Source organism: Pagrus major, chromosome 16 (assembly GCF_040436345.1).
Source record: "Pagrus major chromosome 16, Pma_NU_1.0".
Classification (NCBI taxonomy): Eukaryota; Metazoa; Chordata; class Actinopteri; order Spariformes; family Sparidae; genus Pagrus; species Pagrus major.
The window spans coordinates 10197500-10474476 of NC_133230.1; the positions used below are offsets into that span (position 1 = coordinate 10197500).

General features: G+C 40.1%; 20 protein-coding genes across 33 annotated transcripts in view; 7 read left to right on the top strand and 13 right to left on the bottom strand.

Annotated features, from left to right (window-relative positions):
* rxrba (retinoid x receptor, beta a) overlaps positions 1-4381 on the top strand; it is an 18775-nt gene extending 14394 nt beyond the window's left edge. For 2 of the 4 annotated variants that reach the window (XM_073484502.1, XM_073484503.1), the window contains 3 exons: positions 1131-1222; positions 1377-1482; positions 2216-2452. In XM_073484502.1, the coding sequence (XP_073340603.1) occupies positions 1131-1222; positions 1377-1482; positions 2216-2363 (346 nt within the window). In that variant the 3' untranslated portion in view covers positions 2364-2452. Of the gene's footprint in view, positions 1-236; positions 273-1130; positions 1223-1376; positions 1483-2215 lie in introns of all 4 variants that reach the window. The other 2 variants (XM_073484501.1, XM_073484500.1) reach the window with 2 other exon arrangements.
* Positions 4382-27970: 23589 nt separating this feature from the next.
* col11a2 (collagen, type XI, alpha 2) lies at positions 27971-70345 on the top strand. Its single transcript, XM_073483737.1, has 65 exons — positions 27971-28101; positions 40279-40440; positions 41893-42103; positions 42297-42459; positions 42588-42710; positions 44792-44902; positions 49581-49715; positions 51400-51615; positions 52828-52881; positions 53254-53295; positions 53591-53653; positions 53831-53905; positions 54193-54279; positions 54448-54504; positions 54742-54795; positions 54943-54996; positions 55425-55478; positions 55836-55889; positions 56014-56067; positions 56181-56225; positions 57201-57254; positions 58091-58135; positions 58346-58399; positions 58566-58610; positions 59542-59595; positions 59710-59754; positions 59938-59991; positions 60145-60189; positions 60277-60330; positions 60464-60571; positions 60982-61035; positions 61170-61223; positions 61467-61511; positions 62048-62101; positions 62345-62389; positions 62514-62567; positions 62762-62815; positions 63010-63063; positions 63181-63378; positions 63541-63594; positions 63931-64038; positions 64152-64259; positions 64471-64524; positions 64636-64689; positions 64962-65069; positions 65192-65245; positions 65356-65409; positions 65504-65557; positions 65681-65734; positions 65842-65949; positions 66113-66166; positions 66349-66402; positions 66500-66553; positions 66956-67009; positions 67333-67440; positions 67565-67618; positions 67875-68036; positions 68152-68205; positions 68360-68395; positions 68508-68561; positions 68655-68940; positions 69104-69216; positions 69443-69511; positions 69690-69926; positions 70105-70345. Exons 1-65 carry the CDS (start codon positions 27984-27986, stop codon positions 70249-70251), a joined length of 5448 nt encoding a protein of 1815 aa, XP_073339838.1. The 5' UTR covers positions 27971-27983; the 3' UTR covers positions 70252-70345.
* A 30-nt stretch (positions 70346-70375) lies between these two features.
* On the bottom strand, positions 70376-78845 carry hsd17b8 (hydroxysteroid (17-beta) dehydrogenase 8). Of its 2 annotated transcripts, XM_073483736.1 has the most exons (10): positions 78679-78845; positions 77526-77728; positions 77210-77326; positions 76674-76769; positions 76252-76337; positions 76079-76163; positions 75313-75355; positions 74985-75059; positions 74730-74786; positions 70376-74516 (listed from the first exon to the last, which is right to left on the bottom strand). In XM_073483736.1, exons 1-9 carry the CDS (start codon positions 78722-78724, stop codon positions 74767-74769), a joined length of 771 nt encoding a protein of 256 aa, XP_073339837.1. In that variant the 5' UTR covers positions 78725-78845; the 3' UTR covers positions 70376-74516; positions 74730-74766. The 2 variants fall into 2 exon arrangements, with proteins under 2 accessions (XP_073339837.1, XP_073339836.1); XM_073483735.1 differs by lacking the exon at positions 70376-74516 and having other exon boundaries at positions 74572-74786; positions 78679-78844.
* Positions 78846-88797: 9952 nt separating this feature from the next.
* On the bottom strand, positions 88798-99169 carry brd2a (bromodomain containing 2a). 2 transcript variants are annotated; one of them, XM_073484458.1, is made up of 12 exons: positions 99022-99169; positions 95584-95890; positions 95093-95230; positions 94623-94764; positions 94260-94459; positions 93632-94156; positions 93079-93207; positions 92748-92939; positions 92363-92625; positions 91685-92007; positions 91192-91320; positions 88798-90953 (listed from the first exon to the last, which is right to left on the bottom strand). In XM_073484458.1, the coding sequence occupies exons 1-12, from the start codon at positions 99051-99053 to the stop codon at positions 90826-90828; spliced, it is 2508 nt and encodes an 835-aa protein (XP_073340559.1). In that variant the 5' UTR covers positions 99054-99169; the 3' UTR covers positions 88798-90825. The 2 variants fall into 2 exon arrangements, with proteins under 2 accessions (XP_073340559.1, XP_073340558.1); XM_073484457.1 differs by having other exon boundaries at positions 90743-90950; positions 99022-99136.
* A 24437-nt stretch (positions 99170-123606) lies between these two features.
* On the bottom strand, positions 123607-129386 carry tap2a (transporter associated with antigen processing, subunit type a). Its single transcript, XM_073483052.1, has 11 exons — positions 128825-129386; positions 128476-128590; positions 128261-128391; positions 127824-128029; positions 127330-127527; positions 127084-127212; positions 126440-126628; positions 126086-126259; positions 125509-125668; positions 125069-125205; positions 123607-124101 (listed from the first exon to the last, which is right to left on the bottom strand). Exons 1-11 carry the CDS (start codon positions 129336-129338, stop codon positions 123874-123876), a joined length of 2181 nt encoding a protein of 726 aa, XP_073339153.1. The 5' UTR covers positions 129339-129386; the 3' UTR covers positions 123607-123873.
* Positions 129387-129590: 204 nt separating this feature from the next.
* On the bottom strand, positions 129591-134228 carry psmb9a (proteasome 20S subunit beta 9a). The gene is made up of 6 exons (XM_073483063.1): positions 133968-134228; positions 133783-133850; positions 133182-133313; positions 131326-131455; positions 130582-130723; positions 129591-130396 (listed from the first exon to the last, which is right to left on the bottom strand). The coding sequence occupies exons 1-6, from the start codon at positions 134016-134018 to the stop codon at positions 130269-130271; spliced, it is 651 nt and encodes a 216-aa protein (XP_073339164.1). The 5' UTR covers positions 134019-134228; the 3' UTR covers positions 129591-130268.
* Positions 134229-135238: 1010 nt separating this feature from the next.
* psmb12 (proteasome 20S subunit beta 12) lies at positions 135239-138903 on the bottom strand. Its single transcript, XM_073483062.1, has 6 exons — positions 138823-138903; positions 138331-138401; positions 136992-137123; positions 136479-136608; positions 136235-136379; positions 135239-135677 (listed from the first exon to the last, which is right to left on the bottom strand). The coding sequence occupies exons 1-6, from the start codon at positions 138868-138870 to the stop codon at positions 135550-135552; spliced, it is 654 nt and encodes a 217-aa protein (XP_073339163.1). The 5' UTR covers positions 138871-138903; the 3' UTR covers positions 135239-135549.
* A 46-nt stretch (positions 138904-138949) lies between these two features.
* On the top strand, positions 138950-142243 carry psmb13a (proteasome 20S subunit beta 13a). The gene is made up of 8 exons (XM_073483061.1): positions 138950-139030; positions 139277-139364; positions 139933-140030; positions 140171-140311; positions 140792-140907; positions 141144-141202; positions 141467-141618; positions 141823-142243. The coding sequence occupies exons 1-8, from the start codon at positions 138969-138971 to the stop codon at positions 141932-141934; spliced, it is 828 nt and encodes a 275-aa protein (XP_073339162.1). The 5' UTR covers positions 138950-138968; the 3' UTR covers positions 141935-142243.
* Positions 142244-142545: 302 nt separating this feature from the next.
* Positions 142546-147649, top strand: psmb8a (proteasome 20S subunit beta 8A). Its single transcript, XM_073483060.1, has 6 exons — positions 142546-143017; positions 143312-143453; positions 144553-144664; positions 145139-145268; positions 146042-146246; positions 147133-147649. Exons 1-6 carry the CDS (start codon positions 142868-142870, stop codon positions 147219-147221), a joined length of 828 nt encoding a protein of 275 aa, XP_073339161.1. The 5' UTR covers positions 142546-142867; the 3' UTR covers positions 147222-147649.
* A 1491-nt stretch (positions 147650-149140) lies between these two features.
* Positions 149141-158174, bottom strand: LOC141010186 (major histocompatibility complex class I-related gene protein-like). Its single transcript, XM_073483058.1, has 8 exons — positions 158015-158174; positions 155923-156189; positions 153103-153381; positions 152441-152743; positions 151495-151590; positions 151207-151224; positions 150980-151052; positions 149141-150570 (listed from the first exon to the last, which is right to left on the bottom strand). The coding sequence occupies exons 1-7, from the start codon at positions 158070-158072 to the stop codon at positions 151006-151008; spliced, it is 1068 nt and encodes a 355-aa protein (XP_073339159.1). The 5' UTR covers positions 158073-158174; the 3' UTR covers positions 149141-150570; positions 150980-151005.
* Positions 158175-160913: 2739 nt separating this feature from the next.
* Positions 160914-164908, bottom strand: LOC141010185 (major histocompatibility complex class I-related gene protein-like). 3 transcript variants are annotated; one of them, XM_073483057.1, is made up of 7 exons: positions 164785-164908; positions 163830-164096; positions 163329-163607; positions 162594-162914; positions 162180-162278; positions 161487-161574; positions 160914-161174 (listed from the first exon to the last, which is right to left on the bottom strand). In XM_073483057.1, the coding sequence occupies exons 1-6, from the start codon at positions 164840-164842 to the stop codon at positions 161492-161494; spliced, it is 1107 nt and encodes a 368-aa protein (XP_073339158.1). In that variant the 5' UTR covers positions 164843-164908; the 3' UTR covers positions 160914-161174; positions 161487-161491. The 3 variants fall into 3 exon arrangements, 2 of the variants coding, with proteins under 2 accessions (XP_073339158.1, XP_073339157.1); XM_073483056.1 differs by having other exon boundaries at positions 162585-162914; positions 164785-164907; XR_012180181.1 differs by having other exon boundaries at positions 161089-161174; positions 161423-161574; positions 162585-162914; positions 164785-164906.
* A 790-nt stretch (positions 164909-165698) lies between these two features.
* On the bottom strand, positions 165699-170511 carry LOC141010187 (major histocompatibility complex class I-related gene protein-like). The gene is made up of 6 exons (XM_073483059.1): positions 170325-170511; positions 168335-168601; positions 167803-168081; positions 167094-167396; positions 166055-166129; positions 165699-165865 (listed from the first exon to the last, which is right to left on the bottom strand). The coding sequence occupies exons 1-6, from the start codon at positions 170380-170382 to the stop codon at positions 165858-165860; spliced, it is 990 nt and encodes a 329-aa protein (XP_073339160.1). The 5' UTR covers positions 170383-170511; the 3' UTR covers positions 165699-165857.
* A 3253-nt stretch (positions 170512-173764) lies between these two features.
* LOC141010184 (major histocompatibility complex class I-related gene protein-like) lies at positions 173765-183749 on the bottom strand. The gene is made up of 9 exons (XM_073483055.1): positions 183554-183749; positions 181763-182029; positions 179175-179453; positions 177142-177444; positions 176283-176387; positions 175978-175995; positions 175544-175600; positions 174133-174207; positions 173765-173943 (listed from the first exon to the last, which is right to left on the bottom strand). The coding sequence occupies exons 1-9, from the start codon at positions 183609-183611 to the stop codon at positions 173900-173902; spliced, it is 1206 nt and encodes a 401-aa protein (XP_073339156.1). The 5' UTR covers positions 183612-183749; the 3' UTR covers positions 173765-173899.
* Positions 183750-187793: 4044 nt separating this feature from the next.
* tapbp.1 (TAP binding protein (tapasin), tandem duplicate 1) lies at positions 187794-193130 on the top strand. Its single transcript, XM_073483053.1, has 8 exons — positions 187794-188179; positions 189215-189406; positions 189938-190186; positions 190292-190651; positions 191001-191324; positions 191794-191895; positions 192156-192184; positions 192346-193130. Exons 1-8 carry the CDS (start codon positions 188119-188121, stop codon positions 192355-192357), a joined length of 1329 nt encoding a protein of 442 aa, XP_073339154.1. The 5' UTR covers positions 187794-188118; the 3' UTR covers positions 192358-193130.
* A 707-nt stretch (positions 193131-193837) lies between these two features.
* Positions 193838-202633, top strand: daxx (death-domain associated protein). The gene is made up of 11 exons (XM_073484030.1): positions 193838-194134; positions 195157-195413; positions 195646-196104; positions 196603-196734; positions 196839-196955; positions 197713-197944; positions 198277-198446; positions 199767-199929; positions 200312-200858; positions 201510-201645; positions 202240-202633. The coding sequence occupies exons 2-11, from the start codon at positions 195174-195176 to the stop codon at positions 202297-202299; spliced, it is 2256 nt and encodes a 751-aa protein (XP_073340131.1). The 5' UTR covers positions 193838-194134; positions 195157-195173; the 3' UTR covers positions 202300-202633.
* A 7919-nt stretch (positions 202634-210552) lies between these two features.
* On the bottom strand, positions 210553-217152 carry zbtb22b (zinc finger and BTB domain containing 22b). The gene is made up of 5 exons (XM_073483903.1): positions 217098-217152; positions 215062-215292; positions 214182-214919; positions 213503-213781; positions 210553-212783 (listed from the first exon to the last, which is right to left on the bottom strand). The coding sequence occupies exons 2-5, from the start codon at positions 215290-215292 to the stop codon at positions 211704-211706; spliced, it is 2328 nt and encodes a 775-aa protein (XP_073340004.1). The 5' UTR covers positions 217098-217152; the 3' UTR covers positions 210553-211703.
* An 858-nt stretch (positions 217153-218010) lies between these two features.
* Positions 218011-227120, bottom strand: kifc1 (kinesin family member C1). 2 transcript variants are annotated; one of them, XM_073483637.1, is made up of 17 exons: positions 227055-227120; positions 226032-226127; positions 225571-225670; positions 225303-225356; positions 224765-224848; positions 223925-224123; positions 223664-223829; positions 223209-223376; positions 222855-222968; positions 222636-222722; positions 222282-222479; positions 220910-221074; positions 220595-220733; positions 220191-220330; positions 219958-220031; positions 219544-219619; positions 218011-218617 (listed from the first exon to the last, which is right to left on the bottom strand). In XM_073483637.1, the coding sequence occupies exons 2-17, from the start codon at positions 226119-226121 to the stop codon at positions 218573-218575; spliced, it is 1899 nt and encodes a 632-aa protein (XP_073339738.1). In that variant the 5' UTR covers positions 226122-226127; positions 227055-227120; the 3' UTR covers positions 218011-218572. The 2 variants fall into 2 exon arrangements, with proteins under 2 accessions (XP_073339738.1, XP_073339739.1); XM_073483638.1 differs by having other exon boundaries at positions 218489-218617; positions 226032-226124; positions 227055-227089.
* A 669-nt stretch (positions 227121-227789) lies between these two features.
* Positions 227790-242251, bottom strand: znf384a (zinc finger protein 384 a). Of its 6 annotated transcripts, XM_073483275.1 has the most exons (12): positions 242098-242229; positions 240869-240922; positions 240025-240092; positions 239090-239417; positions 238137-238259; positions 237348-237511; positions 237134-237210; positions 236105-236329; positions 233450-233617; positions 232309-232387; positions 232006-232164; positions 227790-231288 (listed from the first exon to the last, which is right to left on the bottom strand). In XM_073483275.1, the coding sequence occupies exons 2-12, from the start codon at positions 240915-240917 to the stop codon at positions 230890-230892; spliced, it is 1839 nt and encodes a 612-aa protein (XP_073339376.1). In that variant the 5' UTR covers positions 240918-240922; positions 242098-242229; the 3' UTR covers positions 227790-230889. The 6 variants fall into 6 exon arrangements, with proteins under 6 accessions (XP_073339376.1, XP_073339378.1, XP_073339377.1 ...); XM_073483277.1 differs by lacking the exon at positions 240869-240922; XM_073483276.1 differs by lacking the exons at positions 240869-240922; positions 242098-242229 and adding an exon at positions 241739-242074.
* Positions 242252-247387: 5136 nt separating this feature from the next.
* flot1a (flotillin 1a) lies at positions 247388-252189 on the bottom strand. The gene is made up of 12 exons (XM_073484243.1): positions 252147-252189; positions 251755-251830; positions 251234-251324; positions 250680-250823; positions 250385-250504; positions 249880-249975; positions 249430-249582; positions 249121-249302; positions 248505-248550; positions 248179-248316; positions 247640-247804; positions 247388-247408 (listed from the first exon to the last, which is right to left on the bottom strand). Exons 1-12 carry the CDS (start codon positions 252187-252189, stop codon positions 247388-247390), a joined length of 1275 nt encoding a protein of 424 aa, XP_073340344.1.
* Positions 252190-253936: 1747 nt separating this feature from the next.
* On the top strand, positions 253937-262363 carry LOC141011041 (tubulin beta chain-like). The gene is made up of 5 exons (XM_073484242.1): positions 253937-254021; positions 259337-259445; positions 260740-260850; positions 261043-261287; positions 261396-262363. Exons 1-5 carry the CDS (start codon positions 253965-253967, stop codon positions 262206-262208), a joined length of 1335 nt encoding a protein of 444 aa, XP_073340343.1. The 5' UTR covers positions 253937-253964; the 3' UTR covers positions 262209-262363.
* Positions 262364-276977: the final 14614 nt, after the last annotated feature.

Consider the following 276977-nt stretch of genomic DNA (forward strand, 5'->3'; position numbering starts at 1 on the left):
AGACTACAGTGTTAGGGTGCAGGTGCAAGATAAATCAAACTGAGTCCAGACACAAAAAATGTCAACAAACCCCGAGCATAGTATTTAACAACAGTTTTAAACGTATCAGAAAATAGTTTATAAATCATGTGTAAACGCACTGTACAGCTGAAGGGATCAGATAACAGACAATATTCTGTAATAACAATGTAACTGTGTAATAACATTGTAATAACACATTGTGATTGAATACACAGGGCGCACAATGCTGAGGTTGGGGCCATATTTGACAGGTAATTACGCCACTACACACAACACTTTTCTTAAACCCCTCCTCTTGACTCAGCATTGAGAAAAACACAGGCCCAGAGCTAAAAGGTTGATGCTTCAGGCTTTTCCGCAGCTTTGCAGAAGCCAGCAGGTTTTCGCTTCAAGATATTATTCAGAACGACATCCACTCAGAATCATTTGACTCAATCAGGTTTAGATGATGATTCACTGTTGAGCCTTCGGGAGTTGGTGATGGTCCACTTCAGTGACACTCTGTCCGTGATGGAAAGTTCGAATTATACATCAATGACATACACTCTGGGTCTACACCAAGGGCACCCCAGCTTTCCTCTCAAACAAATATGAATAAAACTGTTATGCACTAAAATGTGAGTGTGCGTTTGGGGTTAGAGAGTTAAAATATGTTTAGCCTCTGAACCCTGACTGCCATATGTCTCAAGAGTCAACAGCTGATGGTCACTTACACACCGTTTTCACAACAACTTTCACACATTTGCTAGCACAACTAATATTGAGACAAGCAAACACTAAATTATTAAGTAGGAAAAAACAAAAACCAGCACCAGCCGCAGCCAGAACTTACCACCATTTGGTGGCAGCAGTCGCCACTCTGGCCAGGTGTAAGGAGTGTTTTTTCTTGCCCCTGCAGAACCAGCAGTTCAGCCATTCACTAAGTAGTTTGGATTTAAAGTCATTACATTGAGAAGAAACCATAATTAACAGTGTGATTATTGAGTCTGGTCCCTCTCTGTTGTTGTTACTCTCATTCCCTCCCTTTCCTCTTGTCTCTGGGATTACCCTCCCCTCCTCTCCTCTCCTCTTCTCCTCTCTCCTCTTCTCTCCTCCTCTTCTCTCCTCAGAGTTTTGACAGAGCTTGTAAGCAAGATGAGGGACATGCAAATGGACAAGACAGAGCTGGGCTGCCTTCGAGCCATCATCCTCTTTAACCCAGGTACACAGACACGCGGAAGGTTTAAAATCATGTGGAAAATCAGGGACACCAAATGAAAATGAATAAATTCAAGGCTAGCACTCAAAGTAGGTACATGTAAAAATGTTGGTAATTTCTCTATAGAAATAATCTAAATGTCTGTTTTCACCTGAAGATGCAAAGGGTTTGTCCAACCCCAGTGAGGTGGAGCTCCTGAGAGAGAGGGTGTACGCATCTCTCGAGTCTTACTGCAAACAGAAGTACCCCGATCAGCAGGGCAGGTACGCTGTAACACACAGACATACTCAAATGTCAGAGGTGAGGGTCTTTGCTTTGACTGGCGGCAGTTAGATAATATTCAACACAGCCGTTTAAAAATGTCATTGCTGCACAGAACAGCTGGTTGAAGTATGGATATTATGCAGGCCACAAACAAAAGACATCTACCAGAACGAGTTCTGTTGAGTCACAAATTTGCCTTCCCTTACTTAAACATGGCAAAAGGTGTTTTTAACCAGTTCTGAAACAATTTCAGTTTAATACTGATGCCACCGCTTTGATCATGTTAGTATGTTTATGCTCTTCAACTAAGCTGGCTGAAGAAGTAACACTGACTGACAGTAATACTGTCACTTTCTGGTGAGGTTTACACATACAGATTTAAAGTTGTACATTTCATTTTGACTGTATTTTTTAAAGCTAGGTGTAAATGCAGGGCAAGGTGGAACATGCCTTTTGTCAGTAGACAACATTTGAGACTTTGTCAACATACTGAGCATAAATTAGGCTTTACACTGTTAGATATTATTAGATATTGTGTTATGTATCCCAACCCACTTGACTCCACAACCAGCTGCAATTAGCTCCAGTCTAGTAAGTTACATTTCTGCATTTCCCAGAAATCCATTTGACAACAATCTGAAGAATTATATTTTCACGCTTGTTTTCAGTTGATATGATTGATAGATGATTTCTCACTCTGCCGTCCTTCTCATCCTTCCCTCTGTCATGCAGGTTTGCAAAGCTCCTTCTGCGGCTCCCAGCACTGCGCTCCATTGGTCTGAAGTGCCTGGAGCACCTGTTCTTCTTTAAACTGATTGGTGACACGCCCATCGACACCTTCCTGATGGAGATGCTAGAAGCGCCTCACCAGCTCACCTAGAGGAGCCAGGTTCGGTCCGGTCAGGATCCGATGTACACCAGGATTACCAACAATGTCACCCCATGTTTGGGTTGTTGGCTCTTCTTGTTGGGCCTCGCTTAACTGCAGCACCTGCTGGTTTTAATGTACCGGCTGTACATTTGTACACTCACACACACACAGAGAAAGAAAAAAACACACATATTCCCTGTCATAGGCTAATTCTCATCACACACATACGCGCAGATCTTAACTTGCATCAATGACTTGACATAAAACGTAACTATTACACAGATGATATGGCTCTGAATTGCTAATATGCTAACACACACACACACACACACTCACACATTTTCAACATCTTTTCCCATATTCAGTTTTCCACCATAGGGGTTATTACAACTCAAGGAATACATCCCCTTTTATCACACATATACAGTTAATGTCTTAATTTTAAGTTAGCCTTCAGTTTTCACATCTTCATCTCACAGTGGGTTTTTGCTTCTGCGTAACTGGTATTACTTCCCCTGTTTTTACTTGGGTGACTTAGTTACACTGCTAGCTGCACCTCTGTATATTATATCCATCACTAGCCAGTTAGTTATTCATGTATGGTTTTAGCTTAAAATCAGGTGCGTAGCATTTCAATCAACTGTCCTCCATCAAAAAAAAAATCACTTCTTATTGGCCAGGAGGTGTCCTTTTAACGGACAGGCAGAAACACCCTCCCAGTGAGTTTATCCGGTCTTGTAAACATTGAAATATTTTATGCTTTTTTTTTGAATATTCATGCTGAAACTTGTTTGAGTTTCTATTTTGAAGTACTGTACTCATGAAATGAGAGCTTTTTCCAAGGCATTGAAATCCAGGAAAAGGGGGTTGGGAGCACTTTGTTGAACAGAAAAACTTTGTCCCTCCCACTCTGATGCGCACAGCGGGCTTTGTAAGACAAGAAGAATGACTTGAATTTTTTTTTTTTTTCCTAGTTTTGATTTTATCCTTTTCTCTATTTTGGCAGTTGTTTGGTATTTTAAACCGCTCGAGGCTCACGGGAAGTACAGCTTCATGCGAGACAAAATCGTATTTGTTAGTCTTTTATCTCCCGTTCCCCCAAATCCTCCCTTTGCTGGTGGTCATTTATGCACTTTTGTGAGTTGTAACTGTGTAAATGTTCCTGTTTCCTAGAAATGACCATCTATTCTCAGACACCTAAGATGACCCTGAAGGTACTATGTGTAGGGTTTTCACATTATTGCATCATTTTTCAAGTCAGATGTGATGATTTGTTATATTACTTGTTTAATAATTGGCCACTCCCTGTACAGATGATGACCAGGTTTGGGAATTAGCACTAACCACCAGTCAAATGGTTGGAAATGTTGGCTGCATCAGGTATGTTAGTCTGTCCTAACACCCTGCTCAGCTGAATGTCAATTATACTTGATAGGTTGCTCTTTATTCCAAAAAGTCCTTGTATCACCTGTTTATTGGCCACGGCGGAGAAAAACAAAATGCTGTGTTCTTTGAACAATTCTGCTTATAACTGGTCAGCCTCTATTTCAGTTGTGTGTCCTACTGTTCAGCGAGACTATTGAGTGCAGAAGTAACTGTGACGTTTGACCCCTCTACACAGGAATTATTGAAGTGTCCTTGTACAAGATACTGAAGTGGTCAGAGATACATTGCTTTGCATTGGAGATGCTGCACTCTGTCCCCTCTATATAATGAGGGGCAAAAAAGCTGATATTTGTTTTGTGCTACACAATGAACAGCAGCAGAGATGAAAAATGTAAAGACAAGCTGAAATTAGCTGACGGAGGCAATCATGCAACATTTAATTTCACCTGGTAGTCAATTGGTATCACATATGGCTTGGTGGTGTTTGAATTACAAAAGACCTCTTGTGTGTCATGTTACTGTAATGCAATAATGAAATAGGTTAGTCCTACATAATGGAAATCCTACACTTACTACCTGCTGCTTTGGAAACTTTATTTAGTGTATATTGGCTCAATGCTTGCCACTTTTGTACAGTAGATGTAAATAATAAAAAAAAAAACAACTACACAGGAGTCATGCAGAAACAAAGGCCTGTTCACACTCACGTGAATGTGAAATATGTGGCTCCCAAAAAAAACAATTCAAAGCTCTATTTTTTGCTGTTGAATCAACATTCGACATGTAACGACGTCACTATTAAATTGTTATTGAGCCCAGGGCCAAACCACACCTCACCGCTGCTTTTGCACCAACTTCTGCCAATGTTTCCTGTTGTTCCTGGTGATTGATTGGCTAGATTTCATTGACAACAGCACTTGACATTTACTGTGATTGAAATTTGTGGGCAAGTGCATCTGAGCATTGCAGTGAAAAGTCAAATGCAGCTACTACTGGATCAGGAGAAATACAGCAAACTATGAATTGAACCGTCTTCACACGCTCAAAGACGAGCAGTACTGGGGTACACAAAGATTTATGACCATTTTTGTTAGTAAAGTATTTAAGAGTGTTGGCGGTCTGAGGTATATTTAGCCTTCTCATTAGTCGCCAAATTTAATAGTAATTAGAAACTTACATTTTACAGTATCATTCTACAGGGAAGAGGTACAGCTGTCCTCTACCAGGTGCTAAATAACTAACATGGTCTTTGAGTTTAAGACTTGCACATTTTCATCAATGCAAACACAGTATGCAAGTACACAGACAAATCAGAAAGCCATTCTCCACTCTTTCAACAGGTCTGCTCAAAATGTCATTTTCCCTCTTAGATTTCTTTTTTCTTTTTGTTATCTTATGACCCCTAACTTTTATCGCAGACTCCCAACTAGAGAATATGAACACCAGCTAAGTCCTTGTACTTTTTGGCTGTGGCTGATAAGTCTTTGTATACAGCCAGTGAGTTTTGTATTGTAGAAAGCAGTTAATCTGGTGGAAGCAATGAAAGTAGCTGCTGACTTTTGGGGTCCACCAGCTACTTTGACCAGAATAAGCAATGAGCTTCCTGCCCTGCAGATAGTCCAAATACTTCTTCTCAGAGAGGATCCTTGGCCTCCTCCATGCGATGTGGACTTGGAGGCTGGCAGTTAGATGGCCTGTATGACAGGTGGTCTTGTTTAACATGTCTGTAAGTTGGTCTAACCGTAGAGTTTGGTGTTGTTTCAGTTTCTCCATCCATGCATACATATGGCCAAAAGTAGTCTCTAGATGGCCATTCATTTCCTACATGCAGAGAAAGTTCAGCCCCTCGTCCACCACTTCTTTATCATTTTGTTGTAGGCAAAGAAAAACAAGGTGGTGGCAAACTTGTGATTTATTTGTCAAGCACCAATATCTGCTACCATTGTCTTGTACTGTATATGCTGCAGTATGGTCTCAGTGCTTTAGTGAATTGAGTTGGTTCAGGTGGGCTAATACTAGCAGTCTGAGTTTGGAGTGAAAATGACTTTGTGGCCACAGGGCTTTAAGATCTTTGATCTGGATTAGAGCTCAGCTAAAACAGTTGGGCGGTGGAATGAAGTTTGTGAGTGCAACTCAAAATGAGTTTCTTCCCTCTTGTCTCTCAGAGAGAAGGTCGACTTTAGGACGTGTGCTTTTGTGAATAATCTCATCTTCTATTAGGTTGATATCTCAGTAACTTTCTCTGCAGGATTTTATTTTTGTAGCTTCCTCTGTTGAATGTTTAAGCCTGCTGCTACTGCATCATTTTAATAGCTAGGGATGGGAATGATCACACAATCAGTCAAGTGCGGGATAATCCACTAGTTGACGTAAAAAAAAATACAAGTAACATCCGTGAATGACGGAGCAAACACCGATCTTTGTTGATGATGCATCAAAAAGTCAAAATATGCAACTTGTATATTCATATTGTGGTAACATTGTAAAACAATTGTCATGCAATATGTGCTTTGTGTTTCTGGTATTCGTCAATTTTTAGCTTAGTCTGTTTCATAAGTCAAACTTAATTGGCAGTGACATTATGTAGAGTTCCCATCCCTCCATATAACAGCAATGCATTTAAGTTCTGCTATATCATTTTTATATTTCTTCACATTTTACTATGAGCTTAGGTCATTTAGAGGATGATAAACAGTAAACAAATAAAAAAAGCTATACAGTCAGTGCAGGTTCTGTCTGCTAAGCCACTTTAAGCTTTGCTTGCCAGGCAGACCGTTTTAGCAAGAGCCGGTGGTTGGGTATGTCAGTTTTTTTTAGCATTTGTTATAGGGTATATGTGGCCACATGTGTGTGCTTTTATGCACATGTGTATGGAGTCTGTCTGCAGCTACGCCTTTTGACTGGCAGATCCTATAGCTTTGGCTGTGATGCGCTGAGTGCTGTTAAATTGATTTGTTGAGCAAAATAATGAAAGGATGCACAGAGGAAAAGAAACCAAGCTGGAGGGATGATTAACTGGCTTGTTGACTTGATGCTTCATCAACACAACCCAGCCTTCTCCCTTCCTTCACTTTGCCCTGTCTCCACTGCTTTACTTTAAACTTAACAAATGCTTTTTCACTCACCCATGTGGGCTGAAAATTACTGGGCTTAGCATTGGAATGGACTTGCAACAAAAACCTATGATTCTTGGACTGTTGTTGAAAAGGATGTGAAGCTTTTCGTGGGACAAGCATTGGAGAGCTGTAAGGAAGGGATCCAGTGCCGTGTCCCTCTTTGCTTACTTTACTTGACGGCAGAGCAGCGACGATCTGCTGGATCGCACCGCACTGCCCACAAATGTTTGTCGTTGCAACCGTGTGCACTCAAGGCAGACGCATGCTGTGACCTTTTGACTGTGTAGCAGTATTGTTGTCGCCATCTTTGTTACATTTTGAAATTACTCGCTTTTTTGAAAATAAAGAACATTGATTAATAAATATGCTTTTTTTGAAATGGATCGCAGGCTGTGACTGAAGAATTGATCATCGTATATATAGATAAGATATCAGGGTGGCATTTTTACCTATTGACACAGGCCCCCTGGAGCCAAGGCCCATCCCATTACGATCAATGAGGCAGTGTGTGCTATGCAGCCTTGAACCCTCACTGGTTTATTTATCACTGCCAAGCTGTTTGCGGATGTGGCCGTTTGAAATGCAGGGCCACTCAGTCCCCAGTGCTTGTTTTTCATGTATGTTGTGATTATTGTGCAGTGCACTAAAGAGTGTGCGCTATCCTTGGCCTGTGTTGTGCATACTAAAGAGGGGCCCTAATAGGAATGGAATGACAGCTCGTGTGGAGAGGGGAGGATTGGTCACTGGAGGGAGAAGTAGACCAGTGTGTGGTCCCCTCTGGGTGCTCAAGCTGTGCATTGGTGCTTTTTATAGGGTCCCCCGGCCTGAAAACGTCTGCTTTGGTTTCCAAGACACAGGGAAATGCATATATGAGTGAAATGCAAATAAGGAATGATTTAACAGGCCTGGCCTAGCCTGGCCCTGGACCTGCTCTTCTTCAGTTACATTTGGTTGGGTGTTGACTGCAACTGGCTCCACTGCAACCTGTTGTGTGTTTCGTGTGTTGGAGTTGGCTGTCGCTGGATGCAACCAGCAATAAAAACAAAACCTTCAGAATCTGTTTTAGATGATGAGGGAGAAACTGTGGCTCTGATCTTAGACAAAGGTCACTAGAATCCACAGTTGTGGTTTGCAGGAGACACCTCTAAGCAGGATGCGGTTGCATTGATTGGACTTGATGGAAGGAATCAACTGAATACGATTGCTTTCTTTCAGCAGAAGGTTGTTGTTGAGGTTTAAGATTGGAGGAATTGTGAAGGGTGTGTCGGAGAGAAAAGAAGGGCAGGGACTTAAAGAGCTCTGATCAGGTGTTCATTTGTTGACCGAGAAGAAAAACAGAAAACTATTTTCCAGTAGATCTAGAATCTTCCTTGATTGTTTACTCTTCACCATAAAAAAAAATTCACACACTGTTTCTTTGTCTGGTTTCCTGTCTCCTTCTCCGACTATGCTCCTCATCTTTTGTTTATTACAAAGTATTAAACAAATACAAGAACTGTAAAATCAGAATGGAATCTGTCACTCTTATTTTTAATTTTTCTCTCGTGTCTGTTCTTTGTCCTGTTTGTATCTTATTCCATCATACATGTGGAGCTGATTGACTATTGTGTGCTTCGGGGATTGAAAGAAGAAAAAAAAAAATATGAATAATTTTTTCAGTCATTAATTCTGAATCTTGTTTCTGTTTGTTGTATCATGTTCGAGTAAAGGTTTTAATACTGTACGTGAAGTGTTTTTCATTTATTATTTAAAAAGTGCACATTAGAAACTCTTGAAAGCATTTTATCATCAGAGTTGTTTTGTTTAGTCAAATATTACAAGATGTAAATGAAAGGGACTTTTAATTACACTAGGTGCACACTTTCAACACTTTCATGACCAAAGTGAACTCATTTCCTTTTGGCTCCACATGAAACACCCGCTCACCGTCCATGAAACAGAACGTCCCAGCTGGGCTCCCACTGTGTCCTGGAGAAATGATGGTATACTCCTCAGTCCAGCAGGACCCCAGGGCCCCGGCTGACCGCTGGCACCGCACTGCCACCTTTCGACCTCTAGAGGGAGCACTGACCTCTTGTGCCGCCAAGTTTCACCAGCCTTGGTCTCCCGCCTCTCCACTCACTCCCTCCTCTTCCCTCCACCAGGGCTGCTGGGTGGTGAAATTGTCCTGTATTGCCTTCCCGCCTACTTAAAGCACCTTGACCAATAAGGAAGCAGCAGAACTGAGATTATTACATTTTTATAGGTACACTTCACCCTGCACTGGTGACTCTGTCCGCCCGCCACATATTTAAATGTTAAGAAAGACAGGAATGTCTCTCTCTCCCTCTCCCTCTCTCTCATTTACTATATCTCTATATCTTCGTCCCTCCTCCCACCTCTTTCAGTCTGTCATCTCCCTCGTCTTTCACAGTCGATCCAGATCATAATCCAGGGTAGCTCTTCTTTTAGTCCTGGCCTATAGGAGCTACACTGTGAAGCCTTTCCATAGCTTAGCTCACTATTCCGGGACTGAAATGATAAACAATTTAAGCTCCTAAACAAACTTAAATCACTCTGTTATATACACTCTGAACACTCAAATGTATGTAATTATATCACATTTAAAGGTGGTCAAGCCAGTTTTACAACCCATTGTACAGTAGCATTTATTTAACTTTGGTTTAAGGCCACAGAATTGATGTTAACTAAACTCATGTTCAGAAAAGCCAAACCGCAATTCAATGGCAATTTAGCTTGTCTGACATTTCACCCTTTAAAATATCCCTGTATACAATTTTCCCAGATTCAGTTTACAAACCAAGACTGGAAGACAGAGAATCACGCAGATATTTTAACAGTTGCAGTTTTTCCTCTTTGGATGATGTGTGTCTTAGTTATAGATCTCCCAGAGTCCTTTGAATCGACTGTATCTATTTTTATTTATACGGCCCGACAGATTTTGTAAACCCAAGTTTGGATTCTTTAGTCTAAAGAAATCTGCTGGACCAGTCACACTTAAGGAAAAAATGTGGCCAAACTCTCCATTACACTAGTGCAGAGTAGCAGGCAATAAAACACAAGTTTAGTTAAATTGGACAAAGTGGACTAAGACAAATGAGACGGAGGTTAAGCATCACTTTTCATGTTGCAGATGTCTGAGCCAAGTGTGCCACTGCGGAGGCTGCTCCTGTAGTCCCAGCAGCTGCCAGCAGAGGGAGCAGGCACAATGAGTTTTCTGTTCAGGACCACGAAGCACATCGCAGCCATGTCAGCAGCATCACATTTAGAGAGGGACCCTGTAACCTCGCAGCTTGAAGTGATAGACAGTAAGTTACCCATTTTGATTCAGGAGCACAGATGCCTACGTGATGAGTTACATGGTTTATTGAGATCAGTGCAGAACAAGATTTTCACCAGCAAGATATTATTCTGACAAAAGCTTTGTCTTTTAATACTGAGCTGGTTGTTGCTGGCATGGTTGGTAGTTTAAAATCAAACCACTTAATTGTAGTTTTTCATTTTAGACCCCTCGTGGTGTGTTTGAGTCCCCTCTTTGAACAATAGGCCTCTTAACCTTTCTCAGGCCCTTTAGTATCTTGCCTACATGCTGTCCCCTCTCCTTTCCCCATCTTTACATCTCGACAGCTTTCTTTTCCTGCTTCATTTTCCCTCCTCATCACACTCTTGTTTCACCTTCTTATAGTCACCTCTTCTCCTTCTCTCTCATTGACTCCCTCCATCCTTTCAGTCTCTCGGTGTCTTTCCTGCCCTCCTCTGTCCTCAGTCTCCTTCTGGCTCTAACTCTTCCTCTCCCTCCCTCCTGTTTCTTGCCCCACTCCCTCCTCCCTGAGTGCTGCAGAAAGACACCTTTATGTCGAGGGTCAAATTCCTCTTAATTTCGGCTTCACGAATGTCAATTTTCACCAGGTGAATGTTATTGCTAGGCACTGAATCAACGAACCGTGTTTGAAGTCACTTGCTAGCAGCGCTTTGGTGGATCCTGTGTGGTAGAAATGCCCCACACATTGCGTTCATGCACACACACACACACCTGAGGAAGAAAGAGCTTTACTGAGCTTGTGTACTCTCAAATACCAAACAGCAGGGCAAGATGTCAGGTGTGTTTGCTGCTCACTGTTATTTTTTGTCCTCTAAGGTTGACCTACACAGTAAAATAAATACTATGATCTCCTCTTTGAACTTCAGAGTTGCATAATTTTCCTTAACCATGCAACAGAGAACTGCCATTGATTCGAACATTTAAACACTTTATCTGCTGTCTGCTTTAAAACAAATGCTTTTCCAGTTTACAGCCTTTTTATGCTAGATCTGAATTTAGCAACAAAAACACTAATTATGTTTCACAAAGTTCAAAAAAAGTAAAAAATCTAAATTAAAGCTGCAAGTACCTTTAAAATTCAGACATTTTAAGTTAAAAAAAAAAAACATTTAGCTTTATGATTAAAAGCATCCACTGTTGTCAGCCCCAAGTGTTTATTGCGATAAATTAAAGACAACATGTGCATGTTTACTTGCATGTCAAATTAAAGTGTCCTGTCTGTGACAGAAAATGGATGAAAACGGTATTAATGTCGAATTACTGCCATGTTTTTATCGACTTTATCCACAGTCATGTCTCCACGGTGCCATAAAGAGGCAAACTGCCCGCTACACTTTACAGCGGGTTGCCTCTGTAAGGTCCAGACTGTTGGGATGGGAAGAAACCTTGGAATGACAAGTGACAACATTTAGCAAAGCCAAATTACTGGTCAGCCATGGTCCCCATGTTCTTTCAGCTGTAATGATATGTTAGGTTTTGGGTATACACAGACCAAACCTGTGCCAGGGTACACTTAGAGGACTGAGAGCGCCTCCTGAGCAGAGCTAAATCTGTCTGAAACTGAGAAATACATATTATAAGTATATAATTCTACTTTTGAGGGCACTTGGTCTTGCTTTCTAATCAAAGAAGATGTCAGATAAAAATATATCAGACTGAGAGATGTGCTGAAAGAGAAGACATGTCATCATCATGGTGCCACTCACAGCTGGGGAAAATTGACTTGCATTTTGTGGTGAATTCTGCTTTTTGCAGTAAATATAAATGCCTGAATTGTGAGTCAGATTCAAATGTAGTCTTGAAAGAACATTATAAATTTGTCTCGTTTGTTCCACATGAAGTAGCAGGTTGTACTTGTTGCCTCTGTGGAGGATGATAGGATGCTTTGCTATATTTTGCATGCAAACTTTAATGCACCCAAACAGAAAAGAATCAATGAGCGACTAAACGCAATAGCGGCACCATGAACCTTGTGCACAAATTGTTGTTAATCAATAGAGCTGAAAAAATGTCACCAAACGATTAGACCTTTTCTATGTATTTTGTTGAGTTGTGTTCTTGTTTTATCCCAAATGTTTCTAACAATGTTTAAACTCAGAGAAATCCTTATTTTAGTAAAGATAACAGTGCATTTCATTTGGTACTCCATCACTATAACTTACAGGAGAGAGAGAGAATTACAGTAATCATAAGATAACACTTATTACCTATTAATCAATAGTGTGTTATTGGCCACATTGATGTACAATGAATGTTGTCGTTAGTTGTAGACCTATTACAAAAGTTAAGTAAGAGCCTGTTGAACAGACACGATTAAACAGGTCAGAAAAGTCAGCCTTCAAAAGTCCATAAGGTGATTTTTGTAATCATGATTTTTTACACTTTGCACTTTTAGACCCACTGTCATTCAACCACGATACTGACTGAGAATTGAGCTATAAAGTGGTTTGGCTTAGAGAAAAGCCGCTTCTCAAAATATTAAGATTCCAGTAAGAAAAAGTCTGTGGAGTAGTTTTAAAAGTTTTAAATTTAATCCTGTAAAACATGCAGGGGTTACATTAATTAAATCTTCTATCGCCATGTTCATTGAAGGGGTGAACTATTTTTACCAGAGAGATCTTAGCGCCACTTCTTAATTTCAGTGTCATGCTGAGAGAGACTGGGCAGTCTGTGTGTGGGAGGATTAACGAGCTCTTGTCTGCGTGCCAGGAGCGAACGTGAGAGGGCCGAAATGTGTCCGTGAGGGGAAACGGGAAAAATTTAGAGGAAGAGGGGTGTAGAAGAAGACAGAAAGAGGAAGAGGGAGGGTGGTATTTTCATTTTGCAGCATCACAGTTATTCATCCCGTCGCCTTGGTGTGTGCATGTTTTGTCCGTACAGTAATGGCCCGGATGGGACTGAACTGAGGGCTGAGATGAAAAGCTCTTTGATGGCTCATCAGAGGACAGACAGACGGGAATGAGCTCATGGCCATAACAGCTCAGATTGTTTTTATTGCTGGTTTTCCCTGACCTCATTAACTGACATCTGTGTATGTGTACAAATACTGTTGGCCTACATGTGCAGCTTGATGTTTTGGAAATCAACCATTTGTTTTTCTTTTTTTTATATTTGATCTTTTGTGTTTCTGTTCCTCGAACAGCCCAACTTCAAAACCACACAGGGTCCTGATTCTGTTTTCATCCTCTTCCATCCTCACTCCTTCCACTTTCATCTCTTTTGAATCCCCCCTTTCCTCCTAAATGTGTTCAGTATGGTGTCTAGAGCTGCAACTAATGATTATTCTTTGTAAGTTTATCTTATAATTATTTACTCAATTATTTTTTTCGTCCATAAAATGTAAGAAAATGGTGAAAAGTGTTTATCAGTATTTTCCAAAAACCCAAGATGATGATGTTTTTTCTTTTTTCCTACTTTTTCAAACATTTGTTCAAGTGTTCAGTCACGCCCTGTTTGTTCACACATGCAGTTTGACACATTCACACCTGGAAGCCGCCCGGTGTAACCACAGTCAGATTTGTTGGTCACTGAGCAGCTCCGGCTGTAGCAGCTGACAGTTGAGGCTAAAGAGCAGCTCAGTGGTGTTTGTAATCTCCACCCAGATTGATCCTGTCCCTGCGAGTGCAATGACTGAACTGGCGGCTTTCCAGTCAGATACCAACTTGTCTAATCTCTGGCCACTTAAATAAAACAGATTAAAGACTAAATCTCATTGTCAGCTCACTTGTTAAACAAAGATATCATGATGCTGCATGTGAAATTCCCTCATTTTCATCACTTTATGAACACCATAGTTGCTGAATTGATCCAAATTTAATTGAAATTCACAACTCGTCAATGTAAGACAACAGACGCAGACCGGGAAGTAGCGTGGCATCATGCGAGTTGTTGTCTTCATTGTTAAACAGCCACCATTGTCTATCTGATGTGACTTTGTTTATGGAAAATGTAATTATCTTTTTTTCTTGCTACGTTTATTCATGTCCGCCGACTTCCTTCCTCGCTCTCTGATGTATCATCTGATGTTTCCCTGGAAGTTAAAGCAACGGGCGACTAAATGAAACACACCAGTACCTCAAGTAAAATTAGGATTTCTCTGGGTTGAAATATTGTTGGTAACATTTTGGGTAACGTAAGCACAAAACTCAACAACATACAGTTTATAACAATGGTCTATTCATATTTAGACATTTTAATGTGGAAATGTTACATATTTCATCTTTTCGATGGAATTATTGGCTTTAAAATTTTGTCTCTAAAATCTGAAAGTACTGAGTTTATCCAACAACTTATACAAAGTTCAACAAGTAACTTCACCATCACCATTAAGACTGCAGGCATTTGTTTTATTTCTTTGAGTTGACTGTATTTGAAAAGTTGTTGTATGCACAGTTGGACGGTGGCTATATTAATAATTCCACTGGGATGTTTCGGAAAGGTTCAAACACTCAGTCATCTCACAGCCTATGGGAAAAATTAATAGCATGTGAACTTCTGGGCGTCGATACAATCTTTTCCACTCCGACACAGTATTTGTTCATATCCTCCATCTTGCCTCTTCTTTCCATCAGTCAGCCCTCTCTCTGCCACCTCCCAGGTGTCCTCTTCATGTCCCTCAATCCCTCCTCAGTTAACATCGTCTTTATCCACTCAGTCACATCTTTCTCATATCCCAGGGTTCTCTCTGCTCCACTACTGTACCCAGAGAGAGGGCCCTGGTCTCAGCAGCTTCCTGTCTCACAAAAGACCCCTCTGTTTCCCCCCTCTGTGTTTCCTCGGCTGCCACCCCACCCCCTTCCTCAACACCCCTGTGGTACATTCCCTCCCTCTCCCCTGGTGCATTCCTTATTGACCTCTGCCGGCTGAGGAGTCCCTCTGTCAGCGGGGTCTGTGAGAGTTGAACTGAGCCTTAACTGATCTGTGGAGGCAGAAATCAGCGTTTCTGTTCGGGGCACGTCAGTCTAGAGAGTCTGTCTTTAAATATAACTTGAATTCACTTTATTGCTGCAAAACACTACTCCTACGTAAGTGAAAGAAGAAAAGTATTAGCATCAAAATATTTATAGTACCTAAAGTAAAAGTACTCATTATGCAGAATGGCCCATTTCAGAATCTATTTTATTATTACATTTAAATTACTGATTTATTCAACACGTTCATGTTGCAGCTGGATCATATTTGTATTACCTTAAAGCAACATTATGTAGAAATTGGCATTTTGTGCGATTTGGTGCCCCCCACAGTTTCAGAGGGCAACAGCACTGTTGTAAATATAAATCCCAGGTCTGTAACAATTAGTCAGATGTAATGTAGGTGCTAACTACAACAAAAACTTCTACCCTTCCTTAATTTTAAGGTTATAGTGTAGTAGATTTTGAAAGAAGCATAACATGAAAGTACTTAAGTAAATGACAAGTGCATCACAATTCTCTGTCTCAGCCACTCTGCCCCCCTATGACTTGTTTCTGCACTATGTAACTTCAGTGAGATGGTAGGATCACAGCGTTACATACATGTTCACCTCAAGATACAAGTTTTCAACACATAGCAGTGGTATAAATTTTGTTTTGACAGGTTTTGAGATGCAAACTGCAAACGATGTAAAGGAATAAGAAAAGGACCATGTATTAAAAGAAGCCTAGATATATTGTCTATTTCCAGTGTTGTGCAAGTTCACAGCTCGCTCAGAGTTCAGTTCACACAGATTAAAATGAACTAGTACAGGTTCATAGTTCAAATATTTTGATCTAGTTTACTTTGAGTTCGACTTGGATGGAGGAACTTTGCGGCTGTTGGCTCACGGCCTTTGTTAATGATTTCTTGTGATCATCGTGTCAATCTCGTTGCCAATATGGCTGAAATCCAGACTTGTTTTTCAAACCGTATAGACATAATTTGCATAAGAATGTCAGTTTTTTTTCCATTGGAGTCGGGACTTTATATGAATCGGATTCAACAGTATCGGTAGCTGTGCCTAACTTTGGCGGGAATTTACGACGCTCAGGTTCATCAGATACGATTGTATACGTTCAGTTCACCGTTCACAAAAACAGTGTTGTGCGGTTCTGCACAACACTGTTTTTGTTTCCAACCTGTATTTTTGTTTACCTACCAGACACAGAAATAACACTGTTAGTTCATCTCAAATTATACCCATTTACTGTTAAGTGGTATAAAGCAGATTATAGTTTATTATATAGATTGTAGAGCTTTAAAATCACATTTGCATCACGTAATCTTCTACTAACGTTGAATCATAGAGGTTTTACTGGGAAACCGTTATAATCTGACAGTTGTTACTTTTTTACACTCTGACCCTGCTGCAGCTCCACCACCCCAACCTTCTCATCATCATCATCATTATGCCGTCACTATTGTTAACTTTGCAAAGATCTGATGTTCATAATAAGTTTTTTTTTAAGTTTTTAATTAAATAGTTTTTTCCTCATGCTGAATCTTATTCTTGAGATGTGTATATTGTTATACAAACGATTTCTCACAATCAGCAGACAAATGCAGTGCTAATACCTCAGGTCATTTCAGCCTTGAAGAGCCCAGTTGAGCAGCTGGTGTGAAAAAGGCTACTGAGTTCCCAGCCACTGCTCTTGCTCCTCCACAGCTCTTTGTAATGGTCAGCTGGTCCAGGTATAGCAGGGTGTCACTCTAACGGCAAAATAACCCACCTGACCTTCGCCTCGACCTCGCAGTGTCCAGCTGACTAGTCTGGGTTACAGCCGGGCTTCGCTGCCCTCTGTCCCTTCACCATTCAACCAACTGAATACTTTCAATGCTTCACATACTTGCTGCTTCTCCTCTTTCATCCCTTTCAAGAAGGAAACCCACAAGACAGGCTTGTTTTCAGTCTTCAGTCTAAAAAATGCTCGTCTTTCTTGGCAGAGTCAGTGAGGAGCTTTTTCTAAACCCAAACAATACAAGTTATTTTTACAAACAACCACAACTTGTAATGTGGGAAGACTTAAACTGGAGCTATTGTTTCTTCATGATTTTCACATAGGATCGTCTAAAGAGATTAAGCTCGAACACTGGAAGGATCCAGGATTTGGGCAGTAGGCTGAGTGTTCTTTCGTTTGTCTGTAGTTTTCATGTTCTTCGTGTATCCACAGTCCAGAAATGAGTAGGTCAGGTAGACTGAAGAGTGTAGGCGTCCTTCCCTTCAGCCTCATGCTGACACAAACCCAGTCACTCTGGGTGAAAATATGTTGTAACGAGTCAGCTGTTTTATTTAAGTTTTAGCATGTTGATATACAGCATCTCCTCCTTTTATGTCGGATCTCTAACTAGCCAGACAAGTTGCATTATTGCTCATCAGGATTGCTGAAAACATCTCCCATCTCAGAGGCACGGGCCAGAAAACACACCTGAAACTGGTGTGAATTGAGCACAGAGATGTAGAACCACACATTGATTAATGAGAAACCCTCTGTCTTAACTCCCTTTACATAGTGTACGCTCTTGTTCCTTAGTTGTCGTATTGCAGAGAAGCACTCACTGGCAATACAATTATTGTACTAAGACATTAAACTGAAAATGCTGAATAGGAATAAAAGATAATATATAGGTAAGAACAAGATCATCCCCATGTAATGTGCTGTCGGAGGTGTAGGAAGACCAAGATGAAGATGTTTTATTTTTTATCTCAGGCTTCAGGTTACATCTTTGAGCCATGTATACAAGTTTATACAAATTCAAGAAAGTTTGTAAAATGCTGAATCTTAACCGTTAGCAATTTGCTTGAAATTCAAATAATTGAAATTCATTGATCCCGTTGTCTTACTCGTTCTTTGTTTCCTGGCATCTCACACCAGACTGACCCTCTGTGTGTGTAAAATTGACTCATCTTAGACAAAGTTTGGTTTCCTTGTTAAGGAGAATACCACGCAACCAAATCAAACATCTGAATCATGTTTTCTCTCTCTCTCTCTCTGGAGGAGCTTTCTAAAGCCTGAGACAATAAATCTGATCATGTCATGGTGATGTCACCAGGGCTGCCGTGGTTTGGACTTTAAAATGAAAATTTATAATTGAGAGTCTGTGTTAGAAAACTGGGCCATGGAGTTTGAAAGACGTAGGCTTTTACCAGGCAGGGGAAGTCTCATGAAAGAGGCTGTTAAGTTGCATTATGGGAAATGCAGGCTCCAACAGATTTGGTGTCAGAAAAAGTCAGAAATATCTCAGCCTGTGTCACACTAAATCAGAGTGTTCCTTTAAATATTCATGATCAAAATTTACAATCAAAGTTATTATAAATGATAAATAAATGAATGATGATAAAGGCTTTTGGTTTAGGTACCTTGAAGGTGCTTGAAAGGTGCTTCAGTTTCACCCTTAAAAAGCTCTATGATCCTGTTCATGGTAGACTCCACTGATGCTGACACCTCTGACCTAAAGAGTTTTCTCTCTCTCTCCCCAACATTTATTATCACATCAGTTCCACATGTGTCAGAATTCATATCAGCTTTTTTTGATACATGAAAGAAAAAGAAAAAAAACAATTTTATGTACTGTAAACTAAAGGATAATAACCAGGAAAAGCAACACAGCAAAGGTGTTTCTCGTTTCATGGGAACTTCAGTGCCACCTTTAAACTGAGGTAACCTTTGCACAGTCACTTTAAGGGAAACTCTGCTCTAAACTTAACTGTAGCCTTCTGTGTCCTGCAGCGGCAGCTGTTTAGGTCACTTAATTTGTGGAAAAACCTGCGACTTTGACAAGTATGTTGCTGTGTCAAAGACGCCAAGGTCCCACCCTGTGTTCTAGTCAGTAGGTCAGTTAGCGACGCTTCTGTCCCTCCATCCATCCATCGCTCCATCCATCCATCCATCCACCTTCGTCCTCCCCACCTTGGTTTCTTTCTGGAATCTCCATGTGTAAATACTGTTTGATCCCTCCTCCCTCTCTCGCTTTCTCCCACCCCTCACCTCTGTCCTCTCTCTCCTTCTTTATCAATGGCCCTCATTCATTCCCTCTCACCCTCTGCATGCCTGTGTGCCCCCCACCACCAGCTCTCTGCCCACCCATCCTCCCCGCTCCTCTCCTCCCTCTCCTCCCTCCCTCCCTCCCTCTCTCTCTCTCTTTCTATTCATTCCTGTGATTTTTCCTGTCTGTACCTTTCCACGGCCCTAACGTCCCCTCCCAGGCTGCAGTTTCCTCAAACCTCCATTCGAGTCCTATCTCTCTCCTTCATCTCTGGCTATGTTTCATTTCAGGGATTTTGGTATTTAGATGCAGATCTAGATGTGGTTATTTCAAGCTTAGGCCATATTCATTAGCATTTATGACGAAAACAAAAGAATTGCCAGTACTTGAGAGCTCAATTCTTATAATTCCAGGTATTTCAGTGCCGGGTAGATATGGATCTTTGCTTCTACTGCTTCTGTGTAACACAATGAGGCTTTAGCATGCTGAATTTATGTTTTCGACAAATTCATACACTGTACATGAAACCTGCTCCTCATATTTATGCTGAAATCATTTATTTAGTGGCTCAGGGAACCATATTTTCCTCTTTCTGGTTCATGCTACATGACCAGTCCTTCTAATTGCCTTTTATTACTACAGCCATTATGCCCCATCTGGGCAAATTACCTTCTAACAGTGAGTAATTGTGCTAAATAGAGCAATAATTCACTTCACCTATTGCTATATTTAACATCAAGAGGTAAAGAAGCTGCCTTCAAACTCCCAAAAAAGAGTTGCTGAGCATTGAAAGCCACAATTAAACATGTACACTAGAGAAACGCTGAGAATGAGAGGGAAGGGAACACACACATGGCATTTTTCTAACTTGAGTTTATCAAATATCAAAAGACGAGTACACTTTGGCCAAATATACTCTGTGCACATATATAAACTCTGTCTCTCACAACCACACACTGTTAAGTTGGCACGCAAACGTCAGAGCTTGTGAACACTCACCCCACACAGAAAAACACACCCACTTAGGTGTACCCTTGCTGTACCTCCCCCCTCCCTCGCTCTGCCCCTTCGTCACCCCTTGTCCTCCCTCCTCCTCCTCCTCCTCCTCCTCCCCTGCTGCCTATTTCGAGGTATGTGGTTAGCTGGGTGTGTTCGCTGGCCAGATTCAAAATCACTGACCCATTCTCTGTATAAATTCCCTTTTTTCATACCTGGTTCTGCACACCTCCAGTGGCTTCACCAGGCTGAGCGGAGTGTGTATTCATCACACACACTCTTTGACCCCAGTGTTAGTGCCGAGCGTATCTGTCCACTCCCTTTCTACATTTCCTCCCAGGCGAGCCCCTGCTCTGATCTATTTCGGTGTTTTGTGGCGAGCAGGGTGTGTGTGCGTTTGCGGCCCTGCCCAGTAAAATACAGACTTTTCAAGGAAGTCAGCAATATAATATGGCCGCTTTATTGTAATTACAAGGTTCTCCTTTTGGAAATGGCGCACAGAGAGAGCTGCCCACAGGCACTTGCTGAGTCCGTCTCCAAGAGCTAATGCCATCTCTCGCTTTCCTTCTGCAGACGCCCTTGTCTCGGTCCTCCTCTCGGTCTTTCTTGAAGTCTCGTTTGCCCAGATTGACCCAGATATTGTCACACCATGCGGCTCTATCAGCTGGATGCTAGTCACCCTTTGACATTACACCAAGTTAAGATCCCAGAGGACGTCTGACTGGATGGGGTGTCAGAAATAATTTTGGTGGGTGGCCACGTCTGATGGAGTTTCCCTTTAGGGAAACCTTGTGGTCTCTGGGTTCTTATAACCCTTAAATTACTGCCCGGCAAATTATATGGCCTTATTAATTCAAATATGGCTGACATTGGAACTTAATTGTGTAATTAAAGGGTTCACAGGACCTGTTGCACAGATTTTCTTCTGGACTAGACAAGTGGAAGCACCTGTCTTTTGATGTCGGGATATTTTCACTGTTGTAACGTTGCAGCAGCCTCACCTCTTGGTAAAGTGGTCACTGTGATGTGCCCTGAGTCTGTTTCAGGATGATGAAGTCATGCTGCTGGTGGGAGCATACATGCAATTCCTGTCCTTTGGAATTTGTGGTTACTTCATAATGTGGATGCTCAGCAGATTGTGTGGATTATACTGGTGTAAAGGCAGGTTTGCTTTATGCTGCGTTTGGTTAAGGGTGTGGGCAGTCAGGATGAAACACATCAGACACTAACACGGTGCTGGACAAGGTTATAAAGCCAAAATTCTTGTTACAGCAAAATAATAAGGAGTTAGTACAGAGTCACCATAATAAACCAAATGGTGTAATATATCTGGCAGAGCAATATTACAATCACTGAAAGTGAAAAATCAAAAGTGACCTCATGAATTTATGTGTACTGTTATATTATAACGATGTCCCTCCATGTAAAGCTGCCCATTACAGATTCAATATACAGTTACTTTAATGTTACTTGGCAAGTAGAGGACAGATGCAGATGCATGTGATCTGAATGAACTATTCCTTGGCATGTCACAGTTAGACAGGGTTTGGCGCCATCCTGTCACTATCTGCAGGTGACTGAATGTCTGTGGAAACAGGCCTCACCGTCACCCTGTAGTTGACGCTACACTACAATTTCACACTACGCAGCTCTGTTCTGTGATAATCTGTGTTTTCTGTGAACAGAAACTCTCCCTATAAAGGTCCAGGTTCTGACTTTACTTTGTACGCACGCACTTTGTAAAAATGCAAAAACCTTCTGAATATGTGGAGCTGCAGTGCAGAAACAAACTTGTATTAAACACTTAAGTCTGTCTTAAGTCTGTAAGAGCATTACTGTACCTCTTTTTGATATAACTTTGTTCCTGCTGTCTGTGTTTTTATATTTCCTTCAGCTTGTGTTGCAAACGGCAAACGTCTAGTTACAGACTGAATCTTCATCAAGTAACATCACCTACGGGGATGCACAACATGTCAAAGAAAATGGAGGTGAGCCTCAGGATCAGTTTGAGAAAAAGTAGGCACCTGCTAAAAGTGTGAACCTGCTTCAAGATAGAGACACAAAAGGTGTTTGTTCGTACACTTGTGCTGGCTCTGACTGACTCAGTTTTACTCGGCACGTCAGCCCAGCGCTGCAGGGATTTGGACTTACATTACAACAGGGCTACTGATGACGCGTTTGTCTTGTTTAGTGATCAAAGGAGCACCTGTAAGTTCTCCTTCTACCTGCAGTGTTATCAAAGATTAACCAATAACAAAGCTCAGCTAATTCGGAGACAAACACATTAAATTTCACATAAATCCTTCAAAATAAAAGTCATATATTATTTAATTATTTAAAAGCTTTTATTATGAAGCAGCAAATCCAGGTTTCACCGGCAATAACTTAACACAACTTCAGAAACAGCGGAAAGCAAACATGATGAAACAGTGAAATACAGCAGATGTCTTCAGGTACGAACAGGGACAATGGAGGGAAATGTTTGACTTGTGACACAAAATGCTTAAAATAAGAAGCAGATGACAGATGTGATAAAAAAAAGACAGGAGGAAAGATATAAAATATAATCTGATGTTAAAACTCTGTAGGAGAAGGCGATGTTTAAAAGAACAACCTAAATGAATCATGAATAACTTACTTTCTTGCCTTTGCTGTACCAAACAAACAACAACAAACAAGACACATTTGGACTTGACCACAACTTTCTGTCATGTCCATGAAACCATAGACGCAACAAAAGTGGTGATTCCAATCCTTGAATATGAATCAAGTACTGTACATACACATGTGCAAGGTCGAGCACAAACACATACCACAGATGTCTCTTGGGGTGTCTCTTTTTACGACTTGTGGCATCTACTTTCAGAGCACAAGGAGGCCAGATCCAAACAGTCTGTTCTCCAAAAAACACTCGATTCACTGTGTCCAGGAAGCTAAAATAAAAACCCAGAGCTGCCGCAGAGCATTTCCTGGACTTTCTGATTTAGTATGAATAACCCTGCAGTAAAAAATAACAGCTAAGTGAAGCTACGGTGTGTACAAAAAGAGGAAAATAACTCCTAACTAGGCCTTCAGGTAAAAGTCTGGGTTTATATTGTTTCTACTACATTTTATTGCAAACAAAGCTCTGATACTTGGTTTATTACTCTTTGCTTTCTGACCTTTCTTGTTGTTCTGTTCACCCTGTCTTGACTCCTTTTTGGGGGTTTTTTAATTCTATATTTCCATTTTTTGCCGATTTTTTTTTTCCCTACATCCAAGACCAAAAAATCTCTGTTTTCCTACGGTTTCCATATCGTAATATGTAAGTATAAAAACTGCACTAGCCTTGTTTTCCTTATGATTCCTGATGGATAATTGCTGGATGCAGCAGCTTAGTTGATGGTTTCAGAGAATGATCACACGGCAGCCGCTCCTTCTCATTCTGCATACATCAAAGCTCGCCCCAGTAGTTTCTTATGAAAAGGCAGTACAATTTTCTTCTTTGGCAGCCTTGTATGTAAACCCATAGACAGCACACCACCGCCGAACTGAAGCTAAAACATGGCCATCATACTTTAATCGTGTCCCTTTTCTCTTTGGTTGGAATTTATTTTCATGTAGACATGTAATCTAAAGAAAGAGGCAGTTAAGTCAGGCATCTTATGGGGCCATATAGGTCCAAAAAAAATTCACATAACATATAAAAATAAAAGTGGCTGGCACTGGCAGAAACCTGGAGAGTATCCACACTGAGGTTTATGGTATAGAGCGTACTATGTAAATGATTTAAGTTGTCTGGGGGCAAGATTTTATGCTGTTGTCCTTACACTTGGCTATTTTCACATCAATAAATGTGTATATATATAGATAAATGTAGATGTTTAATGTTTCACTCAATTTCCTTCTTGTCAAGGTTGAAAAAAACCTAAAAACAACCAGCAAAAGTCCGACTAATGAAACTTATACGGTGAGCAGCTCTATAATATAGAAATCCAATGTTAGAGAAACATTAGAAACCTGTTGAAATGATGACTTAATTCATTAAAAATATGATTAAACAGTAAACAGCAGTTTTTTTTGTACTCCAAAAATGTTATTAAACTTGACAGCCTCCATCTACAGGTCTGACTCTGCTTGGTCAAATGATATAAGGTGCTGTATCACTTTGTTATTACACATTGATGCATATTTTATCAACCTGGATTCACTGTCTGTCCTTCCCCTGCCCACAGCATTGCTACGCTGACACAATGTTTAGTTTGTAATGTATACTTGTACCATGTTTATGTTTAGTCTGCTGTGATAGTTTATCTTGTATCTACACTGTAAGTGAGGTCCTGCTCTGATTTTTCTCCTAGTGGGTCTGACTTGCAGAGTACTCAGCATAAGTAACCCAAATACATTTTAATACTGATACATTTTTGCCATGAACCTGAAGATGCATTTACAAAATTTACTTTAATAGGGATGTGCTTAGGTTTCTACAGAAAAGAAGTTGTAAAAACAACATGAAACCTGAAATCATCAAAACTTTGAACACAAACTTATAATATATAACGTTATACTGCAAACACTGTGATATAGAAGCAATTATTTAAATCATTCAAATCTTATTTTTAGAAAGTCTAAATCCTAATTTTCAGTTTTACACAGTTTAGATTTTTAAACTTGATCACAACCTTTTAAATATTAGTTTAAATATTATGATTGCTGGCAGTAATCTAACCTCATAGTAGGTCGCCTTGTGTTAGGAGACCCCAACCCATAGTAGAAGGGTTTGATACACATAACAGCTCACTGTTGTCGATGAGAATCTATCTGACGTGACGCAGGCAGAAATGTTTAGGACGAGGTAATGAGGGGAAGTTTTTATTCACGTTACTTAAAAGACACGTTAGCCGATTTCCTTCCTCACTCTCTGATGTATCATCTCGTGTTTCCTAGCAACAGGCGACCAAATCAAGCACACTCCTACGCTGAATAAAATCACAGATTTCTCTGTTGGAAACATTTGGGATAATGTAAGTACAAAACTCAACAAAATATAAAAGAACGATCTAGTTGTTTTTTGACAATTTAATGTGGAAATGTTACATATTGTCTCTTTGACTAATCCATTTTTTATTGGAGGAAATTCATTTTTCTAAACCCTTATGTATATATTTTCCATTTTCAGTTTAATATTGGCAGAATTATTAAGGATAAATGTGCAGCATTGCTGTGCTGAAACACATTTCAGAGTTTGTTACTTTCCTCTAAAAAGTATCCCCGAAATAATTATGTCTGCCATCACAATATATATGTTTGTTTGTGTTTTCAATTTAATTTAAGGTAAAGAACAACCATTAAGTTTTACTGTTTTTCGCTGTTATATTTTATTCTATAGTACACATGATAGTGAGGGAAGTCATCATGGAAATACCACAGAATGTAAACACATACTCTTCCTTATCCCCTCAGAGAATCAGATAGAATTGGGTGAGGGGAATAAAAGGTAGTGAGAAAGAGTGAGTGGTAAACAGCATCAGGGGATAATTATGGTTAATTACTACTTTCTGTATGTGGAGTCTGCATTCAAAGAAAGTGAGTAACCATGGGCTGTGTGACTGCAGAAACATTTACAAGGCAGACGGCTGAGCACGGGGGGGAAACCCTTGAAATATAGAAGATGCTACTGGGTGTTTATGACAGGTGGGGATATGAAAGCCACTTTGAAATTATGAAAGGAATGTCTCTTGAAGATAAAGTTGTTTAAAGTTTATGTCCCAGTGGTTTTACAGCTTCTCAGTTCACTCTTACAAATTTGACATAAGCGAATAAAGTGCATATGGTTTGTGGGATGGCAGAATATCACAAACAACTGATAATACTGTGTAACACAATCCAATCCAATAACATTTTATCATAAATATTAATTATGTAAAGCTTCTAATGTTCTGTCATTGTTGACTGGCCATTTTTTAGATAGTTCGTGATGTTTTAATTGAGTTTATGTTTTTATTACTGTAGTTTATTTTTAGTCAATCCACCACGCACAGTCCTGCACCCACGAGCGAACCAAATGAGTATTAAACCACCTGTGTGAGTAAACTTACTGAGAGACAGACTAATATACTGTTGATTTTGGTCTTGATGGCAATAAGAAAAGTAGAGAATATCACCACCCGTATCCTTTATTAATGTCAGGGCACCTTGTATTGTTGTGTGGGGTTTCAGGAAATTAGTGAGACGGATACAGTATATTCATTTATCTGATGTGTTTTCAATTTATAAGTATGAAATAAGTTTGAAATATTTTAGTGTTTCCAGCATCCTCTTCTGGACCAGGAACAACAGGCCCTCCTCTTGCAGTCAGACCTGTGAGAGGAGCTTGCAGGAGACAGCATGGTGCATGGGCAGAAGAAGTAACAGAAGGCCATGTGGGTCCATCACCTGCAAGAATCCCTACACCTTGTCATGGTGCATTGCAGCAGGTGAAGGCGGGGTCTTGACCATTCTGATCTAAACCCGAGCAGTGCGTGTTGAATGGACTTTTAATGGAGTGGAAGATGTCTTAGTGAGGTGTCTTTCCACAGCAAGCCACCACGATGGCTTCAATGCAGCTTCACTCTGAAGTCTTTGAAACAATCTAAGGAACACCAGTCTACCAGTGTATATTATTTCACTTGATTTTGGTCCTGATAATTTTGGGACCTTAAAATGTTGGAAACAATAATCGATTTGTACCAAACATCCACCGATCCATGCCCAATTGTTTTTACCAACTGTTGTGTTCACTCTAAACTGTTTTACCATCACAAAACATAGTGTTTTGTGTGTTTTGATGATTTTAGCTCGTGTCGTTTTTTTCTCAGCCCCCCTTTCTCTCTCTGTGCACCTGAGCTGATGCTGCAAAACACGGCCACGTGGGACTGACCAATCAGAAGGAGAGGAGAGCACCAAGGGTTGCATGGAAGGGGCGTGGTCAGTAGCGCGGACAGAAGTCTGATTGGCTGGCCGGACGCTCACTCTTCTCTGCTGGCACAGGCGGCGCGTGGTCCCGCTGGCTTTTATCGTGTACCTGAACGGTTCTTCTCGGTTTATAAAGCCAGAATTTTTCATCCTATAGATGCAAAGACAAGAGTAGGAAGTAGAAAAGGTAAAGATACATCCTGCCTGCCCTTTTCACGGTAGTATAGAGTTTCAGAGAGAATCCGAGACGGACAGAAAAAGGCTTTCACTGAGTGCCTTGAGCAACATTAAACACTTACTCACAGCTAAAAAGAGAGATGCCATTGTTGTGTATGTGGGGTGAAGTATTTGTAACGGCCTATCATTAAAAACGTTCAGTTCACACTCTCTGACGCGTCTCCGTACACGTAGATCTGAGTGCGCCAAGGGCGCAATTACGCACGCCCTCTCTCTACCTCTCCCCTTTGCCATTCACTCACTCTCTCTCTCTCTCTTCACACACACATACACACACGCTCTCACTCTTCGTGGGAGTAAATGTGTAAGTAAAGAAGGGGAGAGGGAAAGAGAGAGAGAACGGAGAGAGAGCGTGATTCCAGGTCTCTCTCTGCTGCTCTCTCCACTTTGGGTACTCGTACCCAGTCTGACTCAATGGGGCTTTAGCACGAAGGGGTTAAAAGTTAAAATAAAAGATATTTATTCACCCCAAACCCCCTTTAGTGTTTAGGTTTTGTGCATTACCATTGACAGACATAGGTAACCCATTAAGGAAAGTCTCCGGGAGAGAGGTAGAGAGGTCTCCAGAGGCGTGCCTTTTTGTCTGTTGCCTCGCAGAAGGTTCAGTCGGGTCCCTGTCGTCGGCTGGCTCTCTGTGAGAGGATAACTTCCACCATATCCTACATTTACAGCTCAACCAGGCCGGCGAACTACTGCAACACTATGGATACTGGAGATTGTTCCGTCCGGAAGAAACGGAGACCATGGACCATGGACTTCTCCTCCTTCGCCTTGGTTACCGTGGCGCTCGCCTTGTGCCAAACGACCGTGGTTCGGGCAGGTAAGACGGATTCTCTTATTAGTAGCTGTGGTGTTTATTGTGCTTTTTAACGAGACATGGTCAGACTATTTGGCCCTCTTAATTGTTTTTTTCCGTTGTAAGCATCTTCATTTTTCGTTGTCTACCCGGATTTACCGTGCGTAATAACTGTACACCTCATCCATAATTGGACTCTTACGCACCTGTCATGCTTCTTTAACTTTTATCCGAGGAATGTGTTCAACAGTAATAACCGCACCGTATCCAGACATGGTCCACTGTTTGGGATTTTCGTGTCGTTACCTGTATATTTAGAAGTTTGTCTCTGCTTTCTACACTGATTCCACTTCCTAAAGCACCCCGGGGCGACTTGTGTTTACGCACGGTTTATAAAGGCCTTGAAATTGACAAAAGTTCTTTGGAAAACTCGTAAAAGGTCATAGAGAAGTAGAGCATTTAGGTGCTGCGTCTCTGAGGGTCCATCCCCTAAAAAACTAGTACTTGGAACTTTTTCTTATGGGGAAAGTTGAAATACCGCCAGTCTTCACATAACCTGTCCGATCATTGATGTTACACGGTTCCTATCAACCAATGCTCAAAGAGAGGAGAGCGTTTGGCTTCAGAAAAACATAGAAGCAAGTCTAAAAGTTTGTTTTTCCGCTTCTATGAACTCAACTCCCTCGGCTGTCTCCCTCCCTCTCGGTGTGCGTGCAGCCTGCTGACAGGTGTCATCTCACCAAGTGCTGCGTAATATTAGCCGCTGAGCTCAACTCAGGTGCTTTTCAGTAATTTTGAACTATTTTCCTGACGTTGGCTTTTCCTAAATAATTAACTTCCTTGAATTTCACCTGTAAGAATCCCGTTCAGTCTGGACAGGTTCATTTTACGCACTTTACGCTCCCCATCCACAGGGGGTCATGGGGTAGGACGGTGCAAAAAGCTGCTGCAGTCGCTTTTTTAAGGAAGTTTATCGGCTGAAAGTTTCGTTTGTGCTATTTGTACCAGTATTTCTGTATGTGTTGCACCTGAATGTTGGCCCCTGACTAAGCTGGACTGTAGATATCCTACAGGCTGCCAGCAGGCTGTGTGAGTGTTTACCATTTCAGCCTGTGCACCAGTCTCTCCATCACTGCCTCTGGTTGTCCAGGGAGGAGGGATTTCTGCATCACGTTTGTAGGATGGGGCTATACGCATGTGGAAAGTGTGCGTTTTTTCTGCGCAGATCAACAGGTTATGTTTGTATTAATCGTTTTGATAACGAAGATAAGTATATGAAGAAGATTTGCGTTAGGGTTTAGAAGATCTTGGACAGTTTTCTCAGTGCACACTTGTCAGTATTGTTTTACTTTAAGGTTTCACGTTCCTGTAAAGGTTGATGCCCCCTCCTCTCCTCGATCAGTTCGCCTATAAGGAATGATCTGTATGCGCTGCAGTTCCCTGACGGACCGATAGTCGTCTTGAGTTATTTTTAACACAGAGAATCCATTGATTCACCTGAGTCCAGTTCAGCTCAGATCTGACTGAAGACTTCTGATGGAAAGACATAAAATGGTTAAAGGCCTGTCAAAGATTAAAAGAAGAGTTAAAGTGCAGAAACACGACTTGTGATGTTTGAATATGATATTTTATGAGGCTTCAATTAACCTTTGAAATGATTAAACTGTTCTGAGGATCTGAAGCGGGTCGGAAAATGATTTTTATCAGTTGACTGATGTTGTATTTATTGTTGTTAAAGTAGAGGAGCAGTTTGACTTCTTTGGCTGACACAAACCATGCAGATATTCAACAGAAACACCAAAGCTGGTTTAGTTTACACGAACGTTTTTGGAGAAATAAATTAGCTTCAGAAGTTTCAGCTGACAGATGGATCAATGGCTCTTTATTCCTCGTTTTGGGTAACTTGCGGGGACAGCTTGCGCACCAAGGGGGCTTTTGTAACATAAATTGCCCTCCTCAGTGTATTCTTTGGCCCCGTGTCCAATTTCAGATTGCGAGAGGCGATTGCACCTTCCCGTCGTCTCCCGTGTGTATTTTGGAGGCGGAAGCCTGAGACATTTTTGCTCTTTATGAATAGGTTATTATGCGGCGGAGCACCTCGGTCGCAGGGGTTTGGGAGTGAAAGCGTTCAGTGTCTCCGTGTCTATGTGCGCTTTGTACAGTTGTGTTTGTGTATATGCGTCTGTAAGCTATGGATGTTTTTTTCCCAGGTCGGGGTGTGGAAATGTATGCCATCTGTGTGAATGTGCCTCTGTGTGCAACACCTCAGCCGGGTGCTGTTTCTCATCTTAAAAGACGCGCACAGAGGCGCTGTGTGCCCGGAGCTGTTCATTTGCTTGTAGAAAAGTTTCTTTAATCATCTGATCCTGTGATAATGTCAGAGTGGCGCGAATATAACACCCCGTTTACCTGTACGCACGTGCCTGGTCACGTACGCGCGTGTGCATGGAGCGTCCTTGCGCGCTCACTGTGGATTGTGCACTAGTTGGCCAGACGCGCTGGACCACTGCGTGCGTGGTGCGCCTGTGTGCGCGCTCCCGTGTGCGCACTGTGGTGCAGCAGCGCAGATGTTAGTGTAAACTATAACAGCGCCCCACCCAAACTGTGAAAGACCGATTTAGAGAAGAAAGTGGTCAGAATCTTTCATGTTTATTCTCTCTTCCCTGAGAGAATGAGGGCTAGAAAAAAAAGGAGGAGGGACGGATGAGGCACAGTCATTACCCAGAGAGCAGCGCGCCTACAGAGGCATGAAAGCCGAGTTTGTTCAAAGGGAGAGAAAATCAGAGGGCAATATTTTCTTGACATGGATGTTCCTCAACCTCATTTCAAAGCAGAGCCTCCTCAAAGGGCAGTCTGTCTCTGCCTTGACTAAACATAACCCCGCTCTCTCTCGCTCCCTCTCTCTTGGTGAATAGAGCTCCTATATGTGGTGGCAGAGGGTTTTGACAGTTCATTCCTGTGACTGTATGGAAGTGTGTGGTATTTCAAGCTCCTGCTGGTCACGTGTGACTCAGTCTGACAGCTTCAACTTTATCCATTTGAATTTCCTCTGCTTTGTCAGCATTTTCCCATGGGCCCTTGTGGCTCTGGTGATCCACATCCATACTCTATACTCTTGCTGTCTAGGGTAATGTGTCCAGTTTTGCACCGGCTAGTGTTGGCTAGTTAGATGCCCTATCCCAGAAGTCATCGTTGCACATATTTCCATACACACAGCCATCATAATGACACTAACATGAAGAGATTGGAGCTAAAACCAATAAGATTTCCCTTTTTAGCCACAGAGTTATCAAATCATTTGGTGGGTATGAATTAGCAGTTGACTTTTTAACTCATCAATAGACTGCCTTACCAGAGAGACCTTGTGTAATGTCAGATTGCTGCGTTGTACACAGACTGTGAGAGAAAGGCTGGTCACAGAGTCAGGCCAAAAATGTTCTCCTCAAAGTGGCCTGTCATTGATGTCCTCCAGTTTAGAGACTTATAATGATCATGACAACAGAATATATAAACACTGGCACAGGCAACACTGTGACGGCTTCGGGCTCAGTTTACTGATGATTTTAAAATAGATTTGTTTGATCGGTGACTTACCATTTCTTATATTCTTGTAGGATTCCCTTTTTGTATCCTGCATTTCTCTGTGTAGCTCTGTCTCCTACAGAGACGCTGGCTTACAGTCATTAACTCATCCTTCTCATACCTACTAATCAGGACTGTGGAGAGGCTAGGGCATCTTTATGGCCAGGACACTGTGACTCATTCTCAGTCTCTCAATGGCCTCAACCACAGACTCAAAATTGCATCATTTGCATGGAGAGATAAGACCCAGCCTGTGGTTGTAAAATGAAACCATGCAGAAGTCAAAGATGAGATGCTTCTGAGGCCTCGTTTCTAAACCATGACATCTCCTCAGACTGTGAACTTGTAAGAGCCGTTCTCAGACAAAACCACATTAGCACGGCAGACCTAAAGGAACGTAGTGAGTTGAAGATAGTTGTTCCTTCTTCTCTGGTTTCATAGGTGATGATTTTGTGGTTTGTGTGTGTGTGGATAGTTAGGCGTCTTTCCTCCAGGCATTCTGTTTTAGCAGAAGATGTACAAGTACGGCAGGAGAGTGTGCCAACTTTATAATGACAGACTGTCTGTATAGGATGCTATTCCTAGTCACTGTTATTTTGCTGCTTCTAGGAAGTCGGTGTAGGAGGGCGTGCAGACCAGCTGTGTGTTTTTACATGTAATGTTAATGTACATCTCTTTTCCAGACATCAGACCTGTCTTTCCATTTGAAAATAATTTTAAACGTTGGTGTCAGTGAGTTGTTTGCTCAGACTGGGATGAGTGGACTATAGAAAAAGGAATTGATCACAGGAAATAACTTCTTTCTGATTAGAGTCCATCCCAGCATGCATTGGGGGGAAGACTTTGAACACCCTGGAGAGATAACAGATGGACAAATTGGAAAAATGTCCTTTATATTCAGATATGGATGAATCATTTTAACTTCTGGATGCAATGAACATAAATGGATCAGTGTTGGCAGCATTAGTGCAGGAACAAGAATTGGATAAAAGTACTCTGTAATTAGAGTGGAGTGTTGTAGTAAGATCCAGACACTGCACATCATAACCAATCAAAGTCCTCCTGCACTCGCTCCACAGTGCCTCACACTTGTTTTTCCAGCTAAATCGCACCTTTAAATATCTGCAGTATCCTGGGGAGGTATCTGATATGGGGATTTCCACACTAAAAAGGTGTCAAGAGAGACAGTGATGATTATTAGGTAATGCTGGCTCGCTGCTGTTACACTTTTCTTTATTAAAAGTCTGACTTCTGGCTAAACTCTGAGATTAATGTAGGTATTCAGATACCACTAGTCACTGTGATTGAAGATGTTTGGTTTTATATAAATATATTGTTGCTATGTAACACTGCTCCAAATATGAGTTTGTTTAACCATTAGAATGAGACCATTAGATTGGTGAACTGGAGACCAGGTGTATTTTGGTCAACTTTCTGACTCTTCCTTAAAGTGTTCAGATATCATCTACATCTCCTTATGTATTATCTGCAGTGGCACAGACCGTTTTTTAGAGGGCACATGATCATTTTTACACTGTTTTGTAGTGAAAATGGCTCAGCTTGTGTGAATTGGCAGTTTTGAATCAATCATAGTAAAATGTAATATCAGCTGAATATAATTAAAGTTACAGTGACTGTGATATAGTTTAGTGTAACAAGTGCTTTTCCTTTAAAAGTCGAATATAAAGTCAGTGTTTTTGGACTTAAAAGAATTGTAGGTCAGCGTCTTACCACTGAGCACAGGCACATCAGTGGGCCTAAGATGGGTTTCTAATTTGTGCCCATACTGACTGTCTGTCCCATGTGATAGTAGGGAACCACTGACTGTCTCTTGGTCGGGGCCCTGTGGTCCCATGTAGGCCTTGTGGTGTCAGTATCCACCCTCTGATCCAAACTAAGACTGCGGCCACCAGCCCTGAAACCGCACGAGACTCCGGCACGATACACGTTGGCAGCCTCAGCGCAGCACACACAGACTGGCACAGACCACATAATGGTACACCGGGTACAGTAGAGGACTTGGGCAGCAGCTCCTCAACGGAGGGAACGAGAAAACCACATAAGGCTGCGTCACAGTAAATGTTGGCACTGCCCTATAATCCCTGTTGGATTCATTAGTGCTGCTACTCCTAAAAATAGGACTGATAGAGGCAGGTGTGAAAAGATAAAAGCACAGGATAACAAAGCTCAAGATGTGATCTAGTTAGAATAAATTAAAAAAAAGAATATGCAAGTTCTTTTATTACATGATAAAGGATTGTACCTGAAATGCATCGGTTATCCATTCAGATATAGTCTTGACTTGACCACCTGACTTCTTCATCACCTTTTGGTGTTTATATATCAGGTGCATGACAGAGACGTGTAACAAGTAACTCTACTGTTTGCATATTTTGCTCGACTTTGATTATTTTACTCACTTTTTTAGACTGGGCAGGGTAGATGTTTTATTTTGCGTCGTTAATCAAAACCCCTCATCAGCTCTTCTGTTCAGTAAGAAATCAGTTGCAGCACAGTGTGTGTTTGAATTGCATAAGTTGTCAGCATACTTTTGATTGTATTATATGTTCATATTACAGTATGCTATTTAAATGCCAAGATTTCAAGAATTCAGATTTGTTGTTGTACTTCTAATGATATTCCCCTTATTGTCCTTCTACTCCTTCTAGTCTTATAGAAAACGTATCTCCATCTGGTGGTGTTATAACTCCGAGGTCAGGTTTGACTGACTCGCTCTGTATTGGTCTTTTGAGAAGCTTGCCAGTCACTGTCATATGATGTGACATCTACATGATAATCAACACCCCACTGACAAACCAAACCCTCATGTTATACCATATAAACAATGTAAAGTGTAATGACCCCTTTTTACAGCATGGGTAGTCATAATGGCTTTTCTGTCTGTGTACACAAGGCATTATAAATAAATCGTAACTATAGAGCACCATGTTGAAAATTACAACCTGCAGCAGCCCATACGCCTTGCCGTCGTGGTCAGCTGGGTGGATGGGGACACAGCTGGTGATTTAGGAACAACTGGAGTTTAGTATAAATTCGGAAATTTGTTACATTTTTCTCATCTCAGGCTCCATAAACACAATCCCATCTTTGTGTATTTGTAGCCAGAAGACTCAAATATTGTGCAAGTGTGTGTGTGTGTGTGTGTGTGTTTGTGTGTGTGTGTGTGTGAGTGTGTTAATCTGTGGTCAATATTGCACGTCCGTCTTGCTTAGAGTGTCTGACAATGTGGTCGTTGTGTAAAGGTGAGAGGTGAGGGGTCAGCGTGTCAGCTGGAGTGTGTGTCCGGTATTTAGCACAACTGTACCAGAAAAGGAAAGCGCACACGTGCACACACACATGCACAGATACATATGCACACACAGAAGTTGTTACAAAGAGCATCTAAGCAGAAAGCCCTGGAGAGGAAATAAAGATTTTCCTCTGAAGTGAACTGAGACTCACACACTTGTCACCTCACACAAGTCTGCAGGGAAGTGTACGACTTGGGGCTCAGAGCGCTGACCAGATAACTGTGTGTGTGTGCATGCAATATATGTTTAACATAGAAACATATACATAATGTTTATCAACCAGGATTGTCTTTGACTTGGTGCATGTTGGAATAGGCCCCAGCCTACAGTTACAGATAATGGATGCAGGGATGGAATATGTGTGGATTATGATAATTATATGCTTCCCCTCAGAGGAGTCCCTTATTCCTGTTATTTGATTAATTTGGGGTTGTGTAATGTTTCATGTTGACTTTTTGAGAAATCCAGGAAGATGAATTCCTTTACTGTGCAAACTGTCTTGACTAATGATTCTGGTGTGCTGTGTGCATGCAGGGTCTAATCTGTGTGTGCAGCTGCTCTCTGTTCAGACAGAAGCAGAACTGGAAGAAGTACTCAGATTTTATATTTAAGTAAATGTCAATACCACATAAATATTCCATATGAAGTAAAAGTCATGCATTTAGAGAAGTATTAGCATAGAAAAAAACATAAAGTACCAAAAGTAAACGTATTCATTATTCAGAATAAAGTATATTGTATATTTGGATTATATTTATCTGCTTGGTAGCCTGTGAATTTCTTACTGTGGATCAATTAAGTTTTATGTTAATATATAATATTCTATTATAATTACATCATGATTATATTTTGCATATTTAACTTAATCTGCACAGTAACTTGTGGTAGGGGAGTAATATGTACAGTATTTGTTGTACTGGAGTAAAAGTGTAAAGTAGCAGAAAATAGAAATACTCAAGTACAAGTACCTGAAAATTGTATTTAAGTATTGTACTAGACTTGATGTACTTAGTTACTTTCCACCACTGGACAGCAGAGGTGTGTTCAGTTAGTCAAGTCGTTTAACCTGTCAGCTGGCAAAGCGTACATACTCTGCTTGATAGTTACTTGTTACGTGAGCATTAGCATTGTTTATTCTTCACTGCTGTGAGCCTGTTTGTTTGCATAGTGTGTGTACATTTAAACACATGCATGTGTGTGTGTGTGTGCATGTTCAACAGTCTTTGACTGTACTTGGTTAACAGTGGCATCTGTCACCTAGTTCATTAAATCTGTTTTAGCTCCATCTAGTGGTGTCTGAGGGGAACTGCAGTAATTCAAACTGATGAAAAACACTGCTGTTTTACCAGCGCACCACCTCATTTTACAGTGCAACTGCCTACCTGGGTTTTCCATATGTTTTCTATCAGGGATCAGTCGTGGATCTGTGGAGCTGAATGTGTTGGAGTCTAACAGTGATAGGATTGTTTTAGTCCTCAGGCAACTGTTGAAAAAATATATCCACCCCATCGTACAGTGCTCCATTATACACTGAACAGCATGTCACTATTTCAGATGACTTTTACACAACTCTCAGTGATTTACATATTCCCTGCATGAAAGGATTAAACATCTGGGCTGATAAGAATCAGAACAGATAACCTAAGAAATTATTTGGGGTTTAGTAGAATCAAATTTTAAAGATATGAGGTACCTGTTGAGCTTCCTCAGTATTAGAACAATTTTAGATTCAATATAATGTATAGCAACATCAGGTAGATGAGTTATGGTCATTAGGATACTGTGTAATGTTATTATCTGTGCCATATCGACTGAAAATGGCCTTTTTATTTCAACTGGTGCAGCTGTCAGGAGAGATGACTGTACAGGCTACTGTAATCTTTACCTACAGCGCCGGTAGTAACTGCCCTCACGTGCCAGGGAGCCCTGTTTCCTGTCTTAATGACAGCAGCGTAATCGGTCTGCGTTTACATCAAAGAGTTGCAGCCATCTGTGAGCGCTTATGGTAAGAAGGGCCGAAGGAGCAGGAAGACAGAGAAGAAAGAAAGTAAAGAGAGAGAGTTTGTGCCCCCTGGCTTTCTGTTTTCCTACCTTGTCTAGTTTCATATTTGCCTCTCCTCGTCTCGCTAGGTGTGTTGGTGCAGTTTTCCCTGCTGGTACTGTGTAAGTGTGTACCTCTGTGGCCCTGTGTGTTATTTTTGTGGGTGTGTTTTTGTCGTGATTGTGGTCCTCAAGGCAGGAAGGGCCCCAGCTGCAGATGTGAGCTGGGCAGGCAGCGGGAGAACAGAGCGGCACATTGTACTGGGTGTACTGGGGGAGCTCGGGCTGCAATCTGATCCAGTATCCTGCCATCACAGAACCACGCTGTCTACTGTCACTGCCTGACCCCCCAAAACACACACTCACTCACACACTCCACCTTTGCCTGAACTTCTCTCTCTCTCCTTCATCCTTTCATTGCCCTCCCTCATATCATCGTTCTGCCTCTTTCTCATTCCTGGCATTCCTGTGCAGATCTCAAAAAATCTTGACAAGTATATAAAATTCACTGCCCCCCAGGTCTTGGAAAGAGTTATTTGATATGATTGGAAAACAGATGGTTCACCTTCATTTCTGGTATTATAACATTTTATGGAATAACGTTTACCCTCCAACAAACAGTCCAGTCAAGACTTTGACGTCTGAAAGAAGTGAAATTAGGAACCATACATTTCTTTACTCCTGTGTGTGTCTTCATCTCTGTTTTGACGTCTCCTTTTTGAACTTTCACTAACTAATTTCCCTTCTATTCATTTCCTCCTTCAAGCAGCTGTTTAAGGGAAGTTTCTGCTTTAAAATGGTTAATGAAACATCACAATATCAATTCATCTAACTCTTGCTTTCTCTTCCTCCCCTCCATCCTCACTCCACCCCCCCTTCCTCTTCCTCTCCCTGGTGTAGAGTGACGTTTATGGGTTGTGGTCTAGACACCCTGAGACAATATTAACGCACCATTTGCTCTGTCAGAATAAATATTTCCATCTGTGGGCCTGTTTGAGTAACTGTTAACTCTGACACACTGGGTGTCACCTAAACACAAGCAACACTGATGAGATCAGTGTGATTGTAGGACAAACACAAGGAAACTTCACATTAGAGGCCAATATAAAGCATCATAAGTGGCTGCACTTTGAGACGGCTTTATAATGCAATGTTATAGTTTTGTCAGATTCATTAATCATTCAGGGATATGAGTCTTTAGCTGTATATATGTGCACCAACTTTGTAGTTAGTTGCTGTCACACTGGTGTCGAATAAGAGTGGTGCGTAACTGCATCCTTTGGTGACTTTGCTCTTAAATGCTCTTTATTGCACTGGTAGGTGACATATTTTGCAGCAGTGGCCCAAGAGGTGATGGGCTTCCGCATTATGTTAAAGTTAGCACTGTGCTGTTACATGCTCTGTTGTAGTTTTCAAGCATGCTGAGGTGTGCATGATTGTATCGTTTCCTCTTAAATCTGAATGAAAAATGAAAACAAATATGTAACTTCACAGGCTGCATCAAAGGCTCTGTTGTTATCTTTTCATCAGCGCTGTAGTTTTCACAGGGCCAATGCATCACTGCCACCAGAAGTTTATTATGAGAAATGCCCCGTCAGAGCTGGCTGTAAATGTATTTAATTGGCTGTTAACAGCAAAGTTAGCTCTCTGGTGCACCTCAAATACAGGAAGGCTAGCCAAGACTGAGGGAGGATAACTGCATTTAGGAAAATGATGTTGAAAACTTTAACTTTATAGCTGCCTCACTTCAGAACCATAGGGACCCATCAAGATGCTGCAACTGTCAAAGGTAGACATACGGTATAATTACGTTAGAGTTGGATTCTCAGACAGCAAAATATTATTTGAGTGTATGTGCAAGTCTTCTGTTGTGAAACCTTGGCAGAATTTATGTCGAGCATATTCTGCATTCCATCTTGAATTAGGCAGCACGGTACACGGCAGCTCGGCATCTTGGGAGGACTTACATCAACGAATGATATCTCATGAAGTGGACATGTATGAAACAACTTAGACTAAGACCTTTGACCTCCTAGTGTTCCTATAGAAAACCAACAGTGTGCTGCTATTTCAGCAGGAATCCAATACACAAACCACTTCATTTACCAGAGTACTGTTCTGCAACAAGACAGTACAAGTCAGCCATGTGAGTAATTAGACATCTGTCCTGTTTTAAGATTTAACGTCTACTGTGGTGAAATAAGTGCCGACATGAATGTCAAACTAACTGTAAATTATGTTTTAAATTATCAGTTAAACAGTAAGAGTCTAGAGGACAAGGAGAAAAAGATGCATAGAATGTATATAGAATAATTGTGAGTTAGAATTTTGCCTCTTCCTCTCTAATTTTGCTACTTTTGGCTTAAAGTACAGTATTTATTGTAGCATGGTTACCACCCATACTACAATGAATACTAATAAAGAACATAAAACCTTGAATTTCAGAAGTTAGAATCATGCTTGTCAGCTGAAATTCTCAGACTGACACAGTGCGTTCGAGCAATGCGAGAAAGCCCACAAGGTAAACCACAGTGCAGACTGAAGGTAGAGAAACAGACTGGTTGACCTCGGTGTGTGAAAGTGGAGACGGGATGCGAGACCGGTTGGTACAGTGTTTGTCTGTTGTTAGAATGAATACTGGATATCTGTAGCGTGTGCGTGTGCACCTGAACTCTCGTGTGTTTATCGACAGCTGCTTGTTTCAGTTGCTTGATAAATGTGAGCAGAATAGAGGGCACTGTCTCCGCTCTGATTTAAACTGAGCTTTACTGTACCTGCCCCGCGGTGCTTCATATATGTGGCTTGGACTGTGGCCCATTTATACTTACACAGTGCTTCCTTTCTTACATTATACCTAATGTACAGTGGTACTCATTGTGGACGTTCCCTGTACCTGCTCCCATATCGCATTAGTGCTGCAAGAACATTTAAGATTACTTTCAAGATTATTATTTTTTTGATCTTCTGGGCAACGTTAGGTCTCTGCAGCTGCAAAGAGACCTTTTGTTTGTATTTAGCAAAATAGCAGCGGTATAGGACTAAGCTTTAAAAGATCTTGATAGTGATTTCTGTGCATCCAGGTAGATGATGGGCCTGCTGATAAGCTGTTGGAGAAAACACCTGCTGCACTTAAATGAATAGTTTTCTTTTTCTCCTTTATGTTAATGCAAAAATACACCAGTATCTGTGTGTTACTGTTTCTGTATGTACACCTCTATCCTATCACAGACCATCTGGATTAACGACAGTTTGTTCTTCTCTTCCTCAGACCCAGTGGATGTGTTGCGGGCTCTGCAGGTTCCCTCTCTCCCCGAGGGCGTGAAGAAAGTCCCCGGCTTCTGCACATCCCGTCGCTCCAGCAGCCCCGATCATGCTTACCGCATCACCAAGAAGGCCCAGATCTCCGCCCCCACCAAGCAGCTCTTCTCAGGTAGGCCTCACCTGGAGTGGACATCCGTTGTTTGAGAGACTGCTCTGTAAATTGCCATAAGGTTGTGTGATCACTGTTTGTACAAACTTGAAGAGGTATCTGTGATTTAATATTGCACTGTCATAGTGTTGGAGGAATTGTAAGAGAAGCATTTAACCGAGATGACCCTGACATCATCAGGATTATTTTCTCCAAGTAGAGCCGCAGAAGACATTATACAGCTGTGTAGTACTTGTCATGATGAATAAACTGAACTATCCTTTTGCAAATTTCAGACAGCACAACACTGCCAATTAAAACCAGAAAACATAAAAGCATACAGTTGTTCCCATCGACAGTTTAGCATTAACCATCACTGTGCAAGAGAGAGGTGGCAAAGCAACTAGCATAGCACACTACCCACAAAGCAACTTAGCCACTGAGTGACATCACTGGAGGCAGTTTATCAGCTTCCTCTGGAGCCACCAAAGGCTTTATACTTCTTTTTTCACATATGCAGTAGTACACTGTAAACACACTTTAATGTGTAAAAGCGTTACCCTTTAACCAAAAAGCAGGGGTATTGCTCAGGAAAGAAATTAACCCGTGTTCCTGTCATACACCACAGTATCACAGTACACTTGAAAACATAGTATTTAACATATTTTCTATGAATTCCAGAGTGCGAAAGCCTATAATTAGAATTACAGGTTGCTATATATTTTCTGGTGTATTTAAAACAGAGCTCTCTGGCGTTAAGTGAAGCTATTGTGCCCTTTGCTAGATTGCTCATGGATATAAAGTATAATTATGTGTTACAGTGCAGAAGCTCAGTCAAACTGTGTGGGAGTGCCATAACAAATTAACTTTAGTATACTGTCTGACACCCCGGAGTAAGGAGAGAAAAGAGAAAGTAGCACTTATGTGGTTGTAAAAAAAATCCTCAAAAGTCAAAGCTGATTTCAACTCATTTTCTGAGGTTTAGACTTCCTTCTCCAGCTCTTCCCACCTGTTATTATGTGTCCTCATCACCTATTCCAGCTTAACATGGGACTTTATTTGGATTTTCTGTAATCAGTTGATCCTGACACAGATATCGTACTTTAAATCACTTAAAGCTCCTCACTAGTGTCATTTTCACATGAACTTCTCCTTCTCTCATCCTGTATTTCTTCCTCATTTTTGCCTCATCCTTCCCAAGCTACCACTTGTTCATCTGTCCTGCTTCAAACACATCCCTTTTATCATCCCTCCTTATTCACCCTGACCTTCCTCTCCTGCCTCCTTTCTTTTCATGATAAGCTACACCTTCCTGCTGTGAACTGGCTGTACAGTTTTTTTTCTTACCTCCATACTCCTTTACTGCCTCCTCCTTATTTTCTCTCCTCTTAAAATACCCACAGTATAGCAATGACCCGAGCACATCATGTATCCCTTCTCTCTACTCCCATCCCTCCTTTCCCTCATCAATAGGTCGATTCCCAGAGAACTTCTCCATCATGGCTCTGGTTAAGGCACAGTCTGGTCTCCAGGCCTTCCTCCTTTCCATCTACAGCGAGCAGGGTATCCAGCAGCTGGGCATTGAAATGGGACGCTCACCTGTTTTCCTGTACGAGGACCAGAACGGCAAGCCAGCCCCCGAGGACTACCCACTGTTCAGAGGCGTCAACCTGGCTGATGGCAAGTCAGTAACCAGCAACAACCAGTTTGTGACTGGTTGAGATGACATGATTGGGGTTGTGTGGGTGGGAATTGTATGTTTGTGAGTGTTGGTTGTAATGTATATGTGACGTGATGGTTGGTTTGATACTTTTTTAATCAGACCTGTAGTCACAGTACACATTTATTCGCCTTCGGTTCCTCCTCCTTGTCTCTAGGTGGCACCGCATCGCTATCTCTGTTTCAAAGAAAAACGTGACACTGCTGCTGGACTGCAAGAAGAAGATGACCCGTCCCCTGCCCCGCGGCAACAACGCTGAGGTCGACACCAATGGCATCACAGTGTTTGGAGCCCGTCTGCTTGATGAGGAGGTTTTCCAGGTGAGGACCTTGATAAGCATAATGCAAAATTGGCATATGCAGTTACTGGTTGTGTGGCTGATTACCGATGACTGGTGACTTTGTGCTACTTGACTACAAAGTTTGAATAATTTTTCTCTTCTTTACAGGGAGACATCCAGCAACTGCTGATTGCCTCCAACCCCCAAGCTGCCTATGACTTCTGCGAACACTACAGCCCCGACTGTGACTCCCCACTGCCCAATACCCAGGCTCAGGATCCCAACACATACGTGAGTAACAACACCACAACACGAGTTCATACACAGTCGTGTGAAATCAACAATTACAATAAACTTTCTCAGGGAATAGTTATCTTGAAAAGCTTCCCACAGGGTACAGTAACCCGCTTTTATATTTCACTCACACCTCCTAAAAAGGGTACTAAGGGATGAGGGATCACGCACACACATCCCTTAGCATTTACAAGACTACTGAGTAGCATCCATAACAGAGTGGATTACCTCAGCCCGTCAGCACTATGCTAACACAACTTATTCATTAAATTGTAGGCTCATCTGTTGCTCCGATTAAGTAGGCCCAAATAGAACCTGTGGACTGTTTTCTCCTTTTCTGTGGCACTTTTTAAAAGATGTTTTACTTGAAGAAAGAAAACTATTAAAATGTTTACTAGCTGGATCTAAATAGTCTAAGCAAAAGGTTTTTCTTTCCCAGCCATTGTGTTTTCAAGGAAAGATATGAAGAGGAAATATTCAGAATGAAGGAAAAGGCAACCACAGTGCTAAAAACAAAACTGGAAAATGCCAGAAACCTCGACCAAAATGTTGCAGCTTTCCTTTTCTAAATGATGGTCATGTGTAACCTGCATATGGAATTTAGAGAGTCCATCCAGCTCTCATGATGGCTTAGTGGTTAACACTGTTGCCTTTCAGGATAAAGATCCTTCTAATACATTTCTGCCTGGAGTTTGCATTTTCTTCAAGATACACCTGATTTAACTGGTTTCTTCCTACAAAGGGGTTATAAAATCGACGAAGACGAAAGAAATTAATCCTGTAAAAATATGAATTGTGTTAGAAAAAGCCACACTTCATGAAAATGTGGTTGCATAGTAAAACCAAAGGCCACACTAAATGCACAAGTGCTCTGAAAATGAAAGGGAAGTCCTCAGGTTCAGTTTGGGTCGTCCGATAACGTCATCAAAGTGCTGCTCTCCCTTTCTGTCTTTCTCACGCACCCCCGTCTTAAACAACAGTTTGTATCCATCCACTTTCCTCCTCACCTCCTCGGTCTGTGTGTCGCTGGGGTAACCAAAGAAAAAGCAGAGGCATTGTCATATCGCACCTTTCCAAAAGTACACCGCCAAGAATGGGCAATTTTCCATCATATCACACCCTTTGCGTTGGAGAGTTGTCACTTTATTTCTGCTCCACTACAATGGAGCCACAGGAAGGTAGGGGAAAGAGGATGATACAAGCCAACATCAATGTCTTGCTCATTTTTCGTCATGGATTGAAAGAAAGAGAACTTATTTAGAAGATAAAAACATGCCAATCAAGTTGAATTCTGATTGGTTTTCTTGTAAAATTGAGACCTATAAGGATTTGGCATGAAGATGGCTTAAGGTGGAGCCTCTTTGCTTACTGAGACTGGTTGTGCACATTATATACATTATAAACTTTGCAAGCTCCCCCTCATTTTTTTTTCTTCTCTCTAAAACTTACTGATATTTTGGAGCTGATAGTTCCCTGACACCAGCTGCCTCACACAGCTAAAGTAGCAAGTGATTTTCATCCGCATTCATCCATCTAAAGTACATGACCTTTGTTTTATAAGCCTGCATGCTGGATCAGTCAATACAAATTGTATCAGTCACTGTACAGAACTCCAACAGTTTGCGTCCCAGACCCTGTCATGTTGATGCTGTTGAAATGACTGCTTTCTAATGAATATAAATCAGTGTGGTTTTATTCATTTGCTTCACCCATTGCTTTATTTATTTTTTGCTGTTTTCTCATTCATCAGCGTCGTCTGTGTCTGAACATCACTGCTTTATAACCAGCGGCACAGACTCCTTCTGATGAATGGAAAAATAAACGCTATGCATTTTGTTATTATCTCCTTTGCTGTCTCTCGCTGTCTATCACCATGTTTTATTTTTTCCCCTCATAATGCTTCACCCCACATTCACTTTACCTTTATCTATCCCTCTGTGTCCTCTGCAACCTCTGTTCACCTCCCTTGGAAATCTACTCTCCCCATCTTCATGCATTCCTCTTGCTTTCATGAAACCTCCCCTCTGCCAACCCATCCTTCCCATCTTTCAATCTTTTCAAACCCCCCCATCTCTCAGTACTTTGATGAGGAGCAGGATGACCATGAATACCCCTATTATTATGAGGACACAACAGGCGTTCCCTCTGCCTCTGCGTACCCCTCTCCCCAACCTGGGGCCCCCAATCAACAGGTAAAGAGGGAGCAAGAGAGACAGAAAACACAAACAGGGTTTGTGGAAGGGAAGGAGAATGAGAGAGAGAGGTATTGAAGCAATAACCACTAAATTCATAACATACTGTAGCTTAGCTTGCGAAGTATTTGAGTATCGACTAAATTTACATTCACTAAAATATGCTTTTGAAAATCCACACTTTCACTTTTAGCATTCCAGATGCCTCTCTCGACCCTCATCTCTCCATACCTCCTTTATTTTATTCACATTTAACCTTTTCTTTAATCCACATTGAACCCTCACACATGTGTTTCCACCTTCTCCGTCACACAGGACTACTTTTTCTCATGATAATTTTGTCCTCATGTCTTTTACATGTTGTCATATATATATGTGTGTGTTCAGATGTGGCCAAGTGGGGGCACTAGGGTGGTGTAAGTTCAGCTGTGTTGTTATACACACATTCACAATATTATTTGTTTTCTCCAATTCACACTCTTCACACATCCTTTTCTACCCTAAATCGAGCATTTTGTGTTTAGAAACAGGTGTCAGAAAACATTCTCAGCACATAATAACGTTTTATCACAAAGAAAACAATCTCTGAAAAACCAAATAGCCTCATGTGGTATGTTCGTTAATCACAACTGTTATGAAAGGTTACTTAATTTGATCAGTTTGTGGATCTGCTAACAAAACCGTATCAACCCAACTGGAGTACCAGAGTAGCCTTTTCCTAAACTGATCCTGGTCAAACAGTCTTTGTAAATGAGTTTTGTTTTCATTTATGCAACATAAATGAAAACAAAACTCATTTACGACACTATAGATGAGGTGAGATTTGTGTTAAGTTGCTAATCAGAGAATAAAACAATGAAATTGACTTTTAAATGCTCTTCTGTGATTGCTTTGAATTTTCTGGAACTCATTGCACAGTCTTTTATAATAAACACCCCAAATTTGGTTTCACAGTTGATCACAAGAAAAAAGAACAGACAGATTTGCAACACTATTTGACCAGGGCATGTGTGTCTATTGTCTTGTTACTTGCATGATTGTATTAATTGTCATGGAGGATGTCACCGCATGCACCTACTGTACTACTGCATCAACAGTTTACATGCCCATTTTCCAGTTAACATTGGAATATCAATGCACATGTTTTTGTCTTGGTATACGCATTCATGTTTGTACATATGACCTTTGTATGGCATACATGACATACATGTATGCCACAGTCTGTCTCCTTTAAGTCTGTTTGTGTTCTGTATCGCGTACGTGAGGACTTCATATTCACTACGATGGCTTGATTTTCCTTCGCACATGTTATTTGGGTGAAGTTTTTGTCAGTTTTTCAATGTTAATTTGCATGTATGTTCATTATAATAGCATGAGAATTAAGAATTAATCATGTATTATTGTTTTCATTGTGGGGTTTTATGTGACTAACGTGCATTTGCATGCTAGCCTAGCATCCATGCTCCTTCTTTTGCATGACTAAACAGCAGTGACCCTCCCTGTCTTGCAGTTGGACTCAATGCATTATACACTCTGTGTGTGCGTGCATGTGTGTGTGTGTGTGTGTGTGTATGTTGTGTGTGTGTGTTTGTTCAGCACCAGCTTTACCTGACCAGTCACACCCTCAGTGCCTCTGCCAAACCACAGGCTCCAAATCATTAGCACAAAGATGCTGCTTTGTCAATTAATATTGGGAATGGCATTACTGGAGAGATCAGCAAAAAAAATGAATAATTAACTAAATAATATGACATGAAATTTCTCAAAATGTGGATTTTGAAATTGTTTAATTACTAGTACTTGTTCTGTTGAATTTTTACTACTGTTTTATTACTTGTATTAATCCTCTGCTGTATCCAGTAATGCCTGTACAGTCTCAGTAAATCATCCAAGCCTTGGCCATCTTTATGTCATTGTTTCTCAAAACATCCACTCTTGTCTTTCTCTCTCCTTCTGTCCATCCCTTGTTTGTGCTTTTCATCCCCCTCCCAACCCTTCCACATATTGTTGTCTTCCTCCACTCTCTCTCCCTGCCTTTGTCAATATGCACTTTTACATACTAAACAAAACATCTCAACCAAACAATAATCTCGGATATTAGAAGAAGGCGGTCAATGGAAAAGCAGCCCCCACTAAGTCCACCCCTGTCAAAGCAAAACCCACTCCAGCTAAGCCAGCCAAGTCTGGACAATACAAAGTTGTAGTCAAAGCACCTATGCCTACCAAAGCACCAAAGTCTTCCCCAGTCAAGCCATCAAAAGCCAAGCCCACTGCAGTAGAGATTCTCTTGTCTAAGATCAAACCAACAGCAGCAGCTAAATCTAAGCCCACACCTGCCCCAGCTAAGAACGGCAACGGAAAACCTGCTGCAGAGAAGAAAGCCAATGGTGCGGCTAAAGCCAACAACAATGGAAACGGAAAAGCAGCCGCAGCAAAAACGAATGGCAATGGCAAAGCTACAGCTGATGCCAAGCCTACAGCTCAGGCCAAAGTGAATGGAAATGGCAATGGTAAGGTTGTAGCTGAGAAGAAAGTCAATGGAAATGGAAAATCCTCAGCAGAAAAGAAAGCCAATGGAAATGGAAAAGCCACTGTTGCGTCTAAGACTAATGGAAACGGCAATGGCAAAGCTGCAGCAGAGAAGAAAGCCAATGGAAATGGCAAAACTACCATCGAGGTTAAAGAGGTTAAAGTCAAAGTTAATGGCAAAGCTGAGAATAAAGTCAATGGTGAGGCTAAGGCTAATGGCAATGGCAAAGTTATCACTGTGGTAGAAAAGAAAGTCGTTAATAATGGTGCTGCAAATCAGGCAAAAATTGAAACCACTACAAAAACAAAGACTGAGAAAGTTGTCAAAGTAGAAAAGACTGTGGTCAGTGCAGCTAAATCAGCTGTCAAAGTAGAAGCTACCAAGGCACCTAAACCCACAAAAGCATCAAAGCCTGAACCTACAAAACTGGCAAAGATTTTGGCCACCAAAGCTCCTGCAGAAAAAGCTCAAGCTAAGGCAGAGGTCAAAGAGGTAACCAAAGTTAAAACTGTGGTCACAAAAGTCCCTCTGGTCAAATCAACGGTGAGCAAAGTAGTGAAGAATGTGGTCGAAAAGGTTTACATCAACAAGAAAGTCGCTGCAACATCTGCCCCCGTCCGGCCCACTCCACCCAGACCCACGAAATCCAAGATGGTGGTGGACACCAATGTCAAATCCCAGCACAAACCTTTCCCACCCTTTGGCAAGACTGCGCTGAGTGGAACTGCAGTCCCAGCGAAGAAAATTATCAACGGTTATCAACAGGTACAACAGCAGGACCCATGTTTGGGTTGGAATGGCCAGAGTGGTATGTTCCATCTGTCCCACCTGGTTGCCAGATCTTTCCACCATCCAGGGTCTGCAACAAAATTTTTGTGATCCATGTATATTACTAATGTTTTGAATTCTTTACCACCTTTGTGGGTCTCATTTATGAATAGTTTGATCTTTCAATAAATGAGAGGTAGTACAAATTTTGAGGTAAATCCTTGATGGTGGACATTCTGGTCCTCAGAATGGAAGTTGGTTCATACCGAGCTATGCGCCTTCGCCTCTGTTTATATATCATATGATTTTCGTGATTACCCGACTTCTCCATATGATATGATACAGCGGTGCACACTGAAGCATGGCTAATTGTAAAGTTTCATTGTTCTTTACTTCACTTCATACTCCTACCTTCAAGCTGCTGAAACTGGATCTCAGAACCTGAATACAATCCAGCACTTCGTCTCTTTCTTTTCGGGGGAAACCATTAATGTGCTGGTCAAATGAATGAGCATGGACTGCTATGGCACAAAAACTAAACCTGAGAAAACACAAATACTATCACATTCTATACACAAGCAACACAACAAAACCCCCTGTCACTCTGTCATTCTCTTTCTGTGTTTTTTTGTTGTTTTTTTTCTAAGTACCTGTGTTTTCTCTCTGACATCTGTCTCACTGTCTCTGGATATATTTTGTATCAAATATGAATAAAGCAGCCTCACAGATACTCAAAAAGCTAGTTTCAAGTGTGCCTTCATTAGGCGTTCAAATTAATTCAAGGACTTCTTTGAAGCTGACGTACTTCAACGTAGAGACATTTTGAGGTCCATGTTCATTAAGGGGTTTTGGGAAATTCATGACTTGAAGTAACTGCATTATGTTCTGTGAGGCTGTTGATTGGGGTTGTCTCTCTGTTTTTCTGGTCTTGGGTGAAACTACACATCCCAAAGCATCAAGTTATGATGTTTTCATCTCACGGGATGGATAGAGGCTCTCAGTCCCACTTCAAATAAGAGCAGACTTCACCCTTTCATGAATCTTGGCTTTGTGAGCTTAAAAAAAGCAATAATTGTTCGGCAATACAATAAAAAGAAATCTCAGCAAAGTAGTCTCAATGACTCCCTAAATCTTGCATATTGCAACATTTATAGTCATTGAGATTCTGAAACGACCTGAAATTTCTTTTTTAAAATTGATCTTTACAACTTTAAAAATGTGGGCTGCCAATAAAAATGGCTTTGCCTTTTGCAACCACAATTTTATGATGTGATCTATTTTCTTCTTTAACTCATTATCACTTACAAGCAGACTTTGAACTAACCACGCTCTTCCAATCAAATCTGCTTACCTCCTCCCTGCTCCCCAATTCCTGTCACCTTGACCAATCAGGATGTAGACACTGAATATTCCGAGGCTGGCCACACCCCTACAGAGACTGATTATTTTTATGAGGAGACGGTTGCACTGCCAGACGGTGAGGTGACTGGACAAGAAGAGAGCGCTGGACAGGTAAAAAGAAAATTACACACCAATCAGTGACACCGATTAAGACGATGCAATAGTCAAGGAAGACCAACAGAACAGATAAACCTTAGAAAGAAAACACATGTAAACTCAGCTCCAGATTTGTTTCCTTTTCACAGTAAAATATAAAAACTCAGACGTTACTAATTAGCACAAGGTGACAAAAACAGGAATGAATCATCACCCTAATACGAGACACTTCCATCACCAAAGGAAGAAGACAGTGTAATACCTGTGTGGTGGTGAGCCCAGTCTTTGTAGTTTAACCAAGTAGTCCTAGCTCTGAGTCTCTCTTTACACTTTCCTAACCAACCATCAGTGTTTTGTTGGCACCGATGCCAAGTGACATGACAAAAGAATGCTTTTCAAAAGAGAATGCACCACATTCATTTACTTGTATCATCAAACATTTTTATGTGGCTCCCTCTTTCCCCTAACAACAAGATTCACGTTTTGTTCTCATCTCAAGATCCTCGGTTGATCAGGTTTTGATCTTGACATCAGAGCAAAAATCTTGTGAAAAAGGGATCCGCACAGGAATATTTGATATGCAGTTTTAACCAAAGGCAGATGAATATAATGCATTCTTATTTGAGAGAAAAATCTAACTGAACTAAAGAATACAGTAGTTGCTGTGGCTTACTTTACAGCCCTAAACTATCAGAAACTGAGAACGGGTTTCTCACAGTTCTGATCTGTTTCTCACAGTTCACTTATTTTGGCAATAATCCGTATTGTCATCATTACTTTTTAACCTATATTAGCTGCTTTTGATGACTTGTTGATTTGATTTGTTTTACAATTTTGAAGCTAAGGATGTTTTTGCTACTGTTTTTGAAGAGAAATTTGTCAGTTCTGTACATCATATTTTAGAAACGATACACATAATTCATAATTTCCTGTATTACTTCTTCAGATGTATTCACCTTTTCATTGCTTTTTGATATGACATAACAGTATAGCATAATTCCAATGGATTCATATTCGTATTTGACACCCATGGTAAGTAAAATAGAAAATAACATAGTTTTTGCTTTGCGTAGCATCACACATAGCAGCAGCTTGTTTTCACAAAGTGCTTCATATCAGTTCTGTGTGTTCAGGGAATATGTAGGCATGACCTTCAGATTAAAAGTGTCTTTTTCGCTCTAGCTTTCGTTTTAAAACAAACTTACAATGTCAGTTGATATATTCAGGCAAATTTGGAGAAATCATTTGGTTACAGGTCAACACACACAAGCTGATGAGGATATGCTTTGGTGGAAACACTATTATTAGCTCAAGAATAATCGTTTAACACAGGATTTTAGGTTGCAGGATAAACCTGCCAATCCTTTATTTCACCTGAAAAAATCAGACTGAAGGTACAGCATGAGGAACTGATAGCGTCCCCACAATCTGCCAGATGTCTCTTGTTTTCTGTCCGTATGTCACTGTTTATTTGCAAGAGGTAAGACTCACTTCTTTCTATATATGCCTCCCTCTTCTACTCCCCCTGTTGTTTCATTCTATATTTCTCTTTTCTTTACTAACATTTTCCCATCATACATACCTCTCCCTACTCTTTTCACTGTCCCTTCCTCCTCTTGAATCTTGATTTCCCTTTGCTTGATTCATCCTTTCGTGCCCCTCTATCTATCCTGTTGCGCCTCTGATAAACCAAACCCAGCCCCAGGTGGAGCCAGCATTGGGAGGAGAGGAGGTAGATGCCACCAAGGCAGGCGGTGTGGGCGAGGAGGCCTTCACTGAGGAGTATGTGACTGGGGACGTGGGCCTTAAGGAATACGACTATTCCTACAGGGACTACAATGAGCCATTACTGGAGACTGGAGAGGGCGATGCCAACATGGGCCCCGCTCTGTCTGCTGTGACAGACGAGGGAGGCGTAAGTAATTTTGCTTCACGGGCAAAAAAAATATTTAAAAATCAGTTTCAACCAACTCTGAAAACTAGTCTTTGGGAAATATTATTCAGTGTCCTCTCACATGACTTGTTTGAGTTTGCCATCTCCTAAAAACCATTATGGAGAGACCTCTTTTTAAATGTTTTATTTAGTTTTTAAACTCTACTTAAGAGACTGGGATACAGAATGTAGCCATAATTACCTTCACTTTATCAGACAAGTGTGGAGTTCAGATCAGGAATCAACCAGTACTGTGTTTTTTTCAAGGCCGATAACAATACTCTTTTTTTGGTACCGATACACATTTGCAGTAAAAATAAAAATCTCAGTGTCAAAATGTAGATAACAAGTGATAGAATATAACTTAGTACAACTTACTCAAGTACTCTACTTACCTAAGTGGCAACAGATAACTCCACTCCACTTCATATTAGATTCAAATGTGCTTTTTACTCCACTAGATTATAAAAAGTGTGATATAACTAAATTAAAAATGGCCACCATGCAAGTTAGGCTTATTCACGCAAACTCAATCAGTCACAGAGAAACCAGTATTTGAATGCATTTCAAATACTTTAAGGACCAAGAACTAGTCCCTGCATCAGTGGTTGAAATCGGTTTTACTCTATACGGCGTATAGTAAGCATCTCAGGACCCCAGGAAGATGAGCTGTTACCATGGTATAAGCTATCGGGGATCCTAATAAACATAAATGATAACTTGAACTATCACATACACTGCATAAAGAGGCATTAGGAAGTGCAGCAGTAACCAAATGCTGCATCTTTTTTCTTGAATGCCATTTATCTCAGTGTCTGGCTTCATTTAGAGCTGCTAAGCCCTGATAATTCTCTGTATCAATGCAAAAACCTCTACGAGTAATGGACTAACAGTTTGGAGGACCTATGAATCATCGGTATTTGGACGAAAGCTTACGCCATTATCACAAGCAAAACAGGTTTTCATTTTATCATTCTGTTTTCTACACTGGCATAGCAGTGTTGGATATAAACTAATGAGGGTGTCTTTATGTGAGTTTGCATCCAGCTGTTGTCTGAATGCATGCAGCCAAAACACTTTTGTCTGCCGTATGCATTCTGAGTGTGTTTGTCTTTTTTATTTTCGATGGGTGTGTGTGTGAGTACCTCTATACTGACTATGCTGTATTGTTGGCTACATGTGTGTTTTCCTCAGGCTGCCGTCAGAGGCCAGAAAGGAGAGAAAGGAGATCCTGCTGTTTTGGAGCCTGTGAGTTACTGATTGTCTTTAAGCAGCTTTGCCTGAGCAGGTGTATTTAAAATGGCTCCCTCTGTGACCAATAGGGAAAGTGACCTCCAGTCACATTTCCCAGAAGCTCCAAGGATTTGGACCAGCAACCCTTCAGTCACACAATCTTGTTTTTGTAACTCTAAGGCAATAGGATATCAGTCATGTACTGTATCCAAATTAATCCAACATAGCTTTGTCACATCAGTTTGAGGGTGTGACTTAAATGTAACACACATTAGCTTTTATAATGCTAGTTAGCAGAAGATATTTTTGCAATGTACACCCACGATTTAAACTTTGTTTGTCGGGTTTTTGTTTTACGTTTTTTAACTTAAATTTAAACTTTTGCAGGGTATGCTGATTGAAGGACCTCCTGGACCTGAGGGACCCGCTGTAAGTAAATTGTGGTTATTCTCTTGTTTTCTTTACGAAAGACATTTAACTTACCTCTAAATATAAGTCTCATGTATTTTACTCTTCTAGATTGGTTTATTTTCGATAGTGTAATTTGCTTGTTGTCAATATTAGGTAGAATCTCAGCCTGTGCACTTCTCTATTACAAGGTTGTGACAATTAAAGAGATGTCTTGAATGTTATGTTTCGGATGTTCCTATGCATCACTGTAATCAAACTGCACCTGAGTCTGTCATCATAATATTTAAGTCCTCCTCCCTTACCCTACTTTCAGGGTCCTACTGGCCCCCCTGGCTCTTCTGGACCTCCTGGCTCTGTTGGTGACCCTGGCGAGAGGGTGAGTGTTTCACTTTATCTGATGAAATGCAGGTTTGTAGCGACAATAGTCCGTCTTTGCACGGACAATTCAGACACATTATTTGTCATTGCTGATTGGCTTTGCAAAAGAAATGTATTTCACTTCCACTCTATCCTTGAACCTGTCATCTCATTTCTCCCTCGCTCCATCCTGCAGGGCCCTCCTGGTCGAGCTGGTCTGCCTGGAGCTGACGGAGTCCCAGGACCTCCTGGAACCTCAGTCATGCTGCCTGTGAGACACCCTGAACTTTTGATGCTTTATTACAATTTAATACTATCTTAAATATGAGCAATGCTTTTCTAAGTTCAGTACACATTCAAGTTATTAGCTTAATGTTGGCTTTTCTTTAAATATTTGTATATTGGCCCCTCCCGGACCTAATAGTTGAAGGTTTCAATGCTCATCACCTTCAGCAGTATTTTTTGCTGATTAAGTATTTATCTAACTGCTGCCCCCGACCCTTTATTTGTCACAGTCTCCACTCGCATGGTTTAAATTTCTTTGTTTTCTTTTTGCAGTTCCGTTTTGGTCAGAGTGGAGGAGATAAGGGTCCTGTCGTTTCTGCACAGGAAGCCCAGGTGGCAGCCATCTTGTCTCAGGCCCGGGTCAGTGATCACTTTTCCTTCACATTTCCACTCTGTGGTTAGTTTACCTCAAGGAATGTATCAAGTCTGGGACAGGGACATTTGAAATTAGTGTAAAAGAAGGTTTTCTTTTTTACAAGTAACGCTTTGCCTCCATCATCATTGACTTTGAGATGTTGTTGTCTCTAGATGGCTCTGAAAGGACCTCCTGGACCAATGGGATACACTGGACGCCCTGGACCCCTGGTATGTCATCTGTCATTTTGACCTTTACCTTAAGAGTCAGTTTCACAATCGAGCTGGTTCGACACAATACAAAAATGTTCAAATGTATCATAATAATAGGTCCCTTCGAATAGGTTCTTTTTTTTGTTAAGTGATTGCAAAAACAACATTTTTCTTTTCTCATCATGGGATGGGTGAAAAGGTAAATAGTTTTGGTGATGATGATGATGATGATGATGATTATGGTGTCGGTTTCAGGGAAATCCAGGAAGTTCTGGTCTGAAGGGAGAGAGTGGAGACCCCGGACCTCAGGTGAAAACACTGGGCCAAGCCTGAACTCTCAATCAAATCATTTTAATAACATTTATCTCACATGTTGAAATTTTAGTATTGGACGTATAGTATACTCAGCTCAGATGTATGAAAACATTCTCTCACAGACATCAAATTAATTTTCAGGGTGCCAGGGGACCCCAGGGTTTGTTGGGACCTCCAGGCAAAGCAGGAAGAAGAGTGAGTATAAAACATGTGCAGCTTACCTTGCAATTCCTTTTATCAGTAGGTTGTTTGTTGTTTGTTCAACCAAAAGTACACAGGCACGACATAACTGTAGTTTCTGAAAGAGGCTCAGGGGCTGCTCCCAGCAAGTAAATTCTGTCGAGGCTGTAGATCTTTAAATCAATAACACGTTTGTCATTAAAAAGTGTAAGTACAGTGCACCACTGGATATCTCCAGAAAGGGTTTTGTCACCTCCTCTGCAACACATAGACAAAGAATCATCTATATCGATACCTGTAGCTTTCCTATACTCCTGTCTAAATTCTCTCTATCTTAGTCGAGCATGCCCAGTCAAAAACAAAATACCTGTAAGTTATACACCTGTTGTCTCTTATACAGTAGCATTTTAAGAGATGTTCCTCCTCTGCTTGTCTCCTAACAGGGCCGTGCTGGAGCCGATGGTGCCAGAGGAATGCCAGGAGAAACTGGAACTAAGGTAACCTCTCTCTGGTGTCATCCCTTTATGAACATTATCAAAATAAAATCTCTCTGCTTGTCGCTGACTTTGTCACATGACAAGTTAATCTCCTGTCTGATTACAGCTAAAAAAAAAAGATTTTGATCATCTGGAAGTCGAAGGTGGTTCCCTTCTTCCCTAAGATTTGGCTGCCCCTCATTTATTACCTAAGAAACAAACCATAGTGGACACTCCTTGTGTTGTGACTAGCAATTACCACTTTATTATCTATGTTGGATACGATCTGTTTCATTTTTCTTCAGTGAAAAACACTTGACAAGCCAGCTTTGACTTGGTGCAGTAATAATACCTCACATGTCTGTGTGTCTCTCTCAGGGTGACCGTGGCTTTGATGGCCTTCCTGGTTTGCCCGGTGACAAAGGACACAGGGTGAGTCGAAAGTCTCAATCAAAATGCCTCATACACTTCACACAGTATTATCATTTTTGAAATAGTGGTAGTAGTGGCAAAGGTCAAGAATTTTTCTGAATCCTCCACTCTTTATCTCCCCCAGGGTGACACTGGATCAATGGGATCCTCAGGGCCTCAAGGAGAGGACGGAGAGAGGGTACGACGATACGAGAAAGCACTACTCAAAACATCTGTCATTGTGTCACTCTGTAACTGTTACTTATCAGCATCTTTCTGTCTTTGGCATTTTGTTTCTGTGTGTGTTTTTAGGGAGACGATGGAGAAGTTGGACCCAGGGGTCTCCCAGGTGAACCAGTGAGTGTTTCCATGACAAAACAGCTGTTTATAAATCCCTCCCACGTGTCTATTTGTATGTCACTTATGCAATGTCTGTTATAAACAGCATCCCAAAATACATCTCCCTGATTCCATCCGTTACACCTGTTGTTTCTAGCCATAGCAATAATACAGAGAGTTAGAAGATGCAGCCAAGTGCTGTCAGGATCACAGGTGTATAGTGCATGCACATTGAAAATGTTACAGAAGGAATAAAATGAGATGACTTACTAGTTTTCTTTCTTCTTTCATGTCTTTACAAGGACAATATAAAACACTCAGTGGCCACTTTATTAGGCACATTTGTAAAATCTAAAGCAATCCAATACAACAGCCCTGCCATAAATTCTTCCTTTGCACAGTCTATAATCTTCAGTCTGTAAATTCAGATTTCAATTAAATTAAATCATATACTTTTTTCCTTCTTATGTTGGATCCAATTATATAAAAAAAATTTAATAAGGTTTGCATAAAGGTTATTTTCCTCCTGATATTTTAACCCTTTATGTGTGTAGTGCACAGAAGTTAGAAATTATATTTAATTTTCTTTATTACTATTACTGTTTTTATTATTTTTATCTATTATTTAAATTCTGAAGAACGCATTTCAGGTATTTTTACGAACTTTTATAGGAATTTACAATTCCATAGATATCAATATAATAAATAATAAAATAACTTCCTTAAACAAAAATTGCACTCATTTACCAAAATATTGTCCATATATATACTTTTTTTTTATAAATGCTTTTTGATTACAATATAATCAATATACTACAATGTATTCATTTGTCAGTATGTCCTGATGCTGATGGTGCAGCCATAGCTGTTGTTGACCTTTGACCTACCATTTATTTTCCTCTACGTTCAAATCGTAGGACTGTTTGAATGTGTCACATGTGACTTGATAACTGACTGATTTTGGCTTGCGTGTGTGTGTGTGTGTGTGTCTAGGGACCTCGTGGTTTGCTCGGACCCAAAGGTCCTCCTGGAATCCCTGGACCTCCTGTGAGTAAAAACAATTTCAAACCGCATTGTGCTGCTGTTATTATAGCTGCATTGTTTTCTCTCTCTGTGACCACTTACAGCACCAACTGAAACAACACCCAGTTACCTGATATAGAGACAGGGATATCCAGTAATCTAAAAATGAACATGTAATGTTCCCACAGTCTCGAAACAATAATAACACACACGGTATCCAAGTCCCATGTTTCCATTTGATGCTCAAACTTTGATCAAAAAGTTGTTGAGCTCTGCCCTAAAAGAAAAGTACTCCACCGATGTAGCATTGCATTCCCATACCATTGTCTGACTCATAGCGGACAGTTGTTCTGAAAAGGATCCAAAGAGATGCAGCAGAACCTTCTTGTCAAAACCTGGCACCTACATTACCCATAATGCAACTTGATACGTCAGAGATTCAGGTGTGTAGTGGCTAATGTAGCCTCGACCGCCAGCTTCAAGCAGAAATGAGGAGCGGGCTACAGACGTCTGCTTAGCTCACTTTTTCCTTGCTTCACACTCACAGATAATTGTTTTCATTTTCAGACTTTTACTTTTCAGCCCCAACCAACTTTGCTTAAGTCAACCTAGAGAGATTTATGTGTAAAAGTGTTGGAGTGCCTGCTGATTCCTATGAATCTAAAGACGCACACTAACATGACATTTCATTGAAAAAAGGCACTAGCAATGATAGTTTCAGTTCCCTCTGAAGACAGAAAAAATGATTTGGATAGAAGCCGTCACTGTAGTGAGTTAGTTTTCAGTATCTGCAATCGTAATTGTTTTGAGGTTTTATCAATTCTTGATGATTTTCTCTGTTTAATCTCTCTTTTTCTCAGGGTGTGCGTGGAAATGACGGGTCCCATGGTCCCAAGGGAAACTTGGTCAGTGTCATTATAAGTTATCCACCATGTTTTCATGTAACCTCGTACTATCAGTAGATAATAAGTAGTAATACCTGCTATTGTAACACAAAACTTTTCTAATGAGTAATTGTCAGATATGACCCTTAATTCCTCATCTGTCCTTCACTTTATCCTGCTGTCTGCTTTGCATTTGTCATCACTTCATCATCTGCTATTTCTGTCACCCAGGGTCCCCAAGGTGAGCCAGGACCTCCAGGTCAGCAGGGAACCCCAGGAACTCAGGTGAGATAGAGGACAGCTGGCCAGTATCACATTGATTTTAACTTCTTTCACGAAATAATTGTGTGCAGAAAAGCACAGCCATGCATTCACATGCACACAAAAATTAAAGGAAAAAGTAATATAGAGAGTTTGTATTCATTCCATACATTTTTTTTTCTTCTTGCAGGGAATGCCAGGACCTCAGGGAGCCCTCGGACCCCCAGGAGAGAAAGTAAGAAACCAAAAATATATTTACTCACTCTGCATGAAAACCTAGTGAAAACCGGTGGCATCCTACTTGCGTTTTTTTGCAATTACAGAAGCAGGGAGACTAGATTTGTTAAAAGTTTGTGATAGTTTCATTGGTTGTGATAAAATTTGCACTTCCTGGTACATAAGAAAGTCACAAATTTCCTGGTCTGCAATCCAATGTCACATTTGCAGAAAGTATTTTGAAGCAATTTTGTAGAAAATTAACAAAAAATGTCTGTATATTGTAAACCGACACATAATAAGATTAGGTTAGAAACATTACATGCAACATATATCATTCTGGATTTTAATACATTAAGGAATTAATGTGGAGGGATGCTTGGTTATTACTTTTTAATGATGTCCTTCTCTACTGTAGATTTTTAGAGCAGTAGTCATTTTGTGAAATTTGCTTTCTTGCCAATATTTGCATGAGAAGATTGATACCAGCCTCAAACATGAAGCTATAATCACCAGTCAATTCCAAACAGGGGAAAGGAGCCAGCCATGCTCTATTCACAGGTTGAAAGATCTACACAACAGCACCTCTAATGCTCACTAATACCCCGTGCACACTGGTCAAAAAACCCAGTAGCACCCAATTACATCTGGCCTTTGTCTTCAATATGAATGCGTGCAATTGGCATTCACGCCCACGTCAATTGACCCTGCAGTAGTCACAGGTATTTATTCTCTCTGATCAGCTGTGATGGGAACACAACACACAGGTAAACATGCTAATATTAGCCACTCTTTAGGTGACGTGTGCTTAAGTGCAGGACGCTGGCTTGTTAGTCTCTCTCATAGTTCATCCATGTGTTTGTGTACGTGAATACTTACCAGCCAGGTAGTTACACATTTTTTGGCACAAGGATTACACTCACTCGTGACCACCTTGTCTTCTCCAACAGGGTCCCACAGGAAAACCAGGTCTGCCAGGAATGCCCGGAGCTGATGGCCCTCCTGTACGTTTGATTCTTTGTTTTTTCTTTGTTTATGTCATGAACACTGAAATAATATGAATCCATCAACACTGAATATCTTTACTGGGGCTTGAACTCTCTGTCCTCCCTTCTCAGGGTCACCCAGGAAAGGAGGGGCCTTCTGGCACCAAAGGAAACCAGGTGCGTGTCACACTGCACCCCTTCCATCTAACAAACTTAATTCACCAATTACATATGGCTCATAACAGGAGAAACATAATACATCTGAAAGATTTTGATTAAAAGGGCCATTTTTTTGTACATGTTTACTTTAAGGTATTTATTGTGTTGTAAGTTCGTCCCTCTTTCTTTGACTTTCTCCAGGGTCCCAACGGTCCCCAGGGAGCTATTGGCTATCCTGGCCCTCGTGGCATCAAGGTCAGTTCACAACTTGATTGTGACGTCATTTTGCAAAGTATACATTTCTTTTCCATTCGGGTGATTTTGCATTGCACTTGCAAATAAACTGAACCAACACAAGTCTTAAACATCCCTCGGCATATTAGTGATTATGTAATGCTTTGATTGCAGGGAGGTCAAGGAATCCGTGGACTGAAGGGCCACAAGGGAGAGAAGGTAGTGATTCATTACAGTTTAATACTTCAAAATAAACATCACTTTATTTACAATCATATTAACTGTCTGTGTTGTTTGTGTTTCTAGGGAGAAGATGGTTTCCCTGGAATTAAGGGAGATTTTGGTCTCAAGGGAGAGAGGGTAAGATCAGCTCAAGATCAGCAGTGGATTGATTGAATGATTGATCTTTGCTATATTTTCTGAGTTATTACTCTGTATACAGTATATTGTATTGATTTATACTGATGGTTAACTCTTTGTCTCGTGCTGACAGGGCGAGCTTGGAGTGCCAGGGCCCAGGGGAGAGGATGGCCCAGAGGGGCCAAAGGGTCGTGTCGGACCCCCTGGTGAACTCGGACCACTTGGTCTAGTTGGAGAGAAGGTACTTCATGATTGGCTCTTAGTAATACGACATGTGGCACTGATATTCTAGCATCATTTCCTGTCTTATGTATCATTCATCAAAGTGAAAGTCTTATGAAACTGGATTTTCAATTTTTTGATTTGCAAATGTAAATAGTTCCCACAAATGTACATGATATTTCCCATTTTCTGAGAAATAGCTGAAGGCCTTCTTTTTGGCAATACATTAGGCAGGACATATCATTGTGTTGCCCTCTTGTGGTTGTACATGTATGTGCACTTGAGTGGAACATGACATCAAAACATGGAATTTATACTAATTTGTAATTACAGTCCAAGTATGTTATCATTAATTTAACTTTCACACAGGTGTTATAATTCTTTCTTGTATTTTTGTGTTAGTTGCTGATGATGATCTTGTGATTTCAGGGTAAACTTGGTGTACCAGGACTTCCTGGATATCCTGGAAGACAAGGACCCAAGGTAAGAGAAACTCATGCATAGATAATCCTCACTGACTCATTTTTTCATCCAGGACTTTGTTCACACTTGTGGTCACCAGGTGTTTGTATTGTGTGAAACAGTACCAATGCTGAAATGTTGATTTGTTTATTTAGGGATCACTTGGCTTCCCAGGATTCCCTGGCTCAAACGGCGAGAAAGGAACAAGGGTAAGTCGATGGCTCTGTGGAGTATTTTCCTTCTAAAGTCCGACTATTCAGCTCCACGTGGCTTTAAATGGTCAGTGATCAGAGTCGTGATAAAGTGATTTGTTCTGTGTCAATAATGTAGCTGTATAATTATTTCTACACAGAGAGGCTACTGATGGATCCTTTAGATTGAGATATATAGTCAGGAATGTACAGTTCACTTTGTCCAGCTGACTTTGCAATTGTTTCATGTTTGTTTTCCAGGGTCTTGGTGGCAAATCAGGACCAAGAGGACAAAGAGGACCAACGGTACCATTTCACTTATATTCATTCATTCTTTAAGTCGGTTTATAAAAGCTATTCTGCTCAGAGGATGACAGTCTTTGCCCTTTCTTCCACTCAAGCTGTTGAGTACAGATGGACAAAAACTGTTTCTTTGTCTCTGTGCATGGTATTAAAGAGTAACTGAGCACCAGGCTGAAAAGCAGATTTTAAATTCCCTCTCTGGTTGAAAGATTCAAACCTATTTCACCTTTGACAAGCATCACTGCTGAGTATGATTGGTTGTGATCAGAAGTTTGCTTTATTGCTCCTGTAACCACAACCAACAGTGATGTCACAGGTCCTGTAGTACACCTGTGCATTACTGGAGCAAGGTGAGAGGTTCAACCAACTAAGAGTCACATGGTTTTCAGGGGGTGTAATGAGCCTCTTTAAGCACTGATTTGATCTGATTTGTTTGTTTTAAAACAAAATCGAGGGAATCACAGATAGAATCAGTGTTTTGTACAGTTTTGACCGATGAGGACTTGTTACTAATTATATTGACTGTTTGTGTCCATCAGGGCCCCAGAGGACAGAGAGGACCAAGGGGCGCAACTGGGAAACCAGGAGCAAAGGTTTGTCTACGAAGTGAATTTGTTCAGAGCGAAATGAAAAACTGTGTCCACATAAGAGCTTCACAAGTGCCATTATGATGATTTTGATTATTATCGTTGTTGATTATCTCGTTTTGTCTCTTAACATCATCATGATTACTAAATATTCATGTTGACTGAATAAGCCCATCTCAAGAAGTAAAACATATTTAGGAACAATAGTTTTGGATCCAAAACTTCACTTTTTTATTTACTTTTTTTTAGGGAACTTCTGGAAGTGATGGCCCTTCTGGTCCTCCTGGAGAGAGGGTGAGTGCTTGATTCATGTCCTGCAGGGTTGGAGCTTACATTCTGTAGGTTTTTATAAGACACTGGATGGTTTATTCAGCATTCTTATATGTTCTTATTATGTCATATGTTGTTGTCTTAACAGGGATTGCCCGGACCTCAGGGAGCCAATGGTTTCCCCGGACCAAAGGGACCTCCTGTAAGAAAAAGTTTTATGAAGTTTCTAACAGACTGATTGATGTATATATTCAAAATGGTGGCCTTTTATAAGAGAATTATACACATACATTGTTCCAGCATTGACTTGAGTTTGTACCCTCTTGCTTGTAGAGACAGCTCTCATAAGATGGAGATTTAAGTCATATATAAAGGTTGATTGATGTTTCCTTACAGGGACCACCAGGAAAGGATGGACTGCCTGGACACCCTGGCCAGAGAGGAGAAGTTGTAAGTTTTATTTTATTGCTACTCTTACAGAGTCTTTAAGGCTTTTACCTTCCAGTGATGGCTTTATTTTAAGGAAGAGGCCACTCTAGAAGCCAAATATACCTTATAAGTTTGAACTGACCAAATCATTATAAACTGATTGAGAAGTTGATGTGATTCTTTTTTTTTTTGCTAACTGAACTTTTTTCCTGCAGGGTTTCCAAGGTAAAATGGGTCCACCTGGGCCTCCTGGAGTTGTTGGACCTCAGGTGAGTTTTAAAAAATCGAGGTGGAGAGTTTTCTCATCACTGATGCAGTAAATCATATTAGATTTCATGACAACACAACTTGTCCTCTTTCTTTTCTCTCCATCCGCCTCCTCCTAGGGTCCATCAGGAGAGACCGGCCCCATGGGCGAGCGTGGCCACCCCGGACCCCCAGGTCCACCTGGAGAGCAGGGACTTTCTGGTCCCTCAGGCAAGGAGGGCACCAAGGGAGACCCTGGACCCCCCGGAGGCCCTGGTAAAGACGGACCACCAGGACTGAGAGGTTTCCCTGGAGAGAGAGGACTGCCTGGAACTCCTGTGAGTATGACCAGAAGAAATACCGTGTAGATCTCCAGGCAGATACTATTAGCCAAATACAGCTAATCACTCTGATAGCAGCAAGTTCACCTGTGGATAAAATCGTCTTGCAGAGGTGAGGTGAAATATTACTGATTAATCCGTTCTTGCCTTTTCTTACAGGGAGGTGGAGGACTGAAGGGAAGTGAAGGACCTGCTGGACCTCCTGGACCCGCTGTACGTTTCAAACCATGTGAAAAGTTCATTTTCAAAACATCCTCACTCCTTAAGGGATAAATAAAAAAAATACAGTGATATCTTGCTGGCCCACTCAGTTAAAGTACGAGAGTTTGTCCATGAAGGATTTTAGTTATTTTGAGCATCATTTATGGTTGTTTCATTTTCTGAGTTTTAATAATCCAAATATTTAAATATCTCATTATTTAATGTGATTATGACTGTGTTCAGTGCAGTGTTAACAGTATCTCAATCCATCCAACTTCAGAATGAAGAATTTATTCAATGAATACCTGCTGTAATCACTGTTTTCTTAATGACATTGTACCTTTTTAGGGGTCTCCTGGTGAGAGGGGACAATCTGGTACTGCTGGACCTGTTGGACCCCCTGGTAGACCAGGTCCTCAGGGGCCTCCTGGACCTGCTGGAGAGAAGGGAGTTCCTGTGAGTATTCTTGAGAATGTTGTCCAATGTGCAGTACTGTGCAAAGACATGGTACATAGACCCAAAGAAACTCAACTATTGATTCTCCTCTTTGTGTTTTTTCTTCTGTTCAGGGTGAGAAAGGCCCGATCGGCCCGGCAGGTAGAGATGGAGTGCAGGGTCCCGTGGGTCTGCCTGGCCCTGCTGGATCACCTGGAGTACCCGGAGAGGATGGAGACAAGGCCAGTAACTCTAAATCACCAACATGTCTTTTAATTACCGTCTTAGTTACCTTATTAATCATCCAGAATAAAGTGTCATAATGTCTACAATGGTGAAATGTGGTTATTAGGTTGAGCCTCCACTCTGCTCTTTCCACGGGTGATGATCATTTATTTAAGGGCTTCATCATATTTGTCTTTGCTGTAACATGATGTTTGTTTGTCACTGCAGGGTGAGGTTGGAGAGCACGGTCAGAAGGGTGCCAAGGGAGGAAAAGGAGAGCATGTGAGTGACGCTGACTTAAAATTGTCTCACGATGCTGTTTCGCTGTCTGTCTCATGAGTGCTGTTTTGTTGTTTTGCTCATTGTGTGTGCTTGTTTTTTGTTTGTTGATAGGGTCCTCCTGGTCCACCTGGGCCAATGGGTCCCGTCGGTCAGCCTGGTCCTGCTGTGAGTACAAGTTTTAACTCTTTGAGGACAAAATCAGCGAGTTTGCAGTGCTAGTTGGTTGTACTTAGACATGCTACAAACAAACTCAGTTCAGGCATTTTCCCAAGAAAGCTATTATTGTATTGAAAACAAGGGCTTAGCAAAATTGAAATGGAAATGTAATCATACGAACATTACCACGATCATTACTCTAATGATGAGAAGAAAGATATTGAACATTGAGTAGTTGAAGACAATGTTTTCATTAATATCTCTCATGTCTTCTGGTGCAGGGTGCTGATGGAGAGCTTGGACCAAGAGGCCAGCAGGGGCCTTTTGGAGCTAAAGGTGACGAAGGATCCAGAGGATTCCCAGGAGCCCCAGGACCCATCGGACTGCAGGTAAAATACGCTTCAGAGGCAAATTCACTGAAATCCTTAGTGTATCTTTATCTTAGACTTTGATACAAATATTTATATGATGTTGTGAGCTACACTCTGAAACTTTCACTCCTGTCCTGTAGGGATTGCCAGGACCACCCGGTGAGAAGGGAGAGACAGGAGATGTTGGACCTCTGGTGAGTTTCAAAAATACATGACATCAGTTGTAATGGCTGCATCAGTGACTTGTTTTATCATAATAAAATCATAAATGGTGATGAAAGCATGAGCCTCTTTATGTTTCCAGGGTCCTCCAGGCCCTCCAGGACCTCGTGGCCCTGCTGGACCAAGCGGTGCTGATGTGAGTTTTTAAAGCTCTTACTTTACAAAAATTCACAAGATTCTTTTTTACTGATAACCATTTTTACGTGAACTGTTTTGTTTTTGTTTTTCAGGGTCCTCAAGGTCCTCCTGGTGGTATCGGTAATCCTGGAGCTGTTGGAGAGAAGGTACAGTGATTGACACATTTTTGAGCATCATTGCTGCATGACTTTGATGGTGTCCGAAAAAATAAAAACTGAATTAATTTTAACTTGGCTTGAGAACTTAGAGAAATACTGTTTGCCTCATAGGGAGAGCCCGGTGAGGGCGGACCACCTGGAATCGGAGGGGAGCCTGGAAAGAAGGTGAGTGTGTGACTATAACGTCTTGTGGGTTGAGTTCTCAGGATACTGTTACTGACTGGTTAATAGCATCCACGAGTTAACAAAGAGTTGTGTACTCCTGTTGGCAGGGTCCTCGTGGAGAACGCGGAGAGAAGGGAGAGGCTGGTCAACCTGGAACTGCTGGTCCTGCTGGAGGACGAGGACGACCTGGAGATGATGGACCCAAAGGAAACCCTGTATGATTCACACAATGCAACACACACACAATGACATCGCCACACATATCAATGTCTAAATACTCCAATGCAGAAGTGATTTTTTATCTTTAACCTTCTTAATTTCCTAATTTTTTGGATAAATTAATTCATTAAAACATTTGGTTTTTCTCTCTAACTTCAGGGTCCTGTTGGTTTCCCTGGTGATCCTGGTCCCCCCGGTGAGCTTGGACCCAGAGTGAGTATCTTTATTTTTCCACACCATATTAATAATATATCCTCTACTTTTTTTAAAGTATGTTGCGTGTGGCTGCACAGCTGACACCAGTTCAGCTTGTTCCATACACATGTTGTCTTGAACTTTGTGCTTTACTGAACAACAAAAAGAAAAACTTCTAACCTTAATCTGCTTTACTTCAGGGTCAAGATGGCGCCAAGGGAGAGAGAGGAGAAGATGGCGAAGCAGGAGAATCTGTAAGTAAAATATATGTAAAAAAAAAAACAACAACAAAAACAGTGTTATAAAAATATCTCATTGACCTCAATCTGCTCTCTCTGCCACCTATTAAAGGGTTCCCCTGGACCTCCTGGTGAGAACGGACCTCCCGGCCCCCCAGGAAAGAGGGTAAGGTCACCGTCCTAATTTGAAAGGCACATGGTTGTATCAGCGTGTGTTTGCATGAATAGCAGTCATGGATGCTTTCGTCCATCATGCATCCATTCCGCTTCTTTCTCCCAATGTCACTAGCTAAAACAGTTTCTGTGTCCTGAAGTAGCAGTTGGTAAATATTGTAGTATCGCGTTATCCTTTGTTGGAGGCTTTAAGAGGATAAAGTGCTGCATTTGTTCTCCAATAAAAAGTCAGACAATGATGTTGTATCAAATATGGATTCTCTCCAGAGTTAGAAGAATGGCCGTCATTTTATATACAGTTCAGTTCTTTCTTGATTTAATGAAATTATGGAATTTGAAATCACATAACACATTATATATATTTTTTGTTTGTTAATGCACTGTTTGTTTCCAGGGCCCTGCTGGAACAAGAGGACCCGAGGGACGTCAAGGAGAGAAGGGAACTAAGGTGAGTCATGAGCTCTGTAGTGCATTTTTCAACTCTCTGTGGTCCTGAACAGATAATGATAAGTCTAAATTCATGGCATACCGTACAGAAATGGTATGACGAGACCGAAGTAGATAGCAGATCACTGTCCCACCTTCTGGTGATGATAATTAATTTCCATTAATGACACCAACAAAAAAAAACTGCCACTGCTTTTATTCTGAAAAACATTTGCAAGCTGGGATTGTATTTCTTTTCCTCTGTGATATGTTTCAGCAGGTGTCTCTTCTCTACATCACTTTTTCAAATATGTTTAATCATGATTATGTCATCGTTATTCACAGGGAGACTCAGGTGCAGTCGGCCCCCCAGGAAAAACTGGCCCTGTGGGCCCCCAGGGTGTACCAGGAAAACCAGGAACAGAGGGTCTCAGAGGACTCCCGGGATCAGTGGTCAGTAAAGATTTTGATTTATATTTGTATTTTTGTCAAGTAATAAGTGATGTGTATGCAATACTTGTTATATGGTGTGTTGGATGGTCACCACGTGGTAAATGTGTTACAAACTTTGTTTCAGGGTGAGCAAGGATCTCCAGGACCTTCTGGACAGAAAGGACCTCCTGGACCTATTGTAAGATAGCAATGTTTTTATATCTTCATGTATACATCTACTCTGCACTTTGATGTACAGTAAAACAAGTTGTTTAGTTAATTTTGATCAAATAGCAGTTTATTCCTCCAACTGCTTTCTCTTTCAATCTTCTAACTTTCCCCATCCCGTTCATCATCTCTCCCTTCATCTTCTGTTTTTCTTATCTCTTGTCTCCTCCACCATCTCCTCACTGTCTCCCTCCTCTCCTCTTCTTTTTCTTCTTCTCCTCCTGCAGGGACCTCCTGGTTTGCCTGGTCTGCGTGGAGACCCCGGTGCCAAGGGAGAGAAGGGACATCCAGGTCTTATCGGTCTCATTGGACCCCCAGGAGAGCAGGGAGAGAAGGGAGACAGAGGTCTGCCCGGGCCTCAGGGAACCTCAGGACCAAAAGGAGAGACTGTAAGTCTGACCATGTATTAGAGAGGGTCTGCTCAACCTTCACTATTCACATTCATTTTGATAATAATGTATGAAAACCTGTCTCATGTTAGACATGTGTTGTGTTTAAATACAGGGAATGTCTGGAGGCACCGGACCCCTCGGCCCTGCTGGTCCTGCTGGTCTGCCTGTGAGTGCTGTTTTATCCCATCAACATGACATCTCATTTTCTTTTTCCTCTTGATTCAGTTACTCAGATGTTTTCTGAATAAAGAAATTCATGACAGTGGTACAGCACTGAAGATGGTCACCGTCGTTAAACTAAAGCCTCATATCTTTTACAGGGTCCTCAAGGTATCAAAGGAGCTAAGGGTTCTTCTGTGAGTATACTTTAAGAGTGTTTGTACCAAGAAAAATGAATTAAATTGTTCACTTGACTTGAATCTGATGCAGTTATACATATTGAATGTTTCCTCTCATTGCTGTGTTTAGGGAGGAGCTGGTCCAAAGGGAGAAAAGGGTGTACAAGGACCTCCTGGACCTCCTGTAAGTGCTATACTGTTGGGGTTTTTTTGCTCACTCATTGCACCTCATAGTTGATTGGCAGTTGATTAATTAAAATGTAAACTTGCTTCCTAGGGCCCACCAGGCGAGGTCATTCAGCCCCTGCCCATCCAGAGGAGTCCCAAGTCCAAGCGCTCAATTGACGCCAGCCAGCTGCTCCCCGAGACCAACTCTGACATGCCTGCATCTGACGCCGCTGGCACTGAGTTCCTGATGGGCAGTGAAGGCATGGAGGAGATCTTCGGATCTCTCAACTCACTTCGACAGGAGATCGAGACCATGCGTTTCCCTCTCGGCACCCAAGACAGCCCTGCCCGCACCTGCCAAGACCTGCACCTCAGCCAGCCAGAGCTCAAAGACGGTAAGACCTGCCTAGTCACCCAGTCATAGTGATGATCCCTCCATCAGACTTTGGTCCTGATGTGGTGATCTACAGACTTCAGACGTACCCTTGTCAGTATAAAAATAAGGGACTGCGATTTACATCACATAAATTTGCTTTGTCTTTCTGTCTCCCTCTGCAGGAGAGTACTGGATTGACCCCAACCAGGGCTGCTCCAGAGACTCCTTCAAGGTCTTCTGTAACTTCACTAATGGAGCAGAGACATGTCTGTACCCCAGCAAGAACATCAACACGGTCAGTCAACCAAATCAGCACCACAGTCACTTTTTTCTTGCAATGCTGTGAAATAAAATCTCCCAACACCAACTTCTTAGTGTGAGTAAGAAATCCATTAAACTAAACATGTAATGGCTAGGAATGAACTAATCAGTCTTGGTGAAGGTTAACTTAAAAAAAAACTTAACTTATAAAACTAAACGTATCTGACTGTAACATTTGATGTGGACCATTCTGGCGGCAGGTGAAGATGAGCTCCTGGGACGCAGAGACTCCAGGATCCTGGTACAGTCAGTTCACCGCTGGTAGCAAGGTTAGTAACCATCTGTGACATGAAGACTGGTTGTTGTTCTTATTAATAGTTTAGTTCTTAACTTTATTCTCATCACTTGCCATTTATTTGCATTCCCTCTTTTTGCTCTTCCACCTCTCACTCCTCATTATCTTCTTGTCCTTCTCCCAAATCCCGTTCTATCACCTCCTCCTCCCAGTTCTCCTACGTGGACTCCAGCGGGGAGCCTGTCGGCGTGGTCCAGCTGGGCTTCCTGCGTCTCCTGAGCGTCCAGGCCCGCCAGAACCTCACTTACCACTGCCACCGCTCAGTGGCCTGGGCCGACCGGAGCGCCAAGAACAGCTACAACAGGGCGCTGCACCTCAGGGGGGCCAACGATGAGGACCTGAGCTACGAGACCAACCCTTACATCAAAGCCTTGGTCGATGGCTGCTCTGTGAGTTTGAGCTGTCTTATTGAGTCTTTCTGGAGAAGTTTTGCTTTCTGGAAAACAGTTTCAACGTCTTTGATATTGACCCCATACTGCACTATAATAATAATAATACTAAACTCTTTTTAGGTTTAGGTTTTCCACTTTCTGACACGTCTCTCTCTCTCTTTCTCTCTCTCTGCAGTATCGTAAGGGCTTTGACAGGACAGTCCTGGAGATCAACACACCACAGGTGGAGCATCTTCCTCTGTTGGACATCAAGGTGTCAGACTTTGGGGAGAGCAACCAGCAGTTTGGCTTTGAAGTGGGACCTGTCTGTTTCCAAGGCTAAAAAACACACACACGCATCATGCAAAGAACAACACATGCAAATACTCACGCGCACACACATGCACTTAGAGACACATTTATATACACTAAACATACATGCCCAGTAATTTGTAAATTAACTTGTAAATGATATGAAACACACACACACAAACCCACAGACACACACACTTACACACGCAGATGCTGTTGTGAGACAAACACGCACTCACACTCAAGTACGTGCCTGGGGAAAGCAACATCCTCCCAACAATTAATGGACGTCAAAAAAGTAAAGAGGAGAGAAATTTTAAAAAACACTCGCGGAGAGAAGACCATCGTTTGGGTGCACAACCGCGAGAAAGGAAGAAAAAACCAGGAGAGAGTTCTTCGGAATAAAACAGTGTTTTCTTTACCAGCAGCGAAAAGGGGCCGGCCTGAGAAACAGAGCAAGCCGGCGACTTGAGGCCAGAAGCCCCCCGTCTCCGATCCCCCTCTCACTTTTCTCTCCTCCCCGCTGTCTCTCTTTTTTTTTTCCACTCATCTCACCTGCTCTACCTCCCTCCTCTTCCTCTCAAAAAAGGGTCACACACGGACATTATTTCCATTTCTTTAATCCCACGTTTACACTGTTAGCAACGTGGTTGACGGTCACTCTTTTATGACTGACAAGAGGTGCATGTACGTATGTTTTAAAAGTGTTTTGAATTACAGCTTTGGCATTTGTTGGGCGTTTATTCATTTAGTTATTCAGATAAAAAAGTTGACGATTGAAAGCTTTGAATAAACTGTTTTTTATCCGTTTTGCACTTGCCAGCCAGAACTCCTACTCATGGACGAAATTCAAATCAAAGCAGCAGACACCAAACTCAGATCAGAAAATGTGTTCAGCTGTGGCGAACATGAACCTTTGGTGCGTCTCTGTGAGGGCTAACTCATCAGGTCATCTCGTTTTGTAAGAAATGAATGAACGTCCAAGTGACTTGTCAATCATGTTGCTCGCATTGAAAAAAAAAGCTCTTATCTTGTTTAATTGAAAGGAACCAAAGAATTGAAGCCACCAGTTTATATCCAGGATAAAAAAAAGTGGGAACTGTGCAAAAATGATACCAGCTGGGTCTTTGTCTGTTAGATTGATCTGTTTTTTGTTGTGTTTAAGCTGCCACCAAGTGAATTTTCTACTCTTTGTAAAAAAAATCTTTTCATGACAACCTGCAGTTTTATTAAAACAGTCTCAAAATGTGATTCACAGCTCAAAGTGATGATTGAAAAATCTTTCTGGTGCAGTGAGGTTACGATGGAGTCCAGTGCGACGCGAGATCCGTTCTGTTTTTTAAACTGGACGCTCTTTCCTCAGCCCCGAGAGCAGCAGGAACTCTCTTTGAATTGGTTTTTGTTAACGTTCAACAACAGCGACAGTGAATTCAAAAGCCATTACTTTTGTAAACTGTGCTAAACTTGATGCTATTGTACCTCCATGTTAAGGGCCGATTGTTCTTTAAATCATGGGTCGGGCTACCTGGGTTTCTGCCACACACCAGTCCAGTATTTGCTGAGTCACTTTCTGGGTACTTTGATTATTTTTTTCCATCCAGCACACAAGCACAGAACAACATCAGGGTTTACATATGTATATGAGATTGAAAATTCCCTCCAGCAGTGAATAAAATGCATGCTTTACTGAAAGAAACTGTGTGGCAAGGTGCTAATTATACCAAAGTTTTAGTATTCACTCTGAGTCCTCCATTTTCTTTAGTCTCTTTTACAATTTCATAAAGCTTTTTACTGGGGAAAATGTGCATTACATTCCATTTGTACAGAAATAGTGATATTCTATTGTATTTATTTAAAACAAACAGGGTGCTTTGAGATTAAAAAAAAAAAAACAAGGACCACCAAATATTCCAGTCAAATGTGGTATATTTCATTTGTATTTATTTCCTGAAGCTGACACTTGAAGGTCAAGTGGAGCGAGTGACTTACATGTTAAACTCAATGCCAGCCTGAGTAATGGTGCTTCTGTTCACACCCTGTCCAAACTTCTTTTGTAGGACCAAAGAATCTGTGGCCATATTTTATTGTAATATCCCTTTTTTTAGTGTTTTCATCAACTGTACTGTGCTGTTAAATTTTGCTTCCACTGTAATGATTAAATGGTGACTCTCCAGTTCTGTCACATTTCCTTGTCATTGCTACTGTTTAAGTTGGCGTATCTTGGTTTCAGGCTCAGGTTATTGCTTCACTGGGCTTTGAAATGCATCACAGAAAATCAGTTTACTAAGTAATTGATAAAAAAAAATAATGACACACAATCATCTGATCTTTTAAATTTCTATCTGAGACCACAGCGGGTGGGAGGAAGGTTGTGAGAGGGACTGTGGGGGGCTGTGGGGTGATATCATACTAGGGTTTCTGATTTTATTGTTTTTTTATTTGTTTGTCACTTTTTTAATATAGCAGGGAAACGGAGCGGGAAGGCCGAAGCCAAAACTTAAGACATCTGACCTTGAGATTCTCCAGAGAGAATGACCTCAAATACTTGTTTTTATTGTGTTGAAGACAAACATTTCAACATAAAAAATATGGTGCTGAAAAGAGAAAAAAGTATTATTTTATAATGTGTGTAAGTAATTTTTTTAAATTCTTGTTTCTGTAATATATAATCTTTTTAAAAAGAGCTGCTTGACTCTTGTTTTTCTTTCAAACCCCCCTCATCAATAGATCTTTTTCTGCAAATGGCCACAGGAAGCTGCTGTTTCTCATCTGTACAGGTATTTTATAATCAGGGTTTTCACAGACAAACAGTAATCACCTTGTGTTGAGTTCTTGTATTTCTGTTTGAAGTTAACAACTCACATGTAAAAAACATGGCTACCTGGTGGATTTTTGATCATTTGTTTGCATTATTAAATAATTCATTTCAGTCAGGTGAAGTTATTGTGACGGCAGGAACTGAACTTACAAGTTGTTGTGGCTACTCCGACCAGTTAGGCAGGTGCACCGTCAGTGTTAGCAGCTAGCATGCTACCTTCCACTTCTGAAGTGGGTTTTAATTCAGTTTTGTTTGGATTCTTTGGATTTAAACACAATGAGTAGCTCAGGTATTGGTGGCTAAACACAGCTAAACTTATTTTACAGAATAACGGAGTGTTTATGCTCTTGTCGGTCTGATTAGAGAGGAGCAATTATCAGTTAATTCATATTTTTGATAGCTTTCTTTTTTTTTAGATTAAATCTGTACAGTTTTGTACAAACATGTATTCATCTCTTAATTTTTTTTTATTTCTAGTGGCCACACAATTCATGTTATTGTCACTACGCGGCAAAACAGCGACATCTTGTGGTCATTTGGAGTTTCTTCCGCCGTGGATAATTCATCAAGTTAAAACAACTGACTTTGGATCAGTTCATTAAACCATTCAGACTGTGTAAGTTACTCTCAGGTAGTTTGTGACTTAATTTTAATTTCTTTGTGCAGTTCAAGTAATCAATCTTGATAAACTACTTCAAAACTCTAGTTTATATTTGGTTACTTTCAGTGCAAAGGAAAAAAATACACTTTCACAGACGTCTATTTAGGAGATACTGGCTGTGATCTTTACACTGGCAGCTGCAGCTCTAACAGCCATAATTTGCAGGAAATTGTTTAAACATGTATTTTGGCATCTGTTGGTGTTTAAAAATGTGGGTTTTTATGGCAGTGATGAATCCTTTTCCTTCACCACTCTAAAATCTAAAACTATTTAGAAATTCAACACATTACAAACTAAACTGATGTTTCCAATTTGTGGCTCAGAGGAATATTTTGATGCATAATCTTTGGGGTTGTGGGACCTGCCTCCAAAACTAGCTATGTTGTGAGCACCAGCCTCCACTAACAACAGCTCGTTTTGAAAAACAGAAACTCCTATGGTCATGACTTTAAAATCTGATTCGGGTTTTTGTTGTTGTTGTTTTGGTTTTATTTTTTAAAAGCATCGGTAGCACAGCAAGAAACGCCAGCTGAGTCTGCATGAAAACAGATTTGTTGAACCCTTTCCACATCTTAGTAAAAGCCAACAAATTAGATTACATTTTGAAAGGCTTAGTGAACATGGCACACAGCAGATGAGCTCAGTGGCTCAGTGAGTTAAGCACCTGTAGCCTCTAAAGATGAAGAGTGAACTTACAATAGTGTTTAAAAAGCCCTTACACACCTCAAACAGTGTCTGGTTCAAATTCCACCTGCCGTCCAGACAAGGATGAGTTGAGGAAAGAAAACTGCATTATAGCGCAGGGCTCTACAAACATCTGAAGGGTGAAGGAAAATAGTTTTAATGCAAAATAAAACACAACATTCTGTGTATAAATATGACAAACAGGTATTTATTGGCACAGAAAGTGGCTTTACACTGTATAGTACATTTTTACAACCAGATTTATAAAATATAATCGACAGTACTCATGACTGAAGAGTTGATAAAAGTAGAATAAGTTTAACAAACTAATTATGAAGGAACTGGCCTTTCAGTGGTCTTCATCAGTGTGACGGACAGCTCATCTATCCAATGAAAAGTCCACCTGGCAAAGACAGAGACATAACTTGAGTTGAACTTTTAAAGATTTTACAAAACATATTTGTATGCAGGTTAATAAAAGTTCAGCTGAGGGGGACATGTCACTTTTAGAGAAACAAATATCCACCTTATGATGAGAATACATCAGATTAAATGTGTGTTTTTACAGAAGCTGCTGTCAGAGTCGAATCAATCGCTGTACCTGTCACTTCAATTCTGGCTCCTGTGATGTATCGAGAGTCATCAGAAGCGAGAAAGGCACAGACATCAGCGACCTCTGGAGGACGACAGCAAGACGACAAAAAGAAGCACAAGTGTGAGGAAGTGTTGGAAACTGAGCATGTCAGACTCACATAGGTACAATCCAGCTCCGTCCCCTTAATTTTACTGTAGAGGACAAAAAACTGACGGGAGACAACAAGGATCAAAGGTGTGGAGAAGTGATGAAGTAACATTTCCAAGTGTTTTCGTGCACCAGGAAGATCTTTTTTAATTTGGCGTAAAGGTGTTAAACATGCGTCTTCACTGACCTGCTGGCTCACCCATTCTTCCAAGAGGCACCAGAGACGTCATCTGAAAAAACATGACAGATTTAAACTAGGGAGGACGACTCTGTTGTTTCACTGGAGAGTAGTAGATTCATCAGAGTGGTTTTGGGTGTATGAACGTTTTTATAATTTTTTTTTATTTAACTCCTTGATCTGACATTTCCAGATTAGAGTTAAAGGTATGCCTGCTGTCATGGCACTGCTGATCCAATAAAAATTGAATTATAAGAAATTAAAGAGAACTCCCTTTTGTTTACTTGTGATAAGTGATTCATTTAACTCGTTATTTCAGCTCGTTTTCTCGAGATCTTGATAAAAAAAAAATTAAAGAAATTCTTCCAACAATAATTACATAAATTACATGTGATCTCATGAAAACAATTAAAACTTAACTCATTATCACAGGAAAATGGAGAAAAATATGTTCGACCAAAAACCATTAAGGGCTTCTGTAGTTTACTGTAATGTAGCCTGTAAAAATGAAACATTTACATTTTATTTTGACTTTAATTCACATCATTTCCATGATGCCTTCCTGGCTGAAATAATAATTTGTTGGTATTTGAACCTTGTTTGAATGCACATCATTTTAAAAACAGTATTTAGTGGTGAGAAGATCACGACAGCCCTTCATCAGTTATATTAACAGCAGTTTAGAGCTGACACGTGGTTTCACTCCTGATAGATAAAGTGTTTCTAAATCTGTCTGTCTGTCTGCACTGTGTGTGTGTGTGTGTGTGTGTGGTACCTTGCTAATAACTTTCTCTGGAACTTTATCCGTCATCGGAGTCAATATGAAACCTGGAAGCACACAATTACAACGAATCCCAAACCTGGAGAGAAAGAGAAGGAAACCAATACATTAAACTGAATCCTCTGTGTGTGATATGATGTTTTACTGCTGTTTCAGGCTCTTCTCACCTGCTGAGCTCTTTGGCAGCCGTCCTGGTTAAACCCTCCACTCCAGCTTTGGAGGAGGCGTAATTTGCCTGTCCAATGTTTCCCACCTACAAACATCAACCACACAGACACAAACATGCAGTGGATTCGGTGCTGTAGGATTTTCATCAAACAGCCAAAGTCCAAATCCTCCAGATACGTTCACAGAGCACTGAACAAGTCATCTACCAGGCTTTTAAACTAACTTTAGCATCCATGTTATGATTTAGAATAAAAATATGTTCTTTATTCTTGTATCTTAAGGTCTGGAAAGTGTTGATCAGAAAGGTTAAAACTGCTGATTTTACTAAATTAAATCTGTTGTGCCATTCTGGATAAAAACTTTAACTCTTCAGATAATTATTAACACTGTAGAAAAACACAATATGTTACTGGTTTCTCACCTTTCCCACGATGCTGCCAACAGTCACGATGGATCCTTTGGGTGCTCCACAGGCAACTAGAGCCTGAGCGACAGCCTGAGTGACCAAGAATGAACCCTGGGAGAGAAAAGATAATTTAATAAATAACTTCACTTGGTTCTGTTCTCCGGTCTTCATTTACAGAAAGACAGATTCAGATTGAAGCAGGGCGGTTGTCTTGTTGTAATATACAGGGAATATTGTAATCCTTTTGTAAAGTACAGTAAGGAAGTATTTGTACTTTGTTGCTTCTCACTTCTGTAAAAACCAGAGTTGAAATAGAAAAACAGCTAATAAATAACATCTATTGCACTCAAGCATTTTCACTTAATTGTAAAGACAGTACTTTTGTCCCTGTCAGGCTCCTGTAGGAATGACTACAACATAGGTTACTGTGGTGATCTACCCCGGTTAAAAGTGAGTCAGCGTTGTGATACTGGAAAATCAGCATTGGGCCTAAAGATGGCTGAATAACTCACTGATCTCACTTTATGCAACAGGACGTCAAGGCTACGCACCTTCAGGTTGACCTGGAGGACTTTGTCAAACTGCTCCTCCTCCATGTTGAGCAAGAAGTTGTCCTGTGTGATGCCTGCTGCGTTCACACACACTGAGGGAGGCTGAAAGTAACGAGTCTGCAGAGGGAGAGGAGGAGATTCACTGTAAACAGAACAGAAAGAGAGGAAAACAGAAAACATGTAACAGTCCCTGCAGCATTGTATCGTGTATTCAACAGAGAGAAAAGTATGTATTTCTCTGAAAACGTTGCACTTTATGACAGTAATGGACTGAGTGTGTGTGTGTTGGGGTGTTTTCTGTCTGTGCCACACACACCTGTATACTCGTGACCAGCTTCTTTACGCTCTCTTTTGACGACACATCCACAACAGCCGCCATGTGACCCTGTCCCCTGAAGTCACTCGACAGACTCCCCAGGGTCTCATTGGCTGACTCCTCGCTGATGTCAGCGACCACCACGGAGGCGCCCTCAGAGGCGAAGCGCTGACACACCGACCGTCCAATCCCACTGCCTCCTCCTGGGTGGGGAGAAAAGCAGCATGAAGTCATACCTGAGCAGGACAGCAGGACACACTGTTGCTTGGCTCATGAATTTATGAGTGTTCACGGCTTCAGAGGGAAGAGAGACCTTCAGGAGGTGATTAGCCCAGAGGTTCAGGCATGTGTGTGTAATAAACTCCATTTTGCACTCAAACACACCTTTGCTTCAGTCTTTGTTCTCATGGAGTCTTGCATGTTCACTGTTTTATTATTTTAATGACGCCAATCTTTGTTGTGTCTTCTGTACTGTACTCTGTTATCATTCTGCCTCCCTGCAAACTCACTCAGTAACCAAAACACAAGTGAATGAATCTTTTGCATCCTAAAGAGCACAAGCTTCCACTGTTAGTGTAGAGACAAATGAGGCTTTATCGCCTATATTAGAGCTGAAATTACTATAATCAGTTGGTCAACTGCAGGAAAATTAATCAGCAACTGTTTTGGTAATCGATGAATCATTTTACTAATGACATGACATAAAAATAAAAAGTCAATGAAGAGCTTTCTCTTTTGATTAAATGTTGAATATCTTTGGGTTTTGGACTATTGGTTGGACAAAACAAGACATTTGAAGATTTGATCTCAGAAACACTTTACACTTTGTTTCACTTTGTTTACAGGAAATAGACAAAGTTAATCAGCCCTGAGCCAGGTGCTACGATCTTATGTCACAGATAAGGGCTCGCAAACTAGTTATTAAAGTAAGTAGAAAAACATATCGCAGTTAATGTACTTCACCAAACGTCCACAGAGTTACTGAAGATCAAAAGTCCGTCGTACTTTGCGAGCTAACATTAGCTGGTTCAACTGGGAAACCTGACAGACACGTTGAAGAAAACAACGAGGAGAGAGAAGCTGCAGTAGAGACGTGTCTCCGTATTTATCTGATTATACACACTGAATGATAAATGGTTATATATGAACTTACCAGTGACCAGTGTCAACCTTGATATGAGCCTTGTGGCAGCCGCCATGATGTTTTTATTATCCCGTGTTGTTGTGGTTTTCTATTCATCCACCAGAGGGCGCCAGAAAACCGTGGACATGATTTTCAATGGAAGTGAGCTAGAAAAAAACCAATAGAAGTTACAGCTATATTTATTAAATAAGTACTGTGTCAATAGCTCTTAATTCTGGGTTTGTATATCTGAAAATTAGCCCCAGTTTGTTGACTCTCGTTGTGTCATTACATTTTGACTCACGTGAGAACTTGGGTGAAGATTTAACTAGCAAAAACCAGAACTAAGAGTTAGCTTAGCGTCTGTAAAACGGTGGATAAACTATTGTGAGGGTCACAACCCCCGCGAAATGACTCGTTTCACTATCATAATTTAAGCCATTCCGTCCAATAACATTTGGAAAGTCTAAAAGAGCCGCACGACTAAATTATTTTATCCCCCTTCTAGTTAGCCGGGCGCTAAACCGGAAGTTAGCCGGCATAGTAGGCGGTAGACATACGTCATCACTTCGCGCCGCGGAATTTAGTGCGTTCACCCGGGTCTTTACGTTTAGGACAAAACCGAGCCGAGCCGAGGTGAAAAAACCCCGTGTCTCCTGCAGGGTGATCTTAGCGACATGATACAAACGTAACAATAACAGCTGTAACAGCATAACGGCTTAAACTCGTGTCTAACCGCCGTAAACGTTTTATTTTGAAAGGATTACCGGAAAACTTACTGTGTAATTGTGTCTGCCTTGACGCTAGCGAAGCGGCGTAGTTCTCCCGTGTGACCGCTAGAGGGCAGAAAATCCCCCCAATTATTACTTGATTAATTATTAATGTCAAACCTATTAACTTGCAGGTTAATTAACAAACATTATAGCGTTTTCAACTTCAAATGTCGGCTGTGTTCAGCTTACTTACCTCCTTACAGCAGCTACAAACTTTAAGTAATAGATAATGTGCCTTAAATTCTGGGTTTAAACCATAATTACCCCAGTTTGAGGCCTCTCGTGTTACCATTACATCACTGTGTGAAGGTAGCGGAGCAGTTTTACTGTTTGACCACTACAATCAGAACAGCTGTGATCATCCTAAATTACAGTCAGGAAGCCTCATCTCACATCTGTCATCTGTAACGGTTTTATTGTGGAAAGTGCTCACCGGAAGTTATGCCGTGTAATTCTGTCTGACTTGACGCTAGCGGGGCGGAGTAGTTCGGCTGTTTGACCACAAGAGGGCAGAAAAACCCCCGATTATAATTTCTTTAAATGACTTTGTCAATACTATTAAAACAGCAGGTTGTAATTTAAACAATTAATGACTGTCAAAATTATTAATAAGGCGAGTTAAATACTAAATATTATAGCATTTTCTCATCTAATTTCTAACTTCCCAGGATGGAAATTCTGGGTTTAACTAGCTCTATTAGCCCCACTTTGTTTCTTCTCATGATATCATTACATCGTGACTCACGTGAGAGGTAAAAACTTGGACTGGGATTTAGACAGCGAGCAAAAACCCGACCAATAGTTAGCTGTCTTGTTAAATAATGAATAACTTCCTGTCATCTTTTCTGTATTTATCTATTTGTCTATCTGTGTACTGTGACAGTACAAGTATAAGCCCTACACACATTTGTAAATTGGGTAAACCCCATTTTATGGAGTAGAAGCTAGTTATTGCAATCACTGCAGACAATCGTGTCACTGACATATAAATCTCTCCTTTTGAAGCTCTTCTACTCAGGTGCTGTATGCACGTGCCCAATCAAGTGCATCAATTGGAGAGGCCCAAGCTGAGGATACAGACACCTGTTCAGATGAAGAAGGATACACAAAAGGACAGTTTGTCTTAATTAAGTATGAGGGAAAACCATATGTGGGACAGATTGTTGACATAAGTATGGAGGGGCTGCAGATAAACTGCATGAAACAACTTGGAGACACAAATGGTTTTCTCTGGCCAAATAGGCGAGACTGCATTTACTATCAAGATCAGGAAGTTGTTTGTGGCATATCACAACCTCAGCAAGGCAGTCGGTTTGCTACTCTCTCCAAATTTGACTGGCTTATGTACAATAAAGTCTAGATGATTTGATGTATTTATTCATCCACTCAGCTACTCTGTACGAAGATGGGTACTGTTCTTTCTGAGGTCAATAATACAGATTGCTTACAATGGTTCACATCATTCATTATTCATTAGTCATGGTTCATATGTTATAAAAATGTTTGTTTTACTTGTGTACTTGTATCAAATCAATTAATAAAATTTGAATATTACCTTCCAGCAGGTATGTGTGGTTGAATATTTCCTGCCATATGAGTGATAGGTAGGTTAATACATGGTTTGCATTGACACATGGCGACATGGTGTGACACTATATCATTTGGTGTGACACTATATCATTTGGTGTGACATTCCAAATTGTGACAATAACATACCTTTATTGATGATAAAACGTGAAAATGTTCATGGAATACATAGAAAATAGTATGAGCAATAGGCAGAATATTTTTATAATTTTATAGCAAGGTTTGTCACAATGAGTAGAAAATACATTGAAAGACTGACGACATAGGTCTCACATTGAGCAATGATTTAGAAAATAATGCACAAATTTCATTAATTTTCACAAAACTATAATGGATCACAGTTTAGTTATGATAAAGGACTTTGATAAAGTGAGTAACTTATGAAAGGTATGATCCATTTTCATTTCATTTTTTTTCCACCAGAGGGCGCCAGAAAACCGTGGACATGATTTTCAATGGATGTGAGCTAGAAAAAAACCAATAGAAGTTACAGCTATATTTATTAAATAAGTACTGTGTCAATAGCTCTTAATTCTGGGTTTATATATCTGAAAATTAGCCCCAGTTTGTTGACTCTCGTTGTGTCATTACATTTTGACTCACATGAGAACTTGGGTGAAGATTTAACTAGCAAAAACCAGAACTAAGAGTTAGCTTAGCGTCTGTAAAACGGTGGATAAACTATTGTGAGGGTCACAACCCCCGCGAAATGACTCATTTCACTGTCATAATTTAAGCCATTCCGTCCAATAACATTTGGAAAGTCTAGAAGAGCTGCACGACTAAATTATTTATCCCCCTTCTAGTTAGCCGGGCGCTAAACCGGAAGTTAGCCGGTATGATCGGTGATCGACACACGTCATCACTTCGCGCCGCGGAATTTAGTGCGTTCACCCGGGTCTTTACGTTTAGGACAAAACCGAGCCGAGCCGAGGTGAAAAAACCCCGTGTCTCCTGCAGGGTGATCTTAGCGACACGATACAAACGTAACAATAACAGCTGTAACAGCATAACGGCTTAAATGAGTGTCTAACCGCCGCAGACGTTTTATTTTGAAAGGATTACCGGAAAAGTTACTGTGTAATTGTGTCTGCCTTGACGCTAGCGAAGCGGAGTAGTTCTCCCGTGTGACCGCTAGAGGGCAGAAAATCCCCCCAATTATTACTTGATTAATTATTAATGTCAAACCTATTAACTTGCAGGTTAATTAACAAACATTATAGCGTTTTCAACTTCAAATGCCGGCTGTGTTGAGCTAACTTACCTCCTTACAGTAGCTACAAACTTTAAGTAACAGATAATGTGCCTTAAATTCTGGGTTTAAACCATAATTACCCCAGTTTGAGGCCTCTCGTGTTATCATTACATCACTGTGTGAAGTACAGGGCTGTGAAGGTAGCGGAGCAGTTTTACTGTTTGACCACTACAATCAGAACAGCTGTGACCATCCTAAATTACAGTCAGGAAGCCTCATCTCACATCTGTCATCTGTAACGGTTTTATTGTGGAAAGTGCTCACCGGAAGTTATGCCGTGTAATTCTGTCTGACTTGACGCTAGCGGGGCGGAGTAGTTCGGCTGTTTGACCACAAGAGGGCAGAAAAACCCCCGATTATAATTTCTTTAAATGACTGTCAATACTATTAAAACAGCAGGTTGTAATTTCAATAATTAATGACTGTCAAAATTATTAATAAGGCGAGTTAAATACTAAATATTATAGCATTTTCTCATCTAATTTCTAACTTCCCAGGATGGAAATTCTGGGTTTAACTAGCTCTATTAGCCCCACTTTGTTTCTTCTCATGATATCATTACATCGTGATTCACGTGAGAGGTAAAAACTTGGACTGGGATTTAGACAGCGAGCAAAAGCCCGACCAATAGTTAGCTGTTTTGTTAAATAATAAATAACTTCCTGTCATCTTTTCTGTATTTATCTATTTGTCTGTGTACTGTGACATGTTGTATGATAAAATGTAATCATGAATCTCTGATGAACCCTGATTATAATTTAGATAATTAATGACTGTCAAAACTATCAACCCAGCAGGTTAATTTCTAAACATCACAGCCTGTCTACAGAAGCCCCGAGGGCCAAGTGAGAATTTTTTTGTAGTGATCCATTTTCTAAGATCTAAAAATGTTTTGATGATGATTGATTTTTTGATGACGGTGATTTTTCTTTCTTTTTTTTCACAAGGAAAAAAATGTCTTTGTTGAACCGAGTGAATTTTTTATTTTTTATTTTTTATTTTTCAAGACAGAAAAACATTTTCCACGTGGGACCAAGTAAAAAACATTTTCACTTTTTTGATGATGATTGATTTTTCGTTGATAGGGATTTTTTTCACAAGGAAAAAAAATTATTTGTAGAACCGAGTGAAAAAATTTTTTTAAAAAAAATTCAGAAAATTTAAAAAAATAAAAAGATTTCAGGACAGAAAAACATTTTGTGTGTGGAACCGAAGAAAAAAGAAATTCAGAGAGACAAATTTATTTTTTGTCCTGAAAAAAAATTCTTTTTTTGCTGTGAATAACAGTCATAAAAATCTTTTTCAAGGGAGACAAATTTTCACTTTCACTTTTCAAGGGAAACAAAAGATGATGACCTCACTGTGTAATTATATCTGTTTTGACCCTGATTATAATTTAAATAATGAATAACTGTCAAAACTATTAACCCAGCAGGTTAATTACTAAATATTACAGCATTGCTACGGGAGCCCTGAGGAGCAAGTGAGATTGTTTTTCTGGTGATCAATTTTCTAAGATCTAAAAAACATTTTTGTTGATTTTTTGATGACGGTGATTTTTATTTTTTTTTTCACAAGGAAAAAATGTCTTTGTAGAACCGAGTGAACATTTTTATTATTGTTTTCAGGAAAGAAAAAAAATTTCTATGTGGAACCGAGTGGAAAAAAAAAATTTCACAAGGACAACATTTTTTTATCTTAATCTTTTTTCAAGGGAAAAACATTTTCACTTTGTTTCAGACATGAAAACATTTCTACAGAAGCTTGAGGGGCAAGTGATTTTCTTTTTTTCCGGTGATCCATTTTCTAAGCTCTAAAAAAAAAAAAATCATGTTCGAAAAACACTTTTTTGTTCATATTTCACACATGAAAAAAAAAATTCATGTTGAAACATTTTTTTTTCACGAGGAAAAAGAAAATTTCTTTGTAGAACCGAGTGAAACTTTTTTTTTTTCTTAAGACAGAAAAACATTTTGTGTGGAACCAAGTGAAAAAAAAATTCAGAAGGCCATTTTTTTTTGCTGTGAATAACCGAGTGAAAAGATCTTCAAGGGAGACAAATTTACACTTTCATTTTTCACACACAAACAAAAAGATGTTGAACTCAGAAATTGGATCACCAGAAAAAAAGATTTCCAAATCTTGGACTAGGATCTAGTGAGCAAAAGCCAAACCAATAGTTAGCTGTCTTGTTAAATAATAAAAAAAAAAACTTCCTGTCATCTTGTCTTTATTGATCTATTTGTCTATCTGTGTACTGTGACAAGTTGTATGATAAAATGTAATCATGAATAAAATTTTATTGTGAAAGTGCTCACCGGAAGTATCACTTGTGTAATTATGTCTGCCTTGACGCTAGCAGAGCGGAGTAGTTCTACTGTTTCACCACAAGAGGGCAGAAAATCCCTGATTATAATTGAAATAATCAATGACTGTCAAAACTATTAACACAACAGGTCAATAACCAAACCAATAGCTGTCTGGTAAAATAATAAATAGCTCCCTGGCAACTTTTCTCTAATTATCTCTTTGTCTGTGCACTGTGACAGGTCATTAAACATAATCATAACGACTGTGACGGTCCTGAGCATCGTCTCACGTCTGCCCAACGTAACAGTTGTATTGTGATAGTGCTCACCGGAAGTAATGTCGTCTAATTGTGTCTATCTTGACGCTAGCGGAGCGGAGCAGTTCTACAGTTTGACCACAAGAGGGCAGAAAAACCCTGATTATAATTTATTTAAATAACTTTATCAATACCATAAACAACACGACAGTTTTAATTAATAAATATTAACAGCATTTTCATCTCATTTCTAACTTCCTAAGATGGCCGCTTCACCTCCTAACTGTACAAACTTACAGGAGTTGTAGTCTAGCAAGTAAGAAGGCTAAAGCTGAGTCCGAAATTCGGGGTTTAGCTAGCTATATTAGCCCCAGTGTGTTGCTTTTTATGTTATTATTACATCGTGACTCATGTGAGAGGTAAAATTAGAGGTACTTGTGGCACTGTGACAGGTCATTAAACATAATCATAACGACTGTGACGGTCCTGAGCATCGTCTCACGTCTGCCCAACGTAACAGTTTTATTGTGAAAGTGCTCACCGGAAGTAATGTCGCGTAATTGTGTCTATCTTGACGCTAGCGGAGCGGCGCAGTTCTACAGTTTCACCACAAGAGGGCGGAAAAACCCTGATTATAATTTATTTAACCCTTGTGCCCTCCTCAAATTTACTCCTCTGGACACCGTGGCAAAAATGTACACACAGAGAAAAACTGCTATAAAATCATCATACATCAATATTTTTTTCTACTTTTTTTTTCATAAATCACTTAAACAACTTCCCCCTTATTCAAAACTACCAAACATTCAATCATTTTCAGAATTTTAACCCCTTAAATGCCAGTTTAACTATTTGAATTATTTCATTTTTTGTTACAAAAAAACACAAAAAATGAATTATTTTCCATAAAATAAATAGTAGGGAGATGGGGCTTTGGTGGTGATTGGAGTCTTGGATATGTCAAAGATTAGCAGCAAAATTGATTTCATTGCATTAGTATTTTTTATGTAGTGTCAAATACTCCCTCTGGACACCTTCGTGGCCAAAAATGCCCCATTGACTGCCATTCAAACCACATGTTTTGATCTCACTGCCACACACACACACACACACACACACACACACACACACACACACACACACACACACACACACACACAAAATCACTCTTGGGGCCCCCTGGTAGTCACACGGCTCCATAATATAAGTGGCAAAAATAGAAGAATTTCATGCCTCGGCCTACAATGGGAAAATGGTTGAATCTGGCGGAATACAGTAAAAATGTCAAATATCACTACTTTTCTTCAAAATGAAATGCTGACATTAGATAATGCATGATTTTATACTGTAATGGCAGTGAGATCAAAACATGTGGTTTGAATGGCAGTCAATGAGGCATTTTTAGCCACGAAGGTGTCCAGAGGGAGTATTTGACACTACATTAAAAAATACTAATGCAATGAAATCAATTTTGCTTCTAATCTTTGACATATCCAAGACTCCAATCACCACCAAAGCCCCATCTCCCTTCTATTTATTTTATTTTATTATTTATTAAATAATTCATTTTTTGTGTTTTTTGTAACAAAAAATGAAATAATTCAAATAGTTAAACTGGCATTTAAGGGGTTAAAATCCTGAAAATGATTGAATGTTTGGTAGTTTTGAATAAGGGGGAAGTTGTTTAAGTGATTTATGAAAAAAAAAAAGTAGAAAAAAATATTGATGTATGATGATTTAATAGTAGTTTTTCTGTGCGTGTACATTTTTGCCACGAAGGTGTCAAAAGGGTGCATGTATAAAAGACATGTGAGAGTAAAAGACATTGGATTTCAAAAATTTTACTTAAAAGAAAAGTTCTTGCAAAAATTCATGCCATAATCTGTAACACAGCCAAAATGATCACCAAATAAAATTTAAAAAATGAGAAAAATGTACAAAAATGCCCAAGGAGGGCACAAGGGTTAAATAACTTTGTCAATACCAATAACACGACAGTTTTAATTAATAAATATTACAGCATTTTCATCTAATTTCTAGCTTCCTAAGATGGCTGCGTCACCTTCTTACTGTAAAACTTACAGGATTTGTAGTCTAGCAGGTAAAAAGGCTAAAGCTGAGTCCGAAATTCAGGGTTTAGCTCGCTAAAATGAGAGGTACTTGGGCTGCGATTTAGTTAGCGAGCAAAAGCCAACCCAGAAGTTAACTGTCTTGATGGAGTAAAGAAATAATCAATAGCTTCCTGGCAGCGTTTCTGTATTTATCTGTGTCTGTCTCACGTCTTTCCATGGTAACAGTTTTATTGTGAAAGTGCTCACCGGAAGTATCTCAGTGTAATTGTGTCTGTCTTGACCACGGAGCTGCTCGCTGAGGAGAGTAGTTACACTGTGTGACCACTAGAGGGCAGAACATCCTGTTTAACATGTAAACACAATGATTGACCGTCAAAACTTTTATCCTGGCAGATTAATCAACAAGCATTTTCTATTTCCTAGAGTTTTTATAGTATCCAACTCCCTGTGAAGGCTGTTTGGCGCTCATTTTAATAATAACACCCGTTTTTCATGTATTAATAACTCGGGTTGACCAGTAGGTGAAGATACTACATCCTGGGAAAGTCCCTGAAAGTCCAAACGTACCAAAATGACATCACCAATGTAGTGCATTGATCTATTTTTATATTATTTTTTATGTTCCTATTTCTTTTTTTTAATGATAATTAGGTATTATTTTATTTGCTAAGAAGTGTCTGTTCACTCTAATATGATTTAAACTGTGATTAATTGTTGCTTTACAGTTTGTAAATTTTAACTTTATATTAAAATAATTTTATTTGAGAGTGGTGAACATGGCTGCCTTCCCCCTCAACTAATTAATTTAATTTACTGATCTAAATGAGTCTATAGTCAAAGACATAATCAGCTAAAATAAACAGCCCACATGATCTATCTACATCAACATGCACATGCTATGTTTGCATATTTATCATTATCATTATTTATCATTAAGTTTAGAAGTGTTACAAGGGTTTTTTCCATATAATTATAGGTCATTTTCACAGTTTTCATAATGAAATATGTAATTGTGTAATATGTGCCTTTTGGTTTTGATTTGTAACTGTCTTCATTTTTCATTTTAAGGAGAACTCAGTCCATTTATTCACATGGAGCTACATGAAGCAGGAATTTGGCAGTAATGCATCTGTCACTAAAACCCCAGTGGCTGAACTCAACTTTCTGTATTTTTCTGCAGCTCAGGAGAGAACTCAATGTTTCTACTGAGCTCTATTGTGGTTGCCAAGAACGGATCCTGTTGCTTAGTAACTTCTGAATTTGCTTCATCTGATGTTCACAGTGCTGTCTTGCAAGAAGATTTTATGGAAAGTGAGCACTGGCACTAATGAAGTCCAAGTTAAACTCCTGCTGTAATGTAACAAACCAAAGTGAATCGATGTGCATGACAATTTCATATTTTTGTCGTTAGCAGATTTCCCAAAATCAACTCGTTTAAGGTTGATTTATCATAATTTTGCTGTGTTTAACAGTAAACCATCAGATATTTTTCACTGGAAATCATAATTACAAAGGCCACAAAACACAAATCATGACATGGGTCATATTTGGTTGAATAGACTGGAAATAAGTGTCAGCTTTTATTGTCATTTATTAATTCAAGGCAGTTTACAGAGATAGATGCCAGTCACTGCCAGTTCTGGATTTTTAAAAATGTGGTTTATAACATTATTTCAAAAAAAGAAAGAACCCACAAAGAGAGAAATACAAAAAAGAAATATTTGCCTGTTTGTACTGTACTAAATTTTAATGACTGTCCACTGGAATAATAATTATACATTTACATATTTTTTGAAGCGTAGATGTCACCATTTACTCATGAGACGTCCTCATTCCTGAGCTCAGTATTTTCCTACATTGACATAATCTGTAAATAAAATATCCCCAAAGTCGGTGAAAAGATGAACATGTCTCAGTTTATTTATGTACAGATGTTCAGATGAAACGATGGAGTCAAGTACAGAGGCATTTAGATTTCTGACAAACTTCAGAAAGGTAAGACTGACAACTCTGGAGTATTTTGTTGTTAGAACATAAAACCCCCCAAAAAAACCTTCGCTCGGCAGAGAAAAGCTCAACTAAGTTACTGAAGGAAAAACAAAAACATGCTCCAAGATTGAGACTGTAAAATATGTACACATCTACAATCCTGACAGTTAATCTGTGCATATTTCAGAGTAGACTTTGACTTAAAAATCATTTGATTACTTTCATTATTATGAAAAAAAAAGTATCTCCATTCAAGTTCCTGCTAAATAAATAATGTTTCAAACATACAATACTCCAATCTCAAGCCACAGGCGATTTTAAAAGAACAAAAATGATACAGGCCACACCTAAATCACAAACTTGTTTAGTAGTACCACCAAACAAACAGTGCATTGTTATTACTCACAACATTAAACCATATGTGTCTACAGGTTAGACTGGCTGCTGGATCCCAAAAAATTTAAAAAGCCACTCTCGTTTTCACCAAATCACATTGCTTTAAAAAAAAAAAAACAACTAACAAAGAGGCTAAAGGAGAAAAGTCTCACCATCCACAGCCTGAAGCTGCAGGTGAGAACCTGTCGTTACCGTCTCTAAATCACACAAATAAGTAAACTTACTCTTAAACAAAATACAGACAATAAAACTTTCAGCTGCCAAAGATGTCAAAGGCCAAATAGTTTTAAAAGACAAAGCCGTTTTGCTTTTGTGACACCATGTTAAGAAGTGAAGGCCCATGGGAAACCAAGTTAAAATGCTTCACCTACTTGAATAAAATATCAAATGTAAAACTTTTATCTTCCAACTTTAAAAAACTCTTATGTTTTGTGATTTAAGTCAAACACAACTGAACACCAAAAGAAAGCAAAAGAACCAAGATGTAATTTGGGCACAGGTGAGTAGACAAGACACGTCCTCACAATTTATTAGCAGATTGGTCACAAGAAGAAAAAAGAACGTTTACAGAGAAATAAAAAAGACAGCACACATGGGAACAGAAATATTTATGTATAAACTGATGTGTAACTAGGTCACATTTCTGTACAGTGGCCAACCCTTTCAGACAAGTACATGAGTACACAAGGATGCAGTAAAGTAGTACATGAGTATGCAGGTGTTTGTCAGCTCCTCTGTATTGCATGCATTCTGTATTCTACTGAACCAAGGTGCTTCTGCGTGCAGACTGATTTTCAACGCCTGCGTCAAAACTATGAGGAACATCACAAGGCAGCACTTGTGGTGCCGGATCTCACAATCACACATGTGCATGCAAACACATACGTGACACATTCATACGGACGCACTCGCACAGACACTCACTCACACAAACACACACACACACGTGTTTCCCCTCTACCTTCTGTCACTCAAGAAAAAAATCTAAACAAAAACTAAAACACAGCTCCGCCCACACCAGTTTATCTTTCCCAGAATGAGGGAATAAATTAGCCATAAAATGCTTCTTTATAAAAGAAAAATAGATATTTATATAACTGTACACCTCATCTATACAGCATAAGGACAGAGAGCACGGGAAGAAGGGAAATAATCTCCAGAAACGAGATAGATTCTGGCTCTAGCACCCTTAACCCTCCAACACATGCTTTGCTCTTCTCCTTTTTCTTGCAGGAGATGGAGCATCCCTCGCTCTGCCCAGCACAACCAGTTCTCCAGAGAACGGCAATGAGTCTCCTTCTTTCCATCCATCCTCAACGTTTCTGTGTCCAGGACAGGATTGGATGAATGAGCTGAGCACAGGGAAAGCCCCATCTCTCTCTTTCTTTGACACTTGTTGAGGCAGACCAGTTCTGCCTGGTGCTGGTCTCTTCTGATCCGTCCTGCGGCTCCATTGTCAGTAGCTCTACTGCAGTTCAGTCCACTTGGTGGGAAGCGAAACGTCCAGGGTCCCTCTCATATGGAAACCCCCTCTGCCTCTCAGCCAGAGTCTGAGTCGCTTGTGTCTGAGGACGAGGAGGACGAGGATGATGAAGAGGAGTCTGAGGAGGAACTACTGGCGCTGAGACGTGACGGCTGGGTGTGCTGCTCTGCGGCAGGTTTCTCTGCTGGAGGAAACAAATATGCACGATGAACACCATGTCGTGCAGAACTCACAATACAACAAGTTTTTGACAATGTAACCCCCTAATTTTTCCACTAGGCATGAATCATATATGCAAACATAACCATCTGTTCAATAATCCCAGTATGATTTTTCTCCCCATGTAATGCAGCCCTACTATTAATGTCATTATTTCCACCCCTAACACTGTGCTCTGTAAGATAACAGTATGGAGGACTTACGTTTGGTCTTTGGAGGCTTCTTTCCAGAGTTGAGCTGACCACTGACGTCCATCAGCCTTCTCTCCAGCTCCATTTGTTTCTCCAGTGCGAGCTCTTCCCGTGACTTGCCAGCTATGTTGTTTTTACTTGCTGCATAGAAACAGAAAAGTAACAATATCATCAATATGTGGATAGTGTATGACATTATCAAAGACCTACAGCCTATAGACTACACTGATTTATTTTCTGTTTTGTATAGTTAAAAAGGCCCCAACAACCCTCCCTGTGTTCCATTTCATCTTTGAAAAATGAAACGATACAAGTATTTTCATCTATTTCCTTTTAGATTTTAAATCAAACAGTGAGCAAAAACAAGCACATATATCCAAGACTAAAACACTAGATCAGAGAAGCCTGAACATTTGAATCAAGAGTTGACAAAAATCTTCTAGAAATCTAGAAAATAAATTATTCATATATAATTTCATGATCTCATCCTTTTCATTTTACTGACCATATGGCTTCCGAGGTTTCTTCCTCAGACACGTCATGACGTATCTCTCCAGCTCACGCAGTGTTGATGGCTTCAGCGTCTCGAAGTCGATCTCGATCTCTTCTGGGTTCGTGTCTCGGAGCGAAGGCTCACGGGACTGGATGATGTAAACGACACGGCCCAGCTTCTCGCCGGGCAGCTTGTTGATGTCCAGGCTCAACTGACGCTTCTCATCATATGACATGGGTGCCGTCTCCTCCTCTTCATCTGAGTCATAATGACTCACTATTGGTTCGTGGATCGGCTGAGGCATGCTGAACGTCATGCCCCCCCCCTTTTTGGATCTGGTGGAAGGCAGGAGAGAAGGAGATGGAGACTGTTAGAAAATGACAACAAGAGGCTCTATTCTAACCTACAAAATGATGTAAAACGTAAGAGCATGGTCATTAGATACCGCAAGCAAGCTGACATCATATTACATGACTTGCAATATGGATGACACACATTTTATTTCTTCTAATGATACAATTTTTATACAAAATCTTACGACATTCAGAAATTTATCTGACTTCCTTCTAAAGTGAGAAGCTTTTGAGACTTCTTGCTAAATTTTCTGGGGCATCTGTCACATGCTCCAGTAAACACAGCATGCACCACATACTCTAATTCCAACATTGTCCAGCAGGTGTCAGCACTCACTTGCTCTTGTTGTTTTTCTTGCTTGGTGCCTTCTTAATCGGCACAACAGGACACGGCGCTGCTCGGTTGTTCTTGGGTTTTGGGGTCTTGGTGATTTTTGGGGCCTTGGCAGGTTTAATAGGCGGCAGCTCTTCCTCTATCTTCCGATGCTTCTCTTTTTCTACCTTTTTCTTCTTTTTCTTGTCCTTCTTCTCTTTCTTCTTCTTGGGTTTGACGATGGGGCCCTGAGAGAGTGCAGTGAGCTGCTCGTGTACGGCTTTCAGCTGAAGGGAGAAAGAGACAGATGAGTAAAAGAAATACTGAGAAAAGGATATAGCAGAATTAGAAAATCACATTAATGCCACAGAAACTTATATTTGAACATCTTTATGAGTTTAATACAGACCTGTTCCTGCAGCTCTGCCAGCCGGTTTGCTCTCTCCTCCTCGGAGTCGGAGCTGGGGCTGCTCTCGCTCTCTTCACTTTCACTACTGAGTTCACTCTCTGATGACGATGAAGATGAGGAGGAGGAAGACGAGGAGCTAGGGGGCACTGGAGCCTCATCTGGCATTTTTGCAAAGCAGAATTCGAAGACATCCTACAAGAATTCAACAGAATGTGAGTGGACCAGTTTAAAAACAAGAACATTAATGATAAGCAGCAAGCTTAATTAATTTCTACGTGTTTCTACTGCTACTATTAAAACTACTACTATATCAGTGGAATAAGTAAATTACCTGCAGTTTTCTGGCCATGGCCACCACATCATGATCAGGGGGGTTGTACTTGTAGCAGTTAGAGAACATCAGTCTCACATCAGCAGAGAACTGCTGGGAGTCCAGATATTCTCTGCTGTCCATCTTCCGCTAAAGACAACAGAGAAGTAGAGAGGTTTACACCAAATAGTGTATTTAAGAAAAACAAAACAAGATAGCACCATTGTCTGGTGTGAACGAAGTACCAGTTTTAATTCACTAACTAATGCCTATGCTCCATCAGAGAAAGTATACCTGAATAGAAGGTGAAAGACAGCTACCACAAGATGTACATCATACGGCTAACATCTGATTCCTTCCATCTTTGAAATATTTAAAAACTATTTTATTTTAAGTGCCGCCTGTGGTTTATGTGGTTTTCAAAGCCCTACATAGGGGCAAATGTTACCAACATGTTACAGTGTTGCCCTGTTTTCATTCTATACTTGCTACTGTTTACAGCAGAACAGATAACAGCCTACTACTCTGATCCGACAAATGTTCACCACTGTTTGTGTATTCCTGAGACAACTACCTTGATGGTGCTGAGGTCCATGGGCTGCTTAATGATGTCATGGTAGTCATGAAGACCGAGTGATGAGGCATCGACTGGCTTGTAGAAGGGCCAGGCATATGCTGCGTGCTTCTTTGACAGCAGATCCTTTAGGACGGCGTTGCAGTAACGCAGCTGGGGGCTAAGCTTGCTGCGGCGCACCGGTGGTGGCACCATGGAGTCTGGTAAGTCCTTCTTTGGGGGCTTGATGGGTCGCCCACTCACTCCTCTCCTGGCCGCTGCTGTAGTTTTGCTACCCATCATCACCATCCCCATCCCCATGCCCAAGCCCATGCTCATGCCCATCCCCATCCCCATGCCCTGGCTGAGGCCTTGGTTCATGCCCAGACTGGAGCTGTGGTCCACCCCCAGAGAAGTGAGGGTGAGCGGGGAGTCGTGACCACCGCCCATCCCCAGGCTGATGCCGCTGACACCCATGGTGCTCATAATGGGCATGGCTACAGTGGTCGGGGTGGTGGTGTCTGCTTTCCTCTTCACACCTTTTTTCTGGGGTTGAGGAAAAGACCATCAAGAGAGGGTGAGGTCTCCTGAAATGTATTCAAAATGCTGGCAAATTCTGAACACATGAAGACAAGATGTCAAATGTTACCTTAGCTGTGGGCTGTGTTGGAGGTAGACCCGTAATGGTAGGGATGCTTTGTTCAGTTGGAAGGGAAGGGGGCATGCTCTTGGTCAAAAGTGTCTGTGGGGGGGTAGAGAGAATGGAGTCGGGTGTTTCCGGGGTGGGAGGTGAGTAGGCCGACTGGGAGACAGCTGGGACCTGATGAGCAGTCGTCACTCCTCCTGAGACTGGGAGAGAGGAGGAGGAGAACAGATTCAGTACACAATTTGTGCTCATACGCATGTGTATGCACCTTATGACAGATTCTATGCATGTACTGTATGAATGATGACTGCAGGCAACACGTCTGTCTGCAGTGGCCTGCTTGCAGCCAGTGCTCACATGCATTACCTCTGCCTTTTCTTCCAGGTTTGCCTGGTTTGCTCCTCGGAGGGGGAGGAGGCAGCTCTAGCTCCTCCTGGGGCATCTGTGCCACTTTCTGCAGGAATGCCTTCTCCAGAGACTGGGCCATCAGTACTATGTCATCTGTAGGCTATAGGGGGAGGAAAATTTGGGGGGAAATGGTTACGACAGTTGAAAGTAGACAATTTATGAAATCAATGAAAAGTAAAAGAAAAAAGTCAAACACACATTCTACACACAATAACAACTCAAGTAAAATGGTCTTTTTATCCCAAATCCCCCTAATTAAAACTACATTTTGCTTCCAAAACTTTCATGATAGAGGAGAGCTTCTGTCAATGGCCTAAGATGATTCCCAGGGGATTTGACTAATATCACCAACAAAAAGTCTGCATTTTTGCCAGGATGTCTCAGGTTTACACTCTGACAGGCACTCGCACACATGCCCGAAGTCTTACCTTATTATAAATGTAGCAATTGGTGAACATGGTGTTGAAGTCCTGCATGCACTCACTGGCACTGCGGTAGTAATTATTTTCTAGTCTCTTCTTAATAGTGCCCATGTCCATGGGTGTTTTGATGATCTTATGATAGTCCTGAGAAAGAAAAAGACACTGTCAGGACAGGAAACAGTAGCCACTGATTAACCAATGACTTGGCCATGTGGCTACAAATAGATTGAAAAGTTGTACCATTAGCCTGTTAGATGTTAGCTTATAATACAACTAAAACATTAACAGTGATGGTGACACTGTTTGAGAGTGAGAGGTTTTAGAAAACTTTTTGTATTTTTAAAACAGTCCCTGTTAAAAACATCTTATGTCCCCTGCTTTAACCCTGGACACACTGAACTGAGTAAAGCTTCACTTTGTTTTGTGGAGAGGAGCAAGTAAAAAAAAGGATTGTCCCTTCTTAGATAGATTTCCAATTTCTTGACATTCACACTCACAGGCAGACTGAGCTTGACTGCGTCTACAGGTTCATGGAAGGGCCAGGCAAAGTGATGCCTCCACAAAGACTTGAGCAGGACTTTCTGTAGGAACTGAAGTTGGTTGGTCATCCTCCCCTGCCGACTGGGGTCTCTAACCGGGGGCTGTGGGGGTCCCGGATAGGAGCTCTGATTGAGTGCAGGCAATCCAGGACTCTCGAAGCCCTCATAGAGCAGTGATGGTTTTCGGATGCGTTTCCCGGCTGTGCCAGAGCTCTGGTCCATCGTTGTGACTCCCATTATGCCAACCTCGACCCCGACAAGGGAGCTGTAGAGAATAGTTAAAAGACTAATTAGCTATTAAGTAAAGGCTGTTCGAATGATGCAAAGACCACTTGTGGCAAGATATATTTACTAGCTGCTCGTACTGAACAGCATTTACTCTTCACCTCAACAGAATCCAATTTTAACAGTTAGACTAATATAACCGCAGTTTTTTTTTATAAGTATTAAATTATCTTTTAATTCTGTACATTTATGATATATATGCCACCCTCTAAATCCTGGGATTAATGTTAACACTAATAATTGTCCTATTTGTCAGCCTGACATAATGTTCCCTTTGTTGATATCCTATCAGATTCAGTTAATCCTGCTATCCCTACTTCACACCCACAAGCATATAGTAAAGAGTAAATCCCCTTCACAAGGGATGTATTGTCAGTCACACGTTTCCCAGCAAGCCTCCGTTAGCCTGACTTGGAATAGACTCCTGCCAAATCAGCACTCACAGTCCCAGGCGAACAGTCATGACTACCACTTCCTCTTCTCTACATCTATCTCACCAAGTACACAGACAGAAGCTCCACCCCCATTTCCCTGTAGAAAAACACTCACCCCAAAGGATTGTGGGTGGAACCATCTTACAGGTTACAGTAATGACTGTTCTTGAGTTTTCCTACTATATCACCATAACATGACCTAAAAATTTAGACTATTGCCTGGACCAGTCTACTAAGAGTCACAGTGTAATGCTTATGATCTCTTGAATAAACATCCTGCAGTGCCGTGCACTTCCACATTTTTCACATTTTCAGAACTGGGACTCTGTTGGACACTGCAACGTGTAGTTAATAGGTAGTTTTCACTGGTCACACTGGGAAAGCAAGCAATGCAAAACAGTCTATGCAGAACAAGTCAAGGGCTTGCATTGGCCTTTAAAAATGCACACGACATGTTTTAGCACAATCAATAAAAACAAGAACACGTATAAAACACACTTCCATGGAGAAGTTTTTGCAAAACCCTGACTTGACCTGATGTGCCATTTTATGTAGCATATAATGGTATTCTGCAAACAAGTCCACATATAATCATTTTATAGGCCCAAACACTGCCGTAAAAAAACAATTCCACGGACAAAAGGGCACCAGTATTGTGTACCACTGTAGTGACACTGTGGCAATGACCACCGGGCTGGTTCGACTACAAATCAACGTGCGCCCCCTCCAACACAAGAGTATTCAGCCAGGTAGGACAGACACTAGACATCAAGTAAGTAAAATACAGACAGAGCCAGAAATCTGGTGTAAATTTAAACTTCCCAGAGTGCAGTTATACACTATTATGAGTGGTGCTGCCACTTGACACCAACATGTCCAAAGCCAAACTCCAGTTTACATGTTAATATTTATACCACCTTGAAGGGATTAAAATGAACATGTGTATTGCGATGCCCCATGTCACTTAATAAAACGGGCTGTTTTTAAGGTCCATTACTTGTTCCAGTAGTGGATTGTTGCAATGCTACATATGCTAATGGCTGCCTTATAAACCACTCTCAAAAATATTTGATCGATCTGATGAAAACCAGTTACTTGTTGACCATCTACTCATGCAATATACCCAATTAATCTTCATGAAATAATACCAGTACTGCAAATTTTGGTGTCTAGGACCATCCTCTTCCTCTGTCGTCAACAGCATTAACTCACCACAGGACATCTCCGCTGGCCTACCGGCACTGCAAAACAAAAACTCGCTCCAAGTGCAAATGGGGGCATTTAGGGTCATCTGTGGGAAAACCTATACGACTACTTAGCATCTGTTGTCCATTTGTTTGCATTGTCACTGTTGCATGTTCTTTGCAATCAAGGTTCAGATCTAGAAAATGTTTTTGTCTAACCACTAAGAGAAAAAAAGAAAGAAAAAAAATGATGCAAATAGTATTACTGTGTTTGCATCATGCTGTAAATAAGGGGTGCCATGAGACATTTGTGTGTCTACTCCCTTTACCCCAGGCTTTTTTGCACTAGTCCACCACATTTGACAAAATTGTTTGATACAATGAGCCAATTTATCACTGTAACAGTGGGATAATAGAGGAAATTGGTCTATTCCGAGTTGTTTGTGGTAAAGAAATCCGTTTTGAATGATACAACTTTTGGAAACACATTTGACAGTTAGTGTACTTTATTATTAAAAAGGAAAATAATCATGTACAACATTAACAACACTAAACAAAACATATTTTATGTTAGCTGTAAATCGGATTAACAAATAAATCTGAATAAAATGCGTGCCGAGGGGGAAAAAAAAGAGAAAAAAAAACACTTCATACTAAAATACAGTAGAGTTGAGTTAGGCTATAAATGGATCAATTCACAGAGTTGGTGTGAGTAATTCATACCACAATTAAAGTTGTTACTTTACTTGGGTTGAGTGACATTGAGAGATGTAACCAGGCAACCAAATGAAACACCCAACACACATGGGTAGCTGCATTAGCCCTAGCGCTACAATACAGTCGTACTGATCACAACAACCTCTGATCGTCACATGGCTACAATAACAACCTGCTGGAACAAGAAGCAATAATGTCGGTACGGTCGTCTCTTTGTATCTGGCCACTGCTAACACTTCTTTAGCTCAAACACTTGTTCGTCTCGCCAAATCCCCGGCTACATGATTAGCGTTACCAAAAGCTAACGGTGTTGTTAACGCACCTTTAGTCGGGCCGTTCAGGTCAGAGCGCTTGCAATAAAATTACAATTACACAAAAGAGATGCACCGCTCCCGAGCCACAAAGTCCGGCCGAGCCGCTGTTACAGACGAGAGCTCGCGCTTGTAAAGCTAATGCTAGCACAGCTAGCACCAACTGCCAGGCAGCGGGAGAGAGCGGCCAACGGCAGAGGCGCTCCGAAGATGGCGCCGGCGTAGTGCGAACAACAGTCGCAGCTTGTTACAGCCCACAAACAAAATTTTATTCCCTCAACACAAATTTCGCTTTAACGACGCGATATTTTTCTTCCCGTGGTACAATCAGTGTCCATGTCAGTCGTCCAACTCGTACAGCAAACACAGGGTGCCAGCAACGATATTTTGGGGGGGAAAATCATGTCAAATGTTTACAATATTCCCCCTGATGGAAAGCTGAGAGTCAATTTTACCGGTAGATACCTGTCAAGGAGCGGGTTAACAGCCATATCCATCAGGATGGATCCGGATTCTGTTTTTAGCTAGACTCAGACCTGGACCCGTCTCTGTTCGTCAGTTTTCTCCGCTCCCCGCCACGGTGAATTCCTGTATTCTGCTTCGTTGAAATGGCGACGATGCGACTACACCCGTTCATTTATAGACCAGCCATTCACCCTATTGGATGGACTCCCTCAGAATGTCAACGCCCTCGGAGTTTCTATTCGCTGCTTCCGGTGTCCGTCAAAGTTGCCACGCCCCTCGATACTGACGCGTCTCTGCCAGTCTTTTGGGCCAACCTATTCGCAAGTTCGTGCTGTCCGTCAAGGCAATTGCACAATGCTATTGGCCGAGCCTGTTCAGTATTACAGAAAAGCCGTCTGTAACTGGTTCCTCCACATAATCCTGTACAAAATGCAAGGGCAACCAGGCCACCCTCCTCCTTATCATATTACATTACGTCAACGTGTGCAAAGCAACGGCGGGGATTGGTCAATGAGGTTGTAACGCGGGCTTCCAGGGTAAATACCAAGAACCCTATTGGCTCTTGCACTGGGTCACGCGCACCCTTCAAGAGCCAAGAGCCTCTCCCCAGCTCACTACTTACTGGAACATCCGCATTTCTGTCTTTCAGAAGAGGCACCCGGCCGCCATTTTTAAGTACAGTGACATCGAGTATTATACAAGAGTTACTTGCAATACTTGAGGTAAAACACTGTCAACACATACAAAAACGCTGTGTATTTTCCTAACACACACAACTGAAACAATTTTCGTTCGTCTGCTGCAGTTTAAGGCCACTATTTCAGTACAAGTCAGACAAGGCCTCTGTGGCTCACAAACAGCAAAGTGGTAATAAGATCAAATCCAAGCTTAGACTATAAACCAAATGTAGAAAGACGAGGCTGCAACCGCCATTTACACCAAGGAACAATAAAAACGACCACACCTAGCAGGGTAATAAGAGCTTCCACCTATTCACTGAATGACACAGCACTTTTCTCTCACTGACCTTAAGCTCCATTTGAACGCAGTAAAGGCTGCTTCAGCCCAACAAATTAGACAATCACATGAATAATTACGTTAATTAACGTGAAAGCATTAAGGTCGAAAGGACGTCAGAAGAAAATCAATCTGATAAAGGGTTTGAAAGTGCAACGACCAGGCATGACCTCAAGGGTTTACTGGAGATCAAACGAAAAGTTTTTTTTGTTTTTGTTTGTTAAACCAAATCTAAATTATAAAATGAGTAAATTCTCATAAGATATCTGTAAAAGCGACCGACACTAAACGAGTTTGACGACACAAAATGGTTACCTAACCACAAGCGCCCATCCCCCACACCAAGGTTACAAATTCCCTACAATGTCACTCAAACAAACGATGAAAAGTAACAAAAGATCGTCACAATGTGAAATAGCCTATTGCTTAAGTTTTGGTAACTTCACGCTGTAAAAATACGACATATACAGTTAAAGTGGTAAGTTAGGTTATCAAAGAGACAAAGAAATAACATTAAATGTTTTAGAAAGTATGACATAAAAACCTTGACTTTAAAATAAATACAAATCTCGACAGGTAAATTCCAAATAATGCGAAACCTTTCTTCAAATAATCTTCTTGTCTTCCACCTCGATACTTTTTAACCAACACATTTCCCTCAAACATGTCCGCCTTCTTCCCCCATTCCCTCCGCGGGGTGGGGGAGGGGAGTCATGTGATGAAATAAGCCTGAGCGCACTGTTTATCAAAACTTGAACACGTGGCATTCCGCAAAAACCCGCAACAAAACGCATCCACGGCTCGTCCTTTCTCGTCAAAACGTCCCCTCCGTGTCCACATCTTGTGATTTATACAAAGTATTGGGCCCAGATTTGGAAATAAAGTTGGCAAAATATCCGAACAAAGAGCATACTTTCGACTGGATTTGGCTCGCTCCGATTGGTCATGCTTGACCACGTGACGAGGACGAATTTAGTAGCCTAATATTGATTGTGTTATTTCCCAAACCTCCTCGGTTGTAATCCTTTTATGGTTGCAATAATCCTTTACAGCTCGTGTGTAGCGCTCGAGTTTGTCTTAAAAGGGTAAGAAATGTCTTTTTTTTTCTCCAGATGACGATTGCTGTCGATCTCAGTGTATGTTGCAACACGAGGCATTGCGCATGCGTCCCTGCCATGAAGACGCATTGGCAGCGATGCACCGAGAATCCAAGAGGCTGATCTAAGAGCAGTTCCGAGTTGTTCACATGATGAAAGGGGAGATTCCACATTTCAGTGTTCCCAAGAAAAGAAAAGGAGGTGGGATTGAGCTGCAGGCGAACTGTCGGTTTTCAGATTAAAGCAGGAAGAAGTTTCGAGCTCCACGCTTTTTGTAAAGATGCTTAACAAAATACACTATTTTTGTATTTGTTTTGACCAATGATTCGGACCCCTGAACTACAAGTAGATCTAGTACCTCTCTATGCACGTACAACAGTGTGAACATTTCACCATTAATTTCTTATAAACCACAAACTGGAGTAATCTCATAAAACTAAAGAAACTTTATAAATCAAGATGGTGAAATCTAATTCTAATCAGGTTCTGTGTCTCCTTTACCAAAGAAATTTTAAACCAGTTTGTATGTTTTTTAATTAAAGATTTGACGTTGACTATTATTCTAATCAAATCTCAAGAAGTGATAGAAGACATACCATCAGGGTCAGAAATGTGCTTGTTAACTTGCGCATATGTTCATAATTTCTTGAATATTCCACATGTCTATACTAACATAAAACAGACCGATGGCCTCTGATAAATGGTGAGTTTGACCCACAGCTATTACTGTAATCTACAGATGATTGGGTCCATAACTACATAATTCAAATGATAAAAGTTTTAATGTAGTTTTAAATGTTTCAAAGGTTTTCCAGAGTTGGTGTCAGCCATACTGCAGTTCTACATAAGAAATACTGTATGAGTATACTGATATTTATGTGCTGTGGATTGGTCCACACATCAATAATGTAAATATCTAATCAAGAGATAGGCTGTTATGATTTGTTTTTTCTACTTCTATAATGTCTTATCATGTTTCTGTCTAAAAAACATAAACACACGTACATATTTCACTCTAGTTTTTGAGCGATTTCTTTCATCTGTCTTCTCACCTGCTAACTATATGAAAAAATAAATAAATAAATAAAAAAGCCTGAAGAAGAATTGTCATTGCTCCCAAAAAGGATGAAGGGACTTTTCATTTACTGATCTGTTATTAGATAAGATTCACAATATGTTGGGTTACTTTTCTATATTTGGTGAAGAAACAGGGTCCGACCTGAATATCCAGGAACACCAGTGTAGGCACAGGAATGGGAAGGAGGGAGGGGTTGGTGGATTACGTCAGAATCAGCCTCCTCTGACTCATCAGCAGTGCTCTTTTTCTCCTTCTCACTCTCTCTCTCTCTCTCTCTCTCCCTGTGTGTCCCTTTGTTTTTTTCAGCGCTTGGCTGCACCAGCTCGTCACATGATGAAAATCAGTCCAAAATGGTTGCCAAGGAAGCTCTCTTCCTCACAACGCCTCAGTCCTGAGTCATAGGTTGCCAGAGTTTTAGCAAATCTACAGTAACCAGTATTCACAGCCAAACTCCAGGATCATGGATTATTTTTATGGTGTTTGCATAAGACTGGTGTCATAAAAAGACTGCAACAAAATGAATGTATTCTGAGTCTTATGTATTTTGTGTGGTTGTTGTGATTGCACAACTCTGTAAATCTAGGACTCTGCCTCGGTCCATTTACTTTCTCTCACTATGGCTGGCATGCCTTCCCTAGCAACAACAGTCCCTTTGACAACTGATACAAGTAGCAGTTCTCAGATACAGAAGAACAGCAGGCATTTAAAGACCAACTCGCAGGTTGGAGACCCCGACAAAAAATACAAAAACAACAGTCTGTTTTCTTCTTGTTATTGCATTACATTATGATGGCTTATACCTGATGCTCTCACAATGTGATATTCAAATAGTTTTGATTAAACCCTAGGTGCTGTACAAGGCCTTTGGTTTGGCAGATTGGTATATACACATTTTTTAAGTATGGAGCTTTGTACATTCCTTCTGTGGTTATGTATATATTTGATGTGTCTTCTGGGGCCCTCAATATGCATTTATACTATGTTTAGTTAACATGCTTAGTATTTTTCTCTCCTTAATGATATGAAGGTTTTTACCTGATGATATGGTCATTGTATATTTCGATGGTTTGTATAATATTGTACTTATAGGATTCAATGTGCATATCAATTGTTTTTGTAAGGTCTGGTATTTAATGTATGTCTTGTTTTTTCTTGTACTTATATTTCTTCTAGTCACATGACCTGTCAGGTGATCCCTTTGTACAGGTACTAAGGTTTGTCTCTGCACTTGCTTTATGTCTGAACAAGGGTTTAAGTCCAAAACATCACACATGGAGGTAATAAATGTTCATGTGGACATTATCTGGTGTGCATACTTTATTTTGTATTCTTCACTTTTCTTTCTGACCAGCACCTAGTGTTTAGTAACATGCTTGGACGTTTGGCTATAAACTTTGTTGGAGACTTCAGTGAATGATGTAGACTATACTGTATAAACTAACAAACCAGATGTGGTGTAACATACGAGAGTGTGGTCAAGTTTGACAAGAAATATGGGTGTCAATGCTGGTTTTGACACTGATAAGTTGATAGTGTATATTCATATGCATATACAGACCACAAACACATATTTATGAGTCTGCCAAATGTCCAAAACACCCTGCAGGAACAGCCACAGAAAGAGAGAGATTGACTTGTGGTGTAGGTTATAGTTATAGTAGTTATAGCTAATACTATTCCTATTCACCCCTGTTGTCACCTCTGCAAATCATATTCTCTCTGAAAAATTCATATCTATTGCAAGCGTACTTTCATGTCCCCCACCCACACAGATGCACACCCACACAATCACCATGTCAAGAGTGCTACTTACGTTATCTCTGTCCATGAAATTGTTTTCTATATTCACTCACAGTATTTGGCCTGAGCATGGTGATATTTCCATTTCCAGCTATTTTCATTTGCATTCCAGTGTGTTATTGTTTGTTTTACAGCGCCCATATTCAAAAACACACCTGAATTGTTTTCCAGTGTGCTCTGTTGTTACTGCAAAGGTCTCTAGTCTCTGTTTTCTCTTTTTCTGCTTAGTCTTTTCCAAAACTAAATTTTAAATGGATTTACAGCAGCTATAGATGTATTTTTCTTACCTTTATCCAATGAACATTCAGCAGCATGAGTGCAAATTTAGCAGCCCTAGCCGGTATACAGCAGCCTTTTTATTACATGCAGCTTTTTAAAATATGTCACAATACTTGAAATTCTGTGATGCAATAATTACATGAATAAAATAAAGATAACAGGGCACCTTTTCTCATCCTGGTGTTTGTGTTTTAAGCCTAGGTTTTTTAACAAATTGGTTTTTTTCACACAGTGGACATTGCAGTGTCTTATGTTTGCATTTGCAGAACAGTGCCCATTTCCTGAGTTATAAATCAGCCATAAGCAATCATGTGGCATAGAAATCCAAAAGTCTGCAGGTGTGTCCAACCAAAGACAACGTTCGGTTTAGCTAAAAATGTTTTTTGTAAGAATCATGACATAGATTGATAAGACTGACTTTTTCATGTTCGTGTAAGACACATTGTATCTTACTACAAGAGACTATTTTAAGTCTTAAGTGTCATCGTTTTTGCTAATATATTTAAATAGCGTCACATTTTTTATTTGACTTTGAACGGATGCCTTTCTTCAAAGCTCATGAGCAGCACAGTTCCAAGAAGAGAACTATTCAAGTCTAGGAAAACAACAGCTGCTTACTTATGCAGTCATGCAAAATGAGTTGTAAATGTGTGAACCTGAGTAGGGACACTTCATTATACTCTCAAAAAAGGGAGCAGGGACTATGAGGTGAGTGATTTCCATCCGAATGGAGGTGAACTTTCTCCTCCAGAGGGTTGGTGGAAAGAGAGAGAGAGAGAGAGAGAGAGAGAGAGAGCAAATCTATTAAATTACAATGTTATCAATGCTGTTGCCAGTTTATTTTTTATGTAATTGTGTTCATACAGAACCTGTGCACCACACAAACCAGCAACAGGAAGGGAAATGCTTTAAGCTCGTACAGATAAAATCAACAAAGATGAGCAGTGACATGAAATGAGATTAAGATTAACAAGCTTCCTAATCCTATATGTGTAATCTCTTTTGTAGCATATGTCTCTGAGCCTTTGTAGTTTTGTTAGAAGGGTGTGGCTTTAATGTTTCTTTACTGTTTCGGGCCAAAAAACTGAATGTGTATGTTCCAGTACACATCAACAGTATCCACACTGGCGTCAAATGAACGAAGGTGGAAAAAGAAAGAAAAGGAGAGAGACTCAAGGGACTGCAAGACCGCAACAAGAGAGAGGGAGAGGACTGTGTGTGTGTGTGTGTGTGTGTGTGTGTGTGTGTGTGTGTGTGTGTGTGTGTGTGTGTGTGTGTGTGTGCGTGTGTGTGCGTGTGTGTGTGTGTGTGCGTGTGTGTACAAACAGCATGGGCTCAGGTGTAAAAGTCTGGCTTGTCATCCAATTGTGCCTCCTCTCCCCGCCTGTTTATCTCTTCCTCAGAAGGATGTGCAAAACAATTAAAGAGGAAGCCTTTCAAAGTCTCCAACTGCTGTAGTTGTTTTATTCATACTCGCATTTGAAAATTAAAATTTACCAGAATACTCAGCAGCTTAATGCAGTGATGGTTTTTAAAAGGAAAGCCACTCACTGAATTTAATGACTGGATTTTCATTTGCATGAGTAATTACTGAAATAGACCAGAAATCTTTTTTTCCCCCATCAAATCTTCTTTAACTAAGTCTTCATTTTCACTTCAGGCAGTTTAGGCTACCCCAAGTACATAAGAGCATAATAAAGTAATTAATTATATAAAATATGTAAGAGATGTCACAGAGGAAGTTTGTCAGTGTAGGAGCCATAATGCACAGTTAAAAACGTACATGATAACTTATATTTCTAAGTTTATTTAATTTTATGACTGCATGTTATTCTGTGTATTTAATATGACGTCACAGACCGCTTCCGCTTTAGTGTTGATGAGAGCGGCGAGGAGGAGACAGTTTTTCTACGGAAAGCCAAGGAAGAAGTGGATGTAAATTGTTTGTTTATTTTTCATAAGTAAACCTTTTTTGGAAACAAGACATCGCCTGGTTCTTTCCTGTAAGGATACCTCCCCTCACCCTCTTATGTGGCTTTTTGAAAGTTAGAAGGAAAGCCACGACATTAGTAGAAAAACTACTCAGAGAGGATTAACACCACGGAGCCGCGGGTGCGTAACGAGCTCGTTAACTCGCCACCGGGGGACATCCAGGTGAAGCCCGACGCACGGCTTGGAGACCGGACGCATTACGACTTCATGGTATGTGTTTGATGCAATGAAACCTCCGAAAAAGGATTAAAACAAGACTTTGAAGTCGGATCTGAATGAACATGGACGGCGAAGTTGCAGTCAATGAAGCTCGTTTCGCAGTGGATGCGCCGCATGCAATTAAGATAACTCGTCTTTTATGAAGCCTTTGAAGTTCGTGCATGTTTCAGAAGTTGTGTTGCACAAGTTGGATGTGTAAAGTGGACATTCTTTACTCATTTGCACACAATTTATGCACTGCTTTGCTGAAGAATGGCCGATAAAAAGGAGTTTATTGATGCGGCAGATGTGGAAAAAAAGAGACCAATTAAGCTGACGGAGAGGGCGCTGGAGGATAAGCTGCACAGACTCATTGCATCCAGAAGAGCTGTTTTATCCAAGATCACTGGTAAGACGAGAGAAATTGAAAATTTGATGAGTGATGATGACAATCTGCAAAAAGTGCAAATGTGCATGGACAATGTTTTTTGTTCTCTGGTCACGGAGTTTGAAGATGTAACTTACCAAGTGTGGGATCTTCTGCCAGAGGAAGAGAAGAATGCAGATAAAACCAGTTGGGTTGAACCTAAGATGCAGACAGTCACTCAGTTTGCTAAAAATGTTGAAAAATGGATGGATGCTGTGAATAAAAGCAAAAAGGAAAAAGAACATTTGTCAGCTACTGTTGATGTAAATGATGATGTGACTCCTGAAGATAGTGCATCACAAGTGTCGGTTAAACCATCAGGGAAAAAGAGTTCACTTTTGGGACGCACATCTGTCACATCCTCCAGAACATCATCAGCTCGTGCTACTGAAGAAGCAAAGTTAGCTGGACTGGTAGAACGTGCTGCAGTTTTGAGTCAAAAGCAAGAGCTTGAGATGGAAGAAGCACGCATCAGAGCCAAGCTGGAAAAATTGAATTTAGAAGCAGCTATTGCAGAGAAACGAGCTACAGTAAAAGTTTTAAAGGAGTATGAGCGATCTGAAGATGGCATGAACAGCTATGTCCGCTCACATGCAACAAGTGGAGCCCAAGTAAGGAAAAGTGAAAGGAGACCATCTTCCCTCACAAACCAGCCTGCAGCTGAAATGAAGATTCCTTTCAGATTGTTTCAAGGTACAGAACCACAGGTTGTCAGGCCAAGACACACAGACAACAGTGACAGACAAGAGCGTGACAAAAACAGTGATGGCATTCTCCAAGTAATGCAAAAACAGAATGTGATTACAGAGATGTTGGTTACTCAACAGAAACAAGCTCAGCTACCAATTAAAGATGTTGCAGTGTTCAGAGGTGATCCACTTACCTACCGATCGTTTATTAGAGCCTTTGAACAGGCTATTGAACAGAGAGCTGATAACGATCAAGACAAGCTGTATTATTTGCAACAGTACACTGCAGGAGAACCACAAGAGCTTGTGCGAAGCTGTGAACATATGCCACCGCGCAGAGGATTCACAGAAGCAAAACGACTGCTACAGAAGCATTACGGAGATGAGCTTATGATAGCCAGTGCTTACATTGACAAAGCTTTGAAGTGGCCACAGATCCGATCTGAAGACGGAAAATCACTCAGTGCATATGCTTTGTTTTTGACTGGTTGCCGTAACACAATGGAAGATGTCGAGTTTATGGAGGAGATGAATAACCCGACGAATATGAAAATAGTGGTATCCAAACTGCCATATAAGATGAAAGAAAAATGGCGCAACGTGGCATATGAGATCCTGGAAAAGAGAGGATACAGAGCAAGATTTGCTGACTTGGTTACGTTCATCGACCGTCAAGCAAAAATAGCCATGGATCCACTGTTTGGAGACCTCCAAGACAGTCGCACATCCGCTTCAGGAAAAAACAAAGAAAAGGAGAGACCTTTTACCAGAAGTGGACAGAAAGGAAGTACATTTGCAACTAACATGTCTGTGGAGAAGAAAAAGACAGATGCATCGGTAAAACAGAACACCTCCTTTAAAGCAGCAAATGCCTTTGAAACACCGTGTCTCTTCTGCCACAAGAATCACATGTTTGAATTCTGCATGAAGTTTAAAGAGCTAACCCACAAAGATCGTGTTGATTTTTTGAAGATGAAGGGGTTGTGTTTTGGATGCTTGACACAAGGCCATCTTAGCAAGACCTGCAAGAAAAGAATAGTGTGCAAGCAGTGCTCACAGAGACACCCAGACGTTCTTCATGTGGACAAAGAAGGCAAAGAGAGTACAAATATGTCAACTAAAGATGAAAACACTTCAAGTGAGGAGATCTCAGGCGCTCAGAAGTCTGCAACTCAAGAAATAGTAGGCTATACTGGGGCCGGAGAAGTTGACTGTTTGTTGTCTATTGTTCCAGTGAAAGTGCGGTCTCGGAAGGGTGGAAAGTCTATCAAGACATACGCCTTCATGGACCCTGGCAGCACCGCCACTTTCTGTACAGAGGAGCTGCAAAGGAAACTGAACATAAAAGGAAAGTCAACTCAAATCCTATTGAGCACGATGAGTCAAGACAAACCGGATGGACAAAAGCTGATGAACAGTTGCATGCTCTCAGACCTGGAAGTATGCGGTTTGGAAAGCACAGAATATCTACATTTTCCAAAGGTTTTCACACACAACAACATTCCTGTTCAGAGAGAAAACATCCCCAGACAGCAACATCTGCAAAAATGGCCATATCTGAGTGAAGTGAACTTGCCACACATTGATGCCAATGTTGATCTGCTTATAGGAGCCAACAACTCAAAGGCAATGGAACCATGGCATGTAATTAACAGTCAAGATGATGGGCCATATGCCATTAAAACAGTTCTGGGTTGGATGGTTTGTGGACCTGTAAACAGTGAGAGCAAGTCCATGGAGAATACACCTCACTACAGTGTGAACAGAGTCTCCGTGGCAGAAATAGAACAGCTACTGGTCCAGCAATATAACACAGACTTTCCTGAACGTTGCTACGACGACAAGGAAGAGTCGTCTCAGGAGGACAAACAGTTTATGCTGGCAGTGCAAAGAACAACAAAATATGAAAATGGACATTACTGTGTAGGTCTTCCTTTAAAGTGTGACACAGTAAAAATGCCCAACAACCGCTGTATGGCAGAACAGCGAGCTGCTAGTATAAAGAGGAAACTACAGAAAAATGAAGTTTTTCTTGAAGACTACAAGGGGTTCATGCACAGTCTACTCGACAAGGGCTATGCAGTTGAAGTCCCTCAGGAGCAGCTTAACCAGAATGACAACAAAGTCTGGTACGTCCCTCACCATGGGGTCTATCACCCCAAGAAAAAGAAGATTCGTGTGGTCTTTGACTGCACCGCCACGTATCAAGAAGTATCCCTGAACGGTGCATTACTGCAAGGCCCTGACCTCACCAACTCGCTTATTGGTGTCTTAGTCAGATTCCGTGAAGAACCAATAGCGATGATGGCTGATATAGAATCAATGTTCTATCAGGTGAGAGTTCCCGAAGCAGATGCCAACCTGCTGAGATTTTTGTGGTGGCCGGATGGCAACCTGCAAGCACCACTTAAGGAGTATCGCATGGTAGTTCACCTGTTTGGTGCGACCTCCTCCCCTAGTGTTGCTTGCTATGCTCTGCGTAGAACAGCAGAAGATAGAAAAGACACAGCTGCTCCAGAAGTTGTTGAAACAGTTCAACATAATTTTTATATGGACGATTGTTTAACATCTGTGAGTTCAGAAGAAAAAGCTGTTGCCTTGGTAAAAAACCTGCGAGACCTGTGTGCAGAAGGAGGTTTTAACCTCACAAAATGGGTGAGCAACAGCAGAAAGGTTCTATCATCCATTCCTGAAGAACACCGAACCAGTGAGCTGAAAGAGCTTGATCTCACTCATGATGCTCTGCCCATTGAAAGAGCTCTCGGTGTACAATGGTGCACAGAAGAGGATTCTTTCACCTACAAGATCCAGGTACAGGACAAGCCAAGGACCAGAAGAGGAATTCTGTCCGTCGTAAATTCCATCTACGACCCTCTTGGCTTCCTGGCGCCAGTGGTGCTTCCTGCTAAGCTTCTGTTGAGAGATCTGTGCAAAGAAAAGCAAGGATGGGATGAAGAAATAAGTGGATGGAAAGTTGATCAGTGGTGTAAGTGGTTGGAAGATCTCACTCACCTCTCAGACTTCAGCATACACCGATGTGTTAAGCCCCTGGATTTTGGACAGACATCAGAAGCACGGCTGCATCATTTCACCGATGCAAGTGAAATCGCCTATGGTGTAGTGTCTTATCTTGTGCTGGTGAATCATCAGGGAAGAATCCATTGTGCTTTTGTGTTTGGGAAGTCTAGAGTTGGACCACTTAAACAAATCACAATTCCAAGACTCGAGTTAACTGCAGCGGTCATCGCAGTTAAAGTGGACAAGATGCTGCGAGAGGAAATGCAAATTCCACTTCAGCCATCCCTTTTTTGGACGGACAGTACAACGGTCCTTAGATACATCAACAATGAAACAGCTCACTTCAAGACCTTTGTGGCAAACAGGATTACTCTCATACGAGAAGCGACCAAACCACAACAGTGGCGATACATCAGAACATCAGAAAATCCTGCTGACCAGGCCACAAGAGGAATGAAAGCGAAGAGCTTGATCCAAGGAGAAACATGGATAAAAGGGCCACAGTTTCTGTTACAGCCTGAGAGTGAATGGCCAGAGAGACTGGACAATGTGACTCAAAGCCTGCAAAATGATCCAGAAGTGAAAACCATCACAGCAAATGTCATCAGTGCTGAAGAAAAGTCTGATCCTGTGAACAAATTGCTCCAGTATCATTCCAGCTGGGACAGACTGAAAGGAGCAGTTGCATGGCTTCTGAGAGTTAAAGGAACATTGATCCACCTGAAAGAGAAAAGAAAAGAGTTGCAACACGCTATTCAGCAGACAGAAAAGGACCCAGAGAAACAGAGAGTGTTTGTGCATCAAAACATGGACAATTACAAATCTGTCATGGAAAAGAAAACATTAACCTTGGATGAACTGAAAGCCGCAGAATCAGAAATCATCAGGCACAGTCAAAACCAATGGTTTCCTGAAGAAGTGAAGGCTCTTCAAAATAAGTTGCCTGTGAAGAGAAATAGTCAGCTATACAAGCTTGACCCGGTTTGGAATGAGAACATCTTGAGAGTAGGAGGCCGGTTGAGCAGCTCCGCCATGCCACAGGATGCAAAACATCCAGCTATTCTCTCAAAACACTCGAGAGCTGCCACTCTGATCCTGCAGGATGTTCACAGAAAAATTGGTCATTGTGGACGCAATTACATGATGTCACAACTAAGACAAAAATTTTGGATACCTCAAGTAACCTCAGCCATCAGGAAGCTCATATCAGAGTGTACAGTCTGCAGGAGACTACGAGGTCAAGTTGGAGAGCAAAAAATGGCAAATCTCCCGAAGGATCGTCTTTTGCCAGACAAACCGCCTTTCACGAATGTAGGCGTTGATTACTTCGGACCTTTTGACGTGAAACGGGGCCGGGGAACTGTCAAACGCTATGGTGTAATGTTTACATGCCTCACCATTAGGGCTGTACACATAGAAGTGGCAGACAGTCTTGATACCAGCTCTTGCATCAACGCATTGCGCCGTTTCATAAGTAGAAGAGGCCAGATTGAAATAATGCGCTCTGATAACGGCACAAATTTTGTTGGTGCAGAAAAGGAACTAAGAGAAGCTATCAAAAACTTGGACCAGACAAACATTGAAAAGACTATGCAGAAGAAGGGCATAAAATGGATCTTCAACAGCCCTGCTGCCTCTCACCAAGGAGGAGTTTGGGAGCGGCAAATCCGCACCGTACGGAAAATTCTTGGTGCCTTGGTGAAAGAACAGACTCTCACAGATGACAGTCTTCAAACCCTCATGTGTGAGGTGGAAAATATCATAAATAATCGGCCAATCACAAGCACTTCCGATGATCCAAATGATATCGAACCCTTAACACCTAATCATTTGATACTGATGAAAGTGCAGCCCAGTATGCCACCGGGAACATTCAACAAAGATGATCAGTATGCCAGAAGACGATGGAGGCAAGTGCAATATCTTGCCGACCTGTTTTGGACAAGGTGGACTCGTGAATATCTGCCTCTCCTCCAAGAACGCCAGAAGTGGTCGCAGTTGAGGAGAAACTTCAAACCTGGAGATGTGGTGTTACTCGTCGACAATTCAGCTCCACGTAACACATGGATAATGGGACGGATTCTCCAAACCATACCTGATGCCAGTGGAACAGTTCGCAGAGTCAAAGTACACACCAAGAACACCACTCTGGAGAGACCAGTAAATAAACTGTGTTTGCTTCAAGAAGCAATGTGAAGACAAGAAGATCACATACTGAAAAGATGTGAAGAAAAGAAAAAAAAAAAGGGACTGATTCATAAGAGTTTGAGACAATACTTTATTGATTTTTGATTACTTATATTGTTTAATGTAATCTCATGATTGTTTCAGTTTATGGCTCTGTATTTGAGTTAATTTATAATGCTTAATCTTCCTGCTTAATCATTAGGGGCCGGATATGTAGGAGCCATAATGCACAGTTAAAAACGTACATGATAACTTATATTTCTAAGTTCATTTAATTTTATGACTGCATGTTATTCTGTGTATTTAATATGACGTCACAGACCGCTTCCGCTTTAGTGTTGATGAGAGCGGCGAGGAGGAGACAGTTTTTCTACGGAAAGCCAAGGAAGAAGTGGATGTAAATTGTTTGTTTATTTTTCATAAGTAAACCTTTTTTGGAAACAAGACATCGCCTGGTTCTTTCCTGTAAGGATACCTCCCCTCACCCTCTTATGTGGCTTTTTGAAAGTTAGAAGGAAAGCCACGACAGTCAGTGCCTTGACACAATATGAGCCAGGTGCACCAAACATGCTGTCATAGCTGTTGATCGGATCAGGTTTTAGCAGACAGGGTGAAATACTGTTTCTTTGAAAGGAGATTATCTCAAACCTTGTCCGGGAATTAAGATTACTTATAATTAAAGGTGATCTTGTGATAGGACATTAGTCCTGATTAGTAACATCATCAGGAAAAACATCTGACCAGATATTATAGATTAGGTGTTAAATTATACCCATCATGTAATATGGCCCTATAACAATACTTTTAAAAGCAAACAGTTTCCATTTTCAGCAGAGACTTTGTGTGTGAGATCTGCAGTTCAGTAAACTGCCAGGCTTGACTGCTGTTTCAATGTGCCATCTAATGACCACTCCAGGTAACTACAGTTCAGGTTATTGAAATATGTTGTGTTATGTCGCCATCTGGTGGTCACTAAACTTGTTAATAAACAAACATGTTTCACATTGAAATTACATGTTAGTTTTCAGTTACATGTAGGCAGTAAATGATGATGTAAAATGTTAATGCATATTTAGTCTGCATCAGCACTGTTAGTGTGAAGCCTGTAATTGATGATACTTTAGTATTTTTATTTTGAAAGACTTTGATACCAAGCAAGCTCATTACAATAGCAGTGTTAACACAGCATTCTTTTAAACTAATGTTTCATTAGGAAAAATAGCGGATATAAAAAAATCCAACAAAATATAATAAGAATATTTTTTGTATCATATCTGCAACATTATATTACAACTTCCTCCTCCTTAAAATTTACCTCCACTGCCACTCAGCAAGTAAACGCAAAGAGATATCTGCTTGATTTTACTTATGAAGTCAGACTGCTGACTCTCCATCTTGGCTTGAAATACATTTTAGAGCACACTTTTATACAGAACGAGGACTGTGGATTTTGTATCACTTACATGGAAAACACAAGAAAGGATTTTTGAAATGGGATATACGAACGGGAGAAATTATTCCACTATTTCAATATTAGCATTTCTGTTTTGGTCTAATGTAGAGTTATTGTTAGAGACATGTTTATTCTCAATTTAACATAAAAAACGAAATGTGAGTGCTCCCTCATGGGCTTCATTTTTTCATATACAGATAAAATTCTTACATCAGCAATAGGCTTTTGTTTTGGTCATTTAAACAGCCATAATGTCTGTCCCTGCTGAAGTACCTGTGAGAAGTCCTGCTCCTTGTTGCCCCTGTCCTGACTACTTTGACCTCCTCTTCATACTTCTAATATTAAACATGTCAATCCTTTCATAACTCAAGAAGTACAGAGAGCATAATTTGCTACCAGGTCCTGGTGTAGTGCTTGACAGGGGCTCTGTAGAGGTCATGCTCCTTCTCTATGTTGTGGATGATGTGGTTTCCCTCACTTAACAGCCTGGGGTTTCTTGTGAAGTCTGCACACGCTACTTGCATTCACCCTGCTGTTAAACAACAAATTATAAGGCAGACTATAAGTCAATACATTAATACGCAGATACACAGACTGTGAACTGTAAGATCCTAATTATTTGGGATTTCAATATCCACTTAAATAAGCCTTCTGACCCTCTAAGTAAAGCTTTTTTGGGTCTGCTCGATATTTCTAGCTTTACTCAGCGCGTTCATGAACCTACTCATTCCAGTGGTAACACTCTGGATTTGATCCTTTCCCATGGATTAGATGTGTCAGCCCTGAATGTTGCTTCCGTCTCCTCAGCTGTGTCGGACCACTCTCTTATTACATTTGAAGCGTCATTAGCCATTAGTCGTCACATCAGCTCGGCAATCATAGTGACACTCAGTTATAAATTGCCTGGGGTCCTGGCCCCTTTTGCGACTGTGACAAAGCCTGTGGAAAAATTCACCTGTGAAGTTAACTCAGTACTCGTTTCTCTCCTCGATTCTGTGGCACCGGTCTCTACCTAGACAACACGACCAAAGAAATCTTCTCCCTTACTGATGAAACCCGAGATCTCAAACAGGCCTGCAGGAAAATGGAACGTGCATGGCGAAAATCTAAATTAGTCGTTTTTCATCTTGCATGGTGTGATTACAAGCGTGCTCTTAATGCTACTAGAACAGCATATTTCTCTGGCCTAATAAACAATAATAAACACAATCCTAGATTTCTCTTCAACACTGTGGCTAAACTTACTCAGAAACCACAGTCTGTGAGCTGTACATCCTTTAATGCAAATGATTTCTTAGATTTCTTTTGCAATAAAATTGATGATATTAGAGTCAAAATTAATTCATCATCTCTGGCTTCCTCATCCTCAAAGCCAACTACCTACATCCTGGACCCCCTTCCGACAAAACTGTTTAAGGATCTATGGCTCATGACAGGTGTTGTCCCTGCTAGTTTTAAGTCTGCTGTGGTTTAGCCTCTACTTAAGAAACCACACCTTGACCCAGGATCTCTAAATAATTATAGGCCAGTATCCAACCTTCCCTTCTTCTCCAAAATCTTAGAAAGAGTTGTGTCCCAGCAACTTTCAGGCTACCTAACTATAACAATCTCCTGGAACCTTTTCAATCAGCTTTCAGAGCCTGTCACTCCACCGAAACTGCCCTTACTAAAGTGGTAAATGACATCCTACTTACTTTAGACTCAAACTCTACCTCAGTGCTTCTGTTACTAGATCTCAGCGCTGCGTTTGACACCATAGATCACGGCATATTGGTAGACCAACTTGAAAGTCAATTTGGCATCTCTGGCCTGGCTCTAGCCTGGCTAAAATCTTACCTGTCCGAAAGAACACAATGTGTTTTTTATAATAGTACTACATCAATATTTACTGAGTATGGAGTTCCCCAGGGCTCTGTTCTGGGCCCTTTGCTCTTCTCTTTATATATTTCACCTCTCTGCCAAATTATTCGGAGTTATGGAACACATTTCCACTGCTATGCAGACGACACTCAGCTGTATGTGCCCATCAAAGCTGATGATAAATCTCAAATAACGAAATTGGAGACCTGCCTGTGTGCAGTGAAGAACTGGATGTCAGAAAACATCCTGCTCCTAAATTCGGATAAAACTAAGATGCTGGTCATTGCTCCCCCTCGACAGAGACACCACTTTGATCTCATGACAGTAACTTTCGACAATTGCGTTATTTCTCAAAGTTCAACTGTTAAGAATGTAGGTGTTACTTTTGACTCTAGCCTCTCTTTCGATCAGCACATAAAAGAAATTACCAAGATCGCTTTTTACCACCTGCACAATATAGCCAAAATTAGGTCCTTCCTGTCCACGGCTGATGCAGAGATCCTGATTCATGCCTTTGTTTCGTCTAGGCTGGATTACTGCAATGCCTTATTTTCGGTCTTCCACATGGGAGCACTAAAAGTCTTCAGATGGTTCAAAATGCTGCAGCTAGAGTCTTAACACGTACAAGAAAATTTGATCATATTACACCAATCCTAGCCTCACTGCACTGGCTCCCAATACATATAAGATCAGACTTTAAGGTGCTGCTGATGACATACAAAACTGTACACGGCCTTGCCCCGTCGTACACAGGTCAGATCTTATTATACCGTATACTCCAACTCGTGCATTACGCTCTCAAAATTCAGGGCTCCTGATGGTTCCCAGGGTTAAGAAGAAGTCAGCTGGCTGTAGGGCTTTCTCCTATCGGGCCCCCTTCCTCTGGAATAACCTCCCATCTGATATTAGACAATTTGGCTCTATTGACGCCTTTAAATCTAAACTCGAAACCCACTTTTTTGACTTAGCCTTTAATTAGTCCTTGACATCGACTGCTAGCTTCCTCGGTGGGTTGGTCTCAGTCTAAATGAGTAAGCTATAGTATTAGACTCCACATTGTCCTGCCAACGAGTAATAATCTGCTTATTCTGATTAACTTCTTTTCAACTTCATTTCTATAACTTTGTTTTGCTTTCTGTTCCCACAAGCTGCAAACTGTGTCACTTTCACTCTCTATAGCTTCCTCCCCCTCTTTCTCCTCCTCCTCCTCCTACTCTCTTTTCATTCAGGCTCCTTTCTGATGGACCTCGGGCCCCAGGGACCATCTACCTCTCCTGGCTCCTACAGCCCCACATACTGTCGGATCTGGATTGTCACACCCGGGCTCTGTTGGATCATTCCTCTCCTTGTTTCACTATCTCCTTATAACTGTATTCCTGTAAATTTTGAGGCCTCCTCATTCTGATCTCTCTATTTATTACTAATTATCCTGTGTGGCCTGCCCTCTTCCAGGTCACCACGGTGGACAGGAGGTTGTGTGGCTCGGGCACCACCTGGTGATGCCTTGTCCTGCTCAGTCGTCTCCTGGATCCACATACTTTACACATATAATTTGTATCAGATTTTCTGTCAATGCAACCTGTAAACTATGATTGCTGTTCTTTCTGTACATGCGACATCTATTGCATGTCCGTCCTCGAAGAGAGATCCCTCCTCTGTGGCTCTTCCTGAGGTTTCTTCCATCGTCTTTTTTATTTCCCTGTCAAAAGGGTCTTTTTTTTCCCATCAAGATGGCAAGTTTTTCCTCACTCGAATCGAGGGTCTAAGGACAGAGGATGTTGTTCACTGTACAGACTGTAAAGCCCATTGAGGTAATGTGATTGTGATTTTGGGCTATATAAATAAAATTTGATTTGATTTGATTTGATTTGAAGTGAACAGAAGTTACATTTAAAGTCTACAAAGAGCTACATAAAAGGTCATTATTTTCACAGAGACGCAAAACAATGCAGCATAAAATAGGTTGCATTGCTTTTTAAACCTCCAGAGAACTTTATTTTATATTCTAGACTAATGCAGATCCTAGGGTTTCAAGAGATAACGTATGTCAGTATAGAGAAATCGTATGAAATGACACAGAAGATAATTAGATTTTTTCCATTTGGTGCAATGCTGCAGAGGCAACAACATGTGTTTGAATGTTTTATTTATATACCCTCAATAAAACACTTGAACAAGCGATGACGATATTTGGGACAAGGAGGATTTTAACAACCTACTAAAGCCACAGGGAGAATAGACAGATAATTGTATGTTAAGGGGTTCATTAAAACTGTAAGCAGTTTGAAAGTTTAAAAGCATAATTTGACAATATCACAATTGTAATATTCTCTATGTGCGTGTTTCAACACTTAAGTTATATGATTGATTAGACAGCTGCAATTTATAGATGTGTGAGGCATCATCACTACTTTGGGTACTTTAGGACCTGGGATATAATTTAAAATGCAAGTGAGTTTGAACAATCCCTTTGTTAAATGGGTTTGTAATGTAAATCTGAACATACAGCATGTTTGAAGAGGCTGATATATTGTTCTCAAAGCTGCTAAGATTCAATAACATCTTATTACGTCATTTTATGTTCTGTTCTGTTCTGTTGTGTTATGTTATACTTATATACTTCTACAGTAATACATTTTATTCAGTTCTTATTTTAACCCACTTGGGGGCACTCGAGCTCTATCATTTGTATCGTCTGTAAAAGACTCATGGCTGCCAGATTACAGTTGCCATTTCACCAGACTGAGGAGTTACAGGAAATCACATGGTTGTCTGGTTGCATGGGAAAATGCCTGAGATAAACACTTGGGGTGCTGTTTTTCTTACTAATGCTGTTCATTACAACTCTGTTTTTAGTAAATGATGTCATCCTCTAGCCATACTGCAAGAGACATCCTGATAATCTGACTGTCCTTGTCTAAGCGTAATCTTATGAATCACTGTTAAATTGTCTATCTATAAGACAGTAGTGTGGTGGTGAAAGAGACTATAATGTAACTGAAATTTAATTTCTAGGACAAGAAAATGAAATCTCTCTCTTTCAGACCCTCTGCTAAAATATACATACCTCATACAATATATATATTCATGCAATCTAAAATAAACCAAATTACTTAGTCTTTAACCATGGGAATTTATCTCTGTCAACATTCCCGAGGCCTTGTAGGTTCAGGTGCTGTCACCTCTCAGAAATTACAAACATGAGATTTTCTGTGGCTCTGCACACACCACGAGACCTCCCACAGCACACGACAAAATCTATGCTGTTCAAAGAACTGAAAATACTGCTATGTAGAAATCTTGCTGAAAACCACATGTCAAACCACAGTGGTTTATTCGTCAGGGCTGATATTGTCAATTTGCAGCTAAGTTTTGTTGCTCTCGCTAGATGGCAGTCAAAAGCAAAGATTCCACCTTTGCTGGGACTTTTGAGATCCACCTAACTTTCACTAGTCAGTCAGGCCAGTGGCTTCCAAGAAATCACATGGCTGTTGGTAAAATTGCCAGATACAACCAACTGAGGCACTGTTGCACTGTCTTGAAGGCTATTTCACAGATCAGGGTTGTAATGTTTTTTTTTAGCTGACATAAGATCAGTTTCTGTTCACCCAGTTTTGCTCTCCGAACTCAAAAACAGACATCAGATCAGCATTTATGTGCAACCTTTGGTCACAAGACAGGACTTCCCCGAAACTGATCATGTAGAGTGTGTTTGCAAGGGTACTTTTGTCTTCATCATTAACTGAGGAAACCACACATCAAGGGCCTCACGCCTCAGAAGTAATCTGACAAACTTCTGCTCCAGTAAACGTTATAATTGCCACACTCCCTAGGGGAAGTTAGGGGATTCACAAAAAGACAGGGGGGGTTTACCTGGGTATAAAACAACAGAAAAGAAAAAATCATATCCGAATCCCTTCACCCCATCAGTTGTATCCTTTTCTATTCTGTTATGCAAACTCATTTGTTAAACAATCTGTCAAACAAAATGAGATGAAGTGTGGAGAAGAAGCTACATCGGTGTCATTTCTGTTGTCATTTATGCTGCATCAGTTCTGTTATTACTTTTGGTTTAAAGTGGAGAAGTGAAGCATCAGTATTATGTTACAGTGAAGCTTATCTTCCTGAAATGTCTTGCTTTTGATATGCAGTTTAGTTCCCCTGTGTTGTTGTTGGTTATTGTATTCTGTTGCACACCTGACCTGATGCCTGTTTGCATGACTCGTCACTGAAGCAATTGCAAGAACATAGACTGGGAGTAAATGAATAGTGGTGGGAAGTAACATTTAAGTACATTTATTCAAGTACTGTATTTTGGTAAATAAAATAAATAAATATATATATACATATATATATATATACTTCTATTCCACTATATTAACTGATATGGTTACTTTACAGATTAAGATTTAAAAACATCAATTTACAAAATAAAATATATTGTTAAAGATTAAACCCTTTTTTAAAATTGTTTTCAACCTTTTGTCATGTCTATTTGGTCCATTTGTTTTCCACTCTTAACTTCTGACATGTAAACATTAAAATGGTAATTACACATTGATGCAAGTATTAAAAATGTAGTCATATAGGCAACACATGCACTTTTAACTTGATACTTTAGGCACATTTTGTTGATAATACTTCAGGAGGATTTGAATGAAGCACTATTACTTGTAATGGACTATCTTCACAGTTCTGTTTTGGCACTTTTACTTAATTGAATTATCTGAATAATGCTTCCATCACTGAACATTTGTAGGACAGCAGGCCCTTTGGTTCTGATGAAACCTGATTTTAAGCAATCTATAAGGCCTGATGGAAGAGAGGACATCCTGTAATAAAATATTCAATGTTTTGATTAATACAAAAGTCAGTGTATCTCCATAAACAGCCACTTGTCCTGTCAAAGTGTACTTAGTGAAGGCTAACCAAACCAAATACAAACTACTAATTATTGCTCTGGATGGGGTCATTAGTCAGCCAAAATGTTAATCATCATTGAGAAACATACATACAGTCCAGTTTTTGCCATATTACATGATATGTGGCAGATTTATTGAATAATGCCAACAAATAAACACAAGCTTGACACTTAAAAGAAAAAGGAGTGCCAAAACCAGAATGCTTTCGGTCACAAGGGCTGGGCTGTAGTCTGGCTGAGTCAGGCAACCACTGAATATATAACACAGTAAAGAAAGAAAGTGAAAGAAAGAAGCGAAGGGACTTTCCAGCTTGGTGTGACGGTATGGTGCAGAACTGGTTAAGTACAGGCTTGTCGGCACATCCAAAGACACACATGCATATGCAGTAGTACACAGTGCACACAGAGGTTTGATGAGGCACATGAAGATTTTCTGTTACACACAGTGATAGATGCAGCCACAGGGTCATGATATACTTTGCCTTAATTGCCCACATTTCCCAACTTTCTGAGCACGCTGTCGGCCATTTTGTGTTGAGGGTTTTGAAGGTCTCATCCTAAGATGGCGGCAACTTTTGGCATCGGCTTACCCACTTTGTGCCCTCATGCCTTTGTAACCCGCAGGTGGCACATAATTGCTGATGGGAATCAGCCAAGTTTACCGATGAGTCACTGTGCTGTAAACCTTGTGTCTCCAAACTGTCCGGTTTGTAAGAACAATGACAAATAGGTTTAATTTTAGCTAGACCATCACACATTTTTATCAGGCGATCCAGGGGACTTGCATGTTATCCTTTAGTGAATGTTCAAACATGAAAATATGTTAGGAGACATTTACATAATACGCACGTTATAATATTGTAGGTCATGCCAGCAAAAGTCATTGTTACAACGGCTACTTCTATTTAGTCATTTTGCACATTTTGCTCCTGTCCTTTCTTTTTTTAGTGTTTAACATTTGGCCCTTTCAGACCTGCTTCTCTCCCCTGCATACCAGACGGCTTCCCCTATAATGTACCAAATCATTTAATGTACCATTCAGTCTTAGTGGTCCAACCGGTATTTTTTCCTGTTCCTGACCACAGTGTGTTATTGGTTTTGCCTGCCTGCTACCAAACTTTGCTTTAAACTTTTACCAAGTGAACAGTTGAATACTTTCAATTGCTCTGTCTCTGCTTGAGTTCACATTGTTGTGTTAAGAACAAGTACAAACTATTTTTGAACGTGACATGTTCTACATATATTTATAAATAATATATAGAGTTTTTAGTGTAATATCCTCATGCCAAAGTGTAAATTATGCTGCTCTCTCCTGCATCTAGATATCATACACCCCATATTTTTACAAATCCCTCTTAGATACTTGTGCTGTACATGCACTTACAGAGCAGTTGCAGTCATAATTGATGTCACCAGCACGGGTACAGTTGTGCATTACAATGTGAAATTAACAGGGAGACAAAAACAGAAGAAAAGGTCATTCAAATCCAGAAGAAACAAATGCCTGACTTGTGTGACACAGCATTTCAGCCGCCATTTTGTGGATTCACAGAGGTCTTGACAAAATGGTGACACACGCCGCCTAAGCTGAGCCTGATCTTTGTCGATAGAGGGAGTTGGTGTTTTGACATCATGCAGCACTTAATCTCATTGTATTTTACTGTTTATGACAGCTATCACCAGGCAACTTTCCAAAAAGCCTCACTGCCAGAAAAAAAAACAACCTGTCAGTAGTCAGGGACTTTCCAAGTTAACTCAAACAGTAAAACCCGACCTTCACCTTGTACCACAGTCAAGTGGCTTAAAACTAGAAATATGATTTTACATTTTTTCCTTTTCTTTATTTAGATATATATATTTTTATAAGCCACCAGGGGCTTGAAAAGTGGCATTTTCCAGGCAGCATATTGCAGTAAATAAATACAGTTATACAGTATATATACAATTGGTATGTATCAATCATTTTAGACAACAGATACAGAAAAACCCAAATTTGCAATTAACATACTCAGTAATACTTGAATCATTTAATGTCATTTTAAAGTTATGTGCTCTTTCTTCTTTTCATTGGAGTATAAATCAGGCCAAACAATTGGACTTTTATCAAACCACAAACACATTTTCACTGTGGATTAAAAGCTAAACTACACTGAATGCTGTACTTTTATTTTGGTATAATTCTTTAATTATCACTACATCCTTGTAGTGGCATGTAGGAAAGTGTTTCCAGACCGGTTTTTAATTTACTTTTTTTACTGTGTGTGGAGCAACACTGGTGCCGTTGTTCTCCATGTTTATTTTTAATTTATGTCACTTTACAAATAAGTAATACAAGGCTTGAAAAATATAATCATGTCAGATAAGGTTTGACTGATGTTTTCCCGTCAACTGAGGTCATTGACTGTGATCCAATATGCCTCATGCCTTTAATTTGGGACATAGCCATGAAGCAACCTTTGGCCACTCTGATCATAAATTAAGGTTTATGGAGTCAACTGTGTGCTGCCATGTCAAATTTCTATTCGTCTTCACCAAATACCAGGAAATGGAACAGAAAAATAATACAGTGTTGACACATCCATCAGAAAATATGTTTAATTTGATTAATTTACAAAGGGCAAATGTAATTTTAACAGTCTGCAAAATGAAAAAGTACAGATGCAGTCGTGATACAGTCATGATTGCAAGGCCACAACAACAACAACAAAAAAAGGTCCATATTGTTTAATTTTCATTATTTATACAAAATATTTACACATACTCCAGCTTGCTCCTTCTGTTGTATTTACTGTCTAACACATGCATACACAACAATTCTGTCACAGTAGCCTATACATTAAGCCACAGCATCAGGTTGTCTCTGTGGTGAGTTTCCCTCAGTGAAGAGCTTCTCTCTCAGTTTGTAGTAGCTCCCCTTCCTGTCCATCAGCTCCTGGTGAGTCCCTCGCTCCTGAACTCTGCCGTCACCAATAACAACGATCTGGTCTGCCTTCTCGATGGTCTTCAGCCTGTGAGCGATCACCAGCAGGGTCTGGTTAGGACAACTAGCCAGGGCCTGCTGAACCTGTGCAGAGTCAGTGACAGAAATATTTGTTATTTTATCATGTGGTGTCCAACTCTTTTTCGGTTGAAGCAGAGCTCAAGATGATAAAAGAATAACAAATAAAACAAACAAATAAAAAAAAGTTTGAAAGCTTTGTAAAATGTAAATAAAAACAAAATGCAGTCATTTGCAAACAAACTGTGTTTACCAAAGTGCTCCTGAGCCAATATAATAACATCCTTTATACAATCACGTGTTTCACAAAGTGGTGAACCTCGGCCCAACCTTGCTTGTGAATGACTGAGCCTTTTGAGGATGCCCCTTTAATACCCAATCATGATACTAACACCTGTTACCAATTAACCTGTTTACCTGTGGAATGATCCAAACAGGTGTTTTTGGAGCATTCAACAACTTTCACAGTCTTTTGTAGCTGGCATCAAATTCAGAATAAGCAGATATCATATCAAAAATCAATGAAGTTAATGACGTCAAACAATAAATTAATTGTCTTTGTACCATTTCAAGTATACATTAAAAGAGATTAGGAAATGATCACATTCTCTTTTATTTCTGTTTTAGACTTTAGACTTCATCAAGGTCATTATGTATGTAGTTTAGACCTCTGTGGACACAGTGAACAGGAAAAGGAAGTCTTATTCTTTGAATGTTTTGGTTTTATTGGGGCAGTTCTAATTGATTAACTGAGCATTGATGAGTGAGCACATTTTTGCACTTGTGCAGCACTTCCTCTATATATCTATCAGATATTTAATATATGTTGTATAGTGAGAGGCTGCAGGCGAACACTTGCAGACAGCCATTCATAGATTAATTCCCTCTAGTGATAAAAGGTTTTCAGGTCTTCATCCTCATATGAATCACTTTTTAACTGAGGGTGTAGGACTTGTCTGAAACACAAACCTAGAGGCTTCAGGCCCTGGAAGTAAAATGACTAAACATCTATGTGTTAAAAGTTGCAGCATACCTTATTTTCACTCTCAGCATCCAGAGAGCTGGTTATTTCATCCAGGATGAGGACCTGCGGCTGTCTGACCAGAGCTCGAGCAATGGCGATCCGCTGCTTCTCGCTCTTGGACAACTGGCTGCCTCCCTCACCCACCTCTGAGAAATGGACAACATTATAAAATCAAAACAGATCGAGGTTCAAGGTTCCAGGTTCAGAAAGATATAAAGATTTGACTGTATGGTCAACACTAACCCCCCAAAATATTGTATGTGTATTTTTGATCTTTATTATGCACAACTTTAATCTACATGAATGTTTAAATGAAATAAATAAAAGTAAAAAACTTTTCCTTCAACAATCTTGCTCTGCAAATTCCTCATTCATCAAACGTTCTTGCAAAGCAGGTTTCTAACTTCATGTAGTCATTCATGTTAAACAGCATGAAGGGTGATCAAAACCTGTATCGTAGCCTTTGTCCAACTGCTTGATGAAGTCGTGGGCGTTGGCTTTGCGTGCAGCTTCCTGGATCTCATCCAATGAGCACTCAGTGAGCCCGTAGGCGATGTTGTCTCTGATGGAGCCGGAGAAGAGCACAGGCTCCTGGCTCACCACTGCAATCTGTTATACATCCAAAAGTAAAGTTCACACTCTGATCTTTTTAGACTTTTAATTATATAATTAATGTAGTTATTCCATTAATATCAAAAACTAACATATTTTTCACAATTTGACTTTTTTTCCTCAAAATTTTGTCACAGCACCTGCCAAATTCGAAAAGAAACAGCTGATTCTTGATGGTCAAAACAATCACAGAGAGTTGAAAGTTCAAAGCTGTGTCTTTGTTGTGTACACCTAATTTCTTCAGGTGAGTCCCGTTACCACTGACTGAGCTTCTAATAAGATTGTTGAATGTTGATGTTGTATTTGTAAATATAAAACATTTTAAACACAGATAAAAGACAGGATTTCTTTAAGACAGGAGCTCCCAGCAAGGAATAGTGAGCATCAACCTAGAAAACAGTAATGATAAATTACCTTCTTGTGGAGGAAACGGTGGTCATAGGATTTCAGTGGTTCGTTGTCCAATAGGATGTCTCCATCCTGCGGCTCATAGAATCGCTGCAGCAAACTCGCACAGGTGCTTTTTCCCTCTCCAGATGGACCCACAAGTGCCGTCATCTGACCTGACTTCAGCTCCAAAGAAAAGTCCTGAAGCAAGAGGATATAATTGTTGGAATAAGAGTTTAACTTCAATATCTGACATTTATCCCATCAGACATAAAATCTAAATTTATGAGAGATATTGGTTAAAATTGAGTTTTGCGTCTCTAATGTGTATGTGGTTAACAAACTACACCTCCCTTAGTCTACCTGCAGTTGAGACCTCACCTGCAGCACTGTTTTGTCGGGGTACGATGGATAGGCGAAGTTGAGATCGCGGAAGCTGATGTGTCCCGTCAACCGATCAGGTTTAAGCGTCCCCTCTGTGCTGACCAGAGGTTTTCGGTCCAGGTACTCAAACACTTTCCCAGCAGCCCCCACTGAGTTCAACATTTCGCCAAAGATGTAGGTGAGTGTCTGGAAGATGGCAGTCATAAAACGGATCACTTAATAACACTGGTTTTCATTTAAAGAGTCAGAGTTGGAGTATGTTAAATACAAATGTTTTTGCAAGCAACAATATGTTTAATATAGTGTAGGAGAGGCACAATAAGTCTGGTTAGACTTGCTTAAAAGAGATGAGACAAAAGAAAAGCCTTCATGAAGACATGAAAGCTCACATCCTTCTTTTAAAACCAACATTTCTTTTTTCTGTTATCTTTTAATGTGTGTATGTGTGTGCTTATCAAAACCAATCAGTTGTTAATGGTTCGCCTTAACTTCTTTTTTCACAACATGCATATTCTCATTAATTTCCCCTTGTGTTTAAAATATGCCATATAGATACAGCTATAAATATTAGAGTTACTACTTTTAAGTGCTTGCAATCACCAGCCCTGACTCATAACAATCCATAGAGCATTATGGGATACCCTGATGTTGTCTCCAAGGTCTGACTGGTAGAGGATGAAGGAAACCAGGTTGCCAGTTGTCATCTGTCCACTCCGGATGAACAGCCTGCCGTAGTACAACATGAAGACCTGCATGGCCAAACCTGTCAACTACAAACACACACACAAGAACAAAATTCAAAAAGGTGATTTTCAACAATAAATCACAATTTTACTAATAATTTAGTAAATAGTTAATAATTAGTTAATAATTTACAAACTTCTCACCCTCTGTGCGAGCAGGTAAATAGCCCTGACAGTGTCCCGTCTGGTCTTCAGGGTGTGTGTGTCCATCAAGCGGTCATCATAGCGACGGGCCTCGTGTTTTTCTGTGTTAAAGCTACGTACCACACGAATACCGGACACTGCCTCATTTGCAGCCTCATTCGCTTGAGCTATTGAGTCCTGCACTGCGAGGGACAGCCTCTGAGGAAGGAATACAACAGAATGACAACAAATTTTGACTTAAATTGAATAAATTGTCTCAAATCAGGGCAGCCCTGCACAGTGGTGAAGGGAAATATATATATATATTTTAAATATCTATGGTCTTCAGATTCAACATCTAAAAATGATTGGCATTAGAGACACAGAAACATTTCATTTTAAACTTCATGGTTACTCCAATTAGCAGTACAGCCTAGATCTTCACACAAAATTGTTTAAACTTAGCTTCTCATATCTCAGTATTAATTCATTATGTCTTATCAACCTCTTTTTACCTGGTAATGTGTGTCGTAGATGTTCTGAATGAGGCATGTGATGGGCGTCTCCATCAACACGAGGAATGTGAGCTTCCATGAAAGAGTCATCATCAGGGAGATCATGCCCATTGTCTTGATGAATGTCCTGAGCAACACGTTGACATTGTTTCCCACTGTTCTTCCCATCAAGTTGGTGTCTCTAGACAACCTGGATGTTATTTCACCTGGCACAAAAAATGTTTAAGGAAATTACTTCAGTCCTGCCCTATTCTGTCGTATTTCTTTCTTCTCTTTTGTCTAGCTTGATCTGCTTGTCCACTATGTCATGTGTGGCCTCGTCCTTTCTTCTCCTGTCTTTTTATATTTAATGTCCAGTCTTGACTTGTTCTGTCTTTCACATGCACTGAGAAATTATTCATACAGTATAATGACATGTCATATTCAAAGTGGCTTACCTGTCTTTATGGTCTCAAAGAATCCAATTTCCTGTTTGGTCAGAGCCCCAAACAGCTTGACTTTCACTCGGCATGTGTAGGAATTGATGGCACAACTAAAGACACCCCCTCTGCAGCCTGCACTCACAGAGCTAACAGACCAATCAAAGAGAAAGTCAGTAAGATATTATGCAGAAACTGATGGATGAATGTGGAGGGAGAACATTGTCACACACCTGCCCAGAGAGAACAGGCCCATGAAGAGGACTGCAGATATGAATTCATTCGGCTGGTACTGACTGCCGAGGATGTCGATGACTCTCCCAGTGTAGAATGGGATGAACATCTCACCTGAGAAGACACACACAGACACACATAATGAGAGATGAAGATGTATCGGGCAGGTAATCAACATTAGACCCGAGAGCAAAGTACCAACTTATTGGAGGCTGATGTTTCTATTCCCACACAAACACTTGTACTAATACTGAGAATCTTAAAAGCTTTGAAATCACCATCTTCATCATCATCGTCATCATTATCATCATCATCATCATCATCATCATCATCATTTGTTGCACTCACAGAGAACAGCCAACGTCAGGAAGACAAGCCCGGCAAGCAGCAGGAGATAGTCGGGTTTGTACAAGTACAGGACTCTCATAAACAGCTCTCCGGCCTTCTGCTTCTTCTCTTTACCGGCCTCTGCATCGTCGGTGTCCGGGATGGTGATCTCCCAAAACAGTGCAGCAGCCAGCGACGCTCCGGCGCCCATCAGCCAGCAGCGCATATCCGGCAATAAGCCGCACTGGGTCTCCTCATGGTACAGCGCTTTGGTGCCGGTCTCTAACACCGCGGGCAGCAAACTGCGCGCTGTTATTAAACGGATCAGCAACGGTTTGAGGTGTCCGAGGCTGAGCAGAGTTACAGCAGTTAGTGCCAAACACTGAAGAACCGCGCAGACCCAAAGACGCGTAAAATGCCCAAAGACGCTGTTAGTCACCACAAATCCTGATGCGTAAAACAAGGAAAGGTCGACGCATACTGCTAGAATCAAAGTAATAACTTTGCGGATTACTGTTGCTGTATTGCCTGCCATCTTCCACGGAAAATTGTCCTCGTATGACCTGCTCTGCCGCAGTACCAGAGTTTTAGATTTCATCAGCTTTCGGTTTCGTTTTCTGGCACGACCAGGGGCTTCCCTGAAACCCTAACTGCAAAACAAAATATTTCTAATAATTACCATCACCATCATTATAATGACTTTATTATGACATCATGTGTCAGTGTCTGAGACGTCATTCAGACAGTATTAATGTATGGTTCATTGTAAAAACGAGAAATCAAACAGTAAAGCTTTAACGCAGATTTTATTAGTTTTAATGTTCATATATTTGACATTAAAGCATGTGTGTATGCACTATGATAGTTAGTATACAAAAACATGAGCAGGATTTTAATTATGTCCAGACCATCAACCAGGCATCATAAAGGGTGACATAATCCACAAAAGTGGTGCAACAAATTTCAGTTTTACTTTTTGAGAGAAAGTGTGGGAGTGTTTCTGTGGAGCTATTTGGAGAAAGAATGTCTGTATTTCTGCAGGATTTGTCAAAACACGTTTATTTTTATTTAGTCTGCCACTCAGGACCGTTAAAACATTGTTGTCTGAATAATGAGTGCAGGTTTCACAGGAAATGGCCTTGGATGACCCAGTGCCAAAATAAACAGTCCTTCTGATACACACAGTGACAGTTTCCATGTTCTCAAAGAAACTGCATGAGCTTTGTCAAAGGACAGAGGTAACAAAATATTTACCATCATCCCTCTGACGAGATCATTTTCTTTGTCATAATTCAAGTCTCTTAATGATGAGCCACAAACTTGATCAGGTCATTTTAACAAGCTGAATTAGTTGATAATAGAGTCAAGTGTTTCTGTGTAATGGCTGTTGTGAGCAAAACAAATACCTAATTGCATGCTGCACTACAGGATCTTGGCAGACTAGAGATGAAAAACAATATATTGATCACTGATCAAAGAAGGTGGGTAAGTCATTTCCTAGAATGACTTTCTCCTCTGTGCTGTGTTCATCGATGGTGACAATATAGGCCACGCCACCGCTGGAGCCATCACGGTTCATTGCCAAAGAGAGAGCTACAAGAGAGAGAAAGACAATAAGAGAAGGGGTGAGGAGACTAAATGAAATCATATTATAACTTTTTGATTTCATATAACATAACATAGTTATAACAGTCAGTCTGTACAAGGGGCATAAAACATCTGGATTCTTGTGCGTTCAAAACACTGATGAAAAATGCTCTCTGTAGAAAATAACTTACTGTTGACGACAAACTGCTGGCAATCCTTCTTGTTCATTCCCCTGCGATACTCAGCATCAACAAACCCATAAACATATGAGCTGCCAGATCCACCGACTGCAAAAGGTTGTCTTGTCAGGAGACCATTCAGGGTTGCAAACACCTGGGAGAGGTCAAAGGGCACAGGAACAGAGGGGAACAAGACAGATTGCAATGTCATTCTACGTGTATGGACACCTGTAACATCAAGTGTGTTGCTAGATTAGATCTTTTATTAAAAGTATCTAGCAGCAATAAGAAAACAACACAGCCATTCTTCCTTTTAACAAAACCTAAAGGTCAACTCGGCAGAAGTTGGAGAAACATTCATTTTGACATTATTAACATTATTTCTCCCTCTGTTTTCACCTTGGAAGTGTGTGTGTTTGTGTCATCATGGCAAAATAGGGTCCTGAAAACACATGTTGTAGCAGGACCTACCACAGAAGCAGTTTTGAGTAGTTTTCCTGGTGTTTTTATGTGTCTGACTGTCTGTAGACAGATTTTGTCATCGTGATAACATCACAAGTGTGTAAAATGCAGAGGTCGAAGGTGGGTGTGGTCCAACCTGAGTGTACTGAGTTCTCATGTAAAAATGTACTAAAGACTACTGAGTTCTCATGGGGAGGAGCTCATGTCTGGTATGATCCCATCACAACATGATCTCTAGTTTAAAGCTTAACTGTCTTGCCTCCAGACTGCAGCCAACTACATGTGCTCACTGACCTGTCCTCCGTCTCTTCTGTCCCAGCCGGCCACGATGAGATGCGCTGACAGCTCCTCCTTGTACTTGTAGGAGATGTTCTTCACCAGAGTGGCAGCTGAACGAACCTGTGGGTCCTCACCTATCTCAATACTGACATAAAAAGACATTACATATTACGTAGAGGACTGTCAATGTAATGAAACATAAAGTAATTCATTTCTGTGTGTCACAAGACAAACATGTAACTGCCTTAAAATGGAATGAGACTTAACTCTGATTCTAGGATAGAGAGGGAGAAGAGGATGATGACTGGGCTGGACACCTCTGTCTTTTAATTTACTATTTCATATATGTATTTTTATTACCACCCACGACAGCATCAGCTGGTAATGTTTTCACCCTGTGAGTGTGTGTGTGTGTCATCATGGCAAAATGTCATTTTTGTCAGCATGATAGCATCATAACAGTGCAAGATGCAGTCATGAAATGGGCAGCAATAGCTCAGTCCATAGGGACTTGGCTTGGGGACTCAAACGTGGCTGGTTCAAGTCCTACTTGGACCAGAAAAAGTGTGATGTGGACTAGTAATGGAGAATGCTAGTTCACATCCTGGGCATTGCCGAGGTGCCCTTGAGCAAGGCACCGACCCCTAACACTGCTCGTTGGGCACCGTGCATGTGGCAGCCCCTTCATTCATGTCCTCTATACACTGCGGCTGTGTCCAAATTCAGGGGCTGCAGCCCTCGAAGGGCGCATTTGAAGGCCAATTACATCACAACGCCGCGAGAAGGCTGTCCAAATTCGAAGGCTCCTTCAAATGCAGCCTGCACTTCCCTCTTTTTGGAGGACACACCGCTACTATCCTTCGCGGCCTCCCATATCCCAAGATCCTTTGCGCACCGCTGCTCAGTCCCGAAACAGAAGCGGAAGCAAGAGAAAATGGCGACATCAAGTGGCGCAGACATGACATTCAAATTTAAGTAATGGGTTTATACTCGGTTTTTACTCATTTGAACATCCAACGCCAGATATGTTAAACTTCAAGAGACTATAAAACCTCCAAAGTTTAACTTTCAGTTAAAATACGTGACGCTGGTACTGCTATGGTAAATATAGTTGTTATTCACCAATGGGTTCATGTTTATTTTGTAATGTTGATAATTCAATTTAGATTTGACACATTGTACACAATAAATGAATGTACACGCTTGATAGATTTGCACCAAAACAGACTTTAATGCATGAACACCTGGTGACGCAACCAGGAAATACTCCGAAGGCTGGACCGTCCCATTTAACAACGGTGGACGCGGCCTTCAAGGTCTCTCCGAAGGACCCGGCCTTCGTGGGCCGCAAAGGCCGCGTCCTTGAAGGATGCAGCCCCTGAATTTGGACACAGCCTGCATGTGTGTGTAATGTGAGTGAAAAAGAGAATTTTCCCATTGTGGGATTAGAAGGGATTTAAAAAAAAACAAAAAACAACAAACTTAACAGGTGTGTAGTTGAGACAGAAACGAAGGCCAAGCTCGGAGATGGGTGTGGTCCGACCCATGAGTAGTTGTAGTTATACTGTATCTACTGAGTACTCATTGGTCGGAGGGTTTTTTGTAAATATTTGTTCTGCTTCTTCAGAGTGAATTAAAAAAAAGCCAATAAACAAACAGACCAGATTCTCCCATAAAAGCATAGCAAGACTAAAGCTGTGTGCATTGTGGTTTAGGTAATGCTTCATCCCTCTGTCTATGTAAGTCCTTGCTCAATTGATCAGCTGTTTTTATGTAGCTGGTGTCAGGAGCGCACCAATCGGAGTTTGACTGTACATTGCCATTAAGTGATATTTATCAGGTGTGTTGGTCTGTTTTTACAGTGTATTTACCTGTGAACATCAAGCTGGTAGTTGACTATCTCAGCGATGGTCTGGGCGTCTGCTGCAGAGCCTGACAGAGCGCAGTAGATCTTGTCATGGAGGGGCAACAGCTTGTTCATCACCCTGTTCACCACTGAGGCCCTGGATGGGGAGACGAAGAGGGAGAGTGTGTGGAGGAGTTGATGAAGAGGGAGAATAGGAAGATTTAGGACATTTTAATCAGAAGATAAAGATCCTCAGTGACTGATGTTTAATGCCTAAACAAACTAAATAAGCACACTCTTCATTTCCAGGACTGAATAAACAAACTGACCTTAAAGGACAACACAACTCCATAGTGTTTTACTTTGTTTATATGTGGCGGACCCTGCCACCTTTCTAGCTTCAAACAGTGTTCTGGACCTTATTCACCTGTGAGAACAGCTTGTTTATTTCGTCATGGAAAGAACAAATAGTCCTGAGTTTGTATTATTGCCTTATTAAGATTGTAAATATGAAACATTCTGAGTTTGAATTTCTTCTCCAAAACTACATAATGCCCCTTTAATAAAGACAGACAGTAGTGGACACACACACACACACACACACACACACACACACACTAACTTACCCTGCAGATACACGGGAGTCAGACCCCAGCACGACCCCTCCATTATACTCGATAGCAATGATGGTCGTCTACAAACAGAAGTAAAGCCCATACATATTTATAATAATTGTGTCCCAGCCACAAGGTTTCACATCATCAACAGCCCCCTGAAGTCTCTCAGAAACATTAAAAAAGCTCATACTCACTCCTGTTTTCACCTCCTCAGACAACCACTCAGGCCCCGTTTCTTCCAACATGCTGCAGAGCCTCCGGTACCAGCCGCGACCGTGTCTGTCTGTCAGGGAAGTAAACGTGACAACACACGGAAACACAAACGTTCAGTGGAGCTTCTCTTGTCGTCGGAAACCTTTGTTACAGCTCTAACACCGTTTTCGACGTTTTACCAAATCAATTCTGCAGTCACACATCAGACAGCCTCCATGTTTTCCTGAATTAAATCGAAATTGAAAGTTAAACGGTTCCTCCTCTGCAACGAGCCGTGAACCACTCAGCTTGTATTTCGAGCAGTCTGGGTTCACTGTAATACACACACGTCTCATCTCAGTTAAAGGGGCACTGTGTAGTTTTGGAGACGAAATTCAAACTCAGAATTTTAATCTTTACAATATTAATGAGGTTAATAATACAACTCAGAAATATTTTTTCCCCCCATAACTGAAAACAAGCTGCTCTCAGCGGAAAATAAGCCCCAGAACACTAATTGAAGATAGAAAGGTGGCAGGGTCCGCCACATACAAACAACATAAAACAGTATGAAATTGTGTTGTCCTTTAATTTCAGTTTATTCAGTCATGAAAACAAACAGTTTGTTTATTTAGTTTGTTTAGGCATTAAAAAAATCAGCCAATGAAGATCTTTCTCTTCTGATTAACATTTATTCCCCAAAGCTACAAAGTGCTCCTTTAATTGTGCATTTAACCTTTTGCTGATACAACAATAATGTTCCCAAAAGTCATACATGAGTAAATCTAAATATAATTTGTCAAAGATATTAATTTGTTTAACATGAAAAATCACCTATACAAAATTACTTTGTTAAAAAGTCTTAAAGTATCTGATATTATTTTTTTAATGTTTATTTGTAAAGGGACAAGTACGTAGTATAACCTGCCACACACTACAGCAATACATAAAGTTAAAGACACCATAAAACACAAAGCACCAGATCATTAGTGAGTACATTACTGATCCCTCTTCAGAAACTGTTTGTGTTTACAATGATCCCAGTCATAAATGTGTTTAAGTATCAAAAGTACAAGTTAATTATAGACATATATACGTGTATATATATTGTAATACTGTATATATATTGTATATATAATATATCTATTGTAATACTCTGTTTATGCACTATAAATGATAAGAGCCTTAAAATGATATGGACCAACAGCAACAACAGTAATTCACAGAACACATCACACATTTTTAAGCACAGAACTCAAATAATGAAAGAACATTTAAATTTTGGAAAATATTTATTTCAATTTCACATATTTCCTCACAAGAAAACTACACAAAACATGCTGTTTGGATGCAAAAAAGGCAAGGAAACCCTCTTGTGATGTAAATTACTGTGTTTACGACAGTGGAATGATTATGATTTTGTAAAAACGAGCCTGCATCTGTTTTTACACCTCTGTTTCAACATTCATTTTCTCATTGAAATACAGTTAACTCATTTTTCATGTGTCTGACATCAAGTCTGAGTGATAAAACTGTGGCTCTGGGATTAAAAAAAAAAAAAAGTCATCGGTTGTTCAAATGCTGTCACTCATCATGGAACTTTGGCAGCTTGTTACCAGGCACCACCACATGCTCCACCCCCGTTTCCGTGATCACCACCAGGTGAGCCAAGCCCCCGCTGACGTTGTCTCTGCCCATGGCCAGAGCAAGAGCTGTGAGCACAGACAGAGGGATGAAGCAAAGGGAGGGCAGAGGAGGAGCAAAGACAAACAGGAAGAACAAGCAAGAGGAATATAGGTCAAGTTGAACAAGCACAGTTTTTCATATTTATACAGCTTCAAACTGCAACTATTACCACCAACAAGCATTGAATTGTGACTGAAAAATGATTTTCATGTAAATCTTTTGCTTAATTGCAGATCCTTGGATTTTGATGTGTAAGAACATAAACGTCCTCTCAGTCTGAACTTTTTCCTATAAATATTAATCTAACGTCTCATTTCAGGTCACATTTCTATATTTAGGCCACTTACATTTCTTCCATGACTAAACAAAACTCTTAAAAGTTCTTGAAATCCTTGTCAAACTCTTATTTTACATTTTGTAATGATTACTAACCCAACAAAGATTTGCAGAGCATGAATACTTATCTCGATTACACCCTTCATTCATAATCATAGATCTTCCTGGAATTAAAAGCCAACTTCCTAACAAAATAAATACAAACTTATTGAAGTATGGGTACAGATGTAAAATGATCGAATAGTACCATTAGTGGCAAACTGTAGGCATTCCTCTCTGCTCATGTTGGGTTTGTATTTGGCATCAACGTAACCGTAGATGTAAGTGCTGCCTGAGCCGCCGATGGTAACAGGCTGACTGACTAACATCCCACCTAGAGACACGACGTACACCTGTAAAAAGACGGAGAATATCAGTAATGCAGTCAACTGGACTTACTATCATCATCGCTACTTCTCTGATGTTTAACTGTTTTTACAACCATTTCCTACCTGTGGCCCTTTCTTCCTGTCCCAGCCTGCTGTGATGAAGCCGGCCTGTAGTTCGTCTTTGTTTTTGTAACACAGATCTTTCAGCACAGATGCTGCTGATATCACCAGAGGAGGCGTCTCCATCTGGATACTATGGATTGGGGGGGGGATCAGAAAAGATCAGAGAGAGTCAAAATTTAAAGTCTGTGCTGTTGGATATAGATTATATGGATGGATTGGATTTTGGATTATTTGCTATAGGTGAAGAATCAATGTTGTGTTTACTGTATGTGTGAGACAGTTGTACCACTTTCAGGATTAGTTTGCATTACATAACTTGTAAGGATTCATGAAGGAGTAAAAGCCAGGCGGAAATTTGGAGGAAATTAAATAAAAGTGGGTTTAATAAAATACTATTTCAAAGTGAAATGTGATGTGAAAACATGCTCTTTCTACATACTTGTGTAATACGTATGTGTCAATATGTTTAAGTGTGTGTGTGTGTGTGTGTGTGTGTGTGTGTGTGTGTGTCACCTGTGGAACGACAGGTGGAACTTTGCAGCCTTGGTGACGGCCTGAGCATCTGCGAGCGAGCCTGCCATGCAGCAGAAGATCTGGTCGTGAACCTGAATCACCTTGTTGATGGTCTTAGACGATACATATTCTCTGAAGAGAGACAAAGAAAGGATGAACAAACTCTCAGACCACACACACATTTGGTTCTTTGTGTTATCATTAAACTAATGAGCTCATCATAATACAGGAATCAGGTCCCACACATGCTCCTAAATGTATCATGCAGTTATGCAGCATTCAACATTCAGCCAGTTAATACACAACTCAATATTTCAGGGAATTTCAGCTTGTGCTGTGTGAGTTTTTAACTAACTTGTTTGCAGCACTGAATAATAGCCGAATCAGTGAAGTATTCATTTTAACTAAAGGTCCTATTTGTAAGAATTCCCAACTCATCAAATACCGACGCTTTGGGATTGGGTAGGTGGGGTCGGCTGCCATCCTGAAGAGTCAGTATTTGACGAGTTGGGAATGAGAATCCAAATTATTATTATTTTTTTTTTACAAATAGGACCTTTAAAAGTAGCAAAACCAAACTTTAAAAGTTATTATAAGTAGGGGTCCTGCATTAAATGCTACATAAGAAAAAGTAAAGCGTTTCAAATGTAAAAGTAGTGAATGCAGGAAAACAGCCATTGTGAGTGTTTTATTAGGATTAGATTATTATTATTAATGTAAGGAGCCTTTTACTGTTGCAGGTCGAGCTGGATCTTATTTCAATTGCTTTATATACTGTTGGGTTATTTAATCTATAACAATGCATTTTATAAGGTATTACATGTTCCTCTGAATTGTTTAGCGGAAGCATAAAAGTAGCATTATACGGAAATACTCAAGTGCAAGTACATCAAATTTGTACTTAAGTACAGTACAGTTACTTTCCACAAGTAAGCTTAATAGAGCAATACATTAAAAATACATAAAAACTGAGGCAGTTTTAAAGTTTATGTAAAATGTAGTTTTTACTGAATTGCTGCATAATGTAAATGGTAACTGGAGCTGAGAAGTTGCCATGTTCCCTAAAACACTTTATTATTAGTAAATGATGCGCATGACATGAAAAATACCAAAACTCTGATTTTTTCATTTGTAAACTTGCAGGCTGTTGGCTGACATAACTGATACACTTGTAACATATTTACTGAGTTTAATACATCTTTCAATGCTTCTGTAGTGAAAAATCATCCAGCAGAGTTTTGTTTCTGTGTTTCAACTTGAATTTGTGGATTTTATCTTTGTCATGAACGTGCACAACAATACAGGGAACTTCAGTGTCGTCTGAGCAGAGTATCCTCACCCTCCGATGGAAGCCCTGGAATCTGACCCAATCACGACCCCTCCATCAAAAATGGCAGCCAGGATGGTGGTCTGAGGGAGGAGAGGGGAGGCAGAAGAGTGTGTTAGTGTTATTCTGCATCACAGGTTTACTTTTTCCTCATGCCTTCCTGTTCATTCATGCCGACTGAGCACTGCTATGAATTCTGGGATATAGAGTTCTATGAAGGCATGGTTTTTCAGAGGATATAACTTGAAAATGAAAGTGTAGCCAGAGCTGTTTTATGTAGAAATGTGACGAATAAACTTAGTCAGGGCCAACATTAACTAATCACTGATAATAAAACACGTGGAATGTCGAGTCGATGTTATTTCATTGTGTGTTACGTGAATATTCAGGTATAGCATCACCTGCTTCTCCGCAAAATCGGTTATCGCTCATTTTACGCGTAAAGGCGCGTAAAGGTGCTGCATCAGTAGATAAAGATACGAGTGATCTGCCGGATTTACTCACCCCTGTGCTGACTCCTTTGACTTGAGAGCCCGTGTAGTGTTTCTCCATTTTCACTCCAAAATCGAAAGAGACGAAGGAGAGGTGACGCTCCAAACAGCGACCTCAGGCGCACGGAGACGCACAGAGAGGACGCAGTCACATCCAGTATGGCGCTATCAAATGTCCTCGAAACTCCTGCAGCAGGGTTTAATTTCGACAACGCAGCGAGGTATGAGCTTCCTTTTAAGTTTTCTCAGCAGCAGACTGTTTCAGCTATGACATGAAAATGATATAAAACTGTTAGTGACGCTGAGCTTTTATCGCTATCAAAAGTGAAAGTAACTTTTTCCTGCTTGTTTATCGGTTTAATCAATTAAACGATATAATGATGATGTGTTCACGGTTATTTCAACTATAAATATAAATTCATCACTTGACCCTCCCCCTGTTCCCTCTCCTCACTCCCCCTCTCTAGGAATGCTGCATTAGAGGGTCTTTTTGAAAGAGGACAAGCGCCTAAACCTCTGAAAACTGGCACCACGATAGCAGGAGTGGTGTTCAAGGCGAGTATGAAGCTGTTTAAACTGCACTGATAAAAACATTAATAAACCTACACCAAAGTAACTTATCTTATATGGTTCTGTAGTTGTGAGCACAGAAGGCGTCTCCCTCCTGTAAACAGCACTCCAGTTGTTTTGTAAAGTCCAGAAGACAATAACCCAACATGAACATGATGACAACAAGTACAAACACACATACTGTGTATTTGGTAGTTCCTTGTTTTAAAAATGTTGCTGTTAAACAGGCTGAGACAAAAGGCTAAGAAATGCAGTCTTTATAAGTCCCTATTTGCACTTGCATTGCCACAATCCTTGTTATCCATGTTAAAATGTGTGTCGAACCCCTGGAGGGCTAGCTCTCTTATAGTGTAGGCTACTGAGGATCCTAAAAAACTAATAAACTGCTGGTTACTGGGTAGCTCCACTGGACCAACTGAGACCTCAATGCATTGCCCAAGGGTAGTTAAAAGGAGCTCTATGGAGCTGTTGTTGTGATGCATGTCAGGCACATAAATAGAACTTTTGTAATAAATGTGGTTACTAATATCCCAATTCGTCTGTGTTGGTGCAGGATGGGGTGGTGCTGGGCGCAGACACGAGAGCCACCTCCAGTGAAGTGGTGGCCGACAAGATGTGTGCAAAGATCCATTACATTGCTCCGAATATATAGTAAGTCTCATTCATGCTACTATAACCACAAGCGGCGAAGTCCACCTTATGAGTCTATGATGACCAATGACTTCCCAATTCCCTTTTACATCTTTTCCATCCTCTTTTCTGTCTTTTTATTCCTCTCTTTCCCTCCCTAGTTGTTGTGGAGCAGGAACAGCAGCAGATACAGAGAAGACCACAGAGCTTCTTTCATCCAACCTCGCCATCTTCTCTCTGAACAGCGGGAGGAACCCTCGTGTCATCATGGCCGTCAACATACTGCAAGATATGCTGTACAGGTTTGTGTAACACACGGACATGAACCTGTATCTACAACAATTCCTGTCTTACTGCCTCATCACAGCAAAAAAGCTACAACTTCTGTCAGGAAAAGAAACTACAGCTCCTACCTTCAAAATGTGTCTAAGTGATCTCATAATACATTACACTTGGAAGGATGAGATATGTTTTAAGCAGCGGACTCCCGTATTACAATATGATTTGCCAATCCCTCATATCATAACTGACACACAGAAGTTCCTGAGCTGTAGTTATTTGAGCTGTTTTATCTTACATACTGTATACTATTGTATACACATACAAAATATGCATTCATATTATCTTTGTTATCTTCTTTGTTTATTTATTCTGTATGTTTCTCTAATTTGCTTTATATCAATAAATGTGCTTGAATATGATATTGTAATGCATATTTTGGCTCAATAAAAAAACTGTGGTGATCGTCAGACATCCTGTGTTCTGATCTCTGTGCTCCTCAGGTACCACGGCCAAATTGGTGCCAGTCTTATACTGGGAGGAGTAGACTGCACTGGGAACCACCTGTACACAGTGGGGCCATACGGGAGTGTAAATGAGGTGCCTTACCTTGCAATGGGTATGTGACGTAACACAGTGCGTTGGCGGCGCTGTTACTGTGCCAGTTTTTTGTTTTGTTTTTTTGTCAGTGAAGCTTCTTTGCTGCTCTTTTTTGTCCTTTTGGTTGAGTCGACTGTTACTGCTCAGGTTATTTACTTCACTCTTGATCTTGATAAATAACATTATATATTATATATATATTATATTATACTACATCCAGTCCGTTTCATTCGACTTTACTTTGTGTCCGTGCAGGATCTGGAGATCTGGCTGCTCTTGGGATTCTTGAGGATGGGTTCAAACTGGACCTGGAGGTACGCTACGTGTACAACTGTTAAATACTGTGACGATGATTGTCGGTCGATCATTTAGGCATGCTCACAAAATTATTTCACTTCCTTTTGGGCATCTTCTATTGAATAAGCAGTATAGTGCAGTGTAGGCCAAAGAAGCCTCTGGGTGTTTGGGAATTGCTGCAGATGGATTTTAAAACCTGCCTCTGTCTTCTCCTTCATGTTCTGTATGTATCTGTTTACCCTTCTCACCATCATTACCCTGATTTCTCCAAACTCTCTCAGCTGGAGGAGGCGAAGGAGCTGGTGCGAGTTGCAATCCATGCGGGCATCATGAGTGACCTCGGCTCAGGCAACAACATCGATATGTGTGTCATCACCAGAGAAGGAGTGGACTACATCAGACCCTACCAGGAGTCAGAGTTCAAAGACAACAGGTAGGCCAGTGGGGGTATGAGTTTATTCAACATCTACTCTCTGGGTTTTATGGAGGATAATAAAGATTAGAATAAACAACCAAATATGATTTATTCTTTAAACTAACAATGTTTAATGTGTGTCAGGAAGTGTCACCAATACAAAAACACAGTGAATCTCTATTAAAATGTAACAATCTCTCTATATCTCTTCTTCTCTTCTAGGAAAATTAAATACAGATATCGTCCAGGCACAACACCTGTTATGACAGAGAAAGTAGTCCCCTTAAAGGTGGAGGTGGTACAGGAGAGCGTGCAGCAGATGGATACAGCCTGAGCCGCGGTGCACAATCACACCACATAAACACCAAAACACTTACCAGTAAAAGGAAAAGGATTAAATTTCATTACATTGTTATTAACTAGATTTTAAAGGAACGTAGTGAAACATCTCAGACTTTTAATTTTCATTGTCCTCATGGTTTGTACGCTGCTGCTCTGCTTCACTGTACTGTGGAATAGTTCAGAAACTACATTACTGCCGCTCTACAGTTAACAGGAAGACTGTTATCACGCCACAATGAGAAGATTGCAACATGTTTTTACAATAATGGAATAATAAAAAATAATCATTGATTAAATGTTTTGTCTGACTCCTGCCTGATTTATTTGCAAGTTTTGTAATTATTTAGGCTGCTACTTATGGTAACAGATTAAAGAAAACAACGGCTTACAGGCTGCTTCAAGTGATGTTGGTTTATACATAATATTATAAAACTGCATTATAAAATGTGTTTTCACACTCTTGAAATATGCTAACAGGCATCAGTACTGCAGCCTAATTTAATTCTGCGGGCTTCCACAAACCTGTGTGGTTCATTTCTGCCTAGAGACGGATGATGAGGAAAAATACAGCGCTCTCCTATTGGTTTATCCCGCTTTAGCCACTTTTTTTAATTTAAGATGAATATCATGGAGGTTTTTTGTAGTCTTGTTTCTCTAATGTTGATAAGTTAACTTTTTGTTTACAAAAAACAGTCAGGAAAGGCCAGATTATTAGTTGCGCATCGTTTTTGTGTGGCTGAACATTTCTGAATCGTAATTTTGGCCAAATATAAAACTTTGAAACTCTTTCACTTTCGTATTCTCTGTCACGCACAAGGAAATTAGCTATCTGCGACGCTTTGCCATTCAGCTTCGTCATTTTGGAAAACCTAACACCTGAACAGCTGAATATAAACACAAGATAGTTCATCCACTTTAATACAGAATGGCTCTTTTCGACGTGAGCGGTTTTAAAGATTATTCTGAGCTCCGCAGGCAGATTCTTCCTGTGGGGAAGACGCACCTCGTCGACCGGACCAACCACTACAATTTCGGGGCCAAAACCCAAGAGTTTGCAGTACCTCTGGGTGTAGACGTGAGTATCGTGAGTTTTGGTAAGAAATGAATATACTCGGTCTTATCCGGTAAACCTGCCACAAGCATGACGCGTCAGACGCGGTGTGGGTCAAGTTATTTTACGCGTCTGTGGTTTTCAGTGTTTGGTGCGTGTTTGCTTCCTGACATACAATATGCATTAATCTTAACTATCAGAAGTTACTGTCAGAGAGAATTAGGTTATGATGGATATTTGAGTTTCATGTTCTCTTGCAAACACACACAAAGAGCGCTATTACACATCACTCAGATGCCTTCTCTGATTTCATTTTAGCCGTCAGGGTTTATCAAGTCCTGCAACCGTGACGGAGGTGTGTGTATAGAGCTGAACCACGGCACGACCACCCTGGCCTTCAAGTTCAGACATGGAGTCATCGTGGCTGTGGACTCCAGAGCATCAGCTGGACGTTACCTAGGTAAATACACACATGTGGGAAAGTGTGCAAATGTGTTTTCTCTCTACCAGATCTGAAAAAGGTTAGAAAAGCCTGGCAGGTATTAGCTTCTGTGAATGAAAGACAGGAGATAGAGAGTGACATGACCCAGTTAGCAATATTTTCTGGCGCCAATTAAAAAGACCCTCTGATCACTCAAGGAACAAAGGTCTCAAACAGGTGTGCAGCTTTGAAATGTCACATTTAGAGACCATGTGACAAAGGTGCAGCTACTGTGTGCTGCTTCATAGTGTTGACACTCAAAACCCTCGAGATTAATTTGTCATTATGCAAGACAAGATTGCATACTGAAATATCTGTTGTAATTACTGTATAATAAGATACGCACACAAAATCATGTTATGACCGGCTCACAGGCTGTAACAAAAGAGAGAGATGTGTGCAGAACAATACAATAACAATATTAAACCTTTTTTTTATTAAAAATGTATTCAATGAATGGTTATATTAACAGTGAGGTGTGGCTGTCTGAGACAGTTTTGTGCGGGTGACTGAATGCAGTTGTCAATGTTTGCAGCATGTTGTCAGTGCAATACACAAAGTAACTAATATCTATAGAGGAAAGAAACAACAGGGCATGGTGCAGGATGGAGAGGCTGAACGACAGACTGACTGACGAGCTGAACACTGGCGTCTGGGCAGGAGGGCTTAAGTAGCTAAGAAAACTGGCTCGGTGTTCCCAGTTAACTTTGTTGAGACCTGGAAGACACATAAAAACACATAGTATCTACAGCCCACAGGACCAGGCTCTGGGGCTGTCACAATAACTATACAGACTGATTAATCAAGTCAGAAAAATAAACTATTTATGATGAAGGGTTGAGGATGAGTTCAGGAGTCTCACAGCCTGAGGAAAGAAGCTGTTCAGAAGATACTTCTGTATCTTTTGCCAGATGGCAGCAGGGTTTCAGATGTGGCTGGGGTGGGTGTTGTCTTTTCGTATCCTTTGGGTTCTGCACAGAAGCCTCGCCTTACTGAAATCACTGATGCTCGACAGACGGGTACCAATGATGCTCTGGATGATAATCTTTGTTAACAAATGTCTCCGTTCCATTCGCAGCATCCAATGACGTCAACAAGGTCATAGAGATCAACCCCTACCTGCTGGGCACCATGTCGGGCAGCGCTGCAGACTGCCAGTACTGGGAGAGACTCCTGGCCAAAGAATGCAGGTCCGTCATGCAGTGTTTTGAATACTGGTCCCATTGTCTGTCAAACTCTTTTTAATCATTCAGCTTTGTTTTTATCTTTGTATCTGTGGTTTTGGTGAGTTATTGCTTGCAGGCAGTTGTGTTAGGAAGTTGGATGCATATCTGATTGATTTATCATCAATCAGATAAAAAAAAAAACTGGAGAAAGCTTTGTGAATTAGTTTGTTTTATTTGAGTGACGCAAAGAGGTTCAGTGGTTAGACTGTGAGTTCACAATAAGAAGGTCCTAGACGGGCTGACTGGGGCCTTCCTATGTTGGGTTCATGTGAGGTCATGTACATGCACATGTAACTAATTATTATAACTTATAACAGTATTGTTTTCAGTGCTGTCATGCTACAAGGTTAGGACAACCTGGATTACCTGCAGGGCTGATTGATTTGTTAACTGATTTCCAAGTGAATTGATTGGTATCTTCTCTTATTATTCATCCAGGCTGTACAGGCTGAGGAACAACCACAGGATCTCTGTGGCTGCTGCCTCCAAGCTGCTGTCCAACATGATGCTGGGTTACAGAGGCATGGGCCTCTCTATGGGGAGCATGATCTGTGGATGGGACAAAGAGGTGAGCTGTGGGTGTGTTGGTGGACGAGAAGTCACTTTACTCATAGTTTTATGGCCTTCATCATAGTCAAAAGTATTGAAATATAGACACGTACAACATGTATATCAAGTTGGGATATTAGACTGCACTTAGCAACCAATCAACAAATAGAGATCAAAACAGGAGAGCAGTAAAGACTGTAAAAAATGTTTGTTGTTCTATAATCAATTAATTGTTTGAGTAATTTTCCAAGCAAAATGTCAAACATTTGCTGGTTCCAGCTTCTTATAAGATAAGGATTTGCTGTTTTCTTTGTCATTTATGACAATAAAACAGAGTCAAAAGACAAACGGAGAAATTTGAAGACGTCACTTCGGGCTCTGGGAAATTGTGATGAGCATTTTTCATTTTTAACAATTTACAGACTTAACGATAATTAGATTATTAGATTATTAGTTGCCCTATTAACAATATATCACACCGAGAACAAGCACATAGAACAACAACATATTTAGATATTGACTACATATCAATATGATATATAACAGGTACCATGTTGTTCCAGCTGGCCTATATCTCAAAATGTACACATTAAAGTATTACTTCTTTAACGAGTCAGACAATTAGAAGATGAAAGTGTACACTAAAGGATGGAGCAGCTCATTAAATGTGAAACATTACCCAAAAAGACAGCAGTAATGTCACACCTTAATCTGGAAGCAGTGTGTTATTATTAGTACAACGGTGCCCTGTGAATAAAATAATGCTGACCATATAATGACTGTGTTCTCCAGGGCCCTGGTCTGTACTACGTGGACGATAATGGGACGCGTCTGTCTGGTCGTATGTTCTCCACCGGCTGTGGTAGCAGTTTCGCCTACGGTGTGATGGACAGCGGTTACCGGGAAGACATGACGGTGGAGGAGGCGTATGAGCTGGGCCGTCGGGGCATCGTTCACGCTACACACAGGGATGCTTACTCTGGAGGAGTGGTGAACAGTGAGTAAACTCTGAGAATGTTCCTACATTTTGATTTTGATTTAGCATATTTTATTTCTTGTATCTCTCTCTAAAATATTCTTTTTGGTCACACCAGTAATTGGTTGATCAGTCAGTTTAGTCCGGTCCACACTGAAGTCTTGTTGGATGAATAGGGCCATGACATTTTTGCAGATGTTCCCATAAGATGAATCCTAAATGACTTGTCCGAAAGCACCATCATGATGCTGACATTTGTGTTTTTATTGAAATATCGCAACAAGTTTCAGATGGATTGCCATGAAATGTGGTTGAGATATTTACGTCCCCCTCAGGATGAATTGTTATCACTTTGGTGATCCTCTCACTGTTCATCTATCACAATCATAAAACCTTCAAATCCAACGACATTTACATCATTCTCAACTGCACTCTGTGTTTAGTGGTAATTATTTATTTATTAGTTTTATAGTTTTAGACACACTTAGAACATGGAAGTTAACAGACGTTTAAACAAAATAAATACATAAATATTAGTAATGATAATAAAATGAAATAATCCAAAAAACAATCAACATAATAATCTCAACACATACAGCCTCTCCGACAAACCGAAACCACACATGTCTCTGTTACAAGTGCACAAAACTAACAAAAAATAAACAAAGTAAAGAGTCTAATCATAACAAAACAAAGAAAAACTAAACTGGGCTTTGTGTTAAACCACAACTAGCTTCATGTCTGGCTGGGCAGCATTAGTTATTAATAACTAATTAGTTAAAAATAACTAGATTGAGCAAAGACATTGTGTTTTAGAAGATTGTCATTTTTTTCTTCATGTGTACATTAGTGGGAATATATGTTTTTGTGTGTTCATGTCTGTGTTTTATTTGTGTGTTTGTCTCAGTGTACCACATGCAGGAGGATGGCTGGATAAAGGTGTGTAAGGAAGACGTATCAGAGCTGATCCACCGCTACAGGAAGGGAATGTTCTGATTTTGACCCCTCAACGCACATCAGCTCTCTGAACATGGTCCAATGATTTGTGTCTTTCCAAAGTGATGTAACTTTTTTGTCAACTATTTCAATATATTTTCTCAAAAGTATATTCAGATAGTTCACATTTGTGAAATGAATGAATCTCTTTTGTCTCACAGCAGAGTGTGTAAGGTCTATGTCTGATTTTGGAACGAAAATAATTTTACAATACTACTTACAACTATTTTTTTTCCCTACATATGAACCTGAACTTTGCAGGATCAAATTGTCATCGTTGAAGTTGCTCAGATGTTGGTTTGGTTATTGTTTGTTGTATTATGTAACAATGATACTCTACATGGTTCAGTGTGGTAATTTGTGGTTTGTCGACACCCTGTTAAGATCTTACAACACAGAGATCCAAATAAAGGCTGTTGTTCATCTCACTGCTGGGTCCTGTCGTTATTTACCTGAACTGATACATGATGTTGCATTTTGACATAAAGTGTCGGGTAAAACATTCATAAGTGTGAAGTATGTCGCTGAAATGAGAAGAATTAGACCTTTTTTAAACAAAGTAAAAAAATATGTTGTGGATAATGTGTGTGGATAATATTTTTTCACTTGTGTGGTTGAGTCATGACATTTGACACATTTTCAATGCTGTTTTCTATATTGATCTTTAGAGGACATGTTGAAGATGCATCACCTGATTGTAACAGAATGTTTTAATTATTGCTGGGCGTCTTCTAAAACGTGACCATAATCATACCGGATGTGCCAAACCTTTTCTCCAGATGGTAAAATGGCAAAAATCTGTCCAAATCTGTCCAAACCTGTCCGGTGAGACGTCTAAAGCTAGTCAGTATTACTGATAACTGGTGTCACAGTATGTGACATGAAGAAACTGGGTGATATAAATATAGCCTTTGTATTTGTTTGTATGATTTATTATACATTTATAGCTTCAAATAGGAGGGTTAGGGTTATAGGCTGGTGATACAACATGAAGAATAACATTTCACGTAGAATATCAAACTTAGCTGTGATGTCATCTGTAACCATGCAGAACTCAGCAACACAGGTTTCGCCCATGAAGGTATTGGTCTTCATTTAAAAAGGTGGTCAATCAACCTGATCTTTAAAGAGGATCTGTTTGTTTTCTTGCCCTCAAATTACCCTTTGAAGGTCACAGAAGGCCATCAGTTCAATAATGTAAAAATCCAAGGATATTTTTGGCAACATGACGTCAAAATACTCATAAAATGTTACCAAAGCTATGTTAGCCACAAGATAAATAGTAGATGAGTGCATCTCTTAGTGGCTTTTTATACAGTATCATCAACCAGCAGCACTGGCATCTTGTTAGACGAAGAATAAGAGCTGGTTTGGAGGAGCCACAGCTGTCATGTCATCAGTTGCCAGGCAGATTTCAGTGCAACAGGTTTATAAAGGGGAAAACCAAATGACCACACTGAGTCCTGAGTGGATACACGCAGTGTGAACACGTGCTGAGTGAATCTGTCAAGTCTTCAACACAGAAAAACTACACTCACTATTGATACATTAATCAGTAGTTTAAAACAGTAATATTTTTCTGAAATTTTATGATGAATAAGATATTTTGAGACTTCTCTAGTTAGAGGAAGCAACAAAGATTAAGACAAAGAATGCACAATGATTTCACAAAAAGGGTCTCCAACTATGAAAATCATCTCTATCATATGTTTTTCATGTGAAAACTAAAATTCAACCTTCATCTATGAAGAATCACAGGTTTGCCAAAATAATTAGCTTGTTCCTGCTTTTTAACTTTAATACCTACAGGTCAGAGTCATGTTGGTTAGTGGACATGCAGGTAATATTGATATAATTTATGCTTCTTTCACAAATGTGTAACCTTGTATTTTATATTTAAACACAAAAGGACACTAACATTTGGAAAATTTGTGATTTTATTGAAAAGCAAAATTACAGTGCAAAAGGAATGAAAAAGTGGAGCAACTTCATTTGACATTCATATACTTAACCAAACACAGGAAACAATTTTGAGCATCGCTGTTCAACGTCTGTGTTAACAAAACTAAAATGAGCAAAGATATTTCTCTATCAGTGTGCTGAGAAGCTTGAAAAAAGCCCACAACCCTTTTAGAAAATCAGCAAAAATCAATGATATATTTCAAAACAGATTAAAAGAGATTTTAAGAAACAAAAAACAACATACTTCTGATTAATAAAGAAAAAAACTCTGACATAAATTATTCATCCTGGCCAGATAGGCCCCACAAGCCTTGTTTGAATCAAAACAAAATCTTTAAACTGTATCACTCATAAAGAAATATACAGACAACATATTTACACAACTGGAAAATAAATTTTCTACGGATGTTAGGGGTGGCAACATTGATACAACCTATCATTGAATATGTATATTCATGTTGTTGTATATATCATAATGTGCATTTTCTGGAGATAAAATCAGGAAATCATTGAGACATGTCGTCTTAACCAGATCAAATGAATTTAAAATCAAGATAATTCACCATAGTGATAAAAATATTCCATTTCCTGTCCAATGCATCCTGCTGAGCCTCACAGGGGACTGGAGTCACCAGGAGTAATACAGATATGCAACCATTTACATTTACACCTACGGGTAATTTATGGTGTCCATTTTCGTAGCATGTTTTTGGATGTTGCTGATTGATTTGCACTTTTGCCTCCAGTGATCATATACAGCCAGAGAACCAAATAATGGCTTTTTTAGTATAAATAGTAAAGACAACTCTCTCCTGGTTGACAAATATCTGTTATCTCAAGGTGTATATCGTATTGCCAGGCCCAAGTAGTATATACATGAAGATGGGAATGCACATACTGGGATGTGTACGAATATTTACATTTCAATTTGTATTAGCAATATTGATTTTCCCAGAAAACCCCGAACACCAGATGTATTAAAATGTAAATATGTTTGTGTTTTAGATAAACAGACAAATCTTCAAATTCATTATGTATGCAGGGAGAGAGCAGTGATTTTTTTTTAATATATATATATATATGTCGATATCCTCATTTGATTTGCCAACATCTGACTAAAGTCTTTTCAGATGAAATTCAACTTTTTATTTGAAACCAAATGATCAAAATGATTTAATGTCACCATTTATATTGATAGTATTTCTAAAACATTTGCCAACTGATTTTTCACCTTTGTTTTCTTTGTATTTCAATCAATAAGCATCTACTGATAGATTTCCAACCCTGATTCAGTTTATATGTTTAAGAATATCCAATGAATTCCCAGTTTATGGAGAGGAATGTGGTGACATCGCTTCTTGTTCCAGTGCAGAATTTATCCATAAACCTGAAGAGACAAAAGGAAAAACATTACATAACATTTAGTTGTATAATATTTACCTGCCATGTTTCTGAAGTACAAGTCGTTTGTTTAAATTTGGTTAATCAACAAAATGGTGTCACTGTTTTTCTAAAAGTTAATGTTTGAGTTTTTAATATTACACTTCATCTGACCTGCTGATGTGAAAGTTCCTCAAAGTATCCGTGTCTTTGCCTGAATAATCTAACTTTATATTTAACAGTTTCACCTTTGTTGTGGAAAATAATTGAAAGACAAAGATTTTCTTTAAAACGACAAAGTGTCAAATAAATGTTTCAGTAAATAAACAGTCTCAGAAAGTTACTTTACACAAAGTTTAGTGCAGCTTTGTTTAACAACAGGTGTATGAATTAATGTCCAATATGAAGCAACTCACTGTGTTCAGGTTGGTGTGTTTGTCATTTAGGCTTTTGGATTCAGTTCCTCCATGACCTCAGGGTTGCTTATAGCTGTAAGGTCAGAAACACATTGTTAGCCCAAATCCTGCTGTTTTTTACAAACAGCTAGCACTGCAAGAAAAGTTAATCAGCACAAACTCCAGAAACTCTTTTAAATCTACAATGTCAGGTCAGAGGAAATAGAATAAAAACAAGTGTTACTTACGAGATGGAGGGCGTTTGTCTGAAATAAAAAGAAATGACAAATTATTCATGTGGTACAGTTTAAAATGCCAGACTTTATCGAGAATCCCCTCCAAACGATAAATAAATCCATTCTACCTTTTTTTTCTTTTTTAGGTCTTATATTATTTTTTTCTTCATCATTTTAATATTTCATACAGTAATGAAACTGTGGCTATGAGCCTTAACGTGTTTACTGTTGGTGGTAAAAGATTTCGTTGTGCAAAGTTTAAAATCAAAATGCTGAAAAAAGAGTGTTTTGGTCTCTCACCGCTCTTCTTCTTATAAATGAAGAATCCAATCCCAGCGCTGACGAGGGCGAGAACAGCCACTGCAGCGATGATGATGGCAATCATGGTGAGGTTCCCTGTTGAGCAGAAAACAACAAAAAATAGTCACAACCTGTTCAGATGAAGCAGGTTAGAGGAGGAGAACATCCATTTGCCAACCAGACATCAAACCTGTAAACAGACACTGTTTGTTTTTGATTGTCCTGCTGCTGTTATTTTCAATTTTTATCTCTACATGTCTGCACATCATTAATGTATCTATGCTTATTTATCTTCATCTCGCTTTGTTGTCGTTGTTTAGTTGTATGTCTGTGTTTGGTTGAGTTTTATATGAGGGTTTCTGGCACAATGACAGCATCTGACTGTCATCCTAAAACTACTTTTCAACTGTCAAAAAAATAAATTGTATTCTGGCTGATTATCTGATACATTTATAGTCCCCCAGTTTAAAATAATCTACTCATCTCCGAAAACTGAACAGTAGTTAAATCAACACAGTGCCTATAATCTCTGAACTGTGGTTACACATTAAAATGGCTACACGTGGTCTGAAATGGTATAAAGTGATGGTACAATAGTCTCAGTTTTTATAAGCTACAATAGATTTACAAGGTGGTAAACATTTCAAAATATAAAAGGCAACCAGAGAATTTGTTTTGCATGTTTCATAATTGACATTGTTCTGTATTAATCCAAGTCAAAGATTAAAAAGTGGACAATTTGTTTTGCTAATACACATTTAAGAGTCCAGAGGTGAACATGTGCGTTGGTTTAATGTTAATCTGAGCCTTCTAGATGAAAAAAACTGACAATAAAACAACACAAGGAAACAAAACTTCCAACACACATATAAACACATGAACTGCAGGACCTTTACAGTAAAATAAATGTGTTTCCCACCGTCAACACTTCTGATTCCAGTCTTACCTTCGTTGGTCCTGATCACTGCTTTGTCCAGTCTGGTGATTTTGTCCTCGTTCACACCAGCGAGCTGAAACACACAGTCGTACCTCTTCCAGTCTTCAGGTGTGACTGATGAAAGGTTCAGGTCAACACTCATCTGGAAGGTTCCATCGTGGTTGGGGAGGATCTCTCCGTGGTCCACCTCCTCATGAAGCTCCACTCCATCTTTCCTCCAGATGAGTGAGGCTCTGTCAGGGTAGAAACCTGTAGCGTGGCAGCTGACTGGAGAGGAGGGAGTCTTCTGGAGGAGAGACACTGAGGGAAGCTCTGGAGAGTAAAGACAGAGACAGTTTATAGGTTATTTATTAGTATTTACTGTTTATTATTATTATCACTCATGTTTGATGGAATATATTTTAAATGTTATAGTAACACAGACAAAATATGTGAACACGTTACAAGAAGGGAAAGACAGAGGGGTGAGAAAATGGGGTGAGACAGATAAGAAAGGGAGGAGGACAGTAAGATTGAGAAAGACAGAGTAAGAGACAGAGAGAAAACTGAGATGGACAGAAACACAGAAGAGAGAAAATGGAGGCAAAGAGATGAAGAGGTAAGAGAGAAAATAAGACAAGAAAATGAAGACTGTTGTGTCCATTAAACAACATCAGGTCATGTGATTGTACCTGTTCTCAGCAGAGAGCTCCTCCCATAGTCCACATACTTCTTCACCCAGTCAACGCAAATCTGGGTGAGGTAGTTTTTTGTCTGTGCTATCCAGGCTTTGTCATTATCCCACTTGTGTTTGGTGATGACAGCCTGTTGTTTTGGAGCGATCCATGTTTCTGTCTTCAGGTCAAATGAGATATAGTCTTCTCCATCATAACCATACTGATCAAAACCATTGACCTCTTTAGTCTCATCATCCCACTCACAGCCGTACATGTTCTGGTAAATGTGGACACCTGAGACAGAAACAGAGACAACATTAAACCAGAGTGAGATCACAGCTCAGTCATCGATCATCAGCTGACATCACATCTTCACCACAGAGACACACTGATCCACAGACACCAAAACACAGGATCTACACCTCCTGCTGTTATTGGCTGGATGGAAGCCGCTCACAGCCAATCATCATCTGGACAGTGTGGACGTCTTAGAGAGAGACAGAGAGGCAGAGACTGCTGGGAAACAGAGTGAGATCCTGACACAGTTCATATCCTCTGTTTCACCACAGAGACACACTGACTCCACTGAGACCAGCGGTTTATCTCCACTGTTGAAGGTGGTGTGGCTTCATGTGAACACACACACACACACACACACTGAGGTGGAGTCCTGACCAGCAGATTAAACCTGATCCTGGACTGAACATTACACCCACTGAGACCCTGCAGCCAGTGGATCAGTCCAACAACATCCTCTTCCTGTGAGAAGCTACAGACTAGACTGTCCTGAAGCTGCTCTAGAAGCTTCACTGAAGGAGAGTTTCAGTCCAGGATGAGTCACTAGACTCCAGCTGCTCAGCCAGGACAGTGTGTCCTGTTCAGCACTGTGTTACTACAACTGGTCAGGATGAGGCAGACACCATCAGGACCATTATGGAGACTGGGAGGCAGTCTGTGTGTCCTGATTGGTCCATCCATCAGTCAATCACTCAATACAACCAACAGCTGTTTCACCTGCAGATGTTGGTTTGATGCTGCTGATGCGATGGACCAACACACTGTGGTCAGTACAGTCGAGTTAATCTAATCTAATCTGGAGCTCTACTTTATATTTAACACTGAAATTAATTCTGTTTTTCATTATTAATTATTTTTTGATTAATTGATTAACATTTACTTATTTTAAAAAGTGAGAAAATTATGAAAAATGTCCATCACAAGTTCTCAGAGCCAAAGGTGAAATCTTTAAATGTCTTCTTCTATATTATGGGATGGACAGACTGTGTATCAGTACAGTAGAGTTAATATAATATAATCTGTAGTTCTACTTTATATTTAGGATGAATTTAATGATTCTTTTCATTGTTAATTATTTTTTGATGAATTGATTTACCATTTATTTATTTTAAAAAGTGGGAAAATTGTGAAAAATGTTCTTCACAAGTTCTCAGAGCCAAAGGTGAAATCATCATATTTCTTTTATATATTATTGGATGGACAGACTGTGTATCAGTACAGTAGAGTAAATGTAATATAATCTGTATTTTACTTCATATTTTGGGCCTAAACTGATTGTTCTTGTCATTATTGATTATGTAGTGATTATTTTTTGGCTAATCAATAAATCATTTACGCTGTAAAAAGGCAGAAAATGGTGAAAAAAGTCCATCACAAGTTCTCAGAGCCAAAGGTGAAATCTTCTAAATACTTCTTCTATATTATGGGATGGACAGACTGTGTATCAGTACAGTAGATTTAAAGTAATCTAATCTGTTTTTACTACATATTTTGGGTTCAAACTAATTATTTTTCTCATTATTGATTATGTAATGAATTTTTTTTGGTTAATCAATAAATCGTTTATGCTGTAAAATATCAGGAAATAGTGAAAATGTCCATCACAAGTTTCCAGAGCCAGAAGTGAAATCTTCAAATATCTTCTTTTGTCCGACCAACACTGAACAGTATTTAATTTATAACAATATAAAACAGAGAAAAGCAGCAAATTCTCATATTTGAGAAACTTGAACTAGAAAATGTTTGTGAGTTTTGTTTAGTAAAAGACTTAAATCAATATGTGATCGTCAGAATCTGTCAATAAATTTCCTGTTGATCAACTAATGGATTAATTGTCTAATCACTTCAGCACAACATATGTTTATTATGACAGAGACACACTGTGGTCAAGTAGAGTTAATCTAATCTAATCTGTAGATCTACTATATATCCTGTATATTATGGGATGGACACAGTGTGCTCAGTACAGTGGAGTCGTTCTGTTAAACTTGTTAAACCTCTGATCTGAATGAGACATTTACCTTGTGGTCCTGTCAGCCAGGTGTATTAAAACATACTGCTCCTCCTCTCATATGAGGACCCAGCAGAAGCAGCCTGTGGCCCATTTACAGTCCTGCTCCGTAGTTTAAGAAACCAGGCAGTAATGTTCCTCTATCAGCTGTGTGTTGTTAGACTGTTGTGATAAACAGGTTCCTACAGTAGAGTTATTATGGACCAACTCACTGTGGCCACTTCAGCAGAGTTATTCTGATCTAATCTAGTGGAGATAAAGGGTTAATAATCTCTGCTGGTTATTATGGGATGGACACAAACACTGTATCAGTGTAGTACAGCAGCATCCAGTAGTCTCAGTCTCAGTAATGTTTCTGTTCAGTCTGACTGTGAGTTTTTAGACAAGAAACGCCTCCAACAGACAGTTTAATGTGTGTGTGTGTGTGTGTGTGTGTGTGTGTGTGTGAGACGTAACATATTCTTACTAAAATACAGAATGAAAATATAAACAACATTTTATCAGTAGAAAGTGAAAAATAAACAAACCTCCACTTTGGTTGAAGCGCTGCTTTGCAATGTCAATGTTGCCTTTGAAGGTCGGCTCAGCACCCACAGAAATCTGAGTCTGTCTCTCCCAGTACTGAGGATCATCTGCTGTGCCTCTGATCATCCAGTCCTGTTTGGGTACTTCTCTCCTGATGTTACTGTCATAGTAACTTATCGGAACTTCATCAACCAACCCAAGAGTCACAAACTCTGGGAAGTTTGGGACTCCAGAAGACGCAGTGTAGAAATACTTCAGAGAGTGAGTCACTGTAAGAAACAGTTAATGTCGTGATTTCAGTTTTATAAATCACTGAACAAAGTTATTTTCCTGCACTAAGAATCAAAATGAACTACAGCAGAGTCAAGACATCCTAATAATTACTGTTACACAATCAATAAAAACAAAAGTAAATGTATAGATTAAGATTTTGCTTCAACATTTTAAACATGTTGTTATTTTTCATCATCAACTGGTCATTTATTTATTTGTTCATGTCATTGTCAGAGGGTTTGGGATTTCAAATAGTTGAGAATCACGTTTATTCCAGAAAATGTAGCATATCTTTGTAGTTTATTCAAGGAAGATATTTTAAGTAATATGTGTATTTACAGAGATATTGTTTACAGTTTCTATCAGTATAAGTTACGTACTGGATTTAAAGATTTGGGATCTGGATTTTTTTCATTGACGCCTACCTGAACATTCCCTCCAACATGGACTAATTTTTAATTTACTTTTAGTCCTGATTATAAAAGTTTAATCTACATTTTTAACAATCGATTCATCCATGATTTCAGAATCCTTCACTGTCCTCTGCTGTCTGAATACATGACGATCATATTTCTGTGTTAAACTGCACTAAAACCGCTTGTATAATGTTTTACAGTATTGTCCGACAGATACTGGAGTTTGAGGCTGATACTGATACTTCTAAAACTTAAGACAATTACAGAAATGTAAAATCTGATTTTTCTGTCAATAGTATTTTTACAATAAGACACAAAACATAAACAAATGTTTTTAGTGACCACGACACAAACTGATCAGGACATTTCAGTTATTAATAAACTCTTCAGTGCTCTCTGGTGGACAAACTCTGTAATGAAGACTCTGTTTCTAAATGAGCTCAAACCCAGTTTAACATTTCTGTTCTTCAGTTTCTTGTCACTTATCAGCCACATCCACACAGATACCAACATATCTGTAAGAAGTTAATATCTGCAGATATATCTGTGGCTGATTTATTGATCTGACTCTACTAAACAACATGCTATTGTACACACAGTAAATGTAATAACTACCAGTGTGATGTGACTGGACCCAACCAACAAAACTCAGTATGGACGAACTACATTAAAGCAGATGTGTGTTTCAGTATGTGGAGTTAAACTGTGGAGTTATCTGGGAAATGTCGTCTTCAATTCAATGGAAAAATATATAATTATTGTGATATAGTGATTGATTTTGTGTGTTTTCTGGGTGCATATTTGTGTATTTACAGATGTAATTCAGTGACGTGTTTCAAAAAAATATGTTAATTATAACTCATGAATGTAAAATAATATAAAATATGTTTATAATTTCTAAAACAGTCTTGATTTTTATATCAAACGTTCATCAACAACTCAGAGATTAAAACTGATCAGTGCACTAAATATAGTTTCAGACCATCTTTGTTTTATCGCCTTGTTCTGATGTTTTCTGCTCTTTTCTTTATTTATCTGAGTGTGTTGGACTGTTCTGTGCTGCGCAGTTCTGCTGACATTTTAGCATCAAGATCGATCAGATGAATTAAAATAATGTCCGAAATATAGAAAAACAAATAGACAAATACACTTTTTAACATCCACTGTCAGAGACAGACTGTAGACTTCTCTTCTAACAGAAACTATTAGTGATTAATGAGATGAACAGACAGGATTTACTAACGTCAACTTTAAGATTATCAGTTTTAAACATTTCTATAATCTGCAATGAAGTCCTGGAGCTAAACATCAAAGACTATGAAACAAACCTTCAATTCATATTTACAGAACATAAAGACACGAAACATTTTTCCTTTTACAACCAACTGAAATAAAGTGAACTGACCTGCCGCCGCGCCATGTAGACCTGTTCCCAGGAGAGCCAGAAGAAACAACATCTTCATGGTGAACTGTCGTTTCTGAAGCTTTGATCACAATAATATTATTCTTTATCCTCAGGCAGACTCAAAATGCTCCGTCCTCTTCAGGATCCAGGGACGAAATGAGGGGAAAACAGAGGGAGGCGTTAATATCAGCCTTCATCTGAGCCAATGGTAATTTAGCCTGAGCATGACGTCACTTATAACTGGGTAAAACTGACCCGCTCAGGTTGTAAAGCGAAAGTAAAATGATCTTATTGTAGCCTGTGTGAGAGGATGAGGAGACATGCGGGGTTTTATTTGAGTGTCTCCGCTTTGTTCGCATATGAAAGGAGCATTAAACCTCCTGCTGCTCAGATCTTGTGTCATGTTTTGTAGCTTCATGTGATGTCATGTGCAGAAATGTGTGAATGTTCTGGGAGGTCAGAGGTCACTGTCAGCTACAGGTCAGATACTCTGGAGTCTGTGTGGATGCAGTAGTGTCTTATTGTCCTTTTGTTCTGTGTGGCTGCCCTGGGATTGAAAACAGTCCTGATCACAATATCAACAACAAACAACAAATTAAAATTACGTTTCATCGATGTTATAGTGAGTAAATGTGGGGAGGAGCGCCCCCCAGTGGCTCAAACCTGCAGCTGATGTGCAGCAGTACAGACTGTTATTATCTGCTGTTTTAAACACATCTGTGTGCAGATAAATGAGACGGAGGGGAACATCTTATATCCTTGTAGAAGTCCATATTCATTATTTTATTCATGTGTTAGTGTGTTTGAGTTCAGACCTCCTCACTAAATTACAACCAGGACAGACAATATAATAAAACACATGAGAGATGTGATGAAACAATATTTGACCTCAGTGTTTTACTCTGAAATGAAAACAAGGAGCAAAGAAATGAACCCAAAGCAGAAAGAGAGTCAGAGAGCTTCTTCAGCACAAACATCAGATCAGGTCAGCTCTGTCCTTCAGCCTCAACGCCTCTGAACTGATTTGGAGCTGTGGACGCTGAAAACTGCTCGAGCCACAGAAATGTAACACCACTGTTGATGTTTGAACACCTGATGCTGGTTTTTCATTTTGCTCTCGCTTTGGCACCGTTTACACTCTGTTTCACTGCTCGTTTATTGTTAATGAAGCACTTTATAAAAGGTTATTGAATTTAATAAATAAAACTCAGATGTTTTGTTCTCACTTCTTCAGCTGAGCCAGAAACAGATAGTTTGTGACAACTGCATGCAGTGAGGGACTATGACACCAAAAGCTCTACAAATAGAGATGAATTGTCAATGACTGGACAGTTACATACACAGAGACACACACACAAAATGAATGTTGACATTTTTCTTTTGCTATGTTCTGTGCAATCAATTTTCTTTGTTTTCAATTATTATTGTTCAAAATGTTTGAACATGTTCCAAATGTTAAAAAGTGAAAAATAAAAATAACTCACACATGAAATCATTCTTGTGTGTACAATACAAAACAAAAATACAAAATGATTATTCTGAACAAAAATGGCACCAAAACGCATTGATTCTAATACGGGTCATTTTTGACCCACTTATGGAAGAGTGTAGGGTCCAATCACTCATGCATCTAAGAGTTAAAATATTGTCCGTCACAGAGTGAAACACAAACTCATCTATTGTAATCATGTAATTAAAAACCTCTGCAGTGGTCAGATCAACAATGTTTTGTGAATCTACTTCTTTGAAACAGATTCATAACCTAAACTGAATGTTTACGACATGTAATGAATCTGTTATTGTGATCTGACTGGATCCAGCCGAGGCCTCAGCAGACTGAAGTGATGCTGCTTTATATCAGAATAACATGAAACTGGGAGCTGTCAGTGTGTTTTAATATAGTTTAATTATTTTAATCATCTACAAGAGTGAGAGATATTAATTATGAAATTAAAAGACCAGAAGGTTGTTTATGTTCAGCAGGCGTTAACACATGAAGACACAGCCGTCAACTGACTGATGTTGGTTTACTGTAAAGCTTTGTGACCAAACACATGTAAATGATATTCAGTCTGTGTTGTTGGTGTGGTGACTCTTTTGTGTATGTTTGGATTACAGATTGTGTCTTTACTGCAGTAAAACATGTTTCATTCTCTCACAAAGCAGAAGCTTTCTCTTGGAAAACACAGTTCAGTGTCACAGAGGTCTTATAGATCAGAGTTCACCCTCCTCTTCAGATTATCACTCACTGCTGTCTGGACGAATACACAAATATTCATAAATGAACAGTGTAAAAAAGTAACACATACAGAACATCATACAGGTGGTGATTCAGACAGAGACATTACTTGATAGTGTTCAATTCTGAGGAGAAAGAACTGAACAACAGTCAAATAAAGGTCATAAATAGCCGTGATAGACAGATTTATGCAGGCCTGCCCACAGAACCAGCTGCTGGGCCTCTGAACAGATCCAGTGAACGGGCTCTCCCCAAATCTACTTTAATCATATCAAGATGTGCTCCTGCTCTCTCTCCTACATGAACACATGAACGTCGTCTCTATCATCATCATCCTCTTTCTCACAGCTCTTGTGGCCTAGTGGCTTCTTCACTGACACTATCTGCCTCTTGGTGAGTAATGTTAGCTGTAGCGTTAGCGACCTGGCTATCGTTTGTGTCTTCAGCCTTACTGAGAGCAGCTTTCTGAGCTGACTGACTAAAGTTGATCAACACATTTTTGCTCTTGCCGCCTCTCTCTTGTTCTTCTCTTTTCTTTTCTGGCATCCAGATTCATGTGCAGGTTCTGGCATAGCAAAGGAAATTCACTGCAACATTAGCTCGTGGTTAGTTTCGATGAGTACATTTCTCACGTCAGGACACAGGAAAAGACTCAGACCATTTTCAGGAGGATGAACCAGGCTACACTGTTTATTTAAGCACCAATAAAAAAAACGTTGCTTATATTTAGGATGAACTTGATTATTGTTGGCCTCCATGGGGCCTCCCAGCAGTTTGGCCCCAGAGAGCTTTCGCCTTTCCCCCCTTATGAGCAGCCCTGGATTTATGTTCAGGGATACTTGAGTAAAAAAAAAAAAAAAGGAGTATCACAGATAGACGACCATAGCATCGATTGTTCCAGTGCAAAAGTCCTCCATAAACCTGAAGAGACAAAAAGAAAATAGAAAAAGAAAACAATATAATAAACAAGTATTTACCTCTTATGTTTCTGACCTGTTGATGTGAAGGTTTCTGAAAGTATGTGTGCCTTTCTCTTAACAATCTGTTTACTTCATATCAAAAAGTTTCATCTTTGTTGTGGAAAATCAACTGAAAGTCAAACATTTTCTTTACAAAGTGTCACAGAAGTTTCACAGTGAATAAAGAAACAATCACAGAAGGTCCTTTACACATAGTTTAGTGCAGCTTTAACAACAAGTGTGAATAGTTCATGTCCCATATGACCCAACTCGCTGTGTTCAGGCTGATGAGTTTGTCTTCAGGGGTACATCACTCTGGTCGGACTGCTTGGACTCGTTGTCACTGGATGAAGGGCAGTTGGCTGAAATACAAAGCAAAGACAAGTCATTTTAGCGTTGTGTTTCCAAACAGCTGGAAGGCAACAACAACACAACAATACCATCTTTCTTAACTTCTTTTCCTTTCACTTCTTTCTTACATCATTATGCTAAAGTCAATGTAGGATCCAAAACCAGCTCCACAACATAAACCTTAACATGTGTTTCTCATCCTGAGCACACAGCTCGCTCCAACTCCTCTTGAAGATGAAATTAAAACAACTTTATTAATCTACTGTCCCTGAAAAAACAAATATTATTCCAACAGGAATTAATAATATTCCTTTTATCTTGTTTTGTTTTCAAAAGTCTAAAATACAATCCACAAAACAGTCAGAAAACTTTGCAAGTTTATAAGAGTAAACCAGTGTTAAACATAATATATAAAGGATAGGAGCAAATATGATAAAACATCAACATCTAAATTATAATAACAAATATCTAACTTAAACATTAAGTTGATTTCTCTGCTCACATCATCATGACACTGTGGCTCTGAGCCTGACAATTTATTGTTGTTTGAAACAGATTTTGTTGCACTAAGAAAATACAGACACAAAGACACAATCTTTCTATGTGAGCCTCTCACCTTTCTTCTTTTTGTAAGCCGTGACTCCAATGGCAGCGATGAGGACGAGAGCAATAACAACCACTGCAACGACGATGATGGCGGTCGTGTTAAGTTTCTCTGTTGAGCAGAAAACAACAGAAAATAGTCACAACCTGTTCAGATGAAGCAGGTTAGAGAAGAACCTCTGTCTGCCAACTAGACCACAATCCTGTATACAGACACTGTGTTTGTTTATCTTTATCTTAGATTTGCTGATACACTTTTAAGAGTCCAGAGGTGAACATGTGCGTTGGTTTAATGTTAATCTGAGCCTCCTAGATGAAAAAAACTGACAATAAAACAACACAAGGAAACAAAACTTCCAAAACACATATAAACACATGAACTGCAGGACTGTTACAGTAAAATAAATGTGTTTCTCACTGTCAACACTTCTGATTCCAGTTTTTCCTTCATTGGTCCTGATCACTGCTTTGTCCAGTTTGGTGATGATGTCCTCCTCCACACCAGCGAGCTGAAACACACAGTCGTACCTCTTCCAGTCTTCAGGTGTGACTGATGAAAGTTTCAGGTCAACACTCATCTGGAAGGTTCCATCGTGGTTGGGGAGGATCTCTCCGTGGTCCACCTCCTCATGAAGCTCCTCTCCATCTTTCCTCCAGAAGAGTGAGGCTCTGTGAGGGTAGAAACCTGTAGCGTGGCAGCTGACTGGAGAGGAGGGAGTCTTCTGGAGGAGAGACACTGAGGGAAGCTCTGGAGAGTAAAGAGAGAGACAGTTTATAGGTTATTTATTAGTATTTACTGTTTGTTAATATTATCATTCATGTTTGATGGAATATATTTTAAATGTTTTAGTAACACAGACAAAATATGTGAACATGTTACAAGAAGAGAAGGACAGAGGGGTGAGATGAGGTGAGACAGATGAGAAAGGGAGGAGAAGGACAGTGAGAGACTGAGATGGACAGAAACAGAAGAGAGAAAATGGAAACAGAGAGATGAAGAGGTGAGAGAGAAAATAAAAGAAAGAGAAATGTGTGTAAACTGAGAAAAAGTGTGTCTCTGCATGTCAGTTTATATTAATTGTTGCAACTGTTGGTTAATAAAAGAATAGAAAAATGAAGACTGTTGTGTCCATTACAACAACATCAGGTCAGGTGATTCTACCTGTTCTCAGCAGAGAGCTCCTCCCATAGTCCACATACTTCTTCAGCCACTCAGGACAAATCTGGGTGAGGTAGTTTTTTTGCTGTGCTATGGAAGCCTTGTTATTATCCCACTTGTGTTTGGTGATGACAGCCTGTTGTTTTGGAGCGATGAATGTTTCTGTCTTCAGATCGAGTGCAATGAAGTCTTCTCCATCGTAACCATCCTGGAAAAACCCATTAACCTGATTGGTCTCATCATCCCACTCACAGCCGTACAGCCGCTGGGCAATGTGGACACCTGAGACAGAAACATAGACGACATTAAACCAGAGTGAGATCACAGCTCAGTCATCAGCTGACATCACATCTTCATCACAGAGACACACTGATGCAAGAAGAAAAGCCTCCAACAAACAGTTTAATGTGTGTGTGTGTGTGTGAGACGTAACATATTCTTACTAAAATACAGAATGAAAATATAAATAACGTTTTATCAGTAGAAAGTGAAACATAAACAAACCTCCAGTTTGGTTGAAGCGCTGCTTTGCAGTGTTAATGTTGGTTTTGAAGGCCTGCTCAGCACCCACAGATCGCTCAGTCTCACTCTGCCAGTACTGAGGATCATCTGCTGTGGCTCTGATCATCCAGTCCTGTTTGGGTTCTGCTTTCTTGGTGTTACTGTCATAGCAACTCATTGGAACGTCATCAACCATCCCAAGATTCACAAACTCTGGGAAGTTTGGGACTCCAGAAGACGCAGTGTAAATATACTTCAGAGAGTGAGTCACTGTCAGAAAAACTTGATGTCATGATTTCAGTTTTACAAATCACTGAACAAAGTTATTTTCCTGCACTAAGAATCAAAATGAACTGTGCACATTATTGTGTTAACTGAACAAAATTCAGATGTAATTCAGTGACGTGTTTCAAGAAAATACGTTAATTATAACTCATGAATGTAAAATAATATAAAATATGTTAATTATAACTCATGAATGTAAAACAATATAAAACATGTTAATTATAACTCATGAATGTAAAATAATATAAAACATGTTAATTATAACTCATGAATGTAAAATAATATAAAATATGTTCATAATTTCTAAAACAGTGGTGATTTTTATATCAAACAACTAAGAGATTAAAAATGATCAGTGCAGTAAATATAGTTTCAGACAATCTTTGTTTTGACGCCTTGTTCTGATGTTTTCTGCTCTTTTCTTTATTTATCTGAGTGTGTTGGACTGTTCTGTGCTGCATAGTTCTGCTGACATTTTAGCATCAAGATCGATCAGATTGATTAAAATAATGTCCGAAATGTAGAAAAAAATAAATAAATAGACGAATGCACTTTTTAACATCCATTTTCTAAATATCAAAGACTATAAAAAGAAACTTCAATTCATATTTACAGAACATAAAGACAGGAAACATTTTTTCTTTTACAACCAACTGAAATAAAGTGACCTGACCTGCCGCCGCGCCATGTAGACCTGTTCCCAGGAGAGCCAGAAGAAACAACATCTTCATTGTGTCGTTTCTGAAGCTTTGATCACAATAATATTATTCTTTATCTACAGAAAGACACGTGCTGCTGCTTCTTCTTCTTCTTCTTGGAGCTCAAGGGGTTAAATCAGGGGGGAAAAAATCACAGAACGATCTGAGCCAATGATAATTTAGCCTGAGCATGACGTCACTTATAACTGGGTAAAACTGACCCACTCAGACTGTAAAGTGAAAGTAAAATGATCTTATTGTAGCCTGTGTGAGAGGATGAGGAGACGTGCGGGGTTTTATTTGAGTGTCTCAGCTTTGTTCGCATATGAAAGGAGCATTAAACCTCCTGCTGCTCAGATCTTGTGTCATGTTTTGTAGCTTGTAGGGGGAGTTAAAGAAATACACCGTGGGAGCTGTCGAGAAAAAGTAAATCTCATCAAAGATTACAGAACAGGCCAACTCATGAGGTCACATTAAGAAGTAGTAAATCATCCAGACCGCTAGGAAGCATGGCCTCATATTTCTCAGTGTCTGGAATGAAACAAAATATGCCAGTATAGACTAATTTTAAGGATAATCTACTGTTTAAACATGGAGTGTTTTAAAATTTTGTCATTCAAAAATTGACAGTTGGTCTTTCTATCAATTTATTTTGTGTTGTATTTCAGAATTTTTTGTTGTTGTTATTTAAATTAAACTTTATTTTTTGCATTTTGTCTTATTCTTGGTGTGCATTGGTCTCTGAATCCATTTATAAGGTGCTTCGTTTTGCCAGTCGCTTGTAAAGTATTTTTAATTGCATTTAATTTGCTTTTAAGTTGCTATAGAAATAAGTTTGACTGATTAAATGGACTTTCTGACCATATAAATGTAAATGATATTCAATCTGTTTTGTTGGTGTGGTGACTCTTTTATTTAAGTTTGGATTACAGATCGTGTCTTTACTGCAGTAAAACACGTTTATTTCTCTCACAAAGCAGGAGCTTTCTCTTGGAAACCACAGTTGCAGATTTCCTACGGACTGCAGTTCCCCATCTTCTTCAAGCTGTCACTCGGCTGTTCAGACAAGTAAATAAGAGTTCACGAATCAACAGTGCAAAAGGTAATGATGTATATTGCAATAAGGTGTGAAACATCCGTCATAAACCTTTGTAATGGATCAAAATGTGGATAAATAATGCTTGCTGTAAAGACATACTGTACATCATACAGGTGATGATTCAGACAGACAGAGCCATTAGTTACCTTTCATCAATGTTGCGTTGCTGTTGGGACTTTCTGTAGGAGAATCATCAGAACTCGTTGATAAAGTGTCCGACTCTGAGGAGAAAAAAAATTGAACAACAGTCAAGTAAAGGACAAAAATAGCCGTGATAGACAGAATTATGCAGGCCTGTCCACAGAAATGGAGATAAAGTTGAAGCTGAAGTTCAGGAGCAGGACCACACCTCAATCACTCCCCTTCATGTCATGTGCCTATATAAACCTCACCGTGCTTCATGCCTGCCTTTTCTCATTTCTCGTGCCCCTCGCTCCCCTTCTTCTGTCTTTGTCTCTCTCTTTATTAAAGGGGGTCTGCCAGCCCGGGAGCTGCCGTTGATCCCTAACGAAGCCTTTCCCACACCGCAGCCGCTCAACACTTCATCAGCATCGTACTCATATTGCACCTCAATAAACTATCATCTACATCCCACTGATGGTGTGGCCCTTGCTCATGAAACAGCTGCTGGGCCTCTGAACAGGTCCAGTGAACGGGCCCTCCCCAAATCTACTTTACTCATATCAAGACAAGCTCCTGCTCTCTCTCCTACATATACACATGAACGTCGTCTATCATCAACATCATCCTCTTTCTCACAGCTCGTAGTGGCTTCTTCACTGACACTAGCTACCTCTTGGTGAGTAATGTTAGTGATCGTTAGCCTCCTGGCTATTGTTTGTGTCTTCAGCCTGACTGAGAGCAGCTTTCAGAACTGATTGAAAAAAGCTGATCATTACATTATTATTTTAGTCTACATCTCTTTCCACAACCCTCTTTTACTTATTTTTCTTTTCTGGCATTCTGATTTATGTGCAGGTTCTGGCACAGCAAGGAAATTCAGTCCAACATTAGCAAGTAGTTAGTTTAGATCAGAGTCCAGAGGTGGACATGTGTGTTGGTTAAATGTTAATCTGAGAATAAAACAATACAAAGAAACAAAACTTCCAACAAACATATATACACATGTACTGCAGGACTGTTACAGTAAAATAAATGTGTTCCACCGTCATCACTTCGTCTTACCTTCGTTGGTCCTGATCACTGCTTTGTCCAGTTTGGTGATGATGTCCTCCTTCACACCAGAGAGCTGAAACACACAGTCGTACCTCGTCCAGTCTTCAGGTGTGACTGATGAAAGGTTCAGGTCAACACGCATCTGGAAGGTTCCATCATGGTTGGGGAGGATCTCTCCATAGTCCACCTCCTCATAAAACTCCTCTCCATCTCTCCTCCAGACGAGTGAGGCTCTGCGAGGGTAGAAACCTGTAGCGTGGCAGCTGACTGGAGAGGAGGGAGTCTTCTGGAGGAGAGACACTGAGGGAAGCTCTGGAGAGTAAAGAGAGAGACAGTTTTATAGGTTATTTATTAGTATTTACTGTTTATTAATATAATTATTCCTGTTTGATGGAATATATTTTAAAAGTTTTAGTAACACAGACAAAATATGTGAACACGTTACAAGAAGGGAGGGACAGAGGGGTCAAATGGGCTGAGACAGATGAGAAAGGGAGGAGAAGGACAGTGAGAGACTGAGATGGACAGAAACAGAAGAGAGAAAATGGAGGTAAAGAGATGAAGAGGTGAGAGAGAAAATAAAAGAAAGAGAAATGTGTGTAAACTGAGACAAAGTGTGTCTCTGCATGTCAGTTTATATTTATTGTAACGTTACTGTTTGAAGAGAAATATGAAGACTGTTGTGTCCATTAAACTGCATCAGGTCAGGTGATTGTACCTGTTCTCAGCAGAGAGCTCCTCCCATAGTCCACATACTTCTTCAGCCAGTCAGCGCACTCCTGGGTGAGGTACTGCTTGAGCATTGCTGTCTGAGCTTTGTTATGATCCCACTTGTGTTTGGTGATGACAGCCTGTTGTTTTGGAGCGATCCATGTCTCTGTCTTGAGGTCAAATGCAATGAAGTCTTCTCCATCGTAACCATCCTGGAAAAAACCATTAACCTCATCGGTCTCATCATCCCACTCACAGCCGTACATCTCCTGGACAAGGTGGACACCTGAGGGAGAGACAGAGACGACATTAAACCAGAGTGAGATCACAGCTCAGTCATCTATCATCAGCTGATATCACATCTTCACCACAGAGACACACTGATGCAAGAAGAAATGCCTCCAACAGACAGTTTAATGTGAGTGTGTGTGTGTGTGTGTGTGTGTGTGTGTGTGTGTGTGAGGTAACATCTTCATACTAAAATACAGAATGAAAATAGAAACAACATTTTATCAGTAGAAAGTGAAACATAAACAAACCTCCAGTTTGGTTGAAGCGCTGCTTTGCAATGTCAATGTTGCCTTTGAAGGTCTGCTCAGAGCCCACAGATCGCTCAGTCTGTCTCTCCCAGTACTGAGGATCATCTGCTGTGACTCTGATCATCCAGTCCTGTTTGGGTACTTCTCTCCTGATGTTACTGTCATAGTAACTTATCGGAACTTCATCAACCAACCCAACGGTCACAAACTCTGGGAAGTTTGGGACTCCAGAAGACGCAGTGTAGAAATACTTCAGAGAGTGAGTCACTGTAAGAAACAGTTAATGTCGTGATTTCAGTTTTATAAATCACTGAATAAACTTTACAAACACAAAAGTAAACGTATGGAATGCCATTGGAATGAATTCCCTCCAACATGGACTAATTTTTAATTCACTTTTAGTCCTGAAAATAAAAACTTAATCTCAATTTTTAATAATTGATTCATCCATGATTTCAGAATCCTTCACTGTCCTCTGCTGTCTGAATACATGACGATCATATTTCTGTGTTAAACTGCACTAAAACAGCTTTTATAATGTTTTACAGTATTGTCCGACAGATACTGGAGTTTGAGGCTGATACTGATACTTTTAAAACTTAAGACAATTACAGAAATTTAAAATCTGATTTTTATGACAATAGCATTTTTCATAATAAGACACAAAACATAAACAAATGTTTTTAGTGACCAAGACACAAACTGATCAGGACATTTCACAGTTATTAATAAACTCTTCAGTGCTCTCTGGTGGACAAACTCTGTAATGAAGACTCTGTTTCTAAATGAGCTCAAACCCACTTTAACATTTTTCTTCTTCAGTTTCTTGTCACTTATCAGCCACATCCACACAGATACCAACATATCTGTAATAAGTTAATATCTGCAGATATATCTGTGGCTGATTTATTGATCTGACTCTACTAAACAACATGCTATTGTACACACAGTAAATGTCATAACTACCAGTGTGATGTGACTGGACCCAACCAACAAAACTCAGTATGGACGAACTACATTAAAGCAGATGTGTGTTTCAGTATGTGGAGTTAAACTGAGGAGTTATCTGGGAAATGTCGTCTTCAATTCAATGGAAAATATATTATATATAAATATATTATTATTAAAATTATTATTCATAGCAGGCTGTGATTGATTTTACGTGTTTTCTGTGTGCAAATAATTGTGTTAACCCTTGTCTGGTGTTCGGGTCTGTGGGGCCCGTTTTAATTTTTCATCAAAAGAAAAATGATACGATTAATTATTTCGTCAAACTCAGATTTATTGGCCTTGGCTGATTTTCTGTGAAGAACATATATCATAACACATTTTCAATGACCACCCCCCCCACCCCCCACCCCCCACCCCCGCCACACACACACACACACACACACACACACACACACACACACACACGCACACACACACACACACACACACACACACACACATTTACATACAGGATGTTCGGGTCCACTGGACCCAGGGCGCGTGTGTGTGAGTGTGTTTGTGTTGTGCTTCTGCCAGTGCCGTTCCCGCACAAGGTTGCAACATTGTTGCAAAATTCAAGCACCAACACCGTCTGCGCTCACATTGATACATGGTAAAATAATATAAAACATGTTCATAGTTTCTAAAACAGTCTTGATTTTTATATCAAACGTTCATGAACAACTCAGAGATTAAAACTGATCAGTGCACTAAACATAGTTTCAGACAATCTCTGATGTTTTCTGCTCTTTTCTTTATTTATCTGAGTGTGTTGGACTGTTCTGTGCTGCGTAGTTCTGCTGACATTTTAGCATCAAGATCGATCACATGAATTCAAATAATGTCCGAAATATAGAAAAGAAAATAGACATATACACTTTTTAACATCTATTTTCTAAACATCAAAGACTATAAAAAGAAACTTCAATTCATATTTACAGAACATAAAGACAAGAAACATTTTTTTCTTTTACAACCAACTGAAATAAAGTGAACTGACCTGCCGCCGCGCCATGTAGACCTGTTCCCAGGAGAGCCAGAAGACACAACATCTTCATGGTGAACTGTCGTTTCTGAAGCTTTGATCACAATAATATTATTCTTTATCCTCAGACAGACTGAGACTGCTCCCTCTTCTTGGGGATCCAGGGGTGAAACGAGGGGAAAACACAGAGAGAGGCGTTAATATCAACCTCCATGTGAGCCAATGGGAATTTGCCTGAGCATGACGTAGAACTGGGTATTAAACCTCCTGCTGCTCACTGTCAGCTACAGGTCAGATACTCTGGAGTCTGTGTGGATGCAGTAGTGTCTTATTGTCCTTTTGTTCTGTGTGGCTGCCCTGGGATTGAAAACAGTCCTGATCACAATATCAACAACAAACAACAAATTAAAGTGACGTTTCATCGATGTTATAGTGAGCGGACTGTACACATAACAAGTTATTTTATTTATGTGTTAGTGTGTTTCAGTTCAGACCTACTCACTTAATTACAATCAGGACAGACAATATAATAAAACACGAGAGATGTGATGAAACAATATTTGACCTCAGTGTTTTACTCTGAAATGAAAACAAGAAGCAAAGAAATGAACCCAAAGCAGAAAGAGAGTCAGAGAGCTTCTTCAGCACAAACATCAGATCAGGTCAGCTCTGTCCTTCAGCCTCAACGCCTCTGAACTGATTTGGAGCTGTGGACGCTGAAAACTGCTCGAACCACAGAAATGTAACACCACTGTTGGTCTGAAAAACTCACTCATTTTGTTGCTTTTTATGAGTAAAGTCGCTGAGAGGGTCTGAGTCTGGCGTGCAAGTCACCCAGTTGGCAAAACTGTGTGGGTGTGTGTGCTTGTATACATGTGTGCACATGTGAGTGAGTGGTTGTATGAGCTTATAATTCATATGTAATATTGTGTCAGTCAAAAAAAATGTTGCTGTAGTAACATGGCCAGGCCCTAAACATGTCCCTGCTTGTATGTATGTTACTGTACAGTGACATATGAGTGGACATACATGAAGATTTAAGGGCAACACTTCTTATGTAATATTGTAAAACTAAAGTAACAACATCATGTGACATCCGATCATTTAACAAAAATTTAACACACAAAAAAGCCCATGTTTATATTCAAATGATATGCACACATTTAAAGGGAAAAATAACAAACTCCTGCACAGTTCACTTGCAATTAAGTTTAATGACAACAATGTTTCGGTACTTAGATTTTCATCGGGTTATCTTACAAGACAATGGGGGAGGCTGTCTTAAGTTGTGGATGGCTGTGGACCAATCGGGCCACACCGCAGACAGAAATCCCTCCAAATGATTAAGAATTACTTATGGGACGGGGGAAGAAATACACTGTGGGAGCTGTCGAGAAAAAGCAAATCTCATCAAAGATTACAGAACAGGCCAACTCATGAGGTCACATTAAGAAGTAAATCATCCAGACCGCTAGGAAGCATGGTCTAACATTTCATAGGTTACATCTTCACAATAAAAATCATATAACAGGAATTTCATAGTAAAGAATTGGTTGGAACTTAATATATCTTCTAGAGCCTGTCCCTACACAAATAAAAAGGACATAGAATTTGAATTAGGCAAAAAATAGTGAAGGATTATATATGAGACTATATTTATAATATAAACAATTGCTATGTCTGTAAAAATGTTCAGTGACAGAACAGCCCAACCCATAACATGAGTTATAACATGACATCACATGAAGCAGTAGTTCATCGTTTAGACCCCTGGGAAACAATCATTTCATCATTAAAGTGTACAGCAACAGGATAATAACGACCATTTCTACATATGCCGCTTTTGTGGTCACTTATACGTTGCTTCAACTTCCTAGTGGTTTAACCCACGTACATTAATCCATATGGACACCGGAGTGTGTACACAACGTGCATGGAGGCGCACGTGATGACACTACTAATGAAAAAAGATTTGTTTGTGTGAGGACGAGAAAAGATATTGGTATTTTAGGTGTTGCACTGTGCGCAGCTCCCACAACGGTAGTCGCCGTTGGGTAAAGGGCTTTGTAGCCTCTGTTGTATTGACTGCGTGGGTTTTTGGCGTACAAATTTGCATGATTTCATCCCCCGGATTTTGCACCTGTCGATCTTAAGGAGTGCAAAAGCTGTACTCTATGAATTAATAAAAATAAAAAAATAAGCACACACGCCCCATATTCTACACACACAAGAAACCTTTACAAAATGTGGAACAATCAACAGATTCAGTTGTAAATAAAAAGTTTGTATTGAAAAAAAAAGGATTTACAAATCAAACAAGAAGAAAACAAGAAAAAAAAGTAAATCAATAAATTCACACAACACACTCAATTCACCCAGAAAAGGAGATGCTGTACACAAACTGTGTATCTAAGGCACATTAAAGATGCATTTACTAATTTACTGATGTATTTACTGTTAAATGTAAATGTGTGTAGAAGTGTATGTTTATTTACAAATGCAAATGAGTCTGAGATGAGAATGAGAATGTGAGTCTATATGTGCATTTGCATTTGTTTTACAGAACGCCACCAATTCAAAATCATTCACATATTGAACTGTAGATCTGAAGGACATGTGTGCTTGTGTGTGTGTTCTTATATGTCATCTCATATGTATGTTACAATCATGCAACAGATTTATACCAACATATTTCTATTTACAGGCTTTCTTTTTGTCAACAGTGGGGCCATCCTTCCTTGTATTTGAATTGTTTATCTTTTACACAGTTAGTCTGAACATTGTAGACACTAATTAACATCATTACAAATGGCAGCATGGATGTGCAGTTTTACTGTGGCAAAAAATTTAAGGTGAGCTAAAACGTTATCATTTGATATTCAATAAAGATTTGAACATAGATTATGGTGTGGAGGCCCCATGTCAACCTTGTTTGAGCTACATATGCCTTGTACCCGGTCAGCATTTGTATCACTGGTCTGTAACCTCAGCAGTGCTGAAACATTTCCCACCCAGTGTCTGGAATAAAACAAAATATGCCAGTAGACTAATTTTAAGTATAATCATCTACTGTTAAAACTTGGATTGTCATAAAATTTTGTCATTCAAAAATTGACAGTTGGTCTCTCAATTTATTTTGTGTTGTATTTCAGAATTTTCTTTTTGTTCTTATTTTAATTGCTTGCATTATCTTTTATTATTTATCTTTCATTATCGTACCAAACCCTCTTTAATTTTTTATTTATTATATAAATATATAAAAAATATATATATAACTTTTTTATTGCATTGTCTTATTCTTGGTGTGCATTGGTCTCTAAATCCATTTATAAGGTGCTTTGTTTTGCCAGTCGCCTGTAAAGAATTTTTAATTGCATTTAATTTGCTTTTAAGTTGCTATAGAAATAAATTTGACTGATTAAATGGACTTTCTGACCATATAAATGTAAATAATATTGTTTTGTTGGTGTGGTGACTCTTTTGTTTAAGTTTGGATTACAGATCGTGTCTTTACTGCAGTAAAACATGTTTATTTCTCTCACAAAGTAGAAGCTTTCTCTTAGAAACCAAAGTTCAACGTTGCAGATTTCCTACGGACTGCAGTTCCCCATCTTCTTCACACCTTGACTCAGTTCTGTTCAGACAAGTAAATAAGAGTTCACGAATCAACAGTGCAAAAGGTGTTGATGTATATTGCAATAAGGTGTGAAACATCCGTCATAAACCTTTGTAATGGCTCAAAATGTGGATAAATAATGCTTGCTGTAAAGACATACTGTACATCATACAGGTGATGATTCAGACAGACAGAGCCATTAGTTACCTTCGATCAATGGTGAGTTGCTGTTGAGACTTCCTGTAGAAGATTCATCAGAACTCATTGATAAAGTGTCCGACTCTGAGGAGAAAAAAAAATTGAACAACAGTCAAGTAAAGGACAAAAATAGCCGTGATAGACAGAATTATGCAGGCCTGTCCACAGAAATGTAGATAAAGTTGAAGCTGAAGTTCAGGAGCAGGACCATACCTCAATCACTCCCCTTCATGTCATGTGCCTATATAAACCTCATCGTGCTTCATGCCTGCCTTTTCTTATTTCTCGTGCCCCTCGCTCCCCTTCTTCTGTCTTTGTCTCTCTCTTTATTAAAGGGGGTCTGCCAGCCCGGGAGCTGCCGTTGATCCCTAACGAAGCCTTTCCCACACCGCAGCCGCTCAACACTTCATCAACATCGTACTCACATTGCACCTCAATAAACTATCATCTACATCCCATTGATGGTGTGGTCCTTGCTCATGAAACAGCTGCTGGGCCTCTAAACAGGTCCAGTAAACGGGCCGTCCCCAAATCGACTTTAATCATATCAAGACAAGCTCCTGCTCTCTCTCCTACATGAACACAGGAATGTCGTCTCTATTGTCTAGCTAGCACTAGCTACCTCTTGGTGAGTAATGTTAGCTGTAATGTTAGCCTTCTGGCTATCGTCTGTGCAGCTTTCGGAACTGATTGAAAAAAGCTGATCATTACATTATTATTTTAGTCTACATCTCTTTCCACAACCCTCTTTTTCTTCTCTTTTCTTTTCTGGCATTCTGATTTATGTGCAGGTTCTGGCACAGCAAGGAAATTCAGTCCAACATTAGCAAGTAATTAGTTTAGATCAGTAAATTTCTCAGGTCAGGATACAAAAACAAAAGACTGATACCATTTTCAGGAGAATGAATTTTACTAAAGCAACAACGCTTTATTTGTTTCTGTTGTTTTAATAAGTAATGGTGAGTATTTTGGTTAAACAATTAGTTTATCACTGCTCATATTGAGGATGAACTTGATTATTGTTGGCCTCCATGGGGCATCCCAGCAGTTTGGCCCCAGAGAGCTTTCCCCTTTCCCCCCTTATGAGCAGCCCTGGATTTATGTTCAGGCAGCCACACAAACAGACATACAGTCATGAATACAGACCAGCTGATCTGCTCTGGGTTGCCTGTCCAAAACTGAAACCTCTGGGCCATGACTTTCTCCACACAAATGTTACTAGTCTATACATTTTCACCATTTTTTTTCACCGTTTCACTAATTTGACTTTTTGTGCTTTTGTAATGATGTTTGGTAAACAAATTGAAGTGCTCCGACTTCATAAAGTCGTCTCCACTACTGAAACCACTGGGCTAAAAATGTAATGTTTGTAACTCCTCAAAATGTGCTTTATATGGGTTACATTTCAACGATTCATTACCTTTCATCAATGATTCAGTGTGTGTGCTTCCTGTAGAAGAAATCTTTGAAGAAACATCTAAATATAAAAAGAAAATAATAATAATTTGAACAACAATCAAATGAAGAACAAAAACAGATATGATAGATATGCAGTATGTACATGCAGACAGACGGACAGACAATCTTGTTGATTTAGTCCTGACACAACTCATGCAGCCATTTTTTATCAATCATATTGATGAACGAAAGTCTATCATTAAAAAATACATCTGACAAATGAAGTGATGAATTTGGGCATCTCATTAGCATTATACAGACTTTATAACTACCTGAGAGAGCTACTGTATGATCGGAGGACATTGCTAGTTAGTTAATAAACCAGCAGAGGGCTCTGCTGAGCCTTACATCTCAGACTGCTGGGTGTAAAATACAGTAAAAACAAATTGTACTTACCAGGTTTAGCACATTTTGCTGAAAAAAAAGACATAAAGAAGGGAAAGACAGATTAATTCAGTTGTCAACAAAACCAATCCAAGGATACTGATTCCCTCCTCTAATTCAGTTAAATTTCTTAAAAGTCCCCTCTAACTTTCTGCTTAACTTTGACTTTTTCAATTGATCAGTTCTCTCTGACATACTGGAAAATGATCAGACCGTGAAAGCACATTAACCTTGTTTCATTTTCCAATCTGGATAAGCATCAACTCAATGGTCAAAATCAAAGGGGAACTCAAAAATGGGAAATTTGGTTCTGTCACCTTTCTTCATTTTGTAAGCGGAGAATCCAATGGCAGCAATGAGGACGAGAGCAAGAACAGCCACGGCAGCGCTGATGATGATGATGGTCGTGTCAATAGGCTTCCCTGTTGATCAGAAAATAACAAAACAAAACACACACACAAAAAGAAATCACAACCTGTACTAATGAAGCACAGTTAATATCATCATATTATATGACACAAGTGTTGTCTTTTTCTGGTTTTAAAGGCTGCATTACAGTAAAGTGATGTCATTTTCTGAACTTACCAGACTGTTTTGCTTATTCTAATACTTGGTCATTATATAAGGAAACAAAGTAATTTATTTGTCATTTTACCAAACTGCAAAACAAAATTTAGTTTAACTCCTTTGTCCTACATAGGAGAAAACAAAACAAAAACAAAAACAACTATTTTGTGGAGTAATTTGATTGAAATTAATTGAATTAATTGAGGAGTCTCACGCCTTGGGGAAAGAAGCTGCTCTATAGTCTGTACCGCAACGTATATCAACATTACCGATGACTATTTGTCCAAAATTATCACTTTTCTAATATTTTGTAAAAGTACCAATTGACAACCCTACAGTAATGTCACAATATTGATATCGAGGTATTTGGTCAAAAATATTGTGATATTTGAATCTGTCAATTTATGTAGTGATTTAAAGCGATTTCAACATATAGACATATTGTTCATTTCGATATAACCTTTAAATTAATTTTAAATTAAGAAAATTTAAGTACACATTTTTGAGCATCCATCCGCTTAAACCAAAGAAAGCACAAAAGAATAAAGTTGTATTTAGCAAAAAAAACAACTATAGAACAACTTATCAAATTACATTTGTTGTTCTTACCTTCGTTGGTCCTGATCACTGCTTTGTCCAGTCTGGTGATTTTGTCCTCGTTCACACCAGCGAGCTGAAACACACAGTCGTACTTCTTCCAGTCTTCAGGTTTGACTGATGAAAGGTTCAGGTCAACACTCATCTGGAAGGTTCCATCGTGGTTGGGGAGGATCTCTCCGTGGTCCACCTCCTCATGAAGCTCCACTCCATCTTTCCTCCAGACGAGTGAGGCTCTGTCAGGGTAGAAACCTGTAGCGTGGCAGCTGACTGGAGAGCAGGGAGTCTTCTGGAGGAGAGACACTGAGGGAAGCTCTGGAGAGTAAAGAGAGAGATATTAAAGAGGAGAGAGGGAGAGGGATAATTCCACTTCAGCAGTTGTGAAAAAATGTTTTCGTTACATTACATTTCATACATCACATCTACTCCTTTCTCTGTAATGCACCATCAAGCTATAAAAGCAGCTATTGACCAGTGATTGAAGTAATTGAAGTAAGATGCCAATAATCCGAACATGAAGCAGGTCAATGAATGTCTTCTTTCAGCCAGGTCAGGGTTTCTTCAACCAGGTAGAAAAAGTATATGCCAGTTTTGGCTGGACCACAAAAACGGGGCCAGCCATACAAACGTGTTTGTCCGTGACCGAGTGAGTGAGCGACAAAGTAACAAGATTGGTCAAGGCAGTCCAGTAGTGCTTGCTCATTGGCCATTCAAAATGAATCTGTGAGAATGGTTATTACATCACCGGGGAACGTTTTTTAGTCAATAAATATATCTGCCTATATACACTCATTGGCTACTTCATTGGGTACACCTGTACTATGTAATGCAATCCAATACAACAGCTCTAGAAGTTTCAATTTCACAACATGATTATTATTAAGATGGTAGTTTGCAGTGGTGATGAACTGGATTATATTGAGAAGTGTTTCTAATATTTTAGAAACACTTCTACTGTGTATCAGTACAGGAGATTTAAAGTAATCTAATCTGTTTTTACTACATATTTTGGATTCAAACAAATTATTTTTCTCATTATTGATTATGTAATGACTATTTTTTTGGTTAATCAATAAATCGTTTATGCTGTAAAATATCAAGAAATAGTGCAAATGTCCATCACAAGTTTCCAGAGCCAGAAGTGAAATCTTCAAATATCTTCTTTTGTCCGACCAACACTGAACAGTATTTAATTTATAACAATATAAAACAGAGAAAAGCAGCAAATTCTCATATTTGAAAAGCTTAAACTAGAAAATGTTTGTGGGTTTTGTTTAGTAAAAGACTTAAATCAATATTTGATTGTCAAGATTTTTGTCAATACATTTCCTGCTGATCAACTAATCGATTAATTGTCTGATCACTTCAACACAACATATGTTTATTATGACAGAGACACACTGTGGTCAAGTAGAGTTAATCTAATCTAATCTGTAGATCTACTATATATCCTGTATATTATGGGATGGACACAGTGTGCTCAGTACAGTGGAGTCGTTCTGTTAAACTCTTTAAACCTCTGATCTGAATGAGACATTTACCATGTGGTCCTGTCAGCCAGGTGTATTAAAACATACTGCTCCTCCTCTCATATGAGGACCCAGCAGAAGCAGCCTGTGGCCCATTTACAGTCCTGCTCCGTAGTTTAAGAAACCAGGCAGTAATGTTCCTCTATCAGCTGTGTGTTGTTAGACTGTTGTGATAAACAGGTTCCTACAGTAGAGTTATTATGGACCAACTCACTGTGGCCACTTCAGCAGAGTTATTCTGATCTAATCTAGTGGAGATAATTTCTAATATTTTGTCCACCACATTTACATACACGAGTGGGAACGACTTTCAATACGATGCACTCCAGTACAACACCAGCACCCACTAGAACCTCAATAACAAATATAAAGTAACATTATTACCTTTTATTATTACTTAAGTTTAAGCTTCTGTATGTGTGTATGTGTGTGTATGTAACATATGTGTTTAATTGAAACAACACGGTTATTTTAAAAAATTGTGTCCATAAACTATATGAGGTCATGTGATTCTACCTGTTCTCAGCAGAGAGCTCCTCCCATAGTCCACATACTTCTTCAGCCAGTCAACGCAGTCCTGGGTGAAGTACTGCTTGTACACTGCTGTCTGAGCTTTGTCATGATCCCACTTCTGTTTGGTGATGAAAGCCTGTGGTGTTGGAGCGATGTATGTCTCTGTCTTCAGGTCAAATGCTACAAAGTCTTCTCCATCATAACCCCACTGATCAAAACCATTGACCTCTTTAGTCTCATCATCCCACTCACAGCCGTACATCTCCTGGTAAACGTGGACACCTGAGACAGAAACAGAGACGACATTAAACCAGAGTGAGATCACAGCTCAGTCATCGATCATCAGCTGACATCACATCTTCACCACAGGGACACACTGATCCACAGACACCAAAACACAGGATCTACACCTCCTGCTGTTATTGGCTGGATGGAAGCCGCTCACAGCCAATCATCATCTGGACAGTGTGGACGTCTTAGAGAGAGACAGAGAGGCAGAGACTGCTGGGAAACAGAGTGAGATCCTGACACAGTTCATATCCTCTGTTTCACCACAGAGACACACTGACTCCACTGAGACCAACAGTTTATCTCCACTGTTGAAGGTGGTGTGGCTTCATGTGAACACACACACACACACACACACACTGAGGTGGAGTCCTGACCAGCAGATTAAACCTGATCCTGGACTGAACATTACACCCACTGAGACCCTGCAGCCAGTGGATCAGTCCAACAACGTCCTCTTCCTGTGAGAAGCTACAGACTAGACTGTCCTGAAGCTGCTCTAGAAGCTTCACTGAAGGAGAGTTTCAGTCCAGGATGAGTCACTAGACTCCAGCTGCTCAGCCAGGACAGTGTGTCCTGTTCAGCACTGTGTTACTACAACTGGTCAGGATGAGGCAGACACCATCAGGACCATTATGGAGACTGGGAGGCAGTCTGTGCATCCTGATTGGTCCATCCATCAGTCAATCACTCAATACAACCAACAGCTGTTTCACCTGCAGATGTTGGTTTGATGCTGCTGATGTGATGGACCAACACACTGTGGTCAGTACAGTCGAGTTAATCTAATCTAATCTGGAGCTCTACTTTATATTTAACACTGAAATTAATTCTGTTTTTCATTATTAATTATTTTTTTGATTATTTTAAAAAAGTGAGAAAAATATGAAAAATGTTCTTCACAAGTTCTCAGAGCCGAAGGTGAAATCATCACATTTCTTTTATATATTATTGGATGGACAGACTGTGTATCAGTACAGTAGAGTAAATGTAATATAATCTGTATTTTACTTCATATTTTGGGCCTAAACTGATTGTTCTTGTCATTATTGATTATGTAATGATTATTTTTTGGCTAATCAATAAATCATTTACGCTGTTAAAAGTCAGAAAATGGTGAAAAAAGTCCATCACAAGTTCTCAGAGCCAAAGGTGAAATCTTCTAAATACTTCTTCTATATTATGGGATGGACAGACTGTGTATCAGTACAGTAGATTTAAAGTAATCTAATCTGTTTTTACTACATATTTTGGGTTCAAACTAATTATTTTTCTCATTATTGATTATGTAATGACTATTTTTTTGGTTAATCAATAAATCGTTTATGCTGTAAAATATCAGGAAATAGTAAAAATGTCCATCACAAGTTTCCAGAGCCAGAAGTGAAATCTTCAAATATCTTCTTTTGTCCGACCAACACTGAACAGTATTTAATTTATAACAATATAAAACAGAGAAAAGCAGCAAATTCTCCTATTTGAGAAACTTGAACTAGAAAATGTTTGTGAGTTTTGTTCAGTAAAAGACTTAAATCAATATTTGATCGTCAGAATCTGTCAATAAATTTCCTGCTGATCAACTAATCGATTGTCTAATCACTTCAGCACAACATATGTTTATTATGACAGAGACACACTGTGGTCAAGTGGAGTTAATCTAATCTAATCTGTAGATCTACTATATATCCTGTATATTATGGGATGGACACAGTGTGCTCAGTACAGTGGAGTCGTTCTGTTAAACTTGTTAAACCTCTGATCTGAATGAGACATTTACCATGTGGTCCTGTCAGCCAGGTGTATTAAAACATACTGCTCCTCCTCTCATATGAGGACCCAGCAGAAGCAGCCTGTGGCCCATTTACAGTCCTGCTCCGTAGTTTAAGAAACCAGGCAGTAATGTTCCTCTATCAGCTGTGTGTTGTTAGACTGTTGTGATAAACAGGTTCCTACAGTAGAGTTATTATGGACCAACTCACTGTGGCCACTTCAGCAGAGTTATTCTGATCTAATCTAGTGGAGATAAAGGGTTAATAATCTCTGCTGGTTATTATGGGATGGACACAAACACTGTATCAGTGTAGTATAGCAGCATCCAGTAGTCTCAGTCTCAGTGATGTTTCTGTTCAGTCTGACTGTGAGTTTTTAGACAAGAAACGCCTCCAACAGACAGTTTAGTGTGTGTGTGTGTGTGTGTGTGTGTGCTTGTGTGTGTGTGTGTGTGTGTGTGACATCTTCATACTAAAATACAGAATGAAAATATAAACAACATTTTATCAGTACAAAGTGAAAAATAAACAAACCTCCAGTTTGGTTGAAGCGTGGCTTCAAAATGTCAATGTTGGCTTTGAAGGACTGCTGTTCACCCATCAATACCTGAGTCTGTCTCTCCCAGTACTGATGATCATCTACTATGGCTCTGCTCATCCAGTCCTGTTTGGGTTCTGCCTTCTTGGTGTTACTGTCATAGTGAACCATCTCAACTTCATTTACCAACCCAACAACAACAAACTCTGGGAAGTTTGGGACTCCAGAGGATCCAGTGTAGAAATACTTCAGCGAGTGAGTCACTGTATAAAAAAGTAAATGTAATTATTTCAGATTTTATATCCCAGTTTTTATGAATCACTGAACAATACAAAGTACAATACCACATCTAAGACATCTCTGTTGTGAAGTCAATAAAGACAAATAAAAAAAATAAATTTATAAGTAAAATTTTGCTCCAGAAACTAATTACTTTAATATTTCTGTTTCTTTTGTCTTTGAAAAGTATTTTTTTTAATAAAATATCAGACAGGTCAGATATTTAGCTCATGCAGTTGTGTTCCTGACTTTCATTGATTGAAAGCAGTTTGTAAAAACATTTTTTTTCTAGTACTGATATCTCTCCAGTTTAGTTTCTAGTTAGTGGAGTCATTTATTCTTCATTCATACTTAACACTCCTCATTATCTTATTAGTTTTCTCCTTTTTTATGATTTTGAAGTGAGTTGTTTTGCTCTTTTCTATTTTTGTTGTAATGTTCATCATCAAGTAATCATTAATTTTAACTTTGTTCGTGTTTGAGTATAAATATCTATTTTTAAATACAACCATCAAGAAAATAAATAACTGACCCAGTTCGCTTGTGTTCCTGACTTTCAAATCTTGATTTATGTAAACTAAAGAATTACATTTAAACTCTGAATATCTTTAAAAACTAATATTTAATTAAAAAAACAAATCTTATGTATTTTAGGACAATCATAAAAATGTTAACATACACAGCTGTATGTATAAGAAATGTCTCTTATGTAATATTTTTTATTTCTCATGTCGTCAGTTATATACTGGATGAAAAGCAGATTATTGATTAATTTAGTTAAACTCCAACATTCCCTCCGACAGGAACTGATGTTTATTGACTTTTAGTCCAGATGAGAAATTGTTTTTTCTGTTCCCTGTTAAAAAGTCAAATATCTAAACAGTATTTCAGAACCAATGCTGGATTTATGAGACTAATGTTGATATTGATACTTTTACAACTTGATGAAAATTATAGTAATTAAAATATGACATTTGATCTTTGCCTGTATATTTTTTATATAGAAACATAAACAAGAAGAGTTTGTTTTAGTGACCAACTGATCAGGACATTTCAGTTATTAATAAACTCTTCAGTGCTCTCTGGTGGACAAACTCTGTAATGAAGACTCTGTTTCTAAATGAGCTCAAACCCAGTTTAACATTTCTGTTTTCAGTTTTTTGTTACTTATCAGCCGCATCCACACAGATACCAACATATCTGTAATAAGTTAAAATTACATAAATAAGTAAAACAATAAATAAATTGAAATAATGACCCAAATAGTGGGAAAGAAGATACAAATACACTAACAGCCATTTTCAGAAATATCCTAAATGTTTCTTCTAATAGTAACTTGAGGATAGTATTAGTATTATATGGTATTAGAAATCATTACGATTCACAGACAGAATACTAAAGTGAACTACAAGATTGACATCGCGGGTTTAATGGCGCCTACTCACTGAAACTCTCCGAGATCAACCAGGAAATCCTGAGCTGAACATCGCAAACTAAAGTGAACTGACCTGCCGCCGCGTCATGTTGACCTGTTCCCAGGAGAGCCAGAAGAAACAACATCTTCATGGTAAACTGTCGTTTCTGAAGCTTTGACCAGAATATTATTCTTTATTCAGAGTCTTTCTGTGAATAAAGAATCATATTAGTCTATCACATCGTTTCTTCTTCCGTCACTTCTTCTTCGACAGTCAGAGGTGAAGTGAGGGGAAAACACAGAGGCGTTAACGTCAAACTCCACATGAGCCAATGGGAATTTAGCCTGAGCAATACGTCACTTATAACTGGGTAAAACTGACCCACTCAGGTTGTAAAGCGAAAGTAAAATGATCTTATTGTAGCCTGTGTGAGAGGATGAGGTGACATGTGGGGATTTATTTGAGTGTAGTGTCTCAGCTTTGTTCGCATATGAAAGGAGCATTAAGGTCAGAGGTCACTGTCAGCTACAGGTCAGATACTCTGGAGTCTGTGTGGATGCAGTAGTGTCTTATTGTCCTTTTGTTCTGTGTGGCTGCCCTGGGACTGAAAACAGTCCTGATCACAATATCAACAACAAACAACTAATTAAAGTGAGGTTTCATCGATGTTATAGTGAGTGGACTGTACACGTAACACGTTATTTTATTCATGTGTTAGTGTGTTTCAGTTCAGATCTCCTCACTGAATCAGGACAGACAATATAATAAAACACATGAGAGATGTGATGAAACAATATTTGACCTCAGTGTTTTACTCTGACATGAAAACAAGAAGCAAAGAAATGAACCCAAAGCAGAAAGAGAGTCAGAGAGCTTCTTCAGCACAAACATCAGATCAGGTCAGCTCTGTCCTTCAGCCTCAACGCCTCTGAACTGATTTGGAGCTGTGGACGCTGAAAACTGCTCCAACCACAGAAATGTAACACCACTGTTAATAATGATAGTAATAAGTATCTTAAAAACAATTCTGAACTGAAAGCTGCTGTTTTAGCTTTCCTGTCTGAGTTTGCAGTTAGCTATCCCCTCCCTCCTCTCCCTCCCACCACGTATTGCAGGACTCCTTTCTTTTTTTCAGGCAGCTCTCTTTGCCCTTTTTCTTTTCGTCAAGCGTTTTTCATCCCTTGGCCTGTTTGATTGTGTAACCGTATAACAGCTTCTGGTACCTACATCTTTGCAGGTAGCACAAAAGGAGGATCTTCCACTCTTACTTTAATTTTAATATAACTTACAGCAGATTTAATATTACTTTGCTAAAATCAGAATGTTTGTGTTATCTACTACATCCAAATATAGTAGTAGTAATATACAGTATTTAAACATCAGGGTTGAATTCAGCAACCAGAAGTTTTGTGAACGCAGGTCTCAAAAGGTACAGGAGTTAAAACCTTTGCAGAACATTCAGCTGCTGGGCGTAGTCGAGTTTACTCTCTCCACAGATCTGGATACACTTCTCAAGCTATGAGAGACATGTTATAACCACTGGTACCTTTCTGAATTCCCATTATCTCCGCTACACACACCACATCAAATTGTACACAGATACTGTAAATAAGCCTGATTTTTTAAAACCAAGATCCATGCATTATTCCCTGTGATATTAACAAAGATGTTGGAAAACAGCCTTTTGTAATGATGAAGAAAGTTTGAAACAAGATTGAAAAGGTTATTTTAAAGCAGATAAGTAGCTGCTCTGACCTTTTTCAGTGCTGTGGTGGAAATTAAGGAATAATTCACACAAACATAACTGGACTACAGCATGAAAATACAATACAGTTGTGAAGAATATACAATTAAAATTACACTAGTTTGGTGTTACTTACATAAACTCAGAGTGAACAGGACTTGCACTGTTTAACATTATAGTGATATTTACTGAAAGAGTAGAGTTTCATCCACCAGTATGTTAGACAGAGAACATCTGGGATATGTGCAACAACACCAAGTTTAACTGATGTGATGTAATTAAGTCTCTCAATATTTATAAAACCTCATGTGGTTATCCCCACAGTCATTTGTTTTTTAAATCTGTTAATTTACCAATGAAGATTCACATGTCACTTCATTTTCTCCCAGCAGAATAGGGCATTAAGTTTTGACTGCATTGTCAGCACAATCTTTTTTATATATATTAGAAAGGATTCTTGTGTTGCACTGAAAAACAGAAAAGCTCTGCAAGACTTACTGCTAAGATTCAAACAGTATGACGTCATCCATGCAAATGCAATTCAGTGCAAGCTATCAGTTACCACACCCTTCACTCTGAGGACAACAGTGTGCTGCCATGTTTGTTTCTCTCTTTGTTGTTTCTCTGACATGAAAGTCACTGCAGTGCCAATTGGGAATCTGCTGGGGTTCGAGTAACAAACTGAGTTTTCTGTGTGTCTCTAAAATAACAAACCCTCTCTAATGTTAGGGTGGAGATATATAAATAACAGGAAAACATTTGCCGAATAAACAGGAAGGACTAAATAGTTCAGAATATATTATATACAGCGTTTAACATGGTTTATACAGTTTCTTCTACCGCAGCAAGTTTCAAAATTGAGCGTTATTAAGAGAGTCTGGTGACTTTTTCCATTTTGTTCTCCAAAGGAGTAACTTAAGTTAGTTATCGTTTACTGGATTTGTTATAGGTTATACTCCTTTATACATTTCGTGTAAATGAGGAAATAAGTCGAAACAGTGTTCAAACCGCTGCTGGCAGGTACGTCGCACTTCATACACGGACACAGACAGGCTTTTGTAGCGATGCCGGCAAAAACTGTCATTTTTTACAAGGAAGGAAACATCTCAATGGTTTGTATTTAATGCCGATTTTACAAGAAGGCACCAATTACTTAAATTTTGCCGTAGCTTTTTCACAAAGTCGGTCAAGTTTCTCCTCATGATGCAACATTTCTTAAAATCACGCTATTTGTAAGGGAGTCTGGGATGTTTCCGTTATAAGTGACTTCACTTCATTACTGAGTCACAGAAGCCCACTTATTGCAACAATTGTGTAGAGTAGATCACAACAACAGTTATTTAATATAAATATGAAAAGGTTTGACATGGTCACTGTCATTCAGAGAGAATGTGGTGCGTATTTCCTCTGCAATACAAGTTAGTTTTAACCCGCTTATATCATCACATTGAATAATTCATTTTTAAAAAATTATTATTCAATATTATTTCTATCTTATGAGAGCTCAGTTCCTATTTGCTCCCACGTATCCCGAACAATGTGCTTCCTAACACACAGCCCATTCTCTTTCACCAAATAGAAATGTAAAGTATAGAAGCTGGAGAAATGTAAGAGTTTATATGTTTTCATTTGTGGCTATTATAACCACAAAAAAATGACACTGTCCAGATAACAGCATGCTTTATTTATTGTAAACAGGCAGAAGCAGCAAGTCACACTGATCCCTCCCAGAATGCAACTTGATAAACTGTCTCTCTGCCAAAACCTGCTGCTCCTGTTTCTGGTATGAAGTAGATTAACAAAGTGTTTCTGGTATAAACTGCGTGGCAGCGATGATATCTGTCATTTCAGGAGTCTAATGTAGAGTAAGAGCTCCTCCACTGGTCAGAGACACGCACAGCCCATCGGTGCTGTTTCTGGGAAATCACGTGATGAGTCTGTTAGGTTTCGTTTCGGTGTTTCTGACTCAGGAGATCTGGCATGACCTGCATTTTTTGGCGCGCACATCAGGAAGAAGTTGTTGTTCAGTGATCTGTCTGTAATGTCCTTGTCCTCCTCGTTTTTCCACATTCATCTGGTGCTGATGAAAATATGTTCTGCAGAAAAATAATCAAAGATGAGCATCAGTGAAAACACCAAATGATGTCAGTCATAAACTGCGCACACTGCATTACAGAAGGGAAAATAACCCATTTGATGAATATACAGTATTGGATGGAAATTAGATATCATAAAAACAAAATCTGCATGTTAAAGACACACAAAACCAGCTGCCAAGATCTGGATATGAAGGACATTGGTTTATTTGTGCAGGTCTATAAATAGTTTCCGTCTCTCGTGTCCTCATGTGACCTCTGTCGCATGTCCATTTGCTTTTGCAGTTTGCACACCATTTCCCTTTTCTGCGTAAAAGGAGTGAAGCTGCACACTCACCAGCTGTGCACATACTCTAACCACACGTAGTTGCAATAAAATGTAAGTTGCAGGATATTTTTTATTTCCGGTTAACAGCCCGGGGAAGCAAAGAAAGGACACACAGGCCTGAGAGTAGAAAGTGGATTATTTCTTGTCAGAGGGCGCCATCTACCTGTAAAACATGAGAACTTCTCATTCAACACTTGGCACGATTTCAACCTCTGCTGAAGGATTTGCCTTTAAGTTTCCAGTCAGTTTTAATTATAACATCATATTTGTTGTGTTTGACGTCGCACAGCGTTGGTTGTGGCGGTTTTATTTTGAAAGTATGGCCGGATATTTTATTTTTTGTCTGGCTCACTTGGAGAGCTCGGTGCGGGTAAAAGTGAAAGTAAAATGAGCACGGAGAGGAAGGGGAAAACCAGCCAGCTAAACTCGTCTTCGTCCGAGAGATAACAGCTAAAAGTCACATCTGACAGTAGGGAGAAGACATATAATCATGACTGACTTCTCTACAATCTACAAACTGTCCCTGGTTGCAGTTATCGGCCTCATCCAAGGTAATGTCAGAGTTTTATCTGTCGATTTTTAAAAAGATGTCTGTCGTGTCTGCTGTGGCGTCGTCCTGGCCCAATACACGAATTAATAGTACTTATGCTTTTCTCGTGCATAGTATATAGAGTATATTACTTAAGAGACCATCTGTATATACCAACAAGTCATTGACGTTATGCTGTCTGCCATAATTTGACAATGTACTGTTACAGTGTGCAAAACGACTCCCAGTTAAACTGTAAAATTCAGGGTTTTTAAAGTGAAGTTAAAGTTAAAGTATATACGCCGAATTCAGCACAAGATCCAGTCAAGTAATAACATGTCGAAATTAACTTCCTATTAATCACTTATATTTAAGTTTAACATAGATTACGTTAAATTACGGTATATTTCTAAACGGAGTTTGGTGTGAAGCCCTCAGTGGATGAGCGCCCCCTCGTGGCTGAAACTGTTACACCTAGTGGCTCACGACAGAGCATCAGAGGAAACAATTCATGTCGTCTTCAACTCGATTAATTGATACGATTGAGACATCTTAAATCCAAACAACGTAATATTACAACGAGTGAAAACAAAAGGGAAAGAGGAGGCTGAACTTTCCTCCGGTAAAAGCCGCTCAGTTTGTCAGAATACTTGTTCAAAGTCATGAGACAGAATGAGAATAAACTGCAATACTCTAAAACACTGAGAGAAACAGTTGGTTTTCTGAATATAAACCGAAAGTTTAAATATTATTTCTTGTCTAACTGTTTCTTCAAGGCCTTATGTAGCATGTTACACTTATTAATAATTATATAATAATTTATTTTGCATTCATGAGATTAATTCTGTAATAGGGTTTCGGAAGTACACTAGACACACTCTGTATCAAAATTAAGATTAATTGGTAAATATTATTGGAATTTTGGAGGGTCTCCACTGAAGAATAGTGAATTGCTGTGGACTATAATACAAGAACGTAGTGTAATTGTACTATTATGCTCCTGTGTCACTGTATTTTTGTATTATTGTAATTGAATTGTTCTCTCGGTTGTCTAAAGCCTGCAGCAGCAGCTGTCCAGTGTTGGAGTGCTGGTTTGTGCAGGAGAAGGCGGGTCGAGGAGGAGGTTTAACTGCAGCTACGAGCCAGGAGAAATCCCTGCTTCACATCAGAACAGACGCACACAGCCACAGTGCAGATTCCCAGAAGGTCCCATCTGACATCAACGCTGACAGAGTGTACTTCGTTACAGGTTAGTTCAAAATGACACACTGTACAGCGTGTTTAACCACATGTTTATTTAGGTGTGCTTGATGGTGAGTGTGCATGGAGCTTCCTGTATATACAGGATATCATTTTGTACGCATGCACGTGTGTGGGTCTATGCTCTCTGCTGTTCATTATGTGTAGATACAGTTAGTGTCGCAAATTTGTTACCAATACAAGGTGCAAGGTTCAGTTTTATTTTCATCCTATGATACAGGATTGTACAATAAAAACCAGTAGCAGATCAAACTTGTGAAAAATATATTTATGTGATATTTATGTGAATGTCACTGGAAATAAAATAATTATAAATTACTCCAGGCACTTTTTATGCATTATGTCCTGTAAAAAATGTTTTGGGAAGGTTTCTTTTCCTAATTTAGACAGATCTTTATTATGTTTTTGGCGACATTTTGCAGACAGGCCTAATATTTATCTCTCCATCCTTACCCTCACTAGATCGACCTCTTTCCTTTGTCAATGACAATGTTTACCCTCCTGACTCCTCTTTCCTCAGACCCAGCCGCGACTCTCTGCCATAGCTCTCTGAACCCTCCCAGGGGATCCATCGAGAAGCCCCAGTGTGAGATCAACCCCTTCCTGCCACAGCCCTCCAGCCTCAAATGGGCTGCTCCACTCACAGACTCAGCCCTAAGTCCCATATACCTGCAAGCTGATTGGTTTTCAACTTCCTATCAGGGCCTCAACAAACAGCTGACGGTTTCCAGTATCACGCGCGCTCCCAAGGCTTCCAAGGAGCACGATGGTAATGACTGATGTCACAGAAAACCAGTTGAATCGATGACCTTTATGAACGAATTATGTCTGAACTCAGTCTGTGGTTGTTTGACTCTCTTCTCTGTTTCCTCAGTGATCCTGAGTGTGACCAGTAAAACGGTCTCGGTACAAGCCAGACTTGGTGAACCAGTGCTGCTGGACTGCAACTTCTGGGTTGACCCCACCTCACCTCTATCCGGGTCGGGTTTTGCCGTAGAGTGGCGTTATCAGTTCAGAGGCGACGGCCGTTTGGTTCTGGCTTATGACGGCAAGACAGACCGCTTGGCTGACACACAGGAGAAAGGGGCCATGCTGGACATTGAGAGTCTGCACGAGAAGGGAAATGCATCCCTGGTCCTGCAGGAGGCCAAAGTGCGTCACTCCGGGCTGTATATTTGTACGACGTATCTGCCGTACCTTGTGGCTCAGGTGGCGATGGAGCTGGAGATTGTTGGTAGGAGAAAAAGCTTGTACTTCTTGTTGTGTGATTATAGAAAAACCTGCACAATTCTGTTTCTAACCCTGGACCTGTACTTAAAAGCAGAGTGTCCTCTCTCTGAAGCATTAATCAAATCTGGAGACGATGTTAGACTGAGTAAAATGCTCAAGTGCACCACTGAGTGTCCATGTTGGCATTCATGCACTGTCACATACATCCTGTTATTGTTAAGTATTTACAATCAAACAGCACTGAAATAAACTATTCAGTTAGAAAATCAAGAGCACATTGTAAGATTTTATCGGGCACCAGATTATTAACTCTTCCTCATTATCTCCCTCTTTTCTTTGCTCCTTCTACCCAGAACCTCCCTCCCTCTCCATCTACCCGTCCCCTCTGCCCCTCGCTGTTCCCGGCCAGACTTTGACCATCCAGTGTGAGGCGTCCGGCTTCGCCCCCCTCTCCCTGGAGCTGAGCTGGGAGTTTAAAGGCGCTGATGGGAAGTCCAGGCCTCTGGGATCAGGCAGCATTAGCGGCCACAGACAGGCCTGGGATGGGACCTTTAGCCAGACCACCCGGCTGGACCTCGACACAACCACCCTGGACCTGGGCAGAGGAGGGGAGGTCACCTGTGTGGCTGCCCATCTTGGAGGCACACGACGGGCCAGCGTGTCCCTCAATGTCATAGGTAATTTTATTGTTTTTTATCAAATCCTTTTGGCGACAATACTAATTTGTATTTTAATGTGATTACACTTTATAATTAGAGCAAAACCCTATCAAACTTTGCAGCCTTAAGAGATACTGAACTTTGTTTTACTGGGAATGTCTCTGCCTGCTTAGATATCCAATTATGTAAACTCTTTGCAGAGATCATATCACTGACGCCTGCATTCAGCTACATAAGATACTTGAGCTGCTTACGATACATGACACAAGCAGTCACGACCTCAATATCATCATTTCAAGTCATCATTTAAGATTGTGACATTTGCTGTGAAGTGACTGGTTCTCATTGAGCTAGATATTGGTAATTGTTTCCTATGGGACAGTAAAAATGGACTTCAAGGTTAAAAAAATGTATTTTCTTGCCAGATATGCTCGTCAGATAAATGAGAATCAATCAAGACTTGAATTCTGTCATCTGTTTTTTTCAGGATTCAGCGCTCCCTCCATTGAGGACTCAATGGCAATGGTCGGTGTGGCACTAGTGCTCTACGGTCTTATCAAGTTCGTCTCTTGGACCATCACCAGCTCAGGTAGCAAATATTCCAGGAACATTGTAAACTGACAGTAATAATAATTATTTACTTTGTTGCACCAGTTCAAAAATTTGAAGATACATGAAGACTTGGTGCTATCTTGATACAACAAAACTAAAACATACTGAAATAGAAAGTTAAAATTATACAGTATACAATACAGAGTATGGGATGAATGATGTTGAAAGAAGATTCGGTAATATATTTTAATTTGATTTCTGTTTATGACTTTTTGTCTTTTATGTTGCTGTACATAGGCTCGGGTGAGGCTGATAAACAAGACAAGGTAAGGTTACTTTTTCAAACACTAATACAAAAAACGTATAATTCTGATTGTCTTTACATAAGTGCACTACTTGTCCACTCGTATGTTACAACCTCGGAGCTGCTCCTGGGTGTTTTGCATGTCTCCTCTCACTATTAACTTTCCACTTCTTCCACTTACAGAAAGACAAGTAAGGAAGAATGAAGTCAACTGCTATGGAAGTGCGATACTGATCCAACAAACCTTTCTGTTTTGATATCTTGGATGGGGTTCAAGAGCGGTTGTCCATCTATTCATTCAGACAGCTTTGTCATTTTTAAAACCTTGTGTGTTTTGAGTTTTTTTATAGATTGAGAGAAAAGCTTGCTTGGGATATTCAATGCTGTCTCAGTTGGTAATTTTTACTATTTTGCACATCCATTAATAATGTTTGGGGATAGACATACCGTTGTGCTTGGGTACCAGCGATAATTTTCTGAAAATGGTTTCTGCTCAATCTAAACATGTGTGTTGTTATATTTCTTTAATCTCCCACTTTAAAGCGATATAACTGTTATATCATATTGGCCTCCCACTGTTTAAATACTGTGTCTTGTTACTTACACTGGAAAAGAGTCAGGAACTTGGAGGAATGTTAAAATGATATGAGACGTTAATGCGTCTATATGATGTGTTTATATACACATTTTAAACTAAACAAACTAAACAGTCCAAACCCACAAACAGATTTTTTTTTTGTAAATACAGAGACTATAATGTGTGTATATTGTGACTTTTTGTGTTGGATTTTTTTATAGCAGAATGACGCTTCAACAGCCTGGGCTAATGCAAAATTAAACTTACATAGAAATGTGAAGGAAATGGTACAAGCGGGGCAAAAAAATCTACTGAAGGTAAAATTCTGAAAAGTTTTAAAATCATAAGTGAAGTCTGCATTTTAGGTGTAATAAACACATTTCTTAAAACATGCTGCTCCCGGTCTCCTGTTTATAGATGGTTGTGTCTTCTCAAACATGCTGGTGTGACACATTGTATTGTATAGACCTTCATAATACTGCAAAGTCTGACTGTGCTAAAATACAAACTGACTACACTAGTGTAAACATTTAAGTAGTATCTGATTATCACACCAAAAAAAACGGCATCAATGAGATCGTGTGACTTCCGTTGTCTTTTTCAGAATAAAACTACAAGGTGCTTGCGCAGTTTTGTTTTTGAATGTTATTAAGACCTAGATTCCTAATAGATAATACAAATTAATAAAATGTTACATAAAGCCGAAGTGTTTTTACCCATCCACACACCATATATTCGTGATTTATGAGATTAATTGCTAAATTTTAAGCATGTTTTTCTTATGTCATGAACTGCGTGAAATCGGCGTTTCATACATTTGTTTATTTATGTAATTAAAAATTGTAGGTTTCAATTTAATCCCTGAATTGTGACATCGATGTATAGAAAAACAACTTTAACGTTGATTTTTGGAAGAAGAAGAAGAAGAAGAAGAAGAAGACGAAAAAGAAGAAGAAGAAGAAGAAGAAGAAGAAGAAGAAGAAGCGAGTCAACAGTCAACCAATGGCTAACGACATTACTAACCATACAACATCTATGAACCAATCAGAGGCATTGATGTTGATACGACTTGAGCGGGTACACTTTCGATCTCGACTCGACATTATAGCCAAGTTGACGAGCATTGTTTTGCTAAACAGAAAGTCTGTGGGATTAAAAATACGGGTTTCAAGTTGGTCGCGTTTGTCTAGCAAGTAATGTAACCCAAAAAAACAGCATGTGGGCTTTTCTGCGGGCTCGTTATTTTTTACTTAGCTCACTTACTAATCACAAAGCTAACTAGCTTCCTTCTGCCCAATGCTAATGTTAGCTAACTCGAACACAGAATTGTAAATATGCGTCGCGGTGGATCATTATCATCTTGTGTTGTCACGTCACAAAGCCCATAAACAAGAGGTCAGTATGTGTGAATATGTAGAATGAGTGACAGTTGAAAGTTTTGTGTTTATACGCGAGCTTTTGTGTGATTTCCATGTGTCATGTAGCTTAGTGTGTTAACAAGCTTCGAGCACGTCTGTTCAGTTTCAGTTAAAGTGTTGGGAAGCGGGCGTTGCTGCCTGACTGTTCGTCTTATTTCTTAATCCATGAATGTGACGCTCATGTTTAATGGCAGCTTTGCTTGCCCATGAATGAAGGATCAATGTTAAAGCACTATGGCAAAATTCGCGAATATATAGCCGTGTTTCTGTGTGTTGACGCAGACTACGGTTAAATATTAGAAAATGTTTAATGTTATCGTATAATTTGAGCTAAAACTTGTCCTTTAATTGTGTCAAAAGCGGTACAGTATCGTGACTGACAGAGTCGGGGTCAATCTGAACAGGTTCCCGTTGGAAATTTCAACAAACCTCCTTCGCATTTGTTTTTATGATAATAAGAGAACTTTATGAATGTTATCATCATGTAATTTGAGCTGACTTCACCTTTACTTTTTTCAAATCACTGTGCGGTAAAATAACTTTAAACTTCGCACAATTAAAGTCAGGTTTGTATAATCTTTCAACAAACCTCTCAAGGTAACATGTTTATTAAAATACTTTTTTTTTATATTGTGGAAACCTTTCAAATTGAAATGACATTTGGTGATGTCAGACTTCGATGAATCTTGATGTGTATTATCATGTGAGAGTTGTTTTTGTATTGCAAGTCTTTTATCCTTTTTTTGCTGCTCCAGTCACTGGTGCTGTAATAATGCAAAAACACATGCTTCAAAAGCTAAGCATCTGGATCTTGAACAGGTTTAGCAAACAACAGCAGGTTGAAAATGTCACACCATACTCGTACTGTTTTGCCACTGCTTACCTTCCTTGATGGGCAAACAAAATATTGTCCCTCCTCACATTCCACCAGAACAGTGTAAATTTCATTATGACGTTGACCTGATCAATATTCTTACTTTTTGTGTTTTCTGAAAGCAGAATAACCAACATTTTGGATGGCGGTGGCTCCCGCCTCGATGGCAGATAAGATCATAGTCCTTGATGATGATGATGAAGAGGAGAGTCCTCAGCCCTCCTGTTCTGCCTCCAAGTCGTCCTCTCAGCAGCAAGCAAAAAATGTCTTGCCGCTCAAAGCTCAGCAGCCTGTCCCTACCCACATTACCCAGTCACCTTTCGCCTCAGCGAAGAAAGACGCACATGTTCTTCAGGCAGAGAATCAGAGGTTGTTCACTGAGGTGAGTTTACACACAGGTTTTAATATCAAGTGGCTGATCATTTCTAACAGTGTTTTGTTGTTGTGATTATAATTACATTGACAATACACTGATTGTGGACTGGAAAAACTTGATACCAATGTGCTGTTGCTGTTTGTGTTCTTATTATTTTCTTCTTCCTTCCTCACGCTGTGCCCTTCCTCGGTCACCTTGCCTTCTCTTCCTTCCTGTTTTCTTTTTTCCATCCTTACAGTTTGTGGAGCACTGCTCAGCTCTCACCCAGGACTGCCCCGAGGTCTTGACCTTCCTCCAAACGAAGCATTCCAAGGCCTCCCCCGAGTATCTGTCATCCGTGGAGTTCAGGAACACCTTGGGACACTGTTTGACTCGTGCCCAGGCAAACCGTTCCAAAACCTTTGTCTACATCAATGAACTGTGCACTGTACTCAAACAGCATGCAGCCAAGAAGAGGCAGATCATCACCAAAGTTGAGCCTGGGCCTTGTACCTCAACATCAAGTTCTATAACGTCTACCTCTGTTACACTCAAAAGTAAAGACAAGTCTAAAGATAAGATGGATAAAGAGGAGGACAGGGTGAAATCAGCAGCAGAGGATAAGCAACCATCCACCTCAGGGCTGCAGGAGGGCGAGGAGGAGAACAAGGAGGAACAGGAAGCAGAGAAAAAGGCAAAGAGAGCATCCAGGAAACAGGTTAGTGTTGAACACTAGTAGGTGTTACTGAATCGTTTTTGGCTGATGATGACCTCATAATGAAAAAAAACAGCTGCTGATTGTAGTTACTAGAATTTTGTTCGGATGATTTCAGAGGAGACAGTTTTGTTGTCAGCCAATGTCAGGTTGTCTGTGAGTCTCGAAGAGCGTGTATGCCCTTTGAACAGGCCAGTTCTGCAGTTCTTAAATATCTGTGAGGCACACACCCCCATGTCCGCTGATTGTACAGTGGATTTCAAACAACAAAACACCACACAAAACAGTTTTGTCTGTAACATGCTATAAAGGTATATAAGTGATCCCTTAACTAATACTTCACATACGTCTGATGTTTTCTTCTCCCTGCATTTTCCTTTCACTCTTGTAATACAACTTGAGAAAATAAACAACCAGGGTCAAACATCTAAACTTTTGATCTGTAGTCTCTGTATAGACAAACACATATTACCCTTTGTGTCTGTTCTTAATTCCTCTCAGCTAGCGTACCTGGAGAACCTACTGAAAGTCTACAACGACGAGATCTGTCGCCTGCAGCAGTCCGAGCTCAGTTTAGACGACCTGGGATCTGAGGAATCTTTATACATCCAAGAGCACAAGCTGAAACGCAAGGTCAGGCTGGAGTTTGGTGTAGTGTGGAGCTGGTATAAAAGAACAGTTATACCACGTTTTGTAACTAGTCACACCTCTTCTGTCTGTCCTCTTCTTATGTCCAGATGATGAAGATTTATGAAAAGCTGTGTGAACTAAAGGGCTGCAACACACTAACGGGCCGAGTCATTGAGCAGAGGATCCCCTACAACAGCACGCGTTATCCGGAGATCAACAAGAAGGTGAGCTGGTTGTTATTGTTTTAAATGTTTTTTTGAGGTGTCCTGGAAAGAAACAAGCTGAACAAAACTGAGTTAAATACTGCTTGTTATTAGTGTGACTAGGTGCACCCTGTCCCTACCATCTACCATGTTGAATCATGAGTACAAAACATTACTAAGCACTAAGCAGTTGCAGACCTCGATCTTGCATGAACACCATTATTATTACTGTCTGCAGGTTTTGATTCCATTACAACTTTATTTTTATTGAGGTTTTCAAAACATTTAGAGCAGAATACAAAACACAAAATGATAGAACTTAAAAATTAGTTGATATATATTAGTGAAATTTAGAGATGTCTCAGTTATACTTTTTTGATATTATATTAGTAACTTTATTTTATATCAGCATAATAGTTTTGAACCAGGACCTTTATTTTTAACAGGTCAGATACACATTTCTTCAACTTGGAGTTAAATAAAAGTATTGAATCAGAGTCTGGATCAGATATTGATGTTAAAGAAACAGTCATCATATGTGACATCTCCTATACAGACAGTGGCAGAAGTTGTAGGGCTTTGTCAGTTTATTTGTGCATATCCCTAAAATATAAAAGTCTGACAGAAACAAAGTTACACGTGACACCAAGTCAAAGATATAACAATGTGTCTGATGTCAGGATATGGACTGTGGTTGGGTTAAGGGGGCTGGTTTCTTTGGTATTTCTGTATCAGATATGCTTCTGATCCTGGACTGTACGTTCTTTCCTCATGTTAGATTGAGCGGTTCATCAACAGTCCTGAGGCGCACAGGAACCCTCCAGATTACCACGACATCCTCCAGCAGGTGCTGCGTGCAAATGAGCGCCACAACCTGTGCCTGAGCAGAAAACAGCTGAATCAGATCGCCCAGGAGGCTTTCAGGGAGACTGGGAGCCGCATGCAGGAAAGACGTCACCTGGACCTGGTGTACAACTTCGGCTCGCACCTCACTGACACCTACAAAGCTGGTAGGTGAAATGAAGTCATTTGCAAAAGAACTGTGTTTACCGTGTTTACTGTGTTACTTAGTCTACATGAGCAAGTTCAGTAATTTAAATACAACGATCATACAGTGTATCCAAAACAAGATTGTTGATGAGGAGAGCTGTCTGTGATTTGGGTATTGATTATTGGATACGTTCAGGTAGTTTTTTGAATGTATAAAACATGATATGTGCTGTTTTTTAAGTCCACCATTATTGTCCTCCCTTTCTGTTCTTGTCCTCACTTGTTCCTTTGCTCTTTTTCATCATTCCCCTCACGTCCCCACTTTCTCTCTTTTCTCCACCTCCCTCCAAAGCCACAGACCCGGCTCTGGTGGACCACTCGCTGCTTCGGAAGCTGCGGTCGAACAGAGAATTGGGTCTTTCACGTCTAGAGGAGGTCATCACCAAGTATGCCGTCAGGCAAGAGGACACAGAGGAGCAGGAGAGGACCAAACGACTGGGGAAAAACAGCAAAGAGAAGGAGGTATGAGAGCATCTGGGGCAGGAGGGAAATCATTACAGGTGTCTTTTGGTTTAATAATAATAATAATAATAAGTTTATTTGTATCAGGGACAATGTACAAAATAACATAAGTCTCGAGATGAGAGAAGATGCTTTGTACCAGATTTAGCTTACTAGCTACTTTCCATCCGTAGTCCCTGGGCAGGTGAGTAAGAACAAAAAAAGAAAGGACAAAAATTGTCAACTTACATAACAGACCAAACATCCATACAGATATGCGTATATACGCCCACTCACACATCACTAACACTCATTGCTAACAGGTGTAAAACATATTTCATATCAGAATGAAATAGAAACATACAGTTATTAAAATACTTCATTCTTTGACAAAGTTAAAAATAATTTAGGTTTAAGATTAATGCTGACATGACTGGTTACTTAGGATCCATTTTTTGATGTCCCGGGAAAAAACGTTGAAGTCTGTACAGAGTTTCAGATTAGTTGGGAGATTGTTCCACGATTTAACAGATTTGAAAGAAAAAGCAGATTGGGCAAAGGCAGAGCTACGCTTAGGCATGTTACAATCTCCGCTTGAGACAGATCTTGAAGCTCTGATGGAGTGTTCAGAACGGAGTGTAACAAAGATTTTCAACGGGGGAGGAGCAACATTATGGATTATTTTGTACACTAAACGGACATCAGAATACATCATTAAGTTATCGAAGCTAAGCATTTTATATTTCTTAAGTATTTCACAGTGATGGTACTGTTGTGATTTTCTGTCTAAGATTTTCAGGGCTTGCTTGTGGAGTGACCTGATGGGTTTCAAGACAGATGTACTTGCCTGAGACCAACAGGACATACAATAATTATAATGAGACAAAATCATGGCATTGAAATAAGTTTTAGAGGCTTCAACAGTTAATGAATTCCTGATGTTTCTAAAGTTTGATAAGTTATATTTTAGTGTATGGCTCATTTTTTTGATATGGCTTTTGAATGTGAGAGTGGGGTCTAATATCACACCCAGGTATTTGAACTCATTAACATTTTTTATTATTTCTCCATTGACATAAATATTTGGAAAAACCGTATATGGAAAAATAATATGGATCTTCTGTTTGTTCAGCACACAGAACAGTGATATTTTTTGGGAAAGTAAGCAGCAATAACACAGCCACCACAACACTTTTGTTTCCAAGCAAGAAATTCTAAGCATTAATCCTTATTTATGAGTCCAACACCAGATCCTGTTTCTGACGGTTCTGTTGTTGCCTTTTTCTTTTTCTTGTTCCTGACTATCTGGTCCTGTCTGATCGTCACATGTCTTACTTTCAGGGCCACAAATCAGAAAAGGAAGAAGAAAATAAAGAGGTGAACGGAGTGGCAGAGGAGGAAGAAGAAGAGGTGGAGGAGGATGAGGATGATGATGAAGAGGATGAATCATCAGACCCAGACATTGAGGAAGAGATCCAGGCCAGCACTCAGCAGGATGGACCAGGTTTGAGCAGAGATATTAATTCATAATTTCATATATATATATTTTTAATTCTAAAAATGTTATGGTCAATCCAAAGGATGTCACCATTCTCCATTTCCACGATTTGATTTGATTTGATATGATTTTACTTTTGATGTTACTAGATGACAATTTAAACAACTGGCTTACTCATCAAATAATCTGCCTTTGATGCAACACTGCTGCTCGTTCATTATAATAATAGTTGAAATTTAGTTTGATCGTTACCAGTTGGACACAGTTGGAGTAGAGTTAAAGTTAGTATTGACCACCAGGACCTGTATCATAAATGCTGTTATCAGACAAGGGTGGCACAGCGGGAGGAGAAAAGATTTCATTGCTCTTATTTTTTATCTTTTTCTAGATGATAATGAGAACGGGCAAGACGACAGTAACGAGGCGAATGGTACCAACAAGGAGGATCAGACAGACGAGGTGTCAGGAAGCGTTTCTGCAGGGGAAAGTGTGAAAGATGAGGACGAGGAACCGATCTCAAGTGGACTCAGTCCTCTTTCTGATGATAGCAAATCCCTAATATCACCGCTGTCTGACGTGCCCTCCCCTAGACACAGCCCAAGCCAATCAGAGCCAATGCAGATTGACAACCACACGCAGTTATCTAATGGTAACCTTGCAGGATTAGAGGAGCCTGTGGATTCCTCCAATCATGTTTCAGTTGTGCTGGTAAGCACCAGCAAAGTCACCAAGGACCCCAATGAGGTCTCCACTGTAGTAGCCAGTAGGGTGCCTCAGCCACTCTCACCAGCAGTCATAATAGAAAAATGTCACACACAGACGACGACCAACGGTACATCGCCGCCTCCCAGCCCCAGAACAACCAGGTCGAAGAGAAAGAGAGAGGAATCATCAGGGAACTCCCGAAATACAAAGTGCATAAACACCTGTGACAGGTACCTTAAGCTTTGTTGGCATGACATTAAGAAAATATGTCAGAAGATTTTTTTATCAGTGGATCACTACCGTCTTAGATTTTGTTATATCGTGATTATGGCACAAGTCTTTTCCTGGTTTTAAAAGCTGCATTACAGGGAAGTGATGTAATTTTTTTTAACTTACCAGACTGTTCAACTTGTTCTTATACTTGCCTTTACCCACTTAGTCGTACTATCCACATTACTAATGATTAATTATCAGAAATGTCATGGTGCTAATATTTTGTGAAAGTACCAATAGTCATATCTACAATATTGTCACTATGTCTACACCGAGGTATTTGGTCTAAAATATGGCTTTTATAAATCCTAGGACTCGGCGACAGAATCAAAAATCATCAACATTTTTTCTTTCACAATACACTACCATAATGAGAGTTTTGTTAAATATTCATCAGTATTGTGGATGTAAGGCAAGAATTGGAACAAGTAGAACAGTCAAATAAGTTCAGAAAAGTCCCAATTTCTCTGAGTTACTTTATTAGGAAAAGTTGTTCAACCATCTTTTATGTTTTTGCTTTTCGTTGATTTTCTTCTACCTCTTTATTTCTCTCCTCCCCTCCTTCTCCCCTCACCCCGCTCTACATCCGTCCATCGTCCCCTCCTCAGTGAGATAGAGATCCCACTGGAGATGCGTGTTTATAGCTGCAATTCTCCGCAGCAGGCAGAGTCAACACGAGCAGACACACCAACCCAGGAAATAGTCAGCAGCTCGCAGTCGACACCGCCTCCCAAGAGAAACAAGGTGGGTGCACATCACAGAGGTGGTAAATGAGAATTTATGGTATCTTCAATGTGATGTATTTTACAGCCGTATGTCAAGCTAAATGATTTAAATCCCCTTTTATTTCTCTGATTGTTCATACAGTATGTTCGACAGGTGTTTTCTCGTGCTGTGGGTTCGAACAGTTGTATACATTTGGTCAACGCTTAATTTTAACTATTATATTTTCAAGGTTTGGAATATGCATGGATTTGAATATACTCCTTAAAAATGCTTGTTTTCAACAGTAAATCTGGCGTTTCATCTACACAAGCAACAGTCATTCAATATTTGAAAAAAAAGGGGAAAATAAGGTTCGATTATATTCTTGTGTTTATTTTGTCATAGCTATTTAGTCCTCTGTTGATCCCTTCATCTGGAAATGAACATCATTTAATAATCGTAATCAAAACATAAAATCAAACTCAATGTGGTGACATCATGGGACAAGATATGTGGATTGCTGTGGGTATGAAGGAATTCTGTAAACTTTATTTGATTAATTCGGATTTTCTTACAAAGAAAAGATTTTTTAAAAAGTCTCACATCCTCACCCTCCACTGCTTGTACTTCCAGGTCAACGTGGCCACCCAGTGTGACCCAGATGAGATCATCGTCCTGTCAGACTCAGAGTGACCTTCGACCTCTCTCTGTACTGCAGATTGTTCCACCTGTCTCCTATATTCTGGGATTTCCTGAAAGCACTCCTTTCTGAGGACCGTCCTTGTCTGCTGGCTTGTTAAAATCATTTTCTCCCCAATTTTTTTTAATTGTTGCTGAAATTAATGTGATCCAAACTGTCAGTATCAAGTTTTTACAGAACAGCCACTTACAGGTGTGGCAGACAGGGAAAACTATTCATTTGGTACCTCACGTCAGTTGATTACATTTTGCCGAACAAAAGCCCAGGTGTTTTTGTAAAGGACTTAAATAAAATTGTCCTCTATCATTAAAAATTAAGCTGCTTAAACCGGACATTTTTTCTGGATAATCAAGGTTTTGGGAGCCTTCTTCTTCTACAACTGTGTGCACCACAGGGTACTGCTGCCATTTTCTCTAAGCAGAGAAACAGGCTGATGTTGACGCCGACTGTCTTCTCGCCCTTTACGGGTGCAGTAATGATCTGAATCGACTGGGTGATCCAAACTTCTCTTGCCGTGTGTCCTGCCTTTCAGTGCAACACGACTAATGGCGGCTGACGTCCAGTTGGTTGTAGCATTGAAACACATTTTTTGCTGCTCTGAACACAGAGCTTAAAATTCTTCTCATGGGCTGATTGTCCCCTGACTTGAACTTTTGTTAGTGTGGTTTTTCGAAAGAAATCAGTGCCTGAAAACATGAACTGCGCAGGTGGCGTGGCCCAGACAAGGAGTTTTGTTTTCACAGACACTCGACTGGCGAGGGCTGCGTTTGCTCACCGCCAGTTTGTTTACATTTTTATATTTCAATTGCATTTTTTTCCAAAAACAGGGAAGTGGTGGTCTGTATAGAAGGAATTTTGAAGTGACATTGTTTTATTTGCTGTTGCTATTTATGCATTGAATTAGAGAGCTGTGTGGTGGTCTGTACTCTGTTAGCGAGACATGTGGACTTGCAGCGTTGCTTATGGAAAACAATGAAACAGTTTTTTCCCCTCTTATGTTTCTATTTTTTTTATTATTATTAGGTTTTTATTCAGGTCGATGTCTGCTGCAAGGTTAGCTGAATAGTTTCCAGATAGATGGTTTGAATGATAAATCGTGACAAACTATTACACAAATGTCAATATAATAAGATGGCAATGTCTATATTTTACTTAATGTCATCAAATCCCATCAAAAGACCAAAATAATTAATGAAGGTAACTTATTTTAAACACAGAGGAAGCTGCATGTGATCTGATAAATTGCGTTCAGTGATGTCACTCAGTGGCCAAATCGCATCAGGGTGATGTAGGCTGTATAATTCTGTTAACTGTTGGACTCATTACAGGCAATTTAGTAGCAAATGATCAAAAGCCTTTTTTATTCCATGCATTCTTCTTCCTTTTCAAAACCTGGCGCCTACATTACCCACAATGCTACGTAGCTTTATACTACTTTTTTCACATATGCAGTAGTACTCCCCAAGACCTGTAAACCCACCTTAGTCTGTAAAAGTGTCCAAAATTTAAAATTTCTTATTCATCTGTGCCATGGAGCACATTGTTGTCCACAAACCATTAAAAACACAAATGTTCCTCAAGTGAGTAATAACAAATAAATTTGCTCCCTCTTCAGTGACATTTTTTTTAAAGGAACAGTTCACCCAAGAATTGAAATTGAGTCATTATCTACACAATCCTGTGCTGATGGAAAGTCAGGGTTAGTTTTGTAGTCAACAAAACTTTTGGTCAAAACAGCATTGCAGCATTCTCCTAAACAACTGAAGTAGATGGAGCCTTGTTTTAAAACTAGAAAAGTTAGTTTCAATCAGCGCGGGTGTGAGTAGATGATGACTGAAGTCTCATTTTTGGGTGAACTTTTCCTTTAAAGCAAAACTACACTTGTGACCCATTTTTTTTTATTTTTACGTCGACAGTAAAAACCAACAGGCTCAGATCTGAGAGCAGGGTAAGACGGTGGGAAAGTTGTGAGGGACGTCATAGTTTGTTTAGGTATTTGTATGGGATTTGTTGATATTATGCAAACTATAGAGCAATAACAGCCTTATCCTTTAAGTAGCCTACAGAACAAAAAAAGTCTCCTCATGATTGTGACATGTCTCAAAGCAAAGAAAGGGAAGTTAAGATTTAAGTTTTTCCTTTAATGCGTCTCAAACAGGGTCTCACCTTGATGATGTCGAATTGTACCTGTGCCTCTGTCCAGCACCAATATCTACATATATAAAACCTTCTACAAATCCAAATTCTGTGGACATAAAAGCCAATTTTTCCTTTTTTATTTCAACCCAACCTGGCCCAGTTAGGGATCTTTAACACTTGAATCTGACCAAAGTCCTCAAAAATTCAGAATTTTCTTAAATAATGTCAGAAGGAAATCCAGTCTTATTCTGACACGTGCAATGAATCTCTTTCATGCAAATAATCACAAGTTAGAGTCGTTAGCACTGCTTTTACATTTGTGTTCCCTGGATATTCAGATATTCAGTTTCTACATCCCTTCTGTATTTAGAGTACAGTTTATTTCTTCTAGTTCTTGTAGGCAGTGTTGGACAGTGTGGCACTTGAGATATTTGATGATCCGTGTGTTCATGTCCTTAATTAAATCTAGAAGTTGTCCGGCTGGTCCCTATGTAATAGAGCACTAGTATTTTGATGGGAAATTTCTCTTTTTTTATCCCTATACCAAGCCCCCTTTTTTTTGTTTGTTTTTTCCTCCCGAGGATTTAAAGACACGGGTGAAATGATATTTTTGGGTAAACAGTCTTTTCAGAGTTACTAGAATGTAGACGTGGAATCGTTGCTACAACCTGTCGGCCTCATTTATGCAGAGGAGTGATCCATTGTCACTGTGAATTCTTTTCTTTTTCATTTTTGATAATAAAATAAATGCTAATTTTTTATATACGGTCTCTGAGTTGCTGATTTGGATTTTTATTCCTTGAACTAATATATAGATATGCTGAGTTGTGCTATCTGGAGAGAAAAAGTTGTATCGTTGCATCTGTAGTTGCAGCATCTTTAACATATTGCAGTGTTACAGATCCCCTCCGCTCATGTATTAAGGCATATAAAGAAAATGTCTAAAAAGTACAAATACTGGGTCGCCATTTAGCTCAGTTGGTAGAGCAGGCGTCCCAAGTACAGAGGCTTTGTCGTCGCTGCAGCGGCCCCGGGTTTGAGTCCCGGCCTGGGGCTCTTTACTGCGTGTCACTCCCCCTCTCTCTCATCCTGTTTCCTCTCTACCTTGAGCCTGTTCTATCAATAAAGCCATATAAAGGCCAAAAAAGTACTTGAAATAAATAATTCTGTACTTCAGTAGATGTTTCAAGTATCTGTACTTAAGTATTTATTTCTCAACTATCTTTGTGGTGCGTTTAGGAACAGCTGGGACAAATCCTACTGATTCTACCTTTAACTTTAATAGTCTTTAAATTATATTAGTATGATGTGAGCTTCAGTTTGCTTTGACCAGAAATGGCTGGTAGAAATGTCCTTCAGAGGGATACGAGTTAAAAAGTTGAATCAGTACTTCTACTTTAGTGATTATACTTTTTTTTTGTCTTCAAAAAGTCCGTCCTCGGTGCCGGTGCACTGGAGGCTTCAGCTTTCCACATCACACCTAATGTATTCTGAATATACTGAACCAGGGTTGGCTCGTAACGTATTTGTGATGTCACAAATCGTGCTCGCAGGTCCAACTCTTAAAATCAGATTTTCAGTGAGCACAAAGAAGATTTACACTTTCAGCTATGAATGTGAAAACAGATGTCTTGTAATCGTAATCTGTGTAAAAACACAGTTGAGACATTCAGACTCTGCAGCTGCACTTTCACCTGTCCAGGTAGAAATCAAACAGAGAAAAACAGCTCGAGAATCTTTTGAGACTCACACACAGATTAAAGACATATTATTCGCACCAAATAATTTATTAATCCATTATTTTGATACAGGGCAGAGGTGAATATTGATGTACTGTAGTTTATTACATTATTAGTACCACTCAGGATTTACATAAAATGTTCTGTTCAACAATCAACTGGTCAATCAGAAGACATGTAAGAAGTTGTGTCACTTGTGGAATGTACAAAAATAATTAAAATACCTCAGTCTAGTTTTCAGCAGCAACGTTAAGCTCTCAACACTTCTACCTTCACATCTTTACCTTCTCCTGATGAAGGATGGTTCAGCTCCTCTATCACTCATTTAAATAAGACGTGGTGCAAGAGAAAACATGTGGTTGTAGTTATTTTTTTCAGTTGTGTGTTGGTGCAGCAGCAGATGAAGCTGCAGAGCTGCTGGAGACACAACAAGAAACCACACAGCCATCATTTTAATCTGGGATTTAGGGGGACGCCATAAAAGCAGTGAAGTAACAGGCTGTTTAGGGCTGCTCAGCCACCAAGGGACCTTTAAACAAATAAAAAAAACAAAAAAACGTTGAATGTTGAAAAATTAAATCGGTCGCCTCCATTCAGATGGAAAGTCGAGGGGAGTTTCGTAGTCCACAAAACATTTCTGGAGCTTCACAGCAACACAGCGTTGCAGCATTCTCCTAAACAACTGAAGTAGATGGGGACTGTAATCCAAGTCTCCAGAGGCCCAGAGGCCCAGAGATCCAAAAATGATTTGAAAAGACGTCATTTACACCCGTGAAACGTGGTCGAGCTTGTGCACCCACTTCAGACGAGGTGCACTTATGGGTGAACTGTCCCTTTAAGTATTTTTAAGATACACTTCTTGAGTTAGGACAGCCATAATCAACACTGTACAGACCACATGTTGAGGTTTTATTGATTATTTGAGGGATTGTAATTGTCATAAATACTAAATTCTTGCAGTGCGCATTTGCACATCACAAAGTTAACTGTAGCTGCTGGTCTTCCACTTGAATCCAGGTTTTATCTTGTGTCAGTTTACATGACACAGGGAATCTGACACAAGTAGTTTCCAGTCATTACAGACTGAAACATCAGGGCTGTTACTGACTTTAGGAGAAACGTCTGAATCCTCATATTTTCAATTGAGTCCTCTCTGAACACAAACACACACACACACACCTGTCTCTTCATGTGTTTGGTTTGTTGAGGAATGAAAACATACAAATAAATCTGCTCATCTTGTTCACATACATTCACTCAGTTTAGGTTTTCTATACGCTTGTTTAAACTCTACAGAGTCGTCACACTTCAAACGTGTTAAGATAAGCATTAGATCACCAGTTCACATTCTCACACATTCTGCTCTTACAATCATCAGGTGTTTTCTCTGTGGCTGTTCAGCAGCGGAGTAAACGAACAGGAACAAAATGTGAAACCAAAATCACCCACGAACACACCTGCAGCAGAGTCACAGAGGAAACACTGGAGGTCACAGATCTCTGAACACATACGAACACCAACACTCCTCTCACTGCGTCTGAGCTCCAAACCTGCATATAAAAATATCTGAACCCAGCCTTCACAGAAGGTAAAACATTCAGATCCTGCATCTCTTTTCTCCGCATAACTGGAAATCTAAAACACCTCTGAAGGCATGCAAAATGTTTATGAGGTCGTGTGAGATATTTCGTTCCACCACTAATGGTGCCGTGCCGACACACTGCAGAATGTTTCCCACACAGTTTGATTTGTTAGACACAAGAGTGAAACAATAATACAGCTACATATTACCAGAAACACGTGGTTATCATCACATTATTGTAATCTCTTAATCACAGTACCACCTGTGGCCACAGGGGGGCGACACCTCTTTGAAATACTGAATAAAGAAACATTACATTAAAGGAACAGGTCACCCAAAAATTAAAATTCACCATTTACTAGTCAGCCTCATGAAAGTAGGTTGAAGTATTGTAGTCCACATCAACTGAAGTAGCTGGTGACTTAATACCTTAAAAAATAAAAGCTTGTCTGGAGTAATCCAAGACTCTGGAAGCCCTGAGATCCCAAATTGATTTGAAAGGGCATCATTAAAATCTTGACACATGATCGCTTGTGAACGTACCTCAGACAGGATGCTGCTGACATTTTAAGGTACGCAGCTAAAGTCTTTTCAAATCAAATTGGGCTTCCGGAGACTGACGCCGAACGATCTGTATAACGCCGTTTTATGAATTTTCACTTTGTAAAACAAGTCCCCATCTACTTCAGTTGTTTCGGAGAATGCTGCATCGCTGTTTTGCTGTGAAGCTCCACAAATGTTTCGTGGCCTACGAACTTCACCTGACTTTCTATCAATTTAGTGGTGAGCAGATAATGACTGAATTTTTCTTTTTTGGGTGAACTGTTCCTTTAAAGGCCACTTGACTCATTTTTATTTTTAATGACAACAAGTCATTTTTTTTTTACAGTTTAGTTACATCTGATTGAGACACACAACATATTGTTAAAAGTAATATGATCAAAAATATTTAAGTAGCAACAATGCACCATGTGGTGTCCTGATGCCCAAACAAAAAGAAGGTCGAATTGCTATAATGAATGTGTTGTTTCCTCCAGGTGGAACAGGTCGAGGCTGTATGTGGATCCGGTCTTACAACAGCGTGTGAACTGCAGCCTGCTAAACGTGAATAAGTTACTGAATTTTTGAGTTTCAAGCAACTCCATGAGGTGATTCAACAGCTTATAATAATTAACCATGTGGAGGTAAAGTATTTCCTTTCTACTAACGAGTCTGACACTTTCTCTATAAAGATAAACTGGAATGTATTATAATGTTTGTACTTTGGCCACTTAGATTAAAAAAAGACACGGCGGGCAATGATTAAAATATCTTCCACATTTTTTTTGTTAGTGTTACCTGGTAATGTCATGTAATAATATATATACTGTATAATGGTGGTTAAACTGTCAGCCTAATTTATGATAAACTCCGTGGTACAAATCTACTTTTCAACACAAAAATGGTTTTATATATACACATTTATGTAACGACGACATGTTTTGTAATTAAAAGATTACAAACAGAACTAATTAATGCTGAATAAGTAAATTAACGTGCTGATAAGGCACCTGAACCTATTTCAAAACTACAACCTTGCTTACAAAATAAACAACTCAGTGTTTTAATGGAAAAAAACAAAACAAAGGCAGACAGAATTCATACTGTGCATTATCTGCAGTGTAACGCCCCTGTTAGTGTTCTTATCAGTAGTTGTACCGGTTCATGTTCTGTATGGTCCCAGTATAGATACAGCACAGAACTAATGGTGTATTTTGACCCCAGCAGGGCCCAGAAGAGAACATGAGGTTATGTTTCTATGAGGTTCAAAGTAAACAGATTCACCTGCGTTTCAATCAGGCAGCTTCATTTTTGTTTTACTGAGTGAACAACGAGGACGTCACTCAGGACGGATGTTACTACCAGGTTAGTCCGTAGATTTATATAGAAGAACTGGATACCAGATGCCAATGAGAACTGCTCGCCTAGCGCTTACGCCAAATATGTTTTCTGACTTCTGCGTTTACTTCCTGGTTTTGAGGCCTGTTGAATATGTGCAGTAGTTTTCCCCCCGCTGACCCCGGCACGTGAGTTCCCGCTCGGCCAATAGACTTTAAATTGAGATGACATGACAAATTTTGAAATCGCTTTTCTTAGCTTAAGGAAAGTTTTCTGCATCTGGATTAAAAACTCCAAATAGAAAGAGTCATAATCTAATTTGTTTGCAGTTTGTGGTGTCCTGTCAACAGTTTTGTAGTGTAGTGATGGGCAGATAGCTGAAGGTATACCAACAGTCTTAATCTGGTATGTCAGACCAGACCAGGTCTGATCAGGGCAGTTTGTTGTTGTAATACACATGTTGGCCACAAGAGGGGGAACCACTACATTATTATGGATCCGACCTCTTAGCAAGACTCTGACTGGTTTACCCTGATATTATTACCCTAACCTGGTCTCACTCCTCATGCCTCAATCTAACAATGAGGGCGACCAATCAGAGGGCAATTTAAAGAAACGATCCAGGAAAAACTAATAAAGATTATCCTGTCAAAAACTTCTTTTCACCTGTCGTTAAGTCATAAACACAGGAGAGTAAACACTTTAGATTGGACTTCATCACCAGAAATTTCAAGTTTTTCGTCGCACGCCGGTTATTTTTGGGGAACCCAGTGCAGAAAACTTCGATATACTTTCTCTACTCCAGATTAACTCCTTCCAAAGTCGACCAGACAGCAGCAAACGCATCAGTATCACAAGTTAGTATTAGTTCCAGGTCCGATGAGTAAACGATGATATATTTCTATATATTTACAGTGATAATATACTTCTCAAAGCACGAGAACTCTGTGAACAACGAGAAAGTGAAAGCAGGTTACAGCAGCAAAATTTAAAGCAACAGGAGCTTCTACTGCTTCATCAGTTACAGGTAGTGTTTGTGTTTACGTAGGGCTGGACCACCTTGGAAAAGAGACTTTCGCTTGTTCAACAACCAGAAGTTACGTTTTAAAAACTTAAATCAGAGTGAGTTTCAAGTGTACCGGCTGCACAAAAGACAAAACTGTTCCTGTCTGGTAAATATCCGTCCCTGTGCACCAGTTCCCTTGTGATGAGGTTAAATTATTGTACCTTTTACTGTAATCAAAGCAAAGCAGCACTGAAGTATCGTCTAAAAAACACATGGCAGTGCTGACAGTTAGTCTGTTACATGGAGACACTGGAGAAAAAATGTACCACCGCTGCTGTAAGGGGAAAAAAAAACATAAATTTGCAGCTTTAACTCGTGTTAAGTACGTTTTTATCCTGCAGATTTGTGTTATTTTTAAAATTTTAAATCATATGATGTAGATACATTACTATACAATACTGCAGAAAATCACAGCAATTTAGAACAGTCATTTTTCTACTCTACTGATACTATTATGTTGCCACAGAAGGTAACAATTAGTGAAGCACTGTCTTCTCATTTTTGGTTTCCTCTCCACACGCACAGCGTTCTTCCACAAAACCCCCAAAAAATAAACTCTAGTAACATATTTAAAACAAATAGCTTACTCACTGAGACACAAGGTCCATTTTTAATGAGGCCACTTTTTTTCGGAGGCAAGTTTTCCCGAAAGTCTTTGCGGTACGAGAATTGAGGATAATTTAAGATGGTATCAGCACGACCACAAGTCTATTTCAGAAACTTCACGGCACGACAGTCGACTGGAATCTCAAAGATCCATTTTTCTATAAACACTTACAGGTTCAGGTTGTGTGTCCAACGGGAGCCTCGCCTTGTTCCCCCACTCGTGACGAAGAACGTCCTTCCTGCTAGAAAAGCTGAGTGTTGGCAGTTAAAAGGGTTTCAGAAGAACACTGCGCTTCTTCCAAGTCACCTTTTTGTAAAAACAGCAGCAGGAACGAGAAGCGTGACTGTTTGCTGAGGCACCCGTTGGACATGACACACAATTTTGGTTTAAGTCACGCTACTATCATTGGCACCGACTTCGCACACGTCTTCATCACACACACTTCGACCCAACCCTAGACCACTAAACATCCCTGATCCCTGACCCTGACTCTGAGAGATGGCGGCCATGTTGTTGCTCAGAGCAGCACTGCTGTTGTTGTTGTTGTTGTTGCTGCTGCTGCTTCCTGTAGCTGAGACGCCCGTGTGCTGCGGCGACAGAACAGAGCCGGAAAGATGTGGAGAAGAAACTGACACTCCTCCTCTAACTCCTCCTCCCAGAATACCGCCCTGTCCTCCCTCACCTGCAGACAGGAGGAGGTGAGGGGAAGAAATCAAATCTGGCCCGTCCTCACCTCCTCCTCTTCTCCCTCCCTCACCACTACTCCCGCCTTCGCTGCTCTCTCCCAGCCCGCTGCGCCTCTCGCAGTGCGAGCGGTGCCTCATGAAGCTGTCGCGCCACATGAACTTCTTGCCGCAGCCGAGGCAGTCGTACGGCTTGAGGCCTGTGTGCGTCTTCATGTGCTCCGTGAGGTGATGCTTCATCTTGAACTTCTTGGCACAGACGGGGCAGTGGAAGGGCCTCAGGTCCAGGTGCATGTTAATGTGGCGGTCCCTCATGCTCTTGTGGGTGAAGGTCTTACCACAGTGGCACATAAACACTTTCCCTGAACCCCCCGCGCTGCTGTTACTGCCACCACTTCCACCTCCGATCCCCCCACCGTCCATGCCATCAACTCCCATCCCGCCCTGCACCGACAGATGGACCGCACTGTGCTCCAGACTGGGACCTTTGAACGAGGCTCCTCCGATCATACCTCCTGCCATCCCCAGGGGAGGGGCGGCAGCGTCCAGAGAGAGTCCGGAGGCCTGGCTGTAGAGGAGGATCTGGTTCCCCTGCATGTCCAGGGGGAAGAGCTGGGCCCGGGCCGAGGCTGCAGACTGAACCTGCCCCAGCAGCGCTGAAACGGCACGGTTAGTGCTCTGGCTCTGACCTGCTGCGCTGTCGTGAAGGTGCTGGGCTAAAGTCTGGTCCATTAAACTGCCTTCAAACTTGAGGTAGTCTTCTGAAGACTGGCAGTAGTCAACCTGGAGACAGACAGGGGAGGTTTTTATGTTTAGATCTGTAATTAATGCAAAAAAAAAAAATCCTCTCCTTTGTTGCATCAGGATAATTACTTGCAGTGAAAAATAACTATGATTTATAATACACTTTTTAGTGGTTTTAGACAGACTTCTTTATATACTGCACAATCCGCAGTGCCTGCATGTGGGACAGACAATTTATATTACACATGCACTGGCTCAGCTTGACTCGTTTTGACTCGGCACATCAGCCCAGCGTGGCAGGGCTTTGCATTTCCATCACAACAAGGCTGTGTGCTTGAAAGTTTGTCTTAAACTAATGGTGCACTTGTCTTGTCAAAGGAGCGGCTGTAAACACTCTTCCTCCCTGCTGTATTATCTAAGAATCACCGCTAACAAAGCTCTTCTTATAAACATGTTTCTTTTCCTATAAATTCTTCAAAATAAAAAAACAAAAAACAAAAGAAATGTCGGGTTTTGTCAACGGTAACTTAGCACGACTCTAAACAAAGCAAAGCAAAAGCAAGAACAATGAAACTGTAAAAATAAAGCAGAAGTTCTGCAATAATTTGAAATGTGCAGCTTTGCCGCCCTGGTGGTACCTAGTTTCACGAGGACTTCTTTCTCCACACACAAAAACTTCTGCTATTGAATATTTTGAAAGACGCTATAATAACATGAAAACTCTACGCATGGCATCTTTAAAGTGAGTCCCAGCTCACCTGTGAGTCCATGTCATTCTCAGCTCTGCTCGCCAGCTCTGCTGAAAGGCTCCTCACGTTGGAGATGTTGAAGTCGCTTCTCTCCCTCTCTCTGGCCAGCTCCATCTCCCTCTCATCCTCGTCCTCCTCGTCTTCTCCTCCCTCCTCCCCGGACACTACGATGAGGTCGTCGTCCTCCATGCGTTCGGTTTTCACGACCACCCACTGTTTACGAGGCATGATGCTGGGCTGGCTGTAGGTGGGACGCTTCTGCAGTGTCAACGCTGAGTCATCGCCATCCTTTCAATTGAGTTATAATACAGTTTATGGTCTTTGCCATCAGTGAAAACGTTTTTATTTTTTGTGTTTTCAAAATCTTTTGATTTGGTTTTGGGGATCAAGGAAAAGCAGCTTGGCTACATTTTGATGTTGATACAATATCTTCCTCATGTTGTGTTTTAAAACAGATCTCAGACAGAACAACGCTGATGAAAATCTATCTGACATCACTCAGGCACAAATGTTAAGAAGTGGTGATGTATTAAAGTTTGATTCACGACATGTTTAATCACATTTAAGGACTTCCTTCCTCATTCTCTGACTTGTGGATTTCTCTGGTTTGAACATTGTTGGAAACATTTGGGATAACGTGAGTGCATACATAATATATTTTAAAGGTGCATCAGTGTTGGTTGCTCACCTGATAGGACGACACGCCAAAGCTGTCGCTGACCCCGACTTCCTGCTCCGACACTGAGCTCATTTTCTTCCTCCTCCCGCTGCCCCCTCCTCTTCCTCTCTTCCTCTGGTGGTACAACACCTCCTCCTCTTCCTCCTCTACTTCCTCCTCCTCTTCCTCATTAAGAAAGGTCTCCTCTCCTCCAGATGGAGTGCAGTAGCTGGGGGTGTTACTTGCCCCGCCTCCGTCCACAGAAGCCCCAGCTGTGGCTGCACCGCCTCCCCCAAAGCTGCTCCCGTCTCTGGGGCTGAAGTAGTTGGTGCTGCTGGGAGACTGGCTCTCGCTCACTGATGGCCGACTGGGAGGCTGAGAGGCACGCTGGGGCTCGTTGGACTCTACGACGTGGGCTTGACTAACACCACCATCACTACCAGCTCCATTACCACCACCGGCACTGCCGTCACCATTGCTGCTGCTACACCCGAGGTTAGCTGACCCTCCGCCTCCTCCTCCACTGGCTCCGTCCTGCACGACGCCTCCTCCACTGCTCCCTCCTCCTGCTCGGCCCTCCTTCAGCAGCTCTGTGCATTTGTCCACGATGTGCCACATCTGCAGGACGCTGCCCACCGTGAGGTAGTTAACGATGTCATCGCGCAGCATCTGGAGCTGACCGGTGTAGGCGCAGCTCAGAACGCTCTCAAACGCAAGCGGGTCCATCACTGCCGGGATGGAGACTGTGGACATGTTCTTCAGTAGTACCTGGGAACGATTTATCACAGTAAAAATATCATCAATTTATTTAACACCTCTGAAACAGGTGTGATCAGAAATAGATGAATAAATCTCCATGTAGCTTTTATGCTTTTTAAGGCTGTTCCCTAACAGTGACGTGACAGCACACCTGGTCGTGGAAGTAGGGCGAGGAGGCGGCCAGGACGCAGCGGTGAGCTTTGAACACATGTCCCTGGACGTGGATGGAGAGGTCACAGAGCCGGCCGTCTTCTCTCTGCCGGTTAAGACTGTCCAGCACCGAGGCCTGAGCGCTGGGGAAGCACACCTGAACCACAGAGCCAGATGTGTCGCTGGGGGCTGAACTGCTGCTGCTTCCCACTTCCATGGGCAGCGACTGCATCTGGGGGACAGAAAAACTTTCAGGACTTCACAGTTAAATGAATTTGTGCAATGTGTGCTGTCTGGGCCACAGTCGAGTTTAATGTGAGATTTCAGAAAACTCAAAATATGGCACATACTCATATCTGATACGGTATGGAGAAAACACTTAGCATGAATACCATTCTGGAAATCATTCGGAAATTAATCTTATTAGTGATAATACAGGCAAAATTATCAATTGAAGGTATTTTAAAAGACCAAACCTACAGTGAGATACATATTTAGTTCCCAAACTCATCTTAATAAGCTTAATTTAGCTAAAGGTCAGTTTTTGTTTTCCCTAAAATGTAAGAAAATAGAGAAAAAAGTTTAACTCAGTTTTCCAGAGTTGAAGGCAACATTTTCAAATATCTTGTTTTATCCATCCAACCAAAGATATTTAGTTTAAAATGATATTACAGAGACAAAACTACAGTCTGACCATGGTGGCCATGTTGCTAAATCTGTCTTTGTGTAAGTGGCGCAGACAGTCATACCACTGGGAAACACTAGGAGAGGGGAAGTCAGAAAGTTGTCTATTTCTATTTTTAATTTATTTATTTTATTTGCAATCGGATGAAAACAAAACATTTATTCCACCAATCAGAAAAATGCTGAGTATCTGGTCTGAAAATTGGCGATGTGGATCAGTCGACCCATAGTATAAAAGTATTTAAATGCAGGTAAATACATGTATAACTTACTTTTACTTGTACTTTTAATACTTAATGACATTTATTGCCAGAAAACTACTTTTGTTACTTGGCCATGTTGTTTACTTTCTCCACTTGAAGCAGTGGACTGTCTTGTCCAACTGAGACATGAAGGTGTATGTGATGTAATAAATAGCCTCCAGTGATGTCACTCAGTGGCTAGGTTGCATTGTGGGTAATGTAGGCGGCAGGTTTTAAAAAGGAAAAAAAAATATGTGTGGAATAAAAAAATTGATCTTTTGTTGTCAAATTATTGATAATGAAGACAAGGCTGGACCAGGTGCCTACAGTACCCACAATGCAACTCCACCACTGAGTGACATCACTGGAGGAATTTATCAGATTACACACATCTTCCTCTGGAGCCACAAAAAAAGCTTTATACTACTTTTTTCACATGTGCAGCAGTACTCCCCAAGACCTGTAGACACACTTTAATGTGTAAAATAGGTGGTGTCACCCTTTAAGTGTCTGTTTAAACTCTTTGTGTTGGCTCTCAGCCTGTCTCCCTGCAGCCGGCCCCTGCTGCATGTCCCCCTGTGTGAATGCAGAGACAACAAGCTGCACATTCTGTATATCTGGTGTTTAGTTATATGCATTTAATATATTTTGTGTGTGTCATGCATCATATGCATTAAACCCAGACTGGCACCAAGGCAGATCTGAACTGATTACACTTTAAAAACACACAAGACAGTTATGAAAAGCTCAGATCAACAGTGTCATTGTGCACAAAAAAGCACACAGCATGTTATATCTTGGTCACAATCATGAGCAGAGCACTTTGTTGCTGTTATGTTATTAATGCATGGGTGAAAATCAACAGCTGGATTACAAACACACTTTTAGTTGACATGCTACAGGAGCAAAGCTGTGGATTGCAAAACCGTGTCCCGCAGTGTTGTGGACATGCTTTGCTGACGCCAGTCTTGTGCTCGCAGACAGAAACAGTTACAGACCGTCACAGCCTCCGATCACACACCGCTACAGATGTGACGTTAGCCCGCTGCTAGCTAGCTGAGGCGGCTGGCTACAGGCAGCCCGAGCCGCCCGCTGCGGACATTAAACTCACCGTTTCAGTTGTCAGTGCAGCCTTCAAAGGTACAGTCCCTGACCGAGCTGACGGCAGCGAGTCCCGCCGGTTTGTCCAGGCCCTGAAGTTTCAGGGACATCTTTTGGAAATGTTCCTCTTCCCATCTGATCTCTCCTGCAGCAGCAGACAGCGACGCGTCGCCTTTAAAACGATTCCAGACAGACGAGCCAGACTTTGGCCGACACAAAATAAATTAAATAATACAAATTAGCATATTTAAACACAGCGCGGAGGTTTCTAATATTAGCGGTGGTTATAAAAAAATGAGATTGATTTTTTAAAAAATGGTACGAAATGTGAAAAATGCAGCACAATCTGTCTTTATCCACAATCATCTCACAAAAATGACAGATTTACTGCATATTTATGTTAAAAATATTACAAACAGATGAAATATACAGAAAATATACTAGAATGAAAGAAAAAATATGATTATGATGCTGAAAAGCAGAGTGCATCATGTCCAGTGTAAGATCCAAGAAATCACTGACGAATAACTTTAATTCTGGTTTAACAATTAACATCCATCCATTGTCATTTTTATATAAAAGTATAAGAAATTAAGTGCACCAGTCTATAAAATCAACCTCTTTTAACCTTGTTTATGCCTCTGGGTTGATGTGTAAGAACTGTAATGATGTTTGCCAGCCTTGGAAAATTAAACCCAAAATAAACTAGACTTTATAAACAAATATCTGAAAGTTGATCTCCATATAGTCAAATGACACTGAACTCATTTGCCTGGACAGCAGAACAAAACAAGATAAAGCTAAAACATAGTTGTGTTTGTAAAGTGGTTCAATAATGTTAAAAGACCTTTCAAAATACGCATTATGTTTATTGAAGTATTAGAGATCATTTGTTTAGAATAAACACGAGGCAACACAGGAAATGTACAGCAGGTAGCCCATCTACTGACTGTCTTTATTATCACACCATGTTGGGAGAGAGTACAGACAGAAAAATAACAAAACAATGACCTCCTAACTACCATAGATCAAGGAAAACAAAGATGACAGTATCAGTTTAATTACACGACATTTATTTGCAATTACGGTGCAAGTTATATGTCACACACTGAAACATGCTGGAACAGAAGTGGAAAAAGAATTGAGTAATATGGGTCCTTTTATTAAAATATGAGATTAAATGTCTCAAATACAATCACTAGTTAAGAACCCTTGAGGGCTGTATGTGTTAAAAAAAAAAACTGACTAGAAAATATGCATATGTACACATCCACTTGATTTACATATAAGCATCAACATGTTGAAAAGGCTGCATTAGTGATCACTAATCAAGGCCCTGAGAATATACAAAAAGATTTTAGTTTTTGGTTCTTACGATAGCACAATGTGTAAGTAACAGGGATGGGAAACAATCACACCGAACATTTCATGTTGTGATCATAATGGTAAAAAATAGTAATAACCGAGTTTTTAATGCGCTTTGCTCTACTTCCTGTTGGCATTTGCGGTCCCAATGACACAGTCGTTCACCTGTAAAGAGAACAAACAAAACATTATATGTAGAAAATACAAAAAACACAGTTATAAGAACGTAACAAAGGTTTTACAGTGAGGATCTACATTCAGATCATTAAATACACTGTACCATAATCAGTGAGGGATTTTGTCAAATCCGGCAACAGATTTTAAAGGTCGGTCAGAATTGGCCACCTGTTGAAGGTCGCTCAAAACAAACTGTCACTTCCAGCTGCTATCTATCTATGGCTGTAGCTACTTAGCCATGCAGCTAGTGGCCCTATGAGCTGCCTCATGCCTGCCTTGACTTCAGAGCCAACAGGGAATTGAGCAATTTTTACACCGTAGGCAACAGGACTGGGCTCAGCAGGCTTCCAGTCACCTTGGTTTGGTGCCTCATAGTTTGGGGAGTTTTATGGTGAATAAACAAGTTTGTCTTTGGTAGAAGTAAGAAACGTGAATTCAGAAGGTATACGGTTGTATTTTCTGATTAATAAAGACAGAAGGTGTAAGAATGTTCCTTTTTCTGACATTTTGAGTTTGTTATTTATTTATTAGATTTAAAAATCTAAGATCTTGTTAAATGTAGCCAACTCACCGCTCACATACATCTCCCAGCTGAAACTACAGGGGGCTAACATTATTTTATCAGACCATCGCCTCTTGAGGTACAAAGTGGTATTACTTGACAGGACGAGCCATGAATAGCTGCCTCGTGATTTTAACATGCGCAATGGAGCATTTTTAAAAAGTCACAATTCACCCAGGAACTACTGTTGCTGGGAAAGTTTCTCAGCCCATTTCTCAAATTCAAGTTCATTTAACTTCATATTGAAGTTCACTTCATCTCCAGGTTCACATCATATGATTAATGGACTCGTGTCATCTTTGCAGGCGTCTTGTCAAGAAAAAGTCACTAAACAACCATTGATGCCACTGACCTTGCTGGCAAACCTCAAGGAGTTGAGCGTTTCCCCAAAGCTGTCTGGCTCCGGGGCGATGTTCACAAACATCAGGCTGTGATGAGAAAACAGAAATACAATCAATATACATAAAAGATACATAAAAAAAACCCAATATGACCCATCTCCCTTAATGTTTCCCTGGGTGAGAATTTAAACCAGCAAAAAGATATTAATGTCATTATTTTTTCCCCTGATCTATGTAACAAGCTACAATATGGAGACTGAGCAAACTAGCAGTCAAATTAGCTGCTGAATTTGAGATGAAACAACTTATTGAGGACAAATGACTGAAGTTTACTCCCTTGAGCTGACGAGACAACACATAACAACACAGCATCTGTTAGAAGAGACCACTGGCATCTTGAAGCTATTTTGATGTGACAAACTCACGTTTTGCTGTTTCCCCCCAAGCAGCTCTGCAGAAGGTAGGTCAGCTTGGAGTTCCTGTACGGTATGTAACTCTCCTGGAACACAAACAAAATAGATTTTTGTCACAAATGAATACTGAAAAGTGAACAGTGTTTAGCATTTTGTCAGTGTAAATAAACTACACATCTAAGGCTTCACAGACTCAGAAGCTGAACTCAGCACTGTTGTGTTCATCCAGGCTCCCGTTTACAGACCTTGTTGGCCAGCGCGCTGATGACGATGCCCAGGTTGGACAGGGAGCCGTTGATGGCAGTCATCTCTTTGAAGCGCTCACCCTGAGACTGACTCTTCAGCATTCGCTCACTACCAGCCAAGTCCACCAGACACAGAGTGGCTATATGCACATTAAACAAACAAAAACATCTTCATTAAAAACATCTGCAGGTTAAACAAAATATAAAAAGGTATACCGTTAAATCAGAGTCAGATATCTTATGTAACTGTGGTAAGAGGCACAATAACATTAATGTGGAGTCAGTAGGCGAGAAGCTTGTCCATTGCTCGCAGGACTAAGAGCAAATACCACAGTTTTAATATTTAAAATACACAAGTGAAACCAATTTTCTGACAATGCCATAATCAGTGGGATTATACTCACACTTGCATTTGACATCCCTGCCAACATTCACTCCCTCAATATCCAGCTGGAAGACTGAATGGGAGCGAGAGGAGCGGTCATTCTGGGCTGTTTGGGCTGTGGAGCGATTCTGATTGGCCACCGCGATCAGGCCGAGAACCTGACAGGAGGAGGAGATCATATAGACTATTTACTGAAAAGGTTAAAAAATGATTTGCCTCAACCCTGCTGTGAATGACTAATCTTTAATATTGGGTGATATAAAGTCTTTAACATGCAAACTGTGTTGCTTCACTGTCACGAAACAAAAGCAACAGAGATATCTTCCTGCCGTACCTGATCTTCGTTGGAGACCTTTTCATAGGTGAGGTTGGTGATCGTCACCTCGTTGTTGTTTGACTTTCGGATCTCATGCTCGGGCCTCTTGCTGGCCTTCCCGGTGTAGAGGAGGTCTCGCAGGGTCTCGTTGTAAATTTCAACAAAGCTCGCTGTGAAGGTGAACTAAGAACACAGAAATGGTTCCGACATTTAATAAAAGTCCATTATTCTACTCCATCTGCTCCACAGACATAAACATGCTGTATGCGACAGTCCCTGCGTGCAAACAGGAGAAATATGTTGGCTGTGTGAAACATACAGACTGCACCTAGTTTGTTTTGGTGGCAGCGGCACACACATATGTACACTGGTTTCACACTAGCAAAAAGTGACATTGCCAGCATGGCAACACAATGGGCTGAACATTAAGGCAGCTTCAGTTCCCTGTAAGGCAAAGTGCATCTTGTGATACCGGTAAATTATGTTTTTTAGACCAACAGTCTGGCCTTAGCGGTCAGACTGTCCTCCAGCCTGTTTGTACTCACGGATTTGATGATTTTATAAGCTCATTAAATGCGGCTGCTGTTATTTGCATTTTCCTTTTGCAGAGAAATCACACAAGTGCGAAAATTCTCCCAATGCTGCAGCCTGTGCATCTGCCTCTCACTGCACTGTGACATTGTGTTGTTCTCTAAATATGTATCAGAATGTCCTTTCTTAATTTAGTATTTAACCATATACATCTGACTCACTGTAAAATCAAAGTTCTGAGCATTTAGTTATAGTGATTAAATAGGGTTGGTGCTTGCAGTAGTGCTGAAAACTATTAAAAGATTCTTTCCAATTTTTCTAATTGGTATTTGTCAAGTAAATTAAAAACAAACATTTGCTGCTTTTAATACTCTTGTACATTTTGATAACTGACACTGTGTGTACATCTCAAAACAAAATCCTAATAAAAGTTTATAGAAATATAATAAATCATATCTAAAAATGACATTTAGCTGCAGTCATTGTCGGCATGATTCATCAAAAATTTTAATGTGGTAATCTAAGCACACTCCTCTGCCACTAGGGGCCTCTCAAGGAAAACAATATCAGAAGACATAGTTTGAGGATCTCATTAAGTAGCACGGGATCATGGGAGTTGTTTTTCATCTGAATTTTTAACTACTTATGATGTTAAAAAATTAAGAAATATGACACGGTAAAGTTTTATTCATGTTATGTTTAGTCACATTTGTCGACTTCCTTCTTCACTCTGATGCATCATGTGATGTTCCCCCAGAAGTTATACCGGCATAGTGAAACACACTGTTAGCATGAATAAAATTCTGTTTTTCTACCTCCTTCCTTGTATGTATTCACATGCTTGATATTACACACCAACCTCCCAGCCTTGTGTCGCCAGTTTCTCTGCTGCTCTGAAGATTTGCTGCACCGCTCTGGGAATGACGCCTCTGGTCTGGTCGTATTCATTCCCCTCCATGGTGTACGTCTTTCCACTTCCAGTCTGGCCGTAGGCAAAGCAGCAGACGTTGTAGCCATCCAATGCTGACTGCACCAGCAGCGAAATCTCTTCAAAGACCTGAAAACAAAGTGACAAAATCACAATGAATTTTCTGGTCTGGTGGTACACAGCCACAAAATATCCATGTATTTTAAATCACAGGTGGTATTTATTCATGATACTTGAAGATTCTTTTATAAATTATATATTATGACATATGCATTTATAGTTTACCTCCTGTTGTGAAGCCACAGGGCCAAACACCCGGTCAAAACTGAAGTTGTAGTTCTTCTGAGTCTCTGCAGTTTTGCCTGTGTGAGACTGCAAAGTAGCAAAAAGCAGAATTTTGTTTTATTCTGTAACTTCTTTTACAGTAAATTCACCATGTAAACTCAGATATCTTCACCAACAAACAGGTTTTTTAATAATCTGGTATGCTGACAGGATTCTTACCTCCTCTGATTTGGCGAGTGTTATCGTCTTGATGTCACTGGCTGGGAGCTGGATGTGTTTGCTGAGGCTTCCATCCACCAATGGGCGCACTCTGCAAAAGACCCGGATATTTCCCTGTATGACAAGAGTGACATGTTAGTCTTAGAAATTAGCCAGAAGACCAATCAACATTTGTTTGGGTTGTTGCAAAATCGACAGAACCTTCTCTTTGGTTAAGGACTCACATCCCTGCAAAGTACAAAAGTAATCAAAAAGAAATTTAAAAAAAGAAAAGAACCAAAATTTCCCTAGCAAGGTAACCCAGCCCATAAGTCGCTGTGGTTCGTTGGGAGGTCACCCCACACTGTAACTTGCCTTGAGCTCCTGGATGGTATTGTGAAGCCGCCTGCGCTCCATCTCACCAGCATGAAGCTCGTCCTTCTGCTGGGCCACAGTCTCTTTGAGGGAGCGGACCTCTTCCTCTGTGTCTCTGAGGGTCCCCTGCAGCCGAGCCAGAGTTGACTCCTGCACTGACAACTTCATCTGGTGTGGAAACACAGACACAAATAAAATAAAAATACCGTCTTTTCCAACATCTGAAAATTATATTTTCCATTTTGAAAGCATCAAAACTTCATTGATGGATTTCAGGAAAACAGGTCCTTTTCTTGGTTGTTGAATGCCCAGTTGTTTGCTGGAATAAAGGCCTAAAGACAGCCGTAGGGTGAGGCGCTTTAGGCAGGCCAGATTTGCCAATTGCATATTTATGTAACGATAATACACAGCCGACGTAAGCAGAAATAGTCCCTATCCAGCAGCAGACTTTATACCTTGAGAGTTTGCAGCTCTGTCTCTTGGCTGTCTCGGAGAGTCTCCATAACCTTGTATTTGCCCTCCAAGTTGGACAGCTCCTTTTGAAGAGTGCTCTTATCACTGGAGACTTTCTCCAACTCATCCCGGACTCCTGACAAGGCCTGCAGCTCCTCCTCATAGTCACTTAAAATCACAGAAAGAGAGGACAAATTAGTAAAACTACGATGTGATGACAGTATTTAATCTAAAACATCTTCAAAATGAAGAGGGTCTTGCACCTGATCTGGCTCTTCTGCTTCTTGATCTCTTTCTCCATTTCTACCACTCTTGATCGGCTCTGGACCATCGTGTCTCTCAGAGTCTCATTCTCCTGGTTGATAGATTTGAACTTCGTCTGGTAGTTACGGACCTTACCCTCCATGTCGCTGACCTTGCCCTTCAGGTCCCATGCATGCCTCCTGGTGGTCCCACCCCCACCTGCATAACACAGCATGATTTAGAATTCAAGATTATTGACTAGTTTTCCTTTCAGGCAGAAGACATCTCTAACCGTCACAGTAGGAAATTAAGCACAGGTGTAGAGAATAAAGTTGAGGATGACTGAATTCTATTTAACTTCATCCGTTTCAGGGTTCTGGTACTGTGCATGCTATCTTACGGTCACAGCTCACTGGGGCATTTGAATAGAACAGTGTGTGCGTGAGTTAAAATTTTGGCAGGTAACATGTCTGAGTAGCAGACAAATAAAACACCTACCTGAAACAGTGGCAGGCAGTGAGAATTTAATTTCAGGCATTAAAAACTGCTGCTACAAGAAAAGTCAGTCTAGAGCCATGAAATGAGATCGTGTATTTAGAGACCCCCTCAAGCTATATGCAAATATATTGCTGCAATAATTAAACTTTTTACCCCTTGCACCTTATCCTCGTTGGAAAAACTTGAAACAACCAATTCCAGTTTTTAACATTTCATAGAGGCTATTGACACCGCACTTAATCTCCAAACCATAATTATCATTGGTCAGAAAGGTTGATAGCCACTAACTAAGCAAACCAAACATTAATTTTCTTGATTCGATATAATTAACTAAAGAACAAGATGCAAGCTGAATTACTCACCAGCTTTTGTGCCATTGGGTGCAACAGATTGTTTAACGTTTCCGCCCTTTGCTGCAGTTGAAGCTACCGATTGTTTCAGGACACCTGATGAAACAAGCAAGAACAATACATGAAAAATCATGTCAACGTCACCCATGTAACACTAGACTCTATTATCTTGATAACAATACTTTGTGCTTATGATTATGATGAAAAATTAGGTATTTTACAAGGAGTACATTTGAATTCAGGCAGATTCCTAACTATGAAAACATAACTATTAAAATTAAACATTTATAGAAAAGAAGTTGTTTTTTTTAAGAGACTGCATTTCTCTATTATTCTGACGACATTTCAGCCCTGATGCCTTCTTCCAGATCGACAATCTGGAAGAAGGCAGGCAATCACTTTAATCCTACTTTAAAATAAGCATTTCCCAAACTGTCAAGGCTTTGTATCATGATGATGTTTATGAGCATGAGGCTTGTAATCCTGACATATAAAACACATCCCAGCTTATGCACGCTCTTCTATCAACCCAGTAGGCTGCTCATCTTACCTCTGGAAGGACCCACAGCCACAGTGGCAGCTCCCATTCCTCTGACTGGCTTAGCTGTGTGAGGGACAAAGAGAGACAAGAATAATATATATTACAATATTTCATACACAGTCTTGTTGCATACTGACATGTTAAAAGTATGGTAAATGACACAACATCTAGAGATCTTATTTACTATGCACAAATGCCTTTATGAAAAGGTCTGTGCAGCGTCCGACACTGATGAAAAAAAATGATCCTAAAATTCAGGTTTTTGCAAATAACTTACAAATAGGTGCTCTGGATGCCGCAACAGCAGGCCGCTTGCCACCAATGATAGTAGCAGCTGCCTGTGGTTTGACATGCTCTGGGTCCTTACGAATCCTTTTCTGCAAGAAGCAAGAGCGATGAGTCAACATTTTGAGCTATAACAATAATCTACTTTTTCTTGCACACCTTACCCGTGATCATTTTAGGGACACAAATGTTTGACAAATCTACTCTCTGGAACAAACCAATTATTACAGATAGATGCAACAACATAAATCCGATCTGATACAGCACCACCAACAAATATAAAATACAGTTATAATAAGCACACACAACAAGAACTGGATTAGAGCTGGAGCTGTATTACTTTTCATTTTAGATGAGGAGCAGCTTGATGTACATCAGCAAAATTAAACTGACACAGATAATAACTGCTGATGCCAATTAAATGAAAGAAGTGGGTGATTTTGTAGTACAAACCTGAGCAGGCGCAAAGTCTTGGGCGTTCTCTGAGCTGCTGTTGCTGCTCGTAAGGACCCTTTTGCTTGACATAACTGGCAAGCGGGACATATTCTGCTGGAGGTTAAGAGGTAAATTACGGTCAAACATACAGAAAATCTTAAGCATTTACACATCTCTGTCATTCTAATATCAACCAGGGGCATAGTTGTCTGTGCCTATCTTGTATTACCATTTGAGTTGAAAAAGATAAGTATCTCTTTCTCTGATATATAAATACCAGCCAAGTTTTTAAAAAGGTCACAACACATACTGCCATTCTGAAGACATTTCCAAAATCCACAGAAACTCTTCAAACTATCCGGATGGGTTGGGTTGGGTACCATCTTTGTTTGCATTATGAAACAAGAGTGCCTTCTGGTTTTGTTCAAGATCGTAGTATTTCTTTTTTGCGGGGGTAATAAATGCTTAGCTCTGTGACTCAATGGCAAGTAAATAAATGAGAGGCACAGACTGGGCCTAAGCACGATTCATTGTAATGTTATAACACATAGCGAGAGAGAGAGATAGAGATAGCATAGAGTACATTCATATGGAGTTTCTTTGAACGCCAATAATCAGACATAGTTTGCCATTAAGGTGACAGGATCAGGACTCCCACAGCTAATGTTAGCTTAACTTCAGAGCTAAATCAACTAAATAACTAGACTGCATGATAACGTTACAAGAGCGAGAAACCACACCTAGTTAATCTATATAGGTTCTAACATAAGAAAAATGTTAAATGTTTAAGTAGGTTGGGTTAAATAGTCGATTTTGTCGACGTTAATCACGTAAAACCTACTTACTAGTTAACCAACGTTCATGTTATTGCTAACGTTAGCTGTTCACATACTTGCCGTCCGTTAGCCTGAGCATTAAAGCTAAATAGCTACGTAAAAACACAAGACCAATTGTTTTTGTGTCGTTTCTAAGCAAGTATCGCCCCCTCTAAACCCTGAGTTGAAATAAATGTTTAAATAGCTTCACTTTATAGAAAGTTACCTTGGGTAAAGTTGAGTTTCAGCACCGCTCCGTCCAATCCGCCGCCTCCGGCCGTTTGAATTTCAAATCGAACTGTTTTGGTGGGCGCTTCGGACAAGCTGCCGTGATTGGCTGAGCCAGCGTAGCCCCGCCTCCATCTTCTTGTATGCTGTTACGTCGTACGGAGTGTCCCACTCGGGCGGGATACACCGATGTTGTTTTACCGCTTTCCTCACAGTCGCCAAAAAATGTCAAATCAATCGCGATTACGTTACAAAGTCAAACATATGAGGTAATTTCTTTTATTTACTGTTTTTTGATAAACTGAGACACATTGTATCGTATCACTCCCTTGACAAACTATTAGTAGGTATTAAAAATAAAGATTTATTTCTTTTATACAGCACAATTTCATTTGTCCACACAGTAACTACAATGTGGGAGTCTTGGACACTCTCACTTTAATCCCTTTTACACACTTTGAACTGCTTTCCAAATAGTTGTTTACCACCACTGAACAAATATACCACTCTTGACCCACTGTTGCAATTTCCACATCAGGAGGCTGATTAATTTGTGTTACACACACAGCAACCACTCAGAATCACTGGACTACAAATCAATGTATGAGCACTATTTTCTCCACTGTGATGTTGGTTATGGAGCTTTATAGATACATATAAGAAACCTATGCAGAAACAGACCTAACTTAGTACCACGCAGTCTGGATTTTAATAAAGAAATCAGACAATTACGTTTTTTCATCATAAACTGTTTTCGAACTTTATTCTCCGTAAGGGAAGAAACAGTCTGTTCAGATGAGCAAGAGGTGTAACTGTGCATACAGTATGCAAGAGTGTAGCATAAGAGGGTCATTAATAACTGTATTATTATCAGGAGCATCAGTAATAATATTAACAAGAATATCGAGAATGTGTTATTTTTCATAAAAGGACACAATGAAATACAAGGAGGAGTATACATGAAGACAATCAACCTGTTGTACAGGCTGCTTGAACATTTTGATTGGGTAGCTTGTGCACAAAAACATGGCAACAGTGTCCCAGGTCACCTACACCACAGCCCCATTTAATTTAATTTAATTGTTAGATATACTCTCAGTTGATTTGTAAAAATGTTCATGAAGAAATTCTCATGATTGATCAATATTAAGAATTGATTTTCAGGTTGCGTTGGGCCACAACCATCTTGGCGACAAACTAAACTTTCAGTTAACTTGGCCAAACCTTTTTCAGGTTACATCATAAATAGACTGAATTGAGTGCAAAGGGCGAGGGTGGTTGAAACTGCAAAAAATGTTGCGTAGTCACACATTACAGAAAGAGAAAATGATTTTACCATAGTTTAACCAACTTTTTGGGCAATCCCCAAAGTTTTCAGGCCTGGAGTTTATCATTATTTTGCAGACTTTGCTGGGGATGGATGCTCTGGTCCATCAGAACTAAAGGTGACCTGGGATACGGCCAATGATTTGGTACTTGTTAATTTGAGTTCCTTTAGTTTCCATATATGCTTTATACAGGACATACTTCCCTTTTACAGTTGAAAAAAGTATTTTCTATCTATTTTATGTACAGCATACTGCAATACAATAATGCCTCGGATTGATAATAATGTGTATAACATTTGCAATACAGTTATAATGAAAGTAGTAATAATATGTATGAAAAGTTCTTTAAAAAAAGATTGATAACAGTACCTGTCAGCCATTTTTATCACACAGTCATTTCCCCAACAATTGCCCTGTCAATGTTGAGTTGGGCCGTCTTAACTCATTGGAGGATAGCAAACTGCCTTAATCTGAATAGTTACAAAAAATGGGGAAAAAATCACTCTTTAAGGACTTTTCTCTCTGTTCCCTTCGCATTCATGCAATCACTTTGCTTTCTCTCTGAGTTTGTTCACACGTTCCTCTATTGGTAGAAAAATACATACATATGATATATTAAAAAAAAGTACAATGATGACAAACATAGGCATGAAGTACAAGCTTCATCAAGTGCTTTCTTTATGACCCCTCCCACCCCCCCAACCCCTTTATTCTCTCATGTTTCCATCTCGCTCTGCTGCAGATTCCTCACATTTAGTGCACAGGTCCGTCTCTTTTGTTCAATACTTTGGGTTCCGAAAAAGAAATGGTTCCTCAACTCCTTCCTGCCCGATGGAAGGTTGAGTGTAAATAAGGACATCATGATTTGTGAAATGCACACGTTGAGATTCAGCCCCAGGCTTTAGCCTAATCCTGGACTACACCACATTCTTTTCTTTCTGCTGCCCCTCTTCTTTTGTGGTGATTTCAATTCAGTCTTTGTGATCCAACCTCTTCTGTCTGCGGTACCTCAGCAGTGTTGTTCAAAAGCAATTTAAATTTATCAACCCAGGCCTTCCTCATTTTTCGGGTCAGCTCTTCCATCTCAGTTGCTATAATAAATCTCCTGTCTTTCATCACTGATTCCTTCGTTTTGGCTTAAACTAAATAATGGAGAATGTTCAGATTAATGTGATCTGAATGTGTTCAAACATTACATTATTCTCTGGACCATAGATGTGCAGAGAATAGTGTAAATATTATTTTACAGATATTTTACACCTTCATCCTCCTTTGATGCCTATTGCAAACAACGCAATACAAAAAAACAAAAGAGAAGGGACACCAATGAGCCTCTTTGCTCAAGATTCTCAGAGGAGGACTGCTGGTTTAGGATCAGTGTATTAACTATATTTTAAGTCATTGTCCGGTCCATCAACTTATGGCTGATTAAATGTGAAATCAGACTCAAGATGCTTTGAGAAATTCAGGACCAGATTTTATCGTGTCCTCTATTATTATAATGATATAAAAGCCAAAACTGATCTCTGATTAGTTTTCAATAGTCTTCACAAACTGGAAGAATGTGTTTTCAGGCTGAAGAATAAACTACGCATATCAGTGTCCTAGACCAGCATTTCTACTGAGAGATACTTGGCACAAGTGGGCTCAGGAATCGAGAAGCACATTGTAAAATATCTGTGTTCTAACAAGTAATTTACTGTTGTACTCAGCATTAAAACTTCTTAAAAAAGGGAAAACTGGCATTGTGTGGATTCAATTTTACCGTTATCTTTGAAAATGACCCACTCAACCCCTTTGAAAATAATTTCACTCAAAGCCAAAGGAAAGTGGGTCTAAACTGATTCCACTAGTGCAGAAGTTTCAAAGTGGGAGGAGGACATCCCCAGGAAGCCCCATACAGTTTCAGGGGAGGCTCAGTAAATGGAAGTAAGAAATTATCACATGATTTATTACCTTAGTTATCAACAGAATAGCCTTAATCTGTGTGAATTAATGTAAAGAGATAGTTTAGTAATGCAGTAGTTTTGTGGTGTTGGTGTTTTCCCACTTCCCCAGAGTCAGAAACTAATAAATGCCTTTGGGCAGAACTTTCTTTTATAAAGAAAGTTCTATTTGCTGCAGTCTGAAGTTATATTAAACACCACAATCAGGCTGTTTTGGCTCAATTATTGAGTGTCTGTGGGATCAAACAACATAATCATGATCCCATAGGCTAAGTGTGGTGAGGTGGTCGGTGCCTTTTTCAAAGCTTTGTCTGAGGGAAGACCCACAGTTCTTGAAAACCCCTGCACTTGTGTCTAGTTACATTTTCAAATTCAGTCAAGTGTCAGTAAACCAGATCATTTGCATATGTCTAAAAAGATAGTAAAACTTTCCACCACAGCCGTTTTTCTTGCTTACGAAGAGTATAACACTGAATACAGTTAAATTACTTGTTCACATGGACCTTTTTACACTGCAGACACAATTAGTAATTCCTCAAACAGAGTGGGAAGACGCAGCCTATGAGTTCATATGCTCCACCTGAATGGCCGATGTGGAGACGGTGAGGCAGAGGTCTTTGTGGGTCACTGGCACATCTGCCACAGTGACTGGTTTGTACTGGATCTCACTGGCTGACACTGTCTTGTACTGGTGCAGGTCAAACGGGCATTGAACCACAGCTTCCGTGGGCTGTTGGTGTGACTGGTAGCTGCCGGGGGGTCCAGGGTTCTGGTTGTTAGGGTTGGTTTGGGCTTGGAGCTGACCCCCTCTGCCCCCGCCTCCTCTCCCTCGGCCACGTCCTCGGCCTCTGCCTGCTCCGCCTGGTGTAAGGCCCTGGGCCTGCTGAGCAGCTACCGTTGCTGCCACTGTTAGCGGGTCGGGGTTGTGCTTCCTCATGTGTTTCATTAGATATGTCTCCTGGAGGTGGGGAAAGAGAAGTAGAAAACATGATGGCACCAAAGAGAAAAAACGCAGAAGGAAGGGATCTGTCTAATGCAAGTTTCATGGAACACTTTTTGACCCTATACATACAAAAATATATTCAGTAAATGTGTTTCATGTGGGTTGCTTGACTGATTTGGCCAGTAAGAAAAGATTTGGAGAATTTATCTGCCAGCGTCTTAAATCATGACTTTCCTAATCCTGCCACAAACCAACGTCAGAGTAAATGTTGACACATTAATTCTGGCAAATGGGTTGATTAAAGGCAGGCTGGAGGAAGCTGAAAATGCTCTACATATGTGTTAAACACAGCTGATTTGCAGCAGTGCATAAAACAGATGCAATCATCTTTGTGTTTAAAGGAATTGGCACCTTAAGACATTTGTGTAACCAAAGTCAACCATGAAAAATGGCGACAAATTAGGACATTAAGTGGCGATGCAAGCCATTAATCTCCGCGTAGTAAAGTACAATCTTTGTAAAAAAATACCTGAGGACAGAACTCAAGATATTCTTTAAATCAAAACATGCTAATTGTAAATATAAATATACTGTATATCAGATTGAGGCGACTATATTTATTACCAAGACATACATTCTCCAAGCCTGCAACTCTCTCCATATATATGTTCTTTGTCATGTTTAGTAAAGAATCGCATGTAAATTTTATGTCTGATGTTTGACGGTACCTACCGAGGTATATGATCTGTTACAGAGGCCACAGGAGAACAGCTTGGCATGTTTGACGGTGTGTGTGGACAAGTGCACCTCCAGGCTGGCAGCGTCTGTGTAACCACGGTTACAGTTGTGGCACTTGTACGGCTTATCTTTGTTGTGCTGCCGACGGTGAGACTGTGGGGAAAAGAAAGAATGATACAGAGGAGGGTTTGGATAAACACCCAATAAGTTATGTTTTCCAAATACACAGTGCTTCAAAATCACAAAAGATCTTTTTCACTTTAAACAAACAAGGATAAAACCTGTAACTTAATTTACCTGTAGGTTTGACAACTGAGTGAAAGATTTTTCACAGCCAGGATGGTTGCACTTGTACGGTCGGTCACCGGTGTGAATCCTGAAAAATAAATGAGGCACACCATTAGTTTATGACTTTTTTTACTACATTTGCAAAATGAAAATAAACATAAGAGTGATGGACATTATTGGGAGTATTAGTATGTTGCAACATATTGTATATACAGCAGTGTTATGCCAATCAAAATGCAGTGTGCTCATTCCTCCTGAGACATACTGGATATCATCAACCATCATTAACAAATAAATAACACTGAATATATTAAGTGTATTTTAATGGCATTAAGATTAAGACCTGAGTAGATCAGGCTGTAATTTCTCATATTTTCTTTTGGTACCACTGCAAAGCTTTCAGAAACTTTACCCTGCAGCCTATTCAATCCACCGTGTAGTGCAAGAGGAGCTGGACATTTACATATCCTATGTAAAGCTAGGAATTTAATCATGTGAAAACAATGCCAGCGAACATCCTAAACCTCGATGCTGGAACATATGTTTCAACAATTGAGTACTGAGCCTGGAAATGTCCCTTTCTGCTTCATTGCAGATCAAACACATGGGCTTTTTCCTCCATTCACTAGTAAGATAAACAGGCACTTCGCTGTCCACTGGCTGTCGTCAGTTTTCAAGATATACTTTTTGTTTAAAAAGTGTTAAGAGGGACATCTTGCACTAGCACTTGATCTAACAGCATCAAATCAGTAGCAAGTGCTGCCTAAACTGCTGTCAGATTCTCGGCTGCAGCCAACCAACTATCTCTCTTCAGAATCGCCTTCTCTACCTTTAAGCCACCCAAGGCTGGAAATTACCATAAGCCAGGTCGTGGCTGTGACTGACAGGTAACCTGTTATCAATGTGAGGAAAAAGTTATCCGAGTGAGAACAGCTAATGTCTTTGGGAACTCGGATTTAATTATTTAAAAAAGACATCGTGGCAGACCCTCTGACAACACAGCCTGCCTCCAAAACTTGAATGGCACCAAAGACTTAGTGTAAAAGATGCAAACAATCACAATGCCATAACTCTCCACTCACCAGCTCCCATACATGCACACAGAAAAACACATCCAGCCATTCAAACACAGCCCAGCCCAGCCCAGTACCGTGTGTGCTGCTGTAGGTGACTGAGCTGCCTGAATGTTTTCTGGCAGTAGGAGCAGCTGTAGGGCTTGGCCCCGGTGTGGATGCGGATGTGCTGGGACAGGTAGCTGGAGTTGGCAAACGACTTGGAGCAGTGGGGACACTTGTGGGGCTTGGCCTCAGTGTGGTTTCTAACACGGGAAACCGGGATTGGAGGGGTGAGGAGATGGAGAGAGAGAAACAGAGAGAGAAACAGCGAGAGATTTTTAAGCTACAGCATGACCAAACTTCACGATGAACCGAGGACCAAATCATGCGATAAGTTAACAGGATCGGCGATCAACTGCTTTGATCATAGATCATTAAGTTTGACAGTGTGCTCTTTGTGCTGTGTCTGAGTTGTGAAAACACAGAACAAAAACATACAGCAAGCACAGTCACGCTTTTCTCTTTCTCTCTCTCTCTCTCTCTTGCAGTCTCTCCATTTGGTGTGCCCTGCTTTGAGTGGAGTGTGAGTGTCTATGAATGTCTGGCTCTGCTGCAGTCAAATGGAAATATAAATTCAGGATGAGTGGCAGGCCAGTGGAGCACATCTTCCTGTTTAAAATTAATGGCCTGAATCCTACAAAGAAAGTCTAGTGCATGGCAATAAGGGAAATGAAAACTCGAAGAAGGTGAAAGATAAGGTCAAACATAACAGTCATGGCGGTATGAATGGGAGACAGGTGCTCTCATCACTGACACGGTCACACAGAGTAACATGTACTCGAGGTAAAACTACTCTAAAAGTTTGATTAGTGGCTTTATCTGTTTAGGAAATATAATCATGAGGGTGTGTATGACATGCAGGCAGACTCAAAGAGTGGTGAAAGCAACAAGGAGTCTGTTTTGGTTTGATGGGTAAATTATTGTACACATGTACAGAGTACTCAGACGTGTGTGATTAAAAGAAAACACTGTCCCTCCAGCTGACACATTTTCACTAACTAATCATCAGCTTTGTCATTTAAAAACATTGCCATGTGATCTTAGCTGAAACTCTATTTTCACAGCTTTTTCTGCTTGAAAGGAAATAAAAAAATGAGAAGGGAGTGTTTTAACATCACAAGTGACTACAATGACAGTGAAAGGCCACAAGAAGGTGCTTTGAACCACAGAGGGGATGTTAGAAGGAGTTGTGTGAAAGCAGAGATGGATTCAAAGAAAAGAGAATAACTAAGATAAGGCAACATGCATGTAGTTTCCAGTGTGTTATAGTATCATGAGCAGGCTGAGGAAGTTAAAACCAATCACCTGCTAAATAAAGGTGTATATTGGTGCTAACTGAAACTAATTTTTTTTATGCAATACGAAAAGTGAGATCTGCATTGGTATTTATGGCAGACGCTGTTTCATCCAACATCATAGTACCAGGCCTGTGTAATCTGATCATTAGCCTGAGTCAGTAAAAATAAATAAATAAAACTAAACTATTAAACATCGATGCAGCTGTTTTGAGACTCAGTGTAGCATAACAAAACATAATATCGCTTGTAAGTGACCAAAGCAATTGTTACATTTAATGATGATGCTGACTTCCTGTCCTGATAATTCAGTTAATTTTCACTTACAAATACATAAAAGTAACATGCAACGATGATTTAATCAAAAGTTTGGTAAGGAAGTGCTGCACCTTCAAAAGTGATGCTTAAGCCGCGTTTCCACCGCAGGAACTTTCCCCAGGCAATAGGAAGCTTTGACAAACTCTTTCCAATAGGGATGTTCTTGATGATTAAATTTCCTGACGATTAAACGCAAGTTTATACTTAGACAAGGCCACTAGTTTAAAAATAAGAAAATACTCAGAAAAAGCCAAAACTGAACACAATTTAATTACAAATGGTAAATATAGTTTAGTCGGGTTTACTTAAGGAGCCATTTAAAACCTCAAAAACATCTTAGCCACAACAGTTACCTGTCATTGTCAACATTAGTAATGGATACTTTGACATGGAAGACAGGACATTCAGTGCAAATTATGTCAATATGTAATTTAAATGTGTATTGTAGCGGCTAAGCCTTAAACGAAAAACCACTGAAGGGCTGCATAGTCGGGCTTATACTGTAATTGATGCGCTTGCTGTAGCAGCACTTAATAGTCCTCTTCTTGTCTTTGATGGAGTATATATTGCTCACTTAATGGTCTTCAGTGTGTTAACATGCAAAATCCATTATCACTGTCTATTAATCTCCATACAGACAAACATTTAACCAATACAACAATTGAGCAACCGCCTAGGGTGGTGTAGCGTAGCGTATGGTCTGTTGACACATTAACATAGAATTACAGAGGAACGCGATGACAGATTAATCGACGCCTATAATTGATCAGTTCTTGTTGTATAGTTGAGTGTGTTATTGTATACATCAGCGGATTAATTTGCCTAATCCTTGCGGTCTCTACACAACAGACCACAACTGGCTGACTCTGGGTATTTTGGGTGGAAACGCGGCTTTAGACTGTGCAAAAAGAGCTTTACACTGTCAACACTCTCCCCTGGCATATCCTAAACTGGCCACCCCTTCCCCCCTTCATCAGTCACCACACACAGGCCCACACACATGGTTTAACAACAGAAACCACATGAACAAGCAGACGCACACACTCACAGGACCACACAAACCAGTCAGCCCAGTACCGTGTGTGCTGCTGTAAGTGACTGAGCTGCCTGAACGTTTTCTGGCAGTAGGTACAGGTGTAGGGCTTGGCCCCGCTGTGGATGCGGATGTGCTGGGACAGGTAGCTGGAGTTGGCAAACGACTTGGAACAGTGGGGGCACTTGTGGGGCTTGGCCTCAGTGTGGGACTTGGCGTGGATCTGCATGTCTGACTTGCTGAAGAACGTCACTGCACACATCCGACACCTTGGCAAGTGAGGAGTGAAAGAGAGAAGAAAACCTTTACGGTAAACAAAGTAGTCAGTAGTGTTGTCAAAAATATCAACATATCGATTCTGAATATTTAAAACTCTTCTCATTTTCCACAGAATCAATACACCTGCTACGATTTCGCTACAACAGTAAGCTGACACATGCACGACTATAGTGCCCACATAGGCCCGTCTTATCCCACTCTTCAGACTATGGTCATTATTATGCCCTCAGTTTCTCCCTGTGGTATCGATTACGGTATCGAATATTGATATCTTTCAAGGTATTGTATCGAAGGAAGAAATCCCTGTATTGTGACAACACCAGTAGGCAGGTGACAAGTCAATAATGTACAATTAAAATCTGTGACGCCACAACAACATCACAATAATGTTCCGATACCATTTTTTCCTTACCGGTACCGATTTCAGTACCTCAACTTGCGTATCTGATGACACTGAGTACCGATCAGATACAGATATACAGTTTATATTGTATTCAGTCGTTTAATGTGGGTTAACTACTTTAAATGTTGTTTTTGCAGTTTCGATACAGCGTCTCTCTCCTGTCACCAAACAGACACCCAAAATGTAAAGGTACGTTTGCTAATGTGCTTGAAGTCACACAAAGCGCTCGCTATTTATAGATATTGACGACCTTACAGTAAAAGATCTGTGAGTTGCATACAGGTACTAGCCAAACTGATCCAGCATTTTAGACTGTCATGGATGAAAGTCTGATACTGCTATTGGTGTCGGAACGATCCTAATGCTTTTCTCTGATTTGTCTTTCCACTACCTGTAGGATTTGGGGCCATCTTTGTTGGTATGATCATCCTCATCATTTGACAGGTCATATGGGTCAGCAGTGGGGTGCTGTAACAAAATAACAATAAATCAGTTATGAAGAAGGCACAAGCACTGATAATTCATGCTGTGTAGAAAATCAAGAACAGTTTTATCAGAAGTCTCACAAAAGACTGCAAAAGAGAAGGAACACAGGAGACCCTCACCTGTCCTCCAGCAGCGAGGTGTGCCAAAATTAATGCATCGCTACCTGGAGGAAGGACCCCACCCACTCCAGCTAATCTTCCCATCCCCTGTTTGCTCTTCCTGCCTCGCTTTGATGGCGTCGGCATGACAACTGCAGGAGGGACTGAAATGTCTTCCTTCTTGTCTGGTAACAAGAGAAAAGTAAAAAGACACGAAAGACAAAAGAGAGGGAGGGAAGGGAGAGTTGTGTGAAGACAGCATCTATAAGAGATGGAAAAATGTGACGTAATCAGCCACACATCACCTACATGAGTTACAATGCAGAGAGACGTGCTGCCTCGGTCAGCAGCCATACCACCTCTCATGAAAGAGTATGGACAAACACATGTGTGTGTATACTTGCATGTGTTCGGATGTAACAACAAAACGAATGCTGAGGTAAATAAATGGTGGGTAGAAAACAGGACTCTCACGTGTGTCTGATCTCACCTCAGGAGATTAAATGTTTTAAGAATTTATATCCTGAGAAAAAAGGTTTTACTAACTAACCAAACTAATAACGAATCATCTAAAAGTTTGTGTCACTCCCACCTGCTCCGTTAGAGCTGCTTACTGGCCAGCAGTATTTACAGTGGGCAGGTTTCAGTTGTTTTACTGTGTGAATTGTAACGTAAGACATTCCCGAAAAATCTCATTCAAATTCTTTTGACAAATAAATGTCTAAAAGTAGTAAGCATAAACTTCTACCATTATCCAACAAACTGCAGTTTGCATTGACATGTCGAAAGGACCCAAGTGCCTGTGTTTACCTGTATTTGAGGGGTGCAGTGCAGACACTATCATGGTGGTGGCAGTGTGGGGTCCAGTTACAAATGACTGCGTGGAGGCAGTGGGGACCAGTGTGCCTTGAGGGGTGGTGATCACTAACCCCGCTAAGAGGAAAAGAGAAACTGTGATCTGGCTGTCCATTTGGTCAAAACAAACATTTTACATTCTAGGCTACTATTCCTACAGAGAGTTACTAACTAAATGCGCAATATGTGAATAACCTTCACTACAGACACTGCCAATATTCAGAGCCACAAAAGTACTTTGTCAAAGCCACAGAACTATACAGTTTTCACAATGCTAATTTTCTTTTCTTATCTTTTTTTAAACAAATACTATGGATCAATATTCTTTAAAGGAACAGTTGGCTAGCTTAGTTAGCTAGCCTTTCATCTACAAGTAGATTCCCGCTTTCTTCTGCGCAGAGACACAGTTGGCAGGTGTAGTTCAGTAGAAAGAGAAAATAGTTCCTACATGAAACGGCTCACAACGAGGTCTGTAGATTATCTTTAGTAACCGGGTCATGATTTCTGGGGAGAGACATTACTGTTGAGTTGCTTTGAGCACCACAAGCTAAATGCCATCTAGTTCCATAATGTTTGACATAAGGAAGATATTTTTTTTTACAACTAATATCTCCAAAACTCAGCAAAACAATCTAAAGAGAAAAAATATTTAACTTTCCCTTTAAAACTGCTGCATATAACCTGTTAATGCTGATATTGTTTACAAAGAGACTTTTATGAATACAAGGAAAATTGATCGGATTGATATCTGTAGCAGCTACAGTTGGATATCTATAGTGTTCCTGACTCTCATGCAAACATTTTAAAGTGACACCAACAAACAAATTCAAGCAAGACGATACAGAAATGGCAGATGGAGTTGGGATGTCGTGATTCAGGCAGGAAAAAGGAAGCAGCAGCGCACTCACCTGCAGTCATGATACCCGTAGAGGGAACAGGCACAACGGTGATGTTCTGGGATGTGTGTGACTGGTGCAGGTGTCCGCCGACCACGCTAAGAGGTCCGCCGCCACTGTTGCCAACACCACCTCCTCCCACGGTCACCCCACCTCCTTCCTGCTTGGGGATCACCCGTAGCCCACCCCCTGCGTCCACTGAGCCGGGGATGGCGAGTACAGCCGTGGGGTAGTGCGGGGAGGCGGTGGAAGACGCCGAAGAGTGAGGGAAGGAGGGTGCACCGGCCTTCTCTTGACCTAGCTGCTCCTTGGTCTTGTTCAGGAACATGGCGTTCTCGATCTAGATATGGATGAGTAGAGGGGCGGGTTGGTGGTGAGAGGAAGGAAAGGAGGAAGTAAAAGAGGAAAGGAGCATAGGATGGTTGAGGGTACAATATTGGGGGATTTCACAAGGATGGCAAGGTGAGGACGGGATCATGAAGAGAGGGTGAAGGGTGAATGACACGAGGAGAGAGGCCGCAAGACATGAGGAAGACAGGTGGGGTGTGAATAGAGGTGAGGAAAAGGATGACGATAAAGAAGGCAGGTAGTGAGACAAGAGACGAAGAGGAGAAGAAGGCAATGGGAGAGAACAGAGAACGAAGGCATAGTGAGATGCAAAAAGTAAACGAAAAAGGGACCAACGAGAGGTTGAAGAGATGAGACAGGAGAGGGACAGGAGTGATCACGTGAACTCTCGTCATATCAAGAACTCACATTCAAACATCTTCAATGTCAGGTTAAAGTTCACAGACTATGCCAGCATTATTCGTTGGTGTTATGTTATGTTTTAAGTATTTTCCAATCAACAGTCAAAGTGATAACCCTTTCTGGGTATCTTTTGACACAGCACATACCACTATACCATGTGTATTTCAAGACAATTCCAACAATAAGTATGTCTCTACCTGTCCTTGTACAGTGGGGACGGGAGACCAAAAGTATGATGAGTTGAAATGGGAATCGTCCATTATTTCTGTAATTAAAAAGCAACACACTTAGAAAACACCTGTCCTCCTCCTCCTCCTCCTCTTTCTTACTATGCTCTTCTTTTTCTGTTTCTCTCATGTGAAACGAGACCATGCACGGCTGCGTTTCAATCATCTTAGTTTGCTTCCTTTCCGTGTATCCTCTCCTCCATCAGCTCGCACACTGAACGTGTCAAGTTTCAGCATCAGCGTGGAGTACTACCTATTTTTAGATTTGGCTGGTTAACAGCCTCAATGAAATATTTTTGGGGAGTTTTGAGGGATCCCATTAGACCAAACTGCTGTTAGGATTATCATTTTTTTTAAAATATTTGATCAGATTATCAGATTCATAGAGAAGAGGATGGGAAAGGAATCAGGTCAAGATGTTAAATCCTGTGAGGGATGGACATAAAACAAATCTACAGGAGCACAGAAGAGGCAAGAGCTGACACACTAATAATAATAATCAGTCTTTGAGGCTTTCGATAATGTTTTGTTAAACAGACCATGCACTTCCTCAACACTACCTTACACAGTATGTGTCGCTATTAACAAATTAAACAACCTTCGAGCGGCTGATCTGTCTTGTTATGTTAATCAGTCTAGTTTTGAAAACAAAACTATGTCAAAACTATTCATTGCACCGAGGTTCTCCCAAACGAGACGCTCAGAGAGTATGTGTTGAGAAGGACATCCTTCCTAAGAGTGCATATGGTTTGCAGAAGACAACACTCACTGTTTAAAAAAAACAGACTACTGTACTATCTTTTCATTATCAAACCTCTGATCTTCTGCTTCCTGATCATCTCCCACTGACACATAGGCAACATGTTTTCTGTAGCACAAGAAAGGAAGGTTTCATAGTTTCATTGTTCTACTTTGGCATGCATTTGCACTTTATTTCCCACATAAGAGCAATAACCTAAGAAGTTTTGAGGTCTGGTTTTCTGTGTGCATGTGCAGATAGTGAATACCATGCACAGCCATATTGCTCCGATACCAGGAAAAGCATGCGTTTAATTACAAGTTAGTGAAGCTGAACTGACATTTGACATAACTGATCACTGTTAGGGGATTAAAAAAGAAACTTCAACACAACGAGGTCAGTACACTAACAAGATCAACTCTGAAACATCTGAGGCAACGATATATTTCATGCAAAACACTGGCAATGCACAACTCGAGGCATGTTTTACTTGTTTCTCATGAGCCTCGTCTCCGCTCTGTACTTGCACAAGCTATTAATAAATAATGTGGCAACCTTCTGAGGCAAATTAATTAATTTCCCACAGAGTGTAGCTAGCAGACAACTTAGGGGCCCGATCATGTGTAATACCAAGTCAATGTTACAGTGCTGCGAGAGCCATTTTTTTTTTTCTAGACGAGGGGCACAAGCTGGCTCCTAAACTGTGGCAGTGCTAGCTGCGGGCTGACGTTAGCGTTGATTGATGAAATCTTGCAAAAAAAACAAAATTTGTCAGAAATCATTTATATCAGTGTGCCCCTTGCAAAAAAACCCCCACTCAGCCTGTATGTGTTGCTCTGCACCCAACATGCTGCCAAGCGCCTAATGAGATATCTTGAGTTGTAAACAAACATGGCTAGCGTTAGCTGGTGAACGCAACAAGACAAGGGAAGCTAGCTAACTTGCCTCCATTAATTTTTCTCCTTTTGTTCGCTGGCTCGCTTTAGCTACAAGGAGGAGGCCCGTGTTTTCATGTGCTGAACTAGCTCGTCGCTTGGTAAACACAAACATCCTCGCTGCCTACGCCTCCATTCCTCACTCGCTTTGCTCATCTCGCTGAGTGAAAATAAAAAAAAAGAGAAAAAAAAAAAGTCTCGAATAAAAAAAAACGAAGACAGGGGAAAAAAAAAAACGTCGACGCCGTTGCCTCTCGGTGGGAGACGCAGCTTTCATGCAGACTTCCGGTGGTTGGGACGACAGTGCTCTCAGACACACTGAAAATAACAGATAATTAATAACCCACAAATAACTCCTGTGGTAATTACCGGTGAAATCGATTCCCCGTCAACCCCCCCGGAGCTTCCTCGGGTCGGGACAGTTGGGAAACTTTGTCCAAATCCGCCCCTCAAACCCTCAGATGAGCCTTTTTTTTCTTCGAGTTTTTTTCCTTTTTTTCCCTCCAGCTCACCTCAGCGGAGTCAAGTCCGACGGATAAATGGCTGCCCTTCCGGTCACGTATTTCAAAATAAAACATAGATGAATATCCCTCGTGTTTTTTTTTATGAGAATAATACAAACGTTACAAATTTAAAACTAAATCAATATGAGACAATATTAAAATGCATATCAGAAATTAAAATGTGTATGCCCTTAGAGAAGATCACCTTTGTCCTGAGAAACAGATATGATGATTTTTTATTGAATATATAGACACATTATCTTTACCAACTGTGGACTTGCTGTAACTTCTGAACTGACTCCATCGTAAGTTAATACTAATGTTCAGGTGCAATGGTTGAGATGTCTTAAAGAAGGCAGGGTCTGTTGTTTGTCACCCTGGATGAGGTGGTGGAGGACAGGGTGCTGGCAAAACTGCTGGTGATCATGGACAACGCCTCTCACCCCCTCCACAAAACTCTGGACAAGCTTAAGAGCAGCTTCAGCCACAGACTCATTCAACCCTGCTGCCTCAAGGAGCGGCACAGGAAATCATTCCTACCTGGTGCCATCAGACTCTATAACGCTCACTACATAACACACAAATAATCTTAAATTATTACTACTACAGTTAAATTATTATTACTGTATATAAAACTGCACCTTATTATCTTGCTCCTCAGGTTCCACTACTCCTCAATACCTTGTTTCCATACCTTGTATTTTGATTGTATTTGTACTTGATCTATCTATCACACTTCTCACTCTATCTAGTGAGAAGTGTGTCACAATATATACTTTTATTTATGTATTTATTTTAATTGTCTTGTTTTTGTATTTTTTGGTTTATTAATTAATTAATTTGTTTTTGTTAGATGTGAATCTGAGTCTTTTTTTTGTGGGGATAGATTGTGCTGTTCATGTTTAATTGAAAACAAAACAAAGTATTCAAAATAAAGTCTATACTTTCGAGCTATCGCCTCTAACGGTACAAAGTGGTATTACGAGCTGGTTAGCATGAAAACTTTTGTAGCTAGAAAAAAATCAAACAAATCAAAACTGTTATTTCTTCACATTCTTATGATAATGCTTGTCCATTTTTGTTTTTAAATGTTTTAAAGGGGCGCTCAGAATTTGAATTTTTACAATACTAATGATGTAATAATAAAAATTCTAATAAAATAAAACAATTCACAGTTCTCATTTTCTTCAAAACGTTTCTCAAATTAATATACTGACTGTATATTTTGCTGTAAACACCGCTCTCCATTTGTTATAAACTGGTTCTACTCGAGTTTTTAATTTTGTTGATGTTTTAATTTGAAAGGCTAAACCATCTTACTTCCTGTACTACATCAGCTATCTCTGGCTAGCTTGACAGAGCAGCCAGCCTCCATTCAGTGCCTTCCGGTGTGAATTGTCCCGTCAGTGTGCGCGGTTCGGACCATCACTGTCAGGTTCTGTGTGAATCTTGGACGCTACAGCTTTGTTCTTAAGTATAACAGTCATTTAATTGTGTATTTTACATTTTCTATTAATCTAAACTTCCACTTTAAAAACGTCATCATTGCTGCAGTGCTTTTGTTGACACCAACATATTCTCTCATGTTTACATCAGAGACTTTCACAGAAACATCTTGGCTTTAGCATCAGGGGGTGACACATGGCTGTGCTTACAGACTTGCTGGTTTGAATCCCTGGATAAATAAATAAATTAAGATGCAGAGGCTACAACTGCATCCCAAGTTACTCTTGGGCAAGGCACTGTAGCTGCAATGACCTGCTCAGTACAAACAGCAGAAACCTGCAGCTCCCAGGTATGTAAGTACATGTGAACCACTAACATAAAGATTCACTGACAGATCAATAAAAGGAAAACCTTAAAAATATTTAGGAAAACAACTTTATTGGGACCCGACCATGCATGTGACAGGGCTGTTCTTCATGGGGCCCCTTATAAAAACATTATGCAGTTACAATTCACAAGCAACACAACTTGATGAAAGTAAAAAATAAAAAATGGGACAAATTTACAGAGTCAAAAAACATGCACACATCAGATGTGTAATTAAATATAAAGTAAGACAGTAACACAGCAGTAGATACAGAATATATTCTGTTTTCAGAAACAGCAAAGGACATAAATTGTTTCCCTTTTGCAAGTTTACTGTGTACAGGTTTCTAGAATAACATTTTCCTAACAACACAAGACGGTAAATAAAATGCAAAAAAAGTCAATTTTGGCAGAGGGTCACCCGCAAACTACAGCAGGAGTTGAAATAACACTTAAAGCAACATTATGTAACTTTTTAACCTTAAAATAAGAGCTTCAAAATCAATGTCTTGTAACAGGATGACGGCGTCTCTATCACTTGTTTCTGCACTATGTAACTTCAGAGGGGCGGTGGGATCACAGCGTTACATCGTGTTTACTTCAAGGTACAAGGTTTTCAGTACATAACATTGTTATGACGTAATGAGTTTTATTTGTAGTCAGCACCTACATTACATCTGACAGATTGTTACAGACCTGGGACTTTTTATTTACAACAGAGGTGTTGCACTCAGAAACTGTGGGGGGCGCCAAATCGCACAAAAGGCATATTTCTACATAATGTTGCTTTAAAACTCTACTAAACTGACTGTAGCTTAAATATATTATCATGAAACACTGTTAGTAAGAGTAAGTAGAGTTGTTAATGGTGACTTGTGAAGCAAACAGCGCTACTGTATCAAATATATACTGTATAAATACATCTATATCTATATCCATCATCATTACACTAAATACACTCCATTACAGAAGAACAAACATCACACTTCCTTTTCTATAACTCGTCTCCTTCTACTTTGGTAAGTCCACAGTAAAGTAGCACACAGTGTCCTGACTGAAAACATACGCATTTGCAGGATTAAATTACACTTAAAAGTGTGACAGGTGTTAATGCGTCCATAACAGCAGTATTACACATTTTTTAAATAAATAAAATAACCTTAAGAAAGCCATTTCAATACATTTGGCTGTACTGTAAGCAGCAGTGCAAAGAACACAATCACAGACAGACAAATAGTGAGTATTCTTGGTTAAATGTAGTGATCGCAGTCGTGTCGTGATTTAAGATTTTAAGTAGTTCTTGATGCCTGAAATGTACGCAGATACAAAAAAAAGATAAAGTGCCAACATAAAACGTGTTGAATACCCAGCCAGAGGTTATGGTGAGGTAGAGGGGGACAGTGTGATGGGGTGAAGCTGTAAGGCAAGTTTGAATATTTTCTAGGGACTGACGCTTCAGATTATCATCATCATCATTCTGGGTGACAACACATCGAAGGTGAGACATTACTTATATACATCACACAGGATTTCCTTACAATGTTTGGTTCCGTTTCCCTGAAGTACAAACTGACATAACTTATCTGACTGATTGTTTAGCATCTCATTCACATCTCATCACATGAGGCGTTCATTAAAAACATCAATAATGATATAAAGTTCAGCATTTCAGTACAATTATCTCATAATTAAACTGTGGTATTCCCAATGCTACAATAGAAGGCTAAAGCTATACTTTACACAATATTTACCTTCAGTTCCACAACCTCCACCTTTATGAAAGCTGCTACATAATAGCCATAATTACACAAACAGGACCACTTTACTTAAGGTATACATCGAGTGTATTAATTACTGGACTGCAGGGTGGCAAACCTCAAGGAACCTGAGCCAGAAGATCAGAGTCAAAGTGTGATGTATGGCTCCTGCACAGGTTTCTAATGATTTGAACTATATTAAACTGGTATTCCTTAAGTAAAGGGTCCGCAATAAACATTTTCTTAATATCCCTTAAATTGATAACAGTGATTAAGCAGGACAGGACATCAGTAAACACAGCGTTGAGACCACACAAAGAAAACAATGACAGATTTAAAAAATATACTACATTGTAATGCCGTACAGATTCACAGATGGTATCACAATTATGACAAGCTGTTAGTTTTCAACTATCTATAACACCTTTAAAGAGTTGAGGAGTGATAAAATTGTTACTCAAGACTCCATTGATAAATTAATAATTAATACATGTCAATTTTCCATCTAATTCTGTTACACAAGTTCAATATGAAGGGTCACATTAATGCAAAGTTAAATTTGAACCCTTCTGTCATGTTGAGTCAGTGTGAATAAATCAAACGCACTTCCAGGAATTTTTACCTGATTATTTACGATTTCTTTGAAGTTATTCTAAATGTCTGTTTCCAGGTCAGAATCCAGCAGCAGATCAAGATCTTTACTACAGGAGGCGGTGGATACACGACCACTTCTGTCCACAGGGGGCGCCACACTCAACAAAACATTTAAGTTCCCTGTAGCTGCTTTAAATAAACTATATATTCACTGCTTAAATTGAAATTTTATGATTCAATTATAACCTATAAAGTTAAAATATAAAGTAAAAATGATATGTTTATTCAGGTATTATACATTAAAGTAATGCATTTCAAATTGATTATTCTTGAATATCAAGACTGACCAACTTATGTGATTTATACATACGGATTCAACATGTTAGAAAAACTTTGCAGTAAATGTGACCCTTGAGTGGTGGCTTAAACCACTGGCTGTGGTTTTAGACTACTGATGAACTATGAAATGTTAGTAAATGAAGGTTTTGAATGTGTGTTTCTATTCAATGTTCATGTTAAGTTGCACTTAAGGTTTGGCAGCAAGGCAGATACGGAGGAGACATTACAGGTCAACACAAACAGTGGGGGACAGACACAGACAAAAGAAGACACAGACTTTCTCATCAGTGGGACGGAGACACACAAAATGTGTGAAAAAAGTAGGGAAGGACGTGAGTTAGGATACATGGAGGCTTCTGTTACTTTTGTTGAAACAAATAACTTGAAATATCAACAGTAACTGTAGCCAGAGGAGCACAATAACTGAGCCCAGTTAGAGCTGGGTACCAGTGACCAAAAAGAAAGTGGACACCATTTTCACAACACAGAGACATCGACAGAGCTACAAGAGGGAAAGCTATACAGATGATGTAAGACAGGAATGGGAGGAAAGAGGCTGTAAGTGTTAGTAGACTCATGCAAAGAGTCCAGGCAGCTGATCAAACAGTGGGAGAGGGGATCTGCCTGCCTGGTCACCACACTGGTTGGTTCTGTTCAGCCTGTCTGAGAGGTCACCTGAAGAGTGGACGGAAAGAGTGAAGAAAGAAAAAGTGTTTTTACTTTATTATTTTAATTTATTTTATAAATGGTGACAAACTGTCAGGGCTCGGTGATATATTGACATGAGATATGAGACTAGATATCATCTTATATTGAGATGTGACATAAGTGTGACACCACATGTATCAGAACAGAGAAAGGCCACTTAGATAACGTACGGAGAAAGTGCACATACGAACGTGTTACCTGGGAGATGGAGACTCCAGTCAGTTTTTCCACCGCCTGAGGGAGGCGGGTCATGATTTCCAGCACCTCTCCCGACAGCTTGGCTGCGCCCACCTCGCCGTTTCCACTGGACACCATGGTAACCTTGCTGGCTTCACACAGCGGCTTGCTGATCTCTTCGGCCATCTGGTGGAAAACAGATGTTACGAAATGTTAAAACCTTAATCAAACCTATACTCCGTAATATGCAGCAGAGATGGACAGTACTTCAATTACATGTATTTAAAAATGCGCATTTAGTTACTTTGAGTATTTTTTATTTTTCTGGACAAAAGAAATTCAGATTTTCTTGTAGAGAGTGTATTTGAATATTTGAAATACTTAAAATACATTATTCAACATGTCATTTTATTGTCATTTTAATTTGTATTTTCGTTGTGCGTTGTGTGGAACCCAGGGAGGGATTTGTAACCAAAGCACAAACCAGCCACATCCAGCAGAGATTCATAACAAAAACAACATATAAGCTGTTATGGACTGTACAGTATGTTGTTTCTCACCAGAGGCAGTTGCTCCAGCAACATGTCCACCATGGCTCCATCCTTGTACTGCTGGAAGGCCTCGGCCTTCTTCGTCATCTGCTCTGCCTCAGCGCGACCCTTGGCCTCCATTGCAAACGCCTCGGCCTCACCTTTAATCTGAAGGAGACAAGAGGACGGGCTTACTTTACTGCAAATGGCAACTCACATCTGAGATACTTTACAGTAAGCCTGACACATCACAAGAAAGCTTGTAGGCATAAAATCCCTAACATGATTTCCAATTTAAACTATTTAAATCTAAAGTAAGCTGAGATGCCATTCTGCTGCAGCGATCTGTGACTCACCCTGATGGACTCGGCTTCGGCCTCTGCCTCCATGATCAACTTAATACTGGAAGGGGAGAGAGGAAGATAAAGAGCTGTGCTGTTAGGTTGCTGCTAGACCAGAAATAAAAATTGTTTTGACTGCTGTGACACTATTGTTTTTAAAAGGATAACAAATATGGACGACATTACAACACTCACAATCACACAAGTTGGAAACAATCCACCACTGGAATCTAATTCTACAAACAGTAAAACACTAACAAGCCTAATTTTTATTTGAAACTGTGCAGAAATACTGGGTTCAAAAAGAATGAATGAATGAATAGTCATGCAAAAAAAAGGTTGATATAGAATATGAATGTCAACGTCATGAACAAATCGTCAAACAATTCGGTTCAGCCTTACAGAGATGACAATTTACTTGACTGAAACACTTTCTGCAACGCTCCACACAGGTCAGGTCAGCTGCAGACCAGCAGGGATTTATTATCTCGCTTAGCGACACATCAACAGAGAAAACAAACACCGGGGCCTTAGACTCTGGTACTGAAACTGAAAGACTACCTGCCTACTCACAACACCGCCCTGTTGTTTTGGAAGAGCAGCTACAAAACAACAAAGCATTATGACTCACCGCTGAGCCTCAGCCAGTTTCTCCAGGCGGTATCGCTCAGCGTCTGCAGGTTTCTTCACCTTGGCCTCCAGCTCCATCTCCCTGCGGGTGATCTCCTGCTCCTGCAGCATGATCTGCTGCGACCGCTCAACCACCTGGACCTGCATCTTCTCCTCCTCGATACGCTGCTTGGTCTTCGCTACCTAGCAAAGGAAGATACAGCACATATAAGATTTTACATACTAGTGCGCATGTGCAAGTCACTTTTCCAAACATTCAGTTAACTGGTCAAATAATAACATCACCCAGTTGTTATTCCCTCTTGTGTACCTGCAGCTGGTAGGCCATCTCTGACTCAGCCTTCTTAGTGTTGACCTCGATGTCATAAGCTGCCTTCTTCAGCTCATAGTCCCTCTGGGCCTTTGCCATGTCGATCTCATTTTTGTACTGAGCCGACACCTTTTCCTGCATCGCATGGGCCTCCTGCAGACAGAGAGAGAGAGAAAGGGAAATGAGCAGGGAAATTGGGATCAGTGGGAATAACTCTTGAAAATCAGATGAATAGGCCAAAAATAAAGAGAAAAGGTTACACAGAGCAAAATGAAAATAAAAAGAAAGCTTCTATCACATGCCACAGTCAATCTCAGTCTTAGTGCTTCTCTAAATAAAGAATATGATTCCCTGCTGCTGCCCGGTCCAAATGGGGTGTTTATGCTGAAGTGAAGCACTTCATATGAATAACAGTATCCTAGAGGACGGAGATGACTTGACATATCTCACCCTGATCACAGCATCTCGCTTGTTCTTGGCTTCTCCAATGCGAGCGTCTTTCTGAACCTGGGCCGTTCGAGCTTTCCCCAGTGAATGCAGATAATCCTGCATACGAGAAAGAGATAGAAAAGTTAGATGTGCGTAATTTACTCAGGCTTTATTTTTGTGCCATAATGAAGTTGCAGCCCTTTCTGTTGTCAACAGGAAAATAAAAAACAGAAAATACAGAAATAAGCGATGTGCATCTTGATGGCCTGCACAGTGATACAGTTGAAAGAAAATAGTTCCTACTCGATGCAAACTCAAGCCAGCAATGCAATTTATCTCCCAGATCATAGTACATTTTGCATCTTTCATCCTTTTCCCACATTTCTGACTATTCATGCTCCTTCAGCTGCTACTTTAAATCATTTTAAGCCAGTAATTCAATTTGGTGTCAGCTTTGAAAGCCAGCCAGCCAGCCACCACAATTTCTTCAGAAATTCCCTTCTGTAGTTCATAGATATGTGGTTACCTGGTCATCGTGAACATCTTTGAGCGTGTAGCTGACCACACTGATGCCCATGTTGACCAGGTCAGAGGAAGCCACCTTAAAAACCTGCTCGGAGAACTTCTTTCGGTCCTTGTAGATCTCCTGTAAGAGGAAGACGTTTACTGTTATGTGGCAAAATCATTACTATACAAGTTAAATATGTTTTGAGGATCAGTGTTTCATGTAGGACAGGTGTCTTTATGTGCCTTCACAGTCAGGAAAGCAATGTGACATAAAGCTAATTGAGCACAGAAATGAACAGCCATCAGATCCTTACCTCGACAGTGAGGTGGGCGATGATTGCCCGCTGGTGTCCCTCCAGTGTCTCCAGAGCGATCTGAGCGATTTCGGGCTCCGACTTGCCCATGAACATCTGGCAGGCTGCAGCCAGCATCTGTTTATTCTGACCCTGGATCTTCATCTGTAGGAAACAGCAGCTCATTTATTATTATTATTGTTAGGACCAGAGACAAACACTGACATGATCAATGGGTCCATGAAGACTTTGAAGTTACTCAATGTTACTATATTGACAGATATGATTTCCAGTGAGAAACATGCTGTCTTCACTTAGAGACTATTTTTAGGACGTCACCGATGCCTCTGCCTTTAAGTGTTGCATTACTGCCATCTACTGGACTGTCACCTGCCCCATCTATTGCAACTAGACAGATGTATTCCTGAATGTAGCTGCATGTGTGAATATGAAAATGTGTGTCAATGTGGAGGAGGCATGACGGGCCAAAAGAAGATACACAGCCTTCCAGCTCCGTCTATATTATACAGTTTAACAGTGTTTGGTCGGTGACTGATGCTTTGCCGCACACTGACCTGGGCAATCCCGGTCACAGAGATGGGCACACCGTGACGAGTGTAGACTTTGTCGCTCTTCACATTCAGAGTCAGAGTGTTTAGGGAAATCCTGTAGAGAGGCAGGGTAAGATAAAGGAAAGTGATTTCTGATTGATTAGCCGCTGCTCTGGTGGTATACATTAAAGTGTAGTCATTTCCTGTTTGTATGAATATTGAGTTGCAAGCACTGAGTGGAGGCTATTGCAGGTACAGGAGTGAGGCCGGCAACACCAGCCTGATGCCATAAGATGGACTGAACTGAGCGCAGGAGGAGCAGCATGTGCATTTGAAGATCGAAATGTGTCTTAGCCTGTGATTAAAAGGATGTTGTATTGCACCCTTCACTCTTGCTTTACTTGGCACCTTTGCCTCTTTAGAGGATCACAAAGAAAATTAAATTGTGGGATTTATTCTCTACGGTTTTTAAATGTATGTGATAACGATCTTTAGGTTAATCAGTATTATGTGTATTTCATGGCTGTCAGACTAATCTATCCTACCTCTGTATCTGCTGAATGCACGGGATGACGAACACTCTGCCTCCGGCTATCATCAGCGGAGGAGAACGACAGAAACCTGGAGGAGATGAGAGACCGAGCAGAGCCTCAGATCAGAGCGTAGACATGAATAATCTGCGTCAAAGCATTTATTGACATATGCAAGTTTCCCTGAACAAACAAAATCTTCTGTTGCCTTTTACCCTGAATGCCATTTTACAATGAAACACTAGGAATAAAGTTAAAAATCTAGTATAAGAAACAATAAGAATCATGTTTTAAATCGATCTATTTGTATTTGTATATATATTTGTATGAATAACTACAATTACACAGGCCTACTCTTGATTGATTGTATCTTTTAATAAATATTTAAAAACAGGCCATAATTTCACCTGACACCACCATAGCCTCGTTAGGACCACAGGTGTAGAACATGTTTGCTGATCCTCCTTCAGACTGAAAACCAAAGACAGCAGTAGAATAATAAATAACAGCAGTCACAGATAAAGTCAGCACCTTTCTACACTCCATTTAATAATAAAGGCAATGTTTGGAAAACGCAGTGGCATCAATGTGGGAGATTCACTTCTACTATAACGTTATACATTTACTTAATAATGCCATTTTAAGATATAAATCCTCCATAAAATATAAAACAGTTTATGCTGTAACACTGTAAGAGGAGGGAGGGGTCGTGATGGTACCAGACAGCAGCAGACAAGCAGGGATACAATCTAATTTACAGATATTGCGCAGCTAAATCTGTAATGAAAACCGTGCGAGTAACAGAAAACCCGCACATAATATCGACTTTTTATGCAAGAATAACGCTTTTTTAAAAATGTGCATAACGTTACTTTGTGCAAATAGCTAGCAGCTAGCTCTCCATCCATTAACTCAGTGAATTTGACACACATTTATGTTTACAATCGAGGATTTCTGTGGATGAAGGTGTAATATGGTCACACTTACTGGTCAGGATGTAAACGCTGTGGTTTAGGTAGAGTTGGGTGAAAATGGCGGAATAAACAGCGATCTGTCTTCGTGAAAAATAGTGTAATTGTATCCCAGTTGGTGGTTATTCCCGTTAGATACCAGCTGATGTGGCCAGTAAATACAACACGGACTGCAGCTCAGCGGTGTCTGTGGTCATCACTGGATGATGATGATGGGGACAGTGGATTTTGCGGAACTCTCGCGAGATTTGTGTCACTGTTTCTTCATTATGCATGTTGTACGAATTATTATGTGTTATGCCTTGACAAAACGTTGTGATTAAAATATGGTTAGGTTTAGGCACACAAAAAAGTGGTAAGGGTTCGGTAAAGATCATGGTTTGGGTTGATATGATAAATCTCGCGAGATCTTTTGGAGGGCTGGAGTGAGCATGCCCTATATTCAGATTGTGTAAGTCCGCCATCTTGTGGCGAAAAAGGGGAACTGCCATGAATTTGCCTCAGTTAAATAGACTGGCTTTCATCGATTTACTGTTAAATTCAAGCAGTGGTATTTTAATTTAAAGTATGAAAAATAAAAAGGGTGCAGAGATTTTCAATATAATGGAAGTAAATTTGATTTGAACTTTAAATAAAGTTATAATGCTTTCTGTACATACTTTATATATACAAGTTATAATGTACATTCCAATATTTATTTATTTCCATTAATTGTATTGACAACAGCTGACTTGTGGACAGACTGTTGGCCATTGATATTTTTAATATACTGTATATATACCTACTTCCTTTGCACATGCTACTGTACAGTTCTGTACAGTAGCATCCTTTATTCTTTAATTTATTAGTTCAGTTTTTGTTGTAATATTAAAGTATTTTTATTTTAATATTTAGTGTTTGTGTGACAGTTGTAATTATAAATCTTTGTTGTAAATAAACAAAGTTAGGGAGTAGAAGCATGTAGAAAGACAAACTCAGTGGCACGCCCTCTGTTCTTCCGGTCCTTGCCTTTGAGACGAGGAAACCCCTTTAGAGTAAATATCTAAATTTCAGCCAATCAGAACGGGGGCAGCAGCGGCAGCAACCAATCGTGAACGTGAATGTCGGTGATGGCCGCCCTCCAAAACTTTAGCCCCTCCTCCAGGAGTCCACAGTCTCCTCCGCCTGTCAGTGTGTCAGTCTGTCTGTTATCAGTCAGTAGGTCAGCACCACTGCTTTATCTTCTCCACACTTTACCTACAAGTATCTTCCATCATGAGGGAAATCGTGCACATCCAGGCCGGTCAGTGCGGAAACCAGATTGGTGCAAAGGTAAGAAGAAGTAGTGAGAACAAATGAACCACTTTTTGTTGTTAATTAGCAGTTTATTCAAGTTTTATGTCAGTTTGTGTCTTTAAACTTGTCAGAGCCCTTTTGTAGTGTGTCTTGACAGTTTCAGAACATACATACATTTAAATACAAAGATACAATCAATTTATTTTTCTTATCTTGCATATATATATATATTTGTTGTACATAATTAATCATGCATGAATCATGCAGCCCTGTATCTTCAGTCCAGCCATCTGTTTCAGTTCATCATTTACTCTGCTCATCTTCCACCAGTTTGTGACTACATCTTAAATTAGATTACTTGTCTAAAATATCAAATTTTTTTGCTTCTAAAAAAAAGGTCCATGGTGTAGTTCACTGCAATCCTTATTGAAGAAGAGAGATTATAGCTTCATTTGGGTATAAAGAGTGTATTACAGGCACCACATTCATATGTGATCAGAGCAAGCTGTCATTATCGAAAGGAAAATGTACACATTTTGTACTTATATGATACAATACTCTACAAATGTACTATTAAAAACTATGTAATAACTTTAAACCATAGTATGACTGCAACTAACTATTATTTTCATTATCAATATATCTACAGATTACTTTCATGATTAATTTAGTCTATAAAATGTCAAAAATTGTGAAAAATGCTCATCACAATTTCCCACAACCCAAAGTGACATTTTCAATTTGCTTCCTTTTTTCCTAATCCACAGTTCAAAACCCAAAGACAGACTTTTACTATTACGAATGACAAGGAAAAGCAGCAAATCGTCACATTTAAGAAACTGGAAACAGCAAAAGTTTAACGTTTTTGCTTAAAAAAATACTATTAGCTATAATTATTAAAGATGATCCAAATAGTTGTTAATTAATTTTCTTTAGATTGACTATTTGATGAATCAGTCAATTGTTGCAGCTCCAACTGAAATGAGGCAGAAAATTTAACCTAATACAGTTTCTACACTTGATGAGAAAATACTGTAAATACCATCAGATTGATACGAAGTACATGAAACAATAAATCACTGTTGAAATCTTTGTGATGTGATGTAAATACACTGGCAGCATGTTGGTGTTACACTGTGGTGGAGTGAGACAATAGAATAAAACCACTTTAACTGATACATGAGGACAGCTTGTAGGATTACTGCAGTGATTCTGTGTTTCTGGGATAAATGAACTGTAATCTTCACGCAGCCTTTTGCATATGATTACAGTAACAATCACACATTTAGAGCTGTTGGCAAAACAGTGGCTCAAGTCATTGATCCATGATAAATGAAGCTGGCCAGACCGGAGCAGACGCTCGGGGCCAGCTGCTGTCTTGGCCGCCTGGTGAGCCGGACTCTTTGTCACGGAGAAAAGAGAGAGGAAACAAACGAGAAGAGGGTGAAAAGAAAGGAGAAGTTTGCTGAGGCAGAGGAGAGGAACGCAGCAGGAGGGGCTGGAGGGGGGATAGACAACAAGTGTCTCAGTGTCTGTCTGCTCTGAAAGCACAGATGAGGTCATTTAAATAGCTGCTTTTCCAGTCGGTGTATCACATGCACACACCCCGGGCCCCCAAACCACCAGTGACCCTGAAAACCTTGTTTACTCCTGGACAGGGTCCCGAATGGGGCTGTGCAATATGACCAAACCCTCATCCTGGTTTAGGTCATTTACTATTCAGTGAATGATACATTCATGTTTGTTTGTGTTTCCTTTAGTGATGTAAAATTATCGCCCCAATATTGGGAAATTTATATTATTATTATTATTATTGTATTGGTGTCAGTATCGGCTAAAATTAAAGCCAATAAATGGACCTGATCATATGAAGCCAGATCGTTTTCATTTACTTAAAAAGTGCAGAATCGACACCCTTCGATATACGAGGTGGCAGCATGCTCCTCAAAAAATAGTTTTGGATTGTGACGATAAATATGGAGAAGAAGAAGAAAAAGTGCAACATCTCGGTGTCGTGCTAATGATGACAAACTGCTGCTCTAGACTAGAGAGCAAACAATATTAAATCATCCAAATTCCTGCTTGCGTACATGTCACGCAGAAGAACGCAAAGCAGCATCCAAATGATGAAAATATTGCTGTATAGAGTGAATAGTGACAATGGAGGCATACTGCTTTAGTAAATTAAGGTACTGACATCATAAAAATAATGGTAGGATGTTGGCAACCACAGCTGCCAGTAGTTAAACATGATTTTACAAAGCACTCGAAAGTGTTCTGTGTCCTCTATGTAAAGTAATAATAATAATAATAATAATATGATAATAATATTTATGTATACAGCACTTTTCTTGACAGCGTTACAAAGTGCTTCACAAAAGAAAATAAAACCAGACATGGCAGATAAAAGAAGAATAAAAGACATGAACATGGAGGAGATACAAACAATAAAAGTGAAAAAAAATCAAATACAAAAATGTAAAAATAATAACTTGTGTATTATGAGTGAAGCTCAGATTTATCGTCTCTCTAATTGTACATCATTTACACACCAGAAAAAGCACTTTTTAACAGAGATCGCTTTCCAGTCGAAGAACACTCAGAAAGTCTTGTGATTTGAAGAATCTGACTCTAGCAGACGTGCTCTGCGGCTCTTGGCAGGACAACAAGAGGCGTGGCAGCAACATATGGGCTGACTCAGGCTGCACTTCTCAATGGCCCTGATCAGTGAAGACAGAGTGTATTTACAGAGGACTTAGTGAGGCTGAGGTCATCCTCATTTCACAATGGATTAACTTTGCCTGAACTCACTCATTTACCCAAATCTAGCTCCAACCTCAGATTTATGTTCTTTTTCTGGATCCACTGAAATATGAGATGGGCTCAACCTCTGCTGTTAATTATCTGTTGCATATAAAGTCAGCAGTCCAGTTTGTGTGTTTGATGTTTGTGGTATCGTTAAATCCATCATGAACTTGAACGTATATTCAGCCAGAACGTGTTAGATCAGTTTTGTAAATAACGTAATTATTCAGTATTCTTATTGCTTTGAGCTTCGCCCAATAAAAATGCCATGGGTGAAGATATTTTTTTCCAAACCTGCTTGACTAACAACTTATTTCCATGTGATCACAGGGGGGTTTCAGGGACAGACAAAGATGATGAGGTGACAGTACTGAGGAATAAAGAAATCCCCCAATCTCTCTCCCCCCCCCTCTCTCTCACACACACACACACACACCATCCTCCCTCTGCTTATCTCTCCCCCTTTCACAGTCCACGGTAAAGATTAGGGTCAGCTGACTGAGCTGGTGTGACAGTCTGTTCTGGTGTCTTAACTGAATTTGGCGTTAATGTCTCAGCCTGTAGAAGCGAGGACGGCTGAATCCTCTGAGAAAGCTCTGCTCTCACCGACCCTCCAACTACAAACTGAACAAGGACTTTTCGTACTTAATAAGTTGTAGAAGGCGTGCTATGACCACAGTTTGTGTGAGATTCCCTAAACTAGCTGGAAAAATCCAAAAATATCATTACGATATTAACATGCACCATAAACACATCGCCACTCAGCATCTGAAATCAGAATAGCACTGGCTCATACATGCATGATATATCTGGATACCAGATCCAAAGATGGTGACAATTCAGGCCAATGGGAATTGCTCGCCTAGCGCATCCGCCAAAAGTTGCTAACTTCCAGGTTCACTTCCTGTCTATGTGAATTCTCCTTTGATAGATCCACAGGCCTGCTGAATATGTGCAGTACAGTTTCTCCTGCTGGCCCTGTGAGTGTCCGCTCGGCCCATAGACTTCACATTATGATGACATGGCAGCTTTTCTTGGCTCCGAGGAAAGTTTTACAAACATAAAACCTCTGTGGATCAAAAAAAGATAACAGAGTCATCATTGACCTTGTTTGCAGTTCGAGATATACAGTTAACAGTTTTACAGACGTCTGTTTTACAAGGAGACGTCTCTTTAATAGTGCTCTGTGAGGAAAATGCTTTTTTGGGCCGAAGCATGTTTGGAGTCTATGTAAGCAGTGTGAGGCAATATGGACACTTCAGTATTTGTTTTTTTAATTGGAAACCATCACACATCTCAGATTTTCTTCATATCGTGCAGTCCCGATAGTCTAAACGTAATCATCTCTTCCCTTAAAGCTACTTAAAGTAACTGAAATCACAGCTCAAATCACAAATTCTTGTCAAAGATAAGAATTTCTAATGACTCTTGATATAGAAACAAGATTAGCCCTGTTCACCCAAAAGATTTTCTGATTATTAAGAGACTGAAGTGTAAACACTGTTTCTCAAACAGCAGTTTTCAGTCTTCCATCACAAGGCAAACTGAATATATGTCGGTTTTGGATTGTTTAGTCGGACTAACAGACTGTAAAAGCTAATGTTCCCAATTTTCCAACAGTTTCACACCAAATTAATTATACCTTTATTGAAAAAATTATTTCCAGATTAATTCATAATCAAAATTGCTGTTACTAGTTGTAGCTACAGTTCAGTCATCTTTGCTTCTTTTGTGACACCATTTACCTTTTTTCATTCTGCCCCCAGTTCTTCCTCTTTTTGTTCTCAGACCTTTAAATTCTCTTTCATGGTCATTTTCCAAGAGCAGAAGAGTTGTCTCTGAGCTGTTTTTGCCTGCCTCCTTCTCATTTTAGCTGTGATCAGGATCAAAACTACAGTCCCTTCCAATTTTTACGCCTCTAGGTCGGAAAAAACAAGCTGGAGCTGTCACAGGACTCTCCATGCTTGTACTTTTAAAAACACACATGATGCAGTGTGTCTGTGTCCATGAAATGCAGCCTGTACGATTAGAGACAGTTCAGCACACGGTGACTGTTGCCTGCAGAAATCATTCCTTAACCAGATTAAAAGAAAGAAACAGTGATTTTGCAGAACATGTGGCTTTTTTTAGGTGATCTTGTGACTGTTAAAGGTAACAGCGTGTTCTCAGGGAGCACAGATGACAGAGGAGTGATTGTAAACCACGCTCCTCTTTGCCCTGAGTAAATTAGTTTGCAGTTATGGCGTTAATCAGTACACAAAGACACCTTTCTGTAAGGCAGTAAACCTTTTCGTGTCAAGGACCCCTACACTGACAAAAATAAAAACACCCACCACCATCTGATAAGAATTAGTTAATCTGTAAGATGTTTTATTACATAAACTGTGTGAAACCAATGACTGAAATAGTCATGTTATGCCATTGTGTTACTTGTCAGTGTCAAACAAATGTGCATATATTTATAAGTTAATTTATTCATTTTTAAATGCATTATCTCATCATTACAGCACTCAGCTCCTTCACTGTGTGTGTGTTTGTGTGTTTAGTTCTGGGAGGTGATCAGCGATGAGCACGGCATCGACCCAACGGGAACCTACCACGGAGACAGCGACCTGCAGCTGGACCGGATCAGTGTGTACTACAACGAGGCCACCGGTAAGCACATCCTGACATGTACTGAGGTCTGTGTTTGGTAAAATGAGGTGAGACGTCCCCCATGTGGAGAGACCGGCTCACTGCAGCAGCAGGGAATCAGACGCAGATAAAAATACAGCCAGGAAACACAGATGTTGTGCTGATAGATTTGAATTATTAAACCTACATGTACACATCACATGCTGTATGTCTTCAGCTGTTCACATGAGGAGATTCAGCATGTGGGTCACCCTGTCTCGCAGTATGGAGCCATCACAAAAACACCTCGTGGCGGCCATTTAACTTTCCGCCATAAGGCTATTGTATATTTTTGCAACAAATCTCTGGAACCAAACATGATAACACAGAAAATGTGAGGTCTGCCTTGATGTTTTGATGGTCAAGGATTACAATGATACCATACACAACATCATAAATTGTTCAAGTGAACAGTTAATGTTGAGTGACATTGTGAGAAAGAAGCTAGAGACCATCTTGTACCGAAGTGCTCAGTAGTCATTACGACAATATTACGAGTACCAAGTAAATACATAATTCAGTTATGGCAGAAAGTGAAATGGTTGCCATGGACGCCACGAGGCGTTTTACAACTGTACATCAATGTGGGAGAATTGAAGGTTATCATGCTGTAAACATTTGCTTATCTACTATATTGAATTGTACTGTGTTAGTGTTATTAAAACGTATATATAATTAAAGTTTATACAAAGTTTTATGCCCTCCAGGACATGTAGTGATATTTAGTCAAATTAACGTTTGTTCAACCGAAAGAAAATCATAGTTTTCATTGCTTTAAGGGTCATTGTAACTGATAGTAACAATAATAATAATTGTGTGATACTGTGAATATTTTCTAAGATAGTTATGCATAATTGCAGCCCTACCACCAAAAGCCCTCAATAGCTTTACACCAACTAACATGACAGTTTAAAGTATAAGAGGCCTTAATGCTGCAGATTTAATCAGCACTGAACATTTAAATGATATTAAATGATATGCCTTATGGTTGCTCAATATGACCACATTATAGTCTAATAATCTTACATCATTTCGTGTTAAGTTTAGACAGCTGCTTCCTGTAGTTGTTTAGTGTTTGACTCCATCTTGTGGCCACATGAGGTACAACATCCATACGCCTGCTGTTAGAATGCACAGTGAGCTTTTCTCTACTAAACTGAGGGACATGCTCTTTAAAACCCTGCTACATTTATCTCACAATTTTGAGATTGCTTCTTAAAGGTTTACAAATACATTAAACATTGAGCTGACATGTTGTTTTGGTCCCTGTGTGAAGGTGGGAAGTATGTGCCCAGAGCCATCCTAGTTGACCTGGAGCCAGGCACCATGGACTCAGTCCGCTCCGGACCCTTCGGACAAATCTTCAGACCTGACAACTTTGTCTTCGGTAAGAACACACTCAACTGGAGACGAGTTTGAGTCTGTAATGTGGCCTTCTTTAATAAAAGAGGTCAGAAGTCAGAGCCTGATACAAAAAAAAAAGTGGTGTAAAGTTTAACATCTTTACTTAAAAGCCTGATGCCACATGGGTTTGGTCTTCAGGAAAGAAAAGACACTTGTTTCATTTTTTTCCCTCTAGGTCAGAGTGGAGCAGGAAACAACTGGGCCAAAGGTCACTACACAGAGGGGGCAGAGCTGGTGGATTCGGTCCTGGACGTGGTGAGGAAAGAGGCCGAGAGCTGTGAGTGTCTGCAGGGTTTCCAGCTCACACACTCGCTGGGAGGAGGCACCGGCTCCGGCATGGGCACCCTGCTCATCAGCAAGATCAGGGAGGAGTACCCTGACCGCATCATGAACACCTTCAGTGTGGTGCCCTCTCCCAAGGTAACACATCAAATATCATCCAATACTAAACTGTCAGATAAAAAAATTTGTTCTTATACTATTGCATATAAGACTGTAACCTACATCTGTTTGTCTCTTTGTCTTCAGGTGTCAGACACAGTGGTTGAGCCGTACAACGCCACGCTGTCGGTCCACCAGCTGGTAGAAAACACAGATGAGACCTACTGCATCGACAACGAAGCCCTTTATGACATTTGCTTCCGCACTCTCAAACTCACAACTCCCACTTACGGCGACCTCAACCACCTGGTCTCAGCCACCATGAGCGGCGTGACCACTTGCCTGCGTTTCCCCGGCCAGCTTAACGCTGATCTGAGGAAACTGGCGGTCAACATGGTTCCCTTCCCTCGTCTCCACTTCTTCATGCCCGGCTTTGCCCCTCTGACCAGCCGGGGGAGTCAGCAGTACCGCGCCCTGACGGTGCCCGAGCTCACCCAGCAGGTGTTTGATGCTAAAAACATGATGGCAGCTTGTGACCCTCGCCACGGACGCTACCTGACGGTGGCCGCCGTGTTCCGTGGCCGCATGTCCATGAAGGAGGTGGATGAGCAGATGCTGAATGTCCAAAACAAGAACAGCAGCTACTTTGTGGAGTGGATCCCCAACAACGTCAAGACGGCCGTCTGCGACATCCCGCCGCGCGGCCTCAAGATGGCCGTCACCTTCATCGGCAACAGCACGGCCATCCAGGAGCTGTTCAAACGCATCTCTGAGCAGTTCACCGCCATGTTCCGCCGCAAGGCCTTCCTCCACTGGTACACCGGAGAGGGCATGGACGAGATGGAGTTCACCGAGGCGGAGAGCAACATGAACGACCTGGTGTCCGAGTACCAGCAGTACCAGGACGCCACGGCCGAGGAGGAGGGAGAGTTTGAGGAGGAAGTGGAGGAGGATGCCTAAAAAAAAAAGTCACGAAAAGTGATGCAACATGTGCTGAAGAGAGAAAAGAAATTGATAACCAAAAAGAAAAAAAAAAAGAGAAAAAAGAGAAAAGAAAAATAAGTGATAACGAATGAGGAACGATGGTTAGAAGCATGTGGGTCAGAAATGGTTAATGGACGGAAAGAAACGAGAAGGAAGTTTGAATGTAGGCAGAGAAGCGGGATGAGAGACTGGACAAGAACGATGTGACCAAATTCATGTGCCATGGTTTACAGTTCATTGTGACGCCATGTGGGCCGGATTTAACGAAGACGAGCCTCCCAAAATATTTCTTACCACTTCTTATAATTCACTTTCATCACATCGGATCGTCTTTTACTGTTTCCTAGAAAGTATGAAGAATTTCTGGGAAAAAATCAACAAAATAATGGTGGCGACTTTGTGCTGTAAAGTTAATCAACCTTCAGCTCAAGTTACGAGTTATTATCTAAAGTGTCATAGTGCGCAAACATTCACTCACACTCCATGCAGGCTTATCAATTTCTGCCAAATATTGATTTAAAAAAAAGAAAAAAGAATGGAGCCACAGGAAGGTTAATACTGCAATAAAATTGTGACTTTAATCTCAGTTTTTCTCTTTATCATCTCAGATAATATTTGAGTTTTTCCTCTGAATATTACCCCTCCCCCAGTTCTAATTTTTTACTTTTTTAACCTACAATGGCCCTGATATGCTGTCGTACAATACCTCTTGCACTTGAAACGCCATTTGGAAAAATTTAATTGGTGCTTTTTTTCACAGACTTAGCGGTTAGAGAAGTCCAGCTCTGGATGTTGGGATTCCCAAGTGTTAAAGCATTTAGACAAGAGTTAAGTGAAAGAGTGTCAAGTGTTAGAAACCTTATAACTGTGACGTAAGTTGTTTTTGTGTAAACCAGGCCTATAACCTTGAAAGTGAGCTGCTTCAGAAATATGAAATCATGCCATCATCAGTGTTAATTTCTTTTATCAGTGTTCACTTCTTTAAAGTTTCAGACATAAATGTGATTGTAGTTTGTAGGCGGCTCAATACTGTCACTCACCATCGCTGTCAAACACAATGAGAGAGTAACATTAACTTTTATATAAAAGATTAAACTTGTCTCAATCAGTTAATCAGGTCAATAATCTCACCATTGTTTGCTCACTCTAATTGTAAATATTAAGAGACATGTTCTGTTGCACAATATCTTTATTGATTTTTTTTAATATATACATTAAAAGTAACCTTAAAAAGAAATAATTTTATAAATTAATTAATAACAACAACAATTCAAACAGACAAAACAAAACATTGAAGGATTAGAAGTAATATAGGACAGAAAATACAGAAATATAATTTAAATAAACAAAATCACATTTATAACATCAGTAAAATTCCTCTGAGTATTGTGTGAGATCTTGTTTTCAAATTAAGATTAACAGTTATCGATTCGATACAGTAAAACCTTTTCACCGTCTCTCTCTCTCTGTTGGTTTGATGTAGATGGTTGTGGACGCAACTGTGATCAATTTTACTTGCACCTAGAAGAAAGATCTTTTAACTGTCTCTTAGTTTGGGTCATCATTTTCAGGATCAGGATCAGCCTGATCTCTTTTACTGACTTACTCCTGCAGCCAATGCAACCTGTAATATTCTGCTAAGTTTTCAATCAGAATTAAAGCTCTGTTTAGTTGAACTACTGACAAGCAGACAGACTCCAGTAAGATACATTTTACAGCCTTAATGCAGCAGCAGCAGTAGCAGGACTTTTCTCAGACGCCAGCCAACGTCATGAGGAGGATCACACACTGCAGATGCCCACAACCCACAGTAGTTCAAGGATAGCATGTCAGCTTTCGCCTGATCTATTTGGGTACCAGATCTGTTGGACTCAAAAAGGTCCATCTTTGCTGTTGTTGGATTAGAAGCGTGTATCTGCTGTAATAAATCTAAAGACAGTTACAAAACATTTTTGTGTCCGTGTCCTCCAGACTAACTCTTTACACTTGACTTTTTCATGCACCAGCACATAATTTAGGTGCACGCAGTTATACATTTAAAGTAAGATCTCATACACATTCATTTATTGACACATTTTGTAAATGTAAAGAAGAATAAAGGTGCAGATAAATGTTTTTTCGTTGTGTGAATCACAGCACACTCAACAAGAAATCATGAGTTAAATAAAGAGTGCGTTAAATCCTGCTGACAATAATCTACATTAAACGTGTTTATATTATTTGTTCAAAGGAAAGCATCTGCACACTCATTTTTTATTTGTTAAAAACTATTCTTATCGTAAACAACATTAGTTTTAGGTACACCAGATGACCAATCAGAATCTTTAGTTGCACTTGACAGATGTTGGGTTGCATGTAGATGTGCTTTAGTTAGAAAATACAACTAATGAAGGACGTATTGTATTTTCATAGTATTAATATCAGAATTCATGTTTCACTTTCTTTTTTTAACTTTATCTCATCACAGCTGGACCTTCAGCTCACTCCTGGTGTCCAGAAATGTTTATTTAGCAGCGTGTCAGAGTGTTTTTACTTTTGAAAAAAAGAAAAGTAAAACCACCAATTTGCAGCTTTATATTTCGTTCTGTTAAATGTTTTGTCCTGTGAAGTTTAACATTGTGGTAAATGTTAACACTCTGAAGCTCTACAGTATTCATTCAAATCAAACAGTGTGTGCTTTTCTTTACTGTTAGTAGATTCTTTAATTCCTCTGCAAGAGTTTGACTTGAGACCTCAGTGACTGTGAAACATGTGAGAGAAATAAAAAGACATTTATAGGAAAAATTACACTTGTTGTGTTTGTTGTTATTGATGAACGTGTGTGCGTAATGATTAATTGTACAGTTTTGAAATCCATGTACGGACCTAGTGGTTTATTACAACTCCCAATATATATCATCATAAGCTCCCTCTATTTCAACACTATCTATCATGAGTTATACTTTATTATTGATTTTTCAGTATCCAAATATTATAAATTTAATCTCACAACAACTTGTTAATATCAAACCATCATTTAAATGTATTCAAAAAATACAGCAGCTTCTGGATACAGAGGAAACTGAACCGCTGCTTCATATCTTCACAACAGAACAAGTTTATTTCGTCTGCCAACAAATCAAACTTCAGCTACTTTGACACATTGCACATATCATTTATATAAACATGTAACATCTTTCACATTGCAGAAAATGTCGTCGTATTTCAGTAATGACTGAATAGTTCATTGCGGAGCTGCAAAGAAATATTTTTAGTATTTATTAATCTGTATTATTTTGTATGATTAGAGTGTTTTTACACAACAACAATGAAGAAATGGTGAAACATGTTGATAAGAAGTTCTGATAAAGAGTTCAAGGTAATGTGTTTGTATTTTGTCTGATCAACTGGCCAAAATCCAAATATAATAAGTTTATATGACATAAACTGCAGCGACAGTGAGCGAGACCAAAGATTGGACCTTGGACAGCAGCGCCACAAAGGGCCGGGGCACATTCAGGACCTCGGACAGAGGCAGCTGACATTATTAGTTTACTGCTAGATGCCCATTTGTTAAAGGGTAACTCACACATGTGAAAAAAAATATAGTATAAAGCCTTTTGTGGCTCCAGAGGAAGCTGCATCTTATCTGATATATGGCCTCCAGTGATGTCACTCAGTGGCTTAGTTGCATTGTGGGTAATGTAGTTGCCAGGTAAAAAAACAAACAAACATTGCACTGCTGTAACACTGTTGGACTCGTGAGGACAGTTTATAAACAAATGATCAAAATCAATACAGCAGAACCAGAGACATCACTATTTTCATTCCACACGTTCTTCTTCCTTTTCAAAACCTGGTGCCTACATTACCCACAATGCAACTTAGCCACTGAGTGACATCACTGGAGCCACAAAAGGCTTTATACTACTTTTTTCACATATGCAGTAATACTCACTGAGACCTTTAAACACACTTTAATGTGTAAAATGAAGTTACCCTGAGCCATCTTCATGACTATTATTATTATTATTATTATTGTTATTATTATTATTATTATTATTGTTATAAGAGTTTCTGTTATTATTAGAGAAGAAGTGGACATGTTTTTCCTCCCTGACACAAAATGAGCAGTCAGTTAAATAACTTTCTGCATCAATACCTTATTTTACTTTGTATCATATAAAATCATGATCTGGGGAAACACCTGCCTCCAGTCCAGGCACTCCCATGGTGGCCCGAGGTCGATCTGCAGAGCGGCTGCGAGACAGATCGGACGATTTCTACCGAAGCTGTCCGAACCTCACCGAACCTCACCGATCTCCACTGGTCTACAAACCCGACATCAACCGAAAGTCTCCAGTCTCTCCCGATTCGGCCCCATTGAAGTGTGTTGTCTTCGGGTTGGGGGTGACGGTGTGGACGAGATTTATGAAATAACGAGAAAAAAAAAAAAAAAAAAAAAAAAAAAAGGCGTTTTGAGACCATCAGAGCCGAGCCCCTCCCCGTCCTCTGGTTTTTTCGGATTCGAGGCTTGACAAAGGTAATTACATCCAATTCTAATTGAATATTACGTTGGTGTTTTGCTCAGTTATGTCGCTGAAACAGGGAGATAGTGGGTTAAATCCTGCAGTTGTCCTTTGCTTGTTTTGTGTGTTTGCTGGTGCTGAGCGGTCCCACACGGCGGCAGCGGCTGGGTTAGGGCGTGTAACCAGCGGGGGGGAAGTCGTGCAGGATTGCAGCAGTCACTGTCATCTTCACACAATAATGAAACACCTCACCGTGCTCAGACGTTTAATTTAACTTTGCGAAAAATTCCGGAGAAAAACGAGCAAAATTCAGACAGAAATCCAGATCTGTGCCACCTCTCAGTCAGATTTGGGTTATTTCTGTTAAATTCAGGAGCATAATGTCTCTTCTGATGTCTTGGAAATTAAATATAATACCATATTCATACTTTGATTCTGATAATCAGATCCACAACTGGTTTAAAGGCACGTTATAGTAATAATATCAGCCTGTATGTCACCCAGGCTGTGGTGCATTATCATGTCCTGTGTGTGGGATATACCCGCCTGAATCAGGGGTGTTTTCTGCTCCATCCCAGTGGAAATGGTTACGCAATGCACTGGCAAAGTATTTACTAAGAGAAGAAGAGGAGAATCTTTGTTGTTCACATACCATCATACTGAATATGAGAGTATAAGAGTGTTGAGTGATCTTAAGAATAAAACAAGTTATTTAGGATGAAGCTGAGATGCCTGCTGCTTCATCTTCAGCTAAACCCGCATAGGCTCCAGATGGTATGGCAAGTGACCAAACCAAATGATGTCTGTGAAAGCAGCAAACAGTAGAGAAATGATAGAGAATGATGCTTTTATTCCTCGACATGAATTATGTACAGACTCTGGCACTGAGTGTCTGACAGTGCTGATAAATTCAGCCCCCAGCCTGTCTTCATTCATCATCATTCTGCCCCGTTTCATTTCCTCCATCTTCCATCCGGACATCCCCGTAATGGGACAGCCCCCATTCATGCCGGTGTCGTGACACACCCTTGGCTGCACCATCACCAACATCACCACCACCAGCAGCAGCAGCAGCAGCAGCAGCAGCTCCTGGCAGTACGGGCTTGCGTAAAGGGTGAGGAGGGGGAGAGGGTGGAGGTGCATAGGATGAAAGTGGAGGAGACATCAGGGACCACTTTAAAAGATGGCTTTGATGTCAGTGAGCTATATTTAGATGTTGAAATCGTTATATTTGACTCTTTTCATGTTAAAATAGGATAAATTCAATGTTTTGTTCCAAAAAATGTCCTGAGAATATTATCATGCAACTGGAAGGTTTTCTATTTCGGTCCCACAATGTTCCTCTTAAGGTTGGATAAGATAAGATATAATATGTAATGACTAGACCGTTAACGGAGCAACTTGTTAGATATGGCCTGAATTTTTGTTTAAAACATCCAAAAAAGAAAAAACTAACATTATCATTGAATGTAAAGAAACAGCAGTCTTGACGTCTGCAGGCTACTTTGTTGCAGAGCTGCCTACTGAAGTTAGCATGCTAAAAACCAGCTACCCCGAGCCCGTCCTGTCTTATAATACCACATTGGTTTGGTCAGAATAAATCCTTAAATCACTGAGTAAGATGTCAAAATATTCTGGCTCTACACGTTGTTTTCACCGCTGCTGATGTCCGACTCTCTGCCACTTCTCTCCCGCTGCACGCCTCTGTCGTCCCCGCCTGTTGTAGTATTGATCAGAACTGCTGTAAATCGCCTCCATACTGTATCCACTGTTGTCAAACTGATCTCTGTCGGTCCTGGAGGCTGTGTTCAGTCTTTGTTCAGTGTCCAGGCGTGTTCACTCTCACGTCAGTCTGCCGAATCCAGTTGAGCCAGTAGGGCCACAATCTTTAACATGTGATTAAAACGTTTAATTTAAAACACTGTTTTTGCATCTTGAACCTCAGGACGCTAATGCTCTAAATTGCAGACTAATGAAATTAGCAGTCAGCAGCAATGTCGGAGAGAGCTCATGAAATAATTACAGTACAAGGAGAAGCCATCATATCAGCTGTGGGTTACTTTGAAATCTGTTTCATTACCGGGCAATAGGAGCCCAGTATATCAGCAGAAGAATAAGGGAGATAAAACAGTATGGAGAGGAGGATGGAGGCATGATGCTGCAGCCATCCTGGCTTGCGTGGGAGAGGAGAGATTAGATGAGGTGGAAAAAAGCTCTTAAGGCCGTCAGTCAGTGTGGATGTAAGGCTGAAGGGATCAGCAGCCTGAAAGCTGTACGGTTACCTCTCACCGCGAGGAGGCTGCTGGATGTGACACGGGGACTTCAGTGAGTTCTGCGCCTCGAACAGTTTGATTGATCTAATTGGTCATAATGGCAGACAGGAGAGCAGTGACCTCATTTAGAGTCAGACTTTCAAAATGTACATCGTGTCCTGAGCCAAAGGAGGACGGTTACATCTGCATCTCAGGCTCCATAGCTCATTAGCTCATGCTCTTTATCCTGAACACCCAGGGATGAAACAGTAGCCTTTCAAACTGTGTTGTTCTTAACATGTTCAGTTTGTGTTTGTCTGTTTGAAGTCCGTCATGCTTTCTACCTTGAAAGTACACATATAGTACGTGTATCCATACCAAACGCAGCTTGTGCATGTCCAGTATTAGTTGTAAACTCAGTCACACTGCCTACATGACAGCTGTGACCTAACTTAGTGTAATTGGGACTCACCTATAACCAAAAACCTTAAATTGACCCTTGGAGAGGCGCACTCCCTGCAGTTAGTACTTTCATGCTCTTATAAGTGGTGTTACCTTTTCTAAAAGCTCCCAGTGAGGCTTGGGAGAAGTTTACCAAACTAGTCCTGTCTTAATTTTCCCAATCAAGACAAGGATAACCACTGCTTGCTCCAGATTTTCTTCTGATATTTCTTGCGTGTTTGAAAACGTCTTTCCACTTTTAAACACAATATTACAAGAGTCATTTTTGAAGTCAACTGTTTGACCTGCTAAGTTTGGTCAGCTATTTTACCTGGGGTTGTCTGACAGGTGTGCCATGGTGGTTATTGCAGTCACTCCAGGAAGTTGTTTATAATAATTCATGTAAATTCAGTCAGTCTCTGTGAATTCTGTGTTACCCTGTAATTTTGTCCAATCACACCAACACAAATTGGACAAATCTGGATAACACAACATATCACAACATAGCACATATAAGTAAGCATTTTGTTGAAATGTTCTTTTCTTTTTACTGTTTATGACAGAAACATGTCTTTTACTTTAGTTTGTCAATTGCTGTTCGATAATTAAGCCCACAGAAACAAATATTCATGTCCCAGCAGCGTTTAAAAGACGTCTTATAGCCGTCTATATGTGGACCTGACATCTAGTCTTAAACATTTAGGCTGTCTGTGAAAGCTTAGTAGGCGTTTAACCAAAGCCCAAGTACAGCCCAGTTAGACAAATTCTGCAATAGCACTGCAGAGGCCTTAAAACTGAAGGACGTCCACTCTAATCCACTCTGATCTGCTGAGCTAAAGCCATCAAATTCACTTACAAAGTGTGAAGCTAAAAGTCCCGAGCTGATCTCACGAGGATGTCATGGAAGCATCTTGTTGGCAGCACACATAGTCCCATATTTATGGCATTTTATATGAAGCATCCTCATCTACTCCACAGTACAGCTACCAGTGCAATATGACTTTGGAGAAATACCTTCACACTGATCAATATCATCGGTCTTTCAACTGTCATCTTAACAAATCAAAATGATAAAAGGAGTTGATGTTTTGAAAGCGAAGGTCACGAACGTTCAACGTTCAACGTTTAAATCACGGCTGGTACTTACATGATGGTGTTCATACGTATCTCAAGCTGTGTTGGCAAAAACTAAATCTAACAGTTTTCAAGAACACATTATGACATAGCTGACATACTGTAGCTGAACTAATCCAGGCTATATCCGGCCAAGATGTTCAAATGTCAATTTCCTTCAGGGATAGGCATATATCATTTTAGTGCACTTTTAGGGTGTTTGTTTTGCTGCTGACATTTTCTAAGAGCTTCTGTCTGTCTGTTTTTTTTTTTTTTTTATCACCATAAGGCTCTGTTAGCTCTGAGTGCTACTTCCACTTGAGAGAATAGACTAAGCTGGTCTTTATTTTCCACATTGTTTCCAAGCATGTGTCTCTCCTGCTTTCCTGCAATGTCATTGCAAGAAAACACCTCAAACCATAAAATCAGGCATTTTAGGCTGCAACTCCCCCCCGAAAATCCTGGAGGGACTGATGATTACATTCTAAGACAACTGTCAACATTATAATGTTCCTGTTTTTGGAGGATGCTCAGTGTGCAGAGGGATTTACGCTGCATTTAGCTGTAGTCTTAAGATGCACAACCCCTCCTCTGACTGCGCTCAATGTAATACATTTTTCATGTGTCAGGTTTTGAATGTATGTGCATGTGTTACTCTTGTCAATGTCATGTGTTATGACCTTTATATAATCAGCAACAACCTCTCATTTTCCCGTTAGATGAATGCTTGACTCCATCAATAAATCAGACCTGTGATTTATGTCTCTGTAGCACTCACACATGCAATAAGCTAATGGCTTTGTAGAACATTAACACAAGTTGATTCAAACCTGCTACACATGGCACCGGTTTATGATCGCTGTGTTTTTGCTTCAGGACTAAGAACCTCTCGAGGAGATTTGCTGCCCACTTTGAAGCCAGGGTGTCATTTGGAAGTGACTTTGTGTCTCTTGATATGTAGAGGGAAGATAGATGGGCTTTATTCTTCTCTTTTTTCTTTATATAGCCCTCTAATCCCTCATCTGCAGAGGCTGGCAGGGATTCAATGGCTTTTTATTGTTCTCTCTGTCAGAGTCTAAAGATGCAGTGATTTGCTCTGTTGCGTAACGTTGCAGTGGAAACAAACAGAAAAAATAACTTTCCAGACTTCACTATTTGGGGCAGAACTCAGAAAATATTTCATAACTTTTGGCAGGCTAACATCTGCAACAAAACACACGCTGAGCTGTAGATTATCTCATTTTAGTGGAAGCTTTTGAATACATGTTCATCTTTTCTTTGTGTTTAACGTCTATAAAGAAGAAGTCTACAAATTAAAAGGGTATATCGCTCAGTCACTCTGTCATGGGCTCACTAATACATCTCATTTGGTACATTGTTTTCCCCCCTTTTGAAGTCAGCCATCCCAGTAATGCAGTTGTTGTTGACTAAGTAGACTAATACTTTATTCTTCTACTCCAAAGAGGCAAATATTGCACTTTTTAATCCACTACATTTGTGTGGCAGTTTTAGCTACTAGTTTCTTTACAACTTTTAATACCTTTCCTCCCAATCAATGTCATGCATCTCCAAATTCTGTCACTCAATCGCCAGAATCCCACTGGATTTCTTGCAAACACCCGCCCAACCTGCCATACTCGTGTGTCTATCGTATAATGGCCTCGACAGCTTTGTGTTCCTGGTACTCCTGACCAGTCACATCCATTTTAGACAAGAGAAGGTGAGAAGTGCAGCGAACATCACCATTGGAGCGTCACTCTTGTGTCAGATAGTTGTTTTGTTGTGGTCCTGTTGTTGCTTTGAGTTGTACTAGACCAGGCCTGGCAAGGATCCAAGTGCTTTGAGAGGACTTGTTAGTAATTCTGTTTTACATTCAGACTTCTCTCCGTCTCCTCCACTATCTGTCCATCTAATTATGCCACCTGAATGACTCTGTGCTACTACTGCTTCGTCTAATCCAGTGCAGTTGTCTTGAAAGGTGAAAGAGTCGCCTCATGCCAGCTGGCTCCTGTCCAACTCATCTTCTCAGTGACCACATGCTCTCGGCCTGTCTCTTGTACTCTCTGGCATTTCCTCTCTTCATTCACTGTTTCTTTTTTTATTCTTTTCTTCTCCCCTCTCTTTATTGCCTTACTTCCCTCCCTCTCTTCCGTCCTTATGTCTCTCTCTGGTTTGTGGTCATGTGTCAGAAGTGGATGGCAAATTTTCTCGTCACCACATGAGACATAATAGCATATTTTACTTTACAGCAGCACTATAGATTGTGTGAGTTGGCAGCGCTCCCCCCTTGGAGCTAATTTGTGAAATGCTATTTAGTGTAATAGGTTGGTGCAAAGCGGGAGGGGGAGGGGAACTTCTTTTCAGCTCAGGGACATAGATTGCAGTTGGCTTGCTTCTACGCTGCAGAGGTGTTTTTCAATTAAACGCTGGACCCAAATTAGCAGAACATCTTTACCTTATGAAAGTTAAAGAGACAGTTTTTCCTCTTACCTGTAGTGCGGTTTATTCAGCTAGATTAGGGCTGCAACAACCAACTTATTAAAATCACTGATTTGTTTGGTCTGTGTTATGATGCACGACACACGCTGTGGCATAGTCACCTAAGGTGGCCAGACAATCATGTGCCTTGTGTAAAAATTACAGAAATTTTCTCTTGAGTAAGTGTTGGAGGCCGAGACTAATGATGCACCGGAGACACGCATGATTACACATCCAGGGACACATTAGGGACACAAATACCTTCCGTCCAACACATCCTCAGACCTAAATGACTGAACAGGTCAATTTCCAGTGTCTCCTGAAGATATCTCTAAAACTCAGCAACTCAGGAGAAAATTAGGCATTTCTGATTTTGTGGTAAACTTTCCCTTTAACCTCATTAAAATAAAAAATATTCTTATGTCAAATAAAATGATCCTATTCTGATTATCATTAAGGCAGATATCTCTTTTTAGAAAGTCATCATTTGATCCTTTGGAGCCACAATAATGCTATAAAAATCTTTTCTTGTTTGTTGTCTGTTGTGTGTGGGTGTTTTTTTCCAGACACAGACTCTTCAAGATGAAAGTGATCGCTGCTGCAGCGTTTAGCGTCCTGTTCTGCACTGGTAAGCACTAACATAATCAGTCACTTGGGAGCAGGTTTGGATAAATGAATGGCTGAAACAGACATCCTGCAAGAATGAATTTGTTTTAACTTAGCACAGATTCTATGAAAAGCACAGCAAAGGAAGCTGTAAGTTTATTTGTGATCTATAATTTCCACTTATTTTCTTTCCCTTCTTTTATTAGATTGTGTTTACATCTGGTCTATTTCTAGCTGTCATTATGTGATGCATTTGCATTTCAAAGGCGTTGGGGAAGCAGTTTTTCAATAAGAAAAGAGGAACTTTGACTTAGCGAACTAAAATAAAGCCCTCTTTATCTTTTCTTCACAGTTGTGTCAGCATCTTCGAAAGGTAACATTGCATACTGGTTTGGATTGCTATGCATGACAATCAACAGATTATGTGCATGAGAAATGTGGGATAAGATTCAGAGACAGTTAACACAAAATAGCAGGCTGTGTATAATATGTAATAACATCTTACATTTGAATTTTTTCAAAGTGGAACGCAAGACAGCGTTCTTTGGCGAAGACATTCATTTCGATGTCCCGTCTGGGAACGTTAGTGAGGTTGTGTTCAAATCCCGGACCAATCACTCCTCTGAAGCGGTTCTGCTGCGAGCAGGCAAGGTGGTGAATCCTCGGTGTCACATCAACTCTCTGGGCCACCTGGTGCTGGAGGATGTGCAGGAGGAGGACGAGGGGCTGTACATCGTCAGAAACACCAGCAGCCCCAACACAGCCACGCACATCGTCCTCATTGTCAGGGGTAAGCTGTGTGCTGCACTCCTATCCACGAGTTTGTCACAAAGAACCTCGTCTTACTTTTAATTCTTCTCATCTTATCAATCAGACTGCGCTTTGGAGGAAGTGGTGAACTACGGTGAAACTTACTCCATCCACCTCAAACATATCGAGGGCCCCATCACCCTGGAGTTCAGGTACAGCCAGTGAGAGTGTGAGACTGACTGAGAACATGATTTACACTGACTACCACTGTGTTAGTTTGGTAACTTCTATTCTCTTCTGTTTGATTTTCAACCACGTGTAGACCCAGTCTGGTTCATCCCAATCAGACTGAGATTCAACATGCAACAGAGCCTCCAGCTGTGGTGCTGTATAACCGGACGGCGGTGTCAGCAGAAGAATATGTGGGACGCCTCACCGTGTCGGAGAAAAAGGTGATGCTGCACTTGGTCAGGATGAAGGACGAGGGGAGCTTTACGGTGATGGACCGTGAGGGCAAAGTGAGGATGAAGAACTGTCTGAATGTCAGAGGTGAGCAGGGATCTGTGCATCCTCTCCGTCCATCAAGCTCATGTGCTATGTGTCGTTGTGTGCATTCTGGTCTTATGTGCAGTGTGAGTGTTTCCTATTTAGAGGGATTGTTCAACCCAAAATCAAAAACTCTCTTACTGTACCTTTGGTGCTATTTATTCATCTCATTGTTTTGGTGTGAGTTGCCAAGTTTGGAAAGATATCTGAGCTTGTGGTGAGCAGTTTCATGTAGGAACTATTTTCTTTTTACCACGCAGAAGGAAGTGTGCATCTGCTCATGGACGAGAGGCTCATGCTCATGACAGCGTGGGATGTAAACATTAATGACGTCCTCCTCAGCTGAACTGTAACATTAGCTTCTTTAGAGAAGATGTATTTTTCCTTCTGCACGGTGATACAGTCGATGGGTGTAGTTGCCCATGCAACCAGCTCCCATAGACTTCAATAGAACTAGCATAAACATCTGGCATCCAGAAAGTTGGAATGATGATGTCATGTCCCTTCCAACTTTTATAGCTGTGCAGTGATATGGATGGTGGCAGTAATTTAATATAGAGAAAATAGTTCCTACTTGAATCAGCAAGCGAAGAAACAAGATCTGTGGATTATCTTGAGTAACCGGGTCATGATTTCTGGAAAGAGACACTGCTGTTGAGTTTTACAAATGTACCTTTTTGGTACTTTTAGCACCACAAACTGAGGGCTGTCTACTTTTATTAAAGACATCTTGCTGATATCTCCAAAGCTCAGCAACTAACACCAAACAATCTAGATGGAGAAATGTCACTGTCAAGAGGAAAAATATGTATTTTTGAATTTGGGGTGAATTATCCCTTTAATACTTAAACAAACTGAAGTTTTGATGTGATGATGGTGATGGATGAAAAGTAAAAGGATCATTAACGTTGATAACTCATCCTTCCTGAGCGTCTGTGCCAAATTTTGTGGCAGTCCATCCGATAGTTGATACATTTCACTCAAAAGCAATAAAGTTAACCAGCTGGTGGCGCTAGAGGAAAGGTCAAGGAATAACCAAAGTCATAAGGCTACATCCTCTCGTTAGAACGGGCCTCTGTATAAAAACCATGCCAGTTTTTCAGCTGTTGAGATATTTCATATCTCATACACTCTGTTACCTGTTGACATGTCTACCTTTGATTCTCCACAGGGCACCAGATCTTCTTGCGTCCCACCAGCGGAGAAAACCTGAAGATAAAACTCTACCTGCACCACTCCAACTTTAACATCGTCTACAGGTCCAAATCAGGCAATCAGGACCGGGGCGTCCTGGACCAGGGAGTTCTGGTGACACCACTGGACCCTCAGCTGGAAGGCAGGCTGACTGTCGAGGGATCACAGCTCATCTTTAAGAAGGTCCATGCGTCTGACACGGGGGTCTTCACAGTGACAGACCTGGCTGGGTTTCCTGTGGCTCAGGTCCACATAGAGGTGCAAGGTAAGACAAAAAGACACATTTGGGTCGAGGATACTATTATAATAAATGACTATAACTTGCTTAGAAAAGGTCTGTTTAAACCGAAAACATCCAGGTATGTAAATCTCTGACAAATGTATCTGTTCTCGGACGAAGCAAATGTAAAACTGGGACTCTATAGAGCCGTGGCTCCTGATGCTGGCTGCTAGATTATGGTAGAAAAACAAAATAAGAGCGTCAGGTAACATCAGAGTAGCTGCACAGCAAAGTCTTGTTTCAAGCGACATTTCTGCAGTCACAGATGACTTATTGTTTGTTTTTCTCTGTGGTCGTTTCCCCTTTTCTTGTCTCCGTCTCAGCCACTAAGCTGCCTCCCCTGACTGTAGCCATCCTGTCAATGCTGGGGCTGATCGCCTTCATGCTGGTGGTGTGCCTGCTGTCCTGCGTCTATAAAATACACAAGAGGAACGAGAAGAGCAAGAAACTGATGCTCCTCGCTCAGCAGGCTGGCAAGGGAGACGGGGAGGCTTTCAGACAGGTAACACCCACAGAGTGCACCACCATCATTCTTCATCTCTCTGCGATGGAGGAATATTGTAGGGTCACAGAGTTA

Coding starts and splice junctions, on each gene's coding strand:
- col11a2 (XM_073483737.1), top strand. CDS start 27,984: ATGGATACTGGAGATTGTTCCGTCCGGAAGAAACGGAGACCATGGACC. Junction 58,136..58,345: donor ATGGTCCCAAGGGAAACTTG/GTCAGTGTCATT, acceptor TCTGTCACCCAG/GGTCCCCAAGGTGAGCCAGG. Junction 64,525..64,635: donor AGGGAGGAAAAGGAGAGCAT/GTGAGTGACGCT, acceptor GTTTGTTGATAG/GGTCCTCCTGGTCCACCTGG.
- hsd17b8 (XM_073483736.1), bottom strand. CDS start 78,724: ATGGCGGCTGCCACAAGGCTCATATCAAGGTTGACACTGGTCACTG. Junction 77,729..78,678: donor AAGGTTGACACTGGTCACTG/GTAAGTTCATAT, acceptor CTCCCCACCCAG/GAGGAGGCAGTGGGATTGGA. Junction 76,338..76,673: donor TTGGCAGCATCGTGGGAAAG/GTGAGAAACCAG, acceptor TGATGTTTGTAG/GTGGGAAACATTGGACAGGC.
- brd2a (XM_073484458.1), bottom strand. CDS start 99,053: ATGGATATGGCTGTTAACCCGCTCCTTGACAG. Junction 95,891..99,021: donor GTTAACCCGCTCCTTGACAG/GTATCTACCGGT, acceptor TATTCTCTACAG/CTCCCTTGTCGGGGTCGAGG. Junction 92,008..92,362: donor AAGAAAAACAACAAGAGCAA/GTGAGTGCTGAC, acceptor GCCTTCCACCAG/ATCCAAAAAGGGGGGGGGCA.
- tap2a (XM_073483052.1), bottom strand. CDS start 129,338: ATGGCAGGCAATACAGCAACAGTAATCCGCAAAGTTATTACTTTGATT. Junction 125,206..125,508: donor GGACAAAGGCTACGATACAG/GTTTTGATCACC, acceptor TCCATTTCTCAG/AGGTGGGTGAGGGAGGCAGC. Junction 124,102..125,068: donor ATGCTGAGAGTGAAAATAAG/GTATGCTGCAAC, acceptor GACTCTGCACAG/GTTCAGCAGGCCCTGGCTAG.
- psmb9a (XM_073483063.1), bottom strand. CDS start 134,018: ATGTTGGAAGAAACGGGGCCTGAGTGGTTGTCTGAGGAGGTGAAAACA. Junction 130,724..131,325: donor ACAGAAGAGACGGAGGACAG/GTCAGTGAGCAC, acceptor GACCTCTCCCAG/GTGTTTGCAACCCTGAATGG. Junction 130,397..130,581: donor CCAGCAGTTTGTCGTCAACA/GTAAGTTATTTT, acceptor TCTCTCTTGTAG/CTCTCTCTTTGGCAATGAAC.
- psmb12 (XM_073483062.1), bottom strand. CDS start 138,870: ATGGAGAAACACTACACGGGCTCTCAAGTCAAAGGAGTCAGCACAGGG. Junction 137,124..138,330: donor TCCAGGGCTTCCATCGGAGG/GTGAGGATACTC, acceptor GTCTCTCTTCAG/AGAATATGTATCGTCTAAGA. Junction 136,609..136,991: donor TTCCACCTGTCGTTCCACAG/GTGACACACACA, acceptor CCCAATCCATAG/TATCCAGATGGAGACGCCTC.
- psmb13a (XM_073483061.1), top strand. CDS start 138,969: ATGGCGCTATCAAATGTCCTCGAAACTCCTGCAGCAGGGTTTAATTTC. Junction 139,365..139,932: donor TAGCAGGAGTGGTGTTCAAG/GCGAGTATGAAG, acceptor GTGTTGGTGCAG/GATGGGGTGGTGCTGGGCGC. Junction 140,031..140,170: donor TACATTGCTCCGAATATATA/GTAAGTCTCATT, acceptor TTCCCTCCCTAG/TTGTTGTGGAGCAGGAACAG.
- psmb8a (XM_073483060.1), top strand. CDS start 142,868: ATGGCTCTTTTCGACGTGAGCGGTTTTAAAGATTATTCTGAGCTCCGC. Junction 145,269..146,041: donor TCTGTGGATGGGACAAAGAG/GTGAGCTGTGGG, acceptor TGTGTTCTCCAG/GGCCCTGGTCTGTACTACGT. Junction 146,247..147,132: donor CTCTGGAGGAGTGGTGAACA/GTGAGTAAACTC, acceptor TGTTTGTCTCAG/TGTACCACATGCAGGAGGAT.
- LOC141010186 (XM_073483058.1), bottom strand. CDS start 158,072: ATGAAGATGTTGTTTCTTCTGGCTCTCCTGGGAACAGGTCTACATGGC. Junction 156,190..158,014: donor TCTACATGGCGCGGCGGCAG/GTCAGTTCACTT, acceptor TGTTTCTTACAG/TGACTCACTCTCTGAAGTAT. Junction 151,591..152,440: donor AGTGATCAGGACCAACGAAG/GTAAGACTGGAA, acceptor TCTGCTCAACAG/GGAACCTCACCATGATTGCC.
- LOC141010185 (XM_073483056.1), bottom strand. CDS start 164,842: ATGAAGATGTTGTTTCTTCTGGCTCTCCTGGGAACAGGTCTACATGGC. Junction 162,915..163,328: donor GAGCTCTCTGCTGAGAACAG/GTAGAATCACCT, acceptor TTTACTCTCCAG/AGCTTCCCTCAGTGTCTCTC. Junction 162,279..162,584: donor TGGAATCAGAAGTGTTGACA/GTGAGAAACACA, acceptor TCTGCTCAACAG/AGAAACTTAACACGACCGCC.
- LOC141010187 (XM_073483059.1), bottom strand. CDS start 170,382: ATGAAGATGTTGTGTCTTCTGGCTCTCCTGGGAACAGGTCTACATGGC. Junction 168,602..170,324: donor TCTACATGGCGCGGCGGCAG/GTCAGTTCACTT, acceptor TGTTTCTTACAG/TGACTCACTCTCTGAAGTAT. Junction 167,397..167,802: donor GAGCTCTCTGCTGAGAACAG/GTACAATCACCT, acceptor TTTACTCTCCAG/AGCTTCCCTCAGTGTCTCTC.
- LOC141010184 (XM_073483055.1), bottom strand. CDS start 183,611: ATGAAGATGTTGTTTCTTCTGGCTCTCCTGGGAACAGGTCAACATGAC. Junction 182,030..183,553: donor TCAACATGACGCGGCGGCAG/GTCAGTTCACTT, acceptor TTTTTTATACAG/TGACTCACTCGCTGAAGTAT. Junction 174,208..175,543: donor CACTGAATCATTGATGAAAG/GTAATGAATCGT, acceptor TTTTCTCCTCAG/AGTCGGACACTTTATCAATG.
- tapbp.1 (XM_073483053.1), top strand. CDS start 188,119: ATGACTGACTTCTCTACAATCTACAAACTGTCCCTGGTTGCAGTTATC. Junction 190,652..191,000: donor GATGGAGCTGGAGATTGTTG/GTAGGAGAAAAA, acceptor CCTTCTACCCAG/AACCTCCCTCCCTCTCCATC. Junction 191,325..191,793: donor CGTGTCCCTCAATGTCATAG/GTAATTTTATTG, acceptor TGTTTTTTTCAG/GATTCAGCGCTCCCTCCATT.
- daxx (XM_073484030.1), top strand. CDS start 195,174: ATGGCGGTGGCTCCCGCCTCGATGGCAGATAAGATCATAGTCCTTGAT. Junction 196,735..196,838: donor AGCACAAGCTGAAACGCAAG/GTCAGGCTGGAG, acceptor TCTTATGTCCAG/ATGATGAAGATTTATGAAAA. Junction 197,945..198,276: donor CACTGACACCTACAAAGCTG/GTAGGTGAAATG, acceptor CTCCCTCCAAAG/CCACAGACCCGGCTCTGGTG.
- zbtb22b (XM_073483903.1), bottom strand. CDS start 215,292: ATGCAGTCGCTGCCCATGGAAGTGGGAAGCAGCAGCAGTTCAGCCCCC. Junction 213,782..214,181: donor TTGGCGTGTCGTCCTATCAG/GTGAGCAACCAA, acceptor CTCAATTGAAAG/GATGGCGATGACTCAGCGTT. Junction 212,784..213,502: donor AGAATGACATGGACTCACAG/GTGAGCTGGGAC, acceptor GTCTGTCTCCAG/GTTGACTACTGCCAGTCTTC.
- kifc1 (XM_073483637.1), bottom strand. CDS start 226,121: ATGTCCCGCTTGCCAGTTATGTCAAGCAAAAGGGTCCTTACGAGCAGC. Junction 225,671..226,031: donor AAGACTTTGCGCCTGCTCAG/GTTTGTACTACA, acceptor TGCTTCTTGCAG/AAAAGGATTCGTAAGGACCC. Junction 219,620..219,957: donor TTGGGGGGAAACAGCAAAAC/GTGAGTTTGTCA, acceptor TTCTCATCACAG/CCTGATGTTTGTGAACATCG.
- znf384a (XM_073483275.1), bottom strand. CDS start 240,917: ATGTTGCCTATGTGTCAGTGGGAGATGATCAGGAAGCAGAAGATCAGA. Junction 237,211..237,347: donor ACCTCGCTGCTGGAGGACAG/GTGAGGGTCTCC, acceptor ATTTTGTTACAG/CACCCCACTGCTGACCCATA. Junction 231,289..232,005: donor GTAACAGATCATATACCTCG/GTAGGTACCGTC, acceptor CCCCACCTCCAG/GAGACATATCTAATGAAACA.
- flot1a (XM_073484243.1), bottom strand. CDS start 252,189: ATGTTCTACACCTGTGGTCCTAACGAGGCTATGGTGGTGTCAG. Junction 250,505..250,679: donor TCGCCCACCTCACTGTCGAG/GTAAGGATCTGA, acceptor TTCCTCTTACAG/GAGATCTACAAGGACCGAAA. Junction 247,805..248,178: donor TGCTGGAGCAACTGCCTCTG/GTGAGAAACAAC, acceptor GTTTTCCACCAG/ATGGCCGAAGAGATCAGCAA.
- LOC141011041 (XM_073484242.1), top strand. CDS start 253,965: ATGAGGGAAATCGTGCACATCCAGGCCGGTCAGTGCGGAAACCAGATT. Junction 259,446..260,739: donor GTACTACAACGAGGCCACCG/GTAAGCACATCC, acceptor CCCTGTGTGAAG/GTGGGAAGTATGTGCCCAGA. Junction 261,288..261,395: donor GTGTGGTGCCCTCTCCCAAG/GTAACACATCAA, acceptor CTTTGTCTTCAG/GTGTCAGACACAGTGGTTGA.